Source organism: Chelonia mydas, chromosome 8 (assembly GCF_015237465.2).
Source record: "Chelonia mydas isolate rCheMyd1 chromosome 8, rCheMyd1.pri.v2, whole genome shotgun sequence".
Classification (NCBI taxonomy): domain Eukaryota; kingdom Metazoa; phylum Chordata; order Testudines; family Cheloniidae; genus Chelonia; species Chelonia mydas.
Window position 1 is genome coordinate 54610875 of NC_057854.1, and position 288358 is coordinate 54899232.

A 288358-nucleotide genomic window follows, 5' to 3' on the forward strand; every position below is an offset into this window, starting at 1 on the left:
CTTGTGTATTTCTTACCAGGCTAGGTGGCTAGCTATCCTCTGAAGGGGTATTTGGCATTTAGAGAATTTTTTCTTCTCTCTGTTTCATACCTGATGGGCCTTTAAATAAATGAATTTTATACTTATGTGAAAATCTCCTCTCCAGGAATTGTAGATTGATGGGAAGGATTCCACAATCCTCCTGGTTAGTAATGGGCCACACAGGAGAAACCTCTTCTAGCCAAAAGAGATTCCCTTGGCCCCAGTGAGATGCCTGGACCTTAGTCCTCCGTTTATTGGCATGTCTATAGAATGAAGTTAGGGGATAGAATTTATCAGGGATGAGTCTTGCCATATTGATTCTTGGAGAAATGCTTTTGTGAGGAGTCTAAGCACCAGTGATAGAGTTAATTGTTTCTGCCACAGGCAGATTAAATCAGGCCCATGTAATTGTTGTAAACTCCCTTCCCAATAGGGTGGTGGAATAGGTGAGGTGTTGCTGGCTAGTTGGGAGCTGTGGGGAGTTACAGGCTTGTATACCATCGTGTTTCCTTTGTGGCACCGCCATCCCCAGTAGCATGAAGGCTTTTTCTGGAGCAGGGTGGGGTTTGGGCACAATCTCTACCATAGCATGTATGGATCAGCAGCCAAAATGCGCTGCGGAGAGGAAAGGGGAAGGATTAATTTTCCTCCAACCCTTGTGTAACCCATCTGCACAAAGCTTGTTTAACATAGGCTTTGTGCAGGGGAGAGGATTTGAGCCTTTGTGCCTAGACTGACTCACAAATCATCCAGCTGAATCCTTGAGAATGCGCCCCTTGTTTCTTTACAGGATGTTTGGTTTGTTAAACTCCCATGCAAGACTGAACAGACTGTCGAGAATTTGGAACTGATGATTATTAGAAAAATGCCTTCTAAATGCCTTCTAAAAATGCAGAATCAAACTAGTGCCATGAATTTCACGTGGCTATGCATTCGTGGCTGTTCACTGGCAGTGAAAGCCATCATGTTGTCCTAAGTCTTGTGCAATAATCTCGAAGTTGCAGGTGTTTCAGCCAAGCTTGGGGCAATTGGTTACTGATATGCAAACAACTGTAAGTCTCCTTCAGCACCATTTTGTAGCTGTAGTAGAACTAACTGTATTAAGCTGCACTCTTATACTATCTTCCTAGTATTAGTATTCTAAAATTAAAAAATCATGTCTCCTTTCAGAGGAGAAGTCTGGCTAGTGGTTAAAACAGAGCATGGGGAATTGGGAGGTCTGCCTCCCATTCCCACCACAACATGCTGCATGATATGTGGCCCTAACTCATCTCTGCCAGTATACCCATCTGTTAAATAGGTACTTAAAACTTACAGATCTCAACAGCCTGACTCTTCTAATGGCCTGAGATCCAGCAAGCTGCTGGGCACCTTCAATGCGCAATGAAGAAAATGCACGTTGAGGGCCCCTAGCACATTCCGTGAGCTGGCCATACACCACGTGCTAATGAAGAATTATTTTTTTAGATGGCATTTTATAAGGAATTTTAGAATTAGTCTTTATTTTTGGATTTAAATGTATGAAAGTTCAGTGCAAGCTAAAGGGTATATTCTAGATCAAATACAGAAAATTATCCCAAAGTAATCTAAACATCTGACTTAAAATCATAAAAGCATAAACTGTTGGAATTGTGGCGGCCACTCTGTTAAAAGAGCTAAGAGATGTGAGAGAGACCCTTCTACCAAAACCAACATGCCTGTAAATAGAGCCACTTCATATTTATGAAATACTGGTTTCTATCAATATTGTACACAGATCGTACAGCCCTGAGTTGGGCGAGAAGTCCCACTGAAGTCACTCATGCTCTGCATGGAATATGGGCTGCAGGACTGGGCCTTTGTAAGTTATCACCCAAATTATGTGCTCAGTATCAAAAGTAATTTGTTTTGTGAAATCAGAAAACGCTCACCATTCTGTGACTGGCCCCTAATGTTTTCTTTTTCTCTCTCCTTGCTCTTGTCTAAGTGAGATATTTGCATTTTTATTATTAAACAATAAAAATAAAGGACCTGAAAATAACTTCCATGGCCATTACCCCCAGTTCACCTACAGAGCCTTGGCAATGAGGAATCAACTACATCTCACTTGGTAATGAAATGAATGGGTTGGTTTGTGCGGAACACCTGCCCTCTACTGGAGGAAATATCAAATCTGCTGCAGTCGCTGTTGCTTTCACTAGACTAGAGCAGTTGTTCCCAAACTAGGGTTCATGAAATGTTACAGGGGGTTCTTGAGAAAAAATTCCCTTATGGCGGACAGAGCTGTCCCTAGGGATCCTGGGCAGCACAGGGCCAGCGACCGGAGCCCCTGGACTTCCAAGCGCTAAGCAGATCAAAGCAAGCATATCTATCACACCGAAGAGATTTAAATGTCAAGACTCTGTAAGAAATGGAAAGGGAGGTGGATTTTTTTGCTGTTTTTAAAATTATTGTGAAGAACAAATTTAAGCTTTGTTGTAATATGCGTGGTTTGCCTGGACTGCTCAAGACCTGAATGTTCGTGTAGGAGGAACTCTTTGAGTTGGCTTCTTAAAAACCTTCATGCTGTTTCACATCTTAAGGCTCCTATGTTTCATCAAGGAGTATGTCTTATAACAGGCTTATTCAAAGTGATACAAGCTACGAAAGTGAGATCTTGGAAGAGTGTTGCTGTTTTCATAATGTAATAAAAATACTGTAATGATAAATAATAATAAATAGTGTGTCATAAAAACACATTTCCAAGATCACTGCTTTTATAATTTATACTCAGGTAAAGGAAAAAATCCCTGGAAATATTCATTTTTAGGAGGGGGTTCACGAGACTTGACATTTTAATGAAGGAGGTTCACAGATTGTTATGGTTTAGGAACCACTGCACTAAAGGGACTGGTTTATTGGGTAAAGCCCCGCATGGTTCTGATATGGCTGTTCAGTACCTCTGGTTGAGGTCTTGCTGTGGCAATGGGTTTTCGCAAAATTAGCCCGTTGTATCTAGTTACACAGAAGAATGACTAGTTTAAAAACTTACTGTCTCTTTATGCAGTGTTAATATTTATACAATGGGCAATAATTACTCACTTCATGATACAGTTCTGTGGTGACCTAGAATCCTATTTTCGATATCTCCGACTCAAGGAATATTTCCAACACACCTCTGAACAACATACTAATCCACAGAGACCTCCCTACCAACACTACAAAAAGAAGGATTCTAGGTGGACTCCTCCTGAAGGTCGAGACAGCAGACTGGACTTCTACATAGAGTGCTTCCACTGACGTGCACGGGCTGAAATTGTGGAAAAGCAGCATCACTTGCCCCACAAACTCAGCCATGCAGAACACAATGCCATCCACAGCCTCAGAAACAACTCTGACATCATAATCAAAAAGGCTGACAAAGGAGGTGCTGTCGTCATCATGAATAGGTCGGAATATGAACAAGAGGCTGCTCGGCAGCTCTCCAACACCACTTTCTACAAGCCATTACCCTCTGATCCCACTGAGAGTTACCAAAAGAAACTACAGCATTTGCTCAAGAAACTCCCTGAAAAAGCACAAGATCAAATCCGCACAGACACACCCCTGGAACCCCGACCTGGGATATTCTATCTACTACCCAAGATCCATAAACCTGGAAATCCTGGGCGCCCCATCATCTCAGGCATTCGCACCCTGACAGCAGGATTGTCTGGCTATATAGACTCCCTCCTCAGGCCCTACGCTACCAGCACTCCCAGCTACCTTCGAGACACCACTGACTTCCTGAGGAAACTACAATCCTTCGGTGATTTTCCTGATAACACCATCCTGGCCACTATGGATGTAGAAGCCCTCTACACCAACATTCCACACAAAAATGGACTACAAGCCGTCAAGAACACTATCCCCGATAATGTCACGGCTAACCTGGTGGCTGAACTTTGACTTTGTCCTTACCCATAACTATTTTACATTTGGGGACAATGTATACCTTCCGATCAGCGGCACTGCTACAGGTACCCGCATGGCCCCACAGTATGCCAACATTTTTATGGCTGACTTAGAACAACGCTTCCTCAGCTCTCGTCCCCTAATGCCCCTACTCTACTTGTGTTATATTGATGACATCATCATCTGGACCCATGGAAAAGAAGCCCTTGAGGAATTCCACCATGATTTCAACAATTTCCATCCCACCATCAACCTCAGCCTGGTCCAGTCCACACAAGAGATCCACTTCCTGGACACTACAGTGCTAATAAACGATGGTCACATCAACACCACCCTATACCGGAAACCTACTGACCGCTATTCCTACCTACATGCCTCCAGCTTTCACCCTGACCACACCACACGATCCATTGTCTACAGCCAAGCTCTGCGATACAACCGCATTTGCTCCAACCCCTCAGACAGAGACAAACACCTACAAGATCTCTATCAAGCATTCTTACAACTACAATACCCACCTGCGGAAGTGAAGAAACAGATTGATAGAGCCAGAAGAGTTCCCAGAAGTCACCTACTACAGGACAGGCCTAACAAAGAAAATAACAGAACGCCACTAGCCGTCACCTTCAGCCCCCAACTAAAACCCCTCCAACGCATTATTAAGGATCTACAACCTATCCTGAAGGATGACCCAACACTCTCACAAATCTTGGGAGACAGGCCAGTCCTTGCCTACAGACAGCCCCCCAACCTGAAGCAAATACTCACCAGCAACCACATACCACACAACAGAACCACTAACCCAGGAACCTATCCTTGCAACAAAGCCCGTTGCCAACTGGGCCCACATATCTATTCAGGGGACACCATCACAGGGCCTAATAACATCAGCCACACTATCAGAGGCTCGTTCACCTGCACATCCAACAATGTGATATATGCCATCATGTGCCAGCAATGCCCCTCTGCCATGTACATTGGTCAAACTGGACAGTCTCTATGTAAAAGAATAAATGGAAACAAATCAGATGTCAAGAATTATAACATTCATAAACCAGTCGGAGAACACTTCAATCTCTCTGGTCACGCGATTACAGACATGAAAGTTGCGATATTACAACAAAAAAACTTCAAAACCAGACTCCAGCGAGAGACTTGAATTGGAATTCATTTGCAAATTGGATACAATTAACTTAGGCTTGAATAGAGACTGGGAGTGACTAAGTCATTATGCAAGGTAACCTATTTCCCCTTGTTTTTTCCTACACCTCCCCCCCCCCCCCGACGTTCTTGTTAAACCCTGGATTTGTGCTGGAAATGGCCCACCTTGATTATCATACACATTGTAAGGAGAGTGATCACTTTAGATAAGCTATTACCAGCAGGAGAGTGGGGTGGGGGGAGAGAAAACCTTTTGTAGTGGTAAACACCCATTTTTTCATGGTTTGTGTGTATAAAAAGATCTTCTACACTTTCCACAGTATGCATCCGATGAAGTGAGCTGTAGCTCACGAAAGCTTATGCTCAAATAAATTGGTTAGTCTCTAAGGTGCAACAAGTACTCCTTTTCTTTTTGCGAATACAGACTAACACGGCCATTACTCTGAAACCTATCACTTCATGTGGATAAGGAACTGCTGGTTATTACCCAGCTTTTTTTAAAAAAAGCAAACAAACAAAAACACCAATCAGTTAAGTTAGATTAAGATATTGTAGGTGATGAGACATAAAAGATGTTTTAGCTCAGGGGCTCTCAACCTCTCCAGACTATTGTACCCCTTTCAGGAGTCTGATTTGTGTTGCGCACTCCAAATTTCACCTTACTTAAAAATGACTTGCTGACAAAATCAGATATAAAAATACAGAAGTGTCACAGCACACTATTACTGAAATATTGCTTACTTTCTCATTTTTACCATATAATTATAAAAATCAGTTGGTGTAAATATTGTACTTACTTTTCAGTAAGTATAGTATTTAGAGCAGTATAAACAAGTCATTGTCTATGAAATTTTAGTTTGTACTGACTTGGCTAGTGCTTTTTATGTAGCCTGTTGTAAAACAAGGCAAATATCTAGATGGAAGACCTCTGCATACCTCCAGGGCTATGCATACCCCTGGTTCGGGAACCACTAAGAACATAAGAATGGCCCTACTGGGTCAGACCAAAGGTCCGTCTAGTCCAGAATCCTGTCTTCTGACAGTGGCCAGTGCCAGGTGCCCCAGAGGGAATGAACAGAACAGGTAATCATCAAGTGATCCATCCCCATAGCTCATTCTGGCAGACAGAGGCTAGGGACACCATTTCTGCCATCCTGACTAATAGCCATTGATGGACCTATCCTCCATGAATTTATCTAATTCTTTTTTGAACCCTGTTGTAGTCATGGGCTGCTTTTTAATTCTTTCAATTAAAATTCCATCACTTGAACTTAAAAGAAGTGGGGCTGGGTCATATGGAGCTGTACAGGGAATCAAATTAAAGAACTCGTTACAACAGAGTACATGGTTCACTTTGAGTATTGCCTACATATATAGAGTCACATTCCTGAAAGTTTTACTAGCAGTCATCCTTGTGGAAGATCTAATTAAATAAAGACAAATAGCCACATAAAATATCAGATTTTGAAGTTATACCTAGAGAGTAATTGTGTGTGAAAGAATGGATGATACTCTGTGTACCAGCTGTGCATTTCAGCTGGGTGATTAGAGCTGGGTAAAAAAATTTCAGTCAATAGTGCAGTGGCTGGAAAATGCATTTTGTGGGGGCTCTGAAACTGTGAAGTCAGATCAAATTTGACAGTTTGGGCCAAAAAAAAATTTTTGCAAAAGTCTAAACTGTTTAGTTTGACCATTTAGAAACAACATTTCAATCCTTCACTTCACTTTTCATTTTGAAAATTAGCTATATTTAAGCAGACATGAACAACACCCAAAGAGAAACGAAAAACTTAATTTTGTTTCATTTCAATTTTTTTCCATTTCTGGTGTGTTTTGATCTGAAATGAAATTTTCAGTTCTGAAACCATTTTTTTTTCTTACCAAAACAAATTTTTTTGGAAGGGATCTTTTGGTTGGTCCCTAAACTGAAAAATTATTTGCTCACTTCTAGTGGCAATTGCTTTGGCTCAGTGGCTTGAGAACTGTCACTTAATCAGCCCCTTAAATTGTAACATGTCTTGATGCAGTGTTACATAGCTATGGGTTTATGCCCATAAACTACAAATAAGCAAGGGGACTTTTTAATTGAACAAAATCTACTAAGATAATAGCTCAGTGCACTCTTGACATACAAGCTATGTAGTTTAGGGCAGGTCTACACTGACAGCTGCACCAATGCAACGTTTTAAGTGAAGATGCTCCAATGCTTATGGGAGAGCTTCTCCCATCACTGTAGTTACTCCACCTGCACAAGAGGCAGTAGCTATGTTGACAGGAGATGCCCTCCCACTGACAGCACTGTGGGTTAGCTTGGTAGGGCTGTGGATTTTTCACACCCCTGCAGGATATAGTTATACCAATGTAAGTCAGTAGTCTAAACCTAGCCCTTAGTCTTTGTTGGTAATTCTTGTGGTTTGGTTGGGAGGTTGAGACTGTTAGGTCATCTTCTCCTCAGGGAACATTGTGCATGAGAACACCCATCAACTTAATAACCTTCCTCTCGGATGTCAATAAAACAGAGGATGGAGAGCTATCCTGAAAGGGTTTGTTTCATCAGTGTGCTGAGGGGTAGGCTTAAATCTTATAGGTGTGGATCTATGAACAGATGGAATGGCATGTCATAGCCTCTTGAAAAATCTTGTCACTGAACGGAGTGGAGTCTTGAACGGGAATCTGCAGCAGGCTGGACTCTGTCAGTAGTAGGAGATGGAACAACAGTAGACCCAAGCTCAGTCTGGTTGCAGATTGCCCCAGTAGAGAATCTTTCATTTTGCAGCATGGGTTTATCTAGAAGCATTACAGCTTCTTGGTAACTATTGTACTTACAAACCTGCCATGGCTTCAAAGAGCTGCAGGGATTTCAGGTCCAAGTGTAGAATGCTGCCTTTTTAAAAGTGAGTAGGCTAGCAGTATGCTATGCATTAATAGCTTAAAAATAAGCCTTTCGACCTAGAAACTATTCTTGCTATGAGGAGCAGACTTGTGTGTCATAGTAGATTTGGAATACCCATGCATCCAAATCTTTAGCCTGTTTAATGACGATAAGGTACCATTCAATGAAGGATTGGAGTCACAGGAGCCAAGCAATCAAACAGGCTGAGTGTTCTCTGAACAGCTGCCAGTTTCAAGCATAATGCTGTAGATAGGTAGGTTAAGGATTTCAAAATCTTTCAGGGCTAGTTAAGAGGAGAGATAGTAGTTGAGGTGGTCACTGCATCCTGCGAGGAGGAGGAATAGGTTCCTACTCTCTTGAGGATTCAGTCTTCAGAAAGAAGTGCAGGGCCTATTACCACAGTTAACAGCCAGAATGGACTATTATGAGCATTTGATCTTACTGTCTGTATAATACAGGCCATAGACTTTTACCTAGTATTTCGTACATCCAGACCACTGCCTGTGGTTGACCTAAAGCTTACTTTCCAGAAAGACATCCAATCTTGACTGAGTCTTCATGCAACTGGAGACCCCACCTCATGTTGTTCCAATATTTTAATTACCCGCATTGCTCAAATCAGGCTAGATGTGAGGTTATTTATCTTCTGTAGAGCCTTGCAGGAGACCTGGGTTTGGGAGGTGGGGTGCATCCCTGCTCTGTCTATGCCAACAAAGCACAAGGCCCTTTGCTGAGCATTTCCCTGGCACAAGTGAAGCTCTGTATGTGTGTGTGCACACCATAGAAGGGTACCATGTGCAACATGCTACCTTATTAGTCACACTAGTACTGAGTGTTAGGCCCTCTGGACTGAGACTAAAGCAGTTATTTAAACTCGAAGATGTACAGCTCAATGGCACTAAACAGCTAGAGGAGGTTGCGATTAGTTTCTCTGGCTGCCAGAAGGAAATGAGTGATGGGCCATGACTCCTTGTATATCCTTTGATACTGTGAGGGATGATGTGTAAAGCTTTCCAGAAGGCGAAGATGTGGATCATGCAGGCAATTCTTAAAGGAGTTTGACCAGAATATTTACATATTTTATTAAATCTTTACAATCAGCAATTATAATCCAGTACTCAATTATATACAAGGATTATATACATTTTAGCCCAGACTTTTACATCACAGTACACAGTTGCTCTTAGAAATACTGTATACACTTATCACCAGACAGTAAAACCCAACAGTAGTATTACAGCACCTGTTATTAGATATTTCATAAGTTACATCATAAGAAAATATATGGATGTAAATTGGGCTGGTAAAAAATCCTATAAAATCCAAACATACAATATTTCATTCACAGAATGTTTTTTCTATGTTCTGACTGAAGCCTTTGCATAAGGTGTCCTGTTAACATTCACTACAGTCTCGCCACACACTGTTTCACTGACTAAAGCTAAGCCTTCAGCTAAAACCACGGTGGGAGGAGGAGGAGAAACAATGCTCAGTTTATTTTAAAACTTCATTATGAAACAGTAAGTGTAAATAGAGAATATTCCTTTAACATCAAAGGAGATATTAAATTGGCTACTTTGAATTACATTAGGGAATAAGATGTGCTAGTTCTAAATAAGAATCCTAAACTCTTCAGTGTTCTAGTTAACCAAACAGCACAATCAGAGCACGGAAATATCCACATGATATTGACATAGTGATGCAAGAAGAATATTCTCTAAGCACAATAGAAGTTTTTAAAAATTTGCAAAGTACATTCTACTCCTCTCCAAAATTATCTTCTGTTCAATCACACATTCCTTTTGCTTTTTAAAATGGCATTAACATGTTACAGAAACTTTTATTGTATTTTTAGAGTGATATGAAGAGGTTAAAACTAAAGTCTATTTCCATCTTTATTAGGAAAAAGACAGTGAAAAAACCTGAATAAAATTGTCCCCTAATTTATCTTTTTTTCCCCAAAAGGTCTACTTTACCTGAATCAGTTCTGTAAACCATGGATCTATGGCCATCATAATCGCTTAAAAAAGGTAAAGTTAAACTAATCTCAAAAAAAGGGACAACATTTATCTGAGGTAGACCACCACACAACAGATGCTTCAAAAATTATATCAAGGGATTCTCTTAACAATCCCTCACTTCAGAGAATGGAATGTGCCTGTGTCAGAACTGTTGTGTCGGTGCTTACACTTAATGTAAGGTTAGTCAGTCATAAATGATTACCTTTTGGTGACAGGGAGAATTAGAGCATCAACTTCTAATAATGTTTCTAAAGACAAATTTTAGCATTAAAAACTAAATCACTTTCTGCAGGAAGGAACTGAAAACTTTAGCAAAAGGTTTGTCAAATTAAATTTTTAATATGACAGCTAATGTAATGACCAGAAACCACTTTACATACAATCCTTAAAAATACCTCAACGAAGGTACTTCCATGGTGAGATTAGAGAATATAATCACAGAACCTGTGCAGCTTTTATTAGTGTAGCCTACATCCAGTAGAGTTAGAATAAAAACCCTCATTAGTGGCACCAGATTCTGACATTTGGAAATATCTAACTCCTTTTTAGAGTTACGATTTCTGAACTATACCACCGTATGGTGCAACTGGTCACTTGCAGCCATATCATCTTTTGCCCAGAAAAAACACACACTGGATTCTGTGGCCATACCAGGCATGCCTCAATTGCATGAGCTGGGCACCCATTACAAAGGACACTTCAAAGATTTTGAGGAATAATCCCATCCTTTAAAATCAATCCCTCAGTCTAAAATGACGAAGTATTAAGCTTCAGCGCTGTACCAATATATTAAGCCCAAACCTCCATAGTTATTTGTGCAAAGAAATTAAAACTACATTTTAAAAGGACACTTATTCACTAGTTCCCTACTGCTTCACTATCTCAAAGTTAACTACACCTCTATTCAGTTAAATTGTCATTCAATTTCTGTGTAGTATTATGATTGATTAACATGCTCTCAAAGGTACTTGTGCATTTTGATACTCTTGAGAGCAAGTGTCACTGTCAGATTACATGTATACAACATTTGTCTGGGACTTGAAACCGTATATGAATATACACAAGTACAATACAGTATGGCTGTACTGATTGACATTTGCATATTCGGCACATTTTAATCTCACCAGTAAAATGAAAGGTGCACTTCAGACAGGGATACATCTGTCTGCCATTATAAAGATTATATATAAATATAAAAACTTTCAGTTTTAGTCTGGTGTGTGATATAGGCAGTGTTAAGTCTCTCTTTGAAAAGGAAAAAACAGATTAATTAAATACTGAATTGAACCATAATTAACTAAAACCCGTGTCTATATATCAAGTTAAACTAGATTTTTGGCAGTTTTAATTTGGGCACAGTTAAGCTAACTGCTTCTTGTTTGCTTAAACAGATTTGTGATTTAATTAGAGGATACTTCCGAAAACATGATAAATTAGGAACCAGGCTTACCTGTATTAAAAAAAAAAAAACCAAACAAAAACAAAAAAAAAAGAACCCAGAAGCCACGAAGTATCATATCAATTATTCTTTGACTTCACATCACTAAATTTTGAATTATGGACCCAACAGCTAAAGGTAAACAGTTGTACTTCACTATTGATACTGGCTTTCTTGCCCAAAATGTTACAAATTTAAGGCTGACAGATATAGATCTTGTAGAGAAAACAGAAATTGTCATAGATACTCAATAGATGAGAATTTCAATTTTCAGAGAATAATAATGCTAAATTCTGTATATTAGGGTAGTTTTAAGCTTGATAGCTTTAAGCATGGAAGGCCAAAAAGGAAAAATTGTATTAAAACATGTTTTGCCCAATTTACCTTAATTCAAGTAACAATCTTCATAATCACTGTGAACCTTTATGTACTACTCCTCTAGTTAGCAAAGCTTTCTTAATTTTCCTAAGAGAGCTTCCTAATAGAGCACATTACCTTTGGTTTATACAGCCTCTCTAGTTGAAATAAGAGCAGAAGAGGAAAAATCCAAGTCATCTTGGACATTCTTCAAAACAGATGGAAGGAGTGATGAGCAACACTGCTATATCTTATTAAGATATAAATGTCAGGACAAATTGAGCTGTTTCTAGCTGTGTTTTAAAGACATTACAACTGGAAATGTCTCACAGTTGCACCTATTTCTCTCCATAAAGGCCTTTATCAGTGAAACTGAACCTTCAACTAGAATAGCCTCTGACTATTGCCTTCAAGTGCCATAACCAGCCAACAAGTGGTGTATTAATCCTATTACATTCAACTTCTACCTTTCCAGAGGCCAAGGCAATCTGCTCTCCAGAAGCCTGGAATGCAGAAATCTGATTAATTCCCTGAATGAAACCTCCTGTATTACAGCACCATGCAACAGAGCCATACAAACAGTTCAATTGCACATTCCCATTTCAAAACAGGAAAAATTAAAACCATATAAATTATAACACATGCTGGGTTTCTATTATCCAGGTGAAACCTGGTTGCTCATCACAATACTGAACAATTTCTAATTCTTAGATATTAGGGCCTCACTTTTACCCAACAAATTCACCATTTTGTTTATCCACAAATAAGTTATTAGAAGTCATAGTTCATCCTTTTCCATCATTTCAAATGCTTCTATATCTTCATTCCAATCTGCTAATATGGATTCCATAGGCTGTACTCTATTATCCCAATTAACATTGGAGCTGGAATCTCTCTCAGTCTGAGATTGTTCCTGAGGCTTGTTATCTAATTCTGTACTTTCTGTCTCTTGAACAATAGCCTCATGGATTTCTGTGATACAGGACTCCTGGTTTGAAATGGAAATGCTATCACTGTCTGCATCAACAGGAGATAATGAATCGAGGTGAGTAACATCAGAACTTTCTTCTCCTTCAGGCTCTTGACTGACCAAGCTGAGGTCCTCAGATGCTGAAGTCTCTTCTGGTCTCCGCTTATGTGAATCATTTTCAGATGACTTCTGGTCCATGTTTTCCATTTCCAGATCTTTATTTAAAAAAAGAAAAAAAAGAAAAGAGAATTTTGTAAGTACTTTCAAAAGGCCATTGAAATACACTGGGAAATGAACACTTACATTTTATTTTCAATTGTCTCCCTTGATCTTATTCCAGACCTCATGAAGGTTCAGATTTTTATTAGTATGGATAATCTTAGTCCCTCGAGTGCTGTTTTTTAAGCCTTTTGCAAATACTGTTTAACTATGAAGTTAATTTATCATTTGCTCATAAGTTTAGTCAATTCACGGTACTAGCATCTGTAGTGGTTCTTCAGGCTTAGCTAGCAATGCTCTTATGTCACTGTTTTCTGCCTCTTAATCATGAGTGTACAGTTCAGCCCACCATGGCTCTTGTATTACGAAATTGGACTTTAGTGCAGCCCAAAGATCCATGAAAGGTAGTGTGTACAGCCACAAGGTCTTCATTTGATAAACTGGCAAAGCTATGATCTATTCTTTTAAATTTAAATTCAGACATACTAATACATAAAACTGCATCCTACCTTGGCTCCCCATTACATTAATGTTAGAAGGTTCTTCTGGTTCAGTTACATAAATGTTCAAAACTAAAGAAAACTGACACTGCTAAATAAAGGAAACTGTTTTTAAGAATGCTAGGTAGTCCAACTGTATATAACTTGATTATTAATATAAGATACTTACTGCTATCAATAATGTAGTTTGGAATCATTTTACCTTTAAATATTGTTGCTGAAATTCCAATGGTAGCACAAGGAGGGGAGAAAGCACATATGCATTAAAAATCCATAACACATAATATTCTCTTGTTTGGTGGAAGCGAAGGATTGGTTTGTTTATACTGCAGTTGCCCCAGTAGAGCAAAGAACTACTTTGAACAGCTCACCCATTGGTATAAATAGATGGACATCAAGATTCCATGTGAGGAATCCAGAAGTGCTGTAACTTGGTGTTTCAGCTTTGTATATATGATGGGGAAAAATGAATGTGCTAATATTAGTTTACTAGAGAAGTTCAAGTTCATATGCTGCTCCCCAAATATCCTGTTTGAAAAAAAGCAGTATTACTGGAATGGGAAAGTTTGTTAAAAAAAAGAGTCTAGAAATAATATCCCCTATGTACGCTGATGGAACGGATAGAGCCACACAAGCAGGATAATTAATATCATGTAAAATTACTGGTGCTGGCAACTTTAATCTCATAAGAACGCCCATACTGGACCACAGCAAAGGTCCATCTAGTCCAGTGGCCACTGTCAGAAGCAGGATAATGCCAGGTGCCCCAGAGGGAATGAACAGAACAGGTCATCATCATGTGATCCATTCCCAGTTTCCGGCAAACCTAGGCTAGGGCCATCACCAGTCATGATTTTATAGACCTCTATCATTTCCCCCCTTAGTTGTCTCCTTAAAAGTCCCAATCTTACTAATCTCTCCTCATATGGAAGTCGTTCTATAACCCTAATCATTTTGGTTGCCCTTTCTGAACCTTTTCCAATTCCAATATATCTTTTTTGAGATGGGGCGACCACATCTGAACGCAGAATTCAAGATGTGGGTGTAAAATGGATTTATATAGAGGCAATATGATATTTTCTGTCCTATTATGTATCCCTTTCTTAATGATTCCCGACATTGTTTATTTTTGATTGCTGCTGCACATTGAGTGGATGTTTTCAGAGAACTATCCACAATGAATCCAAGATCACTTTCTTGAGTGGTAAGAGCTAATTTCGATTCCATCATTTTGTATGTATAGGTGGGATTGTTTTCCAATGTGCATTACTTTACATTTATGAACATTGAATTTCATCTTCCATTTTGTTGCCCAGTCACCCAGTTTTGAGAGATCCTCTTGTACCTCTTTGCAGTCTGCCTGGGACTATCTTGAGTAGTTTTGTATCATCTGCAAATGTTGCCACCTCATTGTTTGTTCCTTTTTCCAGATCATTTATAATACGTTGAATAGGACTGGTCCCAGAACAGACCCCTGGGGGACACCACTATTTACCTCTCTCCATTATGAAAACTGACCATTTATTCCTACCCTTTGTTTCCTATCTTTTAACCAATTACCAGTCCATGAGAGGACCTTCCCTCTTACCCCAGGATTGCTTAAGTGCCTTTGGTGAGGGACCTTGTCAAAGGCTTTCTGAAAATCTAAATACACTATATATCCACTGGATTCCCCTTGTCCTCATGCTTGTTGACCCCCTCAAAGAATTCTAGTAGACTGGGGAGGCATAATTTCCCTTTACAAAAACCATGTTGACTCTTCCCCAACAAATTATATTCCTCTATGTGTCTGACAATTTTCTGCTTTACTATAGTTTCAACCAGTTTGCCCAGTACTGAAGTGAGGCTTACTGGCCTGTAGTTGCCAGGGTCACCTTTAGAGCCCTTTTAAAAAATTGGTGTCACATTAACTATCCTCCAGTCATTTGGTACAGAAGCTTATTTGAATGATAGGTTACAGACTACAGTTAGTAGTCCTGCAATTTCACATTTGAGTTCATTCAGAACTCTTGGGTGAATACCATCAGGTCCTGGTGAATTATTACTGTTTAGTTTATCAATTTGTTCCAAAACCACCTCTAATGACACCTCAATCTGGGACAGATTTTATTCTATTTTCCTCACTAGGGGATTTAACTTCCACTTTTTAAAGGATGCCTTTTTCCCCTCTCACTTCTTTTTACTTTGTTGTTTAGCTATGGTGGCTCTTCTTTGGTTCTCTTACTACGTTTTTTAATTTGGGGTATACATTTAAGTTGAGCCTTTATTATGGTGTCTTTAAAAAGTTTCCATGCAGTTTGCAGGGATTTTTGGTGCTGTATCTTTTTATTTCTATTTAACTGACTACCTCATTTTTGTGTAGTTCCCCTTTCTGAAATTAAATGCTCAATGAGAACCACTTCTGCCTAGTCTTTGCAGTGAGAAAAATCAGATCTATCTTTATAGATATGAAGAACATCACTTGGAACAGAGAAACATCTACAAGTCAGGACCCTGAAACACACACAGCCTAGATATCAAAGCACAATATGAAAAGCTTTTCCAAGAAAAAAGGGTTTAAAAGGCTTAAATAAAAATAAACCCAAACACGTTGTAGCACTACTAGTCTAATTTGTTACAGCAAAATTATGATGTTCACTTTTTCTGTTTGGGACCTTGTGTAAAGTGTTTCAAGTTAAATAAGTTGGACATGTATTGGGAAATTCTAAGAGATGGTTACAGTTTGAATGAAACTAATTCAACAAACTAGAATTATGGAAGTCAAACAGAATTTTCACCTCAATCCCAATTCACTTATTTTTTTCAGGTAGAAAATAAGAACCATTGTTTGTTTTATATTTCACATTATGCCAACTGATAAAGATTATTACTTATCTTTATAAGACACAAATGGCTTTACTCTTACCTCTGTCTTTTGCTTTATCAGAAAGAAGCACTTCTACAGCCTCATATTCTCGGATTGCATCAAGTATAATATTTCCTTCTTTGTTGAACAGGAAGAGCATGGGGATTTTGATATCATCTGTATTCTTTCCATCACCAGCCATTTGGAATAGAGGAGCAGTGTCGCTGCTGCTTCCCTCATTGTCATCTAGCCAATAGAAAGTCAGAGTAAGCAAGCTTTTCCATTATGTACATCAGTCAGGATTGATGCTCTCTCATTACACAGGATAAAGGTAGCTTGAATAGCTGGTGTGGGAATTTCAGAGAATGTGCTGTAGTTTAATTAGAATTCCCCAGATTTACTATTTTCTAACCTTATTTCCTGGTGGAGACAGCAAAGAAGAGGTTTGAATGGACAGAAGCAAGTTAAGTCAAAAGGTGGAATGTATTTCAATTCTGTTTGCTTGCCTGAGATGGTGATGAGACTTTGTGGGTGCGAGGCAATATTCTTTGGCATGTCCAGCAGTTTTAATTATTTATTTTCAATTTGCCTCAAAAGGTGGATGCCTGCCTGGCTGTGGAAAGTCAAGAATAGTGCTGGACCTAGAAGGAAAAAGCTATTTCACGAGCAGATGCATTCCTGAATGTAAAAGGTCTCAATGTACATCATTTCAGGATTGCTACTAATCCGTTATCTATTTTCAGTACTGAAATCACAGTTACTCAACTTTTAATAAGGAATGTAAATGGTACATTCCTCTCTATAACTACTAACTTAGCTGGGAAAGCACAGACGAGGAAATGAAGATGATGTAAAATGAAAGAATGGTTGTTCTTTCTAACATTCAGCGGCAAACAAAAGTTAATTTGTAACTTCTGATTTGTCAGAACAAACCCCCTCACTGAATTTCTCCACTAGTAGGTTTCTGTCTGGCTCCATTCTTTTGTGCAAGCAGGATATTAAGTATACACACCTCCTTTGTTCCAACAACAGGATTTCTGTACCTTGTTGTGCTGACTGCTCACAAGAATGTAACAGATGCCTGCCACCCTTGAAAATATGCTTTATATATAATCTAAATAATCTTGTGGAAAACACAGGTTACAGTTGTACAAAACAAAAAGGATAGTTTTATTTACCAATAACAATGCCCCCTATTGCTCCAGCTTTTTGGATGTTTCGTGCCTTTTCAGCAAACATGCACTGGCCTCTCTGCATCAAAGCAATTTTCTCCTTCACTGATTCAGGATTAGTGATCTCCGAGCATCCATTGTAAGGTTTACTGGTTGCAACAAATCCTCTTGTCTGTTTGAGAGATGTATGATTTAAAATACTGGAGTCAAACCTGTAAATATTTCTTACCTTTTATAATTTTTCCAGTCATCCCGTGTTTCCCAGCATACTACAGGACCTTTATCATGGAGTCTTTATTATGACAGATTCTCAAAAATGTTGTCTAATCAACAATTTTTAAACTAATTTCTTTGAACAGTTTGGACTGATTTGGCTTTCACATAGTACAAACAAAAAGGCTATTATAAGATGCTGGGCCAACATCTATAACCTTTTAAGTATAGTCAACAAAATACAGAATAATTATGGTTAAGATATGACAAACCATGTGAGAGCACACTTTGTTTCACATCTAGAGTATACCCTGTGGACTGAAATCCTGCCCCCATTAAAGTTAATGGGAGTTTTGCCATTGACTTCACAGGGGACAAGTAATTTTCTCTTTATCTAGAAAGACACTTTCTCTGAACTTCTGATGGGCTAAGGAGAGCCTAATCCTCATTAAACTTTTAAAATATTGTTAATTCACAAATGAATGGCAGCCATGCTGAATCCTAGCAGCTTGACAGGCTCTCTTCCCTTACATTGGCCTCTCCCCCTAGGATGCAAGAGTTATAGTCCACGTACAGCATTCAGAAAACAACTGAAGCACCTGCATGTGGAGGCTGAATCATGACTGTTGCCTAAGGAAACACAGACTGAACTCTGTGGTGTCTGAGTCAGAAGAAAGAAACACACAATCTAAAATTCTAACTATTTTAAACGTCTATTGTAAATCTAAGCGCTAAGTGAGTATTTTGAAATAAATGCAATACTAGAAAATTAAGACCAATGCAACAGAGAAAAAGCACAAATAAATAAAATTCAAGAGCAAATCATATGTTCTAAAGATTTTCACATTATACATACCCCTACGCTGTGTTTGGATAGGTCCATTCCAAATTGTGCTGGCCCAGCTGTCAGAACTACCCTGCCAAAGAATGGGTGGGAAACAATTTGAACAGCACGTGGGGGTAGCTGCTGCTCTTTTTGTTGCTGACTGGATAGTTCAATCATTTCCTGCATGAATCGCAAACCATCTTCAGCATCAAGTGAACTTGCTGCCTAAGGAGTAAAGACATTAGGATAAGTGGCGGCTTAAATATTTTGCAGAACCAAAATTTTACTGCCACTGGTGAATTCATCAAAGGTCATTGTTGTAGCCAACCTCCTGGAAAAAGAGCTGGCTTGTTCCAGAATCTGCCAGTATTGCCTCCAATCAACCAGGCTGAGAAGGAAAAAGTAATTGAGAGCACTGCATTCTAAAGTCTAGCTCCCAGAGGCCCATGACCTTTCCATCAGCTGTTTTGTAGTATTTTATATGTAATTCTTTGTTAACAATTATATTTAAGAATCTATCAAATCTGTCACAAATTTCATTTTTTCCAAATCTCTGGTTTATATAAGTTTGATTATTTTTAAATTGCAATGGAAAGAGTTGTTTTTAAACTAATAAACCTTTCCCTGCTATGTCTATTTTCAGGTATTGCAGCAGAAAACCTGAAGCCAAATCTAAACAAAATGGGAACTGACTTGATCCTCATTGTCCAGTCTGAGAAATGCCAAAGTTAAACAGCACAAACTATTAAAACCAAAAATTCTTAAACATCTCATTTTTCCTTTATCAGTAACAGAATTATGTTTATAATAAAACAACTGACAAGTGTTCTTTAAAATTTAAACTAAAGAAAAATACTAATGCAATAGATATACAAAAAAAAAAAGTCAACTTGACCACATATAATAAGTCTGAGGTAAATAAATAGTGTATTTTGACTCTTGTGTAAAAGACATGAATGTGCTATTTTGCTGATCTGGAATTTGTGGTAAATCCATACTTTTAAAGCAGTCTTCAGACAAAATTGTTTGCAGAGAGTCACACTGTTGATGCTTTATCAGATAAACAGAAAAATGTTAAAGGGCACGTGAAAGGTAAAAATAAGTTAGAATTATTTCTGTGCCGCACAGTTGGTCAAAAAATCACACTAGAAATACCACCAATTAGAAATTTCTGGATGACACTGAAGACTAACAGTATGACAAAACCCTAATGTTGGAGTATTTCCAAAGAATATCATCTGATAATTACAATACTTATGTATTTGTACAGCACCTTTCATGTGCCCTTTAACATTTTTCACTTTACAAAAGTGGGTAATTATTTTGATAGCATTCTGGTTTCTCTCTCTAATCCTGAAAATAAATTTTATGCTCCAGACTCAGGGCTTTTGTGAATTTTGACAAGGCCAAGTATAAGATTATAAACTCTAAATCCATGATACAGCAAGTGCCAAGTATTTCAAAATGTATTTGAAACCATCCATCTTAAATGTAGCCTTGGGCTACTATGATACATTACGTACACGAACTTAATTTCTAGAGGCCCACTTTAAAAGAAGATTAAATTGATGTCTATTTAATACCAATTTATTTATGGCATTTACATCACATTCTATATTAGATAGTGACGCAGGTCTGGGATGCTGAGAGACTTAAGTATGAAGCAATCAAGCTAATATTTGTCTTAAATATTACATTTTCTTACTATAATGAAAAAAATCCATTCACATACATATGTAGTACCAAGACTGTACTGTTTGAAAAAGATACTTTTGTTCTTTTATATAAAAATTGAAAAATAAAACTACGCTTGATGCCAATCTAACTAAAACACTAGAGCTTTAGAAACACACATTTAAAATCATTTATTTTATGATCTTGCTATTTGAAGGAGGAATTTTTACCCTAAAGCATGTTTGAACAAACATTTGTAATTTTAAACTAAACTACTTTTTTTTTTTTCCCCTTTTCTGTGCTATTTTTAGATTTGTTCGAACAAGTGCTCTTTCCTTCAGTCCAGCTTCTCCTTACAATGAGGTCTTAATTAGGGCACCATATCTTCTACAATTCAGGGATTGCCAAATCTGTGCCTCACAATCTATGCATTCATTTTTTAAAAAAAGAAGTTTTTATTCTTAGTGGCAGCAAAGAAAACTTTCCAAATGTGACCTGTATGCACACTAGTGCAGTGATGTCTGCTTGAATCTCCAGACAGCCTGAAACAATAGTTTAACTTTGCTGGAGGGCTGGTTAACTTATCAGCTGTAGATTCAGACACTTTAACAACTGCACCTCTGATCATGCTAGTAAAGCTTACGTGCTTCAGGTGCCAAATGTCCAAGCTGCCAAAATCTGCAGCTTCCCACCCCCCCAAATTCTATTATGCTGTTATGAGTTTAATGCAAAACTGTAGCACACTGCAAATTAAGTTTATAGACAGCAAAAAACTGCATGTAATTCTCAATTAAACAAATGCAAGGATTACTGATTGAACTAAATATGAAAATGAATACTACAATAAAAATTCACATTAATTTCTGCGGGTGTTGCACTATCCAAGTCTTTTGCTGAAACGTAAATGGGGCACTGGTTGTAACAAGTGGAGATAATGGCACTTAATTGCAAGACAAAGTTGAAGAGGCAAAAAACACTTTAGTTTAAAAATGTTATTTTTCACATGTAGCAACAAAGGAAAGGTAAAAAGGTATGCTGAAAGCTTCTTTTTAAAATTAAGCAACTCAAACTGTGGAAATAGAGTGAAACCAAGGGATGAAATCTGCTCCTATTGCAGTCATTGGGAATTTTTCTACTGATTTCAATGGGCCAAGATTTCTACAAAATATATGTGGGTCTTACTTGAATTGCATGCTGCACTAATTGTACTCTTCCATCTTTGAGGTGAATCAAACTGACTCCCATCTTCTTCAGTATCTCCAAATGCTCAGGGTTACTGGCCATGAAATCCCTGGCTCTCAGGGGCGGTTTTGGTCCACTCCCAAAACTCTCTTCTCTGCCAAAGAGAGTAAGGATCAAAGTTTCATCCTGGTACATTTGTTAAAAAAAATATCTAACAGTTTTACACATGAGAGGTGTGCAAAGCTAGAGACATAATATATACAAAGCCATCAAAACCATAGGCACCAACTCCATGGGTGCTACAGGGCTGGAGCCCTCACCAGCAGCCAAGCTCCCCTCCACCTCCCAAGTACATCCCCACTCCTCCCAGCGTTTCTCGCCCAGCCACTGCCAAACAGCTGTTTGGCAGCATTAGCACACTCAGGGGGCAGGAGAATGTGACATGCTCCAGGGAGGGGGTGGGGATATGGGGAAGGAGTTGGAATATTGGCAGGGACGGGATGGAGTTGGGGCAGGGAAGGGGCGATCAAGCACCCACATGAAAGAGGGGAAGTTGGTGCCTATGATCAGAACCCATTCCTATCTTCTAATGTATGAGCATCCCACTGGAGTATCTCAAGCTGAAAATTAAAGTTCTAGCAAACAAAACTCTTGGTAAAATGTTACCCTAAAATTATAATTGTTTTAAAAAGCTGTGAACTTCCCCAACAATTTTCTAGTGCAATGTTGATAATGTAAAACTGATATATCAGCAATCTGGTTAAAGTGTGAGCCAGCACTCTTCAATATCATTTCTAAATGTTCAGCATTTTGGTAATAAATGAAAATAAATTTGAATAAAACCAGAAAAGCCAGTTTTCCTAACAGACTGAGCATCAGATGCATATAATGCAACTGTTACTCAGCCCACTTAATTTTCACCTGCATAAATATTACAGTAGTCATATAAAGGCAGATATTTTCCAAATTTTACAGAACCACCTAAAATAAAATACAAGATTATCTATAGCAGCATTAATAAAATAAAGTCAAGGAAAAGTGTTTATTCAGTTGACTATAAAAATGAAACTTCATTTTCTTATTTATTCTCAGTGATTTCAGATCCTCTTTGCTCTGTTTACAAATTGATTTTTTTTTTTTCTAATTGGCACTGCTGCAATCCCAAATTAGGATCTGTGATTTGTGCTGAGCTCCATCTACTCTTACATAATCAACTGCAGCTGGAAGATAGCTGAACACTGATAGGAAATGCAGCTAGCTTTAGGGCCAAAAGGAATACCATCTTGTGAACAAAGTAAGCATATCTGACTAACATATGCAGAGGAGATAGGGAGGCTTGGTTTTTTTGGGGGGTGGAGGGTTTCGTTTTTTGGGGTGGTTTTTAATTGAATGACAACCAATTTTCTGGCCATTCCTAGCAATAGAGGATATAAAACATGCTTCTTACACTCTGGCAACGCCCCTAGGACAGCTCTTATCCACCACATTTTTCAAAGGTTCACGGATACTCTGAGCATACATAGGGTCATTTGGGAAGAGAATCTGGGTGTTCGGACATGTCCACTCAAAGTTACTGTCATCCAGCTCCGTGTATTCTGTTGTCTGTAATGAACAAAGCAGATTATCTATTAAGAAACCCAATTACTCTAAAATTTCTTATCAAAAGAAAATATCGAACAGTAGACTGCATCATCAAAAGTTATTTGTATACAAAGCATAGTATGAAGGTAGGAAGGTATATACAACAGCAATTACTAGTGAAGAATAGTAAGACTTTTACTTGCCTGCTTTTTTGCTAGCTTCTTGGCATGTGTATAAAATTTTAAGTGTTAATGTTTGAAGCCTTTAACATTCCAATTGTCCCCTAGTCTCTATTTTTATATTATTTTCCTTTCTGAATAGCTCTCATGTCTGTCTTCATAGCATTCCCAATCAGAATGAAACAAATGATGTTGGTTATGATTCTATTTTGCTGCAATTTGGCAAAGATATGAACAGCGGCAAAGGCGCCAGAGATGTGTATCTGAAGACTCAAATGCAGTCCTGCCTTGGTTCCTATTTGGAAGGTTTTTTGTTTTTATTAAACCTAGTTACAGAAATTGAAGGATTTAGGCCCTCTACTGGTAAATGGTGTTTTGAAGCCGTGCTGTACCAAACATCTAGCACCCTATGTAACTTCTTGTTCTCTCCGATAGGAGAAAACTGTTTTTTGCTTTAGGTGTAAAGTTAATAGTGCCTATATTTTGGCTGTGGCAGCTCCAGACCATTAGGACTGTCCTGTTTTATGTCAAAAGACATGCCTCAGATTATTTTAAAGAATATTCCATGAGATCATCTCAGTTCAGTTCAATATCTTTATTGATTTCTGAGCTGCCTAAGATGACTTGACACAAAGAAACCATAAAACTAAACATTAATAAATAAGGTTACTTTGCCACATATAGCTTCCTGTTCATAGATTTCAATAGAAACAATCCCAGGGGTGTCTTCTTCACAATCCATTTAGCAACAGTCAAGTAAACCTATGGGTGGCAAAACTACATCACCTAATTTCAAACCAGACCTTAACTATAAATCAAATGACATTAGTTTTCCTTTGAAAGGAAGAGATTAGTTTTTAACATTTGCAAATACCACTATTTTACCGTAGCATAAGAAATGCATAATAGTTAGTATCTGTTCCTGGCTCTGCAAATGACTTGCTGGGTGATCCCAGGCAAGTCATTTAACTTTACTACAGCCCAGTTTCCCCATCTGTAAAATGAGTATAATACTGATCTGTTTACAACACACCTGTGAGAAAAGTCATTTAAAATTATTTATCAACAATAATTAATAATTCTCTAAGACCCAGTATTTAAAGGTGTATAAAAAGGCTCCAGAAAAAATATTCAAGCTGCTATAGCATAACAAAGCTGTTACTTATTTTATTGGAAGAAGTTACTACATACAAAGTAATTGTTCTCTTAGAAGTATGACCAACATAAAATAGAGCCAAACCACCTACAGTAACTCCTCACTTAACGTTGTAGTTATGTTCCTGAAAAATGTGACGAAGTGAAACGATGTTAAGCGAATCCAATTTCCCCATAAGAATGAATGTAAATGGGGGGGTTAGGTTCCTCTTCTTCTCCCCCCACCTCTCCCTTTACTCTGCACACCGCATCCTTGCTCTTCCCCCATCCCTTCCCTGCCTCCTGCCCACAGCAATCAGCCGGCTTGCAGCGTTCAGGAGGGAGGGGGGTGGAGCGAGGACACAGCACTCAGGCTTCCCCTGCCTCCTGAACACCGCAAGCCAGCTGATTGCTGCAGGCAGGAGGCAGGGGAGGGAGGCACACCGCATCCTCGCTCCTCCCCTCTGCCCATGGCAATCAGCTGGCTTGCCACGTTCAGGGGGCAGGAGGGAGCAGCAAGGACTTAGCACACAGCCTCCCCCATCTCTCCTCTGCAGTTTGCGGAGTTCAAGAGGCAGGGGCGGGAAGGGGAGCCTGCGGGCCAAGTCCTCGCTCCTCCCCCTCCTGGCTGAACACTGCAAGCCAGCTGATTGCCGCGGGCAGGAGGCAGGGAGAAGAGGGGGAAGGCGCTGATCTGCGGGGTCTGCCGGCAGGCAGGAGGCGCTCTTGGGGGGGGGCGTATGGGAGCTGATGGAGGGCTGCCAGCTGTGGACAAAGCAGGCAGCCAAACGACATTATAGCGAAGCATTGCACAACTTTAAATGGAGCATGTTCTGTAATGGAGCAGGGACATAAGATCGAAACAACATTAAGCAAGTTAAGTGGGGAGTTACTGTACATGGAAAAAAGTCTGCACACTAAGGTCGCGTAAAACTGCTTCCCCCCTATCTTCTATTAAATCGAATAGTGAAAACAGCAGGAGGCCACCTTGCTAATCATGCACTAGGGCACAGATATTTCAAGTGGCTGACATGGTACTTAAAATAAATATAAGCAATGCAGCCCATTAAGAGGTATTCCTTTTTCCCCTCCCAGCTGATTCTAAAATGATCAGTGTTTTGGTTTCAATAACCTCGTGTCTATTTTACAATTTCTTCCTTGAGAGAAAAGCTCCTGACATCTGCTTTAAATGGGATGTTTTTCTATCTTTGCCTTAGTCAGATAGGCACCAAGTCTCAGAGCCTGGGTATCCTCACACAGGCTTTTGGGGCTTGGACTGCTGGGCTATAAAAATGCAATGTAGTGGTTCAGGCCCTAGGCCAGCCATGGGTCTTTTATTACAGTGTAAACATACACTGAGTGTCTTATCTACAGTGCACAGTGGGCAAGTGTGATTTCTAAAGCACATCAATGTGTTGTACACTAACTAACTGGTCTGCTGTCATGAACGAAAAGTTCCCTATTACACATTAATGTAGTGCTCTTTCAAATAGCGCTACGTTAATGCGCACTTGGGAGCCTTTAGAAGTCTCACTCTCATAGTGCATATTGCCATGCTGTGTAAATAAGTAAGAAAATGCTAAGTAAGAGATTAACTAAGAATTATCCAAGAGTGAACACGCTTTGAGTCAAAAAAATGGCAGATTAACATTGGGGGAATCCCTAGGTGATAAATCCTCTGTTCACTTTCTCATCTGTTTATTTAGTCTGCCCATTGAGCTACTGATGCTGGAAATATCAGTCTGTCAGAATGAAAAAGGCAAGAAAAGTACTGTTTAGACTACATTACCATTACCATGACCACTTCCAGCAGAGACTGAGTATGCTACTTCAACAGGTTCCCAGTTAGCCTGGGGAGAAGGAGACTAAGAGCCTGAGCCTCAACTTCTGCTATTTGCTATCGCTCAACTGATTTCAACATTTTACACCAGCTGAGGATCTGGCCCTAGAGCTGGAAAGCTAACTTGGGTTTCCTCCCAGGTACTAAATCCTAGGTCAGCAGGCTAGCTCTCTCTGCATTTTATTTTTCCCTTAATATAAAAAATGACTTGGCAAATTTAATCTACGCTATGGTTAAAGTATTTTTAAAGAGCAAATAAATCTGAGCTCCACAAAACAAGAAAATGTATTTATTTATTGGGAACACAAAAACTGAAGATTAGGGTTTTATTGGTTTGTTTTTTATAAGCACATGTGTTCTGTGACCTTTCTGCCAAGTTCCAGCCTGGAGCAAGGTTTTATGGTTGAGTTATAAATACCTAAAAAACAGGTTTGATCATGGAAAAAATTAACAATATGCATGGGTGCCACTAATTACTGTCATGATAAAACAGTATGCATTAAATATTTGTCAAAAATCTTATTGCTTAAACTTACCATTTACCCTGATTTTTCCATGTAAAAACACATTAAAGTAGTATTAAAAACAGATTAAAGTTTAAAAAGATCACTCACTGTATTTTTCTTAGACATTGTTTGGTTTGTAGTAGAGAGCCAAAGAGGTAATAGATGAGCCTCTGTAGTGAAGATATAATCTTCTATATCAAAAATCATGTCTTCCTTATCAGCAAAGAGCAGGTAAAGGTATTTAAACATCTCAGCCAGGAAGAAAGAGTCCATTCTATGGGGCAAGGGAGGGGGGAAGAGAGAGAAGACAGCCTCAAGAACAGTGCTATTTCCCAAAGTGGCAGTAAAACAAATGCTCAGGATACTCAATTTCCAAACAGTTAATGATACTTAGCATTGCAGGTTTGTCATGGTAGGGAACAATGTCAAACAGGGTCATATTCCTGTTTTTCCCGTGACTTCCCCGCAGCTGGAGATCCTGCCCTGGGTGGCTGGGCTCAGCTCCCCACTCTGGGCACTGGAACCTGGCACACGCAGTCGCAGCGCTGCTCAGGTGCCTTTATGTCATGATCTGGAGAAAGGAGGGAAGCAGGGCAGCCAGGCCATATTTGACTGAGCTGAATAGGAGCACTGGGTTGCGCTGAGCCTGAACCTGGGCACAGAGCACAGCCCAAAGAGGGCAGAGGGAGGTACCGTTCAGCCCTCCGTGCCCCCTGAGGCTTCTCTCCTTGGGGGAAGCTCCAGCATCCAGGCTGCATTCCCCCTTCCCAATGATGCTCCACCCTGGGAAGGGGACTCAGGAAAGTGCCAGCGTCCTCCCCTCCCAACCCACAATGTCAGGGCTCAGGCAGGGGACGCAGCCTTTACAGGGTGTTCTAAATTTACCGAGACTGCTCTGTGTTTAATAAAAAAGGCTGTGACAAATCTGCAGCCTTAATGATAGTAACTTTTGAGCTTATGAGCCCTGCCTGAGTGCTGCAACTACTGCAGAATTCCAATAGGAGGAAACTGTTTACAGACAGAAATAACAGTTCAAAAAGTTCAATGGAAAAGTGGTGTTACAACAACAATATACTGCTTGAGAATTCCAAAGTCAACATTTTTCAAATGAAATATGCTTCAAATTTAATCTACTTAACTATCATCAAGTTTTATTAAAAAGATATATAAAGAAAATATCAGAATAGGCTGTCTTCACTTTTTTACAGAAGTGTTATGATTTAAGGCTATGAATTTTGAAAGTGTTTAAGGCCAATTAGACTACAGATATTCCATTAACATCAAATATGCATAATCTGAGGGTTGTTTATTTAGATGAACACAGAATACACTATCAGCATCTATCCAAAATTCAATTAATCTGAATACACATAAAAATAAGTTAATCAGACTCCTTTTATATTTTCTAAGAAACTTAAGTCACTACACTCTTACCTGTCCTCATGACTTCCAGTACGAACATCCTTCATTGCAGCAAATCCACAGGGTACTCTAGCATATTTGTTTAAATTTTCAATGAGCGTTTTTCCTACTTCTAGGTAGTAAGGGTCCCCAGTAGCCTATTTTTAGAAAAGTTGCACAATACTTAGATGTCATGTAAAATGTATAACTGTTTTTTTAGAACTACTTGCTATGCATTAGTTTCTGGTATGTTGCCTTTTTTATACGCCCATGAAATTTAATGTCATTTTTTCAAAAGAGAAGAGCCATATGCAGAAGAGGAAGTTCCTTTCAAATACAGTGCATTACCATTTACACTATATGGATATGCTATACTATGCTGGGACAATCAAACGAAGACAAGGGAGTTACACCCAGATTTTTAAAGATATCTGAAAATAAGACTTAGGCCTTGCAGTACTGAGTGCAGCAATGCCTAAATACCTTTAAAAATCTGGGCCTCAGGCACCCAACTGTCACTGAATCTGAAGAGGCTGGGCCCTTTGTACCTTTGAAAATCCTTGCCTTATAAAACAAAACTCTGAAGACATTTTCTAATAACAAAGAGTGCCTACATGTGGCTTGCATGCCATAAGTATTTAACTCTGACACATGTGAATGAGATGGGATCCAGTTATACTCTTTCAGCTTTGGGACGCGGCACCAATAAAATCCAAACCTTAGTACCAAGTGTCGAAAAGCCAAAGCAATGAAGAAAGTAGCCTTACTTTATACAAGAAATAGGTGCTTTCTGCAAATTCTGGTCTTAAAGGGTGCTGAGCCCAATGAACTCTGAAGTCTGTTGTGAAAGCCTGAGGAAGAAAGAATAGAGATAAATAAATATAGGCATAAAAATATACAGATTGTTTTGAAATCTAAAATAATAATTCACCAACAGGCAGAAGGGTGCAAGTCCTGATCATCAATCTCTACTCCTTTCTCATTTATTTCCATTTCTAATTATAAAAAGCCCCTATCCAAACTTGTTCTAGGATTCCTGTCAACAGTTAGATGATTACTTTTTGAAAAAAAATTGATAGCGAATAATATTCTCTGATGACAGGCCTGATTCTGATCTTACATACACCAGTATACGGGCATGGCTACACTTGCAGATGTAGAGCGCTGAGAGTTAAACCAGCCCTCGGGGAGCGCAGTAGGAAAGCGCTGCAGTGTGTTCACATAAGTCAGGCAATGGAGTTACTTCAGAGTAAACTAAAGACAGAGTTCAAAGTTAGGCCCTATGGGCCCATTTGATTTATTCTGCTCTATTCTGGATTCTAGTAGATGGGATGAAGTCAGACATTCAAAGTTATTCATCTTTCAAGTGTAGAAAAGGTATAGATCCAGAATAGGCAGGTCTGATTATGTTAAAAACAAAATCAAACTACAACTTGTTATCTCTGAATGCTAGGGCAGGCAAGCTGCCACCTATGGTATGAATACTACAGCAACTAGTCAGCAATGAAACGAGTACCAGAAAAAACAAGAAAGCCTCTGTCCGCTGAAGACCAAGGACCAAATTTTTAAGTGCCTCTGCAAATGTTCCAGTAATGATTGTACACAGGCAAACAGGCTCTTGTGTGCACAATTAACTTGTTTTCAGGCTCAACACAATATCCGTAGGTACGTTTTCAGAGGCTCAGTGAAAATACGGCCCTGAACATGTTACTTCTCCAATGGATTCAGGCTTTACTTGGCCAAGAAACAGAAGGAAACGAAAAGTCAGTGTGATTCAATTGCATAAAGCCATTACATCACCAAGAAGATAGTTTACATAACATTGATATGAAACTTTGTATACTAGTGTGAAGTGATCCAAGGTCAGTTTAAAAAACAAAATGTATTCATCATCACTTATCTGTTATATAACAATTGTTTCCCTCTATTGGTAGTTACAACATCTCAGGGAAAAATGTTTCGTATCCAGAACGACACTCCTGTTGTGCATGTGGATTTGTAGGCTTCAGAAGAATGTTGAAACCAACTTTTTTTTTTTCTTTAAATTATACATTATGTCTAGTATTACTTGAACTGAGATCACAATCAGTTTACATAACCTTCCGCCTTACCTCAGGAAGAAAGTTATGCTTTTTTATCACCTGATATAACATCTCATGAGTTTCAATAGCAGGTCTAATGTCACCTTTCAATACCTACAAATCAAGAACAATAGCAATAAATACATAAAAGTCAGGCGTGATATCTGTACAAGACTACACAGCAAAGTATACATTGCCAGCATACACAATAATACAGGAAATCATGATCCTCTGTTTCAGTTTATAATCTACTTTATTTATGTTTTTCTACTTAGCATGGGATAGGAAACATATGAGTGACTGCAACCCCTGAGAGACCACTATTTCACAGCAATCATAACGGACTTGCAGGAAAGAGGACAGGATCATACTAAGACTGAAATTCTGTTTTAAAAGGGAATTTGCCCAGGTTTGTGACAGACGTTACAAGATTCATCTGTGGCCCAGGACTTGAACGGACCCATTCCCTTCAGTTCAAATTTTGCTACCAGAATTGCTTTTGAAAGCTCTAAAGACAGATTCTCAATCAGATATGTAAACCCCTTTGGGAATCCAGAGTGGCTCATATGATTGTAAAGGCCTAGCAGGCAGCAGAATGGACTTCTCATGCAATCATACCACCAGCCTTCTGAATCTGGTTGTAAGTAAATCCTGGAACAAGAGACTATTCTTTTTATTCATCCATACAAAATGTATTCTTACAAAGATTTATTCTAAATAGAGGGAAGAAATACAAACAGGAAACTTATCATACCATGTTTCAGAGATTCAGCAACGAACACTCAGAGAAGGGTGTGAACAAGGTGGGGTTGTTTTGAAAATCAATACTGCCACCAGTTTCAAAATCATTTAATCTGGACAACTATGTAGTAGGTCATGGAGGAAAGACAGGCAAGGGAACTAATGACAAACATCTGTAGCATATAAATGGGGGGGAGGAGGAGATATAATGAAGGGAGCCAATGGCAAAGATAAGACAGAAACATCAACAAGAAGCCTTAAGACCCATGAGTAGGGTGGCCAGGTATATATTTTAGACTGCTAGAAATCGAAGTTGAGCATCTGATATGCCTTGGAACCTTTTGGGCACCACTTTCAATGCGTAGGTAACAAAATCAGTAAGCTGTGAGCTTGGCAACTAAGAACTATACCCTAAGAAGAAAAGAAATCTCTATAGTTGACAGTTAAGCGAACGGGGGGTGGAGGGGAAGTACCTTGCTCCACTCTTGCAGGAGTTTTTCTCCCCCCCCCCCTTAAAAAATGATTTGCACATGAACTGAAAATCTTCTGCAGAAGACTATTAGAGTTTGAGTCAAGCATTTTACATGATCATCAAAGGGTTAACAGGTGAAAGAAGCAGAGCCAGGTAGATAATGAAAGGGTATGAAAGTTCGGACAATTTTCCCTCTTAACAGCCAGTACAAACTTGGAAATAATGTGTCGGCTGCATGATTTAACATAACCAGTAGAGAAAGCAAAGGCAAACAAATCCCTCTTCCACATCAGATAACATTTTTATAAGTTAAATTACTGAGCCTAAATGACAACAACTATATTATGTATTTTTCATATCTGTTTTTATGAACAATTATTAGTAAGTCCATTTAATGTGATCTGGGGACTGGAGGTTTTAGAAACCTTACCTGCAAGCCTGGGAAGAACGCAAGCAAAGAGTCCATCCAGGTCCGAGCATTTAGCATTGGTTTGTGAATATGAACATCAAGCAGAAGAGGTGGTTGACTAATGTACCTCATTATGGCATCATAGTGCTAACAAAAACAGAAACATCATAAGCTCACATCTCTTTCAAAAGGGACATGAAAACCCAGTAGTTTGCTATATTTCATTTCAGCAAGTTAATGGTTTCAGGGAACTGCATCCCTGCAATTAGTGATACATAAATAAAAACACAGCTCCTAGTTATGCAAATCAGAATGCAAGAACCTGAATAATTATTGCACAGCTATAGAGTAATACACATATACATGTGCACAAATATATTCAGCAACCATTACTATGAACATCCACATTTTTTCTCTACTTGGCTACTATATATCATCTGCATTGACTGGCTCCTGTGGCATCGTTTTTAAGCTGGCTAACAGCAATAAAGATTGCTGCAGTTTCTCACTTACTTTGGCTGAAGCAGAGAACTCCAAAAATGCATTTATAAGAAAAACACTGAACGGGACTAACTGCTGTAAAAAGTTTAAAAACCCTTTGGATAACTTGTCTGCTTACCCATTCCAAATCCCTCTTCTCCCCAGAATAGCTGTCTTATTTGTGTTTATATTAAAAACTGTAAGGCCTGCAATGCAAAGACCTCAACCTTCAGTTGGGGAGTTTAGGAGGTAATACGGTATCATGGGCTGAACAAATAGGAAGCCCAATTAAATTATTATAATGGCAGCTATACACATTAACAATATAAATTATTTTTACTGTTGTGACAGACTCTTAACTGAACGGTTCCGACTTTTATATTGCTTGCAAGAACCAAGAAAATTCATTTCATTTGTGCATCACCATTCTGTATTATTTTAGTGAAAAAAGTTAATGATTTTCAGAAAATTTAGCAGCCTTATGAATCTAATAAACCTATGAACAAGGGCACATATATTTTTGCAGGTTATAATCATATAAGCATTGGGCTGGATTAGCGTCTCTGTACTCATGGTTCTGCCTTGGTAGATGAAACCCAGAATTTGATTTTCAGGTTCTAGCTGTTGCTCTGAGAGCAAGAGAAGCGTTCAGCTTACTTTTATGATAAGAGAGGCCTTATATTAATCGGGTTTTCTGTAAAACAGTGTAAAAGTAGCACTGTAGAGCTCCAACATAAGTCTCAGTACAGCCCTCCTTGGTTAGAAAGTTATGGCTATACTGATTTTAGAATGGTAGCCGTGTTAGTCTGTATCAGCAAAAATAACTAGGAGTCCTTGTGACACCTTAGAGCCTAACAAATTTATTTGGGCATAAGCTTTCGTGGGTTAGAACCCACTTCATCAGATGCATGGAGTGAAAATACAGGAGCAGGTATAAATACATGAAAGGATGGGGGTTGCTTTACCAAGTGTGAGGTCAGTCTAACGAGATAAATCAATTAACAGCAGGATACCAAGGGAGGAAAAATAACTTTTGAAGTGGTAAGAGAGTGGCCCATTACAGACAGTTGACAAGAAGGTGTGAGTAACATTAGGGAGAAATTAGTATTGGGGAAATTAAGTTTAGGTTTTGTAATGACCCAACCACTCCCAGTGTCTATTCAGGGCTAATCTGATGGTATCCAGTTTGCAAATTAATTCCAGTTCTGCAGCTTCACATTGGAGTCTGTTTTTGAAGTTTTTTTGTTGAAGAATTGCTACTTTTAGGTCTGTTATTGTGAATAACTTAATCAACTTACTGTGTTAAATCTTTCCAGGAAACGGTCATCTCCAAGCAAGACATAGGCTTTTAATAAATATTCATAATACGAGTCTATTCCTGCTCCAACTCCACTATCTAGAAATAGCACAAAGATGGATACAAAAGTACTGTATTTTTAAATTTAAATAGTTACATGGATAAAAGTTTTCAACTGCTAATTTTCAACTTGATTTCAATGGCTACTGTTTGAAAGAAAAGGAGCTGTTCAGGACAACTGAGAGTGAAAATAAAGGAGCACGCAGATTAATGAAGGGCTGCACTGAGTAGTATGCAGTATTTTCCTACTTTTTTGAAAATGTGTTCTAGTATATTTGAACATAAAAGAGTATGCTCAGGCATGCTGTTAAGTCAAGTGTTTAATTTCTTTGTAGGAAAATATTTTTATTGGCCTGAATACACAATTGCACTCTTATTTGTACTTTACTGTGCACTTAAAGTAGATTCTTTGAAAATTTAGCACTAAGAAATCTCTCAGCATCCATGGACTTAGGGAATATTTTCCTTGAAACAAAAACTGATTTCTCAGGCAAAATATTCTTGCAGAGAAAGACCAGGCTTCATTATACCTGGTTTCTTCAGATCTGAAAGTCCACTTGCCTTCCTAATGGTATTTTAAAATCATTTAAACTCCCAAGAGCGGCATGTGATCATGGGTCTTAGAGTCAAAGCCACATACCTTTGCGGACCCAGTCTCCAGTATGTATATTAATAGTAACTCCCACTAAATTACTGTTGCGTTGTCTTTTTTCCCAAAGAAAATCAAGCGCCTTCCGTGCATATTCCTGCAACCAACAAAAAATATTTTAATTGAAGTGTAATTACAGGGCAATGCAGGAGGCAAGAAAAAGCATCAGGTGCTGGTATACAAGCTTTTGGGTTTTTTGTCTACTAAAATAATGGAGCTATAAAGTAGAATATATTAGAGAGAGATTCATATTTAGACAGAATTTCCTAAAGGTAGAACTATTCAATAATACATTGAATTCTCTTGAAAAGCAGCACTTATTCTATTTAACCAGTCATTTTGTTGCTAATTAAAAGGATTTGCATTCTATCTGTAACTGCCACCCACACACTACATAGCTTTGGGCAAGTCACTTAACTTGTCTGTGCCTCTGTGTCCAACTGACAGAATAGGTATGAAAGACCCTTTTTGTTTATAACCATTAAAAAATTCTTCAAAAATTAAAAACAAAAAACAAAAACCTTATATAACATTTCAAGACCCTCTAATGAAATGGTGCAACAACTAATTTCTTCTAATCCAATGGGATATAGTCAGATTGCCTTCTAAGTTATATCTGCCCCAGCCACACTGCCATACACATCTTTTCAGATGTTTCTAGGTGGCACAGTAGCTCTATCCAATAGTAGGATAAGTATGTGTATTAGCCCCCTGTAAATACACAAAGGGAGGCACGAACTGGGGCGACACCTAGCTAAAAAAGGATACAGACAACCAGCCAGGCATGCTAGGTTTTAAGGGTGAGATAATCAAAAGTACTCAGTATTGGCCTAACTGCTCTCATTGACTTTAATGAGAACAGAGTTAGGCCAACACTGACTGCTTTTTAAAAATCCAACCCCATCTCTCTCAATGGAGGATTTCTACCTTTAGCATTACAAACTGAAGACAATACAGCTATGTATACAGCACTTTTCATACAGACTACTGTGAATCTGAGTTGGTTGCTCACTTGGCTGAAACAGGGCACTGCTGATTTAGAGTCTCTTGGATGGTGACTCCCTTCTACAAGCAACAGGAGAGAGTGGCAGACAGCAGTGAGAGTCAGAGGGCTGTTGAAAATATGCAAAAAGTCTCTGATTCTAAAGGCTTTAAACCAAATGCTTGGGCAGTTTATATTAGGTAGTTTGTATTGCAATATGTTACATAAAGGGAATAAATCAGTATTAAAAGGGAGTAGACCATGAATAATTTAAGATGTGTTCAGATACAATAATCTCTACAGAAAGCTAGCAGGGTACTCCAGGAATTAACTCTGAAATATTTGGTTAATCAAATTAAGAATGAAAAATATCTTACAAATGAACCCAGAATAAATCTTGGTTGAGCCCGTTTAATTTGTTTACACACTACATCAAAGAGAGAATCTGTCTCAGATCTCTAGTCCAGCACTCGGATTTGACAAAGCCCTATCAGTATGTGTCAGATATTTTTGACTTTCCAATGGGAATAGTTACTCTGGCACTTTTGCAAATTCTCACACCTTCAGTGAATAAGTTGCAGTCACCACACTTTTACTGCTGTAAAGTTACAAGCCTTATTTAAAGAAGTTAGAGCCCTTAGTTTAATTATTTCACTTTAATATCTTTTTTGCTTTTTCAATGAAGCAGAACAAGAGAATGCATTTCAAAAACAGTTCCACTCTTAAAAGTGGCAGTGTGAAACTAGCACCTTGTTATTCAACTTAACTGTGTATTCAGAATTGTACCTGCATTTTTACTGCTTTTTACTCTGATTAGCCTTGCACAGCCAGTACAGTTAAGAGAAACTGGATTATATTTCCCCTTACGAAGTAAAAAAAACTGTGTTGCATGGCAATCAATACACCTGTACAAACCCAGTGAGGAGAATGGGGGTTGCACACGTCACTAGGGCATAACTTGGAGACCACAGATGTCACTGAGGGCCTAATCTGGCCGGCAGAATGTTTTTTAGCAATGATGGTATGTAGGAAGGAATGAACCAAGCTCAAGAGTCAGGGCCCTATTTAAGTATACTGGGCTGGCAGTCAAAGCACACACCCTTTTTTTTTTTTTTTTTTTTTTGGCGGGGGGGGGGTGGACGTACAAACTAAACTTGTTTGCCTTGAAATCAGAAAACATGGAAGTTCACTATACTATTCTCAGAGTGAATTTTCAGAATAGAAATGCACTTTAAATACCATGTGCCTCAGTTCTCTTCTTCAATGTTAGTCTAACAAATCAGTACACCTTTCTAGCCAAGCACCTTGGAGAGAGTCTATTAACCTGACTCTTCAATATATTAAGTTTTATATTGATATTACTACTTGTACTGTAAATCACCTTCTAGAACTTTTTGAATAAAAAGTTTAAAATAGTACTTAAATTAGATATGCCATATTAGTGTAAGTTTTTCTGGAAATGCACCTTATCCTTGTGCACAGTAAAGCTAAAGGATGCAAAATCCATTACCAACCACAAATACAACTAATCTGAAACAAGTTCACTCTTTACCCATGGATTTGAATTAGAATTACAATAATGTAACAGCACGCCGTTCAAAACCTAACCCCAATAAATAAGAGACCATAGAAAGCAAACCTCAAATATTGATGTTCCTGTGAATCGGCTTAGAGCAGCAAACTCAAGTATCAAGGTACCTGCACAAGCCGTACAAGTATCAGTCTCTGTTCCTGTTCGAGCTTCTGGACTTCTTAAACCAAATTTTAAATTAACCTAAAAGAAAGTAAAGATTGTATTTTTTACTAACTGCAAATATATATATGTCAATGATGGGAGAGAGATTGGAACTTAGATACTGTACTTTATCTGTTCTTTATTTATTCTAATTAAAAAACAAAAATCTTAATCTAGTCTCAGCTGACACTACAACCGTTCTTTTAACTCTACTGCCACAAAAAGGTATGTTAGGTAAAATTTTCAGAAGTGCCTAAGTCACTTAGAAGTAGAGCTGCATGGGAAATGGTTTCTCATCCTATCAAAAAAAAAATGTTAAAGATTTCAAAAACATTTCTTGTTCTGCATCAGGTCAAAACAGAGACCTTTTGAAATTACTTGTGAAAAATGAGAGAGAATCCAATATATTCAACAACCCAGTGGTAAGGGCTACTCGCCTAGGATGTGGAACACTCAGGTTCAAGTCCCTGCTCTGTCTGATACGTTATAATTAACCAATAAGCTAAGAGTGTGCCATGCTTTAGCTTCATGTAATGAGAAGTTACAAATATGAAAAAAAAATCCAAATTATACCCCAACAATAACCTTCGCAGACTGGAGACTTTTTTTATTTTTTATTTTATTTTTTTAAATAGACAAACTATGAAAGTTTGGATTCAACTCAAAATTCACAAAGTTTAGTTTGTATAATCAAAATTCACCTAAGGCGCATGCTGAACACTCCCAATTAACCAGGCTGTAGAAGGCACATCAGTAAATTTTAAGTAACACTGAAAAGCCATTGTTGTTCCAGATTATTTAGTCATGCCTAGAGGTGCAAGATACTAGTAGACAGTGGTTTCATGAGATTTCTGCCATTTCTAATGAGTCAGAATGATGCATTCTGGGTCACTGTCAGCAAACCTGGAAAAGCAACAAGCTACACAGCCCAAAACTAAATTTAAGAAATTAGCTAGCACTGGTCATGAAATATTAATTGATCTGCATTATTAGGTGTATGGAAAATATAAGTATCTGTGATAACTGTTTACACCCACAACTGACACTAATAAAAACGGGTTTATAAAAAAGTTTAAATGATTTCTGTGCCAAATGCCTCCACAGCCTAGTTAGCAAGGACATTCTGCCTGTATTTAACTCACAAATGAACTATTTTCTGATCCTACATACAAAGAAAATTAATGCATAATCTGTCACAAATAAGGTTCTCTCCCTCTCTATTAAATAACTTCCTGAAATATTAACAAAGTTTTGCCTATTGTGTGGAGTGATCTGGATTATAAAACACTTACTCTTGGATAAGGGAGACCACTAGTAGTGTTAAAAGCAGGTAAAAGTTTGTAGCCCAATTGTTTTGCCATGTGCAGAAGTTCACCACTGTACCACTGCATGTATTCACCTTTTTCTTTCAGCATAATTGCCACAGAGTGCCCACCTAAAAGACCTCTAAACACAAGAAAAGATATCCACATGTATTTCATGTCAGTAAGTCACAGTAATGCAGTAATTTCTATCATTTGTGACAAGCACTGTATAAACAATTGTGATGTGTGTTTCAGAAGTGCTGCGCACATACAATTCCAATTGAAATCAATGGAAGCTGTGGTGCACCTCTGGGGGGAAAAAAAATCAAGCACTTAATGACTATGGTGAATTTTTTTTTCTCCCCCGTAGGTAACATACTTAGAGTGATGAGCAGATTAACAATAAATTGTTCCCTATAGCATTTTACTGAATATATAAAAAACACATTGAAGTAGTAGATTACTGAAGAGAACTAAATGATTAATCCTGCACATGGATGGGGTAGAGGTCATTATCTTAAAGGTTATCATGAGCCAAATGAACTGATGTTTATATAAGCCCTGAGTAATCACATATTGATCATCATTTTACTACATTTTCAGAAAGTTGTGACACAGAAGTTAAGATATCTGAATTCTGAGAGGCATACTTGTTTAATATCTATAAACAAGGTTATTTGAAGGAACCTGTCAGCACCTTAAGATTTTTTTTTTAAAAAAAAAACACAAACAGATGTGTTGTCTGTGTTTTTCATTCTCAAGAGTGATTATCACATTTCAGAATTATCCCTTAGCCACAGACCTAATATACTGCACACTCCTGATTGACTCAAAACATAAATAACTAGCACCCATGAGATTGTACAAATCAAATTTTATAAACTAAACTAGAGAAATTTGCCAGTGTATATTGAATGTTTGACAACATAATCTTAGCTTTGAGGCCATGTCTACGTTAGGAAAATGAGCTTTGACACACAGGTTGTTAGCCACTGCTATCCTAGCACTTTTTTCAATCGGTATTGAAAATAGCTCTCCTGCCGGTGTGGACAGCCAACTGAATTTGACATCTATTATATCAGTCCCTTCCTACAACAGAAGTTGAATTCTGTTGATCCAGTGGAACCACCATTCTCAACATCAGCTGAGGTAGAAGTAAATGTTTGACAGAACATAAGCTTGAGATCACATCTTAAGTGCACTGAAAATGAAGAAAGCTAGTTACTTACCCCAGGACTCTTATGTTAGTTTCAAAAACTGATACAACTATGTCATTATCTAAATTAACATCTTTTATCACATTTTTTACAGCATCTTCAAACTCTTTGGTTTTATTTAACACCTGGAAAACAAAAATAACTTCAGTCATTTTAGGTTCTGATGCTGTAACACTGATCTACTTCAGAAAGTGCTAGTGTAGTCAGACATTCAAGTACGATATAAAGTTCAACGTGTTAAAACCAGGAAACAGTCAAGATAGCTCAAATTGCTTTTCTGCCTGACCATATCATATTGTGATACATTATGTGAATAGGTGTCAGTATTAGTCTGGTTTGCTATAGTGATGTACATGAATGACAAAGTAGTTTTCAACAGGGAATAATTCACTGAAAATGTATGATGATTACCCACTTTAGTTCCTTTCTTTCACTATAGTGCATTGTAATCAATGTTTTCCACCACCTGTACCCACATATTCTATTCCTTGAAATCTGGAACTGAACTCCACAGTTCAAGCTCATCCCTGCTATAAGGTCTGAAAATAGGGCTGTCAAGCAATTTAAAAAATTAATCGTGATTACTCATGCAATTTAAAAAATTAATAGTTTTTAATTGTGTGATTAATTGCACTGTTAAACAATAATAGAATGCCATTTATTTAAATATTTTTGGATGTTTTCTAGATTTTCAAATATATTGATTTCAATTACAACACAGAATACAAAGTGTACAGTGCTCATTTTATTTTTGATTACAAGTATTTGCACTGTAAAAAAAGAAATATTTTTCAATTCACCTAGTACAAGTACTGTACATTTTGCCAAAGAAACATAAGAACAGCCATACTGGGTCAGACCAGAGGTCTTTTTTCCTGCAGAACTGGCGCTGCAGAGCTGCTGGTGGCCACTAGGGGCCACTGGACCCCACAGAGCCCAGCTTGCAAACAGAAGACACTGCTGGAGGGAGGGGTTGGAGACGGAGAGTTCCCCACAGCTGCCGTTCCTGGCATGCCTGAAAGAAGGAGGCGGTGTGCAGGAAACTCCATATAAGCCTGGGATGCAGCAACAGCCTGATTCTCCCTCTGGATCCCTGGGCTTTACATGGCTGGCCTCTAAGGTGGGGAGGGGGTACAGGGCTCTGGGCCAGGGGGGCTCTCCCGCGGCTGGGTTCTGTGAAATATCCAGTTAAACTGACCTAACCCTCTGTGTAAACAGCACCTCGCAGGGAGGCGGAGTACCTATACCAGGAGTGGGCAAACTACTGCCCAGGGGCCTCATCCAGCCTTCGAGACGTTTTAATCTGGCCCTCGAACTCAGGCCAGGGAGTGGGGTCCGGGGCTTGCCCTGCTCTGCACAACTCCTGGAAGCAGCGGTATGTCTCTCCTCCAACTCCTATGCATAGGGGCAGCCGGGGGCTCCACACACTGCCCTCACCCCAAGCAACGGGGCAGCATGCACCTCCTGGCTGCGCCTCCGCATAGAAGCAGGAGAACAGACATGCTACTGGTTCTGGGAACTGCTTTAAAGTAAGCGCCTCCTGGAGCCTGCACTCCTGACCCCCTCGCGCATCCCAACCCCTTGCCCTAGCCCTGATCCTCCTCCTGCCCTCCGAACCCCTCAGTCCCAGCCTGGAGCACCCTCCAGCACCTCCAACCCCACACAAGAGCCCACACCCCCTCCCGTATCCCAATCCCCAATTTTGTGAGCATTCATGCCCTGCCATACAATTTCCATACCAAGATGTGGCCCTCGGGCCAAAAATTTTGCCCACCCCGTCCTACACTGATAGTAGAACCCTTTCCGTTGGTGCAAGTAGTGTCCGCAGTGAAAGGCTACAGCAATACAGCTGTGCTGCTGCAGCATTTTAAGTGTAGAAAAGCCCTTACATTAGCAGGGGAAGCAAATGTATATTACTGTTATAAGTTTAAAAAAAAAAAACCTAACAGCAACACAATGGGCATTCATTTAGATGAACTACAAGGCCCAGGTACTGTTTTAGTATTAAAAAAATAATAATAATTCCAAATAACATCACTGTCTATTGTATCCATTGTTTACAGGTCTTTACATCAGAATGTACCTGTCTTTTTGATGGAATAAGAGACTTAACTCAGTTTCCTTACTTAACACTTCACATTTATCTCAAAAGAACAGAATTCTAACCTGGAAATCTGACTAGAGGTAGATAAACAGTTATTCACCAGTGAAACATTGCAAAACAGATCAAACCTACCACAAGAGTGTCCAAGGTATCAATCAGTGTCAATGAAAACCTATGAAAAAAAATTTAAATCAGATATATAATTAAAATTCGGTACGTTTTTGGTACATATTATGTTATGATGTTATTTTTAACCCAAAAATCTTAGAAATAATGTGACATAATCACCACAGATTGCCAGCTGATTAAAAATATGCTAGTTTTAAATGATGGATATTTAACAGGAAGGTGTAAATACTGACAACAATTAAACCTATTCTTCTTTGAATAGACATTTGCAACTCCTACTGACTGGAATTGGAGCTACAGAATAGTTTACACTTATGATGGTCGGAGTCATTTTGACTTCTTGTTTTTAGTTACCTTTGAAAACTGTCATTTAAAATGTGGCTTATTAAACTAGCACAGTGGCCAATAGTCAATTGCTCTGAAGAGCTGATAATGAACCCAGCCACACCCATTTCAGCCACTGAATTTACTGGTGGCCTTAAGTGTGCACCGATGTATCGATGATTTCTCTAAGAAAAAAACTGTACTATGCAAAATTATTCTAAACTCTTATCCCATTTGATGAGATCAATTCCTTTTTTCTTGATAAAGGTAACTACATATTAGTTAACCTCATTGGACTAGAGGAAAAAGTGGCTATAGAAATTATTAAACTATGTTTTGGTCCCACCACCTCTCTCATTTATAACATGACACAATTCTGCAGTTTTGTGCATCTCGAACAGGGGTGGGCAAACTTTTCGGCCCGACAGCCACATCTGGGTGGGGAAATTGCATGCAGGGCCATTAATGTAGGGCTGGGGCAGGGGAATGGGATGCGGGAGGGAGTGTGGTATGCAGGAAGGGGTTCAGGGCAAGGGGTTGGGGTGCAGGAAGGGTGCAGGGGACTCAGGGCAGGGGTTCGGGGTGCAGGCTCCGATCCAGTGCTGCTTACCTTGAGTGGCTCCGGGGTGGCAGTGGCGCGCAGCGAGGCTAAGACAGGCTCCTTGAATACCCTGGCACCGCACCGCTCCCAGAAGCAGCAGGCACCACGTCCCTGCGGCCCCTGGGGGAGGGGGAAGAGGGCTCGGCGCACTGCCCTTGCCTGCGGGTACCTCTCCCGAAGCTCCCATTGGCCGTGGTTCCCCGTTCCCAGCCAAAGGGAGCTGCCGGGGGTAGTGCCTGCAGGCGAGGGCAGCACACGTAGCCCTCTGCCTCCCCCCTTCCCCAGGGACGTGGCTCCGGCTGCTTCAGGGAGCCTGTCTTAACCCTGCTGCACCATGGGGCTGGCAATCCCGCAGGCCAGATCGAAAGCCCTGATGGGCCGGATCCAGCCCAAGGGCTGTAGTTTGCCCACCCCTGATCTAGAAAACCAAACAAGGGTTCTGAGTGTGCATCAACTGAAGTATTAGCAGCAAAATGTGTTAAGATTTGCATGTTCATATAAGATAATCACTGCTTCAAATACTAACTTTCCCAAGGCATCGTCTACATCCCCACGACTAGGTTCCTGACCCCGAACCCGTCCACGGCAAGTTAAAGGCATGAGTTCATCAGCTGGGTAGGCATGATCCTGTCAGAACAAAACCAGAAGGTAAAGAAAGTAGAGTACATCACTGCAACCTATTGAAAGGAAGCAGAATTGTAGTAAACTTATGAAAATCTATGCATCACCTATGTGGCTAAACTCAAACTCAAAATAACACAGCAGCAGCTTCCTCTTCATGGTCAATGGCTGACAACCGTTAGACCACATAAAACATACTGGAAGCCAGGCCATACAGTGGAATGCCTCACCTTCCTTACCCCAGAGAAACAATTGTTTTGGAGTACTTAATGGCATCTCTGAAATAATTGCTCAATTTGAACACTTGAGGTTCATCTTGTGTTTCCTGCAACAAATGCACAGGAGACTGCATATCTGCAGTGGCAAAGATCTACACTGGGAACCGAGTAGTCTTTTTCCTCCATTAAAGAACTGATCTCTCATCCAACATTAGTGCAAAAACAGTCTGGGTGGAAACTTGCTCATTTTATGAAAATTAGCTCCATTTTACAGAAAGGAGACAAGGAAGTTCAAAGGTTAGGGATAACATTTTAAAAAGCACTTAAGTGACTTAGGATCTAAGCCTCACTGAAAAAAAAATTGAAGAGATAGAGGCTCCTAAGCCACTTTTGAAAACTAGACCTAGATGCTTTGAAAATTTTACCCTACATGATTTGTCCAAGGTCACAGAATCAGTGAAAATGAAAAAAGAACTCAGTCAGAACATAAAATAATAAAATACAACCAAATGACTATGCAACACAAAGGAAAACATGACAAGTTTGGAGTAGTTTTTGAAAATGATGGCAATTTCAGGGGTGGGGAGAGGGATTACTTTCCATTGCTCTAGCAAAACAGTTTTACTCTAACACTACTTAGCACCCTTCAATCAGTCAGAAACATCAACAATGTCAGTATAGCCCAAATCAGGTGTGCTGAATAAAATACCTGTTTATGGTTCCACTGAAGTCAATGCAAATTTTGTAGCTGACTTCCGTGAGAACAGAATCAAGCCTTAGGGCCCTAGTTCAGAGTTTTGGTAACTGCCAAATAAAAGGTACTAAAATCGGAGAGTCAGAAACTGACATAAGAGTGAGACGAGACTGGTGAAATATTTTGGTGTAAGACTTGATTTTTAAGGTTTTTTTTAAAATAGCTTTTCAAAATTCTATTTGCTCCTGGCTTTTTTGACAAGTGCTAGTTTTTGAACATAAGAAAAGCCATATTGGGTCAGACCAAAGGTCCATCCAGCCCAGTATCCTGTCTGCCAACAGTGGCCAATGCCAGGTGCCCCAGATGGAGTGAACCTAACAGGTAACGATCAAGTGATCTCTCTCCTGCCATCCATCTCCACCCTCTGACAAACAGAGGCTAGGGACACCATTCCTTGCCCATCCTGGCTAATAGCCATTAATGGACTTAACCTCCATGAATTTATCCAGTTCTCTTTTAAACCCTGTTATAGTCCTAGCTTTCACAACCTCCTCAGCCAAGGAGTTCCACAGGCTGACTGTGCGCTGAGTGAAGAAGAACTTCCTTTCATTTGTTTTAAACCTGCTACCCATTAATTTCATTTGGTGGCCCCTAGTTCTTATATTATGGGAACAAGTAAATAACTTTTCCTTATTCACTTTCTCCACACCACTCATGATTTTATATACCTCTATCATATCCCCCCTTAGTCTCCTCTTTTCCAAGCTGAAAAGTTCTAGTCTCTAATCTCTCCTCATATGGTACCCTTTCCAAACCCCTAATCATTTTAGTTGCCCTTTTCTGAATCTTTTCTAATGCCAGTATATCGTTTTTGAGATGAGGGGACCACATCTGTATGCAGTATTCAAGATGTGGGCATACCATGGATTTATATAAGGGCAATAAGATATTCTCCGTCTTATTCTCTATCCCTTTTTTAATGATCCCAAACATCCCATTTGCTTTTTTGACTGCCGCTGCACACTGCGGGGACGTCTTCAGAGAACTATCCACGATGACTCCAAGATCTTTCTCCTGATTAATTGTAGCTAAATTAGCCCCCATCATATTGTATATATAGTTGGGGTTATTTTTTCCAATGTGTATTACTTTACGTTTATCCACATTAAATTTCATTTGCCATTTTGTTGCCCAATCACTTAGTTTTGGGAGATCTTTTTGAAGCTCTTCACAGTCTGCTTTGGTCTTAACTAACTTGAGCAGTTTAGTATCATCTGCAAACTTTGCCACCTCACTGTTTACCCCTTTCTCCAGGTCATTTATGAATAAGTTGAATAGGATTGGTCCGAGGACTGACCCTTGGGAACACCAATGGAGTTACCCCTCTCCATTCTGAAAATTAACCATTTATTCCTATCATAGATTCATAGATATTTAGGTCAGAAGGGACCATTATGATCATCTAGTCTGACCTCCTGCACAACGCAGGCCACAGAATTTCACCCACCACTCCCACAAAAAAAACCTCACACCTATATCTGTGCTATTGAAGTCCTCAAATTGTAGTTTAAAGACCTCAAGGAGCAGAGAATCCTCCAGCAAGTGATCCGTGCCCCATGCTACAGAGGAAGGCGAAAAACCTCCAGGGCCTTCCAATCTGCCCAGGAGGAAAATTCCTTCCCGACCCCAAATATGGCGATCAGCTAAACCCTGAGCATATGGGCAAGATTCATCAGCCAGATACTACAGAAAATTCTTTCCCGGGTAACTTGGATCTTACCCCATCTAAAACCCATCACAGGCCATTGGGCCTATTTACCATGAATATTTAATTACCAAAGCCATGTTATCCCATCATACCATCTCCTCCTTTGTTCCCTGTCTTTTAACCAGTTCTCAATCCATGAAGGGATCTTCCCTCTTATCCCATGACAATTTAATTTACCTTTGGTGAGGGACCTTGTCAAAGGCTTTCTGGAAATCTAAGTACACTATGTCTACTGGATCCCAGTTGTCCACATGTCTGTTGACCCCTTCAAAGAACTCTAATAGATTAGTAAGACATGATCTCCCTTTACGGAAACCATGTTGACTTTTGAGCAACAATTTATGTTCTTCTCTGTGTCTGACAATTTTATTCTTTATTATTCTTTTTTCTTAGTTATCAATATAGGAATGGGCAGGCAAGTAAGTTTTGTACTTGGGCTAGTAAATTCAAAGCTTTTCACCAAACAGTTTTATTTTTAAACCACTACCAGAATGACACATATAAAGAAATAAAAACATACATAAAAATTCTTATTTTAATTATGAACAGTGACCCAGGTTTTTTGGCAAGTTATGATAATCACCAATAGAATTAGTAAAATAAAGCTTTATAAAGTCCAAAAAAAATACTTAAAATAAATGTTGTGCAAGGTGTTGACTTCCTATAAGACGTGTAGTATGAGGGAACAATTAGTGATGGAACATGTCTACCTCAGTTCCACTGGTTGCTGTATTATACTATCTTTTAATTTTAAAGTAGAAATTAATGAGCAGCATAATAAAAGCAAAATTGCAGCAAATGAATACGTGAAGTGGAACACATTCAATATCATTTATGAGTATGTGCTGTGACAGATTAGTGTGACAGGTTATCCAGACTCCTGGGGTAGGGAAGAAAAAGTATGGGTTGTTTTTCAATTGATGGCCTATTGTTCTTTGAAAACTCTGGTCCTATCACCGCCTTCTATTCTTCCTGAGTTCAGCTACCAGAGCCAGGGTATAGCTCTCATTTTGAATATCGTACACCTTACAATTATCCTGAAAAACTGATTAATGAACTGTGAAGTAGAAGGAAATTCAAAATTAAGAGCTCAATAGCTAAAATTGTGGAGAAAGCCAATAATCAGGTAATTCTGATATAACTACCTTCAAGACAGACAGAAAAGGGAACATTACTCACTAAAATAAAAGTAATAGTCTACATCCTGAAGAGCAGGAAACACTCTGAAAAATGAGGGAATACCGGTTAGTTATCTAGATCTATCTGGAGATGGGTTAAGGCTATGGGGCCAAATGCCCCTTCCAATTCAGTTGAGATCAGTGGATAAAGAGGAGATGTATCAAGGGCAAAATTAGGCACACAAACTACATAGGTTTAAACATCTGTATGTCTTAAATTTATAAAAGCATGTATTTGATTGACAAATAGGGCTGTTTGCTCTATGTCAGGATTGTAAATTAAGAACAGCATTGATATAGTCCACTTGCGAAAAATGCACAGCGCTGCCAGTGCTGTATGATTAGGACTACTGACCCAAGGGACTAACACAACTGGCTTTTCACGTATCCTTTGTGTGTAAGTGTGAAGAAATGCTCCTAGCTATTAGACTTGTCTGTGAGGGAATAAAAAGCTACTCTCTGCCCTCCCAATTGACATATGAAAAAGTATAAAAGACATCCCCCTGCACGCAAACATGAAATGTGAGCCTAATCCACTCAAGTCCAAAAACATTAATAGAAATAGTAAATCAACAATTTTCAGCTCCCTGTCTCAAAAATTGCTGTTAACAAAAAAAAAAACCACTTAATTTTCTTGCTATCAAGGTCAAGGTTGAAACTCCAGTCTTTACTTCAAGTTAAACAAACACAGAATGAGACTTGTTTGTTTAATGCTCTAGCATACGTGGCAAGTAAATATCCTTTTGACATTCATGCTTCCAGGATATCTGAAGTCACACTTCCTCTTAACCCAACATTTTCTTGCCACAAATGTAGAGAAGTTATTTATTAGCTTCAAATTTATAGTAATGAAAAGTAAAGCACAAATATCTCAGCTGACTGAAGAGTTTTGTCCAACGTTAGGCAAGGTAGGTTACCTAATTAAAAGCAATAAAGAGAAAGCAAGGCAGATTGAAAGCCAGACATTTTTATGTAGTCAGGTTTCAAGTATCTAACTAGAAATTATTTGCAAAAAGAAAAGGAGGACTTGTGGCACCTTAGAGACTAACAAATTTATTTGAGCATAAGCTTTCCGATGAAGTGAGCTGTAGCTCATGAAAGCTTATGCTCAAATACATTTGTTAGTCTCTAAGGTGCCACAAGTACGCCTTTTCTTTTTGCAAATACTGACGAACACGGCTGCTACTCTGAAACCTAGAAATTATTTCTATCCAAAGAAGCCAGTTGCTAGTCACACTGTTAGGCAATATAGAGAAGAGTCAGAATGTCAACCAAAAACAACTACTTGAAGTTTTGTTTTATTTTTCAAAAATCAAACAACAATTCTGTATCACTTCACAGCCTGCATACCTGAACATGTTTAATAAAAAACAGTCCTCACAATAGCTTTTCTTCTGTGCTTTAATACCTTTGGCATTTATAAATGGCAAAGAATCTCATTCACTGTATACATTATCTATTTACATGTCTCATTAACTTTTAACCTCTTTGGAAGTTAAAGGGTTATAGCATAATATTGAGCCATGCAGTCAACATACTCTCCAGGGACAGTGGTTTTCCATGTGTGAGCAGGTGCAACTTATGAAAGAAAGGTCTGTGCTATAATAAGAACACTTATATGCCCAGTAGAGAAAATACAAAGATGAAAACAATTAAAATGTTTTTGTTAAAAAAATACATACTTTACTAGACTAAGGTATCATAAGAATAATTGGTATTTCAGGCCATGTCTACACAATCACTTCTGTCAGTATAACTTATGTCATTCAGGGGTGTGGAAAAAACCTTAGACTGCCTTAGATTTTCAGATGTACAGTTAACAGGGGTCACCTGTTTCCCCTAAAATGTTTCCCATTTCAGTGTATTGATAGTATTATATTCTTCTTATCAATAACTGTATTTTAAATGTAGAGATTCTACTGTTGAAATAAAAACAATTATTTATTCTGGAACAAGACCAAACTAATAAATTAGGATATAACAAGACTGACTAAACAACAAATCAGTCTCATGTCCAACATGTGAAGACAACTAAAAGACCTAAAATTGTTTTGACAACACTAAATTACAACACACATATATCATGTAAACAGTAGCAAATGTGGACCACTTAATTACATTACAATTGCCTATTTAGCACCAGGTTATGCAATGTGGGTCTGATGCTACAGGGTTTTTTTTTTTTATTTTATTTTTTTTTAAGTGAAATGGAACTTTTGAGAGCAAAGCAGCTGCAAAATCTACAGCAAATGTAACATCCCAAGCAAATATGAGGTTATATAATTAATGTTAGGCCCACAAAGTGTAATCAAAGTTATCTGCAGGAACATATAAACATTTTTATATAATATTCACCAGCACAACCAATACATTATTAACAATTAATGTGTTCACTAGAATTTGATAACTACAGACAGGTATCTTTTCAAGTGTTCTTGGTCTGTAGGTATTTTGCAACATTTTTGTTCTGAGGTCTCATGCTACCAAATAAGTCAAGGGAACACTAATATAGTAGGAAATGTATAAGAGGAGACAACATACATTAAGAATAGCAAGCAGGTTTACATGGTAAGGTCCTGACTCTGCAGTGAGAGAGATGCAGGTTTACCTGTAGAGAGCCCCATTACCTTTTAGCTTTATAGGCCACCTGTAAGGATCCAACTGGGAAATCAGATATCAAGACTATATTGCAACATCTGCTTCCCTTTAAAATATTTTAAATTCTGTAACTTAGCACTTTTCATTGTCAATTACCTTTACAAACACCTAAATTCTTAGAGACTACTGCATTTCAGATCTAGGGGGGGAAAAAATCAAGCATAGGTTAAGTAACCTGTCAGGAATTCCTAGCTACTGTTCCTGTGATCAGACATTACTCTCCCCCTATATTCATATTTCTTATATGCAATCAGACACTTCAAAAGAAAATAATATAAGCTGCACATACGAACTTCAACTTCAGTTTTCCCCCAACAGAGTTTCAGCAAGTTTTTTAAAACTGCCAGGTCAATAACAAAACTGCTGACAAATGCAACACAAACTTTAATTTATGTGTAAGCATAATGAAGAAATTGGTATTTTACTTACCATGTAATTGCTATAAGCATGATCAAACATTTCTAACACTTGATTCCTAAGAAAAGGAACAGGAAAAAATTTGTTGAATAAATGATCAGTTTCATATTTCCTCTTCTAATTTTCAAACTTTAACACAATAGAAGTACTGTAGTTTAATATCTGGAGATTAATATCAGATGCCCATAAAAATACATAACATTCACTTCATCTCTGGAACTTTGCCCAAATAAAGCTGATGAAGTAAAACAACCAGTGGCAAGATATTTATGATCTGTTTGGACCTCATGAAAGAAAGGGGAATGAAACACCATCTAAAGCTAGCCCAAAAGTAGCAGGTGGTGTACAAACTGATCCCCAACAGGCCAGTCCTGTAACACTACTGCTATTCCAATACTGGAGCTTCTTCTTAATGAAACTTGTTCATGTCCCTAAATTTATTATGCAATTATTTGTTTCTGGGAGCATTCCACTTGCAAAGAGAAAAGAATTTCCAATCATAAAATCCAATTTTCCAGTGCAGTATATTTTCATTTTTTAAAATCACAATTATTATACTGAAAAGACCAAATAGGCTACTAGATACTTTGCTAGACACTAAAAATCATGGTCTTAGGCTATGTCTACAATATGCAGCTTTTAGCAACATGGCTATGCCGCTACAGCCGTGCTGCTAAAAGGCACGCAGTGTAGCCGCTGTTTGTCAGCAGAAGAGAGCTCTCTTGCCAACAAAGCGCTGTTCATACCAGCGCTTTTTCTTGGTAAAACTTTTGACGTTCAGGGGGATTTTTTTTTTAACATCCCCAATGACAAAAGTTTTGCTGACTAAGTGCCAGTGTAGACACACCCCCAGTATAGGTTTCAGAGTAACAGCCGTGTTAGCATCCGATGAAGTGAGCTGTAGCTCACGAAAGCTTATGCTCAAATAAATTGGTTAGTCTCTAAGGTGCCACAAGTACTCCTTTTCTTTTTACCCCCAGTATAGACAAAGCCATAATAAAGACAATGGATTTACGGCTTATCACAACAATCTGTAAGCCACTAACCCCCCTTTTTGTCCTATGATTACAGAGGTGTAAACAGGCCACTTCATCTTGAATGGTCCCTTAGAATATGTGCTAACTACTTATGATAAACAATCTGTTTGGTCTTGCATTTAGCTGTGATATCCTGAGTTTCTTTCACAGATCTGAAGAAGAGCTGTGTTGCTGGAAACCCTTGACTCTCTCACCAACAGAAGCACCCACCTTGTCTATCTAAGAACGAGCCAGGAGGCACACTCCTCACTCAGAAAAACCCCAGGACATAGTTCTGTGTTCCTTCTGCAACAGCTGGTATCATCAACACCCAAAGCTATTTTACGATTTAGTGGAATCATAAGTTACCAGGTTCCATATTTTCCCTGAATTACAATCTTGGTAAGTAAAGAAAAAATGGTTTCAATATTATTTATGAATGTATATATTTGTGATGTCTAAATAGTGGTCATGATCAGAAATGTCACTATATCCAATGGCACTCACTCTCTCGATAGCTGCTTCCTGTCTTAGCAAAGACTATTTTACTACCAAAAGATAGCATTACTAATAGTAAGGAAAAACCTAATACAGAGCAAGTTGGATTCTATTCTGACTTGGGCATCAACAATGTTCACAAAACATCTATTACTGTTGCGGCTGATGTAAGAGGCAAGAAGAACTCGGCTAGATTTTCAAACACCCAACTGAGTTTACTGGCCTGGCAGTTAAAAAAATAATGTTAACTCATCTAAAAATTTTATTATGAAAGCAGGGAAAAGAATAAACATGAACCCCAATGGTGCCTTTTTCAGTCATTTCACCAATTATAACTATTTGATGGCCTCAATTCTGCAATTTAGCTTTGCAGGTGAAATCCTAGGCCCACAGAGAGCCCCATCCACTTCAATATGACAATGTGGTCTACCCAAGCAGATCCTGATGCAGGATCAGAGTCTAACCCTATAAACATTGTCCAATAATGATTCAGCACATTAAAAGGTTATAACTTTTTTTTCCTCCTTGAAATGAACTGTATTCCCAGACCATTATCCGAAGGGATCTCTGTGGAAGGTACGTTCTTACCATATAAATATATATATTACCTCCTACTAGCATAGGTGCTCCAACCCAGACCCCTCAGTAAATAAGCACCTCTGAAAGTAAGGTGGCTTCTTTCCACCTCTGCAGCATTGCAAAAGCTGAACAAATACCTGAAGCAGTCCACATTTCTGCCTGTACTGGTAGATCCTAGATCACTAATACACCTATATCAGATGGCACATAGAGAACATAAGTTAAGCAAAGCACCTAAAAATGTAAACAGGCCAGGAAAGGAGTCTAAACCACTTGGGTAGCCATGTGAGGAACACATAGCTAAGGTATTTTTCAAGTCTTTGTGATGTATTCAAAGTGCTTCGACATCTTTGAATGAAAGAGCCAATGAGTGCACATATTATAATTAAATAATGCTTTTTATCTAATGACCAAATGACCGTATAATGAAACTTCTTAATGAAGCCTCACAACACCCCTGTGAAATATTACCATCTTCATTTTACAGAGGATGACAGTAAGCATGAAGGAGGTAATGAAATTGTCAAGGTGACACAGTGAGTGTGTGGCAATAATGATCAGAATGCAGAACTGCCTTCTAAAAAATCCTACTCTACGTACTAGCATACATACCTCATCACTGATGTTGTACTCTTTATCCTTTACATATAAGAATAGTTTTTTTTAAATAATTAGCTTTATACACACATGCAAATTGGGCTCCCTAAACAATTTACTTTATTGCTCACAGTGACTGATCTCAACTCTTATTAATATGAAAGATGCTATCTCTTATCACGCTAAAACCTTGATTTGTTCCAGAAACACTGTCACAATTAGACCACAATGCCGAACACCTACTGAGTATGGTTTTGACCTTTGACCACTTGTACCCATAATCATATACAATGCCTGACTGAAATCTTCATGACCACACAGAGACTAGGGGGTGTCAACCACAAGAGGGAGAAGATGACCCGATAGGGAGGTAGATGTGACGGGGGGGGGGGGGGGGGGGGGGGCGTACCAAAAATTCAGGGGAGTACAAGGTCATTAAAGTACATCTCTGAGGGGCTAGGCACTACTCTCACGCAGACTGGGAACGTCACACAGGCCGCCGGCTGTCGGTGCTGGGGATCAGCCCCACAGGGCCGAGATCCATCCGTGGGCGGAGTGGGGTTCAGCCACACCCCAGTGGGACCCGGGGGAATCGCCAGGCCCCATGGGGGAGTGCTCCCCCCGCTCAGAGGGGAGCAGCCACAGGGGTCCGCACCCCTTCCACGGGGCCAGAGGCTGAGCCCCTGCCGACGGAGCCGACAGAGGGGGGGCTGTCGACAGGGCAGCCACAGTGGCCAGCCCCCCGGGGAAGGGATGCCAGAGGGGCCGGTGGCCACTTCCACCCACCCCACGCGGCAGCGACGACTGGAGCCAGTCCGGGTAAGCGCTTGCCAGCTGCGCACAACCCACCCTCCTTCAGGCCCCCGCCGCGTCTCCCCGCTTACCCGAGCTGGCGCTTTTCCTCCCTGCTCATGGCTCCGGCGCCCGGGGCGGCTGCCAGCACCGAGGAAGCGGAGAGAAGGCCCAGGGCCAACAGCTTCCATCTCCCCCAGCGGGCTGCGGGGTCCCCGCTCCCCCCCTCACCACCGGCAGCTCCGCTCATGGCAGTAGCTGCCCGCCGCCCCGCTAGGCCCGGCTCAGCCCCATGCTCGCCGCTCGCCCCTCTCCCTGGCGGCGGCGGCGGCTGCCGCTGCCACTCTCAGCGCCGCCGACGTGAAAACGGAAAGGACCGGACCTTCGCTTTCCTGTGGCGTAGCCAAGGAAACAATCGCCTTCCGCGGCTTCCGGGTTCAGCCCATCACGTGGCGCCGCTGTGGACCAATCGGAGTCGAAGGGGTCGGGGGTCCGTTTGTGCCACGTGATTCCGGTGAAAGACTTTAGTGGAGTGAGACGTGGACAAAAGAAGGAGTCGGCCCCTGGCTCGGGAGATGGCGTGCGGGGACTGCAAGTTCCAGCGTGCAACACTCCACCCCGAGCTGGTCGCTGAACTCTGGAGGGAGCACTGCCTTCTGGGAGCTGTAGTCTAGATGGGTCTGAGCCGCCTGGCTCCTCTGGGAGCATTGCGTATTGGGACCAGTAGTTTGTGAGTTGCCCTGAAAGGGCGTTATGTAAAGGACCTTGCTTATAGACAATGAGGGTAGCTGCAGTCCTACTAACCCATTCAGTGGCCTGGGACCTCTTCTTCCTGGCTCTAGAGCCCCACTCATCCTGCGGCCTGTAACAAGTCACTGTGGGGCAAATGTCTTGTTTCTCAGGATTCACTCCACACCGGGAGCACTTACTGCCTAAGGGAAGGGGGTTTCCCAACTATCACAATTTTGGCAGTAGTCTCATGCTATTTGGCTTTTTTCTAAAAGCCCCAGGTGCTGGACTCATGTGGTTATGTGAGAACCAGAGCTTTAATTTTAAACAGAAAAGTTTACAGCATTCACCACCACACGCTTGAAACCAGCATCTGCGTGTAGCTCCAAAGGCTCAGAAATTAAAAGGCAAATAAAGACTTCCCCCCCACCCCACTTGCCCCAAACAAATAAATATATTATTTTTGAGGTCTGACTTTTTTAACCTTGAGACTGGCCCTATTGGGAGATGATTTTGCCATGAATAAAACAGTGAAGAGTGTCTTATACAGTTGTCCTATATTTGCTTGAAGTCTGTGTGGACACTGTGCCCAGCATTAGCACTGAATATGACCGTGAGCAAATCACTTCGTTGCTCTGTGCTTCAGATTCTAGGGTGACCATCTTTGATAAATGGAAATAAGGGAAAATCACATGAAAAATACAGGACAATGCTTTATTTTAAGGGATGGTTTAGGGAAACTTCTTTTTTCCCTTAGCATGTCATGTATTTCTCTCTCAAGTGTACATTTCTACTGCCCTGAAGTATACAATGGAATCATAAACTTCAATTTAATGTTTAAAATGATACCTTATTGTTCGTTTTGATACATTTTAAATCAATTTATAAAACTCTTTACATGTACAATTGATATTAACTTAATTTGAAGCGCGGTCTTAAAAAAAATGTAGTAGGTTTCTGCAATCCAAGTCTGTTTACACAAGGAAACTATTCTGTCCACTGCTTCATTTGAGGTAGGACTGAACATATAAATTCCACCAGTTTTAAGAAATTGGAAGGAAGAGGAGCTGGATACCATTGTTGCCGGCACCCAGTGCCGAGAGGCTAAACAACAGCTGGGGTTGGTTCGCTACCCGGTGTGCTACACCCAGTAATCACAACGGGGTGGAGAAGCAGAAAAGTTTATTTGCAGCTGCAAAAAGGTACAGGGAGAATAGAATCTCAAATCCTGCACACAGAGCAGGAAGTTACACAGGCTTTTATACATCCTTTTTCCCAGCATACTTATCCAATAGCAGGTTGCCCTAAGTATCCATATAGCCAGCCAATCTAGTTCCCAACTAGTTCCCTTGTTCTCTGTATCATTTGTTAAACCATACATAAAGCTGCTTTATTCAGCATTGTTCTTCCATATCTGCCTTGTTTGGCCTTGCTTAGTTTCAGGCAGTCTGACTATGGAACATATTGTTGCAGATTCTCAGCATAACTGCTGTGAGTGCCTCCAGGCGGGGGGGCCAAGGATACTTGGGCCTCGTACGCATAACTGCTGCGAGTGCCTCCAGGCAAGGGTGGGGGGGCAAGGACACCTGGGCCTAGTGTGAGGGGGCTTCATCGACACTCGTGGTCTTCCATCCCCTCGAGTTACCTAGTGGCCATGCCCCAGTGTCCCCAACACCATGTTTCAAAGCTCTACCTCTTCACTGTACCTTCGTTGTAATAAAGCTTACTGGTACCCATATATAGCAAGCATTTTCTGTTTACTTAGCCACTAAACCTTTACCTTTCCAGAAATTTTCTAAATTCTTCCTAGCATTTCTTTACTTGTGTTACAAGTGCATATAAAAATAGTTTTTAAAAGTGCAAAACCAGAGGCCTGGGTGGAAAAATGTCTGAATATCTAATATGTTTAACAGGCAGAGTCTCAAATAAGAAACCACATCCTTGATTTTCATTTTAGATGTGCAATTCAGTGCAGTCTTAAAACACAAAAGGAGAACCTTTTGTTAAAAGGACTGGGTTTCTTCAGGTTGATTTCTAGATTAAACCTTGTTTTGAGCGAACAGTTACATTCTTTAAGTACGGCTCTGCAAAGCCTTCCCTTACTCATACGACAAATCAATGAAATAAGAGATGGTCCTTTGAAATAAGGGACATATGGTCATCCTAAGCCATTCAGACTTTTGTGACAACAGAGATAAAACCCAGATGCTCCCACTATCAAAGCATAGGCCACTGCCACAGCAGCGAAGGGCAGGGGTTGATGTAAGGAGAAGCTAGAGACAGAGACATCTCCCATCTCTCCAGCTTGGTGAAGTAGTGCTCCCTCCACCATCTTGGTTGGTGTTAAGAACTGTTGCAATCTACATTAACCACTAGCTGAAGAGGAATCTCTTTTTGGTGTTAACAGTATAGGGCCCATGACACCAAATTAAGCACTTCTGATTGTATCCAGTAGAGGAATGGAGCCAACAAACACTAGCCAGCTAGTGTTCTACAGTAATCTACAGCACTATTATAATTGTAATGTTACGTCAATTAGATGCATTATAGTGCTGGAGTGCCATAGCTGCCTCTTTTCTTTTGACTGAGAGTTGATTTTGACAAGGGTATTTCTCACCTTGTAGGCTATATTAAAATAAACCTAGAAATCTCTTTTGAGGGGGGAAGAAGGTGATGAACAGAACAGCATCACAATACTATAATGCCGAGAACCTGCCCCAGAGGACAATACCAAAAATTGGCAGCCTTATGGTTCCTGGCAAATTACAATACAGCCCTCAATTGGGCAAAGTCTGAAAGAAAGTATAGCTGATTTACTTGGGCTACTTTCATTGCTCAGGCATTTGGCGAGCATTGTATATACACACATTTACTATAAATTTTTTGCTCTGTGGGTAGGGTCAACTCTGCCATACCAGGGGAACAGGAGGTGGCCATGGGTGGCAAGCTGTTGAGTTTTTTGTGGCATTACACATTAAATCTGTGGGGCATGAGGTAAGTATGGCTGCTTTAACAAAGTTACATTGAAGAACAGTATCAAGTCAAAGAAGAGTTTAGTTTTTCCTTTACATTTCAACTGATGTTGGATTTGCCAGCCAGGAGAGACAGAGAAAGGTGATAGCACAAGTGAACATCTGGTCAGTTCATCTTGAAATAGTGCAGAAATCACATCTTTAAAATAAAAATTAGAATCCCTAGGAAGGCAATGTGTGCAATTATTACACTTGCTTAGAATGCGAAAAGGAAGTGCTCCATAAAACATTTAAACATACTCCATTTAAATAAATTCTGACTATGTTGCACATTCTGTATGGCTGTATTGTAGTGACATGCATGAGTGGAAGATTATCTTCTTTAGGAACTCTTCTGGTTTTGTTTCTTTTTACATCCTTCCTGTACAAATGTTGGAGCACAGGACAGAAACCAGTCTCTTCCATTCCTTTCTGTCACTGGGAGGAGGAATAGCTCAGTGGTTTGAGCATTGGCCTGCTAAACCCAGGTTTGTGAGTTCAATCCTTGAGGGGGCCATTTAGGGATCTGGGGCAAAAACTGGGGCTTGGTCACTGCTTTGAGCAGGGGGTTGGACTAGGTGACCTCCCAACGTCTCTTCCAACCCTCATATTCTATGATTTACTGCTGCTTCCATTTTGCTCTATTGACTCTTCTGCCCTCCCTCCTCTTTTCTTATGGGTGTCCTCATTTCGTCACACTAGTTGGTTTCCACTTTACAAGTTCATGTGGGAGTCTGTGTGATGGCATCAGGAGTACCAGTGCTGCTTATTCCCTACCCAAATTCCCACTCCCTCCACATTGGTGACATCCTGGCTTGTCTATTATTTGTATTACTGTAGCACCTGGAAGCTCTTGTCATAGATCAGGACCCTATTGTATTAGGCATTGTACAAACACAAAACTATGGAAGTACTTATAATGTCACCTGATTTGTGACTTTAAATGAAAAGCTCCTGATACTTCAAATGTCCCGAATAGCAAAAAATAGGGGAAGGAATTGAAAATATGACTTATAGGCTCAATTGCTTCTAACTAAAATGTTTTAATTTAAAAAAAATTGTAAACAAAAATATTTTTCTATGGGACATTAGCTTTTTGCATTTAACAGTGGATTTAAAAATAACCATTTGAATGGGTGTAAACAGCCTGGAGAAGAAAGGCTGTCTCCCAGCACTGATATTGGTCCCAGCTTTTCTGCTGTAATTTAAACAGTAAAGCCACAGTGCTACAATGGACATTTGTCTCTCTTATGCCCACCAGTGTCCAGAGTTCATGTACATGGACTCACAGCCTGGGTTTATGACAAGTGGAAGTGAATTCAGAATTTCAGCACTTTAAGAAACTATTTTTTAAGCCTAACAGTTAACAGACAATACCTCTTCTAGAGACAGCATCACATATCACCACCCAGGAGCATCACAGTTCAGATCTACAGCTGGCAATAATCTGAGATTGTTCTCCAGTGATCCCTCTGATAAAAATATGGACCAGCATGAATGAGAGCTGAAGTAAACTGCATCTGGTATGTCTCACAAGTATCAAATTCACTTAAAAAACCCACCTCTGACATCCAGCAATGAAAGGGATGACCATATTTTATTTAGTTTAAGCACTTTACAAAGTTACAAGCAAGTTATAATGTGTTTCTTGTTTTGTCTACTCAAGCTGGTAGCCAAGTGAAATATAACAACAACAACACTTAATACATATATAGCTCTTTTCCTCTTCAATGCACTTTAGAACTCTTAACCAATTAATTCTTACACCCCCCAACTTAAAGAGGTAAAGGAATTAGTCTTATTATCCGTACTTTGAGAAAATTCAATCGGGATAATGTTGCTGGAAATGCTAAGAAAATTGAAAAAAATATTATGATTCATCAATAAACTATTGATCAAAGGTCCAAAGCAACCTTCCAATGATGGAAGTACCGGGGGACAGATCCTTGATACCATAGTCTGCTTTGTGCTGCTCCATTCAGAATTAAGCAAATACATTTAATGTCCCAAGACTATGTTGAGGTGGGGTATGCAACTGTTTATCCTTACTCTTAGTACATAGGAAACCAAGAAAAAATGTAAATAAAAACACAGAACAAACTACTGATATGAATAACTTGAATTCAAAACTGTAGAACAAAAGATAATATACGAGAGGAGTCTCAGTTCTTCCCTACTCTTACAAAAAAAACCCAACCACACTAAACATTTGTAGTCAACACTGAATTACCAAATATGTACAGAGAAGTACTGCCCCAAATCTAAACCTGTAATGTGAATGATTAAATATTACTTTGGAGGAGAACATTTATGTTAAATTCTCTTTTGTTCTGTACATATAGAAAGTACATCAAAAGACTTTCATTTCTAAATAGCTTTAGTTGTAAAATGAGGTCCTGTATGTAGGAGATAATTGTTACTATCCTGCTATTCTTCTATCACACAGAATTCCATACTGGAAATATGTCCTTCCACCAAAGAAATGGTTACAAGAGACATGCACTGGTTAATTGCCAAACACAGTTGAAATCACTCCTTAATGTTCAGTACCAATTTAAAAAAATCAGGAATGATCCATAAGACAGTTAGTTGGCAATTGTTTGTGTGAGCTTTAGTATGAACATTTCTCCATCAAATAAATATTCATGACCAGTCCCACAAAAAAAATCTTGTATTTGACTTTATTCCTATAATTATGATGTATGAATACACCTTGTAGTAGCATTTATTTCACAACAGAAACCTTCCAGTTGATCAAGTAAACCAATATCATGGCATTTCCAAACAGATGTTTGTCTGTTCAGATAGTGTCACTTCCCTGTGAGTACTGTATAACAGTTTGACTGTCTCATGCTATGGACCTTACAAAATTTCCTACAGTTAAACGCCAGCAAGACTGAGGTTATGCTGTCAGATCTTTATAATCTCTTGAAAAGGACATTACTTTCCAGTATTATTCTTTATGGGTCCAATCCTGCAACTCTTACTCACATTAAATTGTACTTACTCCCTGGGCCAAACTTTTAAGATATCTCAAACCCACCTCTAAAATTGCAGATACAATTTTAATGCTCAACTTACTAAAACTCCATTTTTCACTTCTAAGATTTTCTGTGGCCAAAAACTCCAATCTGTGTATGCAAATTACACATCAATGCAGCTTATATGTGGACCACAATTTGGTATTAATCTTGGACATGAAAAAGCATTGCCGATTTTTTTAAGCTGCTTTTGAAAATATGACCAGTTTGTCTGCCAAAACCTAAGCACAACTGGCTATTCCTTAGCTACTTTCCCTTCCATTGCATCAAGAAATTGGAGAGTAAATGGTATGATTATGGTATATGGGACATTTCATACTTCATTCTGATTTCCTATGCTTTTGAGATTTGGTGACACAGCCTTATGCATGTGGCAGGACTGCAGTACAGAACTTTGGATTGTGGGTGACTGTACTGTATACTGGGGGAGTGCAGAAGGTAGGTGCTGCATAATGGTGATAGCTGGTTTTATTGTAAATATTCTCATTAGATCCAAAAAAAGAGAAGAAAATAGCTCTAAAGTGCTCTGAAAGGCTGTGTAACCCAGAAGTGCAGAGTGGGATTGAGAAACCTGCTCCCAGTGTTTTCCCAGTTTTAAATATAGAAAAAAAAAATCAGAACATTTTATTGTCTTAATCTCTGTCAAAACTTTAAAATACTTAAGTAATCAGTCAGCTTGCAAACTTCAAAGTTTACATGCAATTTGGCTGCTGAACAACCTATTTGTTTTCTGTTTAACTACTTGAGAGATTTAAATGTTTTCCTTCTAACACACTGAATGCATATCCTAAATGAATTTATTTAATAACATTTTGATTGACTAACTTCAGCTAAGACCTGTTGTAATATTGCCAATCCCAATCATTCAAAAAACATGAGTCAGGCCCCCCCCCAAAAAAAACATAAGGTCGTCTTAAAATTTGTGAGATTTTTAAAAAAAAAATAATTTTTTTTTTTTGGTTCTTTTTATTTGCCTTGATGTGTTCAAGCATTTGGGGGGGGGGGGGTGTCATGCTTTCAAGCTTTTTTCCACAATAAGGCCAGAAATTTACTACTATTTTTTTTTTTAAATGAAAGCTGAGATTCTCAGGTAATAACCTGATTCCAGCAACTGGGCCTGTAACAAAACCCTCCAAGTACTGGAAAACTTGTGATAAAACTGCAAGAGTTGACAACACTGCAATTAGGCCCATTCCTGCAGCCTTTGCTCATGAAGTCAGGAATATTCATAAGAGGACTGCTGGAGTGAGTAATGGCTGCAGGATTAGGCTGTATATTTGTGAAGAACACTTTTTACTCTTCAGAGTGTTGCTCTGCACAACTCTCCTCAGTGTTTTCTTGTGTGACAGTTTCACTTCCTACTGAGCTTGTGATTTCAGCACTTAAAGAAGGTGCACCTGCTGGCTGACACTCATCACTTGCAGTAACAGTAAAGCTTTCAGATTTAATATCCACTGTAACCTCTGCCGTGCTAAGCTCATCTTCCTCTAGCACTAGTGAAACCTCCAAATCATCAGTTGTTTCTATTCTTAAGTTTTCAATACTCAAAATGGGTACTTGTGTTGCATCAGGACTTTCAGCAGAACACCCAGGAAAGCTCTCAGCCTCTGTTTCCATTGGGACAGCATGAATGTGACCTTCACCTGCTTCCTCCAGGTCAGATCTTCTGTCTCCAACTATGCTTTTGGTGTGTGCCTCTGGTTGCGATTTGTCATGAAGACCTTTGCAGCTTTCCAGACCAGAATACCAGACACTTTGGTTGATCTCCATTTCTGCCTTTGACTCTTGAGACACATCCAGTTTTTCAGAGACCTCCAAACATTCTGCTTGAGTCACATGGTTGCCTGCCTCTGAAATGATCATTAAATTCGTATCACCTGTACCCAAACTGGATGGAGGTGGCTGCTCCACCTTGAGCTCAGACTGTTCTAATTCTTTATTCACTATCTGGTCTGTTTGACCGGTTTCTGCATTAGTTTTGCTGTTTTCATCACTCTCTTCCCCATGTTCTTGCCACTTCAAAATTTCACATTCATTTACCCCTTCCTTTTTGTTCTCAGATGGAGCAACTGCTGGTAATTCAACTGTCACCATCAGCAAGCTTCTGATCTCATTCAGAGTATTAGGGACTGTAAGACATCCCTCCTCTTCTTGTACCTTATTTTCTTTTTGAGTGTTCCCTCCAAACTCTGTCTCCACCGCATTTTCATTCTGGGAAGTTATCATTTCCTCCACATCCTTTTCTTCCTTAGGAGTAAAAGGATGAGATTCCAGTTTGTCAGTGATGTTTGTAATGATCACCTTTTCACTATTAATTGCCTGACTGCTAGACACATTGACATAAACTGCTTCTTCATTGTCTGATGGCTTTCTAGCATCATACCACTTCTCCTGGGTCATTTTTTCTGACACCACAAGCAGTTCATTACTTTGAGTTTCAGTATCTGATGTTTCTGTTGAAGTGGTGGACGGTTTCTTATCAGGACTGGCTTGTGCTGATCCTGAAGGGGTCTTCAAGTCAGTTAAACTGGACACACTTTCATAAGGCAAGTTTACGTTGTCCTCAAAAAGGTTGTGTTTCTTCAGAATGGCAGCTTCTTTTATTACTAAGTAGACAAAAACATCAAACGGATCTGAACAAACTGACATTTTAAGAACACTCAAAATAAAAATACTCCTTTACTATGTTTCTAATATCATGGATTATTAGCAAGACTTAATTTTAATTATCTGTGCTTTTTTTCATTTCACTCAGCTTGGACAATGGAACGTTAATAATAAGTTACACTTCCCATTTCTCATGCACTAACAGACTGCTACTGTGTTTGGGTTCACAACACTATAGGAGGAGGTTTAAATCTAGAACTAAAGAAGTATTTTAATTGAATATCATAAACATTTCTATTCATTTTTTAAAATTGCAAAACCTAAATTTTGGGCCAGAAGTCCAACCAGAAAACCATTTAGAACTTGTGGAATACAGCAACTTCCCTATCATCACCTATACATATTGATTATAGAGAACTTTTTCATTCTCCAGTGCCCACACAGATAGATCTTTGGAGACTGCTCTTCTTAGTATTGGTGACCTATTGGCAATTATATTTTGGCAACATATTTCCTTCTGAGAAATTCAGTCTGAATGTCATTAGATGTAATCAATTATTTGAAAGTTCAGGGCTTTGAGAGTGGCTTTGCTTCTTGGACCAGTGGAACCAAGGTATACTGGAGGTGACACGATTTCCGTTAGAAAGAGGCTTGAACCACACTATGGATCTGAATATCCCAAGTTTTGGGGAAGTTCAGATCTGAATCCAAACTTCATGGCTTGCCCCATCTCTTTAGTGGGGTGAATCAAAACTCTTAGACTCTTAACACTTCCAACCTCTGAGAAGATTGGGACCTGGATCTGAATAAGGCAGCTCTGATCTATCACTAGCTCTGAAATAAGACCTCACAGACCCACATTCTAAACATTATTACTATCATCTCAGAAGCATGCCTACCTTTTAGGGTTTCATCAAGCAATGTCTGAAATAAAATCTCTTCATAGACATTCTCTACTTGTATCACTCTGGTGTAATCAGCAAAGATGTACTGTTCATATTTCTGCAACTCCTGTGCAGAGACACAAAGAAGGAATAAAAGTATAAAAATGTGTCTGTCTGGGGTCCAAGGGTTCAATCAGCCCAGAAAAGAACCCTGCCAGCTCCCATGTAAGAGATCTTGTCATGACGACAGCTCTCCAGGTCTAAACGAGCTGCATATGTTCAGTATTTTTCACATTTACCAGTACTTTTTATATTGCATCAGCTTAAGCTATCTAAATAAATAATTCTTATATTCTAAATAATGCAGCAGGTGAGGAAGTGACTGAGTTTATGCCTGTCCTCTGAGGCAAATTCATCCTCATCAGGGTGCTAGGATACCCCAGCATTTGTTACTGGGGCATAGCACCCTTAGCTCAGTGGTTCATATACAGCCCAGCTAGGTAGCAACTGAGTCATTACTAAGATTCAGATTTTTTCACGGTTATTTTTAGTAAAAGTTATGGACAGGTCACGGGCAAACAAACAAAAAAAATTCAGAGGCCTGTGACCTGTCCCTGACTTTTACTAAAAATAACTGTGACAAAATGGGGCTGAGCCGCAGCCCTGCTACAGAAAGGGAGAGGGTACAGCACCTGCCGCCGCAGTGGCTGGGAGTTTTGGGGTCCCCTGGCATCAGAAATAGCTGGGAACCTATGGCAGCTCGGAACTCTGGGGTCCCCCACGGCTGCTGGCAGCTGCGGGGGCACCCAATGCCCACGGCAGCTCAGAGCTCCAGGGCCCCCACCAGCTGTGACAGCTCCAGTATTAAACAGAGATTACCTATTAGGATCAAGTAGGCATATGCCACACAGACATCTGGTGATTGCCAGAGTACAGGACAGGGTAGGCTTTCATAGCCTTGTGTTGTCTTCTGTATTTTTAGTAATGTAGTCAATAAAGTATATAACCAGTTCAGTAGGGACCTATAAGCAGTGGAATTGGCACAGTTCTGTGGAATGGGGCTCACAAGGCATCTGTTGTGTGACGCAGAGCTGTATTCTGTTGTGACTCTAACTGCAGTAGAGCGAATGAGGTGATGGTGCTTGACATAGCCAGTGGTATTGGTAGCTACATGGATTCATGTGCCACCTGTCTCCCCTCCGCCGTTAGTATCCCAGAAACTACTGTAACTCACTGTAAACTACAACCTCTTTAAAAATATCTCTGCCTGTATATCGCACTTTCTTCCCTAGACTTTATCATTCAGGCACTTACTTATAAACAAGAGCTGTGTTGATTATGATCTTGTTGGTTCCTGCTGATTCCCACCTGAAGTTAGAGGGCCAAATTCATACCCGCTGAGCACACCCAACTGCAACAAAGTTGCTCCCTCACACAGCTGCACTGTGTTTTCCTCTAAATGTTGTTTTTTGTGAAACCATATTCTTTGTCAAAGCAACCAGCTGTGATGTTACAGGTAGTCAATGGAGGGAAAAGGGAGCATGCACACAGCTCCTCCACTGTCCTACTGCAAGGAACAGACTTTCAACTCAGTGGTCTCCCAGAGGTGTTGTAGAACCTGAAGCTGGAACTACAGACTCAGAACTTAGAACCTTAGCTGTCAGCCAGAGAAAGAAGATCGATTTGATGGTGTCTAACATCTGCCCTGACCTTGTAATCAGATTTTCTGGGGGAGCATCTCCCCCAGAAACTGCCCCACCATTAAACCTCCAACAAGTTAGCAATGTCTCCCTGCCAAAAAACAAAAATAAAAAAAAACAACACCACAAAGACCCTGGTCCCTTCCTATCTCTCCATAAACTGCTGGAGCAGCATGAGAGTTATTGCAGCCCTAGGGCTGGAATAATTGCCATTTACCACCACTGCATAGAAGAGATGTGATCAAGATTTGCATAAGGCTGCCAAAAGATTTTAGAAGGGAACTTATTTATTTGAATTCTCTCCCCACCCCAAATGAGATCCACATCCTTTATCCTTTCGCCATCACTGATGCCCCAAACTGACCACCCTCAGGATCATTTTGGCCCTGTGACCAGCCACTTTACATGACCACCTGTAGCTAATTTGCATTAGGTGGCTTAGGATATAGCCAGTGTGTTAATTCCACCTTCCCTTTCTTTTTTTTCCAGCATGGAGCCATAAAGTTACCTACTGGTTTGCAAGCTGAAGCCAGTGTCTTCTGCATTGTGGGCAATGTGATCTGTACCAATGCTTCCTGAAATATTTTCTTCCGTATAGTACTGCTGTCATAGTCATATTGCTGTCAAAACAGACAAAAGAAAAAACCACAGTTAGAACAATTAAACATTCATACAAGTAGTTTGTTCCCGTTGGCCTGTTCCTGCTGATGGGTAACCCAAAGAATATGAATTGCTGTCTTTAAATCAAGGTTTGAGGACTTCAGTAATTCTGCCAGAAGTCATGGGCCTATTAAAGAATTGGGTGGGTGAGGGTCTGTGGCCTGCAATGTGCAGGAGGTCAGACTAGATGATCATGATGGTCCCTTCTGGCCTTAAAGTCTGAGAATTCCAATGAGCGCTCACTGTGAGAACTGCCTCCCTCATGGTATTTCAGCACTTCCACTTCTGGGATCAGTTAGAATTTTGGGGGCAGATCCTCTAAATTGTCATAACTATACTGAAGTCAATGGATCTATGAAAATTTACACCAGTTGAGGATCTGTCCCTAAAAGTGCAGTGTTGCATGCAAATGAAGTGTTTACAAAAAAAATTTTTTTTAAATGTTAGCCAAATTATTTTGAACCTCAAAAAATGTTCAGGTTTGGTCCAAATTTTATCCATATGGTTTGTCCATAGCTACTTGAATACCATGAGACTAGAGAAAGGCATGGTCCAATGATTTGAGTATAGGAGTAAGAAAAAAACAGTGTTATTATTTGAAGTCATTAGACCATACAGGGAGGACCTAATGCTCCACTGCATTGCACCTGGAGTAATCGTTTGCATTTTTTGCAAAATGCTACTAAATTAGCATTCTCCACTCACTTAAACCAGAGGTAACATTCTACACTCATTTTGCATAGGGATAGATAAGGTGCAAGGCAGTTAAGAATCTGGCCAATCATTCCAGTGAGTGAAAACAAGTGGACACATTGAAATATTTCCCATAAGATGGTATGAAACACATTTCTTCTCATTATTAAATAAATGTATGTAAAAAATGCCTTCAATTTATTACAAAACACCACCTAAGCAGATCCCCTAGTTTTCTGGTACACTTAAGAGTCAGATAATTTTTACCTTTAGTACTCGTAGTTTGACTTTTTCAATGGCAGTTGAAATTTTCACTGTATCTCCTTGGCTGCTCAGACTCAGAAGTTGTTCAAAAGTATACACTGCATTTTCCATAAGCTAGAAATAAAGACAAATGTGATAAAGACAAAGGATTAAAATCGCCATACTTATTGTCGGGCCCACTCCTGATGAAGTTCATAGCAAAATTCCCATGACTTCAAACTGAGCAATATCAGGTGCAGTTTATACCCCTACTATTTTTAGATAGACTTCTGAACTACAACATGTCACTAGTTACAAGTTCTTCCAGACACAAATAGACATTGTAAACTTAGTAGTTTGTTAAAGTGTGCTTGTGAGGTGGAGGTGGGGGCGGGGGGAGGAGAAGAAAGAGTATAAACCCTAAAAATCAATAGAAATGTTTTCAGGACTTCTTAAAACAAGATTCAAAATGTCAGTGGAAAAAAGGAGTCTGGATTTGAACACTCTTTGGGGACCGGAAAAGCAAAAAGAACACAACTTACTATTTCCATTTCTAATTCATGTCTAACGACAGGTCTACACTAGAAAAGGATTGCCAGAAGAACTATACCGGTACAGCTATTCTGGGAAGCCCTCCTAGTGCCAACTTATATATAATGAAAATTAAAGTAGATTCAGAATTCTCTGTTTTCAAGGCTTGAGACATTCTCACACCATCCAGTGACACATTAAATAATTACCCTAGTTTGGAGAAACTTCATTAGCAACAATTTTGCAGGTGGAAATTTGTACTTTATGTTTTCACCTTCATTTTGAAGGAAAACAGCCCGTGGCTCCATATGTCCTCTGCTTGACATGGGAATTTTCAAATCAGTATATAGATATCCAGGTAATACTCTAGGAATTTTCCCGTTGCAAAAGATATGGCCTTGTATGCAGTGCCCTTACCCAGGTTTTTTTGTTTGTTTGTTTTTTAAATGGCTAAACATAGGTTGTGTCAAGTTTTGAAGTGTAGTTTTTAGAATTAGGTTTGCTCCAGACTCAGATTAGAACGTGCAAGTTGCATTTGCACATGTAAATTAAGTATCCACATGTCTACTCAATGTATGTATACAAGTGCATGAACATTCAAACTTCATGCATGCAAAAATCTTGCACATTAAAACTGCAGGTATAGTTTTAGAGACCAGCTGGAAAGCTTAGCCATTCATGTTTTCTATGCATTTGCAGATCTTGGGCCAGGTACTCAGCAAACTTCAACGGAGCTACATTGATTTATATCATCTGAGCACGTGGCCCCTAGTTTTCATAAGTTAGCCAGAAGATGACAATAACCCAGCAGGCTTTAAATACTACTTTTTCGGCAACTTTGAAGAGTAGGGACCTGATGCTCCAGTGCCTGGCACTTTGTGTAGGTCATTTACATCAGTACAAAGTCAGTGGGAATTAAGCCAGAGGTTTCTTTTAAATTTAAACAATGTTAATGAAAACATATTGGCCTAGCGGCTTATTAATAAAAATAAATATTATATGCCCATGAACACAAAGTGAAACTATTTTCTACTTCTCATGAGAAAAATAATGGCCATTTTAAGAGAGAACAGCATGATATAATATAAATGAGCTTGTTGGAACAACTTGTACTCTCCCTTTTAAGCAACTTATGGAAAACCTTGAAAGACGTTCTCTTCTATCTCTCTCTTCTTTTTCCTGTTTCATTATGAATATCCTCCTTTAACAGGTGTTTTGCCTGAGCAGGAGTTCAGGGCGGTCCCTACTCAAAACATGGGAGTGAAAACAGAATTTTGTTTCTCAAAAATTCCTTGGCTGCTGATCATTCCTGATTTTAGGTTTTCCTAAAGACAGCTATGGTATCTAAGAGCTATCATAATCTTCTGTAACATCACAGCTGGTTGTTTTGACAAAGACTATGGTGTCACAAAAAACAACGTTTTTTGGCAGGGAGATATTGCTAACTTGTTGGAGGTTTAATGTCTGTTCCTTGCAGTAGGACACTGGAGGAGCTGTGTGCATGCTCCCTTTTTCCCCCGTTGACTACCTGTAACATCACAGCTGGTTGCTTTGACAAAGAATATGGTGTCACAAAAAACAACATTTAGAGGAAAACACAGTGCAGCTGTGTGAGGGAGCAATTTTGTTGCAGTTGGGTGTGCTCAGCGGGTATGAATTTGGCCCTCTAACTTCAGGTGGGAATCAGCAGGAACCAACAAGATCATAATCAACACAGCTCTTGTTTATAAGTAAGTGCCTGAATGATAAAGTCTAGGGAAGAAAGTGCGATATACAAGCAGAGATATTTTTAAAGAGGTTGTAGTTTACAGCGAGTTACAGTAGTTTCTGGGATACTAACAGCGGGGGGGAGACAGGTGGCACATGAATCCATGTAGCTACCAATACCACTGGCTATGTCAGGCACCATCACCTCATTCGCTCTACTGCAGTTAGAGTCACAACAGAATACAGCTCTGCATCACACAATAGGTGCCTTGTGAGCCTCATTCCACAGAACTGTGCCAATTCCACTGCTTATAGGTCCCTACTGAACTGGTTATATACTTTATTGACTACATTACTAAAAATACAGAAGACAACACGAGGCTATGAAAGCCTACCCTGTCCTGTACTCTGGCAATCACCAGATGTCTGTGTGGCATATGCCTACTTGATCCTAATAGGTGATCTCTGTTTAATGCTCCTGAAGTAAAAAAAGCCAAATGTCCCTGCCAATACTTTGTGAAAGTAGGAGGTGGGAGGGATTCCTTTTTGATTCAGAATCAGGCAGACAGTTCAACCCTCTGCGTGGGAACTAGAATCACCATGGTTATTCTATCTAAGTCTCTAAATCCATTTATACCCTGAGATAAAAATTAATATAGAAATAATTGCCCATTTTTCTAATGAAATGCCTTACTGCCTATCATGAGAGGCTAGAACTGTAAAGGAGAACTCATTCCCTTGCATAAATACCAAAAATACATTTTTATGGTCTTTCATAAAAGACAGTTCTTGAGTATGTAAATGAGGCAGACTCTTCGTCACCTACTGCTGTGCCAACAGCATTTTACGGTACAAATTTAGAGGCCAGGCTGAGGGCATTCTGAAATTTGCCCTAAGAATCTGAGACACTAAGATTTCAGAAATTCAAAGGTTAGATGAAGAGATGATCAACCTTTAGCTCCTAACTACTGTGTCTTTAAAAGGAATAAACACTGATTTAAAGATGATGCGCCCCTGTCAGATGTGATATTGCTGGATTGTGTCATCTCTATTTTCATTCTATTCTATTCACCATTCTGTGCATGTGCATAGCTCCCTATCAAGACTACTTTGAAGCAGAGCAGATGGGCAAACCTAACCTGTTCTTCCAAAGCGGAAAAATGGATCTTACACTACCTCCTGCATGAAGTTCTGCGTCCTCTGAACCACAAAATCAATATGGTAGAATTTGAAGCGGCTCTTGAGGTCCTGGAGTGGTTCCTGGAGGAGATGAACTTTCAGATAGCAAGGTTCCATTTTCACAGAGTTGAATGGCAGGTTCATCAGCTGCTCCAAATTCTGCATCCCAGTGGGGGAAAAAAATATTTTACAAAGAAAACAATCGGAGATGGATTCTTAATATAGAAATTTAGTGATGGTCACACAACTGATTGTAGCGAATCATTATTCAATTTATTGCACTCTGTGTGTCTTTGAATCAGATGACTATTTAACTGAGAAAAAACAGGAATTTATACCTGTTGGTCTGCAGAGCCAATATAACTATTGTCAATTAAGATCTATATAGAGAATTTTTATAACATGTGAGAGTGTAAAAAAGGACCCAAACTTCTTTTCTTACTTCCTTCAGCTTTGTGGAATCATTTGTCTTCTGGAAGTCCTGGCGGATCTCATTAACTTCTTTTTCAAAGAGCAAACGGACTTCACTGAATCCAGAGCTCACTGGGCCCATTAGCTCTTCCAATATGGAAGACAAAAATGGCTGGATATTCTCCACGCAGCACTTCTCAGCAGGCTCGGAGACTGTTGCTGACGTATTAAAGAATCAGACAGACATGTTTTAGGCCACCAGGTGGTAGACTGAAGAATCTAAATGAAAGGGCTACAGGCTGCTAGAATGAGTTCTAGCAGAATACTTTCCCCAGAGCCATTTATGACACTTGTCCTCCTCAAACATGACTTGGGTAAGGAAGGGAAGAGTTTGTGGAGTTTAAATTGTCATTTAAAGATATTTTTTCCTTCCTGCCAAATTATAGTGGATTGGACGCATTGTGAGTGAAGAAGAAATATAGGCGGGTATTGGCAAACACTGGGATGTCTGTAAATAGCATGGTCATTGTGACCTAAGGTACACTGTATTACATGTTAATTCAACAGGGAACTTTACATGGCAAGGAAAACAACCTACACTCCCTTGAACAGGAATATTTAGTGCCCTAAAAAGAAATGCTCCAAGTTTTTTTAAAATAACTGCCTAAATCTTCATCTATTACTTGTCACCTATGGTTTCTAGAAAGAGTGCTTCAGCAATATATGCTAATGTTTTGTCTACTTTTTATGTTAATTTACATATTTGTTACAAAACTATAATCACATCATACGAGTTTTAAATCATTCAATAAGACATTTATTTTAAGTATGCTTCAGCACCATAGACATTTATTGCCTAATCAAAAGTTCCACTGTGGAGCATGTAGGCCATATTCTGCTTTCGGTTGTGCTTGTCTAACCTATATCTTCATCACATAATGCAGGTGAAACTGAAAGCAGAATTAGCCATTCTAATCAAAATTTTCAAAAGTGGCCGGTGATTTGGGTTGCCTTCACTTCCGGGAATCCAGGTTGAAGTACCTGGCCCCTGACACTGAGAAGGGCTAAGCAGTCACAATTCCCACTGAAGCCTGTGGAAGCTGCAGGTGCTCAGCACTTTCTGTAAATCAGAGTCTCAAGTCGGGCATGCAAACCAGCGGTCACTTGATAATTCAAGCTTCTGAGGGCAATGGGTAATTCTGAAGAACAGCGCCAGAACAGTGAGACATGGGGAGAGGGTGTTGTGTTTTGTTTTTATCCCCACTAACCTTTGATTTTTCCAGCTAAATAGTTCTTTGAATTCAAAATCTGATCCATGTCTGAACGAATGGTTCCTTCTAGATTCTTTGTAAGATCTTTACATTCTTCCTTCAAGGTGTTTAATCCTTCTGAAACCTGCTCCTGGACCAGATTGTATGTTTCTTCCACAATCTAAAAACAAAAAATAAAAGTATGCCTGGACTAGCACACTGGACAATTGCTATGCAAGACAAGAGCTGTGAAAAGGACAGTACTTACAGCAAACCAAACCCTCTTCCTATCATTCCTCTTTCCTTTCATTTTGGGCAGGATCATGGTCTGAAGGTTAGGCAGGAGCTCCTCCATCACAAGGTTGCTCAAGATCTACAAGGTTTAAAAATAAATAAATAAATAAATAAATAAACCAACCAGAATGACATTTTCAGTCCTCACCCTTCTGTTGAACACTGCACTTGTGCTACATTTTCAAATGTGGGTATCCTCAAACATTACATAACTCTTTTGCTATCCCAAGTAGCCAAGACATCTTCTCACAATACAGTTTTCACAATTGATTAATTGATTGCATTCAAACTGAGAGACGATTTTTGGCACTTCAGTGACATTTGTGGGAGGGGGGCGGGGGAAACGGGACCTTTATGCTTTCTTGATGCATTTGCTATTGACAGCAGTAAGAGACAAGAAATGTGACTATGTGGGCCATGGATCTATTAAAATACTACAGATCACGATTCTCTTTCCTAAAACTTACTATGTGGTTTTAAAGATAAAAGGCTGGCTCCTCTGCTGTGGCAAGTCACTGGAGCGACTGTGATTTACATCAACTGAAGACCTGGACTAAAATATTTACAAGATGAAAGTGGTGAGTTTTGATAAGGGTTCAGAATGGAAGCCTTGGATCTCATGTTGCCATTGCCCCAAGCTGTCTGCATTCTCAGCCACAGCTAGCTGTCCTGCAGGGGTCACTTTTTAAACAGAATTTTAAACAATTCTACAGAATTACTGGCTGAAGGTTGCACCTAAGGCTGGATAGCCCTACTAAAAAGTGTTTCGAAGGGATGCTGGACCCAACAAAAGAAGATATAAATACATCAATGTGGGGAATCCAAGGACTGCTTTTGATGAGCATTATCTCAGCAAGTCAAAATGGAGGAAGAGCTGGTATGTGAGCAGGATGTAAATGGAAACAGAGTCCACAAACTCAGTCTAATCTTGGAATGAGTTAATGCTACCCCAGTGCTTACACTATCAGTACTGATTTATTTTTCCAGGGACTCACAGCATAGACCATAAAAAAAAAATAGTAACTTCAGGCTGAGACTTGAGAGAATAACAGCCACTCCAAAATTGGATTTTATGGAGGAAGAACTCATACATTTAAGGTCATGATGATAATTAATACCATTATGAGCTGGGTGAAACCTTGCTATGGGTTAGGTTAAAACCCCATTGAGGTTGATATGTTAACCGAAGGGTGAGTTCACACCTAACTTTAAACATAAGCCCTACCTAAGAGAAAAAGGTGTGAGAGACCCTGCCTGGGAGCTTTTGGGCTGAGTATTGCTTTGGATAGGTGTGTGGGAGTGTGAGAGAACACAGAGATACTGAGGTCACAGACAAGAACAGAGAAAGAGGGAGAAGCAAAGAGGCAAGATAAGCCAAGCAGGAGCCTGTGAGCACAGTGTGACCCTGGAAAAAGCTAGACAGCGAGCTTTTGGGTCTGGTATTAGATAAAGAGGCTTCAGGGCAGTAAGCTAAGAAACTGTTCCTTTTGTTCTTGGTTCCTCCTGCATTCAGAGATACAGGACTTCGTACATTTTTTGTAAATAAACAAAACTGCACCAAAGAAATACCTATCACAAATTTCTACTTCCAGCTGTGCCATCCCAGGGCCCCAAACCTTGACTAATGGGTCCGGTCAAAAAGAGGCAACAATTTGATGGAATAGCAATAGCTGCAAATTTCCATGCTGTGCTTGAACTTAGAACCAGAAATTTAAAGATTTTCCTTTCCCCACCTTTTCCAACCCCCACAACTACAATGTGTTTCTAAGGATTTTAACTTTTAAGTTACTGATCGCTTCATAAGGTCTTTGTCTGGGAATTTTGTTATTTACCAAACGTGCTAGATGTTTACAGATACATACGAAAACATGTTGTTTGCTGCCACAAGTATCTTACAATCTAAATACTACAGTCAGATTCAACTATGCTGAACCAAGTACCTATCAGGAAATAACTGATCTAAGAAAAGGTCCTGCAAGGTCATCCAGAAGCGTGCACTAATGCACACAAAACTGGGATGTCATGATCAAATAGGCAGTAACAATCTTCATAGTGACCAAACATACACTGAACAATGTGAATTTTAAGGTACGTAAAAGTTACCTTTTTAAGAAATGTTCGATTGGATTTATATTTCTTTAATGAAAGGTATATTTTAGGGGGCCCCAAAAAAAGAACGGTTACTCACCTTCTTCTGACTGTTGTTCTTCGAAATGTGTTACTCATAATTAGGTGTGTGCATGCCGCATGCACAGTCGTCAGAAAGTTTTTCCCTTAGCAGCACCCGTCGGGTCGGCCGTGGCGCCCCCTGGTGTGGCGCCTCCATAGTGCGCTATATATGACCCTGCAGACACGGTGCCTCCTCAGTTCCTTCTTGCCGGTTACTCCGACAGAGGGGAAGGCGGGTGGGTTTGGAATGGATATGAGCAACAGGTCTTGAAGAACAATAGTTACAAGAAGGTGAATAACCGTTGTCTCTTCTTTGAGTGATTCCTCATATCGATTCCAGTTAGGTGACTCCCAAGCCTTACTTAGGCAGTGGGGTCGGAGTTATGGAATTGCTCATTGGAGCGCTTCTCTGCCGAAAGCTGCATCATCTCTAGCATGCTGGACAATGGCGTAATGAGAGGTGAACGTATGCATTGAGGATCAAGTCACTGCCCTGCAGATTTCTTGGATCGGGACCTCGGCCAGGAATGCCGCCGATGAAGCCTGTACCCTTGTGGAGTGTGCTGTAAGTGTCGGGGCTGGGATTTTGGCCAACTCGTAGCACATGCGGATGCAGAATGTGATCCAGGAAGACATTCTTTGCGATGATACCGGGAGTCCTTTCGTCCGGTCAGTCACCGCTACGAATAGCTGGTTCGACTTTCTGAAAGGTTTAGTGCGTTTGATGTAGAAGGCCAGCACCCACCTAACAACCAGAGTGTGCAGCCTCTGCTTGCAGTTACTGGCATGAAGCTTAGGATAGAAAATGGGCAGGTATAGGTCTTGACTCGTATGAAAATTGACACAACCTTAGGAAGAAAGGCTGGGTGAGGCCTAAATCGCACCTTATCCTTGTGGAAGACGGTGTAAGGTGGGTCAGAGGTGAGGGCCTTTAACTCAGACACCCTCCTTGCTGAGGTAATGGTGACCAGAAAAGTTACCTTGTATGATAGAGACAGAAGGGAGCAAGTCACTAGCGGTTCAAATGGGGGTCCTCATTAGTTTGGAGAGGACCAAGTTAAGGTCCTATGCAGGGACTGGCTGTCTAATCTGGGGATGGAAGCGTTCCAGGCCCTTGAGAAAATGTCCCACCATGGGGTTGGCAAATACGGAGCATCCAGATACTCCTGGGTGGAAGGCCGAGATAGCAAAGAGGTGAACCTTGATGGATGACACTGCCAGGCCTTGTTGTTTTAGGTGTAGGAGGTACTCTAGGATGAGTGGTATAGGCACCTGGAGTGGAGGTGCAGATCCCTGGGCATACCAGCAAGTGAACCTTTTCCACTTAGCAAGATAAGTGGCCCTGGTGGATGGTTTCCTGCTGCCAAGCAGGACCTCCCTTACAGGTTCCAAGCAGAGAAGTTCCATGGGATTTAACCATGAAGCTTCCAAGCCAGGAGATGGAGGGACTTGAGGTCTGGGTGGACCAGGTGACCATGGTCCTGAGTGATCACGTCAGAGTGGAGTGGCAACGGAATCAGGGCTCCCACTGACAGTTCTAGGAGCGTGGTGTACCAGTGCTGTCGAGGCCACGCTGGGCCCACCAGGATTACCTCCGCTCTGTCCCTGCAGACCTTGTGCACAGGAGGGAATGGGGGAAAGGCATACAACAGGCAACCTCCCCAGGGTAGCAGAAGCATGTCTGTGATGGAGCCCGGGCTGTGATTCTGGAAGGAGCAGAACATTGGGCACATCCTATTGCTGTGGGTGGCAAACACGTCAACCTGGAGAAACCCCCACCTTTGGAAGATGGAGTATAAGACATCTGGACAGACGGACCAGTCGTGATTGCGGAACGATCTGCTGAGGTGGTCTGCCAGGTTGTTCTGAGCCCCTGGGAGATAAGGTAGTTCCAGGTGAATGAAGTAGGCTATGCAGAACTCCCAGAGCCTGAGGGCTTCTCGACACAGAGGGGAGGAACAGGCTCCACCCTGCTTGTTGATGTAAAACATGGCAGTGGTGTTATCTGTCCTTATTGCCATGCACTGGCCTTACAGCTGGGCCCAAAAAGTTTGGCATGCTAGGCGTACCACCCTGAGCTCCTTGACGTTGATATGAAGGGAGAACTCATCCCGAGACCATAGGTCCTGTGTTTGTTGATCTCCCAAATGCGCACCCCCAACCCAGAAGTGATGTATCCGTTACCAAGGACGAGGAGGGCTGGGGGCTGTTGAAGGGGACTCCCTCGCACACCATCTTGAGGGTCGAGCAACCATTCAAGGAACTCGAGTATGTGCTTTGCTACCGTCACTACTAAGTCCAAGTTGTCACGTCCCGGGCAATAGGCCAACGCAAGCCACGCTTGCAGGGGTCTGAGCCTCAGCCTGGCATGCCGGACCACATAAGTGCACGCTGCCACGTGGCCAAGGAGATATAGGTAACCCCCTGCAGTAGTGGTCGGGAATCGCCTGAGGCCTTGAATGATGTTTGACATGGCTTGGAATTGTGTGTCTGGCAGAAACACTCTTGCCTGCACCGAGTCCAGCACTGCTCTGATGAACTCTATTCTCTGGGTCAGAGACAAGGTTGACTTGTTCACATTGAGGAGCAGGCCCAGTCTCTCGAATGTAGCTCTGACAAACTGGACCTGAGATTCCACCTGCTCCCTAGTGCACCCCTTGAGTAGCCAGTCGTCGAGGTCGGGGTGTACCTGCATCTGTCTGTTGTGAAGGAAGATGCTACGACTGACACGCACTTGGTGAAAACTCGGGGGGCTGTCAACAGACCGAATAGGAGGACCATGAACTGATAGCGTTTGTGGTCGACCACAAACCTTAGAAATTGTCTGTGCGTGGGGCAAATGGCTATATGAAAGTACACGTCTTTCACGTTGAGGGTGGCATACCAGTCTCCCGAATCCAGGGAAGGGATAATCGTGCTCAGGGAGACCATACGGAACTTCAACTTCACTATGAATTCATTGAGTCCTCATAGGTCTAGAATGGGTCTGAGACCCCCTTTGTCTTGGGGATTAGGAAATAACGGGAATAGAATCCCTTTCCCCATAACTCCTGAGGAATCTCCTTCACCGCTCCTATGGTGAGGAGCAACTGCACCTCCTGGATAAGGAGCTGCTCGTGAGAAGGGTCCCTGAAGAGGGACAGGGAAGGGGGGTGGGAGGGACAGGAGGAGCAGAATTGGAGAGTAACCCACCCCTGCCATGTGAAGAGCCCAGCACTGTCTGATGTTATTTGGAACCAAGCACGGCAGAAGTGGGACAGACAGTTCAGAAAACATGGGGAAGGATCTGGTGCTGAGACAGGTGCTCCGTGCTCGGGCACACCTTCAAAATGACTACTTTGAGCCTGACGAAGGTTTAGTTGGGCCCTGGTCCTGCCCAGACAGAGGATGGGGGGGCTTGCACTAGCCATTTCTGCCCCAGCGTCTGTAGGGATCCTGCCTCAGCCAAGGAGGATATGACCGCTGTTGCTGTGGTTAGGGCTTAAAGGGCTTTTTTCGGGTCGCTGAGGTGTGCATACCCAAGGATTTCATTGTACCCCTGGAATCCTTTAGGCTATGCAGCCTGGAGTCTGTTCAGCAAACAGACCAACCCCATTGAAAGGCAGGTCCTGCATAGTTTGTTGAACCTTGAGCGGAAGCCCCAAGGCCTGCAACAGTGAGCTACACCTCATGGTGATTCCTGAGGACAAGGTGTGCGCTACCGAGTCCACAGCGTCCACAGCGGCCTGTAAAGAGGTCTGTGCACTGCCTTGCCCTCTTCGATAATAGCCCCAAACTCCTCTTTGGACTTTGCTGGTATCAATTCCTTAAACTTCAGCATCACGTTCCAGGAGTTGAAGTTGTATCTACTCAGGATTGCCTGCTGATTGGCAATCCTAAATTGTAAGCCTCCTGTGGAGTATACTGTGTGTCCGAATAAATCCAGGCACTTGGCGTCCTTGGACTTAGGTGCTGGAGCTCGCTGTCCCTGCCTCTTCTTCTCATCCACTGCAGCCACCACTAGGGAACAGGGCTGCGGGTGTGTGAAGAGGTATTCGTACCCTTTAGTGGGGATGAAATATTTCCTCTCCACCGCCTTGGCAGTGGGAGGGACGGAGGCCGGAGTCTTTGCATTGGCCTGGATAGTTTTGATGAGTGATGGGACCATCTAGGGTGGCTCTTTCGGTGCCAGGATATCCACCATAGGGTCCTTGGACTCTACCACCTCTCCGACCTGCAGTTCATATTTCATGCCACCCTGCATAGGAGTTCCTGGTGGGCCTGGCTATCTATAGGGGGAGGCCTGGAGGTGGAGGTGCCAGCCACAGCCTTGTCCAGGGAGGAAGATGAGGAGGCTAGACGGGAAACTGGGTCCTCCTGACCATCCTGGTCCTCTGGTACCTCTTGTCCTGCCTCTAATCCAGGGTCAGCCACCCCAAGGTCAGGCTCAGGAACAGGGGTGGGTTCCGGAGAAGGTGGTAGGACTGGTAACTCCTCCGCACCCCTCAGGGTGGGACGACTGGCTGCTGCCTCTGGGACCCTCGCCTCAGACACCACCAAACGGGAACCCCTGGACTGGGTGCCCTGGGCCTGGTGGTATGCCAAAGGGGTCCAAAATGGCCACTGCGCTGGCATCTGCCACTGTGCGGGCCAGGGTGCCACACCTATGTCTAGTCTGACCCATGCCGACTTGCATCAGGCCCGCTCCAAATATTTAGACCCCATCTCCGGGCCCGAAGACGGGGACCTAGACTGCGAGGGCCAGAGTGGTGCCGAGCGCTGTTGGGCCAGGGAGCAGTGCCGCGAGGCTGGGGAGCGGTGCTGCGAGCAGGGTCTGCGCGATGACATGGAACCGTCCCGAGATGGACTGCGCCGGGAACAGGACCTGTTGCACAACAGCGATCGACACTGCAAACAGGAGCGCTGGCAGGACCTGGAGCGGTGGGACTGGTGCCGTGAATGCGATCAGTGCCGCGAGTCTGATCGGCGCCGGGACTCCGAGCGGTATTTTGTCTCTGGTGGTGGTGCCGACGGGAAGAGCACTGCAGGTTTTCCCCAAACAGTGCCACACGCTGTGGCATCAGAGGCTTGGCGCGAAGGGCCAGGGACCATGGTGCCGTCATGTCTATGAGGTCTCTCGTGGCCTCAGATATGTCTGGGGTGGAAGACTGTTGTACCTCCTCCGCCACCTGACACGGTGAGTCCAATTCACCTGACTCAGCAGTCCCCCTTGCAGAACCGAAGTCGACAGTGCCTGCGCTGAAGTTTTTGGCACTGGGTGCTCCTCCCTGGGATGCACCCCATTGGCCGGTTCTGAGGAGGTGGGTCCTGAAGTCGGGGAACCACTTCTCCCTTGTTTCCGGTGCCACTTCTAACCTGGGGTATGGAACCAGTGCGGAATTGTCTCCGACTGTTTCCGCACCGGAGAGCGACGGTGTTGCAGGTCTCGTCCACAGTCCTTCCACGGTGCTGTCTCCATGACTAATGCCAGGGCACTACACACCGATGTACTCGGTGCCGGGTCCTGCAGCATCATTGCTGGTTGTGGTCTAAGTACCAACTCCATAAGGAGCTGCTTCAGTCTAAAATCCTGCTCCTTTTTTGTTCTTGGGCGAAACCCTTTGCAAATCCTGCACTTATCTGCCTGATTCGTTTCTCCCAGACACTTTAAGCAAGTGTCGTGGGGGTTGCCCATTGGCATAGGCTTTTTGGAGGACTTCCAGGGTTTGAACCCCTGGGACTTAAGCATGCCCTGAGTCCCCAGGGAGAGTGCGGTCAGGTTGGAGGGGAACCCCCCACTACCAACAGCGAACTATTAACACAACACTAACTAAACTGACTAAGGAAGACAAACACTAAAGTAGGTAGAAGCTAGGGAAACATGGAGAGCTTGCTGAGCAAGACGCCACAGTTCCAACGACCATCACTGGTGGTAAGAAGGAACTGAGGAGCTGCTGGGTCAGCAGGGTCATATACAGAGCACTATGGAGGCACCACTCCAGAGGGTTCCACAGCTGACCTGATGGATGCTGCTAGGGGAAAAAACTTTCTGACAACGGTGCTTGCAGCGCGCGCACACCTAATTGGAATCGATATGAGCAATCGCTCGAAGACCAATAATTGATTTAACTTTTATAAAAACAATGAGCTTCATTCACCACTGTATGGCTCCAGTTTACATTGGTGTATCACTGATTAGTGGAGTTACATCAGTGTAAAACCAGAGTAGCACAGTGGCGAATCAAGCCTAATAGGCAGACCTACAGCAACTCAAGCTTATATTGCCACAGCCCTCAACCCAGTACCCCACAAAGTATTCCTTTACATTTTGTATTTGTCATGCTTTTTTAATACTTAAGCAGACAATTTTGTACTGTCAACAATCCCATTTATCTTTATAAAATGATGTAAGCAACAAAACAAAAACGTAACCAGGGAATTTTAAGGGTGCACAAGAATATTTCATATGTCAGTGGGAGATGTTGAGTATTTGTTTTACTGTATATATAGGCTTGGCAGAATTGATCTTTTTTTAAAAAAAAAATTCAACAGATACTGATGTTCATTTTTAAGCATCTGTATAGACTTTTATTGATTTAAATTTTCACAGTCGCAGGTAATTATGGGAGGAGGGTCAGACAATTATTTAATGACAGAAATGCTGAGATTAAAAAGTTAAAGTTTTATAACTTTTAAAACACACATTGTCAACATCATGTCAAAACACACACAGTAAATATCCTTAAATCAAACTCTAGTAAGCTCTCAAGCAGCATTTTTCTTACTTTGCCTATCTGTAAATTTTGATGATCATTGATGGAAGTATTTTTTTGTCAGTTTGTGCACATATGGAGAAATCAGTAATTATAAACTGTGGCAAGGCACCCCTTCTGCTTCACCAGACTTAGCGCTCCCTCCTATGGCAGGGACAGGGCCTGGGGTAAATCAGCCCCCCACTCTGGAGCGTGTGTGTCTTCCCTCTTTGCGGTTTGTTTCTCGGAGCCTTCTCGGTAGGCCTCAGGGCAGGCCTGAGGAGTGCTCCTCTGCCAAACAAAGGGAAAAAGTCTATAACGCCCCAAAACAAAAGGGGAATACCTTTCCCTGGCCCCCTCACTGGGGCAGGTATTGTCCTGTCGCTGGCTCCGGGTGTCAGTCCTTCCCCTAAACAGGCACTGAGTTTTGGGTGTCTCCCCTATGGGGAGGAGCGCAGTCTCTCACACTGGAGAAACCTTTCTCCCTGCTGTCTCCAGCCTTGCAGCAGTTTCTCTCTCTCTCACCAGGAGAAAGATTTTAACAGGTTTCAGGCAGCCCTTAATTGGACTCAGGTGTCCCTAATTGACCTGAAGTAACCCCTTCCCAGCTTTTAGGGAAAAGGGCCTTAAGCAGTCTAGGGCTAACATACCTGTTTTCCCAGACCCTCCTTCCAAGCCTATGTACATATGTTGCAATACCTAAGCAGAACAGGATAAGTTAAGGACAGCTTCAGTCAATACTGGCAATACTGTGTGTCATAACAAGTAATCAGGATGAACGTATTAACTAGCATTCTGCAGTTTTTTGTTTTTTAAAGAGCAACAAACTTCTAGTCCGGTTGTTCCAAACCATTCACCTAGCTTGGACATTTGCCTAAAAGAATTATTATACTTGGTCAAAGCATTTACTTTGAGAACACACTATACTTCTAGTATTAATCATTATTAAGAAGATAATAATGTAACTATTCTGGAAGTCCTCTGATGACAGTTCTCTTTGGATATATGGGTTATGAGTAGGAAAAGATAATGAAACTAACATTGTAACAGTTTCATGACTCAAAACAAACTTTTCAAACCTGTCAAGGAATACTACCCTCTTAACCCTTTGTGGGCAGGATGGGGATTCCTTGATGCTACGGTATTCCTATTTCCTATTAGTTGGTATCAGGGAATCTTGACTCCTGACACCAAAGCATGAGAGTAGATAATGGTTATACACAGGGCTTAAATTCAGGGAGTTGTCTGGAGAAGAGCTCCCGTAAATATTTTCAACCCCCCAGGAGTTTTTAATAGGATGTTGGGGTGGAGGGAGCATGGGATCTCCAAGAAATACTCTAAGAATTTAAGCCCTACTTATATATTTTCATCCAGTTTCCACATCTTCCACAGTTTTCCAAGGCAGACTATCAGAATTATTCTGGTTAGCGAGGACAAAACCCTGAATCACAAATTCTTCAATGGACCCCTACATTTTCCCTATGAGTGGCATGATTTTCAAGGGTGATGAACACGCAGCAGCTGGCACTAAAGTCAATGAGAGCTGCTGAAAGCTCAGCATTTCTAGGGGAAAAAAATAATCAGGGGCCACATTCTCTCTTAGTTATACTGAAATATATCTGGAATAATGCCAGTGAACTCATTGGAGTTATGCAACTCACAGCAGTGTTCCAAGCCATTTATTTTAGATGCCCAAGTATGGACTTAGGAGCCTAAATTTAGCCATCCATTTTAAGTGCTGTATGAGGCAGAACATTGGCTTGTTCCAGTGTGGTTGTTGCTATGCAGTGCTCTGTTTCAGCCATTTGTCACAGTAACTGCAGCATCTACTAGTTTATCCACCCAAGACTAAAAGCTTCTTCCTGAAGGAGGGGAAAAGCATACTAAAGAGATTCTCCAAGAGTTGCCGGTAGCTGGTGTTCCATTCTCCCCTAGGGGGGAACGCGTGTTTGGAGCATTGCAGAGGGGCAAAGAAAAGATTTTCAAACCCCAGAGACTAAGGAGTCTTGCGGAAATCTGACACCAACCTTACACATCCTGGAGGTGGGCCTGCTCCTCTGTGCTGTTCTCTAAGCTCCCCTCTCCACCATTAGAATGGCAGTGGTGTTATTGGGTCCCTTCGCTGCAACCTAAGCCCTAGGTTCCAATCCCACATCCAGTGCACATTTTGGAAAGGGGACAATAATGATGCCTTCCATGTGAATTTCTGCCCAGAGGGGAACACAATGTGTAAAGTGGCAGGTCCTCACCTTCATCTCTTCCCTGGAACTTGCAATACTCAAGACACAGCGGAGCTTCTGCAGGCTCCTGGGAAGCTGACCATGCTTCTAAACTGGTGCTCCTACTTCTGTTGGTTTCAGGGCTTATTCCAACCCTTGCTCTTCTGTGCACACTTTGCCATGGAGAGGGGTGGCTGGCACCAAGTAGTAGACCTGAAATTTCTTTTAGGCTTTTGATTCTTAGGCTAGTCATTTATGTCACCATAATTTGGAAATACAGGCGCTCTCTCTACTCCCTGGATTTTACATTAAAGCATTTTTAATATAAAATTGTAGACAATGAGATGCAAAGGCCTATAGAAAGTTTTGGAACCAGTCAAACCCTGCAGTCCTTATTTACTGCCACTGTTAACAATGGCATCTTTTCCTGAATAAAGGATATCAGGATTTGGCCCACCAGTAGTTTTACCGAGCTACGGCTATGGCAAGCCCAGTGGGAGCTGGCGCTATGCTCAGAACCAAAACAGAAGTTTAGGATAATAGGTGGAGAGCTGGGGGAGATGGTGGAGGGTGAGAGCACTTTCCAGCTCATTACAGGCTGTAAACAAACTTGTTTTCCCCAAATATCCTTTATTGCTCAACAAATTAAACTTACATAAATGGGTAAAAAAAAATTTTCCTTATCCTCATTTCAAAATAAAATTTGTATATATTTTGCAACACATTTTTTTTTATGATTACAGGTATTATTAGGCTTGGCAGAGTTTGATTTTAAAAAATAATAATTCTGACAGATATCAACGTTTATTTTTCAGCATTTTCTTCTTTTTATCTATTTAATTTTTCACAATTGTGGGAAACTATGGCGGTGGGATTCGGGCAATAATTATTTAATGAGAGTACATGTTGAGATTCAAAAAGCTGAAGCTATATAACTGTTAGAACACAACATCACACATCAAAATAAACGAAGTAAATATCCTTAAATCAAACTCTAGTAAGTTTTCAAACAGTATTTTCTTACCTTGCCTATCTGTAAATTTTGATTCTTATTGCTGGAAATATTTTTTCAGTGTACAGTGAAATTGACATTGACCAATAAAAATCTAATCCTTCCAATCCTAAGTATTACTATTGGCTGCTGTGGTATTTCACTCAGCTGTTACACTGTTTTTTATATTATATATCTAAGCCCCTTTTCAAACACCTCCTAATGGCCCAACTGGAGAAGTTGTTACCAGCTTGCAAACGGCTCCTTCTGATGGTAAATCACCCATTTTGAAAACACCCACTCTACAGTATGGAAAGAAACAGGTGCAATTCAAGGTTCACTGAGCAATAGCAACTGAAAACCTCCTAGTAGGCATCTCCCTGGGGAATTTTTAATTAACCACATAATATTTACTTTCCTGCAATCTAGACAGCGCATTTTAAAAATTTCAGCACCATAAAATATATTGCGTGACAGCATGAACCTCTGTAGGGGCATCTGGAGGCACTAGACAGAAAGTGATTGGAAACTAGTATAGTTATTAATGTAATCAGTACCAACAGGGAAAAGAAGGTATTTTACCTGCAAAATCACTGCAATGGGAAGGGACAGAAACAGAGCCCAACTTGATACAGGCCTTGTTACACTGGTGGCAGCATGTAGAGTTCACATAGCTACATACAGCAGTGAAAAGCAGGCTGTGTCCACACTGCAGTGTGTAGCTACACACAGCAGTGAAAGGCTCTGGCAGAAAGAAGGCAGCAGGGAAAGGCTCCGGCACTTCCCTGAAGCAAGGAAAGGCTCTGCTGCTGGAGGGAAAGGTTCCAGCAGCAAGATCCTACACGTCTAAAAATAGCAATTCATATGTGAGATGCACAGCTTGGGCACGTAGAGAGCTGAGTAGGGTATATTCAGCTGTAGAGAGCAGTTTAGGGTTCTGACCTGATGTATCTTTACTTGCCAAAGCAGTGCCTCACTGTCTACATGGCTATTTACACCTGTGCTAGGGTGATGTGCAGTGTACATCAGCCGCTGTAAGTGTAGACATAGCCAATGAGTAGGTTGTTTACTACTCTTAGTCCCACTGACTTCAGTGAAACTACTCACAACACTAACACTATGCTCCCCAGATCTTACAAAGGCTTACACAGGTGCTTAACTATATGCACAGCAAGTAGTCCTGTGGGATTGCTCACAGTGCATAAAGTTAAAACACCAGCATAAGTCTTTGCAGGATTGGGCCCTATGCTCATTGACTGGCATTAGCAGGATTGGGCTCTCATTTTGTAACTACATTGCCAACTGTTTTCACTTGCAGTGGAAATTCATAGCATAGAACACTGAATAAATTTGGTGTACATGCTCTGTGTCTGTTTACAGATATAAATATCTTAGATATTTTTTTACTCAAGGTTTCCTTCAAACAACTTTCATTTTCTCACTACCTCCACCATGCTCAAACGCCACCATGGACAAAGAAAGGGAGATTCTGTTGTACCTGAATTTCATTGCCAGTTATCATTTTCCAAGACCCATAGTGGCCTTTCTCCTGACGGAAGAACTGGACGGCTTCTAAAAATGCCTGCACTTCAAATGTGGTCTGCTTGAGGAAATCTAAAGAAAAAAGAAATAACAAAATTAATTGACTAGTAAAAGAGTGCTGAGTGTTTTTAAAGATTCTTTCTGATTCTATTTTATATGTTTCTACTCAAGCTCTAATTTCTGAATGCTCTGGCACAATCTTCTTTCAAGCCTTGTCTAGGCTAGAATTTAGAGGTGTGATGTTAGCTCTTACACACTAACACACTTAAAAAGTCTAGTGTACACAAGACACACTGCTATTCATGCGTGTTAAGACTAACAACCATCTTAACGTTTTGAGAGCAGTGTGCCTTGTCTACACTAGACTTTTTAAGTGTGTTAGTTAGTATGCAAGAGCTAATATGTGCTAACATCACACTCTTCATTATGTTAGGTAACACATGCTAACTTTAACATACCTTTTATCCTAGGCAGAGTAGTTAGGAGTTTGTCAAGATAATTTTTCCTATACGTATTGTAACAATGAAATGGACAAATTAGATAATTAAGGACCTCCTTTTTTCATGCATTACCTGCAAAGACTATTTTTATACAACTAGTCTATTATTCAAGGTTATTTGCTGAACACTTTATACAGACATATCCTGTCAGGTAACTATCCATTGCCACTATTGCTTACACCTGCAGTTCATGGCCACCCTGGCCTCCATATATTGCTACGTGAGAAGGAGTCCTGGGGAGGTTCTAGTGTGCAAAAGGGGGCTGCGGTATGGACAAGGTTGAGAGTTTGGAGTATTTGCTCTTTGTAAACTGTAGATGACCAGTCACAGAGTGCAAGTTACATCCCATGCTATTGTCTCTGCTCTCTGTCCAACCCCACAAAGCACTTTCAAGATAGCTGCAATGAACTGTTCTGTCATGAATACATCAGCTACTTTGGTCCATTGGCTGTTCCCTTCACATGGGAGATGCAAATGGAGTAGCAGCCATATAGTGGGTGTATTTTCTCCAAGACCCATGGGAAATATTCCATCTTCTCTAGCCCTGGAGAAATTCCATAGCACAATCCAACTGCTTGAGCTCTGTGCTTGGATAGGGGTCTGGGCCTAAGACAGCACTTTGCCAAGATTCTTTGAGAACCAAAAGAGCTGTGGCCTTCCCAATGGATAAGTACCACTTCTGTGAGGATTACCATCTTGAGGAGATTATGAAGTTGCATTACTTAGTTCCCCCTTTTCAAGACAGGATACTTTCAGCATAAATAGTTCTAATCCTAACGTGCACACAGGGGTGGGGGATGAGAGACGTGAATAAGAGGAAGGGGAAGAATGTTTATTCCACTGAAATTAGTTTTGCTAGGTTTTTTTTAAGACATTAATATTTATAAATAAGCTTTATGAGGAAGGCCGGGGAATGAAAACATGAGTCTTGTCTGTAAAATCTCTTATATGAACATATGCTACTTTTCATCTGTGTAGGAAAATTCTATGGATTAGTGGGGGCTCTGCACATGCACCAAGGGCAGACCTCATAGCTCATACAAATAAGCTGGAAAAAAAGAAACAACCTAAGAATTTTTTAAAAATGAAACCAGAGTTAAGCTATGACACTTAAAAGGTCCCCAAAATCAATAGATTCACAGCAAAGGTCCTTATAGACCCTGAAGCGTCTCTCTGGGTTGAAGCCATTCCATGAGAGCAAGCTCTTTTCCCCTGTTGCTGCATCTTAAGCATAGGAATAAGCTAACCAGTTTGGAGAAGACTGCCCAGAACTGGAATGGAACTATTTTTGAGTGTTGAAAACATTTGGTTAACATTTCCCATTGCTTTTCCTCACTTTCACATTGCCTCTTCACTCCTCATTTTCATCCAAGGCTGGAGAATGAAAGTGCTGATCAGCTATGAGAACGAGACTGTTCTTGCACTATTTCCAGCCCCATTTTGCACACTGTTGTGAGGGGGCATGGCCTCCTTCTGAGACTGACAGGGAGGGACGGCCACAGACCACTACACAGACAATGAAGTTCAGACAGACAGCTAAGTTTTTGGATGCCAATCTAAACTAAACATGAACTCAAACATCTGGGGTTGGCAATCCCCTTGTAGTAATACACAGTCATGTCTGTACAGTGCCTAGCACAACAGGGCCATGAACCTTGGCATTACTGCATTATAAACAATAATAATACTTTGAGATCTTGTATCAAAGCCACTATGGAAGAGCAAACTTCCAACTGTTAAGTTTACACTCAGCAAAGCTGAGGAGAGGGTGTGGGGAAAGTGTTTAAGCTATCTTTCCACATCTGTGAACCTGAGCCATATACAGCCTGAAACCCTGGCATAATGAAGAACAGCCCTAAGCTGCTCTAAATTACATCAGCAGCAGCAAATCTGGTGGGGCACGCTGCACTGTGCACACATCTGAGATGCCAGCTCTCTGTCCCCTACACCAAGATGGGGAGCAGAGAGTACAGAACCAGCTGTGCCAACACTGTACAACCTAATGGCTTTACTCATTCAGACCGTTCACTGAAAGTAACAGGAGTTGCACATGGGTAAGTTCTACATGCTTTGGCTCTAATTAGTAAAGCCTCACAATACCACTGAGAGATAGTAGGGAAGTATTATCCCTATTTTCCAATTAGTCTGGGGCCTAGAAAGGTCAAGCAACTTGGCCACGGTCATACAGTGGGTCAGTATCAGAAATGGTAATAGACTCCAGGGTTCCCCAGACTTCCCCAGACCTGTGCTTCCCTCTATATAATTCACTAATCATGACTGCAACTAACTACATGAACTTTAACACAGTCCCAGTCAGGATTCCAACCATTTCTCTGTTTCCACAACCTTGTTTTAAAACACTTTTTGTCACAGCTTACCCACCAAGACATTAAAACTGTAGGGTAACAATACATTTCATACAATTAATTCTATTTTGTTGGCTGAAAAATTAAGCACGTGTCAGACCCACAAGCTTTTTTTAGTATAAAAATTAATCATTTTGACCACAAGGGGGCCTAGACTGTGTTGCTGCTTGTACTTTGAATGGATTTGGCTAGAGGAAGTCAGAACTGTAATTGTTGCAGCCTTGGGATTCTGACTCACATGTTTTCATTTTTAACAGCTGTACTCATTTCCAACCAAAAGGGAAAAAGGGATGAGCCAAAAAGAGATGGTACTTGGATGGTGCGGATGCGATAACAGGGCTAGTGGTGATCGGACTCTGCTCTCTAGAATTTATAGTTGTCATTTCCTAACTTAACAAGAACATTTATAGCCTCTGTCCAGAGGTCTCTCTGACCCCAGAGAAAAAGAGGAAGGTGGGATGGTTGGGGGGAAAACGTACCAATTCAATCAGGAAACATATATAAAGCAACAAGCACAATACTATCGCAATCATGCTGTCCTTTGTGTACCAGGCAGTAGAGGAGTAGAATGCAATTGCACCAGCCCTATGAAAAGCTGCATAGAGTACAGGGAAAGGCAGTGCTATTATGCACCTTTGGGGCTTGATTCTCCAGGGCCTTGCACTTCATGCAGTCATTTACACCTGTGCAGATTGTGTGCAACCTCTACCATTCTGATTCAGTGCAGTTTTACATTCACTTTGCATAGGTGTGAGTGACTGCTCAAAGTGAAAGGCACTGGGGAACCAGGACTTGTGTGGGCTGTACTGTGCAAAATCCAGAGTGAAGCACACAGGCTCCAGATGCTGTCAGAAAAGGGGGCATTGTCTGAGAAGCCGGAGGCATGGTCAAGCTCAGAAGGAGCTGCACTATGACTCCCACGATTTCAGCAAGGGGCCCATGCTCATGCACTTGTCTGTGGGCAAGTGTGCTTAGGCTAGATTGCTGAAATCATCATCATAGAATCATAGAATCGAAGGCCTGGAAGGGACCAAGAGAAGTCATCTACTCCAGTCCCCTGCATCCATGGTAGGACTAAATATTATCTAGACCATCCCTGACAGGTGTTTATCTAACCTGCTCTTAAAAATCCCCAATGATGAAGATTTCACAACCTCCCTAGGCAATTTATTCCAGTGCTTAACCACTCTGATAGTTAGGAAGTTTTTCCTAATGTCCATCCTAAACCATATTTGCTGCAAATTAAGCCCATTGCTTCTTGTCCCAACCTCAGAGGTTAAGGAGAATGATTTTTCTCCCTCCTCCTTGTAACAACCTTTTATGACAGGGACAGGCAAAGTTTTTGGCCTGAGGGCCACATCGGGTTTCTGAAATTGTATGAGGGGCTGGTTAGGAGGGGCTGGTTAGGAGGGGCTGTGCCACCCCAAACAGCCAGGCGTGGCCCGGCCCCTGCCCCATATCCAACTCCCCCTGCTTCTCGCCCCTTGACAGCCCCCCCGGGACTCCTGCCCCATCCAACCCCCCCTGTTCCTTGTCCCCTGACGCGCCCCCCGGAACCCATGCCCCATCCATCCCTCCCTCCCTGTCCCCTGACTGCCCCCAGACCCCCGCCCCTGACTGCCCCCTGCCACCCCATCCAACCCCTCCTCTCATTCCTGACTTCCCCCACCCCAGGACCCCTTCCCCCATTCAACCCCCCCTTTCCCTGCCCTCCGACCACCCCGACCACTATCCACACCCCCGCCCCCTGACCACCACCCCGAACTCCCCTGCCCTCTATCCAACTCCCTCTGCTCTCCGCCCCCTTACCGTGCTGCCTGGAGCGCCGGAGGCTGGCAGCACCACAGCTGCGCCACCCAGGGTGCCAGGACAGGCATCCGTGCTGCCTGGCTGGAGCCAGCCATGTCACTGCACAGCACAGAGCACCGGGTCAGGCCACAGCTCTGCAGCTGCGCTGCCCAGCAACACCTTGCAGCCCCGCCACCCAGAGCATTGTGCCGGTGGCGCAGTAAGCTGAGGCTGCGGGGGAGTGGGAACAGCAGGGGAGGGGCCGGAGGCTAGCCTCCCGGTCCAGGAGCTCAGGGCCTGGGCAGGAGGGTCCCGCGGGCCATAGTTTGCTCACCTCTGTTTTATGTACTTGAAAACTGTTACCATGTCCCCCCTCAGTCATCTCTTCTCCAGACTAAACAAATCCAATTTTTGCAATGTTCCCTCATAGGTCATGTTTTCTAGACCTTTAATCATTTTTGTTGGTCTTCTCTGGACTATCTCTAATTTGTCCACACCTTTCCTGAAATGTGGCACCCAGAACTGGACATAATACTCCAGTTGAGGCTTCATCTGCCCAGAGTAGAGCGAAAGAATTACTTCTTCTGTCTTGCCTACAACACTCCTGCTAATACATCCCAGAATGATATTTGCTTTTTTTGCAACAGTGTCACACTGTTGACTCATATTTAGCTTGTGATCCACTATGACTAAGGCTGCGTGTCTGTCATGGAAGTCATGGATTCTGTGACTTTCCATGACTTCTGCAGTGGCTGGTTCTGGCTCAGGGACTACCTGAGCTGGGCAGCTCTTAGGCCAGCAGCAGTTTGGGTGTGTTGGAGGAGGCTCAGGGCTAGGGCTAGGGCTAGGGCTAGGGCTAGGGCTAGGGCTAGGGCTAGGGCTAGGGCTAGGGCAGCGCTTACCTCAGGGGGAGGGGGCTCCCCGGCTCCCACCAGCAGGTCCCTGCAGCTCCTAGGCGGACGGACCAGGGGGCTCCGTGCGCTGCCCACACCCACAGGCACCTCCCCTGCAGTTCCCACTGGCTGCGGTTCCCAGCCAATGGGAGATGTGAACCCAGCACTTTGGTGGGAGCAGCACGCAGAGCCCCCCTGGCTGCCCCTCCCCTTAGAAGCTGCAGGGACCTGCTGGTCAGATCCAGGTAGGGAGCCTCCCAGCCCCGCCAACCCTCCCCAGCAACAGCAGGGGTCCCGGGCCGCATGCCACCACCCAGCCACCCTCCCCGCCACCAGCATGGGTCCCAGGCTGTGTGCTGCCGCCCGCACCCACCACCACCAGCGGGGTTCCCAGGCTGCATGCTGCCACCCCACCAGCATCCGCAGGGGTCCCAGGCCACCACCCCCAGCATCTGCAGAGCCCCCCACCAACTCCCCCAGAGCACCTGCGGCCCCCCGGCCCAAGTTTTAGTTAGAGGTATATAGTAAAAGTAATGGACAGGTCACGGGTTGTGAATTTTTGTTTATTGCCAGTGACCTGTCCATGACTTTTACTAAAAATACCTGTGACTAGAACTTAGCCTTAACCACGACCCCCAGATCCTTTTCTGCAGTACTCCTTCCTATGTAGTAATTTCCCACTTTGTATGTGTGCAACTGATTGTTCCTTCTTAAGGGGAGTACTTTTCATTTGTCCTTATTGAACTTTATCCTATTCAGACCATTTCTCCAGTTTGTCCAGATCATTTTGAAATTTAATCCTATAATCCAAAGCACTTGCAACCCCTCCCTGCATGGTATCGTTCGCAAACTTTATAAGTGTACTTTCTATGCCATTATCTAAATCACTGATGAAGATATTGAACAGAACTGGACCCAGAACTGATTCCTATGGGACCCCACTCAATATACCCTTCCAGCTTGACTGTGAACCAGTATTAACTACTCTCTTGGAATGGTTTTCCAACCAGTTATGCACCCACCTGATAGGTAGCTCCACCTAGGTTGTATTTCCCTAGTTTGTTTATGAGACTGTCATACGAGACAGTATCAAAAGCCCTACTAAAGTCAAGATATACCACATCTACCGCTTCCCCCTATCCTCAAAGCTTGTTATCCTGTCAAAGAAAGCTATTAGGTTGGTTTGACATGGTTTGTTTTTGACAAATCCATGCTGACTGTTACTTATCACATTATTATCTTCTAGGTGTTTGCAAATTGATTGCTTAATTATTTGCTCTATTATTTTTCCAGGTACTGAATTAAGCTGACTAGTGTGTAATTCCCAAAGTTGTCCTTATTTCCCTTTTTATAGATGGGCACTATATTAATACTTCCATATTTCAGAGTGGTGCTGGGAAGATAAATTCATTAATCACTGTGATGTACTCAGATACTCTGGTGATAAGGGCCATATAAGTATCTAGACAGATACTGCAAATCTGACTAAGGACTTTTCTACACTTGGAAATTAACCAAACTAGCAATTCTAGAATGATTAATATAGTGTCCTCTTATTACAGATTAAGCTAAATTCGGGGGGCGGGGGGAACCCTTTAATTGCAGAATATGTGTCCACATTGAGGCCTATACTGAAATAATAATTTCAGAATAATTAGTCTATAATAGCTATTTCAGTAAATTTCCAAGTATAGACAAACCCTGATTCTTAGTAGCCATTGCAGATGGGAGTGCTTGCTAATGGTACTTTTCCTTTTATAAACTGAACCTGAAAGCAATTCATTAGCACTTTAGCTGCTACAAAGCTCTTTTTCAAGGGATGGAAAGCCATCTGTAACCAATATGACTCCTCATATTTCTCCTGCAATGTGCATGTCTCACAAAGCCATTTTTGAGTTCATTCAAAGCATCAGATAGGTGTGTGCAATGAGTCTTATATCTGGTGAACAGAATGAGCTTCCAATGTAAATCCCTCTGAGAACTCTGAAGAGAGATTCACAAACTCAACCCTAAATTCATCAAAATAGTACATGGGGGATTAGCCAGAGGACACCCATTAATATTGGGAACTGCATGCCTGAATCCTTTGGTACTCCATTGTAAATGTAGGGGTACACATATATTAGTGAAAATACTGACCAACTTTTCTGAGCACCCCGTGGGCCTGACTATCAAAGGTGATAAGTTTCCATCCATAGCTCCCACTGACTTTAGTTGAAAATTGGGTTACTAAGTATGTCTAAAAATCAGGTCCCTGTAGGTGTCATAACAATTCAGTTAAAACTGCTTCTATTTATGTGTATATTGTAACGGATTATACGCTCACAGTTTTGGTTCTGTGGCTATTCTTCAGAGGCAAACTGCTCAGACAAGCATTGGTGTTTTGATTTGCTTAGATGCTGGTTTTCTTAAACAGGAATTACAGAAATGCAGTCATCTCTGAAACAAAGTGTGGCTCCTATTTTACACTACCTAACACTACACCAGTTTAGAACAAGTGAATAATTCTATATCCAGTTTAAACTACCGGACAGTGTCTTTCTGACAGTATGTCTACATTGTGAAGTTGTCAACAAAATTTGTGTCTTTCATGGGTATATAAAAGGCCCCCCCCAAGAAAAACAAAAGTTTTGCCGACACAAGCGGCAGCGTGCACGCGGCTCCTGCCAATAAAGCAAATGCCGCTCGCAAGGCTGGAAGTATTTTGTCGGCAAAAGTGCCGACAAAGTACCAACAAAGAGCGTTTACAACTTTAGCGACAAGGCTGTGTCGATACAGCCTTGTCGCTAAAAGCTGTGTGGTGTAGACAAGCCCTGAGTGATTAGTATGAATATAAGGCCATTCCAGGCTAAGTCAGTGCACCAACAAAGCTGCCGTTAACCTGGTTATAAGACAACACAGCAATGCGAGTAGGAGTTTGAAGAATGCCAATGTATTTTTGGCAGTTTATCAAATGTAATGGCAACAACTAAGTTCTCAATATAACTATCAGCAGAACTCACTCTTCATTCTGTACTCGTGTGCAGCTGCATGGAAAAACCTATGTTTGGGAGGTGAGTGAAACTCTTAAGGGACTAGAAGTGTTTCCTCAGCTCTTGCCAGGACTTTGATTAAATGTTATAACCAGACAGTAATATATTTCCACCTAGCCAAATATATTAAGCAGTTTCGTCTACTGAGACTAAAAAGTTTTGTGGCTTTGTTTTGGATCTTCATTCATTCTGCACTGCTGAGCCTCACTGAGACTCATGCCCTTAGGAAGCACCGTTACTTTGCTAAACTGTACAGCTAGTCAAGCATTGTATTCAGGATACTTTGGGATGTGTGAAAGCTGAACAGGTCATTCATCAAAACAAACAGACCATTCCTTTTCTAATACTGTAAATGCTATTCTCCAATATGGAAAAGAAAGACCCCCCAGGTTGCCCTTCCTTACAACAGAAATTTAATATAATAAATAAATAAAAATTATAATTAATAAAGACTTTACACTTCTAGTACTTTTTGCTTGAGGATCTCAAACTGCTTTACAAATGTTAGCTAAATCTCTAAGGAAAGTTTTTTTAAAAAAAGTTTAACTGACAGAGAAACAGGCCCAGAGAAGTTAGGTGACATGCCTGAGAATAGGTAGGAGTTCAAGACTCTGCTTCCCATGGGGGTAGTCTGCTTCAGCCCAGTGCATGGATGATAGGCAGGACACAGAACCATTTAAGAGACCATTAAGCTAGGCAGACAGCCTACTATAAAGGAGTCAACAACCTAAGGCCAATACACACAGGTGAGCATGTTTGGGTCCAATCATCAAATAGCAATGGCAAAAGGCAACTGTCCAAGCTGCAGTAGGACACAGGTCATGCAAGGCAGCTACAGACTCAGGACAGTGGTGGAGACAAAATGAAAGACAACTGCAGAGTAGACGCAGACAGCTGGCACACATGGAGCCAAGGCCACGGGACAGCTAAACATGTGAGGCCAAGGCCAGGACCCGGCAAACACAGAGCTTCTGCCCTCAGCGTGCCTGATGTAAAAGAGTCAGAAGAAACAAGGTATATGAGCAATACAGAGCATCAACAGGACACTATTGTGATACAAAGGCCCATTAGTGGTTCACTACTCTGTGTCAACAATTCATCAGGCCTGAAATGCTCATTACATCCACCTCATTATGGTTGTAATCTGTATCTTAAAGGGGTCATGTAATATGCTACTGGAAAACTAATAACTCACTGATCATTAATATTCTCGTGTGATGTATGTACATCGTATGTAGTAAGAATTATGGAAATATGCTGGAATTAGGCCTAAAGTGTGTTTAAGCAAGGCATGTCAGGGGAGTTGGTAAACAGGTCTGCCCTAGACAAAGGAATGTGTATTTGCTTCTCTGACCAGTCTGGTCATCAGGCCAAGCCAATGAAGGTCCATTTGTATATTAGGTGAACAAACCTATCAAGCTAAGAAGCAGGGGAGGAGACAGCTTCCAGCAGTGAAGAGAAAATGTATCTGAGCTATAAGGACAAGGAGTTTGAACCTTCGGTGATAAGCAACTGAAAGAATTGATTGTATATAATATTACTGTATTATAAAAGTTTGCATGAGGTGTTTTACGAAAGCCTCTGGCACACTGGTGATTAATAGAATAGTGAAATGTATGTATTTGAACTTTATAAGGAATTATGGATACTCATTGATATTAGGCTTTACAGTCTGCGTCTAAACAAAGGGAAAGCAGGACTCTCTCAAAGAGGATTAAACATCACAGCTATTTACCTGTCTCCTGTGTAAATTTAGCATGAAATCAAAACAATGGAAGCTCCATTTACATACAGTGGGATGGGAAGCCCACAGAAAGGGAAAAACAGTATGAGGTCATCCTGCCTCTTCAAACAAAGTCAATGAACTTTGCAAGATATAAGCAAAGACAGAAGCCATCTTTGACATCCATCACTACATCCACACAGACAGACACAAGGGAACAGAGCTCTTGCAAGCTGAAAAAGATGGGTCCTACAACAAAGGGGTGGGATGGGACTGAAGACTCTGGGAACAGAATATAGGTGAGAAACCTGCTTAGGTGAAGATTTTTCACCTACGAAGACAGGGGAAGCCTGCATCTTGTGTTTCTGTCGAAGGTCCTGACTGAGGGAAAGTCAGCCATGTCTGGGAAGAAGGAAGTTTGGTGAGTGAAACCATCTTGAACAAAGCCTGTACCTTGCTAGATTAAGTTTTAGACTTTTAGATGCATGTTTTCCCTTTTATTTGCTTGTAACCCTTTCTAACTTTATTCCTTTTTCTTGGCATCACTTATCCTATGTCCTATTGTTAATAACTTTGTTTTATTTTTACTATAAACCAATTCAGTGCTGCATTTGAAGGGAAGGGATTACTCACTTTATGCAGTAACTACGGTTCTTCAAGATGTGTATTCCTATGGGTGCTCCACTTCATATGTGCATGCACATCTTGAAACCTTGATTGCAGATTTGCAGTTAGCTGTGTCCATTTGGCCTGTGTATGTGCCCTATGCCTCCTCTTACTGGACACCAAGGCTATACGGGGTGTATGCATTGATGAGCTGCCAAAACCTTAACAACCGGTTCCCTCCTCACCCCACGAGGGGATTGTGGCCCACCCCCACCCCCGGGACTCCTGACCCATCCAACGCCCCGTGTTCCTTGACCCCTCCCCTCCCCTGATCACATCAAAAGTGGTGCCTTAGGCACCGACTCCGTGGGTGCTCCGGGGCTGGAGCACCCACGGGGAAAATATGGTGGGTGCAGAGCATTCACCGGCAGCTCCCTGCCCCGTGCCCGGCCCCAGCTCACCTCTGCTCTGCCTCCACCCCTGAAAGCGCCGCCCTGCTCTGCTTCTCCGCCCCCCCTCCCCGAATCAGCTGTTTGCGCGGGAAGCCTGGGAGGGCTGAGAAGCAGGCAGCGGTTTCACACTCAGGCCCAGGGAGGCGGAGGCGAACTGGGGCGGGGAGCGATTCCCCTGTGCGCGCAACCGCCCCAGGTTACCTGCTGCAGAGTGGGCAGCCCTCCTTGTGCTCCCCCCCCCGCGCTCACCTCTGCTTTGCCTCCGCCTCCCTGGACCTGAGCACAAAGCTGCCACTTGCTTCTCAGTCCTCCCAGGCTTCCCACGCGAACAGCTGATTCGTGGGAAACTGGGGCTGGGGGGGAAGCAGAGTGGAGCGGCGCGTTCAGGGGAGGAGATGGAACAGAGGTGAGCTGGGGCCGGGCGGGGAGCTGCTGGTGGGTGCTCTGCACCCACCGAATTCTCCCCGTGGGGGCTCCAGCCCCGGAGCACCCACGAAGTCGGCGCCTAAGGCGCCACTTTTGGCCAGTTGTTAAATTTAGAAGCCCTTTTAGAATGCCGGACAACCGGTTCTAAAAGGGCTTCTAAATTTAACAACCGGTTCCAGCGAACTGGTGTGAACCAGCTCCAGCTCACCACTGGGTGTGTATGGATGAACCGCACTCATCTTCTTCTCTACCCAAATGTTCCCTAGGGAACAGTCCAAAGCAGAGGGGAAGGATGGCAGGTAGTGGTGCACCCATAGGGGGACACATCTCGAAGAACCTTAGTTGCTGCACAAAGTGAGTAACCCCTTCTTCTTCTTTGAGTCGTGTCCCTATGGGTGCACCACTTCAGGTGACTTCCAAGCAATATCCCCAGATGGAGGAGGGAGCTTTGGAACAGAGTCCAGAACTGAAGATAGTGCTGCATAACCAAGTGCTGAATTGGATCCGATAGCATGGATCAGGGCGTAATGTTTCGAAAAAGTATATATTGAAGCCCATGTAGTGGCCCTGCATATATCTCAGATACTAGCACACTTAAGTAACACCGTAGATGTTGCCTGTGATCTGGTCAAATGTGCTATCACCCTCTGGAGGGAATGAATGCCTGCAGCATCATAACAAACAATAATACACCCAGATATCTATCTTGATAGTCTCAGAGAAGAGATCATGAACCTCTTGGATCTATCTGCAAAGGAGATGAACAGCCTAGGTGACTTTCTAAATTGCTTGGCCCCATCTAAGTAGAAAGCAAAACACCTTCAAACATCCAGGGTATGGAAACAGAACTCCTACAGAGAAGTATGTGGCTTGGGGGGTTGTGGGGGGGATGGGACACAGGTAGATTAATGGATTGATTATGGTGGAACTCCAATAAAACCCTAGGTAAGAATTTAGGGTGGGGACATAAAGAGACCTTGTCCTTGTAGATTACCATAAAGTGGGGAATCTGTCATCAAGGCTCCAGTCTCCCTGAACCTATGGGCTAACATGATGGTTACTACAAAGGCCATCTTCATAGACACATGGAGCAGAGAACAGGTTGCCGTTGGTTCAAATGGAGGTCTCATATGGTAATTGAGTACCAGATTGGGGTGGGATATCTAATCTGCAGGTAGAGATTCCCCAAACCTTTAATAAACCTAGACAATACTGGGTGAGCAAATATGAAGAATCCTTCTACCGGAGGATGAAAGGCTGATATTGCAGCCAAATGGACCTTAACTGAACTAACTGAAAACCCCAACTTCGAACAAATAATTCAGGGTGACTGAAAATGGCATCAAATCAGGCAGGAGGCAGCGATGACAACACCAGTGGAAGAATCTCTTCCATTTCTTTAGGTAAGTATTGTGGATTGACTTCTTTCTACTACTCAGTAACACCTAGAATCATAGAATCATAGACCTTAAGGTCAGAAGGGACCATTATGATCGTCTAGTCTGATCTCCTGCACAACGCAGGCCATAGAATCTCATCCACGCACTCCTGTATCAAGCCCCTAACCTATGTCTGAGCTACTGAAGTCCTCAAATCGTGGTTTAAAGACTTCAAGGTGCAGAGAATCCTCCAGCAAGTGACCCGTGCCCCACATTGCAGAGGAAGGCGAAAAACACCCAGGGTCTCTGCCAATCTGCCCTGGAGAAAAATTCCTTCCCGACCCCAAATATGGCGATCAGCTGAACCCTGAGCATGTGGGCAAGACTCACCAGCCAGACACCCAGGAAAGAATTCTCTGTAGTAACTCAGATCCCACCCCATTTAACATCCCATCACAGGCCATTGGGCATATTTACCTCTAATAGTCAAAGATCAATTAATTGCCAGAATTAGGCTATCCCATCATACCATCCCCTCCATAAATTTATCAAGCTTAGTTTTGAAGCCAGATATGTCTTTTGCCCCAACTTCTGTAGAACAGGAGGATTCTAACCCTGTGAACCATGAAGAAACCCTTAGGTAGATAACCACTAGGTTGGGATGAAGCACACGACAGGAGATGGGGAATGATAGGGAGCTTGAGCTATGGTTGGATACATAAGTGAAGCAGATAAGGGTACAAGGCTTGTCTCAGCCAGACTGGCATTATAAGGATAACTTTGGCCCCATCCTGTCTGATCTTGTTCATCACCCTGAGTATCAGAGGAACTGGAGGAAAGACGTCTACCAAGGAATGGCAGCGCAGACCCCCTTTTGGGCAGAAAAGAGGGCATTTCCTGTTCCTGGAGGTGGAAAAGAGCTTCACCTATGGCAGTCCCAATCTTTGGAATATACTGTGGAGAATTTGAGTGTCTAGCTCCTATTCATAGCCTTGTGAGAAGTGCCTGCTGAGGACATCGGCTGTGGTGTTCTGAATGCCTGGGAGGTAAGCTGAAATTTGGATCTGATGAACTATGCACCAGTTCCATAGTTTCATGACTTTGGCACACAAGGAGGGGAAATCTTGCTTCTCCCTGCTTGTTGATATAGAACATGCAGGATAGGTTATCCATCATGACCCTGATTGATTTGACCCAAATGAGAGGTAATAATGAAGGCAAGTGCTCCTGACAGCCCTGAGCTCCAACAGATTGATGCAGAGACTAGTTTCCTGAGTTGTACATCTACCCTGAATCATGAGGGCACTGCGGTGGGCTCCCCATACCCCAGAGATCAGGGTCTCAGTATCAAGAGATGCTTCGTACCCATAAGAAGAAAGGACTCCATTTCATCCATTATTGAGAGGTCCTTTGTATATCTACATTCTTATGGTACCAAGAAGGGGATTGGCACTGACACAGAAGCTGAGGACACGGTTGCAGAAGCCAACAGTATCACTGATGTCTGGCACCATTGCTTGCTTGGTGCCAAGGGTGCTGAAGGCATAGGTACCAATGGCTGGGCTGAATGCACAGGTACCGACAGCAGGGCTGAGCTCAAACCCGCCAGTCCCAAATGCCTGTGCTCGACCTTTTTGCTGATAGAGGGTACTTCAAGCTCCAGGACTTTGCGCCCCGACCGGTACTGGCAGAGGAGTCCTCCAACTCAACGGTAACGAGCTGAGAGGTTGAGGCTTTGGAGACTGTAAATCTCAACGGTGATGGACTTATTTGGAGCTGGCTCCTTAAGGTGAGAGTCCATATGTCTCTTTTTGGAAGCCTTTCCTGAAGCATCCAAAGTTTTCCTTTACTTAGGGGAAGACTGCACTGAGGTAGATGTACAGGGAGTGGGGCAGAGGGGGGGTGCTGGTCACTGACTCAGAAGTTGACCAAAGCATTTCATCTTCAGCAGTCTGAGTTTAATCTCTCTATTCTTCCTTGCCCTGGTCTTGACGGCCAGGCAGAAACTGCACTTCTGGGAGATGTGGGACTCCCCCAGGCAATGGACCCACTTAGAGTGGCCATGCTCACAGGTATAGCCTCTTAGCAGGGGAGGCAGCATTTGAAGCTAGCTAGCTATCTTAACCACTGTAGAAAAATAGAAAAGCCCCAGCATGTTCAAGGCAGACATGCTAGGGCTCCATCTTAGGCAGAGGCAGTTGAGAAGGAATTAAGGGAGCTTCTCTTGTTCAGCCATATAGAGCCTTGATGTCCATCACAAGGAGGCACAGGGTGCATGCACAGGCCAAACAGACACTAACTGAAAATCTCTAATCAATGTCTCAAAAGGCACATGTGCACCTGAAGTGGAGCACCATAGACATACTACTAAAAGAAGTAACTCAGGTTGTGACCTACATGCTAGTATGCTGGCTGGGAGCATCTCAGGCTGGGAGCTACAGCAGCAAAGCATTGTAACTTGGCACCCAGGGTTGCTGGGCAAGTGGTGACACAATACATTACAGGTCTGGATTGCACCCCCAGGCCCTGACAACCATCCAACAGAATAAAGGCAGCAACAGGGTTGAAGCAAGTCCCCCATCACCTGCAAAAACACAAAGAAATGGTGGGAGACTGGTTCAAGGACCAACACTTGACAGACTGTGAGGCCTAACAGGCTGCAGCGGGCTTATGGTAAAGACCATGTCCCTACATTGAGCTATGTACAAGTAACCTCTGGCCCCAGCAAGTCAGCAAATGCTTGCACAAAAGACACAACAACAATTGTTATAAGGAAAGATGTAGCAACCTGTATGGAACTTGGCAGGAGCAGCACAATATGCAGGAGGGAAAAGTTTGAAGGAAGTACCAGAAAGCCAGTCTGTTTGCACATGGTTTCAACACTAGTTGCAGTTGCAGTATCTCTGTAAATATTTCTCTTCATAAAGAGTTTAGTTTTAGAAACACTGAGTTCTCTCGCTCTCATGCTATTACCCAGCATATAGTACATGAAATAGTAATGAAGCGGAGTGGTTTGGATACATGAAGCATCAATAATACAATGCTGATGTTTCTCTAATGGCAATACACTATCACATTATTCATAGATCATGTGGTAAAAGACCACTAACCACTAACAGAAACTAGATGAGGTCACTTCCAAACAGGATACAGCCCTGCAGTAACATATAACATGCTGTATTTATAGCAAATGAAGCCTTGTAATGCAAGTTCCTGCAGAGAACAGCAAAGCACGCATTTATTGGACTTCACTATCCTAGAGAGATTCCAAGTTACTCCCATCACTTGGGAGCACTGCCTTTGTGTTTCAGAGTAAAAACACCAATATGTTATATACCTATAGAATAAAGTCTTACATTTACACAATGCCTTTCATCCCAAAGGATCTCAAAATGTTTTTACTACCTAGTTGCCATATTCCAGTTACAGACATGCACATGGCTCCCACTGAAAGTTATGAATTTTTAGCCTGGATATAGCCAGACATACACAGGGGAATAATTTCACCAGCCATTGAAATACGGCCACCTCTCAGGTAGAATATGGCAGTTTTTTTGGCAGTGCACCATACCTCGTAATAGTTTGAAGACAGAAGAAATAAATTCCAACATATTAGGGTCAAGTAGGCAGAATGTAATCACAGTGTGAGTTTTATGCACGTTAATAGTCTTGAGTCTTGACCTTTCAAAAGGAGTACACCTCCCACTTAACCAGGAAAGTCAGAGGGAAAGCAAAAACAAATCCTAATGTACTTTGAACTAATTGATGTTGCAGAGCAACAAAAACAGGAAGGATTAAATCAGTCTTATTCTTGGTCTTTATCCACACACAGAATCCTAGATTGTGGCTTTAAACATACTATGGGCTTTTTAAAATTTCCTTTCTAATATCTTCTGGATCATTTCACTTAACAGAAGCAACATGAAAATTCCGGTCTTCAGCTGTTCTTGCCAGGAAACATTGCCTTGTTTGCAGCATAAGGACTCCAAAATACTTTCCAAAGTCATTTTGGACACTTAACTATTTTGCATTATACATGGGTGATCATGTGTTGTACATAAGAAGCTTTTGAGAAGGATGGAGCGTGCTCTTTGAGGAAAGGGGTAGGAAAGGGATGAAAGTCTGAGATGTGCAGAAAGCAGTAGGGAAAGAGAAGAAAATGTTTGGGGAAAGTCAGCATTTCTCCTGACCTAGCCCACTTATCACACAACACAGCCTTTAAATATCTCCTGTTTACAACCCTGACTGAAGTGACAGTTTAAATCATTATCTTGTATTATGTCCCAGGAGATGCTGAGACATATTACAGGAATTAAAAACATGTAACTTAAGACAAACAGAAATAAATGAGGAAAAACACCTGCCAGCCTGAGTAAGTACTCAGAGGAAAAATAGATCGAATATATGGGAACTGTAGAGGTTTGTAATGGAAAAAATCTGAGATCATCTTATCTCCCCTCCCCTGCTCCCAAATTTTGGCCAGTACATGAACATTCCCTACGCAGCAGTCAGAGTACATTCAGCTCCACTGCACTTTAATCTTATCAAATCATATTTCTTTATATCTTGTCAAGCAGGGTCAAATGCTAGACACTGGTATGTGTTTTTGAAAGTCATTGGATTTCCTGTATCATGATGATGGTTATCAAGATGAGACGTATCTTGTCTGCTATGGGAATATTAAATCTTGAAGGGTCTGCCCTAACTTTTGAGTCTCTCAAAATTACACTAACAGCTTTTTCCCCCCCTCAGTCAGACTTCTTTAGATACCAGCACTGAGTATACAGGGTTTTTTTTCCATTTTTAATAACATGAAGAGCACCACAATAGCAAGTGATTTCTCACAGAACAGGAGAAGGTCCAGCAATGGGCTAGTAAAATAGTGGTTTTAACAGAAGAGCAGCCTCTTTCAAAACTGCAAGGAAAAGGTGCAACTGTGATAGAGATCTAAGTTCCGTGTAGCCTTGGAACGATTTGCTTTTAATTTGTAAATGGTGGTTATCAACTTCTTCCTCCATCCACAATCCAAAATGTACACTGGGAAAGTTAAAACCACATAACATCATCTTAGTCGTCAAATAGTTCTCCTTTCTGCTGTCAGTTGTGTCAGGCCAATCAATGACAAATGAGTATTAGGATACAAGGCAGACAAAGTGGGTGAAGCAGTATTCTTTTAATGAACTAACTTCTGTTGGTGAGAGACAAGTGTTTGAGCTTACACAGAGCTCTTCTTCAGGCTAGCTAAAGAAGAGCTCTGTGTAAGCTCAAAAGCAAGAGCTCTGTGCGCACGAAACCATGCCTCTCTCACCAACAGAAGTTGGTCCAATAAAAGATATTGCCTCACCTATTTTGACTTTTTAATGCCTGGGAGCAACATGGCTACACCACCACCGCATATTAGGACACAAGTTTATTAACCAATACTATCATTTTATTTCTGAATCAGTTATTTATCACAAATTCTCAAGTGGGTGATTTTGCAAGTCTTGAGTGAAGCTATACATTCACTAAAATTAGAACTGTTATACTCCTGCATTCAGTGTAACGTTAACATTCTCCAACCTCAACTAGGTCAAGGAGTGAGAGTCCCCAGGTCAATCCTGATCCCGAATCTCTCACATGACTACTATGTTTTGCCCAGCTCATTTGTACTTTTGAAACAAAAACAAAAAACTCTATGTGAATTAAATCTAGAAAAAAAAATAGTATTTCATTTCAATGTTGCTTAAAGAAAAAAATAAATGCAGTGATCCTGGGAAAATATTCTGAGTGCCATATAAAATAAGGAATGAAAATAAGGAATGAAAATAATGAAGTAGACATAATTGTGTAATACTGCAACCAGAAAATAATGTTTCTTCTCCAGTGCATTTTGACTATACCTTCCCTGAAACGACGATACTGACTTTTATGCCTTCTTAGTGAGGAACAAAGCCTCTAAGGTTAAATTTGATCTGATTCACAAAATCTCAGAAAAGGGAAGAGGCCAAGAATTACTGTCTTAATTTCTCAAGACTCACCATTATGCCATTTTACTCTGTCCCCCTAATATTACTCTGATAAATTTGTTGGCTTTGAAAAAGCCTCCTTCGTAAAGTATGTTTTGTGGTTGACCTGTGTGTCATATTTCGTTAACTCCTTTAGAAATCCTCTTTCATGGTATACAAAGCCATTTGTTTCACTTGAGAATATTTTGAAGGTGAAATTAATCCAGATACATTATTCATTTAGCACCTGATCCAGTGCCCATTGAAGTCAACACAAAGACTCCCATTAATTTCAGTAGGCTTCAATTAAGCCCTTAGGCCCAGATTTTTAAAAGTATTTAGGTGTTGCAGCATTCATCACCGCAACACCTAACTGATTTAAAGTCTAGGTTTCGTTTGTGAAATGTCAACTGCCAATGGGGGGGGAGGGGGGGGAAGAGAGGTGGAGCGTGGCAGGACCTGGGGAGAAGAGGTAGAGAAGGGGACAGGGCCTAGGGGAAGAAGCAGAGCAGGGGTGTAGCCTTGGGGGAAAAAGGTGAAGCATAGGGCAGGACCTCCAGGGTCCAGTTACCAGCCATTAGAAAGGTGGCAACCTTACCCAAGAAGCCACTGCATTCCTTAGTTATTAAACTGTTGGTGGAACAAGGAAAGATATGGTGGTAGAGGGAGTTTTTTGCATGTTTGTGGCATTGTACCAATATAATTTAAAGTCAGCCTACCACCTCTTTCAAACTACTGGTGAGCAGAGGTAAAAGTAAGCCGGTACGCCCTGGTACAGCGTACCGGCAAGAGCAGGTGCGCCGTACCGGGACTGGCTTTCCCAGACAGCAATTTAAAGCCGTGGGGTAGCGGCAGTGGGGCTCCGGTGGGGATTTAAAGGGCCCCGGAGCACCAGCCGCCACTACCCCCACCCCCTGCCTGCAGAGGCCTTGGGCCAGCCCCCTCCACTCCCCCCCGTGGAGGCCTGGGGCCCCACACAGCCCCCCCAAGGGGGGCTGCATAGGGCACCAAAATAGCTAGGGACGGCCCTGTTTACCTTGACCACTCTCCCACACCAACTGGTGCTACAGAGATTTATTCTGCACCGGTGAAGCCAATCAGACATTTGTCACTTTTGCCAGAGACTTCAATTAGCAGTGGTGAAAAGGAACTAGAAAGAGTATGACACAGACTTTGAAATACACTGGTTCCAAAAAACAACCAAAAAAAGAGAAGTGAAAGCAAGTATAGCTTAACATCAAGTTGCATTTGATTTGCCCTCACAATAAAACCTGATGTATCCAGAAAGCTGACAAAGTAGATCTGTGTTATAAAGATCTAGTTGGGCAACTCCCATTTTGATCCCTACCGCTGAGTGATTACTACACTCATATTTCTCAAACAGTTTTGAATTTGCCAAAGGAGACTGCTTCCAAAAAGCAAAGCATACAGCAAGTTCTGAAGTGGGGGTTTTATTTGGTACTATGGCTGGTTCTGACTGGTTCAGTCACTCCCAACATTTTTAAATATTCTTTAACTGCAGCTGAATTGGACTCAGAAAAGGTGCAAAAGTTGTAACCAAACCACTGATAATGAAGAAAATCAGATTACTTCAAATCTGAGTGCTTGTCTACACTTAAAATGCAGTACCACTGCAGCTGGGCTGCTGTCGTGCTTCAGTGAAAATGCTACCTATGCCAATGGGAGAAGTTCTCCCATTGGTGTAAGTACTCCATGTCCCCAAGAGGCTGTAGCTAGGTTGATGGGAGAATTCTCTAGCCAGCCTAGTGCTGTCTACATCAGGGGTTAGCTCAGTTTAACTGTGTTGCTCACGGGCATGGATTTTCCACAGCCCTGAGCGACCTAGTTATACTAACCTAATTTCTTAGTGTACACCAGGCTTGATCCATATTACCTGAAAGCCTCATGGATCAGCATAAATGAAGGGCAAACACACCAGCACCAACAGGAATTGGTTTTTGGAAGAGAAAACATGATCTACTGAGCTGATTCACATCTAGAAACAGTGATCAGTAAATCCCACTGTAATTATTCATTGGATTCTATGAATTCTCACCAAAAAAATTAAACAAAGCTGAAACAGTTAAAACAGTTTAGAAAAGGAAATCCAGCAGCACACCCTTGTCAAGACGACATGCTGACTCACTGCAGCTCCACACTCTACAAGAAACAGCGTGCATGAAGGAATTAACTTTGTGTCTTGGAAGAAAACAAATATTTCAGAAAACAAACTACAGAATTTTCACCTATAAAACAGCATTATAAACTCATCTTAGAACTCCCAGTGGCATTTTGCAGGAAAATAGCATGGCAATTTCAGATAACACATTGCATCTAGATACCTGGTGCCATTTTCTAACAGCTCTCCTGGCAAAAGTTAAAGCTACCTAGCACTTTTTAAGAAGATTTGGGGAGAATGGTACCTTGACTAATGCTCCTTATCTTAGTAAAAGACATTCTGATGTCCAGTACTTTAAAGTGAGTCATTGTTAAGGCTGCGATTTAGTCACAGAGGTCATGGAAGTCACGGATTCCGTGACTTCCAAAGAAGAGAGAAAGCATATAAACCAATATTCCTCCCACAAATAACTGTTAGGAATGTTTTCTCCAAGGGAAGAGTTAAGGTTCTTTGGGTGCTGGTCAGTGCAACATTTTCTGTTAATGATGTGTTCACAAGGAACTGCATGTAAGATTAGAAGAATTATGTAACATTAGCTTACAATTTACTTAGTTTTTAATGTGTGGGCTCTTCTACTGGAATAATGATATGTTTTATTCTGATTTGCTTTTAGCAAATACGTTTCTTGAGTGGGAATAAATCAGATGTAAGGTGCCTTGGTAAAAATGCCTTGGTGTTCATTAAAAATCTTGTATCAGATAAAAGCCTGACCTCAGGAAAGAGGAGAGAGGCAAGCAAGAAATCATGGAACAGGCACATATATCAGCAACAGCTGAAATGTGAGAAATATAATAAAACACTGAATCACACACATTAAGATGGAAAAGACCTATTGGGTCACCTACTCCCATCATCTGCCAGTGCAGGATTGTCCCCTAAAGCACGTGGTGAACTTAAGTTAAGAATGGAGTCTGCCAAAAGCCCTGTCAAGTCTGTTAATACTTGTGCAATAAGAAGGAAAACAAAATCCAAAAACTTACAAAGATCCAAGTCACAGAAGACTTACACAGGGCCAGGAAAACATGATTCTATCCCTATTGTGAATTCTGTAACTCGCTGTAGAACCAAAGTATTGCTTTTTAGTTTGGAGCACTTTTGTATTGTATGATCACAGCTAAAAGAGCAGACTAATCAGAATTATAAACCACAAGGGGAAACTTTCCTTTTAAGAAAGCTGTGGGAAATTGGCTTCAGATGGCAGCTGTACATGGAATATTTGTTGAAGCTTTATAGTTTCAAGACACTTGAAAGTGCTAAGTGCATATGTGTTCCTCTGAAACAAAGGCCTTTCACATATATAAAACTGGCCCTAATTTGGTAAATCTTTATGCTTCCTGTGACTGAGGTTGTCTCTACATTAGGCTTTTAGCCACTAATATATCTACATCTGTGTAGAGAAGTGCAGCTTACCCAGATCTGTACAAGGTAACCAGAGAACAGAGAAAAATCTCTTGCTGGTGTCTTACTAAATCTGGTACTGCAAATGAGCAAGGAAGGAAGAGAAAGGAGGTACGAGGGATCATAGGCCTTGAACCCTAGATCCCCAGGCAATGTTCACACTGGGGCTGCCACCCAGCAGCTCACCTGAACCAGTAGAAAAGGGGGCTACCAAAGCTCTAGCTCACAAAGGGCCCCAGCCATGAAGCTCCTGAGTTGGGGAGAAATCCACCCCCACGGATTGGCTGAGATGCACTACTTAAACCTGAAAGAGGCATAGGAAGTTGTCTGAGCAACTAGGTGAATCCCTGACTAGCTGATGCTATGGACCCTGCTTATTTGCCTGACTCCTCAACCCTGACTCCCAGCCTGTTCCTGTCCATTCCTGCCCTCCTCATCCCAGACCTGGTCTGTTCCCGGTTCCTGCTTTCCTGCCTTGCTCCAGGTCCCTGCTCCTATAACCTACCCTGGATGCTGACTTCAGCTCTGACCCCTGGCTTGGTACCTGACTGTGTCTCCATCTCTGACCCTTGAGTTGGCACCTCGGTCTGACCCCAGCTTAGGTTCCATGCTCCTGACTCTGACCATTAGGCCTGACCACCCACACCTGGTCCCTAGAGGAAGGCTGCAGAACCCTGAGAGAATCCATGACATCTATTTACTGGTGAGGCATGTAGCCCCCTGGTGTTCATGGGTTTATGTGACTGCAAAGGTAGCATCTGCCTATGACCACCATTGAGTTCATGGGTGCAAACAGTTGCGTATCTTAAAAAAATCAGTTAAACACGTTGCAATATACATCTCAGTAAGTGAGAAGTGGGACTGAGCCTTGAATGAAGACAGGAATGAAGCTGTCTTTTGCTGTTAAATGAACATTTTTGTCCCTTGGTCATTTCTTTAGATACTAACGGTCAAAACTCATTTGGAGAGGGAATGACAGCCTCTACTCTGGAGGTTGGAAAGTTTTCTCATGAGAAAATATCTGCAGTATTGTGCACTAATGGCCCCCAAAAAAACCCAGTGTGTAATTGTTCCTGTAAGCTGCAGTATTTTGGATCATTAACATGCAATACCCTAGTATTTTCAGAAGGGTTCCTGCAGAAAAAATAAATCAATAATATTGTACCTTCAGCCAATGTTTATGCAGTGGAAACTTCACATACATTCACCACTAGAATTTAGACTTTTACCAACTATTACCAAACAGTGGTAGCTGAGATACTGCCGCTATTTCTCATCTTAAATATATAGAAATACTGAAGTCTTCAATAGGACTACATGGAAGCTGTTAAATGCTGAAATTTTTCAGTAGTGACTATACCAGGGGTAGGCAACCTATGGCACGCGTGCCAAAGGCAGCATGTGAGCTTATTCAGTGGCACTCACACTGCCCGGGTCCTGGCTACCGGTCCGGAGGGCTCTGCATTTTAATTTAATTTTAAATGAAGTTTCTTAAACATTCTAAAAACCTTATTTACTTTACGTACAACAATAGTTTAGTTATGTATTATAGACTTACAGAAAGAGACCTTCTAAAAACGTTAAAATGCATTACTGGTACTCAAAACCTTAAATTAGAGTGAATAAATGAAGACTCGGCACACCACTTCTGAAAGGTTGCTGACCCCTGGACAATACTGTAACCTCTTAATACTGCCCTATGAAAACCATTAGCAGCTCTAAGAACTCCTTATGAAACTGATGAGGTCAGGACTTCTTCATCTTTTCGGCAAGCCTTTAAGAAGTATCCTCAACTGACACCTCACTGTAAACCAGCCAACATTTTACTTTTGTTGTAATTGCAAAGCAAGCAAAACTTTCAAGAGAGAACTTTCAGGCATGATGCAATAAAGGCCCTATAAACAAATGTGGACCCTATATTCTCTTCAGTGGCTGCCTATTTTAAGAGAGCAGTTGCTACGTTTTAAGGTAATGCAGTTTAGTTTTTGGACGGTGAGGGATCTGCCTATATTTGATCATTATTCATTCAGTCTTGCTCTGACTATTATCTGTGCTTTGGCCCCAGCCATCTTCCAGGGGTTTTATCTTTACAACCTAGAACAACAAGTAAACAAGCATTTGATATAGTAATCCTTTGGATGTGGCACTCACTCCCTTTGGATACCCACCTCAGTACAGCTATCTCGAAGATTTTAAATCATTTCTTTTTTGCAGGTATTGATTCTGCTCCCACTGAAGTCAATGTAAAAAAATACTCCCACCAATTATACTCATAGTGAACTCATAGTTTTAAAAAAGCCTTTTAGTCCCAAGTATTGAGAAAAATCAGAGAGTGAATGCACCACTCAGGTTCTACCGGGAGGTCTTAATTGGTGCATAGCCCTTGCGCTGCCATCAGCAGAAGGGTGAGCTTCCCCCAAAGAAAACAAATTCTAACCATCATTGATGCACCATAATTATCTCAATATGATCGCTAACATATGATTTCTATAACATTTGAGCAAAAATGTTTATAGTTTTAAAACACTGTTAAATAGCATGCATCAGATTCTCATCTTGCTGCCAGCATACATCATATGTCCAGTAGACCATGTATACATAATACAGTAGGAGTCCAATAAACTCTTTGGATGGTTTTACTTTATGGTACAGGTTTTAAATTCCCATGAGGGATTGGAACATCATTTCAAAGAGGCTAACGTGTTTTGCATCCAAGCACACTACAACTATTAAAAGCCATGTTGAATAACTGCTTGAATCCTATTAAAATATAACGTGCTTGTACTTGCTAAAATATAGCTTAACTTAAACCAGATTTAGCTGTAGCACTGAAAGAAAATGATCTATGTTAATATAGGTTTTACCCAAGGCACTTACAAGGAAGCACCTCCGAGAAGAGAATGGGACTCCCATAATATTTTATTTTTCCACAAGATGGATCTTACAGTAGGCTAATCAGGCTTAACCACAAGTAACGGGTACACAGCAGGAAGCCATTGTTGTACTTACCTTGGTTTAAGTGTCTGACACAGTCGTTCAGCACTGAACTAAATTGTTTCTGAGCTTCTGGATCCTCAAAACAGTAGTAGCTGTGTCTGAGGTAGGGCTGCCACAGGTAAACTGGAAACTCTTTTGGCAGGAGAACAAATGCCTGGGCATTTTCCTTCTCATTAGAAGCTAAATAAATAAATAAATACATACATAAATAGAAATATCTGGTTTAAAACAAGTTTCTGGGCTTTTCTGGCCAGTTTAAAAAACATTTTTACCTTGTGATTAAAGCTATAGGAAAAATAAATCCATTAAGGTTCTCAAACAACATTTCTTCTTTATCATGGAGGTCTGTCCTAGGAAAAGTACACGTCTTCTTGATCCAAGAAAATGGTCATTCAGATCAGGTTGCAGCATTGCATGCTTGGGACCTGCAATCTCTGCAAGTGGCACTTCCATATTACAGAGGTACTTGTTTGTATTCAACTTAGATACAGTCCTCAAATGGGCAAAGTTTAGGCACCTTGGAGAATCATAATTTTAGATGGATTGTGAAGGGTAGGCAGCAGGGCTTTCATGGTAAAAAAAAATTAAGCATGGGGAATTCTCATTTCTTTCCCTACTGTCTCCTCTGTATAATGTATTGAGCAAATTATATTTAAGCAAAAAGGAAGAGTGTGCATTTCCTTACCCCCACTTTTCCTTCCATTTAAGCCCTGATGCATTATCTTCTAAAAGCTCTGTGAATTCTGTGCTCTTGGACAGATCAAAGAAGGTCCCTTAAAACATAGGTTTATGTTTCTATCTAGACTGGCTTATTGTTCACACAGATATTGTAGAACTCCATTTATAGTTAAGTAGAATAAAAGTCATTGTATCTACGCTTTGCAGCATGCAACTGGGAATTCCATTTACAGTCTCTTTAGAGACTTTGCTTGGAGTAAAGATGTTAAACTCACAAAGCCAGATCTTTGACTGGCACAAAGGGGACAGACCTGCCAGAAAAAGGCAAATAGGAAGTCTTTGTATAGGAGAGTCCCCAGAAGGCCTAACGCTGGTGTATGATTACTATTATTATTTATTTATATTAGCAGGTGTTCCAGGACCTTGCTGCCTCTGGCAATCCTGGGCCAACAGTCACAAGTTAGTGCAGCACTGAAAAGACTTAGAGGTCAGAAAGGTGATGGAAAGACACCTGTGTCCCTTATCCCCCTCATCAGCTGTTCCAATCCACATCTGGCCCCTTAGATTTAGAGCTTTCTTCATCTTCATGGGAGGAAAAATCATTGTGGTGTATAAGCAATACAAAGTAATGTGGAGCTATTACAGTGGAGTCGCATCTTACGCGGGGGTTAGGTTCTAAAGTCAGCACGTGAGGCGAAAATCACGTATAGTTAAAAAGAGAGAGTCGGAAGAATGAAAGAATAAAAGAGGGAGAAAGACGACTTCAATGTCGTTATGTGCAAACCGGAGTGCCTCAGGATGGCCAGAAGCATTGTCTATGATCAGCAACACTTTAAAGTCAAGTCCTTTCTCTTCAAGGTAGTGCTTGGCCTCCGGAATGAAACACTTGTAGAACCAATCCAGAAATAATCCTGCCGTCACCCAAGCCTTTTTATTTGATTGTCAGAACACAGGCAGGAGATTTTTGTTCTTGTCTTTTAGGGCACGGGGATTTTCAGCCCTGTAGAGCAAGCCTGGCTTTATTAAATGCCCAGCTGCATTGCCACAAAACAACACAGTCACACGGTCTTTAGCTGCTTTGAAGCTAGGGGCTTGTCTTTCTGATTTCGAAGTGTAAGTGCGGTTGGGCATTTTTTTCCAGAAGAGCCTAGTCTCGTCAGCATTAAAAACTTGTTCCGGAAGGTAGCCCTTTTCTTCTATGATTTTCTTTAATTGTTCAGGGTAGGCTTTTGCTGCCTCTTCATTGGCAGATGCAGCTTCACCAGTAGTCTTCCAGCCATAAGTTTAATGCCTTTTCAGTCCTCACTAAAGTCCTATCACACACCTGGCTCGTCACCTTAGCAGTTATTGGAACACTCGATGCCATGGCTTGACGAATTTCTCTCTCTTGAATCTTGATGCCACGAATGCTAGATTCGTTGCAGCCGTATTTACGTGCCATGTTGGAGACTGACATACCATCTCTCAATAAGTCCAACATAGCCAGTTTTTCCTCCAGCATTGGAACAGATCGCTGTTTCTTCTGTTGAGCACCAGATGAAGTAGTTGGCTTGTGTTTAGGGGCCATGTTGTATGAAAAATACGTATCTTTAAACACTAGAATCACACTCAGCACAGCGAGATGCTCACCGGATCGGTGGACAGCGATCGATCCAGCGGGGGTCAATTTATCGCATCTAGTCTGGTAACTGCTGCAAGTTACTGTTATTTTTCTTTTTTTTTTATCAAGCGCGTATAGTTGAATTCGCATAAGTAAAATGTGTGTCTGATGCGACTCCACTGTATCTACAATTAACAACTTCCCTTCTATTTGTGTGTAGGACACCCAATCAAGTACCTTTAAAGGGAAACAACTGACATCCAATGATGGGGATAAGTAAAATATGGAAGAGGTATTTTCTAGTCTGCTTGTGGTTTTGCTTTGTGCAGTTCACAAAACTATTTTGTAGTGACAGCATGACAACAAGTATCCAGTACTTATTCATTAATTAATAGCATGTAGTGTGTGGTCGGTCTTCTGGAATTATGTTTCGATAATGGAAAACATGGAGCATCCATCTTCTGTTACGTTGCTTAAAACATAGCCTCAAGGTCTAAAAAAAAGACTTTGTGGAAAAAATTTCAGTTTTTGACAATGCTTACCAATTGGGTCTGGAAAATGCTTATCAGACAGCAAATTGTAATCTTCTTCTAAGGTCAGTACTTTGCCTCCTGCAGGAAGAATACGATATTTAGGGCTGACTCCCTTCTGATAAGCCTGGTGGGGGAGGTACATGAGAGAGAAAGATCAAAATAAAGATTTTAAAAATGGTAGTCTCAGCCTATAACATATCCCCAATTCATTTACATGGAATTAGTATAGAGGTGGGCAAACTACTGACCGCGGGCCACATCTGGCCTGCGGGCCCCTTCTGCCCTGCCCCATAGCTCCTGGCCCCGGGAAGCTAGCCCCTGGCCCCTCCCCTGCTGTTCCCCCTCCCCCGCAGCCTCGGCTCACTGCGCCGCCAGCGCAATGCTCTGGGCGGTGGGTCTGTGAGCTCCTGGGGCAGCGCAGCTGCAGAGCCCAGCCTGACCCGGTGCTCTGTGCTGCGCGGTGGCGTGGCTGGCTCCAGCTTGGCAGTGCAGCTGTAGCGCCGCCAGCCACCAGTGTGCCAGGCAGCGCAGTAAGGGGGCAGGGAGCGGGGGGGTTGGATAGAGGGCAGGGGAGTTTGGGGGGGTTGTTAGGGGGCAGGAGTGTGGATAGGGGTCAGGTCAGTCAGAGGGTGGGGAACAGCAGGGTTGAATGGGGGCAGAGGTCCCAGGGGGGCAGACAGGAATGAGAGGAGGGGTTGGATGGGGTGGCAGAGGGTAGTCAGGGGTGAGGGCTCCGGGGGTGATCAGGGAACAGAGAGCAGGGGGTGGTGGATGGGGTAGGAGTCCCAGAGGGAGACATCAGGGGGCAAGAAGCAGGGGGCGTTGGATAGGGGTCGGGGGCTGGGCCATGCCTGGCTGTATGGGGAGGCACAGACTCCCCTAACTGGCCCTCCATACAATTTTGGAAACCTGATGTGGCCCTCAGGCCAAAAACTTTGACCGCCCCTGAACTAGTACATAGATCCTCTCTAAAGACAGCAGTTTTGGTGGGCTAAATTCAGATCTATTTCCTGAAAGCATCAAATCTGAATAATGTTTAAGTGTAAAAAGGTCAGCAAAATGTGTACAAAAATGACCCTTTGGTACTGCTTATCTGGCATTGTGAAACTTTCAAGCTATAACTACTTAGTTTGATGGCTAAAACTAGTTTGGACATTGGCACTATTGCAGGGCCAACGTTCCAGCTAAACAGAAAGCTGCACAATGGTATATGGGAATCAGCAGATAAATTGCTAGTTAAATTGCAGTTCCAGAAACACTGGTTTGGTACTACAGTGACAGACACCTTAGAAATGTTGATAGATGGATATATATGGGGAAGACAGAAGTCTTGTGAAGATTAATTGTAAATACTTGCAAAACATTTGATAAATGAAAAGTGCTTAATGGATGTTGCACCTGCTTATCTGAGGACAGAAGTTGATCCATTTGTAATAAAACAGCATCTGCGTTAACCTAGAATCCACTCCTATTCAGATTATCGACAAGTTTCAGAATATTGAGTTCAGTAATTTTTTAAAATCGAACAGAAAGAATGAGGTGCAACAGACCCAGTTATATGTTACCAACTCCACACGGGAGCAGTGACATGTGAGAGTGAAGCTTAGAGTGACCAGATAGCAAGTGTGAAAAATTGGGATAGAGGATGGGGGGATAACAGATAACTGTATAAGACAAAGCCTGAATATCGGGACAGTCCCTATAAAATCGGGACATCTGGTCACCCTAGAGCAGCTTTACCTCTTTGCTCTCAAAGCTCTGCACTTCATAGTCATTCCTGATCACAATATATCTCTCCTTCCATTTCTTCAGATCTTCAGCAAAATGCAACAACTCTGCTTCATATAAGATCATCCCAGATTCCACAGGGGGCTGAAAAGAAAGTGACTAGATTTGAAAGCATTTTGCACAAATACTGGCTATTTTGAAGGTTTTCCTTCTAAATTTTCCAGAGGGCATATTAGCAAGGACCATCTGGGGGTTCTTTGGGCCTTCTCTTGAAACTCAGGGTTAGGCTCATCTGTTTGAATCAAGTAGATGCAACCCAGGTAATTGAATTCAGATGGCTTCAGAGGGTCGGGCGCTCTTATTTCTTATTTCTAGATCTCTGTGGTAGAGGAGTTCTTATTAACCTTTCAGTTTTCATGGTGGTAAGATTAGCAAGTTCATTAATTATCTTTTGTTTTAGATGCCAGTTCTGCAGCAGAGCTGGCCCATTGTTCCCAGGTGCTTCTCCATTACATGTTAAAAGACCATTTTATTTTGGAGACTAACTTTATGATTGAAAGAATCAATTCTGTGGGCATAAAATATTTCACGTTTCTTTCATTTATACTTTTTTTGGCTTTGCTGTCGCTATTACATATATATCTTTTCGAAGGGCAATGCTTGTGTTTGAGTGCTGGCTCTTTGCCTAGCCAACCCACATAAGCAGTATAAACTATGAGGTTTCACACCTCTCAAGGCAAGGACTTGTGATTTCAGGCCAAACCAAGTGAAATGCTTAGGTGAGCACCCATCTCTCAATTAAGGTCAATTTCTCTGCATTTCGTTCCCTTATCAAAACCATACATGCATGCTTCTTTAGATTATTCCATGAATTAGTTTGACAGGTGTTGGCTTTTCCTATGGAATCCTGCAGGCATGGTTTACAGATTTGGCTAACTCTCCCACAGAAACTTCCACTGTAATTAAGGCTCAGATTTAGTCATGTGCAGTTCACGGGCAAGAAACAAAAATTCACGGCCCCGTGACCTGGCCATGACTTGTACTATATACCCCTGACTAAACTTTTGGTGTTCTGGGGAACTCCAGGGACACAGCTGCAGCTCTGGTGTGGGGACTCTGGGGCACCCGCTGGTGCTGGGGAGGGTGGCAGTTCTGGGGTGCCTGCTGGTGTTGGGGGGGCCTCTGGGGCACCGGCAGGTGCTGGGGACGTCTCTGAGATGCCTGCTGGTGCTGGGGGTGCTTCTAGGGCACCCGCTGGTGCTGGGGGGTGCAGCACAGGACCGCCGCTGCTGGCAGGGGACGGCCCCATCGGACCAGGACTGTCACCGACGCTGCTGGCGGGGTGCAGCCCGGGACTGCAGCAGCCACTGCTGGCAGGAGGAGCCCCAGGACCGCCATTGTTATGGGGAGTGGGGGGGAGTGCAGCTGGCCTTGGGGTCAGAGCCACCTGCCAGCTGCAGAAGTCATGGAGATCATGGAAAGTCACTGAATCCGTGACTTCTGTGACAGACTCTTAGCTTTAACCATAACATATTGTCTTTATCCTGAGATACCTACAAAACTTGGCAAGTGGTCAGAGCCCCACTATTCCTCCCCTCCCCACCAAATTTGACCCCTGTTGAAATGTATGCTGCATACAAGTATTTTTCTTATTCCAAAATATTCTCTTCCCCAAAAACGTAATACAAGTTACTTGATGTGTAAACTACAAAACAGAGCCAAATTTTCAAAAGACCTCAAACACAGCAATAGAAGTCACACTTATACACATCTTTAACATTTCTACCATGTGCAAAAAGAAAACAGTTCTGGGATGCTAATTGCATCTACACTTGCAACTTTGTTACAGATCTATCCAATCATGCACACACCATAGCTTTAAACATACACGGGTGATACCAGTCAGCTCTGTGTTTTTGGGGAACCAGGGCGCAGTATCCAGTCTGACTCATGAAAGACACCCCCCACCTTGAACCAAAACCGATCAGAGAAAAGGCTTGCATAGAGCAATGAAGGGCAGATGGGAGACACACCTAGACCCCTCCTGACAAAGGTGACAAGATTAAGACATCTCCATTAGCATACAGAATGGAATACAGAGACAACTCCCCTAGCCTCATCTGCATGAAAGATGGGATGGGGAGACATCTCAATTTGCATGCAGAATGGAGAACGGAGACTGCACTGAACTCTGGGATCAGAAAAGCAGGGACACACTGCATCATGGAAATCTCTGCTCCACACGTTAATGAACCTACGCCTGCACACACCCAGCTCAGCCATTATCAGACCAATTCTAGTAATAAATCCTTGATCGATATCCAAAATACTGAAGCAGCCTAGTTGCATTGTGAACTCCCAAGAAGAAAACACCATCCGTAGCCAAGAGTGATCAGCTCCTATTGTCTAACCTAAATAAAACCCTTAAGTCATCAGTTTACCCATAAATGAATCTAATGCTCTCCCTTGAACCACTGTATTTTCTCTACAAAAACCCCTCCCTACGCCCAAGTAAGTGTTCTGATGCTTCGATCCAAACTGTGCATCAGTTCCACTGGGAATCCATCTTCTCCTGACTGATCATGCTGGGGGCTCTGCCTGTCTCCAGCACTCAGGACCCTGAGCTATCACCATCACCTGGGAACACTGACCAGTTCAAGCTCCATGGAGTGGGTGAGATCCCCCTCTTTCTCTCTCTCTCTCTGTTTTCCTTTCTACCTTAGGTATTAACCTTTAATAATGTATGTTATGTTTGTTTAGCCCTCCTTGTGTAGTTATCACTATTATTCAATAAATAATTTTTATGGTTAAGCTGGTTGCTTCTCTCTCTCTGAACTTTACTCTTTTGTGTTTTTAGCTTCCCCCATTTACTCTGCAGCAACGCTTCTTTTACCTAAGCTAAAGATCCCTTTAGCGCCCAAAAATACTGTGGGGTTTGCTCATCAAGTGGGTTACTGCCAGTACAATTGTGACATGAAAGTGGGATAGGGATGTGTTACACCTGTGGCACATAAGGGGTGGGCACCTGAAGGTGCTGCTCAGCCCAGCCTATTGAGATCAGGGGCACATAAGGGTGACAGCTTGAAGGTGCTGTTTATCCCAGCCCATTGAGTACCGGGACATATGAGGGGATCAGCTTGAGAGTGCTGATTAACCTGGTCCGCTCAGACTTGCTCTGTTAGTGTGTGCCCGCATGTGTGTGTGTGCGCGCGCATATTCATCTAGTTCTAGGGCTGGAGGAACCCAGTCCTGGGGAACCTAGGTACTGCAGGATAGCTCCATTGGGAGGGGACTAGCAGCTGTAAGGAGTAGAGCTCCACATGAACACCCAAGAGACATAAGCAGTACATTAATAGAATTACAGAACTCCCCCCCGCACACCGAAGAGTAACCCTAATAAATGAGCATACCCCAAAGTAAAGGGCACATCTGGTAACATGGGTTTAACTGTAAAAGAGATGCACCCAAGATGTTTTGTGTCCAAATTTACAGGCCATTAAAAAAATATCCAAAAATATAAGTAAGGAAAATGGAAATACATTATTTATTTCTTATCTATATGTCACAGTTAGGATACTTTGGCCCTGATTTTCAGAGGTCCTGAGTATCTGCTGTTTTCACTGACTTTAACTGGAGTTGCGGGTGTTCAGCACTTCTGAAATTCTGCCTCTTGATTACAGATATAATCTTGAGTTTCAGAGGGCATTTTGTGTATATTTAAGATAGCTATGTTAATAAGGTCTGGCTGTTTCTGTGCTAGCAGGGCAGAGCTGTCAGGCAACATCATAGAAACTAGGATTCCCCTAAGATCTCATGTTACCTTGGTTTTCAGGAATTGAGACTGGAAGTCTCGGTGCTGTTCCAGTTCATTTTGTATATGCTCACAAAAAGCAACAGCATACTGGCGTTGGTAGTGTGGGCTGAAGTTTTTGATTACAGCCTCAGTTTTCCCTGAAACAGAACATATGAGAATAATTACATTTAATTTATATTCATTTTAGAAATAGCAGTACAAACCATATCAACATACTGTCTAACAGCAGCCAATGTTCATTGCTTCAGAGCAAGCCAGAAACCCATAAATGTACTGTGTGATACTGTAAACACAATGGACGTTTCTTCTTGACTCCAGCTGGTGAGCCATTTGTGCCCCAAACTAAGAAGAATAGTCTGTTATTTTACATAGTCTACTGCAAATGCTGTTCTTATTCATATACTGTAATTACCTAATCTTTTTCTTAAAACTTACTAAAACATATTTCCCTGTAAGATAAGATGCTATCTTACCATTCTCATGACATAGTGTCTCAGAACAGCCGATGTACCATAGCAGGAAGAGAAGGGTTTCAAACCAAAAAAAAGATATACACAAGATATTGGGTGATGTTCATGCAAATTAGCCTGCTTTGTCACATGTCACAGTTTTTATTGCTGGCTCAGAAACCTTCCTCCAATCCCTTTAAAAAGGGCACTTTCTATGTTTGGCCATTGTGGTCTCTTCTCCTCAGAAACATGACACAGACACACTCTAAGTGCAGTATTTTTTCAAAATCAAACCATCTCCTCAAAAAGGTTTCAATTTTGACAAATTGGCAAATTCTGACATAAAAATACTTTAATAGGAATTTTTCCCACCAGCTCTGCATTTTATAGAACAAGCCACAAGTCCATAGCAGATTGGATGTACTCTAAAGGTTTTGACATATATGTTGTTACTGGAAATGTATAACCATACAAAACTTCATCCATCATCCTTTACTTTAGTCTCACTGTAGTCAGGAACAAGGTTTTTAAAAATGAACGCATTCCCCAGAATTTCTTCACTTAATTTTGATTTTTAACATAATCCAAGATTTTTAAAAAATATAAATTGAGTGAAAAAAGTCTCTATTTTCCAGAGACAGGGTTAGGGACATTTTGACATTTAAAAGTGTGAGATTTAATATTTTAGCACTTGTGAGTACTTTATTTCCTTCTGCAAATGGGTCTCAGAGCTCCCTATGGCTGACACTGCTGTAGGACAAAACGGCTTCTCTGCTAGGAGGCTCAGGACAAACTGCAGCTGCAAGGTGGGTGGAACTTGCAAAAGTGATCAACACTACGGTCTGGTCTGCTCCCACTGAAGTCAGTGGTAGTTCCATGGCAATGAAAGTAGAATTAAACTAGGGCATAGCACTTCTGAAAATCCCATCCACAAAGATGTTTTGTTATTATAACATGAAGCTTGGTATTGAGAGCTGACTTGAATTTAGTAGCCATTATTCAGTGAGCCCACTTTGATTTCCTTTCTAATCCTTCATGTATTTGTGGGCCAGCAGCTCTCTAGACTCAGAAGCCCATCTGAAAGGCTTTCCAGAATAACTGGAAGTAATTCCGTCCTATATGCCTAGATCCAGGTAATTTTTTGATTCTTGCATAGAACCTAAGGTAGTTCTTTCTCTCGCAGAGCATGTACAGACAAACACCCCAAACACCGCTGCTTTGGCAATTTTATTTTCAGCTAGTTGCAAGTCACATAAAACTTCCTGCTAGTGGAGGGAAAAGCTTTGAGAAACAGAAGTTGCCATTAAGCAGGCTTTGGTGAGTCTACTCCATAAAGCGAGTATGGAAAAATGGCACTTTCTGACTCACCATATCTTCCCCCTGCATGTACTGAGAGCCGTATCTGTTGACTTTAAATAAAAGTTTTACTCCTGTTTACCTTGCAGAACCAGCTAGGCTAAAAGAGTGAGCTGGATTCCATTCCTACTTGGGCATCAATAGAACTGTAGAGCAAATTCCAACTGAAGAGCTTGATTGTGCTCTCATTTTATACCTCCACAATCACACAGAAGACAGTTACAGCTCCATAACTCCACTGAAAACAATTGCATCACAGGTGCACAATTCCTCTGCATAGAGTGAAGCTGCAGAGGTGGCCTGTGAAATCATTATTATTGAGGATGGCCACGTGAGCAGGAAAGATCCAGCTTGACTCCCAGATCCCAGGTTGAGTTAAATTTTCAGATCTGTCAGTTAGACAGTCTTTTCACTAGGAAATTGAGCCGGGGGTTCTTTGGTCTGGCAGTCTCAAAGGGTCCAATCTCATGGGCTCCATCGACCTCAAATGGAGTTAAGGGCACTCAGCAACCTTGCAGGAGATCCCCAATAGCTCCCAGACAAAAGATTACATAAAAGAGTTACCCAAAGTGGTCAGTAAGATAGTTTTCAGAATCATCTATATACAACTAAAAAGGTCTTTCACACAGGAGACCTCCTCCAAGACAGCAGAAGGTGCTGCCCCCGCGACCTGCCATTTCGACGAAGAGCTGGACGCGATACTTGGGGGCGACCCAACCTCCACTCCAGGGACCACCATGGACACCTCAGAGGTCAGTGCAACAAGGCAGGAGGACAAGGAGGAGCAAGGCGGGAGCAAGGGTGCTCCGGCAGAGGAAGACACCCTGGAATCCCTAGATGCATGCACCCAGGAGCTGTTCTCAAGCCAGGAGGAAGGTAGCCGGTTGCAGCAGCCGGTGCTTGAGGAAGGACAAACACCAGAGGAGGTTCCCAGTAAGTGGCTTTTATTTTGGGAAGGAAGTTATTAGGTGTGGGCTTTTGGGGTGAGGTGGCTTAGGGCTGCATGCATGCTTAGATGCGGAACAGGGCGTTGATGTGCTCTCTCACATCGCGGTAATCGGCCTCAGTGATCTCTTCAAAGGTCTCACCCAGAACTTGGGCAATGCGCTTGCGCAGGTTTTGTGGGAGAGCCACTGTGGTCCTTGTCCCAGTCAGGCTAACATGTCTGCGCCACTGTGCCGTGAGGGATGGGGGGGAACATTGCTGCACACAGGTAAGCTGCATATGGTCCAGGGTGGAAGCCGCATTGTAGTAGAAGACTCTCCCTTCCTTCCCTGGTCACCCTCAGCAGTGAGATATCTTCCAGGATGAACTCCTGTGGAAAATGTGGGGACAGTGTTCAGTATAGCGCCCCCCTGCAGCTGTTGGCTCTCCCCTAGGCACAGAAACCTAGAGGACAGTACAGCCGTGAAACAATCAGTCACGCTTGACCCTGTGCTTACTCACCATTTTGGGGCTCCCAGGGGTTATGTGCGCTCGCTTTGAGACGGGCAAATTATGCTATTGTGTAGACTGTAATTGCCCTCCTTAAGTACGAGGGAATCATGGCTCTGTCTGGTGTGAACAATGCTACCTCTGTTAAGTCTTGCATTTTGCCTTTACAGATGCAACCTTGAGATCTCATCCGTCTGTGTTATCAATGGCCGAGAAGCTGCAAATAAGAAAGAAGTCATGTAAAAGCAAAGAGGACATGCTGCATAAAGTCATGCGGCATTCAACGAATGAAAATCAAAAAGTGCAGGAGTGACGGTACAGTGAAAGGAGGATCTGCCAGCAGAATGAGTAGCGCTGGCACAAAAGCCTAGTGCTCTGGTAGCAAAGCACGCATAATGGAGTGTCAAGCGGACTCTATCCAGGTGCTCGTAGCCATGCAGTCGGAGCACTACTGTGCCCGCCCCAACCCCCCCCCCCCCCGCAGCCCTTGTCCCCAAACTCTTTCCCTTGTGCCCCCATGTCACCTCCAACCCACTTTCCCTAACATCCAGGTTCTTACCGCCACCAGCTGCCTCCAACACCTGTAGCTTCACCACCCAGCCCTGAAAACTACGACCCTTACCCACTGCACTCAACCCCCACCACTATGCAGTATAGCCATCCTGAAGTGCAGCATGCATTGCACAGCACTCCACACAGGACACATGCAAATCTGTGATTGTACCTTTACCTACCCCACCCCCTTGTCCTTTGTGTTTCTCAAGCAGTTGTGTTGTGTTTCTTTTCAATAAATTGATTTTTTGGCTTTGAAAGCATTCTTTATTATTGCAGAACATAAAAGAAACCTTAGTCCAGGAAAGCAACAGGCACTGCAGATCAGTGTATCATAAGTAGCAAACACAGATTCCTACTCCACTTCACTCCCGTGCAGGGCACCACACTAGATATTACTGGTGGCTTTCAGCCTGAAATTGCTCCTTCAAGGCATCCCTAATCCTTGCAGCCCCACACTGTGCCCCTCTAATAGCCCTGCTCTCTGGCTGTTCAAATTCAGCCTCCAGGTGTTGAACCTCCGAGTTCCATGCCTGAGTGAATCATTTACCCTTCCCAAATGTTATGGAGGGTACAGCAAGCAGATATAACTGTGGGGATGCTGTTATCGGCCAGGTCCAGCTTCCCATACAGAGAGCGCCAGCGACCCTTTAAACACCAAAAGCACACTCCACAGTCATTCTGCACCGGCTCAGCCTCTTGTTGAACCGCTCCTTGCTGGTGTCAAGGCTCCTTGTGTAGGGTTTCATGAGTGACGGCATCAAAGGGTAAGTGGGGTATCCAAGGATCACAATGGGCATTTCGACTTCCCCTACGGTGATCTTCTGGTCTGGGAAAAATGTCCCGGCTTGCAGCTTCCTGAACAGGCCAGTGTTCTGAAAGATGCAGGTGTCATGCACCTTTCCGGGCCAGCCTGCATTAATGTCAATGAAACGCCCACGGTGATCCACAAGCGCTTGGAGAACCATAGAGAAATAGCCCTTCTGAATAACGTACTTGGAGGCTAGGTGGGCTGGTGCCACAATTGGAATATGCGTCCCATCTATCATCCCTCCACAGTTAGGGAAACCCATTAGTGCAAAGCCATCCACAATGTCATGCACGTTACCCAGAGTCATGGTTCTTCTGAGCAGGAGGCGATTAATGGCCCTGCGAACTTGCATCAACACGATTCCAACGGTTGACTTCCCCACTCCAAACTGGTTAGCGACCGATCGGTAGCTGTCTGGAGTTGCCAGCTTCAAGATTGCAATAGCCACCCGCCTCTCCACTGTCAGGGCAGCTCTCAAATCTTGTGTCCTTGTGCTGCAGGGTGCGGGAGAGCTTCTCACACAGTCCCATGAAAGTGGCTTTTCTCATCCGAAAGTTCTGCAGCCACTGCTCGTCATTCCAGACTTGCATGATGTGATCCCACCACTCAGTGCTGGTTTCCCGAGCCCAAAAGCGCCATTCCATGGTGGTGACCATGTCAGTGAATACCACAAGCAAACTTGTGTCATTTGCGTTACTCAAGTAGATATCATCATCGGAGTCCTCACTGTCACTTTGGATCTTAAGGAATAACTTGACTGCCACACGTGACGCACTGGTGAGACTTGTGAGCATCCTCCTCAGCAGTTCGGGCTCCATTCCTGCAGACCGAAAGGGAAGACAGAGCATGCAGTACAAAAACCGTAAAAGATGGCGCCAAATGTGGACGGAAGCAAAGGGAATCGTGGGATGCGAACCGATGCATCACGGGGCATTGGGACAGGTCCCAGAATGCCTCGCACTCTCTGGCCCTTCCCACAAGCCACAGCGCCAGAATGGGAAGAGGTGCTCTGTGGAATAGCTGCCCACAATGCACTGCTCCCAATGCTGCTTCAAGTGCCGCAAATGTGGCCACACCAGTGCGCTTGCAGCTGTCAGTGTGGGCAGACTGCAGCACTTTCCCTACTGCGCTGTACGAAGACGGGTTTAACTCACAGTGCTCTACATCTGCAAGTGTAGCCACGCCCATATACTGGTGATCCCTTTGAGGCAGGGAGGGATCTAGAATTCCCAACTAATGAAAGGTGGTTTATTTTCTTTTTTAAATATGCTCTTTTAAATTTCTTACATCTGCAGTTTGTTATTCTCAGTGTAGCAGATTATGGGTCCTTGGATTCTTTTTCTTTCCATCCATCATCAGCTAATTGGCTTTGGATTTCAGAATCCAACAAGAGAATAAGAACCATCAAAATCCAGGATGTTGGAATGGAAGCTGAAGAGTTCTCCTTTGTGTTATCAGAATTCCTCCTCAAACCTAGTACACCCCATCCTCTCCAGGGTGCTTTAACAAAACCATTACATTTTGAGAACTCACTCTACATATTTATTAATGTATTAGCTGAACACATTTTAACAGGGCACCCTACCTCATCTTGTACACCTTGTCTTCCTTTGTGGTTAGGTTTTGGATATTTGTTAAAATGAGTGTCTGGGGTATATTAAGTGAGAGTTGTATGCTGGACACTTATGAAAACTGAGTAATTTGAACTAGGGTACAGCATGTCCTTTTGTGCTCAAATAGTTGAAACTCATTCCACAAGACAAATTAAATGTACTTGCTTTTATTAACATAAACAGGTTATACAGTACTTTAAATAGAGCACAGCTTGTTCTCTGAAATTCATTGCTTCCTTATTAATTTCTCTTGAGCTACCCTGGAGGCTTTTACACTATTGTTTCCCCTCTGATTTGCATATCCTAAAAATTCATAAGTTGCCATACTTAAGGCTAAATTCTGACTCATGTTGAGTAAAAGTGTGTTAGGAGTGCTAAGAGAGGCAGGTAAACTCTTCCCCACAGCCACAGTTGCAATTCTGTAGGAACAGGCAGATTTTACTCTGCAGTGCTATATCAAGACTTGGCATGCCAAGCAGCACTCCTTAGAGGTGCTGTAAGGTGGCTTGGAAGCTAAGAACACCTGCAAACAGGAACTTGGTAACACCTTTCAGCACCAGCTGTAGCAGCCCCCACTGCTCTCCCATCCAGGCAGTTCTGCCTGCATTTGCCTTGCACAGAAAGAAAAATTCAGAGACTCACTATACACACAGGTTTCAGAGTAGCAGCCGTGTTAGTCTGTATCCACAAAAAGAAAAGAAATACTCTCACATTCTTGTCAACTGCTGGAAATGGCCCACCTTGATTATCACTACAAAAGGTTTTGAGGGTTTTTTTGTTTTGTTTTTTTCCCTTCTTTCCTGCTGGAAAAGCTCACCTTACCTGATCACTCTTGTTACAGTGTGTATGGCAACACCCATTGTTTCATGTTCTCTGTGTATATAAAATCTCCCCACTGTATTTTCCACTACATGCATCTGATGAAGTGAGCTGTAGCTCACAAAAGCTTATGATCAAATAAATTTGTTAGTCTCTATGTGCCACAAGTCCTCCTTTTCTTTTTACTATACACACGCGCACACACACACACATTCTGTAGGTAGAGCCAGAACTTGATCTTTAGGGTTTAAAGATGCTATCAAGTTTTTTCCTCTTCACTGGAGAAATCTCCAGCGTCATTAGCTTTCTTTACACACTACAGCTTTTGGGTTGGATTTTCTACAGCACCCCCCATTGAGGTAAGCTCCGAAATCACCTAGGCACTTTTGAAAAATCCCTTCCTTCATTCCCCGTATGATTCTCAGTCTGCAAAAAACTGAAAAAAATATTTACTTTAACAAAGCAAATCCCAGACAAAAATACATGTCTGAAACAATGAGCACTGCATACGCTGAGTGCCACGACAGTCATCACTGTAAAATGTTGAGAAAGAAGCAGTGACACATGATGAAAGTGTCAAAACCAATAAAAGAAAATTAAGAGAAGATAACTAAGCTGACAAAATAGGAAACGTTAAAGTTAAAGACTGTGTAGTATTTGCCTGCCATCAATACAGCTAGCATTGGAAATACATTTTTTAAACGATACCTAAGCTCTGAAACCACCACAGGACCCTAATGTGATACAGATGAGGTCAAATGATGATCTTTAATGTTACCTATACTATACCCATGGTTTTATATCCTCCTTCTCTAATTTCAGAGCTTGGATTAGGGGTCAAATTCTCCCTATGCCCCTGGTGAATTTAGTTCTAGGTTCAGATAAACATCCAAAAGATGGGATGTTTGCCTGAATCTCATGAGTCTGCAAAACTGGATAAGAAATCTCATTAAAATAGGCTACTCTGAAATATTTTGGGCAATACTTGTCTCTTCCAGTTAAGTTTGAAATAACACATTCTTGCAATATTTCTACCTTTTCCATTTCTGTCTATAGCTTGGAAGTCCATGAAAAGAATAAATATTAGCCAAACTTTTTTTGAAGATCAGAAAAACTTTGGTTTGGGCTTGAACTTTTGATGGCTCTTATTTAAATCCAAAACTGTTAGCCCATTCTTAACACCAGCATCAACCCCTTTAGTATTTCAATAGCACTTGTTTCTCGCAGCTTAAAAGTCTCCATTTATTTACACCAATTGTTTCCCACTTTTTCACAATATTAATCAGCCTAATGACCTTTAAATTAATCACAAGGCCCTTAACAGTTCCATTCCAACCTGGACAGACTTACTGGTTTCTGAACTCCAACCCCCTTGATACTATAAGTTAAGAGCTCCTATTTCTCAGTGCACACGCTCATCTTCAATATTAGTAAAACTCAATTCTTAACACCAACAATAAAAATCTACTTTATCTATCAACGAATAACCCTTGGTGTCACCACAAACACAAAAGTATGCCTTTAATGAAGATAGTCTTTTGGCTAAAGAATATGTTTGGGAGTTAGGGAATCTGACTTACACTGCTGGAGAGGCCCTTATTTTACACCAGTGTATATGAGATCAGTATTTGTCCCTCTTGGCTTTAAAAAGGAATTTGGTGCTTGTGAAAGATAAAAGGCCGAGACCATTGGGCACGTGCAAAACTCGTTGGGGTAAGTGATCCCTCTCTAACTGTAAGGAGGATGAAGGTCAAAAACAGGCTGTGATTTAAAAGGTAGATCTTGAAGTCTCAGCTTAAGCCTGAATATGACCAAATTGACCAAATCTATGGGGCACAAAACTGGCTCACATATTTCCTACATTAGAGTTCTTCTGGGTGCAAACTGCTAGAGTGATTCCTGGGGGCACAATCTTCCCCATCTCCCTCACGCAGGAGTCAAAAGGACCACGGGGATTCTCCACTGGAGTCCACAGAGAGGACAGGCCAGTTCTTTGATCTAGTCTTAGTCATTATTAAGTTAACAGAGGCTCAACAGTTCTCTTTCGTAATGTCCACTAAAACCTATGAGTGAGTGCTCTGGAGAATAGGTTCATTGGCAATCAAAACAAAACTCCAAATACTTTCATGTTACCTCTTCATTCAGAAGCTTGACATTCACTTGAACTTCATCCTCATATTATTTATTCTAACTTTCATAAGTCTAGGGTGCCTGGGGTAATATATTTTAATATCATCCAAAATTTGCAGAGCCAAAAGCAAAGTCATTGGGATAGAGAGCATGCTTGCCTCACTTTTTGCACACCGGCAGTCAGTTTTGTAACAATGAGGTGGTAGCAGGCAGGAAGACATTCAGAAAGAAAATTGAGGGACACTTATTTTGTTATTGGTGCCTGCAACCTCCTGCATAGTTCAGAATCATGAGAGCTTTAATTAGAATGGATAACAAACTTTACATCGCAGCAACTGGCTGATCTGGATCTCATCATAGCCTGAAACGAAAGTGATGATAAAATATGGCCAGAGGATTTTTGTTGCACTGCATCTTAGTCCAGATTAAGAGAGAGAGTATTGGAGGTCACTAAGAAAACTTAATGAATGAGTCTTCACAACTCATCTGGTCACGTATGTGATATAAGTATTATATCCCCTATTGCAGTTTTGGGGAAACTTGTGTATACAGGTGAAATAATTTGCCCCAGGTCTCAAAAAAAGTCCAGGTAAGAGAGCTGGAATTAGAACTCTGGAGTTCCAGACAACTAGTCTTGACCACAGCCCACTATACATTTAAAGATACACAGGAGGTCAAATGCACTACCAGGTTCCAAATCAGGGCATATTCCAAGGGCAGTTACTAGGGTCTTCCTTCCTCCTCCCTTATATAAAAGCAAGACTGAAGGGGGAGGAGGATACTGCTGGTGACTTGTCCCCTTTCCTACACATTCCACTTTTGAGAGAGATCTGGGACACCAATGCATTATGCCTCTCTGTGACTCATTCATCTCCAGTTGATTCACCTAGTCCCTTAATACATGCACTCTCTAAGACATGTACCTCTTCATGTACATGAAGGTCGTGGGTCACTCACCATGTGGGTCACTCTCTTCCTAGTGCATCTGTGCTTCCTTGTCCAATGAGAGGCAGACGGGTGGTCCCCCTTGCCAGATAAGTATTACACACACACAAAGAAGGGTATAAATAGCTCTGAAAGCATAACTATAACTCTGCCTCATCTATAGCAGGAAAGAGCCAATAAACACAAGCAAAAGTATTGGCTGTACTGCCCTAGTTGTATGCGCGTGTGACTGGGGCATAGAGCTGAAAGCGACTATCGGAAAAATCTGAATTTTAACCCTTAGGGGACGGAATTCAAACATTAGCACCACAGAACTGCACTTTAAAAGTGATAAGTGACTGCATAAGAGTGGCACCTTTTTACTCACCAGATCTGCTTCTTGGGTGCATTTAGTCATTCCTGCTCATTAAAGTGAGAACAATAAGTTTCATTACTTTTTGTCCCTTTTACCACTGCACAGGCAAGCTGCCAGAGAGTGAGCAAGTTGGTTTGCAGAACCTTTAGCAGTGGTGCTGAAATGTGAGGAGATTAACTTTCATATCCCAAACTGAGTTTGCAAGACTCACACTCAAAAAACCCTCTGCTTTTATTTATGAAATTAATTGATTATATGGAAATAATTGACAGGCAATGAACAAAGAGCCTCACAATAGCATTGTCATTGTGTGTCTGTTCAGGGTAGAATAGCACTTCATGAGTTGTCCAAATTTGGCAGTTTTTATTCCTGCAAAACATTCCCTTCTCTTAAACCCAATGTGTTTATTAGAGGTGTAAAAGAGGTAGTCTTGAAAGTTGTTGAAATATATGTTCTTTATTGGTAATGGGGTTAGAATCACAATGTTCTGCTTGCAAACAACTAATCAAGGTCAAATTTTACAGGCCTGGAGTCTGAGAATCTTCTGTTTATATACAGTATTTCCAAGCATCAGCAAACTTTTAGATTAAAAAAAGACCTATAAATTAATCCAATTCAACTCCTGGGGACCAATAGCGGATTATGCTTGCTCTACAACATAGAGGTGGCTCACTCTAATTGAAAGTGAACAGGCTGTCAGACTCATTACTGCCAAGTTGTACCAAGTACTAAAAACATTGTAAAGAGACATTGATATCAAGTTCTAGAAATGCGAGCCAACACTGCAATAACCCTTAAATTATGTGTCCTCTCTCCTTCCCTACAATGATGAAACTGCAAGAAGATGTCACTTTTCTGCACCGATATCCATGAGATAGAATGAATCAGAATGAATCAAAAATCTTCTACATCAGTGATTTGATATGAACAGAAATAGTCATCTCACAGAACAGTGATATAAGATTTGACAAGATAACACCTCTTAGGCCTGATTCCTATTTACACTCAGACTGCTTTCCAAGTGACCTTCAAGTGGGTACAGATTATTTTTACGCTCACTTTAAAACTGCTTTACACTTGCCAGACAACCTCCACTTCACCTGGACACTAGTTTTCCATTAATGCAGTGTTGCTGTTTTTTACACATAGCAGCAGGAAGCACTCAGAAGACTGACATAATGTCTACTTAAGTGGACAACATTTAAGCCAAATAGCCATCTCACCACAGGTAGTATTCCAATGCTGCAAGACCCTATACCACTGGCACATCTATCAGTTGGTCTCCACTCTCCAGGATCATTCTTTTTCCTTAGCTTGTGCTTCTTCCATTGGTTCAGAGCTTAGGTCTGGTCTATACTAGGAATTTTTACATCAGTATAGCTACGTTTCATTTCTTGGCATGTGAAAGATACACCGACCTATTCCTCCCACCCCTGCCTCCCATGTAAACTGCACTAGGTTGATGGGGATTAGCTACGCCAATGGGAGAATCCTTCCTGTCAGCGTACGTGGTGTCTACTGGGAAGCACTACAGCAGCATAGCTGTGTCGCTGTACTGTTTAAGTGTAGACACCCTTAGTCTTGTTACCCTTCAGGACAATAAAGCTGACTAAACAGAATGGCCTAGGTGTGATGATCGTGCGGAATGTATAGAGCTTCATTCTGAGGTGGGAGTTTATCCACATGGCATTTGTCAATAAACTGGTTTGGTTCATATTTTTTGTACCTGCATTCAGGGTGCTTGTAAATCTCAAAATAAATGCTTCCCAACCTAAGTACCCAGGAAGGTAGGTGGAAACTGAGAATCTGGGGTGGTGGGCCTAAATAGGAAGTATGTAAGAGTCTTTAAATTGCTTCAGAGGGATTCCTACAGTATGGGCATCTCAGAAAAGGAGCAGGACAAAAAGCCTGATTGAGATGAAAAGTTGGAACAAAGAGCAAGGTAAACCCAATTAATTTCAATCACCACAACAGCTGAGTGGTGAAGTGATATAGAATAAACTAAAGAAGTAATTCAAAGATTCCCTAGAATTCAATCTCCCACTTCAGTTTGTGCTTGCATGAGCGGTTGCAAAAGAAAGCCTTTTGTGACTTATGGTCGCTTATACTGCCCTTGTGTTTGACTCACTTCTTTCTTGGTAATCTTAATTTTCTAAATCAAGTCTCTGGCTATATCATTCCAGGAAGCTCTAATAACCCAAACCACAATAAGCCACCTTCATGCTGCAAGCTCTATTCACAAATATAAGAACCAGATAGGCAGTTCCAGTGTATTTAAAATGTTTTTCAAACTATGATTAGTTATCTGAGAAACAGAGAAGCATCCTGGAATAAGAAAAGGCGTAAGTGGGGATTTTAATGTTCAAAAGTTCCAATTTCTTCTCTGTAGCAGTGTTGAGGAAGTGGCATGGCAACAACACGTTAGAAATATGTACTCTAAGCAGATGTGGTGAAAAATCTAGGCTTTCAAATTGTAAAAATGTAACCCTTTGAATAAAAATCAAGAACTTTATTTCTCACTCTTCTCCATAATTTAAAGGGAAACTAATTAGTTTTAAATCATATTTTAAAAATCTTCACTTGTGTACTAATAAATAATTAAAAAAGTGAAATATTTAAATATAATTTACTTTTCAGTGTGTGTCTATACACACACATACACTTAAGTTTAGTCCATTTTCATTGTCCAATTTGTTTCACTTTGATTTGTAGTCCGGCAGCAACTGGTGGTAAAAAAGGTGTGTACAGTGGACCTGTGATTATGCAAATACACTCACCAACCCCTTTGTGGAAGTGAAGGCACAGCTACTATAATGGCTACTTGTTTGTGGATTTGTTAATGGCATACTGCAAAGGAAACATACTTCTCCTTTATGAATATGTACAGACAGCATCAAACAAAGCTGTAAAAACCAAGTTAAATAAAAAATAACAGAAATACTAATTATTTATATTAGCACATACCTAGGAGCCCTAATATCCATTCCTGACCTCCCTGTTTTAGCTGGCGGACACCAGAAGACAGGAAGGCTGGACCCTGACCCAAAGCCCATTGAAGTGAATGGAAATTCAAGTTTGAAGGGCTTTGGATAGGATCACTGGAAGGGAAGCCTCATCAACTCTTAATTAAATTTGAGACGGGAATAGAATCTCCCCTCTCAAAACCTAGTTTTAAATGGTCTGACTAAATATTCTCTCCCCACTCATGAACGATTCTGGGGAGGGTCCCAGAGCTCGGACTGCAGCATGAGCCTGGAAGTCTACACAGCAGTGAAACAGCCACAAAGCCCAAGCCCCGATAGCCTGAGTTGGCTAGAATGGGTCAACTGCAGGTTTTTCTTTGCTGTGTAGACATACCCCCAGTTGTCTTCAGAAACTGGAAGGACAAGAGATGACTTTTTGTACCCTCTTTGATCTCCCCTTCCCCCATGTGCCAAGTTCAAAATCAAGATCTTAGTGTTTCTGCCTTAAAAAACCCAAGCAGAATTATTTTTTTAAATCAAATCACCAAAAAGCAAATGTTAAAAATTTTGTTTTGCTTTGCCCCTCACCTTTAAGCATTCTACACAACGATAACAAGGACTATTAAAGCCAATTAACCACTCCCTGTATACTTGGCAGGCTTTGATTCACTGATTCCTTCTGGGTCAGAGAGAGAACCTGTTGTATAAAAGATAGTATGAAGTGTTCAAATTTAGAATTAATACCATACTCCACAATTATATCCTGGAAACAGTTAGATTTGTATTTCAAAAAAGTTCTGCAATTACAAGAGTGAAGATGAAAAGGACACCTCCTTACTCAGCAAATCTACTGCTTGAGTCATTTATGTCTGTTTTATGGGGGAAAACACAAGGATTTTACACCTTGGCCCTGCAGAGTCAGCACGGATACAGGATGGCCCAGTGAGCTCACACCTATTCTGCCTCATGCATAATCCATAAAAGTGTCAGTTATGATTGCAGAATCTCTATTACAAGTCACAGTGAAAGAGGTAGAAAGAACCACCTGGATTTTTCTAATCCCAGGTTGAGTTTGCAGGGATGACAGTTAGAAAAATCAGCTTTTAATTGAGAGTGAATCTGATGACAGTCACTGAGGAAAAAACTATAAATACAGTATGGAGCAAATTGTCATTTTGTAGTCACTTATTTTACTACAATTGCACTTTAATAATTTATATTAAATATATTTAATAATTTAGTCTCTCCTTGCCATAACAAGTAAAGCATTTCTTCTGGGGAAGATCCGCAAACTTGTATTGTTTTTAACTCTAATTAGCAGAGCTGTCAGAACTAAGTAATATTTGAGTGAGATTTATGTCCAGCCTGCAACTATAGTTTAACTCACTATGAAATAAAGGTGTTGACATCAAATATCACTAGGCTGGGATTTTGAAATCCTCTTTGTCCTCCATGGGGCTGATTTCACCATATCCTTGTTTATATTAGGAGAAAGGAGTTTCAGAGAGCTATTGTATCCACTCAAAAGATCTTGACAATCAGCCAACTCCTCTACATTATTTCTGTCTCCCTGGGATGTGCTTGACTTTCTCTCTCAAGGGTACACCAAAGCTTCATTGAGAAGACCATAGGTACTGCTTGTTATTGCTCTGTCATTCTAATGAGAAGATGATGTCCTTGGTTACCCACTGTATTCCTTAACCGCCGCACATGTTTTAAGAATTTCACAGTCCAACCAAATGCTGCTGTCTCAATACTTCAACGTTACTTCCTTTTCTAAAATAGCTTGACTCGTTTCCTGTTTATTAATCTTCCACACTTACCATGATAAGTCCTAGTAACAAGTACCAGCTTTATTTACTTGATTTATTTTAAACAACTTTTCTGTTGTGTTTGGAGTAAGAGTCGGGAGGGTACCTAGCGAAACAACAACTGACTTTACTAACAGTAAGAAATTCATTCCACTTAGCTTAACTGAAACTACATAAGCAGGTGAGATAACTCCAACTTTTACTACTTCCAAAGTAACTCCAGCCACCACAGCACTCCAGCAGGATATTAATTTACAAAAACTCACTCATCAGAGAACACTCACTGGCATATATGTACCATGTGAAACAATGCAACTTTTAGCTGCTTAACCCTTTCATGGACATCACAGAAGGCACCAAAGTTGGAATGTTTCTAAAAATGGATTTTTTTCTTGACTGCAATCCTTTATTTAGTAGATTAGCCATCAGCCTCTTTCCTACCCTTGCCTTCATATTGTCGTTTATGCTGCCACTACATTGTGTCTCCCACTTCTGTCTTTAAATTCTTCCTTAAAATCCACTTCCATTAATCCTTCCTAGGTTAACTTCAGCACTGATATTTATTTCCCTTTCTCAAAGGTGGTCCTGTGTTCTGTTTTGTGCATATCAGATTGTAAATTCTTCAGGTCTCTATGTTCTGTAAAATGCTTTCTATATTTACAGCACTATATAAGCATTTAAGAATATTAAAGAGCTGCTAAGGATTCATGGAAGACGTATTCAGAAATAATTCTACTAGTATACCACTGTTTATTTTTCTCTTCTGTCAGACAAAACATTTTTCTAGAAATAGTATGTAAACCAAATGCTCAATTTGAATTTACTTAACAGAAAAATAACCCTGCTTCTGTATTAAGTTAATGTATATATTCTATATTATATATTTATATTTTTAGCTCTCATTTAAACATATTTAGAAAGTATATAGTGGTTTACATCTTCAAAGCACTGCAGCAGCATTAATCTTTCCAATACCCCTGCAAGGAGGTGAGTATTATTCTAATTCATAGATGGAGACTCACAGATCAAAGATAAGGGCCTGATTTTCAGTGGCACTGAGCACCCATAGTCCTGTGGAGGGCCATCCATGATTTGGACACGAGTCGGAGTCTTCATAAGCAAGATAGCGCAGATTTTCTGAGACAATATTTTAGGAAATTAGACTAAAAAAGATTTCAAAAAGGCCAAAATCAAAATAAATTGTTTTGACCCAAACTGAAGGTTTTTTGGATTGCATATTTGCAAAAATCTGATATTGATTTTCCGTCCAATTTCAAGACAGTAATTTTTTTTAAATTATCAAATTCTTGTGGGATGGGAAAACTATTTCCTGCCCAGCTCCATTCATAAGTGACTAAAAAAATGGCCACAAAATATTACAATCTTTGATGCTGACTGGCACAGTAGTTACAGAAATAGGTTGTCTATTTCTAGAGGTGTTAAATGCTTCTTTTTAAACATCTTCTGGACCAACAAGCTTAGGTCTTTATAGGACAACTGTCCCATCAACTGGAGCATCTGTGCTCAGTAAGACTGGAATAGACACACCTGAAAGATTAAGGCCAAATTTTTCAAAAGTGTCTACAGATTTGGGTGCCTCTAGTTTTGGAAACCTAACTTGAAGGCACCTTGGGTCTGATTTTTCAGAACTGCTGAGCACCCACAATTACTATGAGTTGTCAGCACTCAGCACCTCTAAAAAACAGGCCTTAATTTAAAAAAGTGTTACATGAGGTTCCATGTGTTGTAAGAAATCTTTTTATATACCATTTATTTATTTAGGAAGTATTAACATGTTTACAAATCCTTGCCATACAAATATAGAAACAAAATAATAAAAAATATCTAACAGATTTCAGAATAGTTTCCTATTGTCCGTGTCATTTAAATCTGACCAGCAGGAAGCACTGGAAAGTAAGCTGTAGGAAACAATCCTGCCTTGACCCTGAAACAGAGCAGATGATCTAAGAAGTCTTTTCCTTCCTTAATTTCCTATTAACTTATTGACATTTCTAATATGTTCTGTTTGTACTCCTTCTATAATGTTGTATTCTGAAGTTGAGCTACAACATAAAATTCTAGCACACGCCGGGAAAAAATACACAGAAGCAATAGTAGCCCTGCCTACTAGCTCATATAAACTTCAAATATGCTATAAAAAGAAGCTTGACTTTTTTAAAACTTTATTAAAAATGAAGACATTTTCTACAAAACTATTCTGAAAATCACCCAGTTATTCTTAGTCTCCGTCTGATAGTCTGTTGGCTTGCATACTTTTGCTTAGCGTATTATTCTGTCCAGATGAATTTTATCACAAAGAGATGCCTAAACTAAACTTTTGAATTCTATAGCTCTACAGTCATAAAATGAGAGCTCAAGACATGATTTATGGGTCTTTCACGACTTTGGTTCCTTCACACACATGGCAAATATGATACAATGTCCAGATTGCATATTATTGTGGTTGCAATAAAGTATAACATGACCCAACATTATGGAACTTGTTTCTGCATCATTCAAGTCAACTGGGTTTTTGAAGGGGAGCAGGATCAACAGTACTTAGATCACTTATGAGGATAAACCAAAACTAGACACACAGTGCAGAAAAGAACTACAGACTATGATCAATATACCATTTTATCAGCTGTAATCACTTGACTGTAAGAGTCAATAAAGTTTTAAATATTTAGTAACACATTTTCTGACCTTCCAGAGACGCAACAGTAGATAGATATATCTGGAATTATAAAGAAAACTAAAAATGGCACAGAACTGAAAAAAACATATTTTCAGTTACCATAATTGTATTGTTTTAAACTTACATCAGACCAGAGTTATTTCAACAGGAAGCCTTTCAGCCAACAGCTGGAAAAGTCATAGAGTTATTCTGGAAGGTGACATTAATTTTTACAGATGTCTCAGTTCCTATCTTTCAAAAGTAGTTAAAATGATGACTACAGATGGGCCCCACATCTCAAAATCTGGATTTCAGCTCCTCATAAGATTGGGGTGGGAGGGTAGCTCTATGGTATCAGATTACTTTAAATACAGGAGTCATTTGCAAAATTTGGACCTGGTTATTTTGTAGAGCGTCCCCAAATTCAGCATTTAATCTATATTTGGTTCAGTCTGTTATAGAACAAAGGACTCTTTCCAAAATTTAGAGTTCAAGCATGACAACAGTCGGGGTGGTTGGATTCAGGATTTTTTTTTAGGCCATCTCTTACATGAATGATAACGATGCAGTATCCTAGTGCAGAACCCCTACACTGTGTCTGGGATGAGCACTTTGGTCATTGGAGGCTAAAGTCACCAATTCCTTAGCAGTACATGGCCCTAAGCACATCCTCTAAAGAAGAGATGTTTGCTTTCAGTTTAAATTAATGAAACTAACACCTGCTAATGCCAACTGGTACAAGAAAAGCACACATTTTATTTCAGTTGACCACATTTCCTGCTGCCTAAATATTTACAGCACGCTAAGGAAAAACTGTGTAGCAAGATTAATAACTAACAAACCACAAGCTCTTGCTCAAGTTACCATGTAGTAGTATTTTATAACCATACTGACTCATTGTTATTACATGTTTGTTTATGCTGGGAACACCTTGGTATCCAAGTGCGGTCTCACTTCTAGGGCTCCCCAATCTGATATATGCTAAGTATATGCTATAAGTATATGCTAAGTAACTTAATTCTTTTCCATATACAATGGAAATCAGTGACAAATTCAGACCAGGTCGTGGGCAAAGAATGCACTCACTTTCTGGACCCATCCTTTCTTTCACCTAATTCTAAACCTGCCTCTCATGTGGTTACTTTAAGTCACCATCCTTAGCTGTGAAGTCTCAGACAGACAGCCACCATTACGGTCAGATCAGACTTGCATAGGTCGGTCATAACTGACAAGAGATTACTATAAACCCAATCAAGCCAACTGACTGAACCCGCGCTTCTAAAGACAAAGCATTCCATCCTCCAACATGAGGAACAAGACCCCTACAGCACCCAAAATGTTTGACTACCAGCCACAGTGTAATAAAGATGGGCTTCCACACAGTAGAGAACCTACATTTTGTTCATTCTGTGGGATCTTGTGCAGGTAACTGCTTCTCATGACTTCAATGATGGGCGAATAAATCCTATTGGGTCAAAAAGAAAAGGAGGACTTTTTGTTAGTCTCTAAGGTGCCACAAGTCCTCCTTTTCTTTTTGCGGATACAGACTAACATGGCTGCTATTCTGAAACCTATTGGGTCAGATTTTCAAGAGCTCAGCTCCCATCTGGGCATAAAATTAAGTGGCCAGATTTTTAAAAGTACAATGGGTGCCAAGTTCTTCTGAAACTCTGGCCCTAATTGTGGGTGGTAATGACTTGAAAATCTGACCAAAACCATCTACAACTTCAAACAAATCTCTCCTGTACACATAATGACTATATGCTGTCTTTGATTCACACACGCAGAAATCCCAAGCACACCATAGGGGTACTGCACTAGGATCCCAGGTGGCATAAACAGGTGAGGGCGAAGGGACTAATGTAGCTGCCTTTCATCAATCACCTAAGGACAGAGATTCCATAATGAGGAAGAGGACTTAGAATCACAGAATCATAGAATATCAGGGTTGGAAGGGACCTCAAGAGGTCATCTAGTCAACCCCCTGCTCAAAGCAGGACCAATCCCCAATTAAATAATCCCAGCCAGGGCTTTGTCAAGCCTGACCTTAAAAACCTCAAAGGAAGGAGATTCCACCACCTCCCTAGGTAACCCATTCCAGTGCTTCACCACCCTCCTAGTGAAAAAGTTTTTCCTAATATCCCACCTAAACCTCCCCCACTGCAACTTGAGACCATTACTCCTTGTTCTGTCATCTGCTACCACTGACAACAGTCTAGATCCATCCTCTTTGGAACCCCCTTTCAGATAGTTGAAAGCAGCTATAGTGGCCGAGAAGCTGGCTGTGTGTGCCCTTGTTGCCAAGAAGGCTAACAGCATTTTGGGCTGTATAAGTAGGAGCATTGCCAGCAGATTTAGGGACGTGATCATTCCCCTCTATTCGGCATTGATGAGGCCTCATCTGGAGTACTGTGTTCAGTTTTGGGCCCCACACTACAAGAAAGATGTGGAAAAATTGGAAAGAGTCCAACGGAGGGCAACAAAAATGATTAGAGGACTGGAGCACATGACTTATGAGAAGAGGCTGAGGGAACTGGGATTATTTAGTCTGTGGAAGAGAAGAATGAGGGGCGATTTGATAGCTGCTCTCAACTACCAGAAAGGGGGTTCCAAAGAGGATGGATCTAGACTTCTAACAGCTGATCCTTGTTTGATGGAGAGAATCACTGTAGAGACATTATTATTATTGTGATGTGATTTTTTTTAAAAAGTAATTTGTATAGCCTTATGCTCAATTTCCCTGTATGCTCTGTAGCAACCTGGGGCTAAATTCTGTGTAAGACACCCTCATGTCCATGGCACTCTGGTGTGGCACATCATTAATTCTATGGCACATCATTTAAAACTAACCTGATGCAGAACCGTCCATGTGCTTTTATCTAAAACAGTGGTACCATGAAAGACAAGGACAAGGGAAGGGAATTAAGCCAGGTATTGAGAGAGATGAATTGCAGAAGAACATGCCTTTGTATTCTTTCTGCAATTTATAAAGAAATCTAGGAATAATGGTACCTGAGGAACTGTGAAGGAGACTTCTGTGAAGATGAACATTCCATGCTCATCCTTCCGATAGTATGGCAATTGGCCATGGATACTATAACCATCCCTTAACAGAAGATTCCATATAATTAAAAGACCTATCTCAAAAGTCTTTTCACTATGGCAATACAAATAATAAAATAATCACCACCATCAAGATATGTGTGCAAAAGATAGTGGACTGGTGAAGATATCAAAGTAAAAGTTGATGCACTTAGGCTAAATATACAGCAAAAGGAACTCAGCTGCCTGAGATTACTTTGTATTTTCATGTCTACTGTGCTTGGGTTTTTAGCATTATTTTGAAGGTCATTTATTTTTAACCATTAATATGATATTAAAGAAGTACATGATTTCTTAAAAATAAGAACCATTCAATGTAGATCAGTTTAATAGGCCAAGATTTTCAAAAGTGATATAAGATTGTGGTTTTCAGCTTGAAATATTTAAAGGGCCTCAAATTCAAGAATGTGTGAAACACCTGCCTGTGAATAAAAGCAGCCCGGTATTTCCACCCTACATGCTATTGTAATAATCTTTCTGCAAAATATGCCTTGTGAGGTATCATTTAAAAACTAACAATGCAGAGCTCAATATTCCTTTGTAACGTACATATGAAATGCACATTAGGAATTATGAACATAAGCTGAAATTATGACAACAATATGTTTACCAGACAAGTCTGGGGAGGGGGTAAATGGTTTTCTCAAAGACAAAGGACAAGATGAAGCCTCTAGTCAGGTGACAAAGATGACTGGCAATCATAGAAGATTAGGGACAGAAGACACCTCAGGAGGTCATCTAGTCCTGTCAAGAGGCCATTCTTTGGTAGTGAACGGGGGCAGGAAGAGACTGATCTGCATTTTTGGAAAACAACAACACAGAATTTCTTTCACACTAGACTCCATGTCTCCTTTCTCAGAGCTGGAATGCATTTTATCTAGGGGTAACCCTCAGGAGCATGCTTTTCAAAGGGTGACTGGACTATAAAAGGGAAGAGCAAAAACATCCCAGGTTCTCTCTCTCTCTCTCCCCCCACTTTTACCTAAGAGGATTTCAGAGGAGATCCTGACCTGGTCAGCCTGTTGCTGGGAACATGTGGTAAGGATTTTATCTTGAACCGAGTCTAGCTTGTTAAATTTTAGCTACTGGGAAGTGTTTTATCTTTATTTTTCCTGTAACCATTTCTGACTTTAATATCTTATACTTGTACTCACTTAAAACCTGTCTCTTTGTAGTTAAATAAACCTGTTTTATTTTTAATCTAAACTAATCCAGTGTTGTGTTTAAACTGCATTGTTTGGTGACTCCAGTTAAAAAGCAAACTGTTGAATATTGATACTTTACAGGGACAATGGAACTTTAGTATCTGAACTGTCAAAGAAAGGGCTGGAGAGTGCAAAACACATGTTTCTGGGGAAATTTGGGACTAGGAGTGTGTTGGGGTCACCCTGCAAGCAGTAACCAGGCTGGTGGAAGCCAGAGTGTGACTGGAGTGTTGCTGACAGGCTGCTGGGATCAGAGTTGCTGGACTAGGGCTGCAACTATACACAGACACTCAGGGTATGACCTGAGTGCTATTAGGCTGTTTGTGAGCAGCCCTGGTTGGGAGTTTCAACAGCAAAGCATTGTGAGGCACCCAAGGTTGAGGAGCAGGTGGTGACACAACCCCTCACTGGTCTGGACTGCACCCTGGAATTTAAAATCAAGCTTTTAAAGGGTAGCACCCAAAAACTGAGGCACTAAGTCACAAGTCATTCCTGAAAAATCTTGGCCAATATTTTTATATATTTCCTTACTTCGTTTCTGATCAGCAGGCTTAAACCCGGCAAGTGTACCAATATGAATATTATGGTACGTTACTGTGCAAGAGCAAATAATGCATTTTACAAACATCAGGTTCCAAGTTACAGGCACTGTTCCCAACATACAGCATATCATTAGAGTGTTTAAATTGCTGCCATTAGTTTTACTGATACTTCCTGAATGACCCAAATTAAACTAAACAGATTGCTCACTGGGGCCTGACTGCAAACCAGGAGCCACTTGTGAAAGTTCTAAATTGCAACTTAGAACAAAACACTACAAAGCCAAAATCCAAAGTGGATACACAGATGGCTAACTGCCTCGATCACTGGTGGTGAGGGTGGGGCTAGAATTATACTTTCTGAAATCACACTCCATTGCAGGTTCAGACAAATTATGCTAACAATACACTGGCAGTTCCTACTGGGGGAAAGTAATGTAGAAAGCATTATAAAAGGAATACATACACCACATTAGTTTTGCAAAATAATACTTAGGTTATTGTACTTCAGGCAGGTTTCTCTGTCACTTAAAACGACAACCAATTTGACACTCCATCCTTAAGAGTGCCATTAAAAGGCAAGGCTGAAACAATGACAACCAGAGAGAAAAGGAACAATTATATGAGTGTCCTCACATTTCCATTTTCTCGGTTCAGGAAGCCATTAGTTTATACAATATGTGATACAGCAGGGCCAGTGGTCGGGCATCTTTGCCCCATTTTTGTGCAGGGAGGCCCAGAAGGCCTACTATGATATGACTGCAGAGGAGGCGGCAGATTACCCCCCGGCTGAAGGTGGAGATCCTGGCCAGGTCCAGGGTATCGACGGCCTCGTGAGCCCAGAGGTACCATGAATGGCAGTATTGCAAGGACAAGACACCACGATCACAACACACCACGATCACAACTGTTTGACCTAATCCACCTAGCCTGGGAGTGGTTACACCCAGAGGCCCTCAGCTCTGAGAAAATGATGGAGCTCCTGGTGCTGGACCGCTATATGAGGGGACTATCCTCGGGGCCTCTGAGCCTGGGTAGGCCAGAATGACCCCTCCACCTTTGACAAACTGGTCACCCTCATAGAGAGATTACTGGCAGCCTGGGAACTGTTTGAAACCCCGGGAGGCAAAACACAGCGTTCCCGACCCTGAGGCCCGGATAATCAAGAAATCCAAGAAAGCCATAGCTGGAAGAACAGATACCGAAGAGCGGCCTAAGGCCCTGAAGGGACCTGGGGATCCAAGGGAAGAGGGCTGGGGGAGAGGGTCAGAGCAACCAAGACAGAGAGCAACCTCTGGGATGAGATATCATTGTTATGAGCGTGGGGAGTGTGGGCATATAGCAGTCCATTGCCCCAACAGGGAGGAGCCCATGCAATGCAATCTGGGGAACTGCAGGGACGAATGTGGACTAATCAGCCTGGTGGGGGTCATGACAGCCCCACATGAGTACACCAGGCCAGTAAAGATGAACAGCATCCAGACCATAGCTTTGGTGGACTCTGGGAGTGCTGTCACACTGGTCTCAGGGAAGTTAGTGGGGCAAGACCAACTGAGCCAGGCCAAGAGCACCAGAGTGAGGGAGGAGGTAGTAGAGGTAAATGGAGTGCTAGTAAAAGGGAAAACCAAAGGCCCAGGACTATACTATATAATCAAACATGATCTGTTGTACTGGGTAGTGACGTTGCACTCCCTATGTTTATGGAAATATGCTTATGAGTGTAAATATAATGTAACTGGAATATACTTTATGCAAAAGGTCTCTTGTAAGGTATCATTACAAAGCTTATAATCTACTGAGTGTGTTCATCCTATATGAATGAATGTATCATTCTTGTATCTGAAGCTAGAAATATGAAGTATTACTCTGAAGCCCTATTGTAACTACGCAAAGTGTGGGCCATTAATGGTGGCTTGGAATCTTGATGGCTCCCATTAACTAGGACAATTGGTTGTAAATGGCTCTGTTTACTTGTAAGCCTTCCTGTATACATGGGTGCCAATGAGTAACGAAGTCTCACAGGACATGTGAACATGTCACATGATACTGAAATCCATCTTAAACCTGGTGCTTTTCCATTTAGAAGGAAGGGTGGGAACCCAGAGAGAGACAAAGGATTTCCGCCTTGTGAAAAAGATATAAAAGGGGATGGAACAGAATAAAGAGGTTGCCAGTCATGAGAAATCCCCTAGTTACCACCTGAGCTGGAACTAATAAGAACTGTACCAGGGAAAGGGACTGGTCCCAGACTAAGAAGGAGTCTAGTCTGTGAAAGAAGCTTATTGGAACATCTCTGAGGGTGAGATTTACCTGTATGCAGTTTCTTAAACGTATTAGGCTTAGACTTGCGTGTTTTGTTTTATTTTGCTTGGTAACTTACTGTGTTCTGTCTGTTATTTCTTAAAGCCACTTAAATCCTACTTTTTATACTTAATAAAATCACTTTTGTTTATTAATTATCCCAGAGTAAGTGATTAATACCTGGGGGAGCAAACAGCTGTGCATCTCTCTCTATCACTGTTATAGAGGGTGGACAATTTATGAGTTTACCCTGTATAATCTTTATACAGAGTAAAACAGATTTATTTGGTGTTTGGATCCCATTGGGAGCTGGGTGTCTGGGTGCTGGAAATAGGTGACTTGCTGAGCAATTTTTGGTTAAAGTCTGCAGCTCTGGGGGCATGGACCAGACCTGGGTCTGTGTTACAGCCGACTAGCATGTCTGGCTCAACAAGGCAGGGTTCTGGAGTCCCAAGCTGGCAGGGAAAATGGGCTCAGAGTTCATTAGCACATCAGGTGACAGCCTCAAGGGGGTCTGTGTGACCGAAGCTGTCACAGTGCCAATACGGGGGGAAGTAGTAGAACAGTTCTTGGTGCCACAGAATTACACAAGGGCCATATCAAAGTTAGCTCACAGTCATCTGTTTGGGGGACATTTAAGAGCAGATAAGACCCTGGATAGAGTCCTAAGGAGGTTCTGCTGGCCGGGGGATATGGCGGAAGTCCAGCGCTATTGCACCTCCTGCCCAGAATGCCAGATACATAGCCCTGACCTCAGTTAAGGGCCCTGTTGGTACTCTTGCCTGTAACTGAAGTCCTGTTTGAAAGGACAGCCATGGATCTAGTGGGCCCACTAGAAAGAACGGCCCAGGGCCACTGCAGCATACTCGTCATACTGGACTATGTTACAAGGTACCTGAAGCCATTCTTCTAAGAAACCCCACGTCCAAGGCAATCGCAAAAGAACTGGTCCAAGTATTTGCTAGGGTAGGCATCCCTAAGGAGATCCTGACAGAGCAAGGGACTCCCTTCATGTCGAGAGTAATGAAAGTCTTATGTATCCTGCTCCGCATCCAAGTCTTGCGGATCTCGGTCTATCATCCCCAAAAAGATGGTCTGGTTGAGCAATTTAACCACACTCTCAAGAGCATGATCTGAAAGGTGGTGGCTCAAGGCGGAAAAGACTGGGGTACCCTCCTACTGTACCTGATGTTTGCGATACGAGAAGTTCCCCAGGCATCTACTGGATTCTCCCCTTTCAAGCTACTATACAGACGCCACTAACATGGCATATTAGACATCGCGAAGGAGGAATGGGAGGAACAACCCAACCCAGGGAAGAACGTCATCGCACACGTGGCCCAGACGAAAAAATAGCCCAAGTGACCCCCATAGTATGAAAGCATTTGGAGAAAGCTCAAGAGGCCCAGCAAACCCACTACAACCGTCGGGCAAAAACATGGGAAATTTCAGCCAGGAGAATGGGTGCTGCTACTGGTACCAGCAACAGAAAGCAAGTTCCTGGCCAGGTGGTGTGGACCCTATGAGATTGTGGAAGCCATTGGGGAGGTGAATTATAAGGTGACGCAGCCAGGCAGCCAAAGGCCAGAGCAGATCTACCATGTCAACTTACTGAAACCCTGGCTCAATCAGGAGACATGCCTGGGGTGGAGATAAAGGCAGGTAAGGATATCCCCCAAATTAGTCCCAGAACAACGAACAGAGGTCGTCGAGATGATCCAGCGGAACCAAGACATACTCTCCACACAACCAGGCTGTACGATGCTGATCCAACATCACATCGTCACCTGTCCCGGAGCAAGGATGATGATAAAACCATATCGTATACCAGAGGCAAAAGGAGAAGAAATTATAGATTCACAGATATTAAGATCAGAAGGGACCATTATGATCATCTAGTCTGACCTCCTGCACAATGCAGGCCACAGAATCTCACCCACCCACTCCTGCGATAAACCTATGTCTGAGCTATTGAAGTCCTCAAATCATGGTTTAAAGACTTCAAGGTGCAGAGAATCCTCCGGCAAGTGACCCGTGCCCCATGCTACAGAGGAAGGCGAAAACCCCCTAGGGCCTCTTCCAATCTGCCCTGGAGGAAAATTCCTTCCCGACCCCAAATATGGCGATCAGCTAAACCCTGAGCATATAGGCAAGATTCACCAGCCAGATACTACAGAGAATTCTTTCCTGGGTAACTCAGATCCCAGTCCATCTAACATCCCATCGCAGGCCATTGGGCCTATTTACCATGAATAGTTAAAGATCAATTAATTGCCAAAATCATGTTATACCATCATACCATCTCCTCCATAAACTTATCGAATTTAATCTTGAAGCCAGATAAGTCTTTTGCCCCCATTGCTTCCCTTGGAAGGCTATTCCAGAACTTCACTCCTCTGATGGTTAGAAACCTTCGTCTAATTTCAAGTCTAAAACTTCCCAATGGCCAGTTTATATCCATTTGTTCTTGGGTCCACACTGGTACTGAGCTTAAATAATTCCTCTCCCTCTCTGGTATTTATCCCTCTGATATATTTATAGAGAGCAATCAAATCTCCCCTCAACCTTCTTTTGGTTAGGCTAAAAGAAGGAAGTAAGGAAGATGCTGGAACTCTGGATGATTGAGGAATCCCACAGACAGTGGACCAGCCCTATTGTCTTGGTCCCCAAGTCCGACAGCACCCTGAGATTTTGTAATGACTTCCGAAAATTAAATGAGGTATCCCAATTCAATGCCTACCCAATACCACGTATCAATGAGCTGGTGGATCAGTTAGGCAAGGCCCAATACTTGATCACCTTGGACTTGACAAGAGTTTACTGGCAGATCCCCCTGGCTGAGGATGCCAAGGAAAAAAACGCTTTTTCTACACCCAACGGCCTCTTCCAATATACCGTCCTCCCTTTCGGGATCCAATGGGGCTCCCGCGACTTTCCAACAGTTGATGGACAGATTACTTTGACCCCATGCCAAGTATGCTGCTGCCTATTTAGAAGATGTAGTAATCCATAGCCCTGACTGGGAGACACACCTTGGGAAAGTGGAAGCAGTACTAGATGCTCTTAGATAGGCTGGCCTCACCGCTAACCCATCCAAATGTGCAATAGGGCTAGCCGAGGCCAGATACCTCGGGTATGTAGTCAGAAGGGGTTCCAAGAAACCCCAATGGAACAAAGTGGAGGCAATACACTGCAAGTGGAGGCCCCGACTGATCCGCAAGAAGCAAGTCAGAACATTATTAGGGATAGTGGGGTACCATCGCCGGTTCATCCCTCACTTCACCCCAAGGGCAGCGCCTCTGACAGACCTGATAAGAACTCGGGGCCCGGAGATCGTTTAGTGGACCGAGGTGGCAGAAGAAGCTTTCACACACGAGGATGGCCCTTTGCAGTCATCCAGTGCTCATAGCCCCAGATTTCAAGAAGGAATTCATTCTACAAACAGACGCCTTGGAGGTAGGACTTGGGGCGCTCCTTTCACAGATGGTGGGGATGAGGAGCACCCGATCCTTTACCTCAGCCAGAAGCTCCTGCCCAGGGAGCAATGGTATGCTGTAGTAGAAAAGTAATGCCTAGCAGCTAAATGGGCCAAAGAGATTCTACGGTACTACCTACTTGGGCGGCAGTTCACCCTTGTGATGGGCCACGCTCCACTCCAATGGATGCACACAAACAAGGAGAGGAATGCATGAGTGACTAGATCAGTGATCTCCAAAGTTTTTGGATCACGCACCCCCACAGTGCCTCCGAAGAAAGGAGAGCGGAAGACCTACCGAAGGCGTGCTGCTGAAGAAAGAAGACGGGAAGACCTGCCGCAGGTGTGCTGCCAGAGGGGAAGACCTGCTGCAGGTGTTCAGAGCTGCCGCCAAAGAAAAAAAATGGCGGAATGCCGTCCAGTGGTGCTCCTCCTGCCGTGCACCCCCTGGGATCCTCTGACGCACCCCCTGGGGTGTGCGCGCCCCACTTTGGAGACCACTGGACTAGATGGTTCCTATCTCTACAACCTTTCCACTTCCAGATACAGCATAGTGCCAGAAGCCAACACGGCAACGCGGCTGGCCTGTCACGACAACTGTCTCTCGTCCCAAGTAGCCAACCCTATGGTGTTGAGCGGGAGGCGAAGGATGATATGTGATACAGCAGGGCCAAGGGGCAGTGGGAGAGTGGTTTTTTTATGGAACACTTCACAAAGTTGCGTGTCATCCTTGTGCAGGGGCCATGCTAATCTTCTCTGTATCATTCCAATTTTAGTATATGTGAGTGGTAGAGGGGAGATATATAAGCCCTAAGCTAATTAAGGCATGGTTCCCTGTAGTCTAGGGAAGGTTACTACAGGTTAATTGGAGCCCTGTAGTCAACTAAGACCCTGTCAGGAACCTAATAAAAAAAACCCTGCTTCATGCAGACAGGGTGGTGTCAGGAAGGAGAAAGGACTGGAGTTTGGAGGTGTGTTGCTGAGCATTGAAAGACCAGAGAAGTGGAGGAAGGGAGACCCTGCCCCAGCAGGGCAGGGAGACTCCCTCCCCCAGCCTCAAAGACCAAGGGTAACCCTACCTAAGGGGGAAAAGGGTAAGAAACCCCCAGGGGTTGTGAGGGCTGGTGCTCAGAGTGAGGAGCAAACCCAGACCCCTTCCCTGCTTCCCTCTTCTACCACCTTCCTGAGCCACTAGTGTGGCTCTTGGCACCCCAAGGGCAGGGGCAAGGGGTGGCATCCTAGCTCCCCTCCCCACCAACAAAAGCATGGGACCCACCATACCAACATCGGCCATTCTGCCACAAATGTTAAAGAATTGGAGTAGATTCATCCCTGTTCTAACTCCATTTATGACAACTGAGTTGCACCAGGGGTGAATTTGGCCTAATATTTTGTACCTAATTCTCTTGTGCTTTCAGGATTTAGCAAGGAAAAAAAATCCTTAACAAAGTTACACCTGTGTTTTTACCCAAAGCAAGTCTGGGCTGGTGGTCTGAACAGCATTCTAAAAGCCCCAAACTTTCGAGTTTTAATCCTAACACGCTCAATCGCCTTAGGCAAGTCACTTAGCCACCCCACACCTTCATTTTCCTGTATATGAAGCAGAAATTACAGCACTCACTCACCTTCATCACAAGGGAATTTCATGCTTACCTAGTGACTGTAAAATGCTGTCAAGGTTGTTCTGTGTTAGCAGTTTTCCATCTTTAGTGTAAATGCACAGCTAGGCAGTTATTCGAAAATACCTAAGAGCCAAATTTTGCCCTTGTTATACTCTGTGTAACCCCAATAACTGCAACAGGACAGAACACAGTTTAAGGAATTTGCACCTGTGCAGCCACACCTCTAATGTAGATGGACTACACTGGAGTAAAATGGAGCTTGCACTGGGTTGACTTATACCAGTAACTTACGGGAACTAGGCTCCAATAATGTATCCAATGATCTAGGCAACTCTAATAATATTTTTTCAAATACTTTTCAAACAAAGAAATGTGTTAAAGCACATGTTATCCTCCCCATATATTTCCATATGAGAGTTGTGACTAATAATCCTTCTCCATTATTAAAGAAAGATTAAAATAATTGCCACTGAATACTTATCAGTGGGATATAGGCATGTTAGATCACTTCGGAGCATCAAGAGAGGAAGTGCCTAATGGTATTATTTCCCATTAACATGTGATTTGTTTATGCAATTTGAGATGCTGTCAGCCAGATTAAAAATCATATTCTTCTAGTAAATAAGCTTTGATGGAGGCCTGGATGATTCACGACCAAGAATAGAGTATAAATGCCTTTCACCTTTAGCTAACTTGTTCAAATCAAGTCCATCTCAGTAAGGACTGAAAGTTATTACCATCTTGCGGCTTCTCGGTGACCTATTGATGGTCTTGTTTTAGACCATGGTGCACAGAGGCATCCATCACAAAAGTGGCACAGAATCTGCCGTCTTGTAGGTTACAACACAAGGTGAAGGTTACAATGAAGGTTACAATCAAAACAGCACTCACAAAACAAAAGAGTTCCCAATCTGACCTATACATTCCCCCCCACACACATACACACCTCTCACACACACACACACACCAGCATGTCCTGCCCTCACAACACTACATTTAAAATCCTCGCTCCAAAAAATGGAGCTTATCCTCAGAACTGGTGTAATAATTAGGCATAATGTATTTTTTCCTAACCTAGCTCTCAAATTCCTAGGCCATTTTAGCTGATGCTTTCCCAAAAAAATTCAGCTTGAGACAGCCACCTAACAGAGAAAATTTCAGCCCAAATGGTTAGAGTTTGGTAAAGTTATCAGCAACCAAAAACAGGGTCTTACAATGGAAAGTGTCTGGCAACCTAAATTATATACAGTGCTACCTATAACACTGGATCAGTGAATATCGTTTATTATGAAAAATGCTTATGATAATACTTAATTGAATATGCTTAAAAGTACTGTGGTGTATTTTGTAAAAGTAATGATGTTTTAAGAATATGAAACCTCAGTACCGAGCTTTGCTATTACATTTTTTCCTTGAAGTGGAATGAAGCTACCTTTTCCTTTAGTGTGAATAGTCAGCTTTACAGAATAGTGAAGTGGGAATAATCAAAGTTCCGCTTATATGAGTTAAAACAAAAGCAAAAAAAAAGGAAAAAAAAATATTTCCATATATACTTAGACCCTGATCCAGCAAGGAGCTCTGTGTGGGCAGCCCCTGCAGAGCTGCTTGCAAAATCACGTCTTCAGTCATCATCAGCCGAACTATGAAATACATTCTAGAATCACAAATAGCAACTGTGGTTTCATACATAGGAAGAGAGAGATCACTTGCGAAACAAATTTTAGAGCTTTACAAAGATAACCAACGAGATGGGTTTAAGAAGTGCTATTTTAAGGGATGCAGATGTATTGGCTGTATTGTGAGCCTGAATTCTTGTTAGTGCTATCCTTTCTACCTTTTAAAGCAGGGGTGGGCAAACTACGGCCCGCGGGCCGGATCCGGCCCCTCAGGGCTTTGGATCCAGCCCACGGGATTGCCCCCCATGGTGCCGCAGGCCCCGCGCCATCCTCAGAAGTGGCTGGCACCACGTCCCTGGGGTCCCGGGCAGGGAGGCAAGAAGGCTCCGTGCATTGCCCTTGCCTCCAGGCACCACCCCCTGCAGCTCCCATTGGCCAGGAACGGGGAGATGCAGCCAATGGGACCTTCAGGGGAGGTACCTGGAGGCGTGGCAAGGGCAGCACGCAGAGCCCTGTGCCTCCCCCTCCCGCAGGGGCCGCGCAGGGACATGGTGCTGGCTGCTTCTCAGAGTGGCACGGAGCGACGTGGGGCCAGGGCAGGCAGGCAGGGAGCACCCCGCCCCCCAACTCCCTGCCGTAAGCCCCCTGCCTGCACCTTGCACCCCAACTCCCTGCCCTTTGGCCCATCACACCCCGCACCCCTCCTGCATGCCAACCCCCTGCCCTGAGCTCCCTCCTGCACTCCGCACTCCTCCTGCATCCTAGCCCCCTTCTCTGAGCCCTCTGATACACCCCGCGCCCCTCCTCTGCCCCAATCCCTTGCTCTGAGCCCATTCCTGCACACCGCACCCCCTCCTGCACCCCAACCCCCTGCCCTGGCCCTGCATTCAATTTCCCCACCCAATGTGGCCCTCAGCCCAAAAAGTTTGCCCACCCCTATTTTAAAGGATGGTATGTGTGCATGCCATTGAAGAGAAAGCTGAATAACTCTTTGATGGGGATTACATTTCTTGTAATATTGCTAATGCATATAAGGCCAAATCCTGGGCCGGATTTTGCTAGTGTTTAGGTCTCAAAAGAAGCAGAGATTCTCTGTTGGTGCTGCTCAGCCAAACAAGTTATTTGAGATGCTCTGCAAGGGGCCTTACAATCCCATATGCACTGAGGGCTTGCCTACACCTACCCGGGGATCGATGTGCGGCGATCCATGCATTGGTGGTTGATTTAGTGGACCCGCTAAATCTACCGCAGAGTGCTCTCCCGCCGACTCCTGTACTCCACCTGAACAAGAAGCACCAGGGTAGTCGACAGGAGAGCATATCCCGTCGACATAGCGTAGTGTGGACCTCGCGGTAAGTAGATATAAGTACGTCAACTTCAGCTACATTATTCACGTCACTGAAGTTGTGTAACTTAGATCCATCTCCACCCGTAGTGTAGACAAGGCCTGAAAGAGCTAGCCTTTGAGTTCTGAAAAGCTTGGTTTGGGGAACCTAAATGGGTAAAAGGAAAGTCTCAGATTTTTTATTATTATACAAGCAAGTTTCTAGACCTTTTGCAAAGATTGGGCATAAAAGTATAAATCAACCATTAAGGATGAAAAGAAAAGATGGATTCAACTCTACCATATATTACAAGATATTAACTCTTTCTAGGTTGTCACTGAGCTGAGCATACTACACTATAGACAGGCAAAGTGGTTTGGTGGATCAAGCACTAGACTGGGAGTCAGAAGATGTGGGTACTGGTTCTGGGTCATCTTAGTCAAGTTACTTTATCTCTGTTTCCTTCTTTATATGCCTTGTCTATTTAAGACTATAAGCTCATTAGACCATGGACTATCTCATTCTGTGCAGTGCTTAATATAAAGCTCCAGTCTTTGTAGGGGCCTTTAGGTGCTACCATAGAAACAGATGTGATGCTGGCAGACCAAGTGCCAGCTCACATCAAGGCCCCTAGTCCTCACTGACCACGGAGAACTGCATAGCTGGGACGTAACATTTAAGCATTTGCTCGGTAACTATAAAAGTATTTGGTCAAACTGTAAACCCAGTCAGAGAGAACTATTAGCAAGTATAAAAAACTAGTTTACACAGAGGTGTCATCTCCTCTCCAGCAAAAAAAAAAAAAAAAAAAAAGGCCCACAGACACCAGACAAGGCAGTTTGGAACATCAGTGGACAAAAGACTTTGTGGATTGTTCTCCCCACATCCATGAAGAGGATACATGCAAAAATACTCATCCCATCTGCTTGAACTCTGGGGGAAGGGAATAAAAATCCTTGTCAAGAAGAAATTATCTCTATGCTGCTTGAACAGTGAGGGGCAAAGATTCCCAAGCATAAGCAAAGGATCCCCAGCTGCTTAGCTTGGGTTAGCCCGAGAGGATGTATAGAGCTTACATATTACAGAAGCTTCTATTGTCTTTTGGAACCTAAGACTGTACATTTGTGTGTGTATGTTTACCTGCTTTAACCTTTGTGACACAGTTCCTGCTCTGCCTTGGTGGGTCTTGCGCTTATTGGCAGATTTGCTCGCCTTGGAGCTTCATGGCAGCCCTCAGCTTGGCCGTTTTTCTGAATTCACAGTCCAGGTTGACTCCTCCTGTGTCTGACCAGGAGTTGGGAGGATTTGGGGGGAACCCGCGCCCGCCCTCTACTCCAGGCTCCAGCCCAGGGCCCTGTGGAATGCAGCTGTCTAGAGTGCCTCCTGGAACAGCTGTGCGACAGCTACAACTCCCTGGGCTACTTCCCCATGGCCTCCTCCCAACACCTTCTTTATCCTCACCATAGGACCTTCCTCCTGGTGTCTGATAATGCTTGTACACCTCACTCCTCCAACAGTTCGCGTTCTCACTCTCAACTCCTAGTGCCTCTTGCTCCCAACTCCTCACACACACACCACAAACTGAAGTGAGCTCCTTTTTAAAACCCAGGTGCCCTGATTAGCCTGCCTTAATTGATTCTAGCAGCTTCTTGATTGGCTGCAGGTGTTCTAATCAGCCTGTCTTAATTGTCTCCAGAAGGTTCCTGATTGTTCTGGAACCCTCCCTGCTCTAGTAGCCACCTTGGGACCTCTAAAGCAACAGGAATTCTTAAAGAATATGGGTATTGATGTCCGGCTGCAGGTGCTATTGCAGAATTCAAGTGACACAGCAATGCACAAACACTTGCTTCAAAGCTAAGATATATTAATGAATCCTAAGAAAATGGGGGATCGCTTTAATTTTTTTGTCCTGCTGCCTCATCAGAGACTTGCACATTCTGATCAGAAAGTGAATCTACAACACTCAAAATCTTTTTCAGCACCTGTTGCTGGATTTGGTGAACTTGTCTGGAAGTAAAGCTAAAGATTAGACACTTTGTATAATTGATGGGAGCCTGCCAGTAACTATTAAAGTCACAGTAAAGAAAAAAAAAAAACCCTCCCTGCTCCCTTACCCAGGGAAAAAGGACCTCCTTCGCTTGCTGCTAAGCTATCTGCTTCAAAAATTCTCTCCTAAAGCCCCCTGGCCTGGGCTTTTCTTACTTTTTGACCCTGCTTCAGCCCACCCCCCGACCGGGCCTGACGTTTTTTCTTCATTTTGTTTTTTTTTGCTGTTTTTCTGCTGTTGTTTGAGTGCTGGTCGACTGCCAGCTAGCTGCCAGCCCCCCCACGCCTGCCCTCGGATGCTGCTACTACTCTAGCTGAAACCCCCGGGGGGGGACTGCCGACCCGCTCCCCGGAGGAGGGGAGTGGAAGCCCCCAGACCCAGCTGTTTGCTGTTCGTTTGTGGACCCGTAATTAACCGACAGGTTATTTTTTTCTTCTTATCTGCTTGGCATTTTTGGAATGCTCCACAAAGACCGGGAGAGAAGACAGCCGACAGAGAAATCGCCCAGGGAAGCTACAAATCATCGTGGAGGGGGCCGTAAGACTGAGTAACTTTTGAACTGTACTCTCGTGTGGGGGGAGTTTGACTGTGTCTTAACTGCATTTGTAGGGGCACAGGGGGTGTGGCACGGAGCTGCCCCCCGATCCATCGGTGCCCCCCCAACACTACTACAACCGTCACAGTCCCCCCGCCGTCCGTCCCTGCTGGCAACTTGCCATCTGCCTCTGGATTCAGCTACTTGCTCTGATTCCACCGTCCGGACCGGAAACGACAGCCGACCAAACCAGACTCTTTGGACAAACGTGCGTGGGTCCACGTCCGTCCGTCCCCCCCCAGGACTGTCCACCCCACAGTTTGCCCCTACTACCTGACCCCAACTCCTGTTCCCCCCGCCCGCAGCCCAACAGGGAGAAGTGGTTAATCTGCTTCCCCCTCCCCCCTCCTCCTTCTGGTGTCTCCCCATCTCTCCCTGCTCACGATGGCGGAGAATGAGAGGGGTGAGGCCCCTCTAACAACCTCAGCTGCCCCTCCCCCACCTCCCCCCCCCCCGCCCAACCCCCAAGCCTCCCCCCCCACCACTGCTGCCAAAACACCTGCCACCGCCCCCGCTGGGGCATTGGCCGCCAGAGGCACCGGGGCGACTACTGCCGCTGCTACGCCCACCGCCCCCCCAGATTCTAGGAGAGCCCCCCCGGTTAGCCAGAAAGGCCAGGGTGTGAAGAAGGGAAAGGGCCCCACTACAACCACCAGGCCCTCCATGGCAGGGGCTGCCCCCACTGCTGTGGCCTCGTCATCAACCATGGCGTCCCTCCCCGCTGTTCCCTCCACCAGCTCTGCGAGCCTCCCTCCCTCAGCCCCCAGGGTGTATGCCCGGGAGGTGGCAGCCCCCCACCCCCCTGCCTGCCGCCTCGTCATCTCGCCCACCCACCACCTCCACTACCAACAATAGCGGCCGGGGACCCTTTCCCACCATGACCAGAAAGCACGGTGTCCGTTGCCTCCTGGTGCCCGCCTCACCCCACGTGGAGACATACATGCAGGTGTTGGCGAGGGTGGTAGGACCCACGGCTATTGTGGCGGCCTCCAAAATGTACGGGAAGGTTGTTTTTTTCTTAGCATTGGAGGCTGCCGCCCAGAAGGTGGTGGAGAAGGGCCTGGCGGTGGGGGGGCGGGGAGTGTTCGTCCCCCTGGAGCCGCTAGAGGACCTGGGCATCCGCCTAGTCCTGACCTCCGCCCCTCCTTTTCTATCCAATGCCGCCCTGTTACCTGCTCTCTCCACCCTAGGGAAACCCGTCTCTGTCATCAGCCCTCTCCCGTTGGGCTGCAAGGACCCCACCCTCCGTCACGTCCTCTCGTTCTGCTGGCAAGTGCAGCTGCAACTGCCGCCGATGGTGCATGACGGAGAGGCACTCAAGTCCCCTACCAGGGAGCCTGCTATCGGGTCTACTACTCCACGGGAGAGGCCTGGTACTACCTCTGCCAATCAGCGGGGCATGTCCGAAAAGACTGCCCCTTGGCCTGGCGGGGAGGGGCACCCGAGACCCCCGAGACCCGGCAGGACATCGGCTCCGTCGTTGCCGACGCCCCTGGCCGCCCGGCACCTGAAACCACCTCTCCTCCTGCTCGATCCACCGCTGCTCCCGCCTGGGCCAAAGAAACACCTCCCCTACAACGCCCAGACAAGCGAGGGAGCCCCGCCCTTGCTGTTAACAATCCAGCAGAGCCTATGGAGGAGCGTGCAGCAAAGATATTACTGGGCATAGAAGAGGGCCCGCCCCAAGGAGAACCCCCGCCCATGCTGCCTCACCGTTACCCCCCCGAATCCCTGAACCATCGCTTCTGCCCCCCGACACGACCCCTGCTAACCAGCCCCCAGACGATGCTATGGAGGGCTAGACCCTAGTCCAGGGGAAGCGAGGCAAGCAGAAGGCTCGAGCTACGCTGCACCCATCCGATGCGGAGGCCCCCCGGAAGACCAGGAAGGGAGGCACTGACACTGAGCCTTCTGCTATGCCCACGAGTGAGATCCATCCGCCGGTGTCGGGAGGGGAAGACAAAATAGCATTGGAAGGTAGAATCTCCCCTCCATGGGAGACCCTCCCCTCCGAGACCCCTGAGGAAGCCCCTTCTGCCCGAATATCACCCGAACCCCGAAGCAACCATCGAACTGGGCGCCAGAGGGGAGACCCCCGGGGTGGCGGAAGGCGACCTCTCCTCCATGTATGAGGAGATCAAGGCCCTAGCTTTGACTCCGGTCACCCAGGGAGAGGATGACCTACTGCCGGCTGGCCTCGATCTGGGCAACCTCACCCCAGTCCCCCTTTCCCCATGCTCCCTCCCCCTAACCGCCTTCCCGGGCGAGCACCCCGCAGAAGATGGTCCACCACCTGAGGCCGTGGCTGCCAAATCCACCACAGAGCCTGCGCCTAGCATCACTGGGAGCTCCCTCCCCCCACCAACCCTCGAATCTGCTCAGGAGGCCCCACCTTTCAGCTGCTTGCCTCCCGAAGCCCAGAGCCTCGCCTCTGCCCCCAACCCCACCCCTATCCCTGCCTAATCCACCTCCTCCTGCAATGTTATTGCCGCCCCTGGGGTTATTTCTTTCCCGTTTTTTGCAGATTCCGCCCAAGGAGCAGCCTTTGCGTTTCCCTGCCGCGACCCATTAGGAGCTGCAATTTTCCCTCCGCCATCCCCTTCTACCCCAAGGCTTGAGACGGACCTAATAACTTTAGCCTGTCAGATGCACCGTCGGTGGTCCGCACCCTGCCTGCCCGCCTCAGCGGACCACGAGGCTGCACCAAGAGCCCCACCAAGGAATAACCCGGAAATCGCAACCCCACCCCCTCATGAGCTGCGAAAAGCGTTGCGGGAGTTTTTAGAAGACATCCGTGGCTCCCGCAACAGGGTACAGCTGGCTCTCCAGCTATGGGGGGACTTTGATCAAATCCTCCAGGCCACAAGGGCCCTTATAAAGAAGGGTAGAGGGAAAAGAAGGCACGGTGCCTCGGCCTACGGGCGGGCCCGCAGCTTCCGTGATGATTTACTCACTTACGGGATGGGTCATGGATTGTTGCGCGACCCGCCGGGGGCCGCGAACACCCCTGCCAACAAGGAACCCTCAACCCCCAGCCCTCCGCATGACGCCCATCATTATTGCAACTCTGAACACCAGGGGCTGTAGGATGGCTCTCCGCAGGTCCCAGGTGCTCTCTTACCTTCGGGAAGGGGGGTACTCTGTGGTTTTCCTGCAGGAGACCCATACGGATCCGACCGCCGAGGACAGCTGGCGGCTGGAGTGGGGTGACGGGTTCTACTTTAGCCACTTCATGATTCGACAAGCTGGAGTGGCGACCCTGTTCTCCCCCAATCTACGGCCCGAAGTGCTAGGGGTCACTGAGGCCGTGCCGGGCCACCTGCTGCATCTCCAAGTCCGTATGGAGGGGCTCGTGGTCAACATTGTTAACATCTATGCCCCAACAATGAGCCCGAAGCGGCCGCAATTCTATCAGCGGGTGTCCGACTTCCTCGGCACCCTAGATTCTCACGAGTGCCTAGTCCTGGGAGGAGACTTTAACACCACCCTCGAGGAGCAGGACTGCTCAGGGGCCGAGCTGAGCCCGGTCGCCGCGCACGTTCTCCGAGGAATAGTCGAACATCACTCCCTAGTGGACGTCTGGCGTGACCACCACCCAGATGACACTTCCACGTTCACCTTTGTCCAGGTGGAGGCCCATCAGTCACACCACTCTCGGTTGGACCGTATTTATTTATCCTGTTTCCATCTTTCACGAGCCCACTCCTCCAACATTCGGCCAGCCCCTTTCTCCGACCACCATCTAGCTACCATAACAGCCTCCCTCCGTGCAGAGAGGCCGGGGCCGGCCTATTGGCACTTTAACAACAGCCTCTTGGAGGATGAGGTCTTTGTGACGTCCTTCCGGGAGTTCTGGCTGACCTGGCGAGAGCAGCAGCGTGCCTTTCCCTCGGCGCGGCGATGGTGGGATCTAGGGCAGGTGCGCGCCAAGCTCTTCTGCCGTGACTACACCCAGGGCACCAGCCGACAGAGAAATGCAGCGATAGAGCAGTTGGAACGGGAGGTCTTAGAGATGAAGAGGCGTCTGGCCGCCAGTCCTGAGGACCCGTTCCTCTGCGGAGCGTGCCGGGAGAAGCGGGAGGAGCTCCGGGCCCTCGAGGACCATCACGCCTGAGGAGCCTTTGTTCGATCCCGCATCCGCCTCCTTCGGGAGATGGATCGCGGCTCCCGTTTCTTCTATGCCCTGGAGAAAACGAGGGGAGCCAAAAAACATGTCACCTGCCTTCTAGCAGAAGACGGCACCCCCCTCACAGATCCGGTGAAGATGTGTAGGAGGGCCCGTGACTTCTACACAAGCCTTTTCTCCCCGGATCCGACCAATCCTGGCGCTTGCAGGGTGCTCTGGGAGGAACTCCCCACGGCCAGCGTGGGCAACTGAGACCGACTAGAGCTGCCTCTCACCCTGGCCGAGTTCTCAGAAGCCCTCCGTCACATTCCCCCCAGTAAATCTCCAGGCATGGACGGGCTGACCGTGGAGTTCTACCGCGCATTCTGGGACATCCTTGGCCCAGACCTAGCCACTGTGTGGGCCGAGTCTTTGCAGGGCGGGGTTCTCCCTCTTTCGTGCAGGAGAGCGGTGCTCGCCTTGTTGCCAAAGAAGGGGGACCTCCGCGACTTACGAAATTGGCATCCCGTCTCGCTCCTTAGCACGGACTACAAAATCGTAGCTAAAGCAATCTCGCTGCGGCTCGGGTCTGTGATGGAGGACGTGACCCACCCAGACCAGACCTACACGGTCCTGGGCCGCAGCATTTTTGACAACCTATTTCTAGTCCGAGACATTTTGGAACTCGGGCGTAGAGACGGTCTGTCGTTCGCCCTCCTGTCTCGTGATCAGGAGAAAGCGTTCGATAGAGTGGACCATGGGTACCTCCTGGGCACTCTGCAGGCGTTTGGATTCGGACCTCAGTTTGTGAGTTTTCTCTGGGTGCTGTACACTTCCACCGAGTGTCTGGTTAGGCTCAACTGGACCCTGACCGAACTGGTCAGCTTCGGGCGAGGAGTACGGCGGGGTGCCCCCTCTCAGGCCAGCGGTACGCTCTGGCGATCGAGCCCTTCCTCTGTCTCCTCCAAAGGAGGTTGACAGGGTTGGTGCTGCGGGAGCCAGAGCTGCAGCTGGTCCTGTCAGCGTACACCGATGACGTGCGCCTCATGGTCCAGGACCCGGGCGACTTGGTGCGGGTGGAGGCTTGCCAGGCCATCTATTCGGCAGCCTCCTCTGCCCGAGTCAACTGGGTCAAGAGCTCTGGCTTGGTGGTGGGGGACTGGTGGCGGGTGAGCTCCCTCCCACCCGCGCTTCAGACTATCCGGTGGAGCGCGGGTCCGCTGCTCTACCTAGGCGTTTACCTTTCTGCCACGCACCCTTCTCCGCCGGAGAACTGGCAAAATTTAGAAGGCAGGGTGATAGAGCGGCTCCGGAAATGGACGAGGCTACTCCAATGTCTCTCCCTCCGAGGGAGAGCGCTGGTGCTTAACCAACTAGTCCTGTCCATGCTCTGGTACTGGCTCAACACCCTGGTCTCGGCCCCGGGTTTCCTGACCAACCTCCGGACATCCATTCTGGAGTTCTTTTGGTCAGGAATGTACTGGGCCCCTGTTGGGGTTCTTCATCTACCCATGAAGGAAGGAGGGCAGGGCCTGAAGTGTCTGCACACTCAGGTCCGTGTCTTCCGCCTCCAGGCCCTGCAGAGGCTCCTCTATAGTACAGGTAGTTCGACGTGGAGCATACTGGCGCACGCCTTCCTACGCCGCTTCCAAGGGCTCTGATATGACCGGCAGCTCTTTTATCTCTGTCCTAGAGGTTTTCCGCGAGACCTCTCTGGGCTGCCGGTCTTCTACCAGGACCTCCTCCGGACCTGGAAACTGTTTTCAACAACCAGGTCCGGGACGGCCACCATGGGAGCGGATCTCCTCGTGGGGCCCCTGCTACACAACCACCAGCTCCGTGTGCAGGTGGCAGAGTCCCGCTCTGTCGCCAGAGTTTGGTCCTGGTGGAAGTCACGAGAGTCGGAGACCTCCTGGACTACGACTGGGGAGACTGGCTGGATCCCCTGACGCTCGCTAGGTGCATGGGGCTCTCCAGACCTCGTCCCCCCCGGCGCGTACTTCAGGAGGTGAAGGTCGCTTTGATGCCCGCTGCTCGGGCTTATCTCAACCGAGCCCTGCGCGAGGGCGCACCCCGCCCACCCTCTACCCCAGGCCCGCCGGACCTTTCAATTGGGCCCCTACCCCGTAGACCTCAACAAACCCCTCACCCTTTCACTGTGAGCCAGCTGCACGAACTGCAGCCGGTCAGCTTCCAAACCGCGCCAAGGAAACATCTATACACACTCATGCTTCACACCCTTCACGCCCTCACCCTGGTGTCCCGCCCCGATACAAACCGGAGGGACCTCCTGCCACCTTTGGAGGGTGAGCAGCCCCGGTGGGCCAGCCTGTATTCCACCTTGGTCCCGAGGCCCGCCGGGGACATCAGTTGGCAGCTCCTTCACGGAGCTGTGAGCACAGGCGTGTTTTTGATGCGGTTCACCCCCATCCTAGATACTTGCCCTTTTTGCAATGTGAGGGAAACCCTGGCACACGTATATTTAGAGTGTGCCAGGCTGCAACCCCTTTTCCGGCTCCTCACGAATATTTTATTATGCTTTTGGCTGCATTTTCCCCCTCACCTTTTCATTTACACACTCCCCATCCGTGGCCCCACAAAGTCACGGGATCTCCTGGTTAACCTCCTCCTAGCCCTAGCTAAAACAGCTACCTATAAAACCAGAGAGAGGAGGTTGGCCGATGAAGCTTCCTGCGACTGTAGGGCTGTTTTCCGATCCTCAGTACACTCACGTATCCAGGCAGAGTTCCTCTGGGCGGCGTCCACCGACTCCCTTGACGCCTTCGAGGAGCGGTGGGCACTGTCCAAGGTTCTCTGCTCAGTGACCCTGTCCGGTTCCCTCTGTCTGACCCTTTGATTGAGGGAAAGAGCGAGAGACCCCAGCCCCAGCCGTTGCCGCTGTGGATACCATCATCACCACCACGTAGGAGGGGCCCTTTCACACGTGGGTGCACGCCCCCCCCCCCAACTGCCCACCCCGCAGCCTTGCCCATCTTGCTGGGCACTCTCAGGAGAGGAATAGTTGGTGACACGGGGCGTGGCACTAGGTAACTCGAGGGGGTGGAAGACCATGAGTGTCAAGGAAGCCCCCCCCCACTCTAGGTCACCAGGTAACTCAGGAGGGTGGAAGACCATGAGCGTCAAGGAAGCCCCCACCACTCTGGGCCCAGGCAAGCCTGAACACTTCTCTCCCCTGAAGGCTGCTGTGTTATACATTGCGTTTGCTTTTGTTTTGTTGCATAGTTTTGTTTTATCTTCTTTGGTGATTTGTGTAAGTGTGTTACGCAAATAAATTTCTTTTCTGCTTCAAAAAAAAAAAATTACTCTCCTATAGCCATCTGGCCTGACCCTGTCACACCTTCCAAATAACTCTTATTTCTTAGTTAATAAATCTTCAGTTAATTATTTTAGGGTTGACTATTCTAGTGCTTGAGAAGTTCACACTTGATACTGGTTGGTGAAATCTAAATATAGAACTCACATCTAGTTTGGGACTTGTGCCTGCTTCTTAACAGTCTGTCCTGAGGTTGGTACTCATGCTCATGAGCTATTCCAGACAGCTTCACATTAGGTATCAAACCCGGTTTTGAATTTCCATTTCTAAAAGAGCTCTTGTTGCAGTGAAAGAGGGTCAAATTAGAAATCTGAATTTGCCTTAGAAGCACTGTATAATTGATTTAGAATATAAGCCAGAGTACCCGAAATTTATTACTCTGACATCTGTCAGGTTTATGCCCCAATTTCAAATGGATAAGAGTTCACGCTGTAAACATCATTACCACCACAGCTGGCACTGGTCACACTCGTCTTAGTTTTCTTAGCAGAGAGGCCAAAGATGAAATGAACAGAGACTGAAGTGTCTGTCTTTTACAGTTGATCTATCCAGGTCTGGCCTGAAGCCACATTGGCAGTGGGGAGGGGAGAGGAAGGGAAACCACTGTCACTGCCTCTGCTGTAGAGAGCACTTACATTTGCAAGGCTTTCAGTCAAGCAATGATTTCACTTACAGTACAAATCTTAAAAAGAAAAAACGCATAGGGCCAGATCATGGCCTGCCCTTGCACATATGTGCAAAGTGGGGAGGATGCAAAGAGCCTTCCTCTCATATGCCCTCACACAGGGGTCAGCCCCAACTGCAAACCCCCAAACACACAGGCAGTTCAGGGCTAGTGCCTTCATGAACATTTGCTTCTCCAAAGGGATGAGGAGGAGTCAGGGCTTGACCTTGCTCTAGGCAGCAAAACAGTCGAGCCACAGAGTGCACCTGCCTAAAGGGTTGGCCTAATTCCTGTGGTGTCAGAGGGCTTGCTCTTGCCCCGATTAAAGTCAGCAACAACTCCCCATTACCTATTGTGGGTGCAGAGACAGGCTTCAAAAAGATCCAGTAGTCACCGCCTGGAGCTCAGTGGCTTTACACCTTCCCTCTACTTAGGCCTGTTCATTAATGACTCAATCTGGACCGTAGCTTATTGAGAAGGAAGTAGTAGCTATGGGAAAAACACCTGAATTATTTGGCATTGTATTGGGATTTTCTTAAGCAACAAAACACACTTGGTGCTTTGTTGTGCACAAACAACAGCAGGCGGCCATGGAACTTTTGTATCCCCAACGTAACCCTCAGGAATCTCAGATTTTTCAGTTCAAGGCATCAAAATAGACTAATCTTTGTCAGATTATTGGAAACTGTATGGAAAAGGTAGAGATTTTTTTAAAAATTATATTGGTATCTTTCATTTTAAAAGGAAACTAGACTGGTGGAAAGCCTCTTATTCTCTACTGATATGTGTGCGCTTATTTTTTTGTAAGTTACTAGGCTAGTCATTTATAAAAGCAATTTTCAAATGTGCTTTTTAAAAATAATGTTCTCTCTCTCTTTTTTTTTTAATTATCTAATCAAGAGATACCAGAAGGATTCAGACTTGCTTAACTTCCTATATTCCCTCATAGGTGCCAGCTGCCCCTCAAGTAATTCTTTTTCCAGTACTAAAAAATATAAACTGAATTATGCCCTTCAAAGCATTGCTATTGCCCAATACTATGCAGGTTTGAAGATTTTTGTTGTTGGCAATGGCTGAAGATCAATCTTAAGGCCTAGGGTACAACTGAGGCCTTGTCACAAAATGAGACTGAGATCTTAAAAATCTTTTAGGGCTTAACCATGTAATCAATCCTACTGAGATCTTGGGAATCCTTGTGTAAAGTTAAGCATGTGCTGTTTGCAGAACCAAGGCCTGGGTTTTTTTTATGTATAGTGGTGGTCAAAAAACAGGATAAAGTTTTCACAGAAATGTTGACTAACTCCTCAAAATTTTTATTTCTTCCATAACACATACCATTCTCTTCCTCTGCCCAGCGATAAAGACTGTTTCTCTGGTAACTGGTGCTAAGGTTATGGAGTGGCTGAGTTCCACTCACTCAAGACAGATTCCAGAGCCTCTTATGACCCTGGAAGAGACACTGGGAAAGTCAGGTACAAGAAAATTACAGAATCCACTTTTAGGGCCTTCCCTCAATTGTTCATGTTTTCAGCTGAATGTAAACTTTCATTAAAAAAAAAAAAAAAAATCAATCTTGCTCTATAGCCAGGAAAGTCTTCCCAATAGTAACCAATGCTTAACTCAGCTTTACATAAAGTGGTCTCTAGCCAAATAGCAGCAGCAAAGGTATGAATCATTTAATTACCCTCCTCCCAAACTTACCTTTAACTCAAGTGAGGTGGCGTTTAAGGAAAACTGCACCCATTATGCTCCAAGCAACAATCTGAAAATGTAAGTGGCCAGAAACATTTCTCACCATGAATATACTGAAGCATGGTTTAAATTTAATTGTAATTGACACTTCTGAACTGAAGACAACCATCTTGTTAATAATGTCATTTGAAGCCAAAGGGGTTGCACCAGTGTAGCTGTGAGCTCAATTTGATCCTGTGTCTAGGTTACCCAAAACATCAGCTACCGTACAGGGTTGAATTCTCCTCCATTATAGATCCTTTGAAGTCAGTCGGATTCTATCAGTGTATCTAAGAGAAGAACTTTGTCCATATGGTTTATATACTGTAATATAGCATCATGCTGTTATGATTCAATCTTTGGATCGTTTACATTTACCCCATTTGGTGAGCTGCTACAGCATTGTGTACTGTTATGCTATTTATACAGATTGTAAGCTCTTGTGGGCAGGAACCCTGTCTTCACAGAAGCCTGCAAAACACCAGTACACCCATTCTCTTATAATACTCCTACTATGTTTAAATAGTGTAACCTCCATGTATTATGTAAGCCTTCTGTACTTAGTATTTCCAACTGATATTTTACAATTAAAGAAAGTTAGAAACTGGTTTACAGATTCTTCCACTGAGCTACCATGCTGCAAATTTTACAAAGACAAATGGCAAGATGGCCACTAGTTTGCAGGATATCTGCCTACAGCCAAAGTTTCAGAAAATGCAGCACGTAAGGATATATCCCTTTAAGCCACGCATAAGGCACAGACTTGTCCCCAGCCCACAAAGAGCCCACTGCCATACCTGAAATCTCTTTCGAGGCATAATTATATTTTCTAAACATACGCAAATCACAAACACAGTTCCCCAGCCCACCCTGAGCTACAAGTCCCATGGTATTTTCCCCCTTGTCTCTCCCAGTCCTTCCTGCTTCAGAGCCCACTGCAGGATTCTTACATGCTCTTTTAACAGAGCACTTTCTCCCAAGAGAAAACATTAACATTCAAAAGCCAGTTGGAGAACACTTCAATCTCTTTGGTCACTCAATTACAGACCTAAAAGTGGCAATTCTTCAAAAGCCAGTCGGAGAACACTTCAATCTCTTTGGTCACTCGATTACAGACCTCAAAGTGGCAATTCTTCAACAAAAAAACTTCAAAAACAGACTCCAATGAGAGACTGCTGAATTGGAATTAATTTGCAAACTGGATACAATTAACTTAGGCTTGAATAAAGACTGGGAGTGGATGTGTCATTACACAAAATAAAACTATTTCCCCTTGTTTATTTCCCCCCCTACTGTTCTTGTCAACTGCTGGAAATGGCCCACCTTGATTATCACTACAAAAGGTGTCGTTCCCCCCACCCCCGCTCTCCTGCTGGTAATAGCTCACCTTTCCTGATCACTCTGCTAACACCCATTGTTTCATGTTCCCTTTGTATATAAAATCTCCTCACTGTATTTTCCACGGTATGCATCTGATGAAGTGAGCTGTAGCTCACGAAAGCTTATGCTCAAATAAATTTGTTAGTCTCTAAGGTGCCACAAGTACTCCTTTTCTTAAAGCCTACACTTTGACACTAGACACTGAAATCTTTGTGGGGCCCAGTGTATTGGGGAATGGAAACTCAAGTGCATTTTCCTAATACCTTCCTAAAAGAAAGACAGAGAGAGAGGTACAGATGAAAAGTGCTACATAGGAGATAAATATACATAGCTCCACATATGTCACGTTTTATACTATATCCTCAGTTACAACCCAGCTCACTTGCAAAAATTCAAGATGAATAATTCCCTAAACACTCCAATGCATAGTTTGTACAGATTAAGAGAAAAAAACTCATCAGAATTTGCCTGTCTTTTGCAAAATTCTGTTCTACTTGCAGACATACAGCAAGTTAGAAACTGAAAGTATGTATTACAGTTTAACAGAAAGTCAAATGCACAGTCTGAGAGCTGCCCTGTATTCCCCTCCCCCCAAAAAGGCCAAATTTTTCACAATCTATTCCAATTTATTCTTCCATTCTCCAGTGTCCCTGTTAATGATTAAATTCAAACTGGCTCCCTCACTTGTTACAGCTGAATTCCAAAGCTGCCTGTGCTCACCCTGCAAAAGCAGTCTTTCTTCAAGTTGCAAGGACCAACTTCTCTCCTCGATACCTAGGGGATTTGGGAGTATAACTTAATAAATAACTGACTGATTTCCCTTTCTCTTCCTTGTGAATAAAGAGGAAAATAGGCCCCATCTAGTCTCTAAAACCTACACACACGGAACAGTTCTATTTGGAAGTTGAGGGTGTCCAATATCCCTCAGAAGTTCATTGCGTTTAATGAATCATGACATGATTAATTGCATCCTCAGTGGTAAATTACACTTTTATTAGTTACATACTAATCCTTATAGACAAAAACAATTACTAGGAGCCCATTACAAATAGAAATAACTAATAGTTTTCACAGCTGAAAGAAAATTAGAATTATAGGGAAGATTTGGTAGTAAAGAATGAAAAATGTGGTATTCTGTATGGTTCATTACTTCATGCCAGATTCTCAGTTACAACTGTGCACCCCCACTTCATTCCATGGACAGAATTTTCAGAAGGGCTTAGCACTACATTGTTTAAAAAAAAAAATCTTTTTTAAAAAACACATACAAAAAAGTGTTTTGCAACAAGTTTAATAAAATGACCATCTCATTTTTTACCAGCTTTGCTTGTACCAACAATTGGTGCTAGATTTTAAAAAGAGCTCAGCTCACATTTAGAGTCAGCTCCGGGTGCTAAACTACTTTGAAAGCCTAGCATCAATTACTGGTGCTGGGCACTTGAAGTCTGCTCTTAAACCCTTTCAAAAATCTGGCCCTATAAAGCTGCATATGGATTACTGAGCAGAATTTGGCCCATTAACTCTACATTGGGAAACTGGTAAGATCTGCTAGGTCATCTTGTCCATCCTCCAGCTATCCCCCAGCTATGTAGAATTGTTTCCTAGACATTACACAAGTATTTTTTCCTTGTTAATATTAAATGTCTCAAACAATAAGGCTTCTATTACTTTCCTTTGAAATCTATGGCAGGGTCTATTAGATCTTGTTATCAAGAAGTTTTTCCTTAATTTCACCACATTACTTCTAGTTATACTCCCTAGTACCACCCTAAATAATGCCTTTCCTTGTTGGGTGTTGCACCCACTAATAGACAAATTATGTTACACACACCCGCCACCACTACAAATTTACTTCATGCTTAGTCAAGTTAGATTTATAAAATGTTATGATTTTTCCACATAAATCAATCCCTCCAGCCCCCTACTTATCATTGTCACTCTTTTCTAAACTACCTCCAGCTTGTTGACAACAATCTGCAGTTCCTTCTTTTAGGGCCTGATCCAAGGTCCATTGAAGTCAATAGAAAGATTCTCTTTAACTTCAGCAGGTTTTAGGTCAAGCCCTTAGCATTTACATTTCTTATATATTTGTCATTCTGACATCCTGGGGAACTTAAAGCTTTATTGAATTTAAAAAAATCAACTCTTTTAAACCTATAGTAAATTAAATACCCCCTTCCTGTGTGGAAGTAACAAGAAAACCCTACCAATTCCCAAGACTGCAAGCCATGGTAGACTCTAAACTCTGCAGAGCAGTGTGAGGTATGGGGGAGCTAGATTTCAAGAAAACCTGTAGATCTCCATCGTTCTGCAGGGTAAGGGGAAATCGGGACCCCAGTGAGCTACTAACAAAGAAAGGCCCAAAAATACAGAGTTTAAGAAACAACAAAATGGACAAAGCCTTTAAACAGAGGTTGCAACTACGTATGTTCAACAAAAAATCTTACGGTATTAAAGCCCTAAGCCCTTAAAAATATCGAAGTGAACAGGTAAGGGAAGAGAGATATATACCTAATTCCACTCACAGTTCATATAATCTCTTAAATGTACATGTGTACAGGAAGTGGTGTTGGCAGCTCAGCGGTGTTGCACTCTTCCTTCTGAGTCAGTACTGATCTAATACGTCAATAGGCACTGTGCTGCTGGAGATGCCATCTTTTAGATGGTTGTGTTCATTAAGGATCCTATGCCACTTTTTATCAGATTAACGTTGGTGTTAACCTTGATGTCTTGTCCAAATTCCAAATAGGGTAACTGCACATGCCTACATACATTCCACCTGCAGTCATAATTGGCTGTGATACACAGCCCTAACCAGCTATCAAGTGTTGCTGTGTGCTATTAAACAGCTGCTGCTTTTCAATCCAGAAATTACTACTTTTCAGTGAGGAAAATATTCCTTAGGAGAGAGATTTTCAAAATCACCTAGAGGATTTGGATGCCTGAATCAGGGACTAACCCACTCTGGTTTCAGGTCATCCACTGCCACTCAGGTGATTCTGGGGCTCCCAGCAGTTAGGTTGTTTAGATGGCTAAATCATCTGGCTAAATCACAACAGTCCAGAGTTAATCCAAATCCAAAAGGAAATGTAAATAACAGAATAAATAAAATAAATCTTCTGTACTAGACAACTGCCAGGCACAGCCCATCTTCCTTTTAGGGTCTGCCTCTTCTTCAACAGTCCTTAGCCTATCTCTTGGGCTCAGCTTCCAGTCCTCCTGGGCTGGAATCAGTCTCTTTTCCCCCACTGTTGACGGGAATAGATTCATAGATATTTAGGTCAGAAGGGACCATTATGATCATCTAGTCTGACCTCCTGCACAACGCAGGCCACAGAATTTCACCCACCACTCCTGCGAAAAACCTCTCACCTACGTCTGAGCTATTGAAGTCCTCAAATCATGGTTTAAAGACTTCAAGGAGCAGGAATCCTCCAGCAAGTGACCCGTGCCCCATGCTACAGAGGAAGGCAAAAAACCTCCAGGGCCTCTTCCAATCTGCCCTGGAGGAAAATTCCTTCCCGACCCCAAAAATGGCAATCAGCTAAACCCTGAGCATGTGGGCAAGATTCACCAGCCAGATACTACAGAAAATTCTTTCCTGGGTAACTCAGATCCCACCCCATCTAATATCCCATCACAGGCCATTGGGCCTATTTACCATGAATATTTAATTACCAAAACCATGTTGTCCCATCATACCATCTCCTCCATAAATTTATCGAGTTTAATCTTAAAGCCAGATAGATCCCCCTCAGAACATGGCAACATAAGGGAACCCACACTCACCTTTTACTGTGGGTTCCCAGCTCTGGGTCCCTAGACAACTGGGATATCCACCCATGTACTGCAAGCTGCACTGTCTTTTCTTCCCTGGCTTTCTTCCTGTATGCTCAGCCTGGCTTTCTCACCGACCCTTTCCTGCCTATCTTCCTGCTCTTTAACAGAGCATTCCCTTCCAGGTCCACTCTCTTTGGGGTCTCCCTCACTGAACTCAAGCTGACCTTTTCATCTCCCTAAAGGCCTGGCTCTGACTCACATGCTCCCATCATATTAATCCTGGACTCATTCCCTGTCCCTGCGGTGTCGGACTACAGTTGGGCAGGTGTAGCTGAGCTCCAACCCCCTAAGAGGGACAGTTCCCCTGTGAGAATACCCTTTTCTCATCAATTTCTAATGGAAATTGAACATCCAGATCTCTGAAGTGACATTGAAAACTCTATCCTGTACACTTCTGTTACTTAACCCTCACAAAATCCTAGTGAGTGAAGTAATTACTGCATGAAGCAAAATACTGAGATCCTCACATGAAAGGCCCGATACATAATTTTTTTCCATATGCATCTTGTTAGACATTTGTGACCTTCTCTCCCTGACCCAGGCCTCAGCATGGTGATCCAGGCCCTCATGGCTTTATGAGTAGCCTTTACGCTATAGCTAGTGAGGACTATGTGCTAACTACAAGTAGAATGTGGACACTTGCCGATTAAGAGTTGCTAGCCACAGGAAATATATTGTATTAGCATTTCAACAACTACACTGGCTTCCCATTTGTATTCAGGTACAGCTTTAGGTGTTGACTTAGATGTATAAATCCCTCAGTGGTTTGGGACCTGGATATCTAATGGCTAACCCCCCCAGCTGCCACAGTAGTTGAGTAAATTGGGCTACTTGAGTTTACAGTCCCCAGATTTGATAATCCTGGGGCTGATAGAAGGGCGTTCTCAAAGGGTTCGACCCTTCTCTCTGGAATTCACTTCCCCAGCTGGTTCATCAAGGCCTGAATTTGTAGACCTTTAGGTCACAGTACAAGGCGTAACTCTTTTTCTAAGGGTATGACTACACTGCAATAAAACATCCACGGCTGGCACATATCATCTGACTCAGGCTCATGCAGCTCAAGCTTCAGGGCTACAAAATTGCAGTGTAGACATTTGAGCTTGGGCTGGAGCCTGGCATTATCATTTCCTTCTCAACTCTTGATTTCCTTCCATGCTATCCAATGTATCTAAAACCCCTTCTTGAGCTGGTTCCACCATCTCTCCTCAAAGGCTATGTCTACACCAGAGATCTTACAGCAGCAAAGCTGTACCGATGCAACTGCACTGCTATACGATCTCCCATGTAGCCACTCTATGCCGACAGGAGAGAGCTCTCCTGACGACATAATTAAACCACCTCCAATGAGTGGCAGTAGCAATGTCAGCAGAGTATCTCCTGCTGACATAGCACTGTCATACCAGCACTTCTGTCCGTGTAACTTATGTCAGTCAGTGATGTGTTTTTTTCACACCTCTGAGCAACATAAGTTTTACTGACAAAAGTGCTAGTGTAGACATAGCCAAACTATCCTTAAACTATTCTTCTTCCTGGAAGTCTCTATACTCTAGTACTCCCCTCAAATACACAAGGAACAAACAAAGCCCAGAAATGTGGAATCTACCAGATGTGTCTATTTGTAAGCAAAGTAACCACATGATGTTACTGCGTATCTAATTCATCCTTATCCTTACCACACAACATATCAAGTAAAAATGTGAGACGGGGTTATCTTATTACCATGTTTGAACATGGAGTAGTGTAGATAAGCCCTTAGAGTCAAATCCCAAAGTCTGTACTTAGGGGCTCCTCTAAATGGGGACACTGAAAAATTAATCCAAATTAACTAAAAGTGTGAATTTAAAGTGGATTAGTTAAACTGCATTTAAACCCTCTGTGGACTCTCTTATTCAGAATTAAAGTGGCCTTAATTCAGTTTATCTTAATTGACTGTGAATTAAGTAAACCAAATTAAGGCCATTTTAATTCTGAATGAGAGTGTCCACAGAAGGTCATAATGCAGTTTTACTAATCCAGTTCAAATTTACACTTTCAGTTCATTTGGCTTAATTTTACTGACTGTCCATGTAGACAAGCCTTTACCTCGTCAAACTGCCACTGACTTGAAAAGGGATGGAATAAAAATGGAGGAAGAACCTCAGAATTTGGTCTTGAGGTTGTAAACTTCTCAGAGCTGAGACTTCATCTCTTATCAGTCGAGCATCATGCACATTTGCCCATTATGGGACAAATTCACCACTGATACAGAGGTCTGGCAAAGCCCCATGCATTGGTTAAGCCTCACATAGGAGTTGTATGGATGACAGATGAGTGGAGCTGCTATATTGGGGTACCTATGAACTACCTCAAAATACCAAACTGATCTCTGCACAGAAATTTATGGGGCTGGCATGGAAGGTAAGGAGCTGCAGATACTAATTCAGCCTGCAAGCTGGAATAGCAGCCTAGCGCCCTGACACTGATTTGGGAGGATGTGGAAATAACATTCATAACTATTACACATGGTGCACTCCATCTACACAGAATCCCAGACACTGGGGCTTTAAGAAGGTCGAGTGTTTCCCCCTTTCTAAGTTATTCCCATGCAATCTAGGATATGTAGCTGAATGCATTTTCTAAATAAAATAAGATATATGAAGTAGTACTGTTAAGTCTGATCCTGCAAGACTACTCATGTGAATAGTTCCACTTAAGTCACATGAATAAGGGTTTGGGTTTATTGTTATTTAGAGATTCACATGCTGCTGGCGTATAGTTTTACTGACAAAAAAGAAACAACAACAAAAAAAGGGGAAAAACAGCTGTCTCTTCTCATTTTGCTGTTATTTCTAAAGCCCTCCATTACCCTCATTGTGAAAAACACCCAACTGGCTTTCTAAAATTAAGCAAGATTGTTTTAATTGCTTGCCTTTCTAATATAAGCACTGATTCATCCTCTTCCCTTTTTGAAAGAAAAGCACTGTCACATCCTCCCTGGTTTCTTGAAGAACTTGCCACATGACCTCTACCAAAAGATAGCCTTTGATAAACAAGGTCTAAATCTTGCAAACCCCCACCAAAGCCAACTGGAGTATTGTTTGGGGTGCACATGCTGGACTGGGTCCTAAACAGATATCAGGAATTAAAGACACTCTTCCATCTTCCTCCCTTCTCCCACTAAAAGTAGTACTATAGGCTGTTTTCTTCCCAAGATTAAAACAAATAAAAAATAAAAATCAACCATTATTCATAGCAGGAGTTAGAAGCAGGAACTGTTTAGTTACACAAAGATCCTTTTCGGACTGAAAATGGATTATGGCCCCGACGCTTTCTAAACAAATATTTACTTCTTAACTGTCTGACAATAGCTCTCTCCATTCCCCTCACAGACAAGAGTGCCAAGAGCAGAAACTTACAAAAATTTTTGCTTTCATTCATCTAAAGGGCTAGTATAAAACAGTCTCCTTATCTGCAGTAACTAGGTATTGGTCCTTTAAGAGACTCACAACTCTCATCATCAGGTCTCAATGACCAAGAAGCTGAGATACTGCCTTGAAGTTGAAAATTACACTGGGACAGATCTTGCCCTCTTGTCCTTCCCCACTGTATGAATGGCAGGAGGAGAGCCAAAGAGGAGGAGCCCATTGACATATTTATCATGGTTCTGTCCTGTGCTGAGTCTATCCTCCACAGTCAGGAGGAAACTAACAGAGCTGCAGAGGCAGCTGATCTCCCCCTCTTGCACATTAGGAAGCATACAGATCTTCCATGTAGGCTCCACAATTTGTCCCATTATTCTTCATCTGATAGCGATTTATTCATTTTAAAACTTTCTAATTTGGGCACACTCATGAGAGAGACAGTTCATTATTCATTTTCCATGAGGTTCCTAAAGGAGTGGTAGTTCTACATTCTTACTCCAGCACAGATCACACCACAAACAAAATAATGCAGTGAACGCCAACTAAAATAGCAAACAGCACTGAGCAGTCAGACTGCATTTTGTACCGAAAAGGTTTTGACTCAGTTGGCCCTGAACCAGTAGGACTCCTACTGGCTTCAACAGAAGTTTTGTCTCAGTACCAACTATATGATTCCTCCACACACACACCTTTTTATATATGTTTTGTTTAGCAAAAAGCGGATTTTCAGACATAAAATTGGTCACATAAACATCAGCTGTTACTACAGTGTTGGGGGCATATATATATCTAGACAGATAATAACAAAAAGTTTGACATCTTTTATCTATTTCCCTTTACAAGCAAATATATATATTCTGGAAAATTAAGTTGTCATTTTCTTTATCACTTTAACAATAAGCATATAAACACAAGCAGGTGTGACAATCCAGGTCCAGACACCCCAAGGGGAGAACAAGAGGGGCTGAACCCCAAGAATAAGCAGTTGAATCAACTGGTTGTATACAACGTTATTGTGTATAAATATACATCAAGTAAGGTCTTTTAATAAAAGCTTGTATGTTCTGTACTTGATGGTCATTGGGAAAGATGTTTACAGATTATGGCTATGGCTATTTATGCTTGCATAAATGGCCAGATCTACACTGCCACTTACTTCGGTATAATTTACATTGCTCAGGGGTGTGAATAAGCCACCCCTCTCAGCAACATAAGTTACACCAACCTAAAAGCAGGTGTGAATAGCTACTGCCTCTCACAGAGTGGATTCATTATGCCTATGGAAGAGCTCTCTCCTGTCAGCATAAAGCACCCATGTAGTGCTTCTAGTGTAGACTAGCCCTATGCGTAGAACACTAATGGTAACTAGGGTGCAACTGCCACATAACTTCAGCGTAGGGAAGTAATCAGGCCGGGGGGGCAGAACATCTCACAGGCTAGTTGCTTCCCTGGCACTAATTCCGACAACCTACTATGGAACAACACAGAGGAAGACAATGGTGGACCATTAAAGTTAATGGAAAGACATTGAAACTGAAAAGAAAATCCCCGTCTTGGATAACTAAGGAAGGAGGGAGTTTCCCCTGCTCTGTATAAACATGAATTACCATAGTCTGAAAGGCAAAAGGGGAATTTAGATAATATACATGTGTAAAGGCTGAGATTCCATCTTTATGTTTATTTTCTGTGTAACTTGTCCGTGTTTGCTTTTCCTTACTGTTTCACCTTTGATTCTATGATTTCTCTATTAAACAAACTTTTTTGGGTATTTTACCCCAAACTGACCTCTGTTGTTCAAACTGTGGGACGTGTGTTTGTGAAAGTGAACTGATAGGTGGGGAGAGATTTCATTTCTTCAGGGGTGATGAGCCGAAGTGGAAAATCTGAATGTCTGGTCATTAAAAACTCAGGGAAACAGATCTGGGGGAACTCCAGACCAGAACAGGGGTTGTTGAAGTCATCCTGCAAGAAATAACTAAGTTGGTGGAAGGCAGAGTTGAGCCCTTTATGCTTGTACGCTGACTACTGCTGTCAGAGCTCTGAGCCATATAGGCAAAGTATTAAGGCACCCAACATTACAAGGCAGGTGGTGACAGAACCCCTTATTAGTCTGGGTAACTCAAGTCCTTTCCAGATTATCTATCTAATCCAAAACCCAGAGGAAACTTTATTGGCTTCAAAGGACTTTGCAAAAATCGGGCTCTTAGGGCCAGCATACAAAGCTGATAGTGTCAATTATAGAAGGACCACAGAGTTGAGGTCTTGACATCAGGTGGACACTCTTTCCAGTTTCAGGGTATTTTGGCCCTCTCTGATTTCATGTCTTTATTTTATTTATTTATTTATTTATTTTACACAAAGCATGGCCAATCATTAAGAGCTCAAAAGCATTAATATTGGAATGTGAAAAATCATTTGCTTTGAATCAGGTGATATTTTGGCCCTCTCTGAAGTGATCTGCCCCTGTTCCCCAATTCAGCACATGCTTAAATGCTTTGCTGAAGTCCCACAACTTTAATAGGCCCCAGAAAGCATGGAAGGCATTTTCAACAATGGCAAAATGGTATAGTTCACATACTTTCAATGTATGATTGATAATTATTCAGTCTCAACTGCCTGGTTTTATTGGGTTACGACCCCTAAAACTGAGAACCCTCCATCTGGAGAGGGCAATGCAAGCAGCTGTATTTACTTTCCAAAAACAAAAATATTTGCCTTCACCACTACTTTTCCTGCCCTCCTCCGCTCCCTCCTTGCCAAGTTTGCCTAATTTATACACTGACTTCAGGCTCCGACTCTAGTTTACTGGGAGTCCCTCTGTAAAAGGGCAGCAGCACCCAGACCCACCCATTCAGTCCCCTGTTACATTGCCAGGCAAAAGGTCTGGGGCACTCTGTCATACAGTGAACTTCCCACTGTAGCTGTGCTGCTTCCTGCACGTCTGGTCCCGGAGGCTCCTGAGAACAGGCTTTGCCTAATCCTTTGGCAGGCAGATACAGCAGGGTCGGTGCTCATGACAATAAATTACCCAGAAGTATCAATTTCTCCTGCCTACCTCTCAGATCTCTCCAGTGGCCAGTGTCCTGTCTGCCTGCTGCCTTCACTTTCTGCAGACACTCAACACTGCTAGACTTTTAAGCAGCACCGTTTCCCCCCCCCCCCCCAAAGCAGCCAGCTTCTCCCCCTCCCTGAATTAAAATTCGGATGCAAACGTGGTGGTGGCCGCTGCATGTCTCCTGTCACTGGGTCTCAGGGAGCATCCAGACTGGGAGGCAGCCAGCCGTTAAATACTTTGCAACTTCAGAACCGCCCACGAATCACCGCGTCCCTCTGCCTAACTTGTACCGATCGTCTGCGGGCCGGCAGGCAGCAGCGCCGTACGGTACCTCGGATGTAGCTGCATTTGCTCTCGTCCAGCAGGCTGGAGGCAGAGCCGCCCATGGCGCGGGCAGGGGCTGCAGCGCCGGACACGAGCTGCGGGAGGGCGCGAGCGGCTCGGAGCGCTCCGGGGGCCGGTCGGCAGGAGAGGCGGCTGGCGTGGGGGAGCTCCGCGTCTCCTCGCAACAGCCGCTCAGCCCGGGCTGGCCGCTTCGGATCGGGAGGGTGTTTTTTCTCTCTCCCTCCTCTTCAGTCGGAGCGCAAACTTCCTCCGAAAGGCACCGCCTTCTCGTGCGCCTCCTCTGCTCCCCGGGGCGGTGGCGGGCTGGCTGGGCGGGGGAGCTCTGCTCGCCCCCGGGCAGGCTCCCCCCTGTCGTCACTCACCCCTGTTCCCGCAGCCACTGGCTCCTCCCGCCCGTCTCTCTCCCCAGCTTCTCCCACCCTCTGGTTCCCTCCATTTATTGCTGCCCTTTCAGGCTTCACGGTTCCTGCTCCCCCGCCCCTCCTGTAGCTTCCCCCCGCCTTGGGGCTGTCACCATTCAGCGCCACTGTCCCCCTCACGGGGCTCGGGGGTCCCCCTCGCCAGGCCCAGCCCGTGGGCTGCACGACACACGCCGTTAGAGAGCCGCGGAGGCGGAGCCCGCCAAGGGGAAAAACCGCTGCTGCCAGGTAGCGGTGTCTTAGCCCGTTTGAAACCGAACAGCGCAGCCCCAAGCAGCTGTGTCGTCGCCCCTCCACCCTCTGCTGTTTGCTGCCTGCGTCAGAACAGGGGGAAACCCGCTTGCATCAGGTGAAGCGTCTCCTGCGTGGTGACTAAGGCTCCTTCAGACACTATATGTTCCCACACAGGAGGTATCAGAGGAAAAGCCACACCCACACCCAGTGATTTCCCCAGCACCCCCCCATCAGTTTTGTGAACTATTTACATGCCAATTTAGTGACTGTTTGGAAATTTGAATTGAAATTGAAACATTAATACACACTTTAAAAGCATATACAGTGTATGATAAAATACATGTATCTGAAAAAGTATAATAGATTTGAAAAGTATGAACATAGACTAGCTTCCTTATACAGCTGTTGTTTTTTATGACAATGTAGGTGCATTCATTTTGGTGATGTTGGCCAACCTAATAATTTCAAATGATGATTTGTAAGTAAAGTCTAAATGAGCTCTCCCTTACATCTAGTGATGAGCTGGGGCAGGGGGGAAAGGCTTCAGGGCCAGATTGTGTTTGCATTCACACCTAATCCACCCAGGTATCCAGCAAATAGAGCTGTGTTGCCTAAGTGATAGATTTTGGCTGGGGTTGGGTTACAAATCACTTGAATGCCGGCAGGGGGAATTAAATGTTGTTGTTCTTATTGTATGAATAAAGGGCAATAGAACAGTACTTAGGATGTGCTGATTGAGAGAATCAAGAGAGAAGGGTGGGGACCTGTCTGTCTCCACTGTTTAAAGACAGAGCTGATTAGGCTCCATAGATAGTCTTTTGTTCTGTTAAGTGACCAGGACAGCTGAAATCACTGATAATCAGGTCTAAGTGCTTAGACCTGCTGTGGGACAGTGTTTCTATGGAAGACACAGCCCAGACTACACTAGCTGCAAGGCTCTCCCACTGAGAGCTCAGCTAAAATTGGTGAGAGCTGGTGGAACTTCAGGAGACTAACTCACAGAGGTCCTGGTGGCAGCAGAAGGTGATTGCACAGGGCCATTAGCAACAGAGTGGTGGAGTGAAGGGTAGTACAACGAACAGCAGCAGCCAGAGTAAACAGCGAGCAGCTGGAGGAAGGAGCAAGGTGCCTTCTTGCCCCCCACCTGGGAAGTGTACTCAGGTGAAAGCACCTCTGAACTCTGAGTCTCCACTGACCAAGGACAACACTGGTGAGTGGGGTGCGGTGGAGGGAAAAGTGAGGGGAACGTTAAATAAATGTTTGTTGGACTATATTTTAGTGACTTTGCTCCAGAATGCTAGATTTGTGACTGGGAATGGAAACTTATATAAATATGTTTCCTAATAAGCCAAGATTTTTAAAATGCATTATTTGCTAAGGTTGTTATTTCACATCATTGCTATCTTGAGGTCATTATGTTGGGGAGTTTCTGTACTAAACATTTTTACTATTATAATTTAATTTTTTACATAAGAATTGTCATACTGGGTTAGACCAATCGTCCATATAGCCCAGTATCCTGTCTTCTGACAGTGGTCAAGGCCAGGTGCTTCAGAGTGAATGAACAGAACAGGTAATCATCAAGTGATCCATTCCCAGTTTCTGGCAAACAGGCTAGGGACACTCAGAGCATGGTGTTGCATCCCTCCCCATCCTGGCTAATAGCCACTGATGGACCTATTCTCCAGGAATTTATCTAGTTTTGGTCTTCACAGCAGCCCCTGGCAAAGAGTTCCACGGGTTGACTTCATGTTGTGTGAAGAAGTACTTCATTTTGTTTTGTTTTTTTAAACCTGCTGCCTATTAATTTCATTGGATAACTACTAGTTCTTTTGTTATGTGAAGGATTAAATAACGTTTCCTTATTCACTTTCTTCACACCAGTCAAGATTTTATAGACCTCTACCATATCTTCCCCCCCCCTCCCCCCAGTTGTCTCTTTTCTGAGCTGAAAATTCCCAGTCATTTTAATCTCTCCTCCTGATACCCCCATACCCCCTAATCATTTTAGTTGCCTGTCTCTGTACCATTTCCAATTCCAATATATCTTTTTTTGGGACAGAGTGACCAGATCTGCACGCAGTATTCAAGGTGGGTACGTACCATGGATTTATACAGAGGCAATATGATATTTTCTGTCTTATTATCCATCCCTTTCTTAATGATTCCCAACATTCTGTTTGCTTTTTTGACTGCCACTGCACATTGAGTGGATGTTTTCAGAGAACTATCCACAATGGCTCCAAGATCTTTCTTGAGTGTTAACAGCTAATTCAGACTCCATCATTTTGCATGTATAGTTGAGATTGTTTTCCAATGTGCATTACTTTGCATTTATCAACATTGAATTTCATCTGCCATTTTGTTGCCCAGTCACCCAGTTTTGTGAGATCCCTTGGTAACTCTTTGCAGTCTGCCTGGGACTTAACTATCTTGAATAGTTTTGTATCATCTGCTAATTTTGCCACCTCACTGTTTACCCATTTTTCTAGATCATTTATGAATATGTTGAACAGTAATGGTCCCAGTACCAACCCCTCAGAGATACCACTATTTATCTCTCTCCGTTCTGAAAACTGATAATTTATTCCTACCCTTTGTTTCCCATCTTTTAACCAGTTACTGATCCATGAGAGGACTTCCGTCTTATCCCATGATGGTTTACTTTTCAAAAGTCAATTTAAATTAAATACTTTTTTTTTTAAATTCATATTTTTTTTTTTTTAGAAATCTAGACCTGTTGTGTTTTGGTGTAACTTGCATTATCCTAACAAAACATTTACTTTATTCATATCTCTTTTATATGTTGCAGGTCAAAGTGAAAATGAAAAGACAAAAAACAATACAACAATTTTTCCACTCAAAGGCCTCAAAAACTAACCAAGGTGAAGAACACATCAAGAACATATCAACATGTCATCTGAACGTTCAAGTGGTATATCTACATCCGACCAGCCCGAAGCACAAATACAGCTACCTATTGAAGAAACAGTGTCTCCAAAACCTAAAGGCAGTTCCCGATGTTTGTGGGTCAAAGTGTTCTCATTTATTGAAGTTACAAAAAATGGCTGCTGGTGCACCTCTTGCAAAAAAGCTTACAAAGAAGGAAAGCTTCCCAGTGATATAATTGGTAAAAGTGGAGGAGCTTGGTTTGTCAAACCGATCAGCAAAGCCAATGATGACAAACTACGTGAAAAGGCTGCAAAACACCAGGCCTCTGGAGTGCATCAACATGCAGAAAGCCTTATAAGCCCACTTTCAAAACCAATTTTAGAAGTACTTAATGAGGTTGTTAAGAATGCTGGAGACACAACACAGTTCATGCGAACAAACAAGGCTGTGGCGTCCTACTTTCTATTTAAGCAAGAGATACCACACATTACAAACTGGAAGCCAATGTTAAGTGCATTGTCACTTGTTCATCCTGAAGTTGAACACTGGTTCCGAACAAAACCAGCAAATGCTCACTATCTTTCTGCAAGAAACTCAGCTGACTGGCTAGAAGCATGCGGTGCAACAATGAAAGACTCAGCAGTTGAAAAAGCGAAGAACTCTCTCACCACATTCAAAAAATCTTGATGTCGGGGTAGGCTAGTAGATGCATTTCTAGATGTTCAAGTTATAGAAAACACATGGGCTGCATCTGTGACAATCCACATCTTAGAGTTAAATGCTTATGCATTTGGTGGAGCTGCAAACTTCTCTGGAAGACATGGTGGAGTATAAGCTTTGCTCAGAGAAAAGTGTAACCCTAATCTCTCCTATACACACGCAGAGGCCATCTACTCCAACTAGTACAAGCTGCAGAATCTTCAAAAGACATTAAAAAAGCTATATATGTAACGTCTTCATTTATATACTCTTTTCAGCAAAAATCCAAAAAGACTGAATATCTTGGAAAATATAGAAGATACACTGAGAATGAAGTTCAAATTAGTTCTACCTGGGAAAACCCGCTGGCTTTCTCATGAGTGATCCTTGGCTGTTGTCTTAAAATTATTACTGGCTTTGGAAAGCATCTACTAAGATGGGATGGATCTAAGTAGTGAGGCTGGTGGATTACTTTTGCTACTACGTTCAGAGAAGACTATTGCCATTTTCTCTCTCTCTCTCTCTCTCTCTCTCTCGTAAGTCTATTGTTGAAACCACTTGGGTCATTTAAACAATGCCATCCAGGCATCTGGTATAACAGTAGTAGATCTTTGTCCAGCAATGTATGCTACATTTGGATCAATCAGAGAGCTATCCGTTAAAGTACTGGAAGAAGCAAAGACTTCAGTCCAGAAATTGATTAATGAAGGCCTTTATATTGAATCCTTAAGTGAAGAAGACAAGAAGTGTTTGTTAAGACAACTGAAAAAGTACACAGACTTGATTCTTAAAAATCTACAACAGCAATTTCTAGATTCTACTCAACCTCTGTGTAGCTTTTACAGATGCCTGTCCTATAAAACACCAACAGTTGAGTGGAATGAGGCACTACCAGCAATGGGGCTGCCATGTGATCAGGATAGAATAGAGAATTTGAACACAGAGTGGAATGTCATATGACGAATGAATGAAGATTTGACTTCGACTTCTTTTTTTATAATCACTAGTGGCTCAACCCGATCTCTGTGCTCTGTTTCCTGGGATGAAAGAAGTAGGAATTCATCTCTTGCTACTCCCAGTCACAACAGCTACAGCTGAGTGTTCTTTTTCATCATTGAATGAATAGAATTTTGTGTTCTGAAAGAAGTTGCCTTCTGCCTGCATGTAAATGAACTAATGAGCATATCAATTGAAGTACCGGCCACCAAAGATGAACACATTGAATTCAAGAAGTTCATTAACAGAGTTGTGCAAAATTATAACAAGAAACCAAGAAGGATGTAGACGTAGTGCTTCATAGTAGGCTTGAGTAGCCAACTTTAATTTGTGTGGTGATTTTAAAACATGAGTTAAATCTAATGGTCATGAAACATTTTTTCAGTTTTTACTATGGTGCCATACAGCCCACCTTCACCCTCAGTCTCACCCCTCATCGGCCCTGACACCCCCGCTCCTGTAAATTCAACCCCTCCCCCTCCCCCCCAATTTCAATTCTTGGGAAAACCACTGCCCCCACCTCCACCCCACACATGCATTCCAAGGAATTTAGGGAGCAGAAACACACCCTACTTCAAGGGCAGGTGTTTTCTTGTTTTTTTTTTCCCCAGAGGTGTGCTGGGATCATGCTATGGGATCCATGTACCTAAAGCTCCTCCGTCACTCCCAATATTGCACTAATGTGAAGAGCTTGGTCCCTAGTTTCAAAGCCCTAAATGGCAAGTGAGAAACCTGTCTGTGCAGGAGACGGCTGGTCCCAGATTTCCACAGGTCCTTAATTCAGTGGTCCAATCTGTGGGAATTAGGTGCACAATTCCCACTGGGATTTGTGCAGCACATTTTAAGCCAAGTGCATTGAATTGTGAACATACCCCAATAAGGATGCATGATAGACCTACAAAAGAAGAAACAAGGTGGAGAGGTAATATCTAGAAGTTGGTCCAGTAAAGGATATTCCCTCACCCACCTTGTCTGCCCAATATCCTGGGATCAATATAGCTACAACACTGCATACTACAAAAGCAAGGTAATTGTCACCACAACAACTGTTTTATTTTCAGGGGATATAATTAAACAAATATCTCTCGCTCAGTGGTTTTCAACCGGTGGTTCACAGACCTCTGTGGGTCCACAGACTATGCCTAAGATTTCCAAAGGGGTCCGAACCTCCATTTGAAATTTTTTTAGTGGTCTGCAAATGAAAAAAGGTTGAAAACCACTGCTCTAGATAAAGGATCATGTGTTTGCCGCATAAGGCACAGAAGTGACAAAATTGGTGCAACAGCAAACTTCATTCAGAATTTCCTTGCTTCTGAAGACTAATTTAAAGTTATTTCTTTACTGTTTGTGGTTTTCCAATGTTTTTCCCCCATTTGCTTGTGGTTTTTTTTTTTTGTTTTTTTTACAATAATAATTAATTGAATGGGATCAACAGCATGTCACAATAAATTGTTAAATTTAAAAACACTTTAATACTATGTATAGCTTGTATAATTTTATTATAAAGTGGGTTGCATTGAACAGAAACTAATTATGTATTGCACGTTTCCAGTAACTGAAAATTGTATATTTTAGACATTTGAATACATTTGTTTCAACCATTCTACATTGATCACATGCTCCAAATTTGTTTGAACAAATTAAGCCTACTTTTGTTCCACCAATTGTATTAATGTATTTGATACCTCAATAACTTAATATTTTGCTACTTCATCATCAAAAGCAGGTTAAGAAATTTCTAGGGCTGTCAAGTGATTAAAAAAATTAAACCTTGGGTCGAGTGCCATAGCTATTTTTAGAAATCTCTCATTGGTACCTTCTTTGCATTTGTCAAATCGGCTGAAAGTGTTCTTAAAATGAACATGTGCTGGGTCATCATCTGAGACTGCTATAACATGAAATATATGGCAGAATGCAGGTAAAACAGAACAGGACAATTCTCCCCTAAGGAGTTTAAATAATAGTGTGTTAATGAGTATCATCAGCATGGAAGCATGAAGGGGCATACTAATGTTTAACATATCTGGCACGTAAATACCTTGCAATGCCGGCTACAAAAGTGCTGTGTGAACACCTGTTCTCACTTTCAGGTGACATTGTAAATAAGAAGCAGGCAGCAGTATCTCCTGTAAATGTAAGCAAACTTGTTTGTCTTAGCAATTGGCTGAACAAGAAGTAGGACTGAGTGGACTTGTAGGCTCTAAAGCAGTGGTTCTCAAACTGGGTCGGGACTCCAAAGTGGGCCGCAACCCCATTTTAATGGGATCGCCAAGGCTAGCAATAGATTTGCTGGGGCTTGGGCTTTGGCCCCTCCACCTGGGTGGCAGGGCTCGGGCTCGGGCAGGCTCTGGTTTTCCCCCCCCCCCACCCCCCCCGGGGTCATGTAGTAATTTTTGTTGTCAGAAGCGGGTCACGGTGCAAGAAAGTTTGAGAACCGCTGCTCTAAAGTTTTACATTGTTTTGTTTTTGAGTGCAGTTATGTAATAAAAAAAATTGCACTACAGTAGTTGTCTGATGTGAATTGAAAAATACTATTTATTTTATCATTTTTACAGTGCAAATATTTGTAATAAAAAATAATACAAAGTGTGTACTGTACACTTTGTATTCTGTTGCAATAGAAATCACTATATTTGAAAATGTAAAAAAAACATCCAAAATATTTAATAACTTTCAATTGGTATGCTTTGTTTAACAGTGTGATTAATCAACTAATGTTTTTAATTGTGATTAATTTTTTTGAGTTAATCGCATGAGTTAACTGCAATTAATCAAGAGCCATAGAAATTTCACACAAGCTGACAAGTTTTTAAATTAATAATCAGCTTGATACAATTTGAAACAGCCAAAAAGCTATAAAGAAATTTTTATACAATATTAACTCAGTATTGTACTAAACAACCTTTGGTAAGCAGACAAATCTTACTTAAGGCAGTTGATCAAGATTAATTCACAGTATTATGGTGTCCCTCTCTGGTGTATGCCAGTTTTATACTGAAATGGGGCAATTGTTTAACTGCTCTAGCAAGGAGACTGGATGCATGCAGTGCCTTAATAAAGAGTCTCATAAGCATTTGGAAAAAGAAAAGGAGGACTTGTGGCACCGGTTAGTCTCTAAGGTGCCCCAAGTCCTCCTTTTCTTTTTGCGAATACAGATTAACACGGCTGCTACTCTGAAATAGATATTTGGATATCTTAACTGAGACTCAAATCAACAGTACTCCTAGAGGTAAATATAAATAGGGGCCTTTCATCAACGTCTTTGTTTGTTAAACTCTATTCACAAGGTTTTAACTTGTAACAATATGGTGGTTTCGGTAGTGTGATCATTGCACATCCGCTGAGCTGTCTGAGTAGAAAATAAACAAACAAGCTACACTGTGAACTGTCTTGCAACTGTAAAGTGTTTCATGTAGCATCAGTGCAGAATATTACTATATCGAGTTGCATGTCCTGTAATGTCAAATTTATCTCCAAAGCCTGTAGACATATCTGAGACGGAAGAGAGAAACCATGCAATTTGCCAGAACTATGTTATTCTAAGACAATCTCCTGTTATATTTTTATTTTCTGAACTATAAAGATAGATGTAAGAGCAGAAGCTTTAGAATAAATTCTGAGGAGCAGGAAGGCAGTGCATGTACAGAATATAAGTGAGATTTTACAGTCTACACCTACCTAGGGTAAAAACAAAATAGAAGAACAATGTCTTTAACAATAATTATTTACACTGCAGTAGTACCTTCCACCAAAGAGCTTGGCGGGGAGGGAGTTAATCTACATTAATTCAAGTTAGTCTAGTGTGAGAATGCTTCTCTGAACATCTGCTTTGCAGTATGTCCTAAAGGGCAACACATTTGGGCTATTTCAGTCCAGGAGACCATGAATTAAAAAGTCAGAGACATCTCTCACTCCTTGTACAACCTGCATAAATATCAGGCAGAACATCAGGTAGTCCCCGCTCCTTAACTATTTCTCTAGAGGTGCTGGGTGTTGTAAAGAAAGTGGTGGGAGTGGGTTGGATAATTAGCTCAGCCCACCCCACTCTCCACATACAGATTAATAGAACTCCACCCTTTGAAAGGACTCTAACAGGTACAAGCTAGCCCTAAAAGCTTAAGTCGCTACATAAAGACCTTTTTTATACCTTCCTTCATTCTTTGTGCACACCTCACTATCTGCTGTAGACTGAGAGCAGTGGATGGAACTGACATTGCAGTCCCTGCCAACAAAACAATCACCTGTTACTTGTAATTCTCTTTAGAAGGAATCTCGCATCCTTTGAGACTTTATCCTCAACTTCGCTAATATGCTGTTTCTGCTATTTAAAATATCTCCAGAAGGTGAGAAGAGGTACAAAGAAAATACTTATTCAATACTTAGTCTAATATGAGTAATGCAGTATTGCAATAACCATGTTGGGCCCAGGATATTAGAGACAAGACAGGTAATCTTTTATTGGACCAACTTCTGTTGGTGAGAGAGAAGAGCTTACACAGAGCTCTTTTGCAGGTCTGGGAAACATACTCAGGCCTGGTCTACACTAGAAAATTAGGTTGGTTTAACTTCATTGATCAGGGGCATGAGCGGCGGGTCGCGTAGGCTGGGGGAGGCTTTGCCTCCCCAAACAGCAGGCATGGCCAGTAGGTTCCCTCGGCCCACACCGCTTCCAGCAGTTCCCATTGGCCTAAAGCAGTGAACTGCGGCCAGTGGAAGCTGCAATTGGCCAAACTTGCGGACACAGCAGGTAAACAAACCGGCCTGGCCCGCCAGGGGCTTTCCCTGCACAAGTGACGGAACAAGTTTGGGAACCACTGACCTAGACCAATGTAGAATATGCTACAGTGGCACAGCTATGCTGCTGTAGTGTTTTAAAACACAGGGCATGACTACACTTGCGAGTTAGAGCGCATTAAAGCAGCCCAGTGCACTCTAACTCACAACATGTCCACACTGGCAAGGCACGTAGAGCGCTCTGACTCTGCAGCTAGAGTGCTCCTGGTAATCCACCTTGGCAAGTGGAATAACATTTGATGCGCCGCGGTGCCAGTGTGGAAACCCTGGTCTGTTAATGCACTCTGATCGACCTCCAGAAATGTCCCATAATGCCTGTTCTAGCCACTCTGGTCATGACTTTGAAATCTACTGCCCTGCCGTCAGGTGACCAACTCTCAGACCCTCCCTTTAAATTCTCTGGGAATTTTGAAAATCCCCTTCCTGTTTGCTCAGCCAGGCGTGGAGTGCTTTCAGTGAATCTTTCCAGATGACCATGCCTCCGCGTGCCAGGTGATCCCCAGTATGGAGCAATGGCGAGGTGCTGGACCTCATCAGTGTTTGGGGGGAGGAAGCTGTCCAGTCCCAGCTGCGCTCCAGCCGTAGGAATTATGATATCTTCGGGCAGATATCAAGGGCCATGCTGGAAAGGGGCCATGACCGGGACGCACTACTGCCCCCATGACCTGCTGTTTTTACAAAGAGCTGGATGCGATACTTGGGGGTGACACCACCTCCACTCCAGGGACCACTATGGACACCTCAGAGGTCAGTGCAACAAGGCAGGAGGAGGAGCAAAGCGGGAGCGAGGGTGCTCTGGCGGAGGAAGACAGCCTGGAATCCCTAGATGCATGCACCCAGGAGCTGTTCTCAAGCCAGGAGGAAGGTAGCCGGTTGCAGGGGCTGGTGCTTGGCGAAGGACCAACACCAGGGGAGGTTCCCGGAAAGTGGCTTTTATTTTGGGAAGGAAGTTATTAGGTGTGGGCTCTTGGGGCGAGGAGGCTTAGGGCTGCATGCGTGCCTAGATGTGGAACAGGGCATTGATGTGCTCTCTCACATCGCGGTAATCAGCCTCAGTGATCTCTTCAAAGGTCTCACCCAGAACTTGGGCAATGCGCTTGCGCAGGTTTTGTGGGAGAGCCACTGTGGTCCTTGTCCCAGTCAGGCTAAAATGTCTGCGCCACTGTGCCGTGAGGGGCGGGGGGACCACTGCTGCACACAGGCAAGCTGCATATGGGCCAGGGCGGAAGCCGCATTGCAGTAGAAGACACTCCCTTGCTTCCCAGGTCACCCTCAGCAGCGAGAGATCTTGCAGGATGAACTCCTGTGGAAAATGTAGGGATAATGTTCAGTATAGGGCCGCTCTGCAGCTGTTGGCTCTCCCTGAGGCACAGAACCCAGAGGACAGTACAGCTATGAAAAAATCAGTCCCCCTTGACCCTGTGCTTACTCACCATTTTGGGGCTCCCGGGGGTTGTGTGTGCTCGCTTTGGGACGGGCAAATTATGCTATTGTGTAGACTGTGCTTGCCCTCCTTAAGTATGGGGGAATCAGTGCTCTATCTGGTGTGAACAATGCTGCCTCTATTAAGTGTTGCATTTTGCCTTTACAGATGCAACCTTGAGATCTCAACCGTCTGTGTTATCACCGGCCGAGAGGCTGCAAAGAATCAGGAAGAGGCCACGTAGAAGCAAAGAGGACATGCTGCATGAAGTCATGCAGCACTCTCTTAATGAAAATCAAAAAGTGCAGGAGTGGCGGAAGAGTGAAAGGAGGGTCCGCCAGCAGAATGCAGATTGCCGGCACGAAAGCACAGAGCAGCTGATTAAGCATCATGGAGTGCCAAGCAGACTCGATCCAGGCGCTCATAGCCATGCAGGTGGAGCACTACCATGCCCCAAGCCCCCAGCAGCCCTTGTCCCCAAACTCTTTCCCTTGTGCCCCCATGTCACCTCCAACTCACTTTCCCCAACATCTGGGTTCTTACCACCACCAGCTGCCTCCAACACCTGTAGCTTCACCACCCAGCTCTGAAAACTATGATCCTTACCCACTGCACTCAACCCCCATCACCATGCAGTTTAGCCATACTGAAGTGCAGCACTCATTGCACAGCACTCCCAACAGGAAGGCTGAGTATGATAACAGGACATACGCAAACCTGTGATTGTACCGTTCCCCACCCCACCCCCTTGCCCTTTGTGTTTCCCAAGTAGTTGTGTCTCTTTTCAATAAATGCATTTTCTTTTCATTAACTGGATTTTTTTGCTTTGAAAACATTCTTTATTATTGCATAACGTAAAAGATACCTTAGCCCAGGAAAGCAACAGGCACTGCAAGTCAGTGTATCATACGTAGCAAACACAGATTCCTACTAACATTGGAACCACTGCACTTCACTCCTGTGCAGGGCACCAGACATGACTGGTGGCTTTCAGCCTGAAATTGCTCCTTCAAGGCATCCCTAATCCTTACAGCCCCACGCTGGGCCCCTCTAATAGCCCTGCTCTCCGGCTGTTCAAAATCAGCCTCCAGGTGTTGAACCTCTGAGTTCTATGCCTGAGTGAATCTTTCACCCTTCTCTTCACAAATGTTATGGATGGTTCAGCATGCAGATATAACTGTGGGGATGCTGTTATCGGCCAGGTCCAGCTTCCCATACAGAGAGCGCCAGTGGCCCTTTAAACGGCCAAAAGCACACTCCACAGTCATTCTGCACCAGCTCAGCCCGTTGTTGAACCGCTCCTTGCTGTTGTCAAGGCTCCCTGTATAGGGTTTCATGAGCCACAGCGTTAAAGGGTAAGCGAGGTCTCCAAGGATCACAATGGGCATTTCGGTGATCTTCTGGTCGAGGAAAAAAGTCCCGGCTTGCAGCTTCCTGAACAGGCCAGTGTTCCGAAAGATGAGTGCGTCATGCACCTTTCCGGGCCAGCCTGCATTAATGTCAATGAAACGTCTATGGTGATCCACAAGCGCCTGGAGAACCATAGAGAAATAGCCCTTCTGAATAACGTACTTGGAGGCTAGGTGGGCTGGTGCCACAATTGGAATATGCGTCCCATCTATCACCCCTCCGCAGTTAGGGAAACCCATTTGTGCAAAGCCATCCACAATGTCATGCACATTACCCAGAGTCACGGTTCTTCTGAGCAGGAGGTGATTAATAGCCCTGCAAACTTGCATCAACACGATTCCAACGGTCGACTTCCCCACTCCAAACTGGTTAGCGACCAATCGGTAGCTGTCTGGAGTTGCCAGCTTCCAGATTGCAATAGCCACTTGCTTCTCCACTGTAAGGGCAGCTCTCAATCTCGTGTCCTTGTACCGCAGGGGGGGCGAGCTCCTCACACAGTCCCATGAAAGTGGCTTTTCTCATCCGAAAGTTCTGCAGCCACTGCTCGTCATCCCAGACTTGCATAATGATGTGATCCCACCGCTCAGTGCTTGTTTCCCAAGCCCAAAAGCGCCGTTCCATGGTGGTGAGCACGTCCGTGAATGCCACAAGCAAACTTGTGTCGTTTGCGTTACTCATATTGATATCATCATTGGAGTCCTCGCTGTCACTTTGGATCTTAAGAAGTAACTCGACTGCCAAACGTGACGTGCTGGCGAGATTCATCAGCATATTCCTCAGCAGTTTGAGCTCCGTTCCCGCAGACCGAAAGGGAAGACAGAGTGCGCATTACAAAAAATGTTGAAAGATGGCGCCAATTGTGGATGAAAGCAGAGGGATTGCTGGGATGTGAACCGATGCATCACAGGGCGTTGGGACAGGACCCAGAATGCCCCCACCCTCCGCCCTCTTCCCACAAGCCACAGCAACAGAATGGGAAGAGGTGCTCTGTGGGATAGTTGCCCACAATGCACCACTCCCAATGCCACTGCAAGTGCCGCAAATGTGGACACGCTTGTGCGCTTGCAGCTGTCAGTGTGAACAGACTGCAGCACTTTCCGTACTGCGCTCTACGTAGGCTGGTTTAACTCAAAGCACTCTATATTTGCAAGTGTAGCCATGCCCACAGATGAGCCCTCAGAATGTCACAGCTAAAAGTTGAACAGAATGTTTAGCATAAGTAGTTAACACATATTTCAAGGGACCATTCAAGGTGTAGTGGCCTATTAACACCTCTCCAGCTAGAGGGGGGAAAAGAGAGGGGGATAAAAAGCAGGGGGAGTTAGGCTATGTCTACACTATGGACCTTACAGTGGCACAGCTGTACCGCTGCAGTTGCGCTGCTGTAAGGTGTCCTGTGTAGCTGCTCTATGCTGGCAGGAGATAACTGTCCCGTCTGCATAATTAAACCACTCCCAATAAGTGGCGCTAGCTATGTGGGTGGGAGAGCATCAATCTTACTTGACTGGCACAGTTTATATAAGAGTACGCAAAAAGGTGTTTTTTTACCATAGTTGCTAATCTGACTATACCCCTGTGATAAATGAAGGAGGGGCAGGGTAGCTCCCTTTTAGGGACACCCAGCCAGCCAGCTGTAAAATCCCTGTTAGTTCTCTACTTGCTTTACCTGTAAAGGGTTAAAAAGCCCATAGGTAAAAGGAAGGGAGTGGGCACCTGATCAAAAGAGCCAATGGGAGGGCTAGAACTTTTTAAAATTGGGAAAAAACTTTCCCTTTTTCTGTCTGTTGTTGTTCTCCAAAGAGAGGGGACAGAGCAGAGACAGGGCTGGGACTGTGCTGTAAGAAGCTTTGAGCCAGGTATGGAAAACCATCAGATCATACCTAGAACTACTCATTTGAAACCCCAGATATGTAAGTAGATTGGGGAATGTCTAGGAAGACGTGATTAGGTTTATCTCTTTTATTTCTTTATGGCTTGTGGACTTCTCTGTGTTAACCCCAGGTGCTTTTGTTTTGCTTGTAACCTTTAAGCTGGACCTCAAGAAAACCATTCTTGATGCTTAATTATTATATTTGCTCTTTTTAAATCTCGCAGTAGCCTAAATTCCAGATGTATTTTCTTTCTTTTTGTTTTTAATAAAATTTACCTTTTTTAAGAACAGGATTGGGTCTTTTGTGTCCTATGAAGTTTGTGCATATGTTGTTTAATTAGCTGGTGGCAACAGCTGATTTCCTTTGTTTTTTTTCTCAGCTCTTCTCGGGGGGGCGGGGGGGAAGGTAAAAGGGCTTGAGGGTATCCCACAGGGAAGAATTCCCAAGTGTGCCTTTCTGGGTCCAAAGGGATTTTTTCTATTTGAGTGGTGGCAGCATCTACCCATCCAAGGTCTGAGAGAAGCTGTAACCTTGGGAGTTTAATACCAATATTAAATGGCCAATATTTGGCCAATATTACTTTTTAGAATCCTTGCGGGCCCCCACCTTCTGCACTTGAAGTGCTAGCGTGGGGAATCAGCCTTGACACCCCCACTTTAAAGTGAATATAAATGCTCATGCAAGATTCCACACTTGACAAATCAGGAGACAGAAGTCCCTCGATTTATATCTGCCCGTCAGATACAGCAGGATAATATCAGTGCAAGCCTTCCTCAGTGACTTCAGGGGAATTGCTCTTTTGTAGTTACAGTATGTTATGGGTGTGCATGCTGGTGAACAAAATCATGGTTTGGAAGACTAGTAGAACTTTAACTGACACCTGGAAAGCTAATGAGAATTGTCTTTAAGGAGTAAGTGTTACTGTGGACTAAATCTGGTTGATCGACTTGAACAAAAGGTCTTGATTTCCCCACTTGATAAAAATGCGATTATAAATGTATCTGTGGCCACATTATAATTCCCTCTGCCACCATTTTAGAGGGAATCTAAAAAATCCAGAAAGGGAAGAATACAAAAATCAGAAGAATTCAAGTACTAAAATGATTCTTTTTTCAGTTTGTGGAAAACACCACCAGGGGGCACCAGATAGCTACCTAAGAAATTCTATGTCACAGGGATAACAAATTTGTTAGATGAATATCTACAGTACTTGTTTTGTTTCCTTGTTTTTTAATATATCTAGAGATCAACAGAATCATTAGTTGAATACTTCTTATATCTTCAGTGTGGGGTATGAGCCAAGTTCAAGGTCTCTGTCCTTCAAGACACTCCATGGCTAGACCCAGCGTATCTTAGCTAAAACATTTGATGAAGACATGGTCGTCAGTCCCATTCCTCAGGCATAGAAGAACTTTCTATCACAAGGGTAAGGCTGATCTGTGCAGGAGACAGCGCTTTCTGTGGCCCTGTCTGAGACTGAGGAACAAAACCCACAAATCTCACTACCTTCCGCTCAAAGCATGATATGTTGGCCTTGTCTTCTCTAATTATAAACAGCTAGCATGTACATATTTATTAAAATAAAAACTAATTCAAAAAACTACACTGTGCACATGACAAATGGTAGTCATGCTGCTTAATGCACTATTTAGGGCTTCTATGGTGGTGAGGGCAGTACAAGAACTTCTGTTGAATAGTATATGCACATCTCTTGAGAGGGGATGAAATTTACATCCAACAAGTCTCTTCTTCTCTGACAAATATAATTCTACACCATATAGTAGTTGTAAATAGCGACTTTTAGTTAAAACTGAACACTTTCCATTAAACTCCATGTTTCCATTAATACTATAAAATATTCACTATTAGAGCTTGTAGGGAGGCGGTGTGGTTTCCCAGTGCCGCAGAGAGGGACAAGCTGTGGAGCCAGAGCACTCCAAGCCCATTCCCCAGAGGGTCAGAGGCTGGACAAGAAGTATAAGAGCCCAATCCCAGAGCTCACTCTAGAGGCAGCCGCTGAAGGGGCCAGATGCCTCCAGCCCAGCTCCCGCTGGAGAGACTCCAGCAACCAGCGGCGGACCTGGAGACTGGCCTGACTGGCCGATACTTGACACAGAACAGCGTGTGGGAGAGTCGCTGAGCCTACCCCTCACCAGCTACCCGGAAGAGTCGCTGAGCCAACCCCTCATCAGCTGCCCCGAGGATCCAATGGTGATCGACCTCCCTGGGGACACCTCCTTGACTCAGGTACCTCCAGAGGGGAAATTGGGAAATAGCCCAGGGGCAGCCAACCTGAGTCTGGCTGAAACACAGCCCGAACCCATGCCAGTGTGTTGCGGCCATGATCCCGACTGACACTGCAGCGGGCCTTTGGCTGCTGCTAGGGCCCCGGGCTAGGACGCAGTGGAGTGGGAGGGCTTGTGTTCCCCCTGCCACCCAATGCATGATGGCAGTCTCCCCCTCTCCTAGGCCACTCGGAACCTAAAGCCTGGGTGTGCTTTACCTGTGTTTGCTCAGCCCCTGCCTGAGGGCCTGAGCCTTGAACTCATTGCTGCCCCGCCCTGACCCAGGGCCTGGGCCTATTGACTATATAAACTGTTGCTCAAGCCTGCCTAAGGGCCTAAGCTGTGACTCTTCACTGCCCTGCCCTGACCCAGGTCCTGGCCTTGTTATCTGCTTAGTGTTACCTGTGTGTGGGCTCAGCCCTCTGCCGGATGGCTTGAGCCAGGACTCCTGTGGCCCGACTGATTCCCCAGGGGCCAGTGCAAGGACTGAAGGGGGCGGTGTGGTTCTCCACCGCCCCAGAGAGGGATGAACCCCGACAAACCCTCTCTACAGAGCTGAAACATTCTATGCTTGGTCTCTGCCTTGAGACTAACTTAGCTGTTTTTCTGAAAATCTGAGTAAAATCCCCTGAACCTCTTTTGAATTATAGAAGAGGTGAGAAAGTAACATGCTCCTCCCCATCCCCACACCACCCCACACACAGTGTAAAGTTTGCCCACACCTTAAAAAAAACCAAACAGGATTACTGCACCAAAAACAGCTGAAACTTGACATATGGCCTAGATTCTGTCATACTGTGCATGCCCAGCTGAAAACATCTTAAGTCTACAGATGCTGACTTAAAAGTAGATGCACAGTTAGGTATTCACTTTTGATTATTTTGAACCAACCTGCTCTGCAGCAGAAACTGCTACATAGAGCAGGAGGTCTCAAAGTAAGTAAAACTAACTGTGACCTGGGAAAACCCAGAAATCAAGGACTTTGGGTTAGATTCTGGGAGTGTGGCGGTTCAATGATGAGACAGAACACAGATTTATTTAAGCAAGCAAGCTGGTTAGCTGAAATGGGCTGCTGCCTGTTAGCTTTCCACTTTTCCCTTTATTATATTTTTTTCCCCTGCGCATTACCTACTTTCACCGCAAAGAGACACAACAAAGGAATACATGACTTTGATTAATATTCTTATTTTTTAGCCTTTATTTACTACAATTTTAATTCTCAGGCCTTGAGGCCAGGCCAAGGAAGCTTCCCACGATTACTGTCTTTTAATTAACTTCCCAGGGTTTATATTTGGTCCTCGTCCTTGGACGGAGCAATGTGTTGCTCCTACACAACGGTCAGGGTGTGCCCTGACTGTTTCCAGGTGGATGGACTAAACATGAGCCCTTCATCCCCCCGTTTTTTGTTTAATTATACTTGGCCATTTTATGGTAGCCATTAATTTGCTTTTGCAAGCAATTTAACTCTTAAACAGACAAGGACATAACTTGGGGAGCTTGCCAGGGCGAATTTTTACAAAGCCTTAGCAAAGAGGGAATACATTGCACACAGCAGTAGCAAAAAATAAGCCCAATGATTATAAATACAGCATAACCGAAAAGTTGTTGTAGCCAGCTTAGAGAGGGCAGCCAATCTGTAAGCCAATTTTAAAAGCCCTCAAACCCCACATTTTGACGTATGTGTGCTGTAAGATTGGCCAGTTTGGCCAGTTTAGTTTTTATGGAACGACTATTATTAGTTAAATTAAAACAATACATATGCCGAAACGTGGAACAGCCTAGGTGATGTTTTAAAAGCAGAAAATTAATGGCTGCTTTGTTATTTAAAATTGCATTTTTTAATTTGTGTTGCTCTGCATTAAGTAGGGCAATTGCCTTGGATGTTGTATTAATTGCCTTTGCTGCAAAGCACGCCAGGGCATTTAGGGTTCTGGCTGTATAAGTGGCAAGCCCGGGGACTTCAACAATAGAGGCCGCTAAGGCGGTATACTCAGAGCGGCTGAGAAGATTGACATTTGCGACACAATTTTTTGAAAGGGGTGTATTTTTTTTACTGCGTTTTTGGCCGGCAAAAGGCAAAATAAGTGTTATTTTACTAAGACAGCAAAGGGTACCATCGCTTAAATTTGCAGAAATATAACTAAAGGTGCGTGAGCCGCAGGTAAAAAACCACCCTGATGGTAGGATGATATGGCCATAATTGTATGAAACATTTACAGCGTGGGAACAATTTAAAAAGGGTTGAGGAATTTGCCGACAGCCCAAGGGCACCTTTGTACTAGTGCAGTTAACCACACGCGCACAGGTGACATTGTTGGCCCCGGCCAGGTACGGTGTGTGGAGGAATATAGCCGTGTGAGGCAAGGTATAGTTGGCCGGGCCCCAATTAGCCATGCCAGAGTACTGGGAAGAGAGATTCGCGTTAGCAGCGAGCATTGTCTCATTTTCTATTTTCTTAGGGTGATGACATACTGGAATAAGGCATGTACCTAACAATTTTTCGGCTGCTACAGAATCAGACAAACAAAAGTGGGTAACATTTGCTATTGAAGCCAATTTTTTCCATATGTTATATGTCATTCGGGCCCGTAACGGGGGAAGCGCTTCCGAGCCAACTCCTACAGGAAATAGCAGGCACAAAAGGCATACAATTAGTACAGAGTTAGCAGTGATTTGGGCGAGAATCGCCACAAACAAAGTCTTAGGAGTTTCTGGCTGTTGATTTGCCGCCAGTCTTCGTTGAGCCGCCGCGACCAATGCTTTTACTGTTCCCCATGTCACGGGCTGGCTTGGGATGCTACGCTTTTTCCGTTTCCGTCCCGCTGTTGTCGACCCGGGAGGCACCGCGTTCTCCTCCAAGGTCAGCTGAAACTCCGGTATGGGGTTCGGCAGCCCCTGGCGCCATGCCATGCTGTTTCAGTGCCGGTCGCACACACCGGGCTGGAACCCACAACGGTCCTGCAGGGAGAGACACCGCAGCATATCCCCGACCCCAAGTGATTAGAGGTACTGGGCCCAGCCATTGCGGATCAGGCAGCTGACGGTAAAAGACACGCGGTCTTTCCAGTACCTCAGATTTGTGAAAATGGCGATCCGCGGGGGTCTGCTGATCTGCGTTCAGCGTTAAATTATTTAAAGTAAACAAAAGGATATGCATTTGTTGTTGAATGTCTCCTAAGGTTCAGAGACGCAGCTCCCCTTGTTTTAATTGTTTATTAAGCAAGGTTTTGAGCGTGCGACTGGCACGTTCAACAATGGCTTGGCCCGTGGAATTATAAGGGATTTCGTGTTTAAGACGGACGTCCCATTGGGCACAAAACGTTGAGAGGGCTGTGGAGCAGTAGGCTGGGGCGTTATTTGTTTTAATTTGGCTTGGGCGACCCATAACAGAAAAACAGGCTAGCAAATGGTGAATTACTTTGGCAGTGGCTTTCCCACGCTGTGGGGTTGCCCAAAGAAATCCCGAATAAGTATCAACGGAAACATGTAAAAACGAGTAGGGGCGGAATTGTGGCACGTGAGTGACATCCATTTGCCAGAGCTGATTTGCAGCGGTACTTTTGGGGTTAACGGCATAAGAAAAAGTAGGAGCAGCAGCGGCACAGTGGGGGCAGGAACGAACAATGGAACGTGCATGATTAGTAGGAATGTGAAACTGCCGGGCTAAAACAGAGGCAGACTGATGAAAAAAGGCATGGCTGTCAATGGGGTTAGAAAAGAGGGAATTTACTTGACCACGTAATGCACGATTAGCGCGCGCATTGCCCTCAGTGAGTGACCCAGGCAAAGGGGTATGACTGCGAATATGAGCAACAAAATAAGGAAAATTACGAGTGGAAATAAGATATTGCAAAGACAAAAATAGGCGAAGGAGGTTCGCATTGACCTGAGGGGTAATGAGGGCAAGGGGTAAATGATTAATTACTTGATAAACATAATGGGTGTCCACAATTAAATTAAAGGGACAATCAGCAAAAAGTTGGAAGGCCAAAATAACAGCAGCTAGTTCCGAGCGCTGCGCGGAACGCTGAGGCAGTGTAAAACGAGAATGCCAATGAGGGGGGTCACCGGATTGATAGGTGACTACACCTCGATGTGGAGAGCCATTAGTAAAAAGAGTAACAGCAGAAACAATGGGTTGAGAGTGGCTAAGACGATGAACAACTAGAGGCACTTTTTGGGTAATTACCAACCGAGGATTTTTTGGGGGATTATAAGAAATTTTTTTTACATAATTACAAAGAGCAACTTGCCAAGCCAAAGAGGTGTGGCACAAGGAATCAAATTTACTACGGGACAAGGGGAACACAATATTAACTAAATTAGTGCCAGTGAGTTGCACTGGCCGGTGGCGGGCTTTACGAACAAGATTAGACAGGGCATTTAGATATGGGTAAATATTTCGAGGAGGAGTGGAGGAGAGGTACAGCCATTTTATGATAGAGATGGCTGTATTTGTGCGGGGTACAAACAGAGCCGCAGTGGGCGTATGAGGGGTGGCAAGAAGAATCAACCGTAGGGGACGGACCTCAGGGGGTTTGTCCACAAACTGCTGACTCAATGCTGCATTAATTTGTTGAATGCAGGCAATGTGCTCTTTAGTGATGGCAATAACTGCACCCGGTGCTCGGGCTCCACGTAGGAGCTCGAACAACGGCTGCAGCATTGAGGTGGGGAGACGAAAATAGGGCCGAATTCAATTTAAATGACTTAAAATTTGTTGTAATTTAACAAGAGTTAGGGGTTGAGGTAGAGTTAGTGCCGGACGAACCGGAGCAGCATAGGTTTGTAAAACCTTATGGCCGAGGTAGTGGTAGGGATAAGAGCGTTGGATTTTTTTTGGTGCCACCAACAGGCCATTTTGGCCGAGAATTTGAGACAAAGATTTAATTTGTTGTTTTGTGACCCGGGGACCACTAAGCAAAATGTTATTCATATAATGGTAGACCTTTAGCGTAGGGTACCGGGCACGAAAAGGGGTGAGGGCCCGATCCACAAAAAGCTGACACAAGGTTGGACTATTTTGCATTCCCTGGGGTAAGACCTTCCACTGATACCTTTGAGAGGGTTGCTGATTATTATATTGTGGCACCGTAAACGCGAATTTTTCGCGATTTTGTGGGCAAAGGGGGATGGTGAAAAAACAATTTTTTAAATTTAACACACAGAGCTGATCGGTTTGAGGAATTAAATTTGGATTTGGTAAGCCAAACTGCAAGGGGCCCATAGGTTGGATGCGTTTATTTTTTTTTTTTAAATTATGTAACAGCCGCCACGCACCAGATTTTTTCTTAATAACGAACACCGGGGTGTTCCAGGGACTAGTAGAGCTTTCCAAGCGCTGTGCCTGCAAATGCTGCTGCACAAGCGAATGAAGCGCTTTCAGTTTTTCTAGAGGGAGGGGCCACTGGTCAATTCAGACGGGCTCTAAGGATTGCCATACCAAGGGCAATGCGGAGGGCAATGTGGGTGAGGGAGGGTTTTGAGCTATTAGATATTAATATTGAGGGTGGTGTTTAGCTTTGTAAGTAAATTACGGCCCCAAATATTGAGGTGGACAGGGAGCACAAAAGGGCGGATAGTAGCAAGGGTACGGCCTCCCGGTTTAGAGACTGTGACCCAAGACAAACTTTGTCGCCCGGGTTTACTACCCCCGATCCCCCACAACTTTTTAGAAGGAACCGTAGGCCAACTAACCGGCCACTTTGGATTACGAATCACCATAACGTCAGCTCCAGTGTCCACCAGCCCTGTGAAGGGAACATCATTTAAGAGAAGTGTTAACTGAGGTTTTGAGGGGCGGACTGACATTGTCAGAGCAACAAGTGGAGAGGACGTGCTGTGAGACGGCGAGTGAAACAACGTTGATCCAAAGCCGCCTCCGCCCCGAGTTCGATCCTCGGCAGCTGGCACCTGATAGGGGACTAAAATCAATTGTGCAATTGATCGTCCACGCGGGAGCGACTGTGGAAGATGAGTCCACACCTGAACCTTAATAATGCCGGTGTAATCGGCATCAATGACCCTGGGGATGACAAAAAAGCCCTGTTTCCCAGCATGAGAGCGAGGGAGAACGAGACCCATAAAGCCGGCAGGGAGAGGTCCCGTCACCTGGGTAGGTATGGCGCAGACCTCCCCTGGCAGCCGAAAATTAGTGTTCTTCTGCATGATTAAATCAAGCCCTGCACTTCCAGCAGTCGCCGCCCTCATAGAGTTTATGGATTTTAAGGCAGAGGAACGGTTGTTTGAGTGGGAAACACCCCCGTTTGGCCCTGGGTTCGGGGGGAACCCGTCGCGCGGTTTTCCGACCCGCTATGACACTGATTAGCCCAGTGATAGCCCTTTTGACACTTGGGGCACTTTTTTGAGGGTTGAGCGGGTGCCTTTGATCAGCGGCACTTCCGCTGAAAGTGACCCTCCTTACCACAGCGGTAACAACGCTTCCCCTTCCTCCCGGTTTTTTTTAGGGCGGCAGCCAGAACTCCAGCCTTATGGGCTTGTGTGCCGATGTTTTGGCACGCCCGTAGCATGTCTGAGAGCTTTAAAATGCCAGAGGCTTGCGCCGTCTGGAGAGCACGGCGGCAATTCTCATTCGCATTCTCAACCGCCATTTTTAACAGAATTTTCTGAGCTGCCGCAGCGTTATCCACCTGTTGGAGGATAGTCTTCTGCAATCTGTTGGTAAAATCCAGAAAGGACTTTGATGCACCCTGACGGATACTGACAAAGCTTTTTGTAGGCTTGCCTGAATTTGGGACCTTCCGGAAAGCATGCTGGGCACAGGTGGAAATAAGGGGGAACCAGGCCTGAGGGAGTTGAGTCTGCATCTCAACAGTAGCAAACTGTCTCTCCCCTGCCAAGTGCTCATAAATAACACCTTTCGCTTTATGAATCTGGGCCTGGCGTTTCGCCTCCTGCCGATACTCACTAATTTAAATAACATACTGACTGGGTGACAGCATTATGCGCAACAGCGCCTTTTAATTTTTAGGAATCAAGGAGTACCCACTACCTAGCCCTTTAATGAGACTACGCACAAACGTGCTAGTCAGACCGAACTTGCGAATCGCTTTTTTTACCTTTTTAATTATTGAGTAAGGCAAACTGACCCAGGTTTCAACCGGGTTGCCCTGGTCGTCATTCTGCCAGGTCACCGGACAAACTGAGACCAGCTCAGCCAGCTCCTCTGCTGTAAGATCTGAGCGAGCCTTCGCTGCGTGAACCATTTGTTGCACCAGCGAAAGCCTCTGAGCAGATGCAGACGACCCCCTGGGGGGCCCCGAAGCATGGGGTCCCGGGGGGGATGGTAATTACACACCGGCTCCGGTGGGGAAGGTAAGGGAGGCGGTGGTAATAAAGGCACTGGGGGCGAAGCAGGGAGAGGGATGGCTGCAGGAGCCGACGGCGGTGGCGGAATCGGCAGCCCCTCTATTGGCGCGGGAGAGGGTTCTTCCGAGGCGACACACTGTGTTGCATCGGTAGGAGGGGGGGTGGCTGCAGGAGCCGACGGGCGTGGCGAGATCACCAGCCTCGTGAGGGAGGGCCTGTCCGAGGCGACACGCTGTATCGCATCGCGGCAGAGGTGCCAGGCATGTAAAACCTGCACGGGAGCCCGAGGCTCTTCATGCAATGTCTGGCCCAACCGCTCCCAGTCCGCTAGCTTAAGGGTTCCGGCTTCAGGGTACCACGGGCACTGGGCACTCACCTCCTGTAACAGGAGAGTGAGTTCTTGAGCGGGGCAGTCATGCTGAGCCTTACGCAGCAAATACTGTAGCTCATTGCGGTGTTGCACTTGCAAAGCAGAGAGGGAGCTTTCCATACTTACCACAATGAAAAATACTTACCGGGATCCACGAAGCGGATGAGTGACGCGTTTGAAACCCTTGCCGGGCGAGGGGAGTGCTGAGGGCCCCACGTTGGGCGCCAGTTGTGGCGGTTCAATGATGAGACAGAACACAGATTTATTTAAGCAAGCAAGCTGGTTAGCTGAAATGGGCTGCTGCCTGTTAGCTTTCCACTTTTCCCTTTATTATATTTTTTTCCCCTGGGCATTACCTACTTTCACCGCAAAGAGACACAACAAAGGAATACATGACTTTGATTAATATTCTTATTTTTAGCCTTTATTTACTACAATTTTAATTCTCAGGCCTTGAGGCCAGGCCAAGGAAGCTTCACACGATTACTGTCTTTTAATTAACTTCCCAGGGTTTATATTTGGTCCTCGTCCTTGGACGGAGCAATGTGTTGCTCCTACACAACGGTCAGGGTGTGCCCTGACTGTTTCCAGGTGGATGGACTAAACATGAGCCCTTCATGGGAGAGATGGTCAGGTGAGCAAGGCCTATTACAGCATCCTATCCCAACCACCAAAAACAGCTCTGTAGTGGGTTGACATTATTGGTAATTTGTTCTGAATTTTTCATGTGGACTGCCTCTCAAGCACTGAAAGCCCCAACCACAGGCCATGGTCTGATGCTTGTGGTCATGCATTTACCCATCCCAAGAAGATTCTCTTTAACCAACCCATCCTATGAAGTCCAGACTTCACTTAAACAAGTATTCTGCCTATTGACAAATTGGAGGTGTGCCTGACAGTCATTTTGTCCAAGAGTGGGAGAAAGTGGAATATACCCAATCATGTACATTCACACAAACATTCTCTAGAATATGTTTGGGGGCTGGGAAAAATGATTCTGTTACAATGTCTCTAACCCGGTGTGGGAAGCTGACTCCCTCTGCTACTACCTGCCAGGCTGCTGCTTCCTCCTTGTTTTCAACCATGCATAGCATAGTTGGCTGCATATGGTGAAGGATGTGCATCTTCATTGCCCTTTAGTGTTTGAGCTGGCGGAGCATTCCTTTCCTATGCATCACCTGGCAAGCAATGACCAAGCCAGTGTGGAATTTCTTTTTGCAGGAGGCAGGGGTTGGCTTCCATTGGGTGTCCCTTTATCACACTCCTAAGGGGAGGTGTATATTTGGGTGCCTATGCCCCTTCCTTGAAGTGAGGAAAGGATTAATCAGCTTCACTACAAAAGGACCACAACTGTCTGTTAAAGTAGGGTGGGGTCAGTGACACTCTCTAGCCTCCTTCAGAAAGGGAGCAGAGAAGGGGCCCAGCCAGGAAAGAGAAGGATGCTTTTTCGGTTGGGAGTCTTGAAACAGAGCAAACCTTGAAGCAGTCAGATAGGCTAAGCTTAGTTCCTTTTCCATTCTTGTCTGTATTCCAGTTTGGAGGATTCATTTGACTTAGTCTTCAAAAGGAAAGAACACGTTAGCTTTCTTCTTCCTGACTACTTGTAATAAATTCTGTCTGGAGAGCTTTGTCCAGTTCTGTGTCTTATCTCCTGGCCCTAAATGTCTAGTTATGAACAGATGCCCAGTTGCAATGTATCTTTATGGACTGAATCTTGCTATCAAATTGCTGCACTCAGCCAGTCACAATAAAGTGACATTCTGTGAGTAGAAAAATAGGACAAACTTGTTGAGTGAATTCTTCTCTCAGTTCTAGGAGTAGTGTGGGCAAGAAAAAGCCTCTGCTCCTAGTGCTGAAGCAGCAGGAAAACTCTAGCCAGTTGGGGATTAAGTCAGACAAGAAGCTTATGCAATCCTGGAGAACATTACTTTAGGGCCCAGGGAGGACAGGAAGTGGACAAGCTCCATCCCCAGGCTGGTTTACAAAAGTCCACACCTGGAATGTGGTTGGCAGGAATAAGGCCCTGCCTACAGAAAACAAACTTTGCATTGATGTGACTACATTGTTATATTGAAACAGATACCTTCTACAGATGCACTACACTAGACTAAAGCACACCTTTCATGTGTTAAACTTACACTGGTGTGCATCAGGAGTAACTCCGCGGATATAAGACAACAGAGGAGAATTGAGGCCCCTATCTGCTAGCTCTTTGGTACCACATGCAAGCAGAAGCAGTTACTACTATTATACTAGTTGTGGCTAAGAAATTTATTTTGGTTAACATGAATGACTTCACATCCCCCATACTGTACTTCAGAAGCTAAAGAAAATGCTTAGATTGCCTTCCTTTGGAGATGGTCATCTTTTAAATAAGTCACATGAATCTGAACTGCCAGGGTTGTTTTTTCCCAATAAATACCTTATCTTAAATATTACACTTAATTGGCTTCTACTTCTACTGTACGTTTGACCATTCCAAAGCCCAACTTAAAAGCAAAATTTAAATGAGTATATATTTGTTCATTATTATGCCATTTATTTCCATAAAATACACACCATACATAAAATACAAAAAAAAATTAGTTTGTATGAAAAATGCTCTGCAAACTATAAGTTGGGGGTGTTCTTTATTGGTGTCTGAGTTTAGAATGTTTAATATTCTCTGGGACAAGTTCTAAGGTTTCTTCTCAGTTTTAAGTTTTTGTGTATTTACATATTTACGCACACTTTGTAAGGCCACCAAATTGAGGCTTTATTGTTTTATCTTAATTGTTTAAGAGCCTGGGTTTTATCTATTCAACTCTTAAATTTTATTTTATTTTTAATTTTTATTTGGTCACTTATCTATGCCGTAACACATAGGGCTTTTGAACTAAAATAGGTTTACATATACTGGCATGTATATTTAAAAGTAGGTCAAATTATTTGCTCACTTTCTTTGATGTCTGTAATTCCTCTTGATGAGGTAGGCAACAGAATCTTACAGCTAGTCCTGATGTCTTCAGGCAGCTTCTGCTACTCTGATTTTTACCCCACTGATGTGACTTGCTCTGAGAAGTGAATATTTTATTGGTGTAATGACAATATCTAATAGAAAAGATTAAATATCCCTTTAGTATTGCTACTCTGAGACTAAGCAGTACAGACAGATGTATGACTGCTTGGCTTATCTGGTCTTCTATAGTATTCACATCATAATGACTCATTCTCAGAAATAACTACCAAAGCATCTAGTATAACTTACTGCCATCAACTTGTCCCTCTTTCTTAAGGAACCTGTCTAGCTTTGAGATAACCTTCTCTCTTCTCTCCACTCTTTCTTATAAGCTATATGGGCTAAAGAATTTGTCCCAACACTACTGTCATCAAAGTTGGTGGGAGTTGCCATTGATTTCATTGGGAATGAGTTTATATTTTTATAGTTTGTATTGTATTGTAGGGTCCTTACAGCCAGGTGTTATTTAAACCTAATCTGGGATATCCAAAAACATTTAGACTAGCTTGGGGAGGACGAAATGTTCTTTCCCATCCCCAAACAAGCAGCAGTGTTTAATATCACTTCCTGCTCCCACTCCTGTTTTCCTTGGGTCACTCATGACAAGAGCCAAGAGTTGCTATGGATTCCTAGGTTACTCCTGGGGGAATTCTGCGCCACTGGACAATGCAGAATTTTGCAGAAATTAATGTTGTGTGTGCAGAATTTCCTTTTTCCCCACAGAAATTGACTGCAGAGACATTGGCTGACATGAGGGGCCACTGGACCCCTCAGAGCCCAGCTCACAAATAGAAGACAAGGCAGTGGGGAAGGGGAGGGAACTGGAGGGTTCCCAGTAGCTCAGTTCTCAGCACACCCTGAAGGAAGGAGGCAGCAGCTTGCAGGAAACTCTGTGCAAGCCCTGGACCCAGCATCAGGCTGTGTCTCCCTCTGTATCCCTGGTCTCTTGGGGTTAGGGGGTGTGAGTGTCAGGGCGCGGTGAGGGGGCCACAGCTGGCCTCTGGGCAGTAGCAGGTGTGAGTATCTGGCCCCCCAGCTGGGCTCTGTGGGGGAGGGGGCAGAGAAACAGGAACTGGGTTGTCATAAGGTTTCTTTAACACTCTACTCCTGCAGGAATTTTTGTGTGTGGTCTGTGTTAGAGACATACTTGCTGACAAGTATTTTAAAATAAATTACCAAAATAATTGAAACTGGCATGATTATATAGTGTTATTTTGACAAATAACATTTGCAGAATTATGCTGAATTTAAAATATTGTCTGCAGAATTTTTAATGCTTTTGCACAGAATTCCCCCAAGAGTATCTAGTGCATCTTTCTATCCTTGGGTCCTGTATCAGCAGTTAAGTGGTCAGCTGGCAGCAATGTGTTGTTCATTGACTCTACTGATAGCAAGATCCTTCTGAACATGGGGTTCAATCTTGAATCTTATGTCCTGATCTTAGTTTTTCCTCTTGCAAAACTCCTTTTGAAACAAATGTGAGTAAAGAGTGCAGGATCAGATTTCAAACCCTTCCTGGTTTATAGCTTATTTGGTTTTTGGTATGAAAATTACTGCTACAGTCATCATTTGTTTTATGCAGTGTGACAGGGTCGGGCCAGATGGCTATAGGAGAGTAATAGAAGGCAGATATATAAGCCCCAGGCTAAGTAGGTCCCTTTTCCCTGGGTAAGGTAACAGGGAAGCTTCCAGAACAATCAGGAACCTTCTGGAGACAATTAAGACCGGCTGATTAGAACACCTGCAGCCAATCAAGAAGCTGCTAGAATCAATTAAGGCAGGCTAATCAGGGCACCTGGGTTTTAAAAAGGAGCTCACTTCAGTTTGTGGTGTGCGTGTGAGGAGCTGGGAGCAAGAGGCACTAGGAGCTGAGAGTGAGAACGCGAACTGTTGGAGGAGTGAGGTGTACAAGCATTATCAGACACCAGGAGGAAGGTCCTATGGTGAGGATAAAGAAGGTGTTGGGAGGAGGCCATGGGGAAGTAGCCCAGGGAGTTGTAGCTGTCGCACAGCTGTTCCAGGAGGCACTCTAGACAGCTGCATTCCACAGGGCCCTGGGCTGGAGCCTGGAGTAGAGGGCGGGCCCGGGTTCCCCCCAAATCCTCCCAACTCCTGGTCAGACACAGGAGGAGTCGACCTGGACTGTGAATTCAGAAAAACGGCCAAGCTGAGGGCTGCCATGAAGCTCCAAGGCGAGCAAATCTGCCAATAAGCGCAAGACCCACCAAGGTAGAGCAGGAACTTTGTCACAGCACACATCTACCCCTCTGAAGAGTTAGCAAGCCATGGTTTCCTCCTCCTCCTCACTCATTTTGCATAAGAGTTCTCAAAATAAAAACAAGATTATTCTTTTAAAGGTTTTAACAAACACATTACTGTGGTATTATGCTTACTCTGTCAGTGCAGGAAATTAATCACAATTATAGCTGAGCTAACTGGCTCTGGCACATAGTGAATTGTTTTTATCATGTGCATTTGTTCTCTTGCAAGGATAAATAGATGCCTTGCTAATTCTTGGCCCACTGCTGGAATAAATTTTAAATGTAGATTTCACTGGCTGGCCTCCAGACATTGAATATACCTCTGATACTGCTTCCAAGGATGTAATATGTAATCTCCCCATAATTAGCTTCAAGGTGCTTAATTGATAAAACAGCTGAATGTTACACAAAGCAACATGTAGCTACTTCCGCAGGCTGAGGCTCTCTTATCCTAGATGTGCCCCTCTATCATAACTCTTGAGAGGCAGATTGTCCCTTTCACAGTGGAAAAACCCACATGCCATGAGCTTCCTTGGAACAGAACTGTCCCCATAGTACTTGATATGAGGTTCTCCCTTTGGTGACTCTCCTATAATCCACTGAAGCTGTCTCTGGATTACTGACTTGGCCCAGTGGCAATATATGACTTCTACAAATGCTGCATGTGTAGGACCTCCCTGGCTAGTTGCTAACTCAAAATATCTGTGCTTGGGTGTGTGCATACAGTGTTGTATCCCTCATCATACTAGGTACAAAACAATACAATACCTGTTCTCCCACCCTACCTATCCCTTCATCATGAATATGAAACCCACAGATATGATAGCAAAAATAGCTCATTAAGTGGTTTCCTTGAGTAGTCTTTTCTTGGGACAGAAGTGGAGGATACTCTCCAACCCTAAAGGCAAAATTACTTTAACCTCATTTATCCTACCTGGATTTTAGCCTGCCCAATAGATTGGGTTTAAGGAGGAGGGGGGGACCCACACACACACATCATCTATGCAAACATTACCCCATTTCTTGATTTTATATATTTATTTTTTTTCTCTATATCCATATCAAGCGGCTAAATCATGCAAATTGAAATCCAGCTATCTTCCAGCTCTGTTTTCTCTAGGGAAGAAATCCAGGTCTGTCTGTGCTAGAACTCGATAAACTCAGTTGATTAGCTTTGTCTAATCAGATAAACATTTGCTTGACATAGCAGAGACTAATTTCAAGTAACATTTTTTGGTATTTGGAATGGACGGTGTACCAGTGTTATATGAAATTTTTAGTGGATTTTCCTGTAATCAAAGTTTTATCTGGAATAAGATTTAGCATGACAAATCTCAGTTTGGGAATTTTATTTTAATAAAAAATTAAGCTATGAATGCAAAGAAAAAATTTGAATATTGTAAGCATCACTGCTATGATAAAAATAATACAAAATCTACTTGATTGTACTTAATAATTATACATACAGTTTATAAAGGCATTCCCACAAAGACCAGACAATGAATTGGAGAATTTCAGTCTGGTCCCTGGTCCTTCTCCTTCCACCCCTCCATGACCCAGGGAGAAGTAATCAGTGCACAAATTTGGCACAGACTCAGCTGAGCTGACAGGTGCAGTGCAGAATTGAGCCTTAGGCTTTGTCCACACTGAACTTTTGTCAGCAAAACTTTTGTCGTTCAGGGGAGGGAAAAAAACACCCCTCCTCCAAACGACAAAAGTTTTGCCGACACAAAGCGCCAGTGTGAACATTGCTTTGTTGGCAGAAGAGCTCTCCTGCCGACAAAGCTATTTCCGCTCATTGGGGGTGGAACTTTTTTGTCGGCAGGAGAGCTCTTTTCACCTGACAAACAGTAGCGGCACAGCTGTGTCACTAAAAGATGCATAGTGTAGACGTAGCCTTAGTTCCCACCTTTTTTGCACCAGCATGGGAGAGGGAGTAATGGTGTTCCAGCGGCAGCCTTGCTACCCATGATATAGATAGTTAATACAGGGGAGTAAGGGTTGCCATACATCACCTTATTCTGATGCTCAGGCAGGTAAATAGCCCAATTTATTCTCTTCTCTCCCTCCTCCCCCATCATCAATACCCAATTTGCTACTTTTCAACATTTATATGCTGTTTATTTTCTTGTTGCATTTGGACACAAACTAGCTTCACTTTCTGGTTCTGATGCACGCATACAATGCACAAAAGGGAGTATATATATGCTAACTTTCCCCACTTGTGTGTTGTTTCTGTTCTTTCAAAGAGTTACACTAGAAGTGTTTCTTTCCCTTGTCTTCCCTCTTCTCCACCATCACCCCTTTGTTTTAAAATGTCATGGATGGCCTTCAGACCATTTTAAAAGGTAGCAAATTACTTTTATTTAGAGGAGGGTCTCTTGCAAATCTCAAGCAATTGGAACAGGGTGGGAATGATGTTTTCTTTACCTCCATTTGGCTGCTGTGAAACAAGCGGGCATTGTGCTGGGAATCCTAGTAATCCAGAGCTGATTAACGCTATTTCAGACTGTGTAATATACTGAATGCTTTCTCCAACTATCACAGTCAAACCTGCAGACAGCAAGAAATGTGTCATAACTCTGAGCTTCTAAATCTCACCTACTCCCCATGCCTTCCACCTTGCCCTATAAATATAGTATCCGTGGTACTCAGATCAAACAGGTGTCTGTTATATTCTGACTGACTGATCCTTCTGTCTAGGTTCTATTTTTTCTGACCAGGAACCATCAGTTTTGTGTTTTTTGAACTTGCTGAGTGGTTAAGAGTGCACCAGAGAAATGCACAAGGACACTTCTTGCCTTCCTAAATCTGTGACACCATATTGAGATGTTTTGTGGGGCTACAACTAACGCATCACATACTCATGTTGCAATCAGTATAAGCTGATTGAAGTGAGCTAAAACCTACATCAAAAATTAAATGTCCCTTTAAGTCCTGAATCTGGCTTAAACACAGTTGGAAGTCTTGATCCCTGTGATATTTTTACAATTCAACTGCCATGACTGATGTGATTCTGTCACATCATTTCATCATCTTGTTTTGTTTTCTTTCAACATGTTATTCACTCATCCCTTCCTGCTGGTTGGTTTTTGACTAGCCAATTGTGAGAAGGCATTGTAAACATTAAATTGCATTTGCTACAGATGGTTCATGGGAGGCCATTGTATGGGTCTCCTTATTGGAAATATGTACTTGCTATAATCTCTATCCAAGTATTTCTAATGCAACTAGAATAGTAATATGTAGGTGTTAAGTACCTAGTTAGAAATGACTCTACTCATATTTAGAAGAATTTGATTCTCCATCCCAGTATGTTTTATATGTAATTGCATTGAATTTATCACCTGACTCCACTTTAGTTGCAATATCAATTAGCCCTGGTCTACACTACGGGGTTAGGTCGAATTTAGCCGCATTAGGTCAATTTAAAAATGACTGCATCCACGCGACCAAACCCGTTCCGTCGACCTAAAGGGCTCTTTAAATCAACTTCTGTACTCCTCCCCGATGAGGGGAGTAGCACTAAAATCAAACTTGCTGGGTTGAATTTGGGGTAGTGCAGACGCAAATCAATGGTATTGGCCTCCGGGAGCTCTGGACAGCACTTTGAACTCCAATGCACTAGCCAGGTACACAGGAAAAGCCCCAGGAACTTTTGAATTTCATTTCCTGTTTGGTCAGCGTGGCGAATGCAGTAGCACTCAGCAGCACAGGTGACCATGCAGTCCCCCCAGAATCCTAGAGCATAGAATGTTTCTACGCTCCCCCTATCATCTCTGTCCCTGAGGTAATCGCAGATTAGAAGGCGAAAAAAGCGCACTCGCGATGACATGTTTTCCGAGCTCATGCAGACCTCTGGCACTGATAGGCACAGCTTAATGCATGGAAGCATTCAGTGGCAGAGGCCAGGAAAGAATTAAGTGAGCGCAAAGAGCGGAGGACGCGATGCTGAGGCTAATGGGGGAGCAAGCGGACATGATGAAGCATCTGTTGGAGCTGCAGGAAAGCCAACAAGAGCACAGACCCCCGCTGCATCCACTGTATAACCGCTTACCCTCCTCCCCAAGTTCCATAGCCTCCTCACCCAGGCACCCAAGAACGCGGGGGGAGGCTCCGGGCACCCAGCCACTCCACTCCAGAGGATGGCCCAAGCAACAGAAGGCTATAATTCAAACAGTTTGATTTTTAGTATGGCTACAATAAGCAATGTGGCCTTATCCTTCCCTCCTCCCCCACCCCACCCTGGCTACCTTGTCCGTTATCTCATTTTTTTAAATTAATAAAGAAAGAATGCATGGTTTCAAAACAATAGTTACTTTATTTTGAAGGGGAGAGAGTGGTTGGCTTACAGGGAATTAAAATCAACAAAGAAGCTGAGTTTGCATCAAGGAGAAACACACACAACCGTCACACCGAAGCCTGGCCAGCCATGAAACTGGTTTTCAAAGCCTCTCAGATGCGCAGCACCCCTTGCTGTGCTCTAATCGGTCTGGTGTCTGGCTGCTCAAAATTGGATGCCAGGCGATTTGCCTCAACCTCTCACCCCACCATAAACATCTCCCCCTTACTCTCACAGATATTATGGAGCACACAGCAAGCAGCAATAACAATGGGAATGTTGGTTGTGCTGAGGTCTGACCAACAGCGCCAGCAAGCTTTTAAACATCCAAAAGCACATTCTACCACCATTCTGCACTTGCTCAGCCTATAGTTGAACTGCTCCTTACTACTGTCCAGGCTTCATGAGCCATCGGAGCAAGGGATAGGCTGGGGTAGGTGCAACCATGTGGTGTGCCAACTGGGAGAGCAGCCTGAGGCAGAAGCCTCCAGGTCGCAGGAGAGCAGGACAGCAGAGTTGCAGCAGAAGCGGTGTAGCTGTACACCATGCCCTGGAGGTTGCTAGGAGCCGGGCAGGGAAGACGTTCCTAGAACCCCCAGCCAAGCTACATGTCCAATGAGGACGGCTACCAGTCCTACTGCAGCGTCTGCTGCAGAGTTGCAGGAGAGAAGGAGAGCAGAGTTGCAGTGGAAGCAGTGGAGCCATACACCATGGACGAGGACGGCTAGCAGTCCTGCTGCGCTGTCTGCTGCGAAGGCACCCAGGAGCTGCTGCGGTGTAGCAATGCCAGCTGCTGCAGGTGCTTTTGTGTTGAATGCTTGGAGGTCCTGGTAGGGCAAGGTACCTCGGCCAAGGCAAAAGAGCAAGAGCCCTGGAGCTGTTACATGTGTCAACCACAGAAGTGCTATGGCTATGGGGTGTTACAGCGCTGACTGGACTGGAATGTATGGCTGCAAGATTTCTTCACCAGTGAGAAAGGACAGGAATATGATGCACCTAAAATCTAAAAAGGCCCGCACATTTCCCAGAGTCACTATCCTTGATAACAGAATGTCAATGATTGCATTGTTTCAGAGTAGCAGCCGTGTTAGTCTGTATCCGCAAAAAGAAAAGGAGGACTTGTGGCACCTTAGAGACTAATAAATTTATTTGAGCATAAGCTTTCGTGAGCTACAGCTCACTTCATCAGATGCATTCAGTTGCATTGGCTACTTGGATCACAGCAGCCCCCACAGTAGACTTGCCCACAACAGCAGCAGTGTCGGTGAGCTGAGCGGGCTCCATGCTTGCCATGGTATGGTGTCTGCACGGGTAACCCAGGAAAAAAGGCGCAAAACGATTGTCTGCCGTTGCTTTCATGGAGGGAGGGGTGACTGACGACATGTACCCAAACCCACCCGCAACAATGTTTTTGCCCCATCAGGCACTGGGAGCTTAACCCAGAATTCCAATGGGCGGCGGAGACTGCGGGAACTGTGGGATAGCTACCCACAGTGCACCGCTCCGTAAGTCGATGCTAGCCATGATAGTGAGGACGCCCTCCGCCAACTTAATGCGCTTAGTGTGGACATACGCAATCGACTTCTAAAAATTGACTTCTATAAAATCAACCTAATTTCGTAGTGTAGACATACCCTTAGAAATTTAAAGAAACAGTTATTTTAGAAGTTTAGTTTACATCTTACTCTATAGACTTGGGCAAACTAGTGTAAATATTTGACTAAGATCTTAGTTGCATAACTCTGGCTTGCCAAGAACTATATACTTCCAGTTTTTCTTTTGCTAACTTTGCCTTTTGTTTTCCTAATGACATATATTTATACTGCACCTTTTATCCAGAAAGATTCCAAAGCATTTGAGATTGTTGCACAGTAATGTAGGAATTGCTTCACTTACCACTGTACTGCAGCCACTGGAGTGAATCATGGTAGCTGTACCAGTGAAGAGTAATGGTATATAATAGATGGAAAAGACATACTCTTTTCCAACTGAAACAGGAAATTTTAAGTCAGAATGAAACTACCAAGAATTTAAATAGACTAGGACACTGATGTTAATACCTGTTCCCGCAAAATATACTGCAGGATTAGCGTGGTGAGATTCAGTTTTACACTTTATCTGAATCTATCTTCCAACTTTAACCTTTGAACTTAAAACTCACTTCTATTTTAAAAATTGAGCTGCTATTTGTAAGTAATACAAAAAATCACTACAGTAAAGAAAATGTTTTCTTTAAATGTTTGCTTTGTGCATTTGATAGCACTTATGGCTAGATTCTGGCTCCTGCCACCTGGAAATTCCTCCTGTACGGAAGGAACTCATAGATAGTGGTGTAGCTTTACATAGGTGTAATGACTATACACAGGCAAAGCGTAAACGGAGTGAAGTGGAAGGGGAAAGAGAGCTTTCAAAATTGAGTGCAAATTATCTGACGTTAGCTTTTATGTTGCCTTCTTCACCCCACTCCACCCCTTCTCTTCTCTCTCTCTTTTAAATACAATATACTCTTTGTATTTACACCTTCTGTGTTTAGAAAACACCCAACACATCTTGATTGTAGTATATATAATTGTACAAAATAGAACAGGGATTCTGTGTCGGGACTGCTGGATTCTGTTCCCAACTCCGCCACTAACTGTGACCTAGAGCAAATCATTTGACCTCTTGGTATCTCCATTTCCCCCTTAGAAAATTTGGATAATATTTGGCTACATCACAGGGATGTTGAAGGTTTGATTTTTTAAAACTGCCTTAAGATCCTTGGATTAAAGGTACTATGTAAATGTTGTTTAGAGCAAACAAAAATGACTTGAAACCTGAACTTGAATGGTAAACTTTTTAAAATTAGGTGTAATGAAAAATGAGCATGGCATAAAGTAGGCCTTAATAAATAAAAACAAGACAAAAGCCCTTATATTGCCACTTATTAATGTAACAGTCAAAGCTCTAACATTGCTAAAATTTAAGTGCGCTACATTTTAGCAGTCTTACTTCAGGGCTGCGGTTCTGAATCACGGGTACACGTATTCCTTGGGGTATGCAGAGGTCTTCCAGATATCATCTGGATATTTGCCTAATTTTACAACAGGCTACATAAAAAGCACTAGCTAAGTCATTACAAACTAAAATTCCATACAGACAATGACTTGTTTATACTGCTTTATATATACTATACACTGAAATGTAAGTACAATATTTATATTCCAATTAATTTATTTTATAATTATAAGATAAAAATGAGAAAGTAAGCAATTTTTCAGTAATAGTGTACTGTGACACTTCTGTATTTTTATGTCTGATTTTGAAAGCAAGCAGTTTTTAAGTGAGGTGAAACTTGGGGTATACAAGACAAATCAGATTCTTGAAAGGGGTACAGTAGTCTGGAATGCTGGGACCCACTGCTTTAGGGGATTGAATCTCGCTAACAACTTTGCAAGTGCTGAAATATTTTAAAATGAGTATGATGCTGGTAAACCAGGTGCTAGCTCTTTGCCAAGGCTTTAGGCATTAGCTGAGCACTTACAAATTCATAGCTGGAAACCAAACCATCTCACTTGTATATTAATATTGTTCAAGAGAGATGTTAGATTTGTAAAGATGTGTTTAGAGTTTATAAAATGCTTGTAAGTTGCTGCATGCATTGATCTTACTTGTCATGACTGTATCCCAGGCTTTATAATTGTAAAAATGCTTGCTCTGAACTAGTGAACCTAGGCAGGAAGAGTGATTCCCCTGCCCATCAAGAAGGACTATCAAGACTAAATGGACCATTGTAGGACAAAAACTTTGTTGATTGCCCCATTCACCTATGAAAAAGTTACATCCAGGAGCACTTGTCCTATCAGTTTGAACTCCGGGGGAAGGACATACAAAGATGCTCAGAAGAAGAAATGGTTATCTCTTGCAGTTTGTACAATCACAAGGGCTGGAGCTAAGAAACAAAAGCAGAGATCCCCAGGGTCAACCTGGATTAGACCTAAAAGACAGATTACTACATCTCTGCCACCTTTTGGAACTATTTTCAGAGTAACAGCCGTGTTAGTCTGTATTCGCAAAAAGAAAGGAAGACTTGTGGCACCTTAGAGACTAACCAATTTATTTGAGCATGAGCTTTCGTGAGCTACAGCTCACTTCATCGGATGCATACTGTGGAAATTACCACTATACATACAGACACCATAAACAATAGCTCCTCCCACCCCACTCTCCTGCTGGTAATAGTTTATCTAAAGTGATCATCAAGATGGGCCATTTCCAGCACAAATCCAGGTTTTCTCACTCTCTGCCCCCCCTCAGACAAACTTACTCTCTTGCTGGTAATAGCCCATCCAAAGTGACCACTCGCATCACAATGTGTATTATAATCAAGGTGGGCCATTTCCTGCAGGAATCCAGGTTCTCTCACCCCCTCACCCTCCTCCAAAAACCACACACACAAACTCACTCTCCTGCTGGTAATAGCCTATCCAAAATGACCACGCACCTTACAACATGCATGAAAATCAAGGTGGGCCATTTCCAGCACAAATACAGGTTTTCTCACCTCCCCACCCCCATACACACAAAGACTCACTCTCCTGCTGGTGACCACTCTCCTTACAATGTGCATGAAAATCAAGGTGGGCCATTTCCAGCACAAATCCAGGTTTTCTCACTCCCCCCCCCCCCCCCCCCGAAACACACACACACAAACTCACTCTCCTGCTGGTAATAGCCTATCCAAAGTGACCACTTTCTTTACAACATGCATGAAAATCAAGGTGGGCCATTTCCAGCACAAATCCAGGTTTTCTCACCCCCCCCCCCCCACGAAACACACACACACACAAACTCACTCTCCTGCTGGTAATAGCCTATCCAAAGTGACCACTCTCCTTACAACATGCATGAAAATCAAGGTGGGCCATTTCCAGCACAAATCCAGGTTTTCTCACCTCCCCCCCCAAACCACACACACACACACACACACACACACACACACAAAAAAAAAACCCCACACAAACTCACTCTCCTGCTGGCAATAGCTCATCCAAACTGACCACTCCCCACAATGTGCATGACAATCAAGGTGGGCCACTTCCAGCATAAATCCAAGTTTAACCAGAAGACCGGGGGGGGGATAGGAAAAAACAAGGGGAAATAGGCTACCTTGCATAATGACTTAGCCACTCCCAGTCTCTATTTAAGCCTAAATTAATAGTATCCAATTTGCAAATGAATTCCAATTCAGCAGTTTCTCGCTGGACTCTGGATTTGAAGTTTTTTTGTTGTAAGATAGCGACTTTCATGTCTCTGATTGCGTGACCAGAGAGATTGAAGTGTTCTCCGACTGGCTTATGAATGTTATAATTCTTGACATCTGATTTGTGTCCATTTATTCTTTTACGTAGAGACTGTCCAGTTTGACCAATGTACATGGCAGAAGGGCATTGCTGGCACATGATGGCATATATCACATTGGTGGATGTGCAGGTGAACGAGCCTCTGATAGTGTGGCTGACATTATTAGGCCTTGTGATGGTGTCCCCTGAATAGATATGTGGGCACAGTTGCCATGTACATTGGTCAAACCTGGATTTGTGCTGGAAATGGCCCACCTTGATTTTCATGCATGTTGTAAGGAGAGTGGTCACTTTGGATAGGCTATTACCAGCAGGAGAGTGAGTTTGTGTGTGTGTGTTTCGTGGGGGGGGGGGGGTGAGAAAACCTGGATTTGTGCTGGAAATGGCCCACCTTGATTTTCATGAACGTTGTAAGGAGAGTGGTCACCAGCAGGAGAGTGAGTCTTTGTGTGTATGGGGGTGGGGAGGTGAGAAAACCTGTATTTGTGCTGGAAATGGCCCACCTTGATTTTCATGCATGTTGTAAGGTGCGTGGTCATTTTGGATAGGCTATTACCAGCAGGAGAGTGAGTTTGTGTGTGTGGTTTTTGGAGGGGGGTGAGGGGGTGAGAGAACCTGGATTCCTGCAGGAAATGGCCCACCTTGATTATAATACACATTGTGATGCGAGTGGTCACTTTGGATGGGCTATTACCAGCAAGAGAGTAAGTTTGTCTGAGGGGGGGCAGAGAGTGAGAAAACCTGGATTTGTGCTGGAAATGGCCCATCTTGATGATCACTTTAGATAAACTATTACCAGCAGGAGAGTGGGGTGGGAGGAGCTATTGTTTATGGTGTCTGTATGTATAGTGGTAATTTCCACAGTATGCATCCGATGAAGTGAGCTGTAGCTCACGAAAGCTCATGCTCAAATAAATTGGTTAGTCTCTAAGGTGCCACAAGTCTTCCTTTCCTTTTGGAACTATAAACTGCAACTCAGTTGTACTTATATGTTGCCTGCTTTAACCTGTAAATAACTCTTTCATTTCTTTTTCCTAGTTAATAAATCCTTAGTTTACTATAGGATTGGCTACCAGGGTTGTCTTTAGTGTGATATCTAAGGTACAAATTGATTTGGGGTAAGTGACTGGTCTCCTGGGCCTTGGAGCAACCTGAATATTTTATGAATATTAGTGTAAGTGAGCATTTATCACTAAGTCCATCTTGCATGAGTGGCAAGATAGACTGGAGAGTCTAGAGGTACTGTCTGTGACTCCATGGTAAGACTGTTACAGTGATGCAGGACTTTATATTTGTTACTGGGTCGGTGAAATCTAATTATAAAACGTACCACCAGTTTGGGGTTTCTGCCCTGAAGTTTAACAACCCCAGAGGCAAACACAGCTGCACCAACATAGCTTCCCTGACTTCAGTGTAGTTCTGCATGGGCACAGAGATCCATCTAATGCCAGTATCATTATGCGTACATCATAATTTGAAAATTTATTAATATAGCTTCTTAGCCATAGGCAATTAGCAGGTGTCATTGAAGAATCAGAGCTGTGAAGACTGAGGTGTAGTATAGTATTCTGAAAACAGGACTTGTGTTAAACATTATTTGACAGAAATCTTTGTCTAAAATAGGCAAAAGGTACCAGGATGCAAGTTTAAACATGTTATATAGAATTGTGAAAATAATACAGTAGATGTAGTGTACCAGTTTTATTTGGACTAAAAGTACAGCCAACCCTGAATGCTTAAAAACCATGAGTCAGATCCCACTAAATGATATTGGGTTAAAAATCATCAGTTTTTAAGAATAAATTTGGGTTCTCTTTCCCTTTTTGTGCCTTTTGGGTTCATGTTGTCCAACTGCTCTGAAACCATCAGGGCTAGAAACATGTTTTTAGATTAAAACTATGACTCTGTCAAACATAATTCCAAAAGGTGGGGCTTTATGAAAACACCAAAATATCCTGAGAGTTGTGATACTCTTGGGTTGACAATGCTGGTAAAGAAATTTTGTTAATTGTGGAAGGGATGTTAAAGTTTCTAATTAGTTTACTGGTTTGTTATAACATTTTTGTATCACCTCATAAAAGGGAACTCTGAGAAACTTGACTAAATTACCACAGTTGGATGCAGCCAGTTTCTCATTTCCCCCTTTCTAGTTGTCCAGATCAGACTCCCCTTGAGGCTCTTTGCTCAGTTTCCAGCTGGACATGGTGTGGGCAAAGAGGAGCATTCCCCTTTTCTTACAAGATCTTGCCTTTTAAAAAAAAAAAAAAAAAAAAAAGGCAGATGTTCACTTGAGACCTAAAGCTTAGGCTGCTAAATTGACCAAGGATGTTTCCTTTGTCTTGTATAAAGTCTCTCTCCCACTCTGAGCTCCTTTATATAAAGTCCCAAGAGACCACAAAAGCCCTAACCAGTGGTCCAAAAAGGCTCTTAAAAGAACACCAATCTACCCACCCCTATCTCCAGGATCCTTTACCCAGTTCATGTGGCTTTAACCAAATTCTGCTCTTAAGTAGAGTTTATAACAACAGAAGTTATACTAGTACTTCAATGTCTGGAGTGACACCATGAGGAAAAACTATGAAATAAACACACATGTCTCTAAAAAACGGTTCAATCTGGAACTACAAACACTAAAATGCACTCATAATGGTTTCACAGGAAATCAGAATTCCCTGAATCTGTATCATTTTGGGGGTAACTACAATAATTTTGTAATTCCCCCCCCCTTAAATTACGGACATTGACGCAACCTTAGTTCTATCTTAACTTTTGTGTGTGTGTGAGAGTGTGTGTGTATTTAGGAATTTATATAGTCCTTTAGCTTTGCATGGTGATTCACAAACAGCTATATTTCATGCCTCACACATGCAGTCCACGTAATACAAGAAAACTTTTAAGGAGAGAGGAGACTGGAACGCATCCTACTGAAACTGCAGGAGAAAAATGTAGGCAGGCAAAAGGTAGTTACCCAAACTGGCACCGGGACACAGCAAAACAAGTATTGCCAGAAAGACCATGAGCTATCTAATGACAAGTACTACAGACCCCAGTTCAAGGTCTCATCTGGAAATCAGATATAAGCTGCCAGAGGCGCCAACTTTCTGATTTCTGAGGGGGTGCTCTACCACCACCCTATTCTGCCCCCCCCCCAAGTCCGACTGCACCCCGTCCTCACTCCACCTTTTCCTGCCCAGGCTCCTCCGCCCCCACTCCCCACAGCGTTTCCTGCCTGCTGCTGAACAGCTGATCCTTGGCAGGCAGGAGGTGCTGGGGGGCAGGAGCTGATCGGGGACCACCAGTGGGCGGGAGGCACTGGGGGAGGGGATCAGTGGGGCCCGCCAGTGGGTGCTGAGCACCCTCTATTTTTTTTCCCATGGGTGCTCCAGCCCCAGAGCACCCATGGAGTTGGCACCTATGCAAGCTGCCTCTTGAAGTCAGTGGTAGCTAAATGTGAAAACACAAATGCAGCCCAACATGTCTTATTATAGCACAATAAAAAACTACTGCTCCCTCCTGGTATCCTCATATTGTATTGCATCTTCCTCCTCCAGTGGGCTTCACTGGTTCAGTTTCTTAATTAAAGTGTGTGATGTTGAACAAAGAAAGGGAGGAGTACTGAAAAGTATTTTCGATTTCTTGGTTCAGTTTCATCATTTGGAAAGTATTGAATAATACAAAATAGTAGAAAAGGGTTTCTGCTTTAGTAGTTACTTTTTGGACTCAGCTAAAGGAAACTTGGAGCTCAGCTGGTAGAGTGGGGATAGGATGGAGGAATAGAGAGGGTACTGCATCTCCATGTCTGGAACTCAGCTTAAGGGGCCCGGAGGTTGCAGGGTCCTAGGATGGGAGGAATAGAAGGCTAAACTTCAGGATAAGGTAGGAGCCCAAGCATTAGCACCCAGGGATTTGGGGCAGCCCAGGCTCTGCACTGAACACCTGGAGCTCAGCTAGGGAGGATAAAGGGGGAGCATTCCTTGGGTTCAGAATAAGGTTCAATGCCTAGGGGTAAAGGTTAGGTGGGGGTGAAAAGAAAGGTCTCTTTAATAGAGGACTAGAGGTAAAATGGGGGATAGAGGGTGAGGGAAGCATAGGGCTCTGCACTAATGGGCTGAACCAAGATAGGGATGGGGGGGGGGGGGAGCCTGAAGGGAAGGAGCACAGACCTTAGAACAGAAGAACGGCCATACTGGGTCAGACCAAAGGTCCATCAAGGCCAGTATCCTGTCCTCTGACAGTGGCCAATGGCAGATGCCCCAAAGGGAATAAATAGACAGGTTATCATCAAGTGATCCATGCCCTGTCACCCAATCCCAGCTTCTGGCAAACAGGCTAGGGACACCATTCCTGCCCATCTGGGCTAATAGCCATGGATGGACCTATCTTCCATGAATCTATTCACATGAATCATGTGCGTTGTGTGAAAAAATACTTTCTTGTGTTTGTTTTAAACCTGCTTCCTATTAATTTCATTTGGTGGCCCTTGTTCTTGTATTATGAGCAGGAGTAAATAACATTTCCTTATTTTACTTTCTCCATACCACTCATGATTTTACAGACCTCTATCATATCCTCCCCTTAGTCGCCTCTTTTCCAAGATGAAAAGTCCCAGTCTTATTAATCTCTCCTCATACGGAAGCCGTTCTATACCCCTAATCATTTTTGTTGCCCTTTTCTCAACCTTTTCCAATTCCAATATATCTTTTTTGAGATGGCACGACCACATCTGCATGCAGTATTCAAGGTGTGCACATACCATGGATTTATATAGGGGCAATATGATATTTTCTGTCTTATTATCTATCCCTTTCTTGATGATTCCCAACATTCTGTTTGCTTATTTGACTGCCGCTGCACATTGAGTGGATGATTTCAGAGAACTATCCACAATGACTCCAAGATCTCTTTTTTGAGTGGTAACAGCTAATTTAGACCCCATCATTGTATATGTATAGTTAGGATTATGTTTTCCAATGTGCATTACTTTGCATTTATCAACATTAAATTTCATCTGCCATTTTATTGCCCAGTCACACAGTTTTGTGAGATCCTTTTGTAGCTCTTCGCAGTCTGCCTGGGACTTAACTATCTTGAGTAGTTTTGTATCATCTTCAAATTTTGCCACCTCACTGTTTACCCCTTTCTCCAGATCATTTATGAATATGTTCAATAGGACTGGGCCCTGTACAGATCCCTGGAGGACACCACTACTTACCTCTCTCCATTCTGAAAACTGACCATTTATTCCTACCCTTTGTTTCCTATCTTTTAACCAGTTACCAATCCATGAGAGAACCTTCCCTCTTATCCCGTGACTGCTTATTTTGCTTAAGAGCCTTTGGTGAGGGACCTTGTCAAAGGCTTTCTGAAAATCTAAATACACTATATCCACTGGATCTCCTTTGTCTGCATGCTTGTTGACCCCCTCAAAGAATTCTAGTAGATTGGTGAGGCATGATTTCCCTTTACAAAAACCATGTTGACTCTTCCCCAACAAATTATTTTCCTCTATGTGTCTGACAATTTTGTTCTTTGTGATAGTTTCAACCAATTTGCCCGGTACTGAAGTGAGGCTTACAGGCCTGTAATTACCAGGATCACCTCTGGAGCCTTTTTAAAAAATTGGCGTCACATTAGCTATCCTCCAGTCATTTGGTACAGAAGCTGATTTAAATGATAGGTTATAGATGACAGTTAGTAGTCCTGCAATTTCACATCTGAGTTCCTTCAGAACTCTTGGGTGAATACCATCAGGTCCTGGAGACTTATTAATGTTTAGTTTATCAATTTGTTCCAAAAACTCCTCTAATGACACCTCAGTTTGGGACAGTTTCCAAAGTTCCCAGCTTCGGCCTGTTAGTACAGAGTGAAGATGAAGGCACTGGGTGTGGAAGTGCAGGACTTGGGCTTGAGCTGCTGGAGCTAAGCTGAAGCGGGGCACTAAGGGACTGGAGCTAGGCCAAGGCAGGCTGTGCTGCCACGGGGGGCGGGGGGGCAGCACTGAGGGGCTGGAGCTAGGGTGAGGGGGGCTGTGCGGCTGGGGGGGGGCAGTGACACTGAGGGGCTGGAGCTAGAGTGAGGGGGGCTGTGCAGCTGAGACGGGGCAGTGACACTGAGGGGCTGGAGCTAGGGTGAGGGGGGCTGTGCGGCTGGGGGGGGGAGCAGTGACACTGAGGGGCTGGAGCTAGGGTGAGGGGGGCTGTGCGGCTGGTGGGGGCAGTGACACTGAGGGGCTGGAGCTAGAGTGAGGGGGGCTGTGCAGCTGAGACGGGGCAGTGACACTGGGGCTGGAGCTAGGGTGAGGGGGGCTGTGCGGCTGGGGGGGGGGAGCAGTGACACTGAGGGGCTGGAGCTAGGGTGAGGGGGGCTGTGCAGCCGAGAAGGGGCGGCACTGAAGGGCTGACACTTGACTTGGTTGAGGCGCGGGATCGTACAGCCGCGGAGGCGCTAAGGGGCTGCCGGAGCTAGGCTGAAGAAGGCTGCGCCGCCGGTAGAGAGGGGAGGCGAGGCTGGGCTGGGCCTAGCTCCCACCAGCTGAGCAGTCCAACTCCCCGTCGGGGGAGGGGGCTTTAGGAAGCCTGGTCCCATCCCCGCTCCCCTTGCCCGGCCCCGGCCATGAATATGTAACTCCCTTCTATTTCCCGAGCTCCATTGCGGAGGCTGCCGCTCGCCATATTGTGCTGCTGGGGCTACGGCGGCTCCGCCCGCCGGAGAAGGGGCTCGGCCGAGGGGAGAGCTCGCAGCCGGTGAGCGAGGGGGCGGCGGGCAGGGCTGGGTCTGGTTCTCGGTTTCTTCCCCCGCCGGGACTGGGGTGGCCAGAGCTGCCTGGGGATCGCAGCCCATCCTTCGTTGGCTCCCCGGGCGGGGCCCCTTCGTGCAGCAACCGGGGGTTGGTCCTGACGGCTCCCCACGGTGGGTCCCTTCGCCTCAGCAGTGGTTTAACCCCGGTCTCCCGCGTGAGGCGTCCATGCTCCGCGGAGGGGGCCCCAGGGCCCGAGGCGCCCCACAAACGTGCCCCCTTTGTGGCGGGTGTGTTCGCTGCTCCTGAGTAGGGAGGTGTCGGTGTCTGGGTTTCTCCCCGTAGCCCGAGCTGTCTGCGCTCTGCTTCCCCTGTCTCTGTGCTGGGGGCACAGACTCCTCTGAGCCTGGGCGGCGGGATTGGCTCTGGCTGCAGACCCCGGGGTGGTTATCTTGCTGGCAGTGAGTTTCTGTCAGACATGTCAGGGATGTCCGCCCCCCCCCGCCGCCCCATCAGCCCGGCTCTCGCTGAAGCATCTATACAGCGCTTTGCACCTCCAGAGCGCTCTGCAAACGTTGATTAATCCCTAAGGGGGATGGCAGCCCCTTCGTGTCCCTCGATTTATTGCTGGCAATCCCAGAGGGGCAGAATACACACAAAGAGCCGCGGTGCGAGGTAAATAGCGCTGCGTCGTAACCGCGAACAGTGCAAACCACAGAGAGGGCAAGATGGGTAAATGCATTTGGGGAAATGAAAGAGGATGCTATTTTACATAGCCCGGGGCAGTTATTTTTTGAGACGGGGGTGGTAAATGTCTTGCTTTCACCTACTGACACAACCACTGTGCTATTATCAGTTTTTTGCTCTATTTTTTCGTTTAAGCCCTGTCCACACCTTCACAGTTGTGAGCGTGGGTATTGAACGTTTAACTGCTGGTATAGAATGTATATAATTTTCAATAGGAAAAGGAGTACTTGTGGCACCTTAGAGACTAACCAGTTTATTTGAGCATGAGCTTTCGTGAGCTACAGATGCATCCGATGAAGTGAGCTGTAGCTCACGAAAGCTCATGCTCAAATAAACTGGTTAGTCTCTAAGGTGCCACAAGTACTCCTTTTCTTTTTACGAATACAGACTAACACGGCTGTTACTCTGAAATTTTCAATAGGGTATCAAAAAAAGACTTGGTTGAAGCAAGTCTTTTTATCAAGGAATTGTGAAGGCTAATGTCCATGCTAGCATTTACACTGTTTCCAGTAACAATTTAACAGCACTCCTTGCTTAAAACTTTTGCTCTGTGTTTTAGTTTGGCAGAGCCTTTTGAGAGCACTTGCCCACCTTTAACATTGTCTAAATTAATATATAAAGCAATAATTTTAAGCAATATTTTTTTTAGTTTAAATGTCTTCCTGTCCTTTTAGGGTACACACTAAACTCCATTAGTTGATGTTAGTATCTCCTTTTCTATAAAAATATTTGGGCTAGATTTTAGTCCATGAATAATCCCATTGAAATCAAGAGGATCAAGTGAACTAAGGTGATACCCAACACAAACAGGGATCAAATTCTAATACCATTATTCCTGTTGGGTACTGGGGAGATGCAATGCTGCATGAGATCTCTAGTGATGGGACAGGTTTTTTTAAAAAAAGATTAAAAGAAAACCTTTGCATTTGAAAACATGTAGCTAGTTCATATGTGAAACTATTTTTGGATAGCTTGGGAAAGCTCTTTAAATATACCTCATTCATTCTGTGACAAAGATATGATTTATTGTAGGAATTCCTGCTAGAAGTATTGCAGCTGAATTCTTCTGTGTTTTCATTATAAATTTATTTTTGTAATGTTACAATTTGTCATTTTTTATACATCATGTCAAACTCGGAATGGGTGTACAAGTTGTCAGCCAAGACACAGATATTTTCTTTCACAAAATGTAGTGTAAATCATATAAGCAGTTACCTTGAAGTATTATTTGACATTTAAAGATGTGTGTGTGGAGCTTTAGCCTGAATGGATTACTTGTTTGGAGGGGGTGAAAGTGACAGTAAAGTGCCAGATCTGTGCATTTGCTAGGCATAGACATTAGTGTGAAAGTGACTGTGGAAGAGCTCCACTGGTGGCTGGATCTAAAGCCATGTCACATATATCTCAGTGATATCGAAATAGGTTCAAAACTTTCAATTAGGGCTTTATGGCTCTGTGATCTGACACTGATATTAATACTGCAAACAAATGTTTGTTTTCTGTAGTTATTCAATTTCATAATAGCAGGAGGCTACCACAGACAATAAATTTTAGGGTGATTATTTTACTTCTTGGGTGGATAAAATGACTTGACTTTCAGCATCCTAGCTGCAAACCAGCTCTGCTGTAATTGCCAAGAAAAGCACTGCCTGTTGTCTCACTGCTTAAGTAATATGCGGAGTCCCAATGAAATATGTGGCACTCTTCTCCCTGTATCAATGGCATGTTGTGTTTTAAGAATGACATACAGTAACGTGTTGTGTACAAAGATTTGCTAGTGCCTCTTGTGTAATTCGAGCAGGGTTTTGAAACTTTAGGGGCTGATATACATTGAGGTAGAAATGTAGTTATCAAACACGAGTCCTATCAAACACGAGACACAGATGTCTTGCGACCTGTATTATTTTGAATTCCATTAAATACTGCATGCATCCAATGAAGTGGGCTGTAGCCCATGAAAGCTTATGCTCAGATAAATTTGTTAGTCTCTAAGGTGCCACAAGTACTCCTGTTATTTTTATTAAATACTTATTTTCTTCTCTCCCAACACTCACTTAAAAGAACCAAATGAAAAATCAATGTGAAACAAAGCAAGGCGAAAAGGCAGGCTAAAATATATAATGTGGAAGGTAAAGTCAGCATATGAGCCACTTTTTTTGTGTGTGTGGTTCATTTAAAAAAAAGTCCAGGCACAGTCTGGGCTAGCTAGAACACCAGTATAATAATTAATCAAGAACATGCAGGAAAAACAGAGGAATCAATGTAAAGTGAATCACTAATGCGTCACATAGTTCACATAAAGCATGGGTGGAATTGCAAGTGCCTGTTTTTGATTGACTATGGGGCAAGGGCAGAGATGGTTGACTGGAGAAGAAGGGTTGTTAAATCTGATCTTATTTTATTTTTTGTGGGGGAGATTAACTGATCTGTGGAGAAGTTTATTTTAAATTAAAGTAATTCAATTAAGAATGAATAGAGTTCAATGTTACCGTGGTGCATAGTCTTGTAGCAATGTAGAAATATTCAAGGAATTGTGATTTCCCCCCCTCCCCTCCACTTCCACCTCTGGATTGCAGTATCCTCTTGTGAGCAGTTTGAGCAAGAGCAGCAGTATTCTTTTCTTCTACAAGGTTTAAAAAAAAAAAAATCCTCCTCCCTTCCACCACAAGGGGTTAAAGTTAAACTATTTCAGATCATTACTGGGTTTAAACCTGGTGTAGATATTGTTAGCCAAGATATATTTTATATATGTGGTGAGAGAGAGGCCTGAAATCCGGTGAATTACTGTTGGTTTTGGCCAACCACTAGATCAAAGTTTTCACTTACCAAATGTAACAAAAATGTTTCTGTATGAGTAATGTAGATGTAAAGCAATTATATATAAGGTTCAGTTATTTGACTTTCAGAACTTCTCTTATAAATTCAGGCAATGGAATGTCTTTTTCTTGTATGCAATAAAAGTCATATCACTTTCTGGTTTTCTGCAGATGATCTGACTCACAGTAGCTGATAAGTGCTTGAGGAATAACTTGCTAATTCTTGTGGTTAATTAAATTTTCTGAAGATCAACAAAGTGGGTCTCACCAACAGAAATTGATCCAATAAAAGACATTACCTTATCCACCTTTTCTTTCTAATATTCTGGGAGCATCATGACTACAACATACTACATTCTCTGTAGTCTATTAACTAGTATCACTGATGGTCAAACTGAGTGTTAGATCTGATAATAGTGGGTTATATTGTATAAACTGTATGCTGACTAGGCAGATTTGAAAGTGGTGTTTCTCCTGATAGTTGCACGTGACCGAATCTCAACAGCTTGACTGAATCTATTTGAAATGAGCAGCTTGATGCACCTCATTGCTGTGTACCTAAGGGTTTGCTACACATAGAGATGTTCCTGGGTTACTCAGGTAAGTCACTTGCTTAAGCTAAACAAGAACAAGGCACTCTTGTTCTGGAATAATATTGTCCACAAATAGGTTGTGAATGTAGCTGTTCTTGTCCAACTCCATCTTAATTAACTTTCAAATGTGGACAAGCCCTTAGCCACCACTCTGAGGCTGTATAATGGGCAAGACCTCACATACTCTTGCCTTGATTCTGTTGCAAGATTCCTTGATTCTGTGGTACTATGGTAAAACAGCCTGGCAGTTCTGCCACAACTCCAGATACATTTTTAAAAATGAGTCTTTTACTTAAATGATAAAATTGTTTTGATATTAAATTCATTTTTATGTTGTCCTCCTGTTTTCAGTATTGCACACAGGCACTGTCAATATGAGACTAATTCAGGGGTTCTCAATCTTCATTGCACCCCAACCTGCTTCTGACAACCCCATTAAAATGGGGTTGTGACCCACTTTGGGGTCCTGACCCACGGTTTGAGAACTACTGGACTAACTGCATCATAGAAGTTGGGGGAAGCCAGAGACTTTGGCAGCTGGGTTGAGGATAGTTGTGGCTTTTGGCGCCAGTGGCGGTGTGGATGACTGTTTGGATTATTGTGTAAGCAAGTTAGCTGTGTATTTCTGCTAAAATAATTAGCACTGAAATTGTTAACAATATTGGCATTTAAATTGTCAGAGTTCATAGATTATAAAACCAGAAATGCCCGTGATCATCTTGTCTGACCGCCTACATAATGCAGGCCATGGATTTCCCTGAATTGATTCCCGTTTGAACTAGAGCATATCACTTAGAAAAACATCCTTATTGAGTTGAATGGGCAATTTATACTTCCCAGAACTATTGTTTCAGGAAGATAACACTAACTTGGTTAACTAAAAAAAATGAGCCAAGTGTACTGTGAGGGCTAGAATGGTCTTTAAAAGTGAAAGCTGTGATTCTGAAGCACAGCTCTGCCACAAGGGGTGCATTCCACAACAGGGGGATACATGGGGCGCTTTGTATCATATGCATTACCGGCAGTCTGAGTTAAGGACTGAGTATGTACTGTTTCCTAGCACTGCCCCATTCTAAAAGTGATGAGGTGCATTTCTGGCTAAGGCTTACTCTATTTGTAACCTGCTTTCTTACGCTTCATAGTTTTTTATTTTTATTTTTTTATAGGAAAGAGCTTATTGTAAAAATATGAGTCTGTTAGTTGGATAAGGGATGTCTTCCCTAGCCTGTATGATGTATTTATCCATCTCCATCATAGATTCAGATTTTCAACAATCTAAAATCTTTGTTTTGTGTGCTGTCTTTAAAATTTTTAGCCCTTTTGACCATTGGTTGGTTGGTTGGTTGGTTTTTTAAATCTTTCCAAATGTGAGCTGATGTAGCACTGGCTAAATCTGATTTTTCAGGCTGTGAAAGTGGCTTAAACTGCCCCCATTCACCTCAGTGGGTTAACTCTGAAGTCTAATCTTGACAGTCTAAGAGCCATATTTTCTAAAACTTAGGTGCCAGTCATGCACAGAACGCAATTATAGTAGCATGCCTTACTCATGTACACAGATTACTAGAAATTGGCACACAAATCGGCAAACAAGGGACAGAAATGACAGAATGTTAAATGGTAGCGATTTCATAAAGGTTTTATTTGCTTCATCTTTGTGCAGAACTTCTATTGACCTCCTTGGGAGAGCTGCTATGGATTGTGTGTAGCATATGATCCGTATTCTGTAGCCTTAGCTCATGGACCATAATTAAAAATGTAATTTAGCTCTAGCCACAAAAGGCATGAACAGCCCTGTTTTGGATAATCTGGACTGTAATACAAAGGTTGATCCAGTTCCCACTCATGTGAATGCCAATACTTTCATATGGAGTTAGGTTTAGGTCCTTCATGGTATGTTTTTGTTGTCTTTTTAAATTAGCTGTATGCTAAATCCTTATATGCATTTAATGCCTTTGAGTTCAAGTGCTGGTCTCGTCTGTCAACCTGGGCCAGCAGTGATGACTGACAAGATAGTTTGTTTCTGTAATGATTCTTCATTTCAGTCTTGGCACAGATCTTTAATCATGTGTGACAGCTTAATACTGCTTTTAGACAAAATACAGACACCATATAAGTATAAATGTCAGTTCATTTTAGCTTGAATAGTAGGAAATTTCTGAACTACCTGTTGCATTAGTAAAGCTGAAATTTGAATTTTTATTATTTTTTGGAACAAAAAGGGAGAGATTTTTGGGTTTGTGCTAGAATTTTTTAAAACCTCATCTTGCTATGAAGGCGTGGCTTTAGTTTTAGTAATAGTCTTGTCAAAAAATTAGTGAACTTGAGTATGCATAAATATGGAAATTCCATATCAGAAATAACGAAATTGGAAGCTGAAACCAGCGACTTCCTCCATCAGCTTCTCCTGAGGGAATTCTGCACCTAAAAGTACTATGCCAAAAAATTAAAACTTATGTGAACATTTTTTAAAAAAAAAATTCTGTAGATTTTATTTGTCAGTAAATAAATGTGGCTCCAGCATAGCAGTGGGGAGCACAGGCCACTGGCTGCATTGAGGTGGGAGATCACCCTGAAGCCCCCACATCCCCTGGTACAGGGACTCGTCAGTGAGGCTGCACCTGACCCTGACACAGTGTAAGGGCTGGGCCTGCCCCAGAAACACCCCAGGGCCCTGCCCCTCTGTGCCAGGTGCATCAGTGTGGGTAGGCAGGCTCAGCCCAGCAGGATCCAAGTGTGGAGGAGCATAGTGTTGGGGAATCCAGGCATGGGGTGAGAGATTTTTGTGTGGGGCAATCTGGGTGTGGGTGGCTCAGTGGAAGATCTGGATGCACAGGGGCTTGGTAGGGGGTTCCGGGTGCAGGGAAAGTGGGACTCTGCAGGGGTTGTGGCTGGGTGTGGGGGGCGGAGTGGGGAGGCCCGGGTGTCGGGAGACTGGGGCTTGACGGGGTGGGGGTCCAAGTGCAGGTGGTTGGGGATCAGTGGGGGCGGGGTCTGGGTGTGGGAGGCTTGGGGGGATCCAGGTGTAGGGGGGTATGGCTTGTCAGGGTGAGGGTTCAATGGGCCTGCTTATCAGGGGAGCACCAGCTGCTGCTGAGGGGACCCTGCATGCCGGGCTCCAGGTTCCCCCTGCAATTTCCCTATCCCCTTTTCTTCTCCATCCCCCTTCCTGCATTCCCCTCCCCCTACCCTATTCCACCCTTTTCCTTCCCGACTGTCTCTTCCCCTCACACGCCTCCTTACCCAGCCCCACTGCGGCCACTCACTGTTGCACAGGAAACAGGAAGGCTCCCAGCACACAGAAGGGGAGCGCGACTGGCACTAGGACCCAGAAGGCGGTGTTCAGCTGCAGAGTCAGTGGAGCAGAGATGTAGCCTCCTTCAGCTGGGCAGCTCTGCGCTTGCAGAAATGGGGGTGGGTGGGGCAGTGGCATGTAACCCTGTGTGTGTCGTTCCCCTCCCCCCCCATGTCTCTCTCTGGAGGTAGGCAATTCCCCCCCAAAAAACTGCGCCAATTGTCGCCCCCTCCCGCTCCCCTGCCCCAACACATGGCTTCCCTTTGCTTCCCTGCAGGGAAGCACAGGAATTCTGGGGGCGGGGGAGGGGGGTGTTTTCTGCGGGCTTGCAGTCACTCAGAATCCCCACCCCTTGGAGTAATCGGCACTGGTTTGGTTTCAGCAGCTTTCTTGGTATGGATATGTTAGGATGGCCCCGTCTAAACTGGCAAGTTTCTGCGCAGTAAAGTGGCTTTCTGCGCTGTAACTCCTGAGGTGTACACACTGCCAGGCCACTAAGTGCGCAGAAACTGCACAGCTGTAGTGCTTTTAAAAACCACCCCGACGAGAGGCGTACAGCTTTCTGCGCTGGGGCTGTGGTGCCAGTATAGACACTGTGGCAATTACAGCGCTGCGAATGGCCTCTGGGAGGTGTCCCACAATGCTTGTTCTCACCTCTCTGGTCATCAATTTTAACTTTACTGACCTGCCCTCAGGTGACCAACTGTCATCCCCCCGTACATTCTTTTGCAAATTTGAAAGTCCTCTTCCTGTTTGCTTGGTGATGCATGCAGTGGTCTTAGAGCATCTTTCCAGGTGGCCATGCCTACTCCATGCACCAGGCGATCACCGACTTGGAGCAATGCCAAGCTGCTGGACCTCATCGGCATTTGGGGAGAGGAGGCAGTGCAGTCCCAGCTGAGCTCTAGCCGTAGAAATTATGATACCTACGGACAGATTTCATGATGCATGATAGAAAGGGGCCATGACCGGAACACACTGCAGTGTAGGGTAAAAGTGAAGGAGCTGCAGAACGCCTACCACAAGGCACGGGAGGTAAACTGCCACTCCAGTGCTGCACCCACGAGCTGCCAGTTCTACGAAGAGCTGGACGCGATACTTGGTGGTGACCCCATCTCCACTGCGAAGGCCCCTGTGGATACTTCTTTGGCTCACGTGCCAGTCGAGAGTGGACCGAGCCAGGAGGAGGAAATCTTGGACGAAGAGGGGAAGGGGGACCCAGAGGCAGAGGATGGCTTGGAGGCCAGAGATGCATGCAGTCAGGAGCTCTTTTCTACCCCAGAGGACACTAGCCAGTCACAGCAATCTGATCTTGGCAAAACGCAAACAGGAGAGGAGGCCGCGGTAAGTGGATCTGATTTTGGGAATTGCTGAAGCGATTTGTTGGGGGCAGGAGGGTTGCAGAAAGCAGGCTTGTCTCCCACCGCATACCTAATGTGAGTGGCGGAACAGGCTGTTGATAGACTCCCTCACTTCTCGGGAATCTCCCTCAGAGATCTCCAGGAAACTCTTGAAGATACTGGGCAATCCGCTGCCACAGGTTTCTCAGCAGAGATGCTTTGTTTTTTGCCCATTAATGGTAACTTCCCTGTGCCACTGTGCCGTCACGGAGGGAGGGGGATGGATGACCATTGCTGCACACAAGCGAGCCGCATGGGGCCAGGGCAGAAGCCGCAGTCTTGGAGAAGACCCTCCTTTGATTCCCTGCTCAACCTCAGCAGCGAGATATCTTCCATAATGATCACATCCTGTGGAAAGTGTAGGGACAGGAATGATTATCAAGCGCCCCCTACAGTGCTGGCTCTGCCTAAGAGCCACATGTCCAGTGTACAGCAGGGTCCAAGAAGAGTGATTGACCCTGCCCCTGTGGCTACTCACCATTATGGGGGTCTTGTGGCTCATGTGTGCTTGCCTGGGGTCAGCCAGTTAGTGACAGATGTGTGAGTACTGGCCGTGTTTTAAAGCACTGAATCAGTGTTGTCTGTGTTGCAAACAATACTGCTTCTTTAAAATGTTGCATTTAAACTTCACAGAGATGATCTTGGGAGGTCAGCCTCTCTTATTGGTGGCAGAATGGCTGCGCAGAATTAGAAAGTGACCACGAAGAACTAAGGAGCACTTTCTGCGTGAGGTTATGATGCACTCCGCTGCTGAGAAACAGGAATTGAAGGAGTGGCGGGACAACAAGAAGAGGGACTGAAAGGTGAACGCGGCACGCCACAGTGAAGCCACGGAGCGGCTTGTAAACATTATGGAGTGCCGAGCAGACATGCACCAGGCAATACTAGCTCGTCAAACCGAGCAGTTCCATGCCCATCCTCCTCTACAGCTGCTGTCACAAAACTCTTTCCCATGTGCCCCATGCCTTACACACACACACACACATCAACCTCCTGACTCCACTCTCTACCCTCAGCATTCCACTCCTCCCTCCTCACAGTCCAGCAGTGTGGATTTGCACTACCCACTGCACTCAACACCCATCCCTCTGCAGTTTGGGCCTGCTGAAGTACAGCACCTATTGCATTGTACTCCAAAGGAGAAGGTTGGGTATGATCCCTGGACATACACAAATATGTAGTTGTCCCAGGACCCCATCTCCTCTGGAGACCTTCCCTTTCCCCCCTCCCTGCTCATGTATTTTTGTCGTTTGACTCGCTCCTCCGGTTGTTGTCTTCTAATAAAATAATTGTGTTGGTTTGAAAACAATCTTTATTCTATTAACTGAAAGCAAAAAGAGCACTGCAAAGCAACATGCAATTATGTTAAACCCCCTTATTGCATCATGTGCACCAGTCACCTCTTAGCATTACAAGCACTGCAGTTCCGAGCATAGCAGCAAATATTAGTGGCTTTCAGCTTCAAATTGCAGCCTCGAGGCATACTGATCCTTATGGGCCCGCGCTGTGCCCTTCTAATAGCCCTGGTCTCTGGCTGTTCAAACTCAGCCTCCAGCCGCTGAGCTTTCACCCTTCCCTTCACAAATATTATGGAGCATACAGCACACGGCTATAAGCATAGGGATATTGTCATTGGCCATGTCCAGCTTCCTATACAAGCATCGCCAGCGGGCTTTTAAATGGCCAAAAACACACTCAACAGTCATTCTGCACTTGCTCAGTCTGTTGAACCACTCCTTGCTGCTGTCAAGTTGCCCCATGTATGGCTTCATAAGCCACAGTATTAAGGGGTAGGCGGGGTCTCCCAGGATCACAGTGGGCAGTTTGACTTCCCCATGGTGATCTTCTGGTCCAGGGAGAAAGTCCCTGCTTACAGCTTCTTGAACAGGCCAGGGTTCTGAAAGATGCATGCGTCATGCACCTTTCCAGACCACCCTGCGTTAACATCCATGAAATGGCCACAGTGATCCACAAGCGCCTGGAGGACCATTGAGAAATACCCTTTGCGATTAATGTACTCTGTGGCTAGGTGGTCTGGTGCCAGAATTGGAATGTGTGTGCCATCTATTGCCCCTCCACAGTTAGGGAAACCCATTTGTGCCAAGCTATCCACAATGTCACGCACATTGCCCAGAGTCACTGTCTTTTGGAGGATGCGATTAATGGCCCTGCACGCTTCCATGAACACTACTCCAATGGTCAACTTTCCCACTCCAAACTGTTTAGCGACTGATTGGTAGCAGTCTGGAGTAGCCAGCTTCCACAGTACAATCGCCACCCGCTTCTCCAGCGACAGGGCAGCTCTCATTCTCGTGTCCTTGTGCCACAGGGCTGAAGTGAGCTCATCACACAGTCCCATGAATGTCGCTTTCTTCATGCAAAGGTTGTGCAGCCACTGCTCATCATCTCAGATGTGTATCACGATGTGATCCCACCACTCAATGTTTGTTTCCTGAACCCAAAAGCAGCATTCCATTGTGGTCAGCACCTCTGTGAATGCCACAAGAAATCTCGTGTTGTAGCTGCTTTGTATGGTGAGATCAACGTCTCACTCCTCTTGCCTTTGTATTTTAAGGAATAACTCGACTGCCACTCGTGACATGTTGGTCAGAGTGGGATCCATTCCTGCAGCCTGAAAGAGGCAGGTCGTGTAATACACAACAGGTTGAAAGATGGTGCCAAATGCGGATGGAAGCACAGGATTGCTGGGATGCGAAGCAATGCAGCACAGGGCATTGAGACTTGACCCAGGATGCCCTGCGACCCCCTCCGCCTTCCACCAAGTCTTAGTAGCAAAAGAGAAAGAGATGCTCTGTGGGATAGCTGACCAGAGTGCACCGTTCCAAATAGCGCTGCAAGTGCCACAAGTGTGAACACGCTATTCTGCAGGCAGCTGTCAGTGTGAAGGCACAACAACGTTTTTCTTCTGCGCTCTCTGAGTGGTGTTGTAACTGCTAGCGCTGTAACTTTGTCAGTGTAGACGTGCCCAATTGCTAAGAACAGTGAATCCTGAAGTGAGTTTACCAAGGAATTTCACTACATGGCCAGTGATCATGTGAGCGCTAAACTTTGGACTAAGAAGATTGCCAGTGCTGGATGTAAATTGAATATACAGCTAGACCACCTTACGAACCGAGACAGAGATTGATCCAGGTGGTGCTTGATCTGCAAGGAAGCCATGTCCCTTTGGGATTTGCCGTGATGATGAAATATGAAAACTAGTGAAAATTAGCATCCTTGTGAATTTAAAGGAATTTGGGGTCACTTTAAAAGCAGGTGATAATACAGTAAGGTGCATTGTAAGTGGAGTAAGCCAATTTATGATAATTCTGTCTGTGAGCGGGAGAAGATATTGGAAAGAGGGATCAAAACAATTTTTGGGGTAGAGTAATGACACCAAGGATTTTTTATATGGAAAAGAACAGAATGGATCTAAAAGGCTGCATACTACTGCAGACTGGGTATGTTAAAGGGCATACAGGATCATCAGAATAAATTTGAGCTCTGTTGGTGAGAATGACATTATGTTTTAATAAAGGCGTTGTGTGTAACTTCTCCCTTTTTATGAAATGTTGTTGTAATTTGTCTGAGCCTATTAATACACAGAAGAAAAAGAGAAATATCAAACTTGAAATCACCTGGCTTTAAAAACGTGCTGCTGTCAAAGTCCTTTAGAAACCATAAAACAGCCTTAGGAATGACGGACACAATTTTTAATTCTTTAACAAATAATGCAGTAATTGTTCTCTTGACATCTAAAACAGGAGCATTGCCTCTTTTTGGTTAATGTTAACAGTGGCAATTTGCCCATCTCTGGTTTGTCGTTGCATATTCCGGGGCGGGGGGTTTGTGTGTGCGCGCAAATGTTAATTAAGCGACTGTAAGAACATAACTGTCAAACTCAAATGTTTGCGAATGCAAGGATGAGCTGTTTAAGAGACAGACTGGAAATGTTGCTGCACTCTAGAGAATACTGATCAGTATATTTCACTGCCAGTAAGTTGTGAAAATTAGCAGGAAGTTTCTAGATCTTAATGCACCAGGCAAAATGTGCCAGCTTCCGTTTTTCCCCTTCAGGAGAAGGAATATAATAAAGAAATCTTGTGCTATTGAATCTCTGGATCAGTATTTTGTATTCCCCACTATCCGATATCATCTGGAGGGCTTTCTTAATAATAGTTTCAGATGTGCTACTGGATTTTTCAGAAGCATAGTGTTGAAGAGAAATACTATTTTTTTTTTTTTCAATTGGAAGTGGTTGTGGATGATCAGGGATTTGGGGGCTGGCTAAATTTAAAATTTAGATTTAAAAATTCAGAACAGTTGTGATCAGGAATGTAGAAGAATACTGAAGAACTAATCTCCTCTAAAACATCCCCCACTATTAAGGGTGTCTGCCCTTAGATTGTTAAACTTCTATAAAGCCTTGCGGTCCTTTTGGACTTCTCAATTTTATTGGGTGTTTAATCATATAATTACCATTAAGGCATTTCACTGTTTGTGGTCTTGTGTTAGATTATACTGATTTTTAAATATTTGTTTTCGCCCTCATGGTGTCACTACAAGGCAGAATTAAGGTTAACATATGAAAATGGAGTTATGACACCCACACAACAAACTTGGTTTTCTTTTCAGAGTAACCTTAACTTGGAATTTCTGGGTTTATTATGCTTATTCTGGGGGATAATCACAACAACGCTGTAATGTGCTGAACCTAAATTACTGATGTACTCTCAACCTTGACTGTATCTTAATGTAGCCTCTGCTAAAGGAGAAACTTTCAGTTATGAAGAATATAGGTGGTGGTGGTAGTGGTGGAATCGGAGCAGATGGACGGGACCAGAGAGAGTGACTACGAATCTTTTTTTAAAAAACAACAAAAAACCACCTCAAGTGTGGCCTATGGACAAGATTTCAGTGGGCTTTTTATTTTATGGGCAGTTGAGAGAATTTTGTTAAGTTCATTAAGGACAAAGGAAAATGTCTATCTTTAAAGACCAATATTTTAGAATTACTGTTAATTTATAAAAGATTTGCTTGTAAATTCTCAGAAAAAAATCATCCTATAGTTAAACTGCTGTAACTTTAGGGAAGATACATCATTTTTCATAAGAGGTTGAATTCCTGCTTTAAGTGCAAACCTTAGCTCAGCCTTGAGTATGAAGTTTAGCTGGCACCTCCATAATAAAGCTAATACCTGTACATAAATGGTACTTGATAACTTGTGCCCTTGGATATGAATTGAACATCTAACATTCACATCAGTGGGAGCTATGTGTGCCTATTTGAGATCAAACATCATCAGTAAATGCTTCACAAACTATTGTTTCTTTTTTCGTATAGATACTAATCTCTTGTCTGCCATGGTGGAATTTCATTGCTGTAATTATTTTTTTGTATATAGTTACACCCAAATTTTAATTGATATTTCAACACCCACTTCTCTAAGTAGGAAAACAGAATGGTAAAGACCAGTTGTAAATGTTAGTACAGGATTATTATTAGAAGAGTTATCGCACTGTGCCTGTTTAGTTTTCAGTGTGCATTACACTATTCTTTAAGTGTAACCAAAACTGAAGTGATTGATTTAAAATTACAAATAAAAGGGTAGAAGACGTGCTTTAAAACTTAACTTGTTTCATCATGTTTAATATACATTGTACTGTAGTGCTGTGTTATATTACTTGGATTAACATGCAATGATGAGTCCTAGTAATATTATATTACATATAATATATTTAGCAATATATGAACTCAGTAATGTACTATTCTAGCCTCTTTCAGTACACCTCTGTTCAGATCAATTCCCATCTATTTCTTCTTTATGTATCTTGAAACAAAACACCCTGATTTCCTTCTCAGATTAGGAAGGAACTGGACTGATCTAGGTTGGTCAGCAGAGAGCAGAGTGGGGAACAGAATACAAATGTGTGGGAACAAAGAGTGGCTTCTTCAGCGTAGCATCTCTCTGACATTCTTATCAGCAGATGACATAAAATAATGCTGTAATGCTAACAATTTTTAAAATAGTCCCCTAAGCATGCTGATACACATCTGTCTGCTCTTGGAAAAAGGAGGCATGATTAGCATCTATGGCCGACATCCAGGTATTCGTGTAGTCTTAGTCAATCAACCATTCTTGTCTCACTAGTCTGAGGATATTGTTACATTTCTATCCAAGACTTGAAAGGTCAACTTGCTTTCTCATCCCTGTTAGCAGGGAAACTATGGGCTTGCAAATGAAGGGGCCTACAATTTCTGCAGGAATTAAACTTTCTTCAATAATAATTTTTTAAAAGGCCAGGCCTTTATAGTTGTAAAGATAATCATTCGTATGTCCTCCAGTGAAGTTTTGTTAATGAGACCTAGTCTATATAGAGGTCTTTAGTTTTTTATTTGTACACTGTCAGTTACAGGTTGGGTTTTTGTTTTTTAAACATATATAGTTATACTAGTACAACCTGTGGATGCAGTTAAACTAGTATGAATATACCTTATACTGGTATAGCTTATTCCCCTTCTTGTATGAGAATAAGCTGTACTGGTCTAAGCACCTTTATACTGGTATAACTGTGCCCATGTGAGGGAGGTTATACCATTAGGTACGTCTTTTGTTTGTAGACAAACTCCAGTATATGCAGACACGTTGCTCTGGTGCCTCATGGTTGGTACATTCCCCAACCTGCAGTAGAGAAATTAAAAAGACCCTGATCAGTCCCATTCAGGGGCAGTGCTAGAATAATTAGTTTGGGGTGGCGAAGGGGTGGTAAAGACTATTATTAAGGGAGCATGGATTTTTCTACATATACACTTTATAAAATGGGGATAAATAATGTTGGTCACAATTTACTTACCATATTGAAGCTTGAGATGCCTGTTGAAAGCAGTAGTAAATCTGTCGACAACTCTCTCCAGCTGCAGAGACTCGGACAGCTTTTTTTCAATAGCCATGACATCCAAGTCCCTTACCTGGTCACTTGTCATGCAGTTCCTCAGCTAGTCTTTCACCCATTGAAGACATGAGAATGCCCTTTCATATGCAGCATTTGATGGAGGAATACTTGTACCAATTGCACAGAATTTATGCAGCTTGTGGAAGGCAAATTTGTATTTATCCAAAGAAATTAGCAGCTGTAGCAAACTGTCAATCTTGGACTTTTTCTCTTCTTCATAGCATTCAATTACTTTTGCAAGAGGTTTACCTCTGTCTTCACAATGTCTGTATCACATCCATAGTGTTCTATGAGTGGTTTTAATTTTAGAAAGTTAATTAAGTTTTCATACTTTGGGTGAAGGCAATTGACACCATCAAGAACAAATTTTATTTTCAAAACATCTTATCTGAAGTTCTCTCCAGCAATTTAATCAATCTCTGACATAAAGGAGTTTGTCCTGAAGTCTCCTTTATCTGTTCTTCAGTTGAAATGTATTCCTGAAGTTTTTAAAGCAACTTTTGTACATAACTGTTGTAAAGGGGCTAGCTGGGGCTTGACCCTCTCCGGGGCGGCGGGGAGCCACACCGGCTCGCTACACACAGTTGACTTTCGGGAATTTGTCCGGCCACCGGAGTCTCCCTTGGCAACCCTTGCGGTAACTGGAATGAGCACCATAGGCCCGGGCCCTGAGTCAGGGCAGGGCACCAAATAGTCAGTAGCTCAGGCCCTCAGGCTGGGACAGAGCAAACAGTTCAAGATTAGGCAGGCCCAGGCCCTGGGGTCAGGGCGGGGCAACAAACAGTAAGTAGCTTAGGCCCTCAAGCCGAGGCTGAGCAACACAGCATATGTGAATTAGCCCAGGCCTCCAAGGACCTGGAAGAGGGGGAGGCTGCCACCCACGAGTTGGGTGGCAGGGGGGATGCAGGCCCTCCCACTCGACTGCGTCCCAGCCCGGGGCCCTAGCAGCGGCAAATGACCCACTGCTGGGTCAGTGGGGATCCTGACCGCAACACACTGACATGGGTTCTGGCAGAGTTACAGCCAGACTAGGGTCGGCTGTCCCCGGGCTACTTCCTAACTCCCCTCCTTCTGGAACCTGGGTCACCGCGGTGTTCTCTGGGAGGTCCAGCACCATGGGTTCCCCTGGATAGCGGGCGCAGGGCAGGTCCGGCAACTCCCCTGGATAGCGGGCGCAGGGCAGGTCCGGCAACTCCCCTGGATAGCGGGCGCAGGGCAGGTCCGGCCAGTCTTGGCCTGTCTGGGGCCGCGGGGTTTTCCCAGTCTCTGGCTAGGCTGGCTGCGTCTGGCTTCCCCGGTGGCCGCTCTTCAGTGAGCTCTGAGGGCCTGCCTTTCTACTTCCGGGTCGCCGCCTATCCCTCTGAGGGGTGGGCCCAGAGCTTCCTGGCTCCGCTCACTCTGGTGTCTGGAGGGGCTCGACTCTCTCTGGGGTGGCAGGGAGCCACACTGCCTCACTATGCTGTGTGTTCCCAAAACTTTAGATGGCTTCAAATCATTTTCTGAAGCAGTGGTAATGGCTTTGTTCCATATTTCATCAACTGCCTCTTCCAAATTTCTCATGTTCAGAAATTCACTGATTGGGGTGTCCACAGATAAGCATGCCTGAGAAAAGTCACACTCAACTGCTTGCAGGTAGTCAGATAGAACTTTAAGCAGTTAAATAATTTTTGTTAACATGCAAAGGAGGACAGCAAAGTCAGTCTAATACTGAACTAAAGACCTCATGAACCCATTGCCCTGTCATCTCTTGATATATCTCGAGATATTATAGCAAATGACACAAGAATGGATGAAATTGCCTTTTTTCACAGCATTACAAGCGGAAACTTGGTATGCCCATTGAGTGTCACAGAGCTTCTTCAATGCCAAGACTTTATTTTTGGGTTGTACTTTCTTAATGGCTGTCAATTTAGTGTGTAAAGCTGACCAAAGAGAAAAGTGTACAATTTCTCCAGAATAGTGAAAAAATCCAATGCATGTTTGTTTCCTCTGCATACATAAACAATAACTAAATTGAGCCTGTGGTTGAAACAATGAACACCATTGTAATACAGTTCTGCATATCAGTACCACACCGTGACAATGTGTTCTTCACATCGTGAAAGAGAGTGCATCAAGTGACTTGACAAGATGGAAGCCAAAAAATCTTTCATATACTGTGCTATGCAGATAATATCTCAACATAACTGACACTTGTTCAACTTTGCTAATGTCTTCAGTTTCATTAAGCATTACAGAGAAAACATTAGTCTCTTTCACTTCTTGGCTTATGCATTAATGGTTGTTGTTTTTTTTTTTTTGACAGAATGTGAATCATTTAATTTTGTATTGATGAATGGGTATATTTTGCATTGCGTGGTCCACTTTCAATTTTCTTTCTTACCAATACTCAAGTATTTGGCTATAAGAGTCAGTAGCACCAGGAAGTTGTCGTTGCTGCTGCTGTCACTCTCTTCTTTTCCTCTTTAAGCAATCCCCTGGACTACAGTGAGTCGGAGGACATCTGCCACAACTTCAATATACATACAGTTCTCCTGCACTGAAGCAAAACATGCAACAGTAATTTTCAACTGAACTGAAAGACCATCACCTTTTGACTGAATGATTTTGAATTAAGCCCATACCACGTGACAGCTCTTGTGATTCTGTTTTCATGCTGTTGGAAACCTGCATCCTATGCCATAGCTTTTTTCCAATTTCTGAAGCCATTACCAATAAACACAAATTTTTGTACAGCAATAGGTGATGAAAGAAGTCTGCATGGGAAGCTGCATTCATTATTTCACTGTATTTGACCCATGGATATAAACCGAACCTCTATTTTGAAACTTCTCCACTCATTCTTGTTTCATTTGAAGAGAAGATCTGACTGTGGTTGTTTTGGACCTTCAGATACAATTTGCACAGTATCACTTGGTTCCGGTGGAATCTTACTTCCTGGGCTTACTTTATTACCATGTGGGTTCTTTTCCAGTTTCCGTTCATGGTACCGTATCGCTCAGTCATTTCCTTTCACCTCTTTTTATTCTAATGAAGAATCTGATGCTGAATGTTCCACTTTCCATTCCTCTATGATACAGTCTTTTTCGTCATTATCTAAGGTACATAGTTTGGAGGTAATACTGGTAGAGGACTCTCCTACCGATCTTTACCCAGAATTAGGCCTATTCTTGAAGTTGAGGGTATGTCTTGGCAAATTTCAGAGAACTTGCTTTTCTTTGATGCATTTTGTTTGCTGAAAATTTCTGAAATTGTCCGTGATCATTTGCTTGGCATTTAAAAAACTTTTTTTTTTTTTTTAAAACTACTTCTGTTCAGAAATGGAGGCCTCGCAGGTGGGAGCCCGGGCCGGATCCCTCTTACAGGCCACTGTTTTAGACTAGTCTGGGCTAGACCTCCCAGGCTAGCTTCCTCTTCCTGCCTGAGTCCACACAGCTGGAAAAAGTTGGGATAGGGGAGACAAAGGGGGCAGCAGTGCCAGCCCATAGTCCAAGCCTGCAGGGGAGATTGTCTGGAAAAGGAAAGGATTCATGCACTGACCCCCTCCCCGACCCCCCGCTCCTCCCCCCTGCACAAAGGCTCTCCTGGCCCTAGCCCGGCAGCTGGGGGTCTGGCCTGGTTATGATCAACCTTCTCTGGCTCCTGATATAAACACCGGGGTTTATGTCAGTATAACTGTGTTGCTCAGAGGTGGATTTTTCACACCCTCTGAGCCACGTAGTTATACCAGTGTCAGTTTATAGTATAGACCTGGCCTTGGTTACGCTGGTGTATCCCCTGTATGCTGATCATTTCAGCAGGAATCTCCCTGTTCTCTGAGGTAATCACTGCTTGTATTTCACTAATAACTATCAAAGTCACAGCTCACACACTATAATAAGGGAACAAAATGCCTCTGCTTCTATTCCACTTCTCTGATGTGGTGGGGTAGTGGGAAATATTTTTGTGGTGGGAGGCACCCACTACAGAATCATAGAATATCAGGGTTGGAAGGGACCTCAGGAGGTCATCTAGTCCGACCCCCTGCTCAAAGCAGGACCAATCCCCAATTTTTCCCCATCCCTAAATGGCCCCCTCAAGGATTGAACTCACAACCCTGGGTTTAGCAGGCCAATGCTCAAACCACTGAGCTATCCCTCCCCTTGGTACTCTGTGGTGTCATTCCTGGTCCCATTGGTGCTAATGGAAACCCCTGTGGACAACAGTGAAACGATCATCTTTTTCATTCTATCTGCTGTCTTGGGAAAAATATGGGCCTCAGCAACAGAGTTATTTAAGCAACCACTCCCTGTGGACTCCCACTGCTTCCTGAGCAGCCAGGAGGCTTGGCCTGGGGAATAAAAGATGAGCAGACACCTTTCTTTGCAGTAGCCAGGAGGCTCTGGGGTGAGGATGGAGGAAACAGTGAGAGAAAGCACCTTCTCCTTTTTTTCTATAATTGTATATAGTGTATTTCTGGTGGGGTGGGGAAGGTGACTAAGTTCATCAAAGCACTTGCTAGCAAGGGGGCTGGTCTATAAGATGGAGGGCCCACAAGTAGTGTCTAGGGACAGCACCTTGGTAAGAATCCCACCACCTTCCCATTGCCCATCAGCATGACCTTACCCATGGGTATACTGGCGAGCCAGCCCCCACTTGCCTTTCATGTTGGCATCTAACTAGTAGATGTCTGGTGATTCCCAACTGTGCCACCAGCCCTGTATCTACCCTGCTTGCAGGGATAATGCCAAGATTAATTTGTCTTCAAAGGTCTTTGAGAATGGACAACATATGTAAGTGCTCAATCATTGTTTGACTTCTCTTGAGGCATGTAACTTCTATTTGAAGTTTCAACTTCAGAGGTTATATAATGAGTTGGTGCATTAATAGCCTTTTTAAATTAGCTTTGATTGCATTTTACAGATCTTAGTCTTCTTGAACCTATCACACCAGTTAATTTATACACAATTATTTTAAACAATGACTTTACATAACTGTTACTAATTACTAATCATATCTTCAAGAATCATAAGCATGCATAAAGAACCATACTTCTGTTACTAGGACAATGATTAAATGATGGAGTCTTCTCTTTCTAATGTCTTCATAAATTATATTCTAGATGTAGTTTTGAGGTGTTCTGCTGATGCAGAGATAATGACTAAAAGCTGTTTCTATGGTAAAAATATGTTCTTTGAATGTAATCTTGAAGTGCCTTTCATAAGTGTAACTACTTTGTTGAATTTTTGAACAGTAAAATAACAGTTGAAGTTAAAGGGTATTGGAACACAGTTGCAAAACAGTGGCAAAATAGCCTATATCAGGGGTGGGTAAAGTATGGCCCATGGGCCGGATCCAGCTTGCCAGCTGTTTTAAGCCAGCCCTCGAGCTCCTGCTGGGAGTGGGGTCTCGGGCTTGCCCTGCTCCGGCGCTCCAGCTGGGGAGCAGGGTAGAGGGCTGTTCCACGTGGCTCCCGGAAGCCGTGGCCTGGCCCCCCTCTGGTGCTCCAATGTGAGCTGCAGGGGCAGTGCCTGTGGATGGGGCAGTGGGCAGAGCCGTCTGGCCTCACCTCTGTGTAGGAGCCGGAGAAGGGACATGCCGCTGCTTCTGGGAGCTTGCTTGAGGTAAGTGCCTCCCAGAGCCTGCACCCCTGAGCTTCTCCCCACGCCCCAACCCCCTGCCCCAGCCCTGATGTCCCTCCCACCCTCCGAACCCATCAATCCCAGCCCGGAGCACCCTCCTGCACCCCAAACCCCTCATCCCCAGCCCCATCCCAGAGCCTGCAGCCCCAGCCTTGATCCCCCTCCCACCCCCGAACCCTTCGGTCCCAGCCCGGTGTCTTCAACTACACCCCAAATTCCTCATCCCCGGCCCCACCCCAGAGCCCGCACCCGCAACCAGAGCCCTCACCCCTCACACTCCTACTCCCCAGCCTGGAGTCCCCTCCCGCACCCTGAACGCCTCATTTCTGGCCCCGCCCCAGAGCCTGCACCCTCAGCCAGAGCCCTCATTCCCTCCCGCACCCCAACCCCAATTTTCTGAGCATTCATGGCCCACCATACAATTTCTATTCCCCGATGTGGCCCTCGGGCCAAAAAGTTTGCCCAACCCTGTCCTATATGCTTTTCTAGGGTGGCTGTTGTTAATGAGATGACCTAAGGGGGCTGTGTGTGTGTATGTGTGTATGTATGTATGTACATACACAGGTTTTTGTTTGTCCTCTTGTTATTAAACCAACAGAAGAATTAGTAGTTTGTGTGTGTGTGAGAGAGAGAGAGAGAATGGGAAAGGTGCTATTAAAAATATATATTTTGATAGGTTGTATTTGTGTAGTTTAAAGTGGTAAAATAAATGTCACAAAACTTGATGACAGAAATAAGATACCTAGCTCTTTGTAAATCACTCCGCAACTGATAATTCCACAAATTACTTTTTCTAAAAATATAGTCTTATTTGAACACATTGTGTAACTACATATTTGACGGGAAAGACTATAGAGATGTACAGTGCGTACATTTAACTTCTGAAAAGTTGTGTTTGGTCTTTACAATCCAAATGCTATGTCCCTGCTGAGTCCATTGGTTGAATTATATGACCGCTTTGTCATAAAGATAGCTATCACTCTAATCTCCAAAATGCTTTCTTAGTAATGGCATAGAAAACATTCTTTTGTCTTGTCTGGTTAAAGGAAACCCACTGGTAACCATTTTCAGCACAAACTTCCTAATGTAGCCAGGGTTGTATGTGCATGCATGTGGACGGATGGGGAAAGAATGCCCTTTTCGGGATTCTGCATCTTTTAACAAACCACTTTTTAGGGAAATGGAGTTGCATGAATGGCACTAAGCAATTATTAGATGCTGCAACCAGTTGCCATTGCAAACCCTTGACCTTTTTGTCACTTTTTGGGCAGTGCACCCAAGTGCAGGTTGTATCCATAGCTAGCTAACCCCTTCGCCTATTGTGGCCAACCTGAAGCTCTGGAGCCACATGTGGCTCTTCAGAAGTCAATATAGGCACCGACTTAGGGGCTGGAGCTACAGGCACCAACTTTCCAATGTGCTGGGGGGTGCTCACTGCTCAACCTCTGGCTCTGCCACAGGCCCTGCCCCCACTCCATCCCTTCCCATCTCCTCCCCTGAGTTTGCCGTGCCCTCGCTCCCACCGAGCCTCCTGCACTCCACAAAACAGCTGATCGGGAGGTGGGGGAGGGAGAGGGAGGCGCTGATTGGCGAGGCTGCTGGTGGGTGGGAGGCGCTGGGAGTAGTTTGGGGGGCACTGATAAGGGGCTGCTGATGTATTACAGTGGCTCTCTAGCAATGTACATTGATAAGTTCTGGCTCCTTCTCAGGCTCAGGTTGGCCACCCCGTAGCCATTTAAAAATTTTCTGGCCATGGCCAGAGATTAGTCATATGGTATTAATTCAGTCTTTTAAAATCATATTGTCTTAGGGTACGTCTACAGTATGAAATTATTTCGAAATTATTCTATTTGAATTTTTGGAAGCAATTTTACACATTTGGTCTTGTGTGTCCCTACGAAAGCGCGTGTATTCGGCTGAGTGCGTCCATAGCACCAAGGCTAGCATCGAATGTCCGAGCGGTGCACTGGGCGTAGCTATCCCACAGTTCCAGCAGTCCCCGTCGCCCACTGGAATTCTGGGTTAAGCTCCCAGTGGATGATGGGGAAAAACATTATTGCGAGTGTTTCTGGGTGTGTGTCATCAGTTGCTCCTCCTGCCGTGAAAGCTACGGCAGACAATCGTTTTGCGCCTTTTTGGCGTGCAGATGCCAAACTGCTTTCAGCAGATGGTGCAGTACGGTGCACCGCTGCTCTCCTGCTACTATGAATCCACCTCACATTATCTCTAGTCTTTCTATATAATCTCTATAAGTATCTACTCTTTCTCTTCCTCATCGACTGCTTCCGCTGCCAACTCTGCTCGGCCATCGTGAACCGAGCAGCACAGCTTCCACCTCCAACTCTGCTCTCCTGCTCTTGCCGCGCTACCGAGCTTCTCCATTTTATCTGTCCTGGGCTCCCGCCTCCGTGAAAGCTACAGAAGACAACCATTTCCTGCCTTTTTTCGGCTATCGTGAACCGAACGGCACCTCTTTCGCTGTCACTCTGCTCTCCTACGTTTTGTGCCCTTTTTCCAGGATTACCCATGCAGGCGCCATAGCGCGGCAAGCATGGAGCCCGCTCAGATCTCTGCTGCAGTTTTGACTATTGCAAATACCTCGTGCATTATCCAGCAGTATGTGCAGTACCTGCAAAACCAGGCAAGGAAGCAATGACAGCGTGATTACGATAGTGATGAGGACATGGACACAGACGTTCCTAGAAGCACGGCATGTGGTGATTGGGAGATCATGGTGGCGTTGGGCCAGGTTCATGCTGTGGAACGCCGATTCTGGGCCCGGGAAACAAGCACAGACTGGTGGGACCGCATAGTGTTTCAGGTATGGGATGATTCTCAGTGGCTGCAAAACTTTCTTATGCGTAGGGCCACTTTCATGGAACTTTGTTACTTGCTGTCCCCTGCCCTGAAGCGCAAAGACACCAAAATGAGAGCAGCCCTCACAGTTGAGAAGCGAGTGGCCATAGCCCTGTGGAAGCTTGCAACGCCTGATAGCTACCAGTCAGTCGGGAATCAGTTTGGAGTGGGCAAATCTACTGTGGGGGCTGCTGTGCTGCAAGTAGCCAACGCAATCATTGACCAGCTGCTATCAAGTGTAGTGACTTTGGGAAATGTGCAGACCATTGTGGATGGCTTTAATGCGCTGGGGTTCACTGACTGCGGCGGGGCAATAGACGGAACGCATACCCCTATCTTGGCCCCGGCATACTGGGGTGGCCAGTACATAAACCGCAAGGGGTAATTTTCCATGGTGCTGCAAGCGCTGGTGGATCACAAGGGACAGTTCACTGACATCAGCGTGGGATGGCTGGGAAAGGTGCATGACCCTCGCATCTTCAGGAACTCTGGTTTGTTTGAACAGCTGCAGGAAGGAACTTACTTCCCAGACCAGAAAATTACTGTTGGGGATGTTGAAATGCCTATAGTTATCCTCGGGGACCCAGCCTACCCCTTAATGCCATGGCTCATGAAGCCGTACACAGGCACCCTGGACAGTAGTAAGGAGCAGTTCAACTGTAGGCTGAGCAAGTGCAGAATGGTGGTAGAATGTGCTTTTGGACGTTTGAAAGCTCGCTGGCACAGTGTACTAACTCGGTTAGATCTCAGCATAACCAATATTCCAATTGTAATTGCTGCTTGTTGTGTGCTCCACAATATCTGTGAGAGTAAGGGGGAGACGTTTATGGCAGGGTGGGAGGTTGAGGCAATTTCGCACAGCCAGACAACAGGGCGATTAGAAGAGCGCATCAGGGCACGCTGCGCATCAGATAAGCTTTGAAAGCCAGTTTCGTGACTGCCCAGAGTACGGTGTGACAGTTGTTTGTTTCTCTTGAAGTTACCCGCCCCCTATATATATATGAAAGGAAATAATGTCACAATTGTTTAAAACCCGTTCTTTATTTGTTGCACAACACATTGAGAGAAATCAGAAGGTAGATCGGGGGGGGGGGGGGGGATATTGGGGGAGGGGGGTGGAGGAGGAGAGAAGGACAAGTCCAGAAACCAAATAAAAATTTCGGATATGCCAGCTTTCTGCTAGCTTGTGCAATCCTCTGGGGTTGAGTCTGTGGGTCCCCGTAGCCTCCCCCCCCCCATGTTCTTGGGCATCTGGGCTATGGAACTTGTGGGGGAGGGAGAGCAGTTATAGAGGGGCTGCAGCGGCAGTCTGTGGTCTTGTTGCCTTTCCTACATTAGATCCACCATATAGCAGAGCATGTCAGTTTGCTCCCCCATGAGCTTGACCATAGCATCCTGCCTGCTCTCATCGCGTGCGTCCCTCCTCTCTTCGTGTTCATTTAACGTTTTACGGGACTCTGCAATTGTTTGCCTCCATGTATTCATCTGGTCCCTATCAGTGCGAGAGGACTGCATGAGCTCGGTGAACATGTCGTCCCGAGTTCGTTTTTTCCGCCTTCTAACCTGGACCAGCCTCTGGGATGGAGTAGATAGGGGCCGTGTTGAAACATTTGCACCTGCGGGAGGAGAAAAAGGGAGGATAGTATTTTGAACGATATGTTTTAGAGAATAAAGGGGACATTATCTCAGCGAAACAGGCAATTCATAGTACACAGCACATGTTCTTTCTGTACAAGGTCACATTTTGCTTCTTATACTGAAGTGCCTGTCACTTTGATATGAGTAAGCCATCACACGCGGCTGGGCAACAGAATTCAGCTTGCAGGCAGCCATGGTAAGCCCTAGGGGCACACAGGGTTCTGCTGCTTCTGCATTCGTTTTAATGCTTTCAAATTGCCAGGCCCCCTTTCCCATAGTACGCAATACCTGGTGGGTTTGCCATATAAAAGGAGGACCTGCAGGCTCTCTGGGGTGATCTCTTCACACAACACCCCCCTCCCCACACCCACCGTGTGGCTCTGATGAGGCTCTGAGCAGGGATGAGCCCTTTAAACTAAACGCGAACAGCCCAGCATGGCTGGGTTTCCCCCCACTGTGTGGCTCCGATCAGGCTCTCACTCACCAGAAATGCCTTCTCCAGCGTCATGGTCCGGGAGCCTGCATTTGGAGTCGGGGGAGGCTATTGGGTCCAGCATTAAGAATAGTTTCTGGCTAGGGGGGAAAACGGATTTCCCGCTTGCCGCCTGTGCACTGTCGTCATCCTCTTCATCTTCCAATAACTCATCCTCCTCGCTCTGTACAACCTCCCCCTTGCAGTGTGCACGGACAGTGGTGGGGTGGTGGTGGCGTCACCCCCCCATAATTGCATGCAGCTCACGGTAGAAGCGGCATGTATGGGGCTGTGACCCAGAGTGCCCGTTCGCATCCCTGGCTTTTTGGTACGTTTGCCTGAGCGCCTTGATTTTTGTACAACACTGCTCTGTGTCCCTGGAGTAGTCTCTTTCCGTCATGGCCCTGGATACTTTAGCGTACATATTTGCGTTTCTTTTCTTGGAACGTACTTCTGCCATAACGGATTTGTCTTCCCAACATGCAACGGGTTACCTCCCGTTTGGACCATGCTGGAACTTGTCTGCGAATCCGGGACTGTGTGGTCTCTTGTGATGGTGGACTCTTCATGGTCGCCTGTGATGGTGGACTGTGCTGATGGTGACCAAACAGGAAATGAAATTTAAAAGTTCCTGGGGCTTTTACTGCCTACCTGGCTAGTGCATCGGAGTTGAGAGTGTTGTCCAGAGTGGTCACGGGAGCATTCTGGGATAGTTCCCGGAGGCCAATAACGTCGAATTGGGTCCACAGTACCTGTATCCCAGAACTGAGATCTCGATTTTAGCACTACTCCACTTGCCGAGATGGAGTGCAGAAATCTGATTAAAGAGTCCTTTAAATCGAAAATAACGGTTTGGTTGTGTGGACGGAATCAGTTTTATTTTGAATTAACTCGGCTAATTCCGAAATAAGCGTGTACTGTAGACTAGGCCTAAGATAAACCTTGGTGGCCTTCCCTACATTAGCACACTGAGCAATGCCACCAACAGTGAAACTGTACTGCTAGAAGCGTGCTGAGGAGAGCTTTTAAAAAAAAATAAAAAATTACTAATGTTGACAAAGCCGCTGGGACTGAGGTGGTCTCCTATGTTAAGAGGAATATTTGTAAAGGATGACAAAGAATTTATTGCACTTAGAAGAGTGGTTTGTTCATAGCGCTGAATAAGTGTATTGGTTTAAAGTTACATGTTAGAAGTCAAAACATTCCAGTGCAGTTTGGTTACCATGGCTGACCATAGAATCCCAACCTGTCACATGGAATACTGCATATCATACACAATGTGTATTCAACAGAAGTTTTATATTTGGACACTGATGGAGTTCTGAATTTCTGTTGCTGTGTCTACCAGCAGCTACTTCTGTAGTGAATGTGCCTCTTAGAATCATAGAATTCTGACCTTAAACATAAGGGTTTAAGGTCAGAAGGGACCATTATGATCTCCTAGTCTGACCTCCTGCACAAAGCATGCCACAGAATGTCACCCACCCACTCCAGTAACAAACCTCTGAGCTATTGAAGTCCTCAAATCGTGGTTTAAAGACGTCAAGGTGCAGAGATTCCTCCAGCAAGTGACCCGTGCCCCACGCTGCAGAGGAAGGCAAAAAAACCCCAGGGCCTCTGCCAAACTGCCCTGGAGGAAAATTCCTTTCTGACCCCAAATATGGCAATCAGCTAAACCCTGAGCATGTGGGCAAGACTCACCAGCCAGACATCCAGGAAAGAATTCTCTGTATTAACTCAGATCCCACGCTATCTGACATCCCATCACAGGCCATTGGGCATATCTACTGCTAATAGTTGAAGATCAATTAATTGCCAGAATTAGGCTATCCCATCATATCATCCCTTCTATAAACTTATGAAGCTTAGTTGTGAAGCCAGATATGTCTTTTGCCCCCACTGCTTCACTTGGAAGGCAGTTCCAGAACTTCACTCCTCTCTGATGATTAAAAACCTTCATCTAATTTCAAGTCTAAACTTCCTGATGGCCAGTTTATATCCACTTGTTCTTGTGTCTACATTGGTACTGAGCTTAAATAATTCTTCTCCCTCCGTAGTATTTATCCCTCTGATATATTTATTGAGAGCAATCATATATCCTCTCAGCCTTCTTTTGGTTAGGCTAAACAAGCCAAGCTCTTTAAGTCTCCTTTCATAACACAGGTTTTCCATTCCTCGGATCATCCTAGTAGCCTTTCTCTGTACCTGTTCCAGTTTGAATTCATCTTTCTTAAACATGGGAGACCAGAACTGCACACAGTATTCCAGGTGAGGTCTCACCAGTGCCTTGTGTAACGGTACTAACACCTCCTTATCTCTATTGGAAATACCTCTCCTGATGCATCCCAAGACTGCATTAGCTTTTTTCACGGCCATATCACATTGGCAGCTCATAGTCATCCTGTGATCAACCAATACTCCAAGGTCCTTCTCCTCCTCTGTTACTTCCAAGTGATGCATCCCCAGTTTATAACAAAAATTCTTGTTCTTAATCCCTAAATGCATGACCTTGCACTTTCCACTATTAAATTTCATCCTATTACTATTACTCCAGTTTACAAGGTCATCCAGATCTTCCTGTGTGATAACCCAGTCCTTCTCTCTATTGGCAGTACCTCCCAGCTTTCTGTCATCCGCAAACTTTATTAGCACATTCCCGCTTTTTGTGCCAACATCAGCAATAAAAAGATTGGTCCCAAAACCAATCCCTCAGGAACCTCCACTAGTAACCTCCTTCCAGCCTGACAGTTCACCTTTCAGTGTAACCCATTGTAGTCTCTCCTTTGACTAGTTCCTTATCCGCCTTTCAATTTTCATATTGATCCCCATCTTTTCCAATTTAGCTAATAATTCCCCATGTGGAACCATATCAAATGCCTTACTGAAACTGAGGTAAATTAGATCCACTGTGTTTCCTTTGTCTAATAAATCTGTTACCTTCTCAAAGAAGGAGATCATGTTGGTTTGACATAGAATCATAGAATATCAGGGTTGGAAGGGACATCAGGAGGTCATCTAGTCCAACCCCCTGCTCAAAGCAGGACCAATCCCCAATTTTTGCCCCCAATCTCTAAATGGCCCCCTCAAGGATTGCACTCACAACCCTGGGTTTAGCAGGCCAATGCTCAAACCACTGAGCTATCCCTCCCCCCCAATCTACCTTTTGTAAAACCATGTTGTATTTTGTCCCAATTACCATTAACCTCAATGTCCTTAACTACTTTCTCCTTCAACATCCGATGCATCCGATGAAGTGAGCTGTAGCTCACGAAAGCTTATGCTCTAATAAATTTGTTAGTCTCTAAGGTGCCACAAGTACTCCTTTTCTTTTTCCTCCAACTTGGTAGCTTCCATAATCATGGTTTAATGTCGGTGTCTCACAATATGATTCCACATCTCAAATCCCTGGGAGTCATTTTAATAAAATGTTAGGATGGATGTCAAATCATTTATATTGCTATCTAGTTGCTCTAGTTTGAGAGACTGGAGCCTGAAATCTTGCAACTGAGGGGTGATCTGGACTACACAATGTTACTGTGTTGGAACATGATTGTGAAGAATCTTATTAGTTTACATGATTAGTCCTAGTCTATGCTGACTAACATACTCCTCACTTTGTCAGCTAAGTATGACCAAACATCTTAGCTGATGTGGTTCTGAACACAATTTACAAACACAGTAAAACTTTGTAGTGAAGACAAGCTCCAACAGTCAGTGCATATTCGTTTAATCATAGTGCTAAATGGGAACTTTGACAGTTGGGGTTACTTTATGTGAAAGGTTTTCAGTTGATCCAAATTGGAAGGAAGGTTTTTGGGACCCATTTGAAACTTGGTCTGTACTTCTCTTTGCTGACTTTTTTAATGCTAAAACTCAATTTTCTTTGATTCAGTAGAACTTGATTCACCGCACTTTATATGACATCAAATTCTGGTACTGGAAGAGAGAAGCTGACCTACTGAATAAAGTAAGCTTTAGTTTGTTTATTTTCCCCAAGTCTGTCGGGCTCTATTAACTTGTATTAAAAAGCACCAAGTCCCCCACTGAGATCAGGATCTCATTGTGGTAGGCAAAATACAAACGTAGCAAAAGATAGTTTGTGCTCCAAAGAGTTAACTATCTAAACCAGGGGTAGACAACCTATGGCATGCGTGCCAAGGGTGGCACACGAGCTGATTTTCAGTGGCACTCACTGCCTGGGTGCTGGCCACCGGTCTGGAGGGCTCTGCATTTTAATTTAATTTTAAATGAAGTTTCTTAAACATTTTAAAAACCTTATTTACTTTACATACAACAATAGTTTAGTTATATATTATAGACTTATAGAAAGAGACCTTCTGAAAACGTTAAAATGTATTACTGGCACGTGAAACCTTAAATTAGAGCGAATAAATGAAGACTCGGCACACCACTTCTGAAAGGTTGCTGACCCTGATCTAAACAAACAAGACATACAAAGGTTGTGGGAATGGAGGCATAAAGATGTGAAGTGACCTTGCCAAAATCACAGAAAAAGTTAGTGGCAGAAACAGGACCAGAACCCTGGTCCCTTGACTCGCAGTCCGGGACTCCAGTTATTTGACACAGTACCTCCCAACACTATGCTCCGATCCTGGAAGGAAAGCACTGTGGAACAACTATTATCTATCTGAAATCTCCTCTTGTGTCAGATAAACAGTACCACACTGCAAAAATCCATCAACTGCATGTAAAATAATAATTGGTCTGCCAATCCCATGAGAACAAATTCTCTCATAAAACTTCTGATGCATCCGGGCAAAAATGGAATGGGAACAACCTTTATTTGTTTGTTTTTTTGCTTGAAACCTTTTCTTTGGGGTGGGGGTGGGGTGCAGTATTTTAGCAATTTTAACTCTAGTCCCAGCCGGGAACTAATTATCTGACTATTTTGAATTGGGTATAGGTTTGGGTGAAAGTCTTATTGTATCCAAACTTACACTCTATCCCTAATAGAATGAAACTACAGTATCAGTCCAAGAGAGTAAAATGAAATAAATTGTCTTGTTAATTAAAGTTTATTCCTATTAAGCTTCCAGAGCAAGTAGACTCAGATACTGCTTTTAATGGAAGATTCTCCCAATTTTTAAAAATAAAGCTATATTGAAGACTTGTTTTCCAAAAGAAGGCCTACTTTTTTTCTTCATTTGAATGTTCAAATATCTAATTTTAATTTTTGTTCTGAATAAACAATTGCTGGTTTGTATTTTAATGCTGCTTTTTGTTTTTATGTAATTAATAATAATAATAATAAACCTTTCAAAAAGGAGGTGATTATGCTTAATTATTTACCTAAGTGTACTTCACTGCAGGCCTTGGAAAATGTGCTTGGCATTGGCAAGCAGGAATCTTACTCTGGTTAGAGGGAGTGGAGAATTTCTACAGAAAATGAGCTGCACACAGTAGAAGTAATAACTCCACTCACGCATACGTATGTGAAGATAAAACTTCCAAAATGTAAAGTGATATAGTGCTGTTTGCTTAGTCTGTAGGTTGCTCTTTAGATTCTAGCTGGATAAATTTGATTCTTTTGTATTCCATAACCAAACTTTATCCAGCTAGAACTGAGAGCATTTCTGAAGGTCCTTTAAAATAACAGCAACCTTCTTTTGAAATAAGTGCTGTAGTGATGCAAGGAAATGTTGGCAAAATGCTCAGAAATATTCTAAACTGGCATATACGTTCAGGGAATCTCTAATGGCTATAGATGGGACTCTAGAAGGGGAGGGCTCTGAATTACTAGTTACAATTCTTTTGCAGGTGTCTGTCTGGTGGGTTTTGCCCATGTGCTCAGGGTCTAACAAATAGCTATATTAGGGGTCAGGAAGGAATATTCCCCCAGGTCAGATTCACAGAGACTCAGGTTTTTTTTTGCCTTCCTCTGCAGCGTGTAGCATGGGTCACTTGCTGGTTTGAACTAGAGTAAACGATGGATTCTCAATTACTTTACGTCTTTAAATCAAGATTTGGGGACTTCAGTAACTCAGCCAGAGGTTATGGGCCTATTACAGGAGTGTGTGGGTGAAGTTCTCTGGCCTGCAATGTACAGAAGAACAGACTAGATGACCATGATGGACCCTTCTGGCCCTAAAGTCTACCTAAATTATTGTAATCTCATAACAGGTTCTCTTTCCCCCCCCTCCCACCCCCCCCGTTCTGCCTTTTATGGTATTTGGTAAAAGATGTAGAGGAGGCAACCAGGCAAATCTCACTAACAGATGGTATAGTATTTAAACAGACATTAGTTTGTATTCTACTGTCAATTTCACCATTTGATAATGGTCAAGTTTTGTGTTATAGATATTCTGTGGGAAATGTTGTGCAAAGGAGGGGCAGCATTCCTTTTCCTTTGCCCATAAAGAGCAGTAAATATTGTGTGTTGGTTTAGATGTGCTGGGATCATGTATCGAAAAAAGAAATGAATGCCATATCAAATTGGGGGACAGGAAATGAAAATTAAACAGGCTTCCAGCACTACTTGTTCTCAAATTACTAATCCCTTCTTCTGGATTTTGGGTTTACTGGAGTCAGCTATTGCATGAATACCACTATCAAAGCATACTCTGTAATTTAAAAAGTTTATACTTACAACTGCCCTGAGTTTGAAGTCTGAGCCATTCAGAATGGTTGCAGGTGTTCTAGTTTGAGTAGCAGCTGTGTGGGTAGCAGATAGAATACTCCAGGTCGGGGTTCCAGGGGTGTGTCTGTGCGGATTTGTTCTTGTGCTTTTTCAGGGAGTTTCTTGAGCAAATGCTGTAGTTTCTTTTGGTAACCCTCCGTGGGATCAGAGGGTAATGGCTTGTAGAAAGTGGTGTTGGAGAGCTGCCGAGCAGCCTCTTGTTCATATTCCGACCTATTCATGATGATGACAGCACCTCCTCTATCAGCCTTTTTGATTATGATGTCAGAGTTGTTTCTGAGGCTGTGGATGGCATTGTGTTCTGCACGGCTGAGGTTATGGGGCAAGTAATGCTGCTTTTCCACAATTTCAGCTCGTGCACGTCGGCGGAAGCACTCTGTGTAGAAATCCAATCTGTTTCGACCTTCAGGAGGAGTCCACCTAGAATCCTTCTTTTTGTAGTGTTGGTAGGAAGGTCTCTGTGGATTCGTATGTTGTTCAGAGGTGTGTTGGAAATATTCCTTGAGTCGGAGACGTCGAAAATAGGATTCTAGGTCACCACAGAACTGTATCATGTTCGTGGGGGTGGAGGGGCAGAAGGAGAGGCCCTGAGATAGCCCAGCAGAAGAATCTGTCCTAAGAGTATGGTTGGATAGATTAACAATATTGCTGGGTGGGTTAAGGGAACCATTGCTGTGGCCTCTTGTGGCATGTAGTAGTTTAGATAGTTTAGTGTCCTTTTTCTTTTGTAGAGAAGCAAAGTGTGTGTTGTAAATGTCTTGTCTAGTTTTTGTAAAGTCCAGCCATGAGGAAGTTTGTGTGGAAGGTTGGTTTTTTATGAGAGTATCCAGTTTTGAGAGCTCATTCTTAATCTTTCCCTGTTTGCTGTAGAGGATGTTGATCAGGTGGTTCCGCAGTTTCTTTGAGAGCGTGTGGCACAAGCTGTCAGCATAGTTTGTGTGGTATGTAGATTGTAATGGATTTTTTACCTTCAGTCCTTTTGGTATGATGTCTATCTGTTTACATTTGGAAAGGAAGATGATGTCTGTCTGTATCTGTATGAGTTTTTTCATGAAGTTGGTAGATTTCCACTCCATATGGCTAAATGCAGTGCCTTGCATAATGACAGGTTTCAGAGTAGCAGCCGTGTTAGTCTGTATTCACAAAAAGAAAAAGAGTACTTGTGGCACCTTAGAGACTAACCAATTTATTTGAGCATAAGCTTTCGTGAGCTGCAGCTCACTTCATCGGATGCATTCAGTGGAAAATATAGTGAGGAGATTTATATACACACAGAACATGAAAAAAATGGGTGTTATCATACGCACTGTAAGGAGAGTGATCACTTAAGATGAGGTATTACCAGCAGGAGAGCGCGGGGGCGGGGGGGAAGAAAACCTTTTATAGTGATAATCAAGGTGGGCCATTTCCAGCAGTTAACAAGAACATCTGAGGAACAGTGGGGCGGGGGGGGGGAAAATAGCTTTACTTTGTGTAATGACTCATCCACTCCCAATCGCTATTCAAGCCTGAGTTAACTGTATCCAGTTTGCAAATTAATTCCAATTCAGCAGTCTCTCACTGGAGTCTGTTTTTTGAAGTCTTTTTGTTGTAATATTGCGACTTTTAGGTCAGAGATCGGGTGACCAGAGAGATTGAAGTGTTCTCCGACTGGTTTATGAATGTTATAATTCTTGACGTCTGAGGTGTTCTAGTGACTCTGACGTCAGTAATGAGCAGATAGGAGTCAGAAGGATATCTATGTAAATCATATCCCTTGTTATTAGTTACTCTGAAAAGTAGTAGTAGTTGCAGGAGTGGTGGGTGAGATTCTGTGGCCTGCGTTGTGCAGGAGGTCAGACTAGATGATCATAATGGTCCCTTCTGACCTAAATATCTATCTATCTATGAATCTCAGATGATTGATCTGCTTACTCAGATTTGACTTTCTCTCCCCCTCACAGCCTTCCCTTCTTACAATTTTGTCAAAAGCACATGCTTTTTGTTAATTTTAGCTTGAAAAATCCTGCCTATATGTGAAACTGTGGTACCCAGATACTATGGTGATGGTATTTTAGAACTGCATATGAGTTTATTAAAAAGCAAAACAAAAGTGGTAACAAGCATGTGGGAGGCTATTTAAACTCGGAACATCATTGAGGGTGCTAGTTCAAAGGTGACTTGCAAAGGAAAGGAGGTGCCCTTTTTTCTTTAATGGAACTTTTCAGTTTTCTGTCACTTCATAAACTGCTTCTCTTCTGCCCCCATCCCACCACCCCGATGCCACTCCCCCAATATATATTTTTTGTTTTTTGCACTTGAAATTCAGGCCTTAGTTTATTCTCTCTTCTTGGTAGGATTTTTATCATAAGTAAAAAGAGTGAAAACTGAGAAGGGAAACAGGTTTTTATTCAGAGTGTAAACAAAATGATATTTTTTTTTAATTCAGGTGGACGGGGTGGAAAGGAAAGGCAGAAGGATCTTTGTAAAAGATTGGATACCTCAGCCCTTTCAAATAAGATCTGAGGAAGTTCTCTAGCTTTCCAGGGAGTCTTCCAGCAAAACCACAACAGATGAGATCAGGCTAACGTTCTTGATATTTTCAGTGAAAAAACAAGCTGGAAAAAAACGTGCTGGCCACCTCTGTTTTTTTTAACTAAAACACAAAATAAGAAAGGGTGCAAACCAATTTTGAAGGCCATGTTTGAGAGTAGGCAAAATTGGTAAAGATCAAAAACCCGTCTCTTCAGGAGTGGGAAAGATGCTAGTATCTCTCCAATAGGAAACTACTAGTCCTAAACCCGGGGTCAATGTCATCCCATCACAGAGATTCTCAACAATCACCACCTTGTCTCTCCCTAGTTTTTGGTGTATGAGGAGAGGTACAAGTGTGAGGAAGTTCTCGTTAGCTGACCCTTTTCAGTCTGGCTTTAGAACTGGGAACAAAAACTGCCTGGGCCTCCTGTATGGAGAACCGTTAGGAAAATATCCATTGTAGCTGTGGCAGTTGCCTCTACTGTAAGCCACACAGAGGTGCTACAATTCCTGTTTGGGTAGATGGAGTTGCACTCCAGGTGCTCTTGGATTCCCATGTAGCAGCAGAAACCACGTCTTTCTCCAACAACCAAACCCATCTTTTCTTGGCAAAGAGGTAACAGCATTTCCTTTTAGACACGGCTCTCAGTTAGCCAGGCCTCTGTCACCTCCAGACTAAATTATTGAAACATTCTCAATCTCTCTAGCAATCTAATCATGAAGACTTCTCAGACACCTCAGCTATGCAGAACATGGCTGCTTGCTTACTCAGTGGTGTCTCATATATGTAGCATGTTACACCTGTGCACCATAATCTGCATTGACCTTCATTTTTGGGTACAATTTAAAATGCTGGTCATCATCTACAAAGATCTTTATGGTTTGGGCCCTGGCTACACTAGACATTGCCTCTCTCCTTATTCACCACCCTGGCAGTTGAGATCAGCTTGATTGCTCTTACAGACAGACCCTGGCTAAAGTTTTGTATATCAGGCAGCTGGGAATACCTAACAGAAGGCTCTTGATTCTGGACTATGCGTTCCTTGTTGGTCCAAGAGAGCCCCAGGTTTAAAGAGATTCAGGTCACAGTGCAAGGATTACTATTGTTTAGGCTTTGGTATGGTGGTCCACAGCTATTGTACTTGAAGCATGAATGAATTCAAGGAAATTCTGTGGCCTGTTTTACACAGGAGGTCAGAAGAAATGAACACACTGGCCGTAAAAATCTATGAACCTATGAAAGTCTGTTGTGAGCTCAGTTTAGCACTCTAGAAGTTTAAGATGGAAAGCTATTTCGGGACAGGAACTCTTATTCCTCTGTTTGTACAGTGTGTAGCACATTGGAGCCCTGATGTGCCTGAGTTTGAAGACACTACAGTGATATAAATGTTAATAATATGCTTACTGTTCACATTAGGTCTCCCCATCCTGTGAGTAACTTGCACCATTGCTGCAGCATCAGCGCAGCTCTGTCAGCACACTCAGTAGTGAGGGTGGAAGTCTGAACAAGCTGCTGGCTATGTGTGTGCACGTGTGTGCTCTGTTAAATAAATCTTCAGGACCCTGACGCTACAGTCAAATGGTTGGCTGGATTCTGAGTTTGTGTTCATTTTGCAGGTTACAGTCTGCAGTTAGCTATTAGCAGCGTGTCAATTTCAGTAGTCTGTTAGGGCACTAAATGGATGTTTTATTTCTTTGATCTATGCAGAGAAACATGTCCCTTGTGCCATAGAAAATAGCTTTTTATGCTACTAAAACAGGAGTTGACAGCCTAAATCCATCATCATCATTTTCCCAATTCTTCTGCCATCTCTCCAACCCCAAATTATTATTTAGGTGTAATACTTGGCTTGCTGAGAACTAGTCTTCATTTGACCATTCCTTTTCAGTAGTAACAGATGTGCTCCAAGCACCACGGCCAAGATTAAGATGAACAGGCATAGTAGTAAACTGTGCTGCTTCTTTTATCTCTTCCTTCCCATCCCCCCCTACCCTCCTCAAAAACGTTACTTAAGCCTGTTCAACCTCCCTTGGGGCAGAGGAGTTGACATTTCTCATCTGGTAATTACTGTCTGTTATGCACTTGGTAGTCATACAAAAATAGGATCTGCAACTTGGCTACATGTTGGGATGGTTTGGAAGTGCACATTTAGATTTTTTTTTTTTTTAAGTGAACTGAAAAAACTTCATTTTTTCCTCTTCTAGTACAGATATTTGCAATTCTAATTTTGCATCATACTGTATTCTCCTAATTCAGAAATAGCCATGCATACACTCTCCCAAAATAACTTTCCAGATTACTCCACGTTCTTTTTGGAGAGTGTTCCTTCCTCCCCTCCTGCCCCCCGTAATTAACTATTTTCTGTCCAGAAACCGTTTTGCATTCCTTTTTACATTATTTTGATCTTTACAGTTTGCATAAGGCTAAAGTGAGACTTTCTCCGGTGTGGCTATAATTGCCGTATACATGTCTACTGGTTAAAAACTCAGGGATTGATTGGGAGTTAGATGACTTGGGTTCTACTCCTAAATCTGACACTTGACTCCAGTCTGCAATGTTGTGCAAGCCATGTAAATGTCTCTGTCCCGCTGCTTCCCCCTTTGTGAAAAGGAGGTATCCCTTCACCTGTTTTTCTGTGGACTCATGACCATGTGAAGCATTTTGAAAACCTTGGGTGGATAATGCTACGGAAATGCAAAGTCTTAAATTATTTTCATTCATCTTTTATGCTCAACTTTTTTTCAAGTATGCATTGTTGGAGAGAGTTGGCTTAACACCCCTCCCCCAATTAATATAAGAAATAAGGAGAGAAACTAGAGTAGTGATAGTAGTGGTTTAGGCATATTGCTTATCTGAGACTTATCATTTCTAATGCTGATTCTCCTCATGCTTTCACCACTGTAAATCAGAAGTAATTCTGGTGAACCCAATGGAATTACACTGGTGTGAGAAGAATTGGGCTCATAATTGAAACAAAAAGCTAGAAACATACTTTCTAAATGCCCCCAAACCCAGCTCGTCTGTCTTCATGCATCAATATTTTTTTAAAACTTGTTAGGAATGAAAACCTCCTGTAAGGATTTGAGGGGAAAGGAGAAGGTGGGCGTATAGATTGTTCCCATAGGAACACTCACATCAGAGGGAAGAGTTAAGGTTGTCTGCGTGTAACTTTAGCGACTGCCCATTCCCTTAGCAAGTCAACCCTACTCAACCACAGTGTGTGTGTTAAATGTCTTTTGGATATGTATGTGATAGGGTGATGTGTGCAGCTCTTATGCTGTACTTCCTAGGTTTTGTGGTTTTGTTTTACGTTACTGTCCCTTAGCAACCTTAACTGACTTTCATGATGTGGGTGTTTGAATAACACCCTTAGTGTCACTTGTACTATTCCAGTTACATGAGTGGGATTGCACGTCTCCATTAGAGAGTGGCATTTGGTGCTTATTCTGGCTTTTCTTCATCCTATAGGAACCATTTTTCTCATTTCTTCCTTCTTAGAATAGAAGTTGCAAACGCATCTGCAGGGAATCTGGGGATTGCTGTTTCTGTGAAAATGCTGAACCAGCACTACCATTTAAAGAAGAGGGGAATCTGCTTCTAGCTTCAGTTAAACACACTTAAGCTTTTGTTTTATGATTGTTTATGTAATTTTTTCTCCTCTTCTCTTTTTTCCTAGCCATGTCTCAGGCTGTGCAGACCAATGGAACTCAACCTTTAAGCAAAACATGGGAGCTCAGTTTATATGAATTACAGAGAACACCTCAGGTAATACAGGTTAAGAAGCTAATTTCGTGCAAGGCACTGCCATAAAAATAGAGTGTAATACCTTTTCTTATATAAATCATAGGACAGTTTAATTTTGTTAAGTATTTTTTGTAAGATGCTTGGTAAAATCTCTAATTTCATATTTAAAATCGTAACACATTGAAAAACAAAATAAACAATCCAACAGTTACAAATATAAAATGATATACCTTAGTTTGCTTTTATTTTAAAGTGTTTTCTACAGTGTAGTATCTCTCTAGCAATTTTCTTACAAAGATTACATTATTTCTATGTAAATAACTCCATTAATATGATTTCACTTTAATATTTGACCATTAGGAAGCAATAACTGATGGCCTGGAAATAGTGGTGTCACCTAGAAGCCTGCACAGTGAACTGATGTGTCCCATTTGTTTGGATATGTTGAAAAACACCATGACAACAAAGGAATGCTTGCATCGTTTCTGTGCTGACTGTATCATTACAGCTCTCAGGAGTGGGTATGTAAGAAATAATGTATACCTAAGAATCCTACCTTATTGCAGGGTGAGGGGGATGGTGGTCAAGAATCAAAATGATACAATGAGGCCCCTTTGAAGCCCCATGTGTTCAGAGGTACGCAAACACACCACTACTAGATTGCAAGGAACCAAAGAACATTGCATCCAGTACCTAATGTGTGTACTCCCATGTAATATCACTGTTTAAATGTTTATTCTCTTGTGGCAGTCCAGGTATTAGGAGGAAGTATGCCCATTTCCTTATATACACCAATGTAGAAAAAAGAAATCATGGTTTAAGGAACAGAAGAAAATCCTCCTTTCTTAAGCTAGCTAGGTCTAGTAACAACAAATCGTAGTACAAGAATTAACTAAACTGTCTCAGTGGAATCTTACCAAATGAATATGTAAATGTATAGAGTACAAAATTCCCTAATGTATGGAACATGTATTTATTTTGTATTTAAAACAAATCCAATGATACAAATATCAAACCTACGAGAATAACAGTGACAGTATGATAATCATAATGACCGGTGTTGAGATGTCACATCCGATCCCCTTACTATTTTATTTGTGCCTTAGTTTAATCAGAATGCCAGTGATTAAACCAGATACATGTTTTTCAACCTTTTTTCATTTGCGGACCCCTAAAATTTTTTGAATAGGGGTCCGGACCCTCTTGGAAATCTTAGACATAGTCTGCAATTCCCATGGGTCCATGGACCACAAGTTTAAAACTGCTGAGCTAGAGAAAATAGAAAATGGGCAATGTGCACTACTCTGCAAAAATTAACCCTCCTGTCTTAGACAATAAAAACTATGCATGTTTAAATAGATTGTTCATGTCCAGCAAAACGATTCCTATGTGTCATGAAATAGAAACAAAAAATTTGTCAAGGGATATTTTCATTCATTATTGAATGAACTGGAACATGCAATAGAAAAGGGTATATTGGTCTCCATTTTGTAATTTAATTAGAAGTTAGAGTAGTAAGAATGTCAATGAATGAACACTGTCTGACACAAAAATGGTCGCCACCATGGAGCTCTTGCTTTCACTGGGGGGAAGAAGTGTTCTTAATGTGAATTAACCAAGTCAAAGTAAAATCCTAGTGAAGAGAAGACAGTTGGTAGTTTTCACATGATTTAGCAGGTCAAGCTAAAAGGTAGGATTCTTCATAGTTTTTTAACTTGATTTACGAATTCAGGTGAAAGCTATGAACTGTCTTGTCTTGACTAGGATGCTAATTTGAGTTGTGTAAAAGATATTTTTATTAATTAAGACACAATTTGAGAGGCTAAGGGAAAGAACCTCTTTGCAAAGAAAAGGAAGACACTTGAATCCTTAAATGTAAATATAAGCTGTGATCACTGCAGACTTCTCAGTAAGAATAAAAACTAACTCTCACTTAGGGGAGGGAGTGTAATAACTACTGTCAAATGCTTAGGCAGAGGGGGATCTATTCCTAGACAATACTAAGAGGACGTTGGCTGTCATAGGGAAAGCATGAACTGCATCATGACAGGGAACTCTGGATTACAGCCATGAAGAACATTCATTGTCCCCTTTCTTTTTTTGTTGGTTTAGAAACAAAGAGTGTCCCACATGTCGTAAAAAGCTTGTTTCTAAAAGATCACTGAGACCAGATCCGAATTTTGATGCCCTCATCAGTAAAATTTACCCAAGTCGTGATGAATATGAGGCTCATCAAGAGAGAGTTCTAGCAAGGATCAGTAAGCACAATAACCAGCAAGCTCTGAGCCACAGCATTGAGGAGGGATTAAAGATTCAAGCAATGAACAGGTATGGGGCTCTGAAGGTGGGTTGTTTGTGTTATTGTAACATTAACTTAAAATTCAAAGCAAACTAAACCATAAAAACTTCTTTGAGTGCTTGCTCATGTAGATTCCGTTCTAAGGTGTGCGCACGCCCATATGTGCAGCTGTCAGAGATTTTTGCCTTAGCAGTACCCATAGGGTCGACTATAGCACCTTCTGGAGTGCACACCCATGCTTCGGTATATTAAGTGCCACTGGCCCTACGCCCTCTCAGTTCGTTCTTACCGCCCTTAGTGGTTAGTTGCAGCAACTTTCCCTTGCCTCGCAAGGACTTGCGGTTCTTCTACTTCAGTCTTCGAGCCTTAAATCTTTGTTAATAGCTTTGTTTACAGTAGTTAGTTAATAGGTAGTTGTTAAGTAGTGTAGTTAGAGAGAGAGTCCCAGCAGGGACTTTGCGTCAGAGGGGGCATGCCGCGATCTCCAGGTTTTAAGCCCTGCTCTGACTGTAACAGGCCTATGCCTGTTAGTGACCTGCATAGCAGCTGCCTCAAATGCATGGGGGAATCACATGTGAAGGAAAAGTGTCGCATCTGTAAGAACTTTCGTCCCAGAACTCAGAAAGAGCAAGACATCCATTTGAGGGCCCTCCTCATGGAGGCTGTTCTCTGTCTGGTGTCCCAGCCTTCCTGATCAGACTCTGCCCCGAGCACCTCAGCCTCAGTGCTCAGCGAACCTCCAGCACCGTGTCTAAGAAGAGGTCAAATAAGTGACTCCCTGGCACCAAGCAAGAAGGGCAAAGGACCCAGTTCGGGCTGACAGCCCACACTGGAGTCATATGGGGACATCCCCCTGATGGGGCCCCCTAGTTCCCACAGGGATCTGCCACCGATTCCAGGAGGTGGGTAGGGGACCCAAACTGGTGGCAGTGCCTACGTCTTCCCGGCACCTAGAGAGCAGAGGCCTCTACCAGCGCCTCCAGCACCATGAGTGTCGTAGGTCATGGCAAAGGCTCCCAGTGAGGGCAAGCCAGCCGTAAAGACCCGTCAGAGGGCGGGCGAACGAGGCCGGTCTCCGGAGACGTGATGGCGCTCTCTGTCTCCATGCCCCAGGTCTCCGTCTTCTGCAGGACATCCTGCATTGCCAGCACCATGTTCATGGTCTCTGCCCTCTCAATGCAGGTCACCCAGAGGAAGGCACCAGTCACTGTATTGCCAGCACCAATCATCGTCCCACCAGCTGTCTCCTAGCCGTCGATCTCCATAGTGGGAGTGGTCTCTGTCATGGTACTGATACCCCCGGCCCCAGCACTGATCCTCCTACTCGAGGCACCGATTTTCTGCAGCAATGGTTAGCCGTGAGACGCAAGCTTCAACAACCCCTCTGTGATCATGGGAAGGTATTTCCTCCGGTTTCAAAAATGGAATTCAGCCCTTCACCACGACTGCACTGGCGCGAGTGGGGACCTGAGGCTGCATCAACCTCTGTGATGCCGTCGTGGCAGCAAGGCCAGTGGCCAGCACAATGGCCCTACTGGAGTACGTGGAGCATGCCTGTGATGCCAGTGCCTCGCTCATCCATTCCTCGACGACCATCTCAGAGCGACAACCAGGGGCACTGGCAGCACCAAGCTTGGTGCGCGAGGCACAGTTGGAGGTCGGGGTAGAGGACCAGGCGCTTACACCGAAACCCTCTTTCCCCACGGGGGATGATCCCTCAGGGCCTCCCCCGGGGACCCAGTCGTTGTCCTCATCTCCAGATGAGGTGGTGGTGAGCCCCTCTCCTGTCAGTTCGCCAGACAATTTCAAAGAACATCATGCCCTGCTTCGTAGGGTGGCTAAGAACTTAGGCTTGGAAGTGGAGGAGATGGCTGAACAGGCAGACACCCTGTTCAGTGTGCTCTTGGCTTCTACCCCCGTCCGTGTTGTGCTACCAGTACATGATAGGGTCCTAAAAATAGCAAAAACTCTTCAGCAAATTCCTTCTTCCATCCCTCCCACCTCCAAGAATGCCAAGAAAAAGTATTTCCTGCCGGCTAAGGGGTTTGAATATTTGTATACCCACCGTCCTCCGGGCTCGCTGGTCGTCTTGGTGGCCAACGAGAAGGACAGATAAGGGACAAACCAAATCGAACCTCAAGAATAAAGAGGCCAAGACACTGGACCTTTTTGGGAGAAAGATTTATTTGACGGCCAGCCTTCAGTTCTGGGTGCCAACCACCAGGCTCTCTTGGGGAAATATAACTTCAGCTTATGGGACTCCCTCCGTAAATTCAAGGACTCACTGCCCCAGGACTTGGCCCATGAATTCGGGGCCCTGATGGAGGAGGAGTGGTCATGAGGAGCAGCTCCTGGCTTCAGATCACTGGCCTGTCCCAGGAGATGCAGGCCTCGATTCAGGATCTTCCCTTTGATGGGAATAGTCTCCTCGCAGAATAGACTGACCCGAGGCTGCATGGACTGAAGGACACTCGGGCCACCCTTCGCTCGCTGGGTCTGCATATGCCACAGTTGATGAGGAAGCAGTTCTGGCCATCCCCACCGCTAAGGCCTTGGCAGCCTTGACAGGGGCCTACAAGGAGAAGGGATAGAGACACAAGATTTGGTCATCGCCGCCCTTCCTCCTCCCGCTTCCCTGCACAATCCAGCCCATCAAAGCCTCTCTGGGTGAGAAATGCTCGTTTTGAGGGTGCGTTTAAGAGCGATGCTCCAGTCAAGTCCCTGGATTTGCCTTGTTCTTTCCTCAACTGTCTTTGTCCCTACCGTTCGGCCTGGTCACGGGTCACCTCGGACAGTTGGGTGCTAGACATTGTATCTCGGGGCTACACCCTGCAATTCTCAGCCAACCCTCACCTTCCCTGTTCCTCTTCAGGGACCCATCTCATGAACAACTCCTCATACAAGAGGTTGAGAACCTCATGCAGCTGGGGGCAGTGGAGGAGGTCCCCTGGAACATGAGGGGAAAAGAGTTCTAACTCCTGTTATTTCCTACTCTGAAAGTAAAAGAGGATCTAAGACCTGTTGAAGCGCTGCAGGTCCAGAATAAGTCGCTCAAAAAGTTGAAGTTACGCATGGTCTCCCTGGCCTCCATCATCCCCTCCCTGGATCTGGGAGACAGGTACGCCGCCCTCAATCTGAAGAATGCCTATTTCCATATCTGCATCTTCCAAGGTCACAGACAATTCGTCCATTTTGTGGTGGGCAGGCACCATTTCCAGTTCATGATGCTGCCCTTTGGCCTCTCGTCTGCCTCAAGGGTGTTTACAAAATGTATGGCACCAGTGGCTGCTAACCTCAGGCGCCGAGCGGTTCATATCATATCTTGATTTGCTCATCAAGGGCAGATCTCGGGAACAGGTGCAAAGGAGCCTTGATCTGGTTCATTCCACCTGCCGCAACCTGGGCCTGTTGGTAAACAAAAAGAAATCAACCTTAAGGCCGGTGCAATGAATAGAGTTCATTGGGACGGTTCTTGACTCCACATAAGCCAGAGCCTTCCTTCCAGAGGCATGTTTCCAGGCTATGTCGGACCTGATCTCCCATATGAAAAACTACCCACTCAGCGCTTCTCACATCTGCCTGTGGTTGTTGGGCCACATGGCTGCATGTACGTTTGTGGTCCAGCATGCCCGGATCCATCTCCGGCCAATGCAGGTGTGGTTGGTATGGGTCTACATCCCCAATAGACATGATCTAGACCAGGTGGTCAGGGTGCCGGTTCACATCCAATCGTTCCTGGATTGGTGGTTGAGTCCTGAGTCGGTGTTGGAGGAAGTTCCCTTCGTGACCCCATCCCCGACCCTGGTTTCTGATGCCTCAGACCTGGGTTGGGGATCCCACCTGGGTGAGCTCAGCACGCAAGGCAACTGGTCGTGGGACGATCTGTCCCTCCACATAAATGTCAGGGAGCTCAAAGCGGTTCACCTGGCCTGCCTGCCCCACGAGAAGAGCAAGGTGGTGCAGGTCCTGACAGACAATACCGCAGTGATGTATTATATCAACAGGTAGGGCAGAGCCAGGTCATCAGCCCTTTGCCAAGAAGCTTTCCGCCTGTAGGGCTTCTGTGTGCGGCATGCCTTCCATCTGGTGGCCCCACATCTGCCCAGGGCCAAGAACGTGGTAGCAGGTTGCCTCAGCCGGACCTTCTCTTCTTGCCATGAGTGGTCGCTCCACCCAGAGGTGGTCAGTGTGATCTTCCAGAGGTAGGGGATTCTCCAGGTGGATCTGTTCGCATCTTGTCAGAACAGAAATGTCACATGTTCTGCTTGTTCTGGGGATTGGACAGGGGCTCCCTGTCAGACGCTTTTCTGTTCCCATGGTTGGGGACTCTGATGTACGTCTTTCCACCGGTGCCGCTAATCCACAAGGTCCTTATGAAGATCAAACAGGACAAGGTGAAGGTGATCCTGATAGCTCCTGCGTGGCCTCGGCAGCACTGGTTCGGCATGCTGATGCATCTTTTGGTAGCTGCCCCATTGCAGCTACCTCTCTAGCCAGACTGGCTGTCCCCAGAACCACGGCAGTCTTCTGCATCTGAACCTAGTGGTGCTGCACTTGACAGAGTGGCTTCTGCATGGCTAAATGCTGAGGAATGGGAATGCTCAGCCCGGGTCCAACAGGTCTTGTTGGGTAGCAGAAAGCCCTCCATCAGAGCAACCTACCTGACCAAGTGGAAGAGGTTTGTGTGCTGGGCCTCAGACCAGGGTATCCGGGCTGAGCAGTCCTCGCTGCAGGCGATCCTTGACTATCTTCTATACCTCAAGCTCCAGGCATTGTCCCTGTCATCGATCAAAGTTCACTTGGCCACTATTTCAGCCTTCTACCCTCCGCTCCAGGATAGGTTGGTCTTTGCTCATGACATGTCGGTTCAGGTTTTTGAAAGGTCTGGAGCGTCTCTATCCACACGTCAGGGATCCTGTCCCTCCCTGGGACTTGAATCTCGTGCTGTTGAGGCTCATGGGTCCTCCCTTCGAACCTCTAGCTCCTGCCCCCTTCTCCTTTTCTTCTGGAAAGTTTATTTCCTGGTTGCAATAATGTCCACCCATAGGTCTCTGAGATCCGGGTGCTTGCTTCAGAGCAATCCTATACGGTGTTCTGCAAGGACAAGGTCCAACTGCAGCTGCATCCAACGTTCCTGCCGAAGGTAGTTTCACAGTTTCATACCAGTCAAGACATATACTTACCTGTCTTCTTTCAGAAGCCTCATAAATTGGAAGAGGAGTACAAGTTGCATGCCCTGGACATGAGGAGGGCGCTTGCCTTCTATATAGACAGGACCAAGCTGTTTCGTAAGTCAACACAGTTGTTCGTTGTGGTGGCAGACAGGATGAAAGGTTGCCTAGTGTCTGTGCAGAGTATTTCATCCTGGATCACAGCCTTCATCCATTACTGCTATGACCTGGCAAAGGTGCTTCCACTGGTGTCTGCGACTGTCCACTCGACTTGGGCATAGGCTTCGTTGGTAGCCTTCCTGGCCCAGGTGCTGATTCAGGATATCTGCAGGGCCGCTATCTGGTCATCTATCCACACATTTACATCTCATGTGCTCACCCAGCAAGCCTGAGACGATGCTGGCTTTGGCAGAGCTGTGTTGCAAGCCACACAGCTGTGTACTCCGAGCCTGCCACTAGGGATACTGCTTGTGAGTTACCTATAATGGAATTGACATGAGCAAGCACTTGAAGAAGAAAAAACAGTTACCTACGTAATTGTTGTTCTTTGAGATGTGTTGCTCATGTTCATTCCATTACCCGCCCTTCTGTCGGAGTTGCTGGCAAGAAGGAATTGAGAGGGCGTAGGGTTGGCAGCGCCTAATATACTGATGCATTGGCGCAGCTCTCAAGAGGGTGCTACAGCCGATCTTACAGATATCGCTGAGGCAAAAATCTCCTGCCGCGCACGTGGGCGTGCACACACCTAGAATGGAATGGACATGAGAAAACACATCTCTAAGAACAACAGTTAAGAAAGGTAGGTAAGCATTTTTTCCAGATACTTTTTATCAGTCTTAAAAAAAGTAAAGTTTTCTCCTTTTGACCAGCAATTTGAGTTCCTGTATCACTTCCCAAACTCTCCATGACAGCCAAATATTAGGCTTCACAAACTAGTGATTGTACTGTGTGCAAAAGATGGACATCAGTATCACAGTAAGAACCCAGGCTGTAAATCAGTAAAAGTATAGGCATCAGAGTATTTTTACATCATCATACAGATTCTCAAATTATACAGTACAGTGAAACCTGTACAAAGAATTGCCCCAACTGGGCAACCTTGTGTTTGAAGAGAACACCCCTAACATTTAGATGTTTTAGAATACTTGACCTGGGATAAGGGATTTTGTTGTTGTTGGGTAAGTAAAATCTCATTTGTAAGGATTTTTGGTTTAGGTTGTCTTTTGTCATGGGGGAGAGGGGTTAACAGGGAAATAGATCTTGCATCTGGACTGGGACATTTTATTGACAATTTATTTTGCAAGGCTGAAAAGCATACATAGAATTTCTCAGCTTGCTGTAGCACTATATTTAAGCCTAAAAGAGAAACAATTTGTATAAATAAACTACAGAATAAAATGTGCTTGAAACTCTCACTGGTGGTACAGATATTATTACTCTTTCACAGTGCTCAGAGTAACTAATATGGTGGCATACATATGAGATCATATTTAGATAAAAGAATTAAGAACAGGATGGCATAAATCAATTGTAGCTCATTAATATTTTGCCAATGCATTGTTGAATATAATACAATTAAATATGTGATGTTTGGAAACATAGTACACAGTGTCCTTTTCAGGTTGCTCAGTTTTCCAATCTGTCTTGGATGGGAAGATGTAAATACACTATTCTGATATATAACAATTAGAGTATGTGTGTGTCCAGGAAACACAGTAATGTTGAGAAAAGAATCTGCAGTCTTGTGTGAAAATAATTATTGACCTGTGTTCCCAAAGGCCTTCTGCTACAACAAAATGTTGGAAAAATATAAGCTATTAAACTGTATGGGATATTTCTATAAGAATCTGTTTCAGAATTTATACCTTTTAAAACAAAGTTGTTAATGTGTATAATATATGTGCAAAGAAAAGAAAATCCTTTTTATAGCTTCAGTATCAGAACAAAATATTTAAGCATAGTTGCTCTATGGAAAAGAATGTTACAAAAATTCATTGTTCTTGAACTTATAACTGATAATCAATATGAAACGTTGGTGTCTTGAAATATGGTTACTATAACACCCTTTGTGTGTGATTGATTATAGACAATTGAAAAAAAATTGTTTGAGAGATACTGTGTGAGCCAGCGTGGGAAAATTTAAAGAAATTTGATTAATTCTGAATGCTGATTGGCTGCTGCGGAGATCACTTTTATTTACATATATCTTTAAACAGGCTACAACGAGGAAAGAAACAACAGATTGAGAATGGCAGTGGAGCAGAGGATAATGGTGACAGTTCACACTGTAGCAATGCTTCAACACACAGCAATCAGGAAGCAGGGCCTAGTAACAAAAGAACCAAAACATCAGATGATTCTGGGCTAGAATTGGACAATAACAATACAACTGTGGCAATAGACCCAGTAATGGACGGTGCTAGTGAAATAGAATTAGTCTTCAGGCCCCATCCTACACTCATGGAGAATGATGACAGTGCACAGACCAGGTAAGTATCTTCAACGTCTTTTAATAATTGTCTTAGTGCTACTTAATCTGTTGTTTCTTGAGGCTTTTTGAAATCAAATGTAGACATTTCTTCTCTAGTTACATCTTGTCCTGTTGAACTGAATGCACTTTCTCCGTCCTAAATAGGGTAGCCATTTATTTTTGTTCATATTTTATAGTATTATAGTCTGTTTTTAACCCTTTGATTGTAGAAAAAGTTCCTAAAAGTTAAGAACACGCCACTATTCTTGGTGTGGTATGCTTGGTTGACTGCGTTTTAAGACCACAGATGATTTTAGATTCCAGTCCCTTCTCACTCCTTTTGAAAATATGTATATAAAAATAAGCCTTATGTAAGTGTTAGAGTGTAACTGAATGGATCAACATGTGAATTCCTTTGTCTTTGGAAATTGGGAAAGAAGAGTGAAATTTTTCAAAAGTGGCTCAGGAGCACAAGTCCCATTAAAAGTGAATCTCACCCTAAAGTCTGTGTAATCCAGTCCAGATCCATGCTCATAAGTTCTGAAATCTGCAGTATGCAGGTTTGTATTTTTTTTTCTAGAATTTCCTGAAATATCTGGAACCTTCTTTCTTATTCCTCTTCAGCACAAGAGCTTTCTCATGGGTTCTAGAAGTACAACATCCTAGGGCATTCGGCACTTTTGAAAATCTCACTCTTTGGTTTAGATTTCCAGAGAATGAGGAGTCAATGAAGAGTAGCTAGAGCAAGGAAAGAGGTCACAGAGCATGCCAAGTATCCAATTCTTGTCCACTGAGTTGATGTCACACATCTGTGTTCAGAGGATTTGAGCAGTCGTGAATTTTTTTTTTTTAATGTCACACGATCAGTTAATTCAGGCAGATGACAAAGTAGTAATATTTCCTATCCACAAATAGAGTGGGAGCCTGTGGAAGAGGAGGTTGAGAGAGGTGTGAGGACTTCTTTTCTTGTTCAGTAAATTGCTTCTTTTGTATCTTGAGTGAAAACACTGAGGCAGACTGTACTCTTTACATACAAGTTTGTTTACTTTTACATATGCAGCTTATCTAGTGCCTTTTTCTGCACAAGTGATTCAAATATGTTTGGTTGTCTTTGTTGCTACTGTTGCAGGTATATAAAGACCTCGGGCAATGCCACAGTTGATCACTTGTCTAAGTACCTAGCTGTGAGGTTGGCTTTGGAGGAACTTCGGAGCAAAGGAGAGTCAAACCAGATGAATCTTGACACAGCCAGTGAGAAGCAGTATACAATTTACATTGCTACGGCCAATGGCCAGTACACTGTGAGTAGTTGATCTGGTTGATACTCTGTCTAATTTAGAAATGTTTAGACCCAATAATACTACAACTTGAAGGCACAGTGGATTTGTTATCCTGTTTGGATTCCTTCTATAAATTGGTCTATGGATTGTATTCATAATCCATTTTTAAAAGCAAGCATAGCACGAGCATTATTCGCTGTGATGGTTTAGGCAAAAGTCTGTTCTGTGGCCATTACATACAGCAAAAGCATTGATAGTAGAAAAGGAGTGGCATGTAAATGTGTGGATGCTCAGGGCACAATCCCCTGACCTAGGGTAAATGGTGTGGCTCCGTTGACATTTCTGGGATTTTACTAATTTATGCAAGCTGAAGATCTGGCTCTTTATTTTACATGTAAAAATTTAGGAGGAAAAAAGTGGTACTTTGATTTGAGTACTTGCTTATTGAGAATGTCCTTCATTGCCCAAGGGTAATAGCACTTCCTAGGCAAGTTCAGTCTGGCCTTTTTATCAATAGGAGGCACATCTATTGATATAAAGTCAAATTCACACCTAAGTAGTATTTCAGACAGGCAAATATTAAATGAACACAATCCACAGAAATTCAGTCAAAATCACTGGCATCTGACACTGGACAATACAGTCATTAGCTAGATGAATACTCAGTATCACTAGCTATTTTAAATTCCTGTTGGTAGGGAAGCTGAGACCTGACCTCAGGTCTTGGTGCATAAATTTAAAGTGAAATTTCGAGCTTATTTCTTTGCTTTCAAGTTCCTGCATAGTTTTTTCCCTCTTACTTATCCACCTGTGTTGCTCTGCACATCATGCAGGCTTCCCTATTCATCAGTGATGCCAACCTCTACACATCATTTGTCTGCTTCTTCCAAAAACCCACCACCGTACATCCAACACACCAAAAACTCATTGTTCCAGTAACAGTTTGGATATATCATGATGACATAGTCATCCTCTGATCACCTTGCTGCTTGTTGATTCTCCTTGCCCCTGTCCTTGTCTATTTGTTTTTCATGTTAGCATGCAAGCTCTTACGAGAAGAGATCATGATTTCTTGTGTTTGGAAAGTAACTAGCACATTGGTTGATGCTACTGAGTAGGGGTGGGATAGAAATACCCCCCCATTTCCCCCCCCGCCCCAAAGCATAATAAATGAAAGGGTGGTGATCAGTATAGTTAAGATCTAATCTGTATTGCTAGGAACTAGCGAGTATTAGAATTGAGGTGCTAGTCACTGGATTATGAGCAGATAAGCAACCAGAAACACTGATAACATATTTAATGACAGGCACTACAGGAAATATCTATTAACTGCGGCCAGAACCACAGGAGACTTCTGTTCTGTAAATGTTCCTCTCTAAGTCTATTGCAGGGTTTTCACAGTGACCAGATAGTAGTGACAGGAGCATCAGAAGTTCATAGTGAGATGATGGAAAATATATTTTAGGAACTGTTGGTTTTTTCTCCTCCTTTAGGTATTAAATGGTTCCTTTTCCTTGGAGCTGGTCAGTGAGAAATACTGGAAAGTGAACAAACCCATGGAACTCTACTATGCACCAACAAAGGAACATAAATAGGCTTTGCGAGAAGGTTTGGAGAGAGGACTCTAATTTTTATAGCTATGATTTCTTTAATATTAAGGAGACACCACCGTCATCTTCATGGACAGTACTTGGGATGTCTTCAGACTACTCACAGAGCATACTTCTTATTATAATTAGATGGTATTCTGGGTTTTATTTTTAATTTAATTTTTTCCCCAGGGGACTGAATAACCTTCTCCAGTGCATTCCATTGTTATCAAAGATATGCTTTTTTTTATTCCCAGTTTATGGTATCAGATCAAGCAAAGGTTCCAGCATGGAATGTCTTAACTTAGTCCAGGAAAAGCTGTTGGTCTGCTAATATGCTTGACACAATTATACCAGCCCTTAGGTGAAATATCGAGGGTCTAAAGTAGTCAATGGTGGTAGTCAATAGTAGCAGATGTTGTGGGAGTATGGTAATGGTGGTGATTTGCTAACTACTGTCACTATAAAAGATGTTGAAGAATTCAATTCTGATAACAGCATACCATTTTGGCTCCAAGGTATTTACAGTAGTAATCTGATTCCTTGAAAGACTTGGATTATTGGTAATAGTCCAGGTAAGTTTTCAGTAGACCAAGATGAAGGATTAAGGGAAAAAGTTCTGACACTTTAAAAAATCTTGCTACCTGCTGGATTTCATTAATTTCAGTATCAGAAAGAAATTATATTAAAAAAGGAAACCTTCCCCCCCCACCCCCGGGTAGTCCCTGTGCACTCTCTAATTTCTGGTCTTTGACTCCTGTTGCAGAATTATCCTGTGCACATGTGCTTGGCAGATAACATTTTATTGTACAAAATCTTCTCAGACAATTCTAAAGTCCTGGTATATTCAGTGTAATGGCAGACTTTATTGTGGAAATTATCATAGACTTTGCTGTAAAGGATTCTCTTCCTTGGAAATACAATTTTGCAACAAAAATCCCCTTTTAAAATTCCAGCATGATGGCATTGTGTTGCAGCGAGACTATCTTATTTTATAGCACTCTATCCACACCAGTTGTGAGCTATAACTGTAGTTCATCACTGAGGGAAAGAACTGCTTCAACTACAAACTCTTCTAAGTATTATGTTTTAGCCAAAGCTTTAACAAATATGGCTTAGCACTTTGGAAGAAAATGTGTTAGTACTTGACAGGTTTACCATTTAGTGTCTTACAGTAGGTTTATTTTTTTTAAAACTTGGCGGTTGGCTGCTGTGTGACGTTTTGCATTTACCATTCATCTGCATGTTAAACTGGTGGGTTTTTTTTTTCTGGGGTGAACCCTGCCTTCACCTAGTGGTGATGCTTTGCTGCAGCTAAAGAGAATACGCAATGTTAGGGAAATAGCACAGTGATGTTCTCTTTGCTCTAAGGTTTTATCAGTACAGCCTTCCTGTCTCTAGTTTAGAAGCTGAAAGTGAAAAGACCCTTAAAGCAGGTGAGGAATATTACACTTTATCTTCTCCCTTCTTGTCTTGCTCACAGTTAAGATGGATGAGTTTCTAAAGTATATGCGATATGTATACTTTCAAATCCCTAGGTTTCTGTTGGAAAGGAACAAGCCTTCCACTACTCCTTGTCATTCAAATCTAACATTTGTAAATATATGTCCATTTTGACAGCTGTTGTGGGTCAGTTTCATCTCTATATGAAAAATTCATAGGCTTCTTGAATAACTTTTAATATTTCTTTTTGTTATCTAAAATGTTTTTACTACTCTTTTTGTAATCTGTGCCATGAAACTGACATTTCCAGTCACCAAGCATATTGGAGGGCGAGGGTTTATTTTCAAATGTTGTTTTATTCAGTATTACTTGGTGTAATGTTCAATTGTATAGATTACTAGTGCATGTCCACTAAATATAATCCTGTTTTTGTGATACTTAGATTTTATGGAGAAACTTCTAGGTTAGCTGCAGCAGAATGGCAAATTCTGTGTGTGATATCTAAGAATGTTTAAGGAGCAAAGGAGTATTTGTGAAGCTGAGCTGTTTCTGTCTAGAGAATGTCTTTTTTTTGTCCACAGTTTAAAAAAGTGTGGAAGAATGTGAAACTTATTTTCATGTCATAGTGAATTTACTAAATATTTATGTTCTTTAAAAATATATATTATGTAGGTGTTTGATTATACCATTGATGCACTGTGACTTTTTAGTGCTATAAACAATTTTACTTTTCAAAACAACTTTCATACTGCCTTCCTGTTTAGCTAGATATTCATTTTTGGTACCTTGTGCTTGTTAGGTATGGTAAATTGAACAGTTATAATATCTGAAATTCAAGTCCTACCTAACATCTCACATTTGTCATAATAAAGCAAAAATGCTGTGAACACAATACTGTAAATTCAATCACTTCCTGTTAGTCTACAAAAGAAACCATTTGCATTATAAATCCACCAGTACAATCTAGCACTGCCTAACACCACTATTGTATGTGCAGTTTTCTAGACAGAGGGCTGGGAGATGCATCTGCTTTCGGGATACACGTGCCAACACCACACAGTGGAATCTGGTGCCTCAGTTTCCGCCGCAAACTTGTAAGGCCTCATTTAAAGTCCATTGAAATCAGTTGAAAAATTCCCATTTACTTCAGTGGGTTTTGGATCAGGGCCTTAGCAGGGGATGTACATGTGGGATAACACTAGCTAATGTCAAACTTTTTCAGTGGCTGCCATGGCATGTATAACAAGTTATTCTGTTGGGTGGGACACAAAATAATTATCATTCAAACAGTGATATGAAAAGACGACGTTTGGTTTGGTATGCCCTACTTGGGAACCCCAGCAAAATCAGTTTTTATGCATGGTGATTTATGTGTGTGCTAATGACCTTCCCAACATAAATGGAGACAGAAGACTTGGAATATGTGGAGTAGGATCATAGCATTGGGGTTGAACTTTTATAAAAATATGCAGTGTCAAGTTTTACAACTGCAGCTATATTTGAGGATAAATGTATTGTAAGATAAGTAGTTTTATTCACTTACCAGAAAAGTGGTATTTGATAAAGTCTAAGATGAAACTATATTGTGCACTCTAAACCTCAGCCCTTCGTTATAACACAACTTAGCGCTGGATCAAACATCAAGCCATGATTATACTGAATATAAAATATCTCCCTCTCCTTATCCCTTTCATAGAAAAACATAATTAGGATTTCTCTTTCCTCCCACTGTTTAGGGTCAAGAAATGTCTAGGGCTATTTTGATGAGAAGAAAGGTGTCACAATTTGTGGGATATAATGGTTTGCAGATGCTTTGTGCTTTCAGCTGTCCTCCAACATACATTCCATGTTGTTTAGGTGTTTGTTTTTAAATTATCTATACGAACAATAAAAGTTTGATTTTTGGTGGGTATCTGTGCTGGGACCACATCGGGGATGGTCCAGATTCTTTTCTGCAGTACTACTGCCTATCTGGTTATTCTCCATTTTGTATTTGTGCACTTGATTTTTCCTTCCAAAGTGTATTGAATTTCATCTTGTTGATTTCAGACCAATTCTCCAATTTAACAAGGTCATTTTGAATTCTAATCCTGCCCTCCAAAGTGCTAGCAACCCCTTGCAGCTTGGTGTCATCTGCAGATTCTATAAGCATACTCTCCCAGTATTTATCCAAGTTATTAATGAATATACAGAATGGGACCAGACTCAGGTGACAGACCCTTTGGGACCCCATTAGATATGTCCTCCCCGGTATGACAGCAAACTACTGGTAACTACTTTGTGAGTACAATCTTTCAACTAGTTGTGTATCTCCATGTAAAAAGGGGCGTGCATCTCCCCCCTTCTGACAGGGCGGGAGGCTGTGCTGCTTCGCTTTTTCTCAAGCAGGGTGCAGCTCCCAGCTAGTGAGTCCACCTGGTGATTAATCCATTCTTTTCCTTAGAAACATGAAGTCTATCATTTTGTGATCACATTCACCCCATTGCCTTCAATCTTCAGATTTGCAACCAATTCCTCCCTGTTAGAATCAAGTCGAAAATCCACCTTCTTAAACAGAAAGTTGCCCCAATACACTCTAAGAACTTACTGGACATTTTGTGTTTTGCTGTATTACTTTTCCATGAATACATACAACCGAAAGCTAATTTGTACTTCTGAGACTTGCTGAACCTTGGCAAGTTAAACTAAAGATTATGCATTAAGGAGCTAGTTGACTACATGCCAGATTTGCTTCAGCAACAAGATTTGGATATTGAGTGTTAAGATAGAGGTATACACAACCTGTTCTCCTAATCTTTGCAGTTAGTTTGTCAACTTTAAAATCATATTTCTGCCTGAAATTGGTTTCAGTTCAGTGGTGTTGGATTTCTTTAACTGAAAGATTAGAAACTTTTATTTTGCCAGTTTGTTTGCTTTGCATTTGACAACTTCCTGGTTTGTCAGTTTAACTGTATATTCAAGTTGCTCTGTTGGTGTGAGACTCTTCCACAGCAACAGAGATTAAAAACAAGAATGAGGTTTGAAAGCTCCAATAAGGCCAGTATTTAGTTAAAAGGACATTCAATTTGAAACCTTGTCAACTTAAAAAAAAATTGAGCTAAGTAATTCCAGGTTCTACAGCTGCTGTACAGACCCCATGTCACTTTTAATGGAATTTTCTTTTTCTTATAAAAAAAGAAAATTTTTGTGTGAACTTTAGCATGAAGTAAGTGGGTACTTTGTGGAAGATTTCTCTGGTGCCTACACTGAAATTGCTTTTTCTCCAGCAGCAGTAAGTCATGCATTATTCTCTCCCTCTGTGTTCCCAGTCCTATTAGACTAGTTCATGTACTTTATGCTAAACCTCACACCACTAGTGTTTATTTTGTGGATTTCTGAAAGAAGATTTTTCTTCTATAAATCAAAGAGCTACATGACTAGTCTTACAGCTTGGCAAGGCCTGAAAGTGCTATGTATCACAAATACCCTATCTTGTAGAACTGAGTGGCACAGAACGGCTGAGAAGGAAGTGATAGAGTGGTTCTGTGAGAGGAGGGGGCCGTAGCGGCTGTGAAAACCCGTATCTGAAAGTGTATGTATACTACTTATGCTTTGCTGGCAGAACTATGCTGGCAGAACCCCCTACTGGAGATATAGCATAAACTGACATGACAGGAGGAGTTCTGCTGGTATAGCTAAGCCACGAGGGAAATGACATTAGCTAAGCCGTCAGAAACTCTCTTCTGGCTGCATGGGGGGAGTTTCTTTTGGCACGCTTATGTTGGTTTTTAGGGGGTCTGATTTTTTTCCCCTCAATCTCCTTGCCAATATATAGCTATGTTGCCAAAACTTCATAGACTAAGCCTGAATCTAAAATTATTACCCTTGCTGTATGGAAGATCCTGTTTTAAAAGCAGTATAAGACAGTTGTTCCTAGATCAGAACTAGCGAATGACAGAAGTCTTGAACCAAACTCTTCATTCCAACAGTTGGAAAAACCCACACGAAAATGAACTGTATGATTTTATGGCTGAAGTAATTACATATTAACTTTTTAAAAAGGAATGACTATTTATTAAATGTGTTTTTTCAACACATATATATATCACAAGAGATGGTTCTAATAGTGAAAATAACCTGTTTATGTACAAATTTAATCATTGACTTGTAAAAGGAATCTCACAAGCAGGTTAAATTAGATAACTGACTAGAGTGTAGATGTATTGACTTAATCATCAAATAGTACTGGTGACAATTTAAATGCAGGATGAGTTAAATCCTGGTGAATTAACTCTTTGCCACTCAGTCCTCTCTCCCCAATAGCTTGCCAGATTTTTCCTTTATTACCAGCAGGTAATTGTTATTTTGTTCAAAGTAGCTAATTCACTTGAAATATATAGCTATGTAGAGCTAAATATAAAAATTCAAATAGCAAAAAGTTTAATTTCATTCCCGATCCACTTGCATCTAGGTCTTTGCTTTTAGGTAAAAGTTAAGTTTGCTACCTAAGGATATACTTGTACCTATTTAAAATGTTCTGGCTTGCTTAAATATAATACCACATTTTATAGTGTAACATTTTTGGTGTCTTACAGACTTGACCTATTGCTAAACTCTAACCAATCAAGCTGCAGGCATGACGGCCGATTTCATTCTTAGGTTATGCTCTAGCAACACTTAAGGAAATGCTTAAGACTTTTTTGGCCCCATCGCTTATCCGCTGTACTGGAAATTGCACTAGGAGTTTGAATAAGGCTTTTCGAAGAGCTGGGGGTGGTCACAAAATGCCAGTGTTTAAAAGAAAGACGAGCATAAAAGTCAATACCCTCTACAGTTTCTTTCTCCACTCTAATTGTAACTTGACCATATGTATTGTGATCAATTACAAGTTCTTCTGTGTAATTCTAAAATGTCTCCTACGCATTAAGATAACTGGAAACCCAAGCTTTCAAAACCAGTTCTGTAGATTGGTTTACATGAGTAGGGCTTAGTTGCAAATCTCAAATTAACACATTATTTGCATTCAGCAGCAATAAAGTTATCGTGATAGCTGTCTTTTGTGAACATAAAGAGTGCTTCCTGATTTACTATCTTCTGTGAACTCCATGTCTCCTGACTTGTCATCTACAGCAGCTTGGACATTGTCTCCTGCCTGGGCATCTTCAGGGGACTGGACAGGGCCTTCTGCCTGCCCCCCAGTGTACGTGGGTGTGCTGTACTTCACAAGGATAGATTTAAACTGTGCCAAGGGTGCATTTGTGCGAACTCCCATGGGATCAAAATGGGTTCGGCTTACTCTATACCCAGCTTGGGACAGATACTGTAAGAACTTGTTTAACCTGAAAAAATTAGAGAGAAAGTTATTACTGGTTAGTTGGTTTCAACACAGATTTTGTTGGAAATCAGAAACTGGAACGTGATCCTTACTTTGGCATGTTCATTCCTTTGATACTATGTCTATGGATATTATAGTAAAATGCAGGGTGCTCAGCATTGCTTTCGGACTTCTGTCTTTTTGCTATGTTTTTACTCATTTCATTACTTTTCCTTTTACCTAAAACACAGAAATGCTCATTAGGGGCAAGATTCAAAATGTAGTTCCTCAACCTCTGCCTAACTCTGTAGCCACCTAAAAAATCACCTACTGAGTATGCACACAGTTGCTTCAGTTCAGGCAGCCGGGTGTCTAAGTCCAGTGGGATCCTCAAACTAAGTATTCCCCTGCTTATCTGGCAGGTGCTCTCAGAAGCCACCTACTGGATCAGGCCCCACAAAAGACACTGAAGATGGTGGTGCCAACTTATAACCTTTAACCCAACAGCTGGAGCCCTCACCTGGGATGTGGGAGAATTTCCCCCTGATATGAAGAAGAGATTTGAACTCTGGTCTGCCTCCTAGGAGAGTACCATAACCAGCGTGCTAGGGGGTATTTTGAGGTAGATCTCTCTTCTGTTGAAACTGTTCCACTGTATATAATTAACATGTATTGGGCCAGAGTAATCCACTAGGTACATGGGAGACCCATGTTCCAGAATGCTCCAGTACATATTTATTTATATATAGTGGAACAGCTTCAACAGGAGAAACAGAAACCCCAGTGGTTAGGGTACTATCCTTGGAGGGGGACACCAGAGCTGAAGTTTATTCTTGACATCGGTGAGAGGGGACAATCAAACTAGGTCTCTAATATGGTAGATGAGTGCTCTTAGCACAGGGCTAAATTATATACATTTGACTAGAGCTATTGTAGCACTTAGTGATGATGCCACCCAGTCTGTGCACGAGAAAGGTGCATAAGCCCTTTCTCGCAAACTTCAGGAGAGGGTTCATGGCTGTGAATCCTGAGTGGAGGGAGGTCTACCCTCCAGCCCAGAGTTAGCCACGTAAGTCCCTCCGAGGAGCAGGGCTCAGGACTTGCCCCTCTCCTTGGCATTTTGTAATGGCTATCTTAGACAGCTCTGTGAGCTGGATTTTGTGGATCCCTAACTCTCCCCCGCATTGTATAAGGAGCACTGGTGCCCAACTCTGAGCTGTGGCTTTCACTAAGCAGTAGAGTACTGAAAAGATAAGCGTTGCAATGCAATGCTTAACATTTAAGTCCCCTGTGGGGAACTCACCTTAGGCCTCTATTGCTTTTCTTTAGGTAGCATTCCTGGCTTAGACTGATTGAACTAAAGCTACAACTACACCACTTCTGGGGGGGAAAAACCCTCATTCCTTAAAAGCTGAAGGGATCTGAAATCTAGTCTAGTTTAATAGATAATTTTAAAGTTTTCTGTAACTTTATTCCATAGGAGCCAAGGACTGCACAGATAAACTAGACTTGCAAAGGTACATAGTGCACTTCATGCAATAATGGCTCTTTGTCTTTCCCAGCAAATACTAGTTTGGGTAAAGATACAATATTTTTAAAGTTTCATTAATCTTTACTGGAGGTGAACCACTGAGCACATTCATTTAAAAAAAAAAAACAACAAACTTTAAAAGTTGGGGCAATCACAAGCCAAGGTTACAAAAAACCATTCTATCCCCACCTTTAACACCCCATCCCTCCTTCATTGACTGTGGTTATCTGCTAGCACAAACCGCAAGGGGTGTGCATGCAGTTGTCATGGATGAACTACATACCTTGTACCACATAGTAGTCAGCTGCAGTATCTGGTGTTTTAATAAAGACGCCACATTCTTCTAGAATACAAAAGTCAAAATTAAATCTGAAGTGTGACAAAACATTTTAAATAGATTTTATTTTGCTACCTTATAAAGGAATCCACAAAAATTTGAAAGGGCAAAACCCCAAACTTTCTAGACAAAGTAAAAGGTGTAAAAACGATAGAGGCAAAAGGATAGGTAATGGGTTATAGAAACTTTCACTAAACATTATCAGTTTGAATCTGGCATAGGACAATATTCAAGTAAAATTACTATATGGTGATTTATCTGAAGTGAACTGGTAGCCTCTAGTCTGTTCTTATTAGAATAGTATCCCACTATAGACAGCCATCTCAATCACCCCCCGCAATTGGCAGTCCCTGTAGAGAAGTCCAGGATTGACTGAGCATGAAGGGCAGAGTCCCATCTCACTCAGAGGGGAGGAACTTCCCCCTCAGGGCTGCAGTACGAAGGCTAGTGTATGGGAAGCTTCTGCTACTGCTGCCTGTTTTGTGAATAAATTGGACTACAGGACTGTCAGCGTGGCACCTTGTGTCAGCACTGGTTTACTTAATGTAGGATTTTTCCATACTGGATCAAGTCTAGCACCCTGTGTCGAGCAGGCCTTCACAGTAGAGGTTTAAAGAGTATGACAAAAGCCCCATAATATGGCAAGGCTGTTGTCCCATGCTTTGTGATAGGGAACACGTTCCTAATCTTCTTTTAACATGCACTGCTGTAGTTACTTTTGCTCAAGAAATTTTCAATTAGTTTTAAACATTTAAAAATCCCATGAGTTTTTGTAAGCAACTTGCCATTTTATCTCACCTTGTTTGTTCTGGCTGGCAGGACCATGGATTGAAAACTGTTTTAGAGTTGTACATTCTGCTTCACAGATTAATGTCTTTACAAGTGGCTGAATCTCATCCAAGCCGTGCTGAACAGCTTCAAACAGCATTCTTCTGAGGAATCCAGTGTTAAAGAGGGACCCTGACCTGGACAGTGCAATAGAATGCCAGTGAAAATAAGGAGACGGGTGTATGACAAAGTATTTTGATTTATAGCAAAAGGCCTTTGCTCCTTTAGAAGTGGTTTCCACAAACTGAGTAGCTGCTGAACTATACTTATATTAACAGGGTACATAGTTTGTGATACAATTAAAATTATTTTTGTTTTAGGTAGTGGCAGTTCAGAGTCATGGCTTGAAAGCTAAGATCTTATGAGTGTTAAGCCCAGTTCTGCCACTGACTTACTGTGTCAACTGGGGCAAAGTCACTTCATCTTATTTCCCCATGTGTAAAATGAGAATGATACCCATATCACAGGGATGCACTGTCAAAATTAGGGTGGTGTACTAATAGTATTTAGAAATAGTAAAAGCAGGGCTAGTGCAAAGGATTAGTTCTGTTTCTATAATCTAGTTCTGAAATGCTCACATTTAAATTTAACTATTCTTTCAATCCAAAAAACCAAGGATAAACACCATTGCTGTTTACCATTTAACAGTTCAAGTTATTTTATACTACTGGAAGTGCATAGGTATTTGATATTATGTAAATGCACACCAAGTTAGTTATCAATTACAGTTCAATGTATACTAGTTCTCTGGTCGCAAAACATCAAGCTACTCAGCCAGATTCTCCTGTGCAGTGTAATTGTTTTAATATGTCCAGGATGTGAAACTGAAAACTAGTTCACTATTGTTTATTTAGTAAACTCACTGCTTGCTGTCTACCAATATGACTAGGAAAACTCTTTTTTTATTACTCAGCTCTCCAATTAAATAACCAGCTGCCAAGGCCATCTCAGTTGCTAGCTATAAACTTACTGCTTTATGAACAAACAAGCTTTCACTTTTGTTATGCTGTGTGCTGTACCTACCACAGAGGACCAAGCTCTACTGCTGTCTTCCCAGGCATACTGCCATGGCAGTCACAAGATAGTTGCCGGTAAGGGTTTTCTGTTACAGAAAACAGAATTAAAGTGAGTTCTATAGATTAAGTTATTTCAAAATACAAACAAAATGAAAGATGTTTTAGATACTAGAAATGTTGCACCCACCAAGAAGTGATTCTGCCTCAGTAGAGGTATTTAATAGGATGAGCAACATCAGAACCCAAAATACACAAACAACTGTAAAAATGCCTGAGACACCAACTTTTATTAATGTTGTCACAAGTTACTAACTCTGGTGTCTGCTGGAATCTAATGAGGGGCATTGTAACTTTAGTTATTTTTAAATTAAAATAAAACAAACCCAGAGCTCCATATTGCTTGGTTTGTGTTTTAAATAACTGCTTCTAGCTAGTGGGTTAGAACTTTCCACTGCAAAAACAAGTTTAAGCTAAAAAAGCTTTTCAAGAAAAATTGTATCATGCAAAAAATTGTTAAAATTATGGTTGCCTATGTGCACAAAATTCAGTTGAATCATAGCATTTTCATGACAGCCATAGCTCAGCTCCCTTGCACATATGTACTAGGTTGAAGGACTCTGAATGCTGTTAATTTGTCCATTTAAAATCTCAGCTATAACACTGCACCTATACAGCTGACAATTTTATTTCTATTCTTAAGAATGAAAGAAAATGTGATACTTATTGCAGTCTAATGCTCACATAGCCAAAAAATGCATCATTGTCTTAAGGAGGTGTTAATACCTTAACAGCCCAAGACATTGGGCCCTTAAAGTACAATGAGAAATAAGATAGGATTAGACATTCAAATAAGATACAGCTAAACAACTGGATGTACTCTGGAGCTTCACAACTCAATACATTCTCAAACTGCAGAATAATCTTGTGTGCACTATCTGTATATACCAAACTGTTCCTAAAAATATTTCAGATATGCAAAAGGCATGTGTCTTCATTAAGAACTAAATATTTGATTTATCTGAAGTTTGAGTAGTAAAGATCTTTGGGAAAATACTCAGTGAATTTTTTTTTTACATCTCAAAAACATGGCAGATTTTTTGTTAACACCCTTTTTTCCTAACCTTACCCCTCCAACAAAACATCCAACCACCACCAGTGCGGTAGAGAAGCAGTATGAGAAATTCCAACAGAGTAATTTTCCAGAAAGTTTTAAGACAAATGCACATTTTGATTTTTGTCTAAATCATGACAGGTCTAAATGACCGAAGTACCATATTCATGTTCCATGTAGAAAAAGGCTCCTTGACTAGCGGGAACATATGAATTAATAGTCGTTTTAGATACTTTGAAACAGTAGGATGGGAAAAAAAACAAAGGGCTTTGAACAGGTGGATGATATGCAAAGACAACTGCTAAATGTACTCTGATGGATAGCCCCAATTGTTTCAAAAGACAGCAGAT

The 288358-nt window shown here is 43.2% G+C and overlaps 4 protein-coding genes and 1 pseudogene across 13 annotated transcripts in view; 1 reads left to right on the forward strand and 4 right to left on the reverse strand.

The window, feature by feature from the left end:
- Positions 1 to 9044: 9044 nt before the first annotated feature.
- EDEM3 (ER degradation enhancing alpha-mannosidase like protein 3) lies at positions 9045 to 58232 on the reverse strand. 4 transcript variants are annotated; one of them, XM_043521374.1, is made up of 20 exons: positions 54049 to 58232; positions 50197 to 50242; positions 43157 to 43257; positions 41709 to 41748; positions 39485 to 39597; positions 38244 to 38397; positions 36856 to 36990; positions 34226 to 34331; positions 33527 to 33624; positions 31770 to 31895; positions 30157 to 30240; positions 28813 to 28896; positions 28079 to 28203; positions 26753 to 26918; positions 22852 to 23006; positions 21405 to 21558; positions 18579 to 18773; positions 17516 to 17681; positions 16398 to 16583; positions 9045 to 12988 (listed from the first exon to the last, which is right to left on the reverse strand). In XM_043521374.1, exons 1-20 carry the CDS (start codon positions 54372 to 54374, stop codon positions 12582 to 12584), a joined length of 2967 nt encoding a protein of 988 aa, XP_043377309.1. In that variant the 5' UTR covers positions 54375 to 58232; the 3' UTR covers positions 9045 to 12581. The 4 variants fall into 4 exon arrangements, with proteins under 4 accessions (XP_043377309.1, XP_007061188.2, XP_043377310.1 ...); XM_007061126.4 differs by having other exon boundaries at positions 53759 to 54124; XM_043521375.1 differs by lacking the exon at positions 9045 to 12988 and adding an exon at positions 13006 to 13709.
- Positions 58233 to 58984: 752 nt separating this feature from the next.
- Positions 58985 to 178775, reverse strand: NIBAN1 (niban apoptosis regulator 1). 2 transcript variants are annotated; one of them, XM_037906777.2, is made up of 14 exons: positions 177921 to 178775; positions 120344 to 120474; positions 116536 to 116667; positions 114805 to 114919; positions 111997 to 112164; positions 86215 to 86330; positions 72581 to 72685; positions 72331 to 72493; positions 71094 to 71281; positions 70649 to 70810; positions 67259 to 67369; positions 66151 to 66258; positions 63954 to 64065; positions 58985 to 63053 (listed from the first exon to the last, which is right to left on the reverse strand). In XM_037906777.2, exons 1-14 carry the CDS (start codon positions 177973 to 177975, stop codon positions 61741 to 61743), a joined length of 2979 nt encoding a protein of 992 aa, XP_037762705.1. In that variant the 5' UTR covers positions 177976 to 178775; the 3' UTR covers positions 58985 to 61740. The 2 variants fall into 2 exon arrangements, with proteins under 2 accessions (XP_037762705.1, XP_043377308.1); XM_043521373.1 differs by having other exon boundaries at positions 177880 to 178631.
- LOC114018706 lies at positions 149568 to 149660 on the reverse strand (annotated as a pseudogene).
- Positions 178776 to 224063: 45288 nt separating the features above from the next.
- Positions 224064 to 282294, forward strand: RNF2 (ring finger protein 2). Of its 6 annotated transcripts, none has more exons than XM_027819104.3 (8): positions 224064 to 224342; positions 254616 to 254690; positions 263573 to 263661; positions 264001 to 264161; positions 265753 to 265968; positions 273327 to 273599; positions 274710 to 274881; positions 276354 to 282294. In XM_027819104.3, exons 3-8 carry the CDS (start codon positions 263575 to 263577, stop codon positions 276453 to 276455), a joined length of 1011 nt encoding a protein of 336 aa, XP_027674905.1. In that variant the 5' UTR covers positions 224064 to 224342; positions 254616 to 254690; positions 263573 to 263574; the 3' UTR covers positions 276456 to 282294. The 6 variants fall into 6 exon arrangements, with proteins under 6 accessions (XP_027674905.1, XP_027674903.1, XP_037763836.1 ...); XM_027819102.3 differs by having other exon boundaries at positions 254619 to 254690; XM_043553096.1 differs by lacking the exon at positions 224064 to 224342 and adding an exon at positions 247983 to 248578 and having other exon boundaries at positions 254619 to 254690.
- Positions 281923 to 288358, reverse strand: part of TRMT1L (tRNA methyltransferase 1 like) — a 51202-nt gene continuing 44766 nt past the window's right edge. The window contains 6 exon segments of the mRNA XM_007056700.4: positions 281923 to 282950; positions 282952 to 283210; positions 283299 to 283425; positions 285000 to 285059; positions 285852 to 286018; positions 286905 to 286983. Of these exon segments, the coding sequence (XP_007056762.3) occupies positions 282885 to 282950; positions 282952 to 283210; positions 283299 to 283425; positions 285000 to 285059; positions 285852 to 286018; positions 286905 to 286983 (758 nt within the window). The 3' untranslated portion in view covers positions 281923 to 282884.

What these genes read in the sequence shown, in the direction of transcription:
- NIBAN1 (XM_043521373.1), bottom strand. Translation starts at nt 177,937, where the DNA reads ATGCAGCTACATCCGAGGTACCGTACGGCGCTGCTGCCTGCCGGCCCG. An exon ending in TGTCAGACACTTAAACCAAG is followed by an intron (nt 86,331 to 111,996) that starts GTAAGTACAACA and finishes TTTTTTCTTTAG; the next exon opens with ATTTCCTCAAGCAGACCACA. An exon ending in GGAAGAGGGTTTGGTTTGCT is followed by an intron (nt 72,494 to 72,580) that starts GTAAGTACTGTC and finishes TTTTGTTTTTAG; the next exon opens with ATTGTGGAAGAAACATACAA.
- EDEM3 (XM_043521374.1), bottom strand. Translation starts at nt 54,374, where the DNA reads ATGCTCCCAGAGGAGCCAGGCGGCTCAGACCCATCTAGACTACAGCTC. An exon ending in TCCTGGAAAGATTTAACACA is followed by an intron (nt 31,896 to 33,526) that starts GTAAGTTGATTA and finishes TGTTTTTGTTAG; the next exon opens with CACTATGATGCCATAATGAG. An exon ending in CGTTCTTCCCAGGCTTGCAG is followed by an intron (nt 30,241 to 31,769) that starts GTAAGGTTTCTA and finishes CTTGATTTGTAG; the next exon opens with GTATTGAAAGGTGACATTAG.
- RNF2 (XM_037907908.2), top strand. Translation starts at nt 263,575, where the DNA reads ATGTCTCAGGCTGTGCAGACCAATGGAACTCAACCTTTAAGCAAAACA. An exon ending in AATTACAGAGAACACCTCAG is followed by an intron (nt 263,662 to 264,000) that starts GTAATACAGGTT and finishes TTTGACCATTAG; the next exon opens with GAAGCAATAACTGATGGCCT. An exon ending in GATGACAGTGCACAGACCAG is followed by an intron (nt 273,600 to 274,709) that starts GTAAGTATCTTC and finishes CTACTGTTGCAG; the next exon opens with GTATATAAAGACCTCGGGCA.